Source organism: Cavia porcellus, unplaced genomic scaffold (genome assembly GCF_034190915.1).
Source record: "Cavia porcellus strain 051 isolate PalLab524CR breed Dunkin Hartley unplaced genomic scaffold, mCavPor4.1 scaffold_32, whole genome shotgun sequence".
Lineage (NCBI taxonomy): Eukaryota > Metazoa > Chordata > Mammalia > Rodentia > Caviidae > Cavia > Cavia porcellus.
The window spans coordinates 27,522,597-27,763,018 of record NW_026947515.1 but is presented as its reverse complement, the minus strand read 5'-3'; the positions used below and the strand labels follow the sequence as shown (position 1 = coordinate 27,763,018).

The 240,422-nt window shown below is 50.1% G+C and overlaps 8 protein-coding genes and 3 long non-coding RNA genes across 32 annotated transcripts; 6 read left to right on the top strand and 5 right to left on the bottom strand.

The window, feature by feature from the left end:
* Window positions 1-209: 209 nt before the first annotated feature.
* Window positions 210-10,119, bottom strand: Engase (endo-beta-N-acetylglucosaminidase). 7 transcript variants are annotated; one of them, XM_013147125.3, is made up of 14 exons: window positions 9,958-10,119; window positions 8,024-8,097; window positions 7,662-7,863; window positions 6,584-6,732; window positions 5,936-6,093; window positions 5,411-5,559; window positions 4,927-5,092; window positions 3,402-3,505; window positions 3,076-3,184; window positions 2,667-2,857; window positions 2,037-2,185; window positions 1,450-1,555; window positions 1,022-1,136; window positions 210-876 (listed from the first exon to the last, which is right to left on the bottom strand). In XM_013147125.3, exons 1-14 carry the CDS (start codon window positions 10,074-10,076, stop codon window positions 460-462), a joined length of 2,208 nt encoding a protein of 735 aa, XP_013002579.1. In that variant the 5' UTR covers window positions 10,077-10,119; the 3' UTR covers window positions 210-459. The 7 variants fall into 7 exon arrangements, with proteins under 7 accessions (XP_013002579.1, XP_013002578.1, XP_063098602.1 ...); XM_013147124.3 differs by having other exon boundaries at window positions 1,450-1,558; window positions 9,958-10,117; XM_063242532.1 differs by having other exon boundaries at window positions 1,450-1,558; window positions 9,962-10,114.
* Window positions 10,120-41,775: 31,656 nt separating this feature from the next.
* C1qtnf1 (C1q and TNF related 1) lies at window positions 41,776-59,146 on the bottom strand. Of its 4 annotated transcripts, none has more exons than XM_013147122.3 (5): window positions 58,756-59,146; window positions 51,800-52,005; window positions 47,166-47,334; window positions 44,612-44,751; window positions 41,776-43,931 (listed from the first exon to the last, which is right to left on the bottom strand). In XM_013147122.3, exons 3-5 carry the CDS (start codon window positions 47,318-47,320, stop codon window positions 43,381-43,383), a joined length of 846 nt encoding a protein of 281 aa, XP_013002576.1. In that variant the 5' UTR covers window positions 47,321-47,334; window positions 51,800-52,005; window positions 58,756-59,146; the 3' UTR covers window positions 41,776-43,380. The 4 variants fall into 4 exon arrangements, with proteins under 4 accessions (XP_013002576.1, XP_023418668.1, XP_003464832.1 ...); XM_023562900.2 differs by lacking the exon at window positions 58,756-59,146 and adding an exon at window positions 52,579-52,713; XM_003464784.5 differs by lacking the exon at window positions 51,800-52,005 and having other exon boundaries at window positions 58,756-59,143.
* Window positions 46,504-64,432, top strand: LOC134474455 (uncharacterized). Of its 3 annotated transcripts, none has more exons than XR_010045348.1 (4): window positions 46,504-46,653; window positions 49,889-50,089; window positions 55,833-56,012; window positions 60,076-61,520. It is a non-coding gene; the product is annotated as an uncharacterized LOC134474455 (long non-coding RNA). The 3 variants fall into 3 exon arrangements; XR_010045347.1 differs by lacking the exon at window positions 60,076-61,520 and adding an exon at window positions 64,176-64,432 and having other exon boundaries at window positions 46,505-46,653; XR_010045346.1 differs by lacking the exon at window positions 60,076-61,520 and adding an exon at window positions 57,562-57,810 and having other exon boundaries at window positions 46,506-46,653.
* LOC134474456 (uncharacterized) lies at window positions 61,653-63,289 on the bottom strand. The gene is made up of 4 exons (XR_010045349.1): window positions 63,124-63,289; window positions 62,852-62,914; window positions 62,674-62,767; window positions 61,653-61,841 (listed from the first exon to the last, which is right to left on the bottom strand). It is a non-coding gene; the product is annotated as an uncharacterized LOC134474456 (long non-coding RNA).
* Window positions 64,433-67,257: 2,825 nt separating the features above from the next.
* Window positions 67,258-81,404, top strand: Cant1 (calcium activated nucleotidase 1). The gene is made up of 4 exons (XM_003464781.5): window positions 67,258-67,415; window positions 76,370-77,022; window positions 78,459-78,662; window positions 79,312-81,404. The coding sequence occupies exons 2-4, from the start codon at window positions 76,392-76,394 to the stop codon at window positions 79,680-79,682; spliced, it is 1,206 nt and encodes a 401-aa protein (XP_003464829.1). The 5' UTR covers window positions 67,258-67,415; window positions 76,370-76,391; the 3' UTR covers window positions 79,683-81,404.
* Window positions 81,405-84,817: 3,413 nt separating this feature from the next.
* On the bottom strand, window positions 84,818-97,104 carry LOC134474414 (uncharacterized). Of its 2 annotated transcripts, XM_063242364.1 has the most exons (3): window positions 96,551-97,104; window positions 85,303-85,613; window positions 84,818-85,077 (listed from the first exon to the last, which is right to left on the bottom strand). In XM_063242364.1, exons 1-3 carry the CDS (start codon window positions 96,760-96,762, stop codon window positions 85,028-85,030), a joined length of 573 nt encoding a protein of 190 aa, XP_063098434.1. In that variant the 5' UTR covers window positions 96,763-97,104; the 3' UTR covers window positions 84,818-85,027. The 2 variants fall into 2 exon arrangements, with proteins under 2 accessions (XP_063098434.1, XP_063098433.1); XM_063242363.1 differs by having other exon boundaries at window positions 84,818-85,613.
* Lgals3bp (galectin 3 binding protein) lies at window positions 96,073-105,066 on the top strand. The gene is made up of 6 exons (XM_003464883.5): window positions 96,073-96,275; window positions 97,666-97,739; window positions 98,960-99,151; window positions 99,559-99,690; window positions 100,751-101,003; window positions 103,615-105,066. Exons 1-6 carry the CDS (start codon window positions 96,232-96,234, stop codon window positions 104,741-104,743), a joined length of 1,824 nt encoding a protein of 607 aa, XP_003464931.2. The 5' UTR covers window positions 96,073-96,231; the 3' UTR covers window positions 104,744-105,066.
* Window positions 105,067-133,194: 28,128 nt separating this feature from the next.
* Timp2 (TIMP metallopeptidase inhibitor 2) lies at window positions 133,195-173,370 on the top strand (the record flags this gene model as incomplete). Its single annotated transcript, NM_001173024.1, is given in 5 exon segments — window positions 133,195-133,507; window positions 161,798-161,898; window positions 163,775-163,883; window positions 168,906-169,030; window positions 170,528-173,370. Coding segments are annotated over 5 exon segments (663 nt in total). The 3' UTR covers window positions 170,726-173,370.
* Cep295nl (CEP295 N-terminal like) lies at window positions 133,514-151,615 on the top strand. 4 transcript variants are annotated; one of them, XM_063242276.1, is made up of 3 exons: window positions 133,514-143,096; window positions 144,030-144,118; window positions 149,912-151,615. In XM_063242276.1, exon 3 carries the CDS (start codon window positions 149,930-149,932, stop codon window positions 151,568-151,570), a length of 1,641 nt encoding a protein of 546 aa, XP_063098346.1. In that variant the 5' UTR covers window positions 133,514-143,096; window positions 144,030-144,118; window positions 149,912-149,929; the 3' UTR covers window positions 151,571-151,615. The 4 variants fall into 4 exon arrangements, with proteins under 4 accessions (XP_063098346.1, XP_013002574.1, XP_063098345.1 ...); XM_013147120.2 differs by having other exon boundaries at window positions 149,823-151,615; XM_063242275.1 differs by lacking the exon at window positions 133,514-143,096 and adding an exon at window positions 143,108-143,245 and having other exon boundaries at window positions 149,823-151,615.
* A 2,333-nt stretch (window positions 173,371-175,703) lies between the features above and the next one.
* Window positions 175,704-182,866, bottom strand: LOC106026495 (uncharacterized). Its single transcript, XR_001200136.3, has 2 exons — window positions 182,162-182,866; window positions 175,704-180,752 (listed from the first exon to the last, which is right to left on the bottom strand). It is a non-coding gene; the product is annotated as an uncharacterized LOC106026495 (long non-coding RNA).
* Window positions 182,867-183,024: 158 nt separating this feature from the next.
* Window positions 183,025-220,215, top strand: Usp36 (ubiquitin specific peptidase 36). Of its 7 annotated transcripts, none has more exons than XM_023562896.2 (21): window positions 183,025-183,130; window positions 185,117-185,293; window positions 187,258-187,519; window positions 188,205-188,426; window positions 194,226-194,336; window positions 195,098-195,200; window positions 200,621-200,688; window positions 201,198-201,268; window positions 201,871-201,953; window positions 202,875-202,986; window positions 204,854-204,994; window positions 205,631-205,731; window positions 207,512-207,650; window positions 210,847-211,503; window positions 212,118-212,248; window positions 214,102-214,668; window positions 215,540-215,739; window positions 216,580-216,696; window positions 217,338-217,453; window positions 217,857-218,005; window positions 218,144-220,215. In XM_023562896.2, exons 3-20 carry the CDS (start codon window positions 187,267-187,269, stop codon window positions 217,986-217,988), a joined length of 3,324 nt encoding a protein of 1,107 aa, XP_023418664.2. In that variant the 5' UTR covers window positions 183,025-183,130; window positions 185,117-185,293; window positions 187,258-187,266; the 3' UTR covers window positions 217,989-218,005; window positions 218,144-220,215. The 7 variants fall into 7 exon arrangements, with proteins under 7 accessions (XP_023418664.2, XP_023418666.2, XP_023418662.2 ...); XM_023562898.2 differs by having other exon boundaries at window positions 185,024-185,293; window positions 215,543-215,739; XM_023562894.2 differs by having other exon boundaries at window positions 183,026-183,130; window positions 185,024-185,293.
* The last annotated feature ends 20,207 nt before the right edge of the window (window positions 220,216-240,422 follow it).

Sequence of the window (240,422 nt, the reverse complement as noted above, 5' to 3'; positions counted from 1 at the left end):
CAGAGCTCTCCTCCAGAGCTCCAAGGCACCATCGGCCACTCTGGCAGCCCCCCTCCCTGTTCTGCCTGCCCTTAGGGCCACTGCATCCCAGTGCTCAGAGATGCTCTGAAGGCCCCAGCTCTACCCCAAAGCCTTCCTCCCTGGTTTACACTCAGCTCTAACTGTGTGATCTACAGGAATAGAAGGTCACGGATTTCAGCATCAACATCTTTCAACCTGTTTGAAAATATCCTTTATGGAGTCTTCTGGACCAAACCTCCCACATCTGTTTCCGTTTCCCTCCGAACCACACACCGTGGAGAGGGTTACATGCAGACACGAGGCCTGTGTGCCTCGTGGGACCATCATTCAGCAAACTGCCTTCATCCTGGGGACCCAGCCTTCTTGACACCTGGCACTGCTTAGCAGGATCCCAGAGAGGCCGAGAGACAACCTGAGACTCGGGCGAGGAGTGTTGGCTCAAGGAGGTGCGGAGTATAGCAGGGCTGCCCTGCCCCACTCGGCCTGTGGGACCTGGAAGCCCTCCCTGGGGACAGGCTCCACCAGGAACTCCACGTGGCCCTCTTGGCTGGGCCCAGCAGCCTCTACCATCAAGTCCACCACACGGTACTGGTTGACAAAAGCCAGGCCCAGGAACATGGGCTTCTCTGGCCCTGGCAGTCCCCTGCTTGCAGAGCGGCCTCTCCTCCTTTCTGAGCAGTATATTCTAAAGCAGCGGGCTTGGAGGAGGAGGTAGGACCAGTGCAGGGTACAGCTGAGCCTCAGGTGGCCCGAGGGCGCCTCCACCTCAGAGCTGGGCTGCTGCCAGCGGACCTGGGTAACAGTGACGCCCTGCACTTGGGGCAGCGGGGCCAGCAGGCTATTGGCATCCACCACCTGGCAAGAGAGAAGGCCCGGACAGTTGACACTTGGGGAGGCTAAGGGCACCCCACCCTGCACCACCACTCCAGCTCCACCACCCCACTCCTTCGGGACCCTCTGCTCCCTCCGACAGGAGATGCTGCCCCTCCCAGCTGCACACCTGGATCTCTCCCAGGCGACAAATGAAGCTCTCCGCCTCCTGACTGCCTGGTGGCCGTGACAAGTTCACAAAGAGGTCTCGTAGGAGGCACCCACGCATGTTCACCTCATAGCACCTGGGAGAGGCACACAGCTGGTCACAGGCTGGCTCAGCACAGAGGCACCAAGTCCAGAGGTCCCCAGCCACAGTGAAAGGGAAGACTGCCCCAGTGTACTACAGGTTGTAGGGACCCTGGAAAGTTCCCCACAGGGATTCTGAGTGTCCCCAGGAAGTGGCCTGGGCTTGCTCAAGTGCTGCCCCAACCTAGATGGTCAGCCCACAGCATCTCCATTCCTCTGGCCCTGGGGATTCTTGGCAGGGGACACTTCCTCAGTACCCCCTGTGCATGGCTACTCCCTCCTGGGCTCGGCACAAGTAGAGACACTCACCGCTGGATCCAGCCCCCACTGAGCTGCTGGCCACAGCGGCCTGCCCATCTGGCCAGTTTGGTGGGGGGCACCCGGAGGGGTCGGGGTCTGTGCCTTGAACCTGTTTCTGCTAGAAGGGGAGACATGGGCTTGAGAAAAGAGACCACAAAGAAAAAAATATGGCCCCAGGGGCAGGGGGACTGGGATGTGTCCTTGACAGACAAAACCGGGGTCCAGGTCAAACCCTGGAGCAGATGCTCGGGTGTCACCAGAAAGGGCTTGAAGGAAGATAAATGCGGCCCAGATCTGGGCTTGGCCAGGCTCACTCACCCAGTTCTTCCCAACTTGCTATCTCCCTTCCCCTCTGGCTGTCCCTCAAAATGCCCTGGCCAGCAGGAAGTCCACATCCTGTCTGCCTAGGAGGCTGCTGATGCCCAGCAGGCCCAGAGGACACAGGTTCTGGCTCTCAAGTGAGTCCCATGTCCAGGCCTGGACCACAGGTTGCCACAGCTCCCACCAAGGCAGGATGCGCCTACACCTGCACCTCCCCACCTGCACCTCTTTCTAGACTTCCCTTCCTGGAGATCCGCCCACAGCCAGCTCCTCACCATTCAGCGACGAGATGCTGCCAATGTGACAGCTGCTGGCATCCCCAGTAGTGAGTTCCAAGGCGACCATGACATCTGTGGGCCCTTCAAGCTTATATACCAAGGACAGGAAGACTTTGTGTGGTAATGGGACCTGTAAGGAAAACAACCTGGAGGAGGAAGACCCTGTGAGAGGCCAGGGAGGATCAGGAGAGACACTGGCGCCTGCTCTGAAGCAAGCAGCTCGACCCTACTCTGCCAGGGACAGGAGGTCTGGAGGCAAAAGCTCCACATTGGCCCAACTGCCCAGGGGTCAGATTCTCCTGCAGGCCGGAGGTGTGGTTCGGACACACCTCCTCGCTGTCTGGGGCATCACTCTCAGAAACAGAAACAAGGGTGCTTCCAGGACTGGAAACAGGGGTGTTGCTCAGGGCTGGTTTTAGTTTTGAAATGACAAAGCTCTGGAGACCTCCTGCATGACACCACACACAGCTGGTACTGCTGCCTGCACACTTCAGAACCCTTTCAAAGTGTTTTTTACCATGATTTTTTAAAACCTGGGTTCCGACTTCTGTCCTCTTCTACTCTACTGCCTTTTTGTGGCTGACCACAAGGGAGACCCTGGCAGCCCCTGCCACATCATTCACGCACCTCACGGCTATGTTGCCCACCTCAGGTGGGATCACCCCCTCCAGCAGCAGCGAGCTGCCCCCATGCCAGGAGTCTGCCAGGCAGCAGTGCACCTTCACCCAGCCCCGGTTGTCACCGGGCAGCTTGTGTTCTCCAAACAGGGGCTGTGTTTCCTGGGCACTCGGGTGGTACCAAGGCCCCACAGCCTGCTCCTGAAGGAGAGGACAAAGTCTGACAGTTAGGAGTGAGGCCTCCTTTGTGGTGGCAAACAGAGCAGGTGAGAAATAGGGACAGGAAAGGCCACTGACCCTCCTACTCACACCCTATGGCTCCCTCCCACCCAGCCCAGCTGAGGGCAGGCATCAGACATGAAAAGAGCCCCTCCCCTGCCCTGTCCTGTCCATGCAGCACAGTGGTCACACACACACACCTGTCCATAGCAGACCCTTCGCGTGCCCATGCCCAGGCAGAAGGATGTGACGAAGGGCAGGGAACAGATGCTGTGTGTGGGCAGGTAACGTTCCAGCAGATTCCAGAACCTGCCAGGGACACAGGGAGGTCATGGCTCAGTCAATAGTAAAGTGGCCTTTAACGTGCTCACGCCCACAACTGGAACCGGAGCTTCTCCTGCACTCCCGAGACAGGCATTCCCACTGCAGACGAGTCCCCAGCTGCTCCTTCCTCCCAGCTGGGAGCGGCTGAGGTAGCCCACCACTACCCTCATCCTCGTAGCCACCGGCACGCTGCAGGACTCACTTGTCCTGGTTCTGGAAGAAGCTGCTCTTCTCCAGGCACTCGTACACCCAGCCAGGGGCAAAGAGAGCTGCAGAGAAGCCGTGCTTTCGGATCAGTTCCAGCGACTGGGGACAGAAGTCAGGGAGATGCTGGCATCAGCCACACTGGCCCCCTGCATGGCACATGGCCAGATCACGTGCCAAGCCTCTCAGCCAGATCAGCAAGGCTGACCCGACTGTCTACACCCAGCCAGTCTCGGAGCACACCAGCCAGTGGTGGGTGCTAGAGAGGATGCAGGAGGAAGGCCTGCAGGAGAGGGTGCAGGCCTCTGGGCACCGGCACAGTGTGGCTCTCCTGCTCCGCACCCCCTCTCTCATACACCACTCATCTCAAGATTAGAATCGGAGGGGCTGGGGGCTGGGGATTTAGCTCAGCGGCATAAGCGCCTGCCTTGCAAGCAGGCAGTCGTAAGTTTGACCCCCGCTACCGATAAAAAAGAAAAAGACAAAAAAAAAAAAGAATCAGAGGGGATAAATTCTCCAGCTGTGTGGTGCTACACACCTATAATCCCAGCATCCTGGGGGGCTGGGGTAGGAGGATCTCGAATTCAAACCCAGCCTGGGCAGATTGTGAGCAGAATCTCACAAAGACAGGGGAGTACTGCTGCTGGGAATGTAGCTCAGTGCCAAGGACCCAAAAAGATACCAACAAGTTTATTTTGTTTTCCAATTTTTTTTGTTTTTTGGTACCAGAGATTAAATTCACAACCTCGTGCTTGGGGGCAGGTGCTTATGCAGCTGAACTAAATCCCCAGCTGACACCAAAAAATTTATATAAAAAATGCCAAAATATATAAAATTATATATAAAATAGATGCATATATCTCCTTGGTGTTTTCACTAAGCACACACCTGCTGCCCCAGAAGGGGCGGCACTGACAGGCAGCGGACAGCACCTGCCGTTCCCACGCAGGGGTACTGCCTGGTGGCCTCCAGCCTCACTGCCTCATCCGGGAACAGCACTCATCACTGCAGGTACAGGTCTCCAGCTGTGATACTCTACCTCTGGCCCTGGCCCTGGGCTGCCAGGAGAGGCACCGCAGGCCCACCTGCAGGCCCTACATCTACCTGGAGTGCAGCAGGTAAGTTCAAGCTCCACAGTCCAGACAAGAATTCAGGGCAGGCACAGGAACAGGCCACTTCTGTTTACCAACACCAGATGAAAACATTCATCTGTAGCCATGCTCAGTGGTGCATACCTTAATCTCAAAACTCTGGGAGGCTGAAGCAGGAAGATTGCAAGTTCAAACTCAGCCTAGGCAACATGACTCAGTGAGAACTTCTCTCAAAATAAAAAAATGCAAAAAGAGCTAGGGCTGAAGCTCAGTCAAAGGCCTTTCATGGGGTCACGTTAGTCTCAAACAAATGTCCCTCCGTGCCTCAGTTTCTCCACTCTGGGAAAATCAGCTACTACAGTTCTTTCCCTTGAGGCACAGAGAACAGATCATCACCAAGGAAAGGAGGCAGCCCAGCAAGTTCCAACCTACCTTGTCTGTGTCAAACCGGCCTCCGACCACGTTCCCCCGAGCAAACACATCCACGCCCACATACACATCGACCAGGCGCTCCCCGGCCTGCCCCAGCATCCGCTCCAGGTGCTCCTCCTTCCAGTTATAGTTGGTGAAGAAGCCATCACAGGACTCGAAGAAGACCCTGAGAGGTGACGGAGCTGCTGAGGCCCAGGCGTGGCAGGACTGCGAGCCCACCCACAGCGGAGGTTCTCACTGCTCACAGCCCCTCTCTGCTCAGGACAGCAGTGGCCCTGGGCTACAGCTTGCTCCCAGAACAGGGACCAGCCATAAGGAGTCACCCGCAGCCTCAGCACCCCGCCAGGGAGACCAGGCACTGTTAGGACTGCTGACCATCAGGACCCTGGAAGACACCCGGACCCCACTTTCTACCTGAAGCAGGCTGACACGGGACACCCCGGGGGTCCGGCCAGCACCTCTCCTAGTCGCACCCAGGGCTCACCGATTGTGCTCATTGAGTTCATCCTGCCACTTGAGCTGTCCGCTCTGTGTCACACTATCATACCAGAGCACCAGACCCCCTGGGACTCGCTGATGGAGCTGAGCAGTCAGATACCGCAGGAAAACGGGCATGTTCTGTACAGCGACTGCCTGGGGGAGACGGAGGAAAATCAGACCTCGGGCAGGGTGAGGCGAGGTGAGGCCCACAGGAACCCTGGTCCCCGGTGCCCCTCACCCTAAGCCCTGAGATGTGTAACTTGCCCCTGTGTTGGACAAGAAGTCAGGAAAAGATAAAATGCAGTGCAAGGACAGGGTGACCGTGGACAGGAAGCAGCAAGGCGGAGGAGGAAAGGCGTGGTTATGCTGAAGCAGCAGCGAAGCACAGTGTGGCCCAGCAAGTTCCAGAAACAGCAGGGAAGACTCGCCTGGCTACCAGGTCACCCAGGGGGCACAGCTGGCTCTTCCCAGGAGCGGGCTGAGTGAACGGGCTGGGGGAGGGCAGACACCAGCACAGAGGCAAGCTTACACTCAGAGAGTTCTCGATATTGATCAGCCAGCCATCAAAATGAAAAAACTGGGCAATCTGGACCAGCTGATCGGCCACTGTCTGATAGGAGCGTGAGTCCCCAGCCAGGAAAGCTTCACACAGCTTTGCCCCATCGGTCCACTCCGTGATGAATGTCCCTGCAAGACAGTGGGGCCTGAGGTCAGCCACCTGGCTGGTGCTGCCTCCAACCTAGAGGCCTACAAAGTGTGGCCATTGGATGGGCAGCATCAGTGCCACTAGGAAGTTTGCTACACATCCTGACCCTTGCCTTGGCCCCCACACACCTGGTGACTCGGACACTCTAGCCCAGGCCCAGCAGTGGGGTCGTGGAGGCCCACAAACAGTCTGGACTCAGGCCAGACCTAGAGAGGTACTGTGATGACACAGGAGGGGTCAGTAGACCCAGGGCCTAAGGTCACCAAATCTAGCCACCTTGCATGTGTGAGTGATGCTTAACTGGGACACTGCCTGGTCATCACTGACCTGTCATCATGGTTCCTTTCCTGTTAAGCATTACCATAGTGACCATGGCCTACAACGCTGAAAATTATCTGCTATCGGGTCCTCTCCAGGAAACTGCATGGCCCCAAGGTGGGATCCCACTCACTGAGGAGCAGAGTTCCTTACCAAGCACGCAGACCCCGTGCCTGTGGGCAGCGTTGGTCCAGCCCACTGGAGGAATGGTGACCATGTGGTGGCTAAAATACACGAAGATGTCGATGTACTGCCAGTGGTAGAAAGAGTAAGGGTTCTGCACCGCTGAGCCCTGAATAAACCTGGGTGGGGAAACAGTACAAGGTCAAGGCCCAGGAGACAGAAGAAGGACACAGTGATTGCGCGAGACAGAGCAGCCCCAGAGCCCGAGAAGGGTCCTTTTTGTTCTGTTCAGTGGATTCTAGCCAGGAACCTGCCATGTACAGTTCCCTGCACAGGAGGCACAAATTATGGCTCTCACTCCTGAGTGGTCCGGAGGGAACCACGTTCACCCAAGCAGCAGGCATCTGTGCTGCATCCGCATGCACTGAGCTCTGACAGAAGGCAGAGACAGACAGGCATGTGTGCCAGCCCCAGGACTCTGGCTTCCACTCTGCACAGAAGGCAGCAGTGGTCCCAAGGTAGCCTTAGTTAACAGTCTTCTTTGTCAGGCCAGCTCATCCCCAACCTTGTAGGTCATCTCTGACTCGGCCTTCCTATCAATCACAACCAAGGTTGTTTTATGGACAGTTAAGACTCCAGGATGATCATAAGTTCAGGCCCAGCCTGGGCCACTTAGCAACTTAGTGGCCCAGGCTTACAGACCCTGACTCAAAACACAAGATGAAGTATAGCTGGTAATGCAGGTGAGTGCAAAGGTTCTGAGTTCAATCCCCAGTACTATCTAAAAAAGAAAATGCCACTTTGGAGGGAATGTGCAGAGCTGGGTGGGGAAGGGAGTCTCTAAGGGCGCTGTATACCAGAGTCAGGGCCAACAAAGCAGATGTCAAGCTCCGTGACCCTGGCGCTAAGATGGAGACCACTCTGCACTCCTCATGGGTGCAGCCAGATTAAAGCCTGAGTCCCTCTCTCAGACAGTGGCAGAGCCCAGTCAAGAATCCTCAGTCTCCTGATGCCAACTTGAAGCTTTCTATCACCAGGCACTGTCCTGTCTCCTCTTCGTTCCCCCCAGGATAGCCAGCAAAGAGATCAATGTCTGACGTGTCCTCACCTATCTTCCAGGTAGCCACCCATCATGTCATGGCACAGCAGGGTCCTCGGCCTGTGGCTGCTCAGTGGGGGTTGGCGACACTCTAAGGGCTGCAGGGCCACATTGAAGCTGTCCTCCATGAGGGGCGTCCAGGCCAGAAGCTCCTCCAGTGAAGACAAGTAGAAGCTGATAGGCTTGGTGGTCTCCTTATCATAATATCTAACTGGTCCAAGGAGGGAGACAGTGAGGAATTAGTAGAAATTACAGGATTCATAGAAATGCTTTGATAACAACCGATAGAACTGAGAAGGGGTAGAGGCCTGCTCTACACAGAACCCTGAGAGTGGACGTGCAAACAGTATTTGGAGCCCCCATCCTCTCACCTGGCAAAGGATCTGGATTAAAATTGACCACTTCTCGAAAGACTGTTGCTTCTTCTTCTGCATCTTCTTTGATTCTAAGCAAAGAGTTTTTTTAAAAATTAAACAAGAGCATAAAATACACTTGGAAGCAAATAGGTAGGAGCCACCTAGACATGGCTTGTATTACCTATAGGATACTACAGCAGCATGCATCGAAACAGAGAAACTCAGGAACATGGGTCACTCCAGTGCCCTGTGTTAGTGACCAGCCCTACCTTATGCCCTTCCAGCACTCAGGATAAACTCCTGCCCCAACACAGCCCAAGCACATGCCCCAAAACAAAGAAGCGTACTTCACAGCCCACATGTTTTGCTCTCACCAGGAGAGATGGACTAGTCAAAGCACTCACAACCACAAACGTAAGGTCCTAAAAACATGGGCCAGACTTCCTCTCCAGCCCATGTTCCCCTACACATAACCACAAAACACTAGCCTTGCAGTATTCATGGATAGGTAACAGGGGGAAACAGTACCTTTAGTGCATTAAGCTGGGAAATCCTGAAGAATTCTAAATCACATAGCGTTATCTGGAGGGTGACAGTACTGAGGATTGAATCTGAGGCCTTCTTACCAAGTTCCATTCCCAGCCCTTTTTTGTTTGTTTACTTGTTTTTTGGCTTTGTTTTTTATCTTGAGACAGTGTCTCTATGCAGTTCAGGCTGGCCTTGAGCTCACTTTGTAGCCCAGGCTGGTCTCAAACTCACAATGATCCTCTTGTGTCGGCCTCTCAAGTGCTGGGATTACAGGTGTGAGCCACCATGCCTGGCTCTTCCCAGCTGTTTTGTTTGTTTATTTATGTATTTTTTGAAACACAATCTCTCCAAGCTCTGGTCTCAAACGCTCAGTCCTCCTGTATCAGCCTCCCACAGTGCTAGCATTACAGTCTTGTGCCACCACAGCTGGCTTTAAAAGCAATTATTTTAAAAACAGTGAAAAGACACTGCTGGAGCCACTTGGGGACCACAGGCATCAAAGCTCAAGGTCTCTCTATGTTTTCCAATACCTCAGGCTGCTCTTTACCAACTGGGTACCACCTGCCTGCTCTGCAAATCCACAGAGGGATGCTGGCAGGGCTCCTCCGAAGTGTCTGCCATCCCCCAGCACTTCGGAGACTGGGAACCCGAACTGGTCCAAAGAGGGAGACAGTGGGTAGGTGGGAAGTAGGGCAGAGCGAAGTGGAGATGCCACAGAAAGGCTTCTTTTCATCCTCCCACCCTCCTCTTCCTGAGACTCCTTCCTAATTTCTTTACTCTTTTCTTTGCCCCTCCAAGGTTTTCTCAGACCAATCCTGCCCACACCGGGTCACCTGTGCCGCTAAAGGTTATTCCTCCGGAAGGCGGGAAAGAGCCATGGCAATTCTTCCTACCCCAGAACACCAGTCCCCCATCAGCAGCTCACCATCATGCAGTCTGCAGGGCCAACCAGTCTCATTGCTTTGAATTTGGAAACAAACCTAGCGCTGCCACGTTCCCCCGTAGCCTGCTGTGGCAAATGCTCCCAAAGGGGACAGGCTTGGGTCCAAGGACACGTCTGTCCCTTTCGGTCTTTGTACCCATTCTGCTCCTCCTAGCTGGATGTCCACCCTCTCGTTCTCCACCTGGTGGTGTTCTCTTCCCTACCGACTGCGGTCAGAGGTCACTCTTCGAAAAGGGGTCAAATACTTCGCTGCGAGCTCGCGTATGCCACGGCTACGGCGATCCCGGACCTCGGGGTTCCGCCCCACTTCAGAACAGGGAAGGGCCCCTGGCTGGCTTGCTGCAGTGAGCGGAATTCGGGCGGACAGGCGTGGGGAGCCAGCTACTGTCCCTGCACGGCACACGGAAAGCGAGCACCCGGCGCTCCGCTGGCAACCCCGGTCCAGGACACGCCCACGTCCCTCGCCTCACGTCCTCACCTACGCCGCGGCCGCCGCTGATTCAGTCGCCGCCCCGTCTTCTCTAGTGCCCCAGACTCCTTGGCTGCCAGTCCCCGCCGCCGCGCAGCCGCTCGGGTGAGTACCGCCGCGTCCTCCATCACCGTCCAGAGCACGCTGGCCACTCGGGTTATACGTCACCGGCCCGGACAACCAATCACAGCTCCGGGCCCGACCCACTGAGCGCGCAGCCAATAAGGAGCGCGCAATGAGGCAGCCCCACTCTGATTTGCGACTGGCATGCGGGCGGGTATTATGTAGCTAGAGCAGGGCTGGGGCGGGGCCGGAGAGGGGCGGAGATTGTGGCGGGGCAGGAGATGATTGGGGCGTGGTCGGAGAGGGGCGGGGCTTACGCTGCCAGAGAGGCACTGGGGCCGGGCCTGAGGCCGGGCCTAGGTCCTTGGCTCTGGGGTTGCAGAGCTGTCCGTTTTTTGTTATAGTCTCAAGTCTCCGCTGTTGGTGCAAGCTGAGGCAGCGGTGAAGTGACCTGCCAGACTGAAAGTCAATATGTGGTAGAAATTAGATTTTTAACCCAGTCCTCCTAACCCCATCAGGTTAATTTTCAGAAAATGATCAAATTTTTCTTCTCATACCCATAGAAATACCAACAAACGTTAGATTGTATTCTACTCCTTAACCTGCAAAGGGACAAGACAGGTGTTACAACCAATTCAGAAACGACTTTTTAAAAGGGTCCCACCTATGGAAGAATCTGGAAAGTAATAGGTAAGTGGAGGTAGAGAAGGCTCCCCAGAGCTGGGCCAGGAAGGTCCCCTACAGAAGAGATGGTCCACACCTCGCAGCTCCTTACATCCCACAGACAGCTGTGGACAGGGGAAGCCAAGAATCTGTTTGTGGCGCGGTAGTTGTCCACTGACAGTCTTTCTAGCACCTGCATGCTAAGTGTGCAGGGGGCACCTCCAGGAATGCGGCCACCTCGTTCTGAGCTGTGAGGACATTGGAGAGAAGGGCCTCCCCTGGTGCTGACAGCTTCCAGGCTGGGCCACAATCCTACCCCAAGCCAAGCTAACTTGACCTGTTTATTATCATTGCAGACTCTAGCTTTACGAGGTCCCAAGCCTCCATAAACGTCTAGGGTGGGGAGGATGACTAAAACGGTTGAATACTGGCCTAGATTTGGGGCAGCCCGGCTGGTCAGGCAGAGACGATGGGAGCAAGAGGTGGTGACTCACAGGGAGAGCAAAGTTGACAGGACGCAGACCCCAAACCCCAGGGGCTCTTCGTAGGACTTCAGGCCTGGAACAATTTCAGTGAAAGGGTAACTGGGTCACCCTTCTCAGTCCCAGGTGCTCAATCTCAAGTGCTCAGTCGTAATTTGTTCTGTATTGAACTAGAAGTTTCTGAGCCCTCACCTATAGCTCAGCAGTAAAAAGAAGTGATTTCTTGCCTTCATTCTACCCAGGTGAAACACAGTTCAAGGTATAATCTAAAGGCTACCTGAGTAATGCTCAGTCTTTCGGCGAAAACACACTGGGCTTCCCTTATTTCCCGTCTCCTCAGCTTCTTTCCAGAGAGCTGGCTTCGGGTCTTGGGGAGCAGAAAAAGGAAGGTCATCCTACACAGAGAACAGTGGGATTTTGTGATCTCTGCATGGTCCCTGTGGCTCCTTGTGTCTCTGGGGAGCAGACCAAGCCTGGAGGTCCCTATGTCTGCCTTGAGCTTGCACTGGTTCCTACTGGAGCTCCAGACTCCCCTGAGACCTGGATGAGCCCCTAACAACCCCAGGTTTGTAGGATTTCCAGATAAAATACAGAACACCCAGTCCCATTTGAATTCCAAATAAATGATGAATGGAATGCAGACATGCTTACTCTAAAAAATGTATTCCTTGTTTATCTAAAATTCAGACTGAACTAGGATCCTGTGTATGTAATGGGTAAATCTGTCAGTCCTGTGAATCTACACTACTCCTCCTGCCACAAAACCAAGTCCTGGTGGACTCCTAATTGCTCCTGGGCTCTGCCCACAACCAGGGCAGGACACCAGGTGGTTTTGGACAGCTGAGCTTTGGCATAACTAACCACATGGGTCCATTTGCTCACTGCTGACCAAACCAAAGGAGGATATTTACTCTCGTTGGGCAAAGTCATTCAAAGGACTTTGGCTTGCGCCAAGGAAATGAAAGGATCTCATTGGCCTCAAATTTCCATCTCCCTATGCCCAAGCGTACAAGGCACTTTTGTAGCAAAGGACAGAAGGCATACAATGTGATGACTGTAGAACACCAGGTTTATTTCACCTCACCAGGACCCTGACCCCCACCACCACCCGGGACAGTATCTCCACATTTTTTTTTATTTATTTAAGTCGAGGAGAAGAGGGCAGGGTAGTTATGGTTGTATGCTAGGCAGAAGGCATTTGTAGAAGAGGAAATAAAACCAATGTCTCAAATTCCATTTTGCCTTGCTGATTACATTTGGACCTTCCCTGCCTGACCACTTGGGGCCACCAGCAACCTGGGCCTCTGGTTTCCTATTGCAGTGACCTCCTTACTGCCTGTCAGCCATGGCCTCTACCTCCTGCCTTTGTCCCACTATGACCTCTCCCTCTTCCTTTCCCTCTCCCTTCTTCTACCCCTCCCACTCCAAGTCCCACAGTGCCCTGGGGGCCACAGGCAGGAGGCAGGTGAGCGGACTTTGCCTGCTCCCCAGAACTGCTAATGATTCCCTCTCCTTGTTTTTGGATATAGAAACCCCACATTTTAGGTGATTATGTGGCTGTCATGCCAGCAGTCCACAAAGCTCAGAAAAGCTATGAGAATAAGTTCTGGTTTATGAGATAAGAAGGGAAGTAGCATGTACAATTCTGATTGTGTCTGAGTCGTGCTTTCCATTTTTCCTGCCCAATGGGTATGAGGATGTGATGGTGAGGACTGTGGCAGCCATCTGAAACTGTGGAGTAGAGCTCAGATAGTATAGAAAAGAGGTATAAAGGAGACAAGGGAAATTAAATGGAGTCCCTGTGCCTTTCCCTTGTAAGTCAGCCTCCCTCCTAAAGACGCCCATTCTCAAGGAAGTAGTGACATTATTAGGCTGCAGATCTCACTTCAAACACAGATATATGTGGGGAGTCTAACCTAGCCCCCCAGATGGGTATCCCAACAATAGAATGCACATCTTATATCACCTACATGAGGTGACCACACAAATATACCCAACTCCAGGCCACAGATGTCCTCCTCACAGTAAAATCGAATGTAAAAATCTCATCCTCTCACCCTGACAACATGGGCATCTCAGACTCTCCCACTGCTCTCCGATCAATAACTTTTCTATAGCCTTAGCCTATCAGTAAATTCTTTTTATCACTAGTGGCACCAGCATCACACTCCACACCTTGCATGGCAGAAACTCCAGGCATGAGCCAGCATCCTGGCCCACTAATTTCTTGTATTTATTAAAGTAGCTGAATCCAATCTAATTATACTGGGCATTGGAGAAGACTAATGCAGATGTTCCTTGGGTCACAATGACATTTCACCCAGAAAAGCCTATTGTTAGTTGAACCATTAGAAACTGGGAATGCATTTAATAGCACTGACTTCAGAATATCACCGCTTCTTCTAGCCTGCCTTGAAGGTGCTCTACACACTTATATCAGCCTTCAGTATGGCAAAACCATCCAACGCAACACCTAGCTTATCATTGTATACCTCATGTAATTCAGTGAATACTGTGCTGAATGCAGAAAATAGAATGGGTGAGTAGATGTGCTTTTGCACAGTTGTAAAAAGAAAAAAACTCTTAAGTCAAACAATCATTAGTCAACAAACCAGCCTACCTCGTAAGGAATTTTTTCCCAAAAAATTATATTACCTTTTCTTTCTCTTTGGATTCTCTCTGCAGTAAATCCCACTTTCCTTTCATTCAAGTGTATGTCTCAGAGCAGCCAGGCAAAAGCAAAATCACATTAGCAACTTTCAAACTGATGGATGTGGTAGCTCACACCTGTAATCCCAGAACTCTGGGAGTCTGAGCCAGGAGATCAAAAGTTCAAACCCAGCTTGGGCAATTTAGCAATGTAGTGAGAATCTGTGTCAAAATGAAAAATAGAAAGGGCTGGGGATGTAGCTCAGTGTAAAGGTCTTTAATTCAATCCCTCATGTTATGGCTTGTGTCTAGATGTCCCCCAAAGCCGCATGCAGTCATAGGTGGGGCTTCTCAGAGGTGACTGGATCTAAAGTGTGTGATGCTGGGATCAAGGATGTGTGATTATTAAATTAGTCCACCAATTGACTTGGTATAGTTCTTGGTAGGATTAAGGGTGCCCCACACTGGGTGTGCGGGCTACTCACCTCTAAGGACGGGTACCTGGATGAAATATAAGGGACTGAAAGAAGATTGCGACTTGTTGCTTGCCGTTGGCTGCCTTCTGCCTGCCCCACTTTGCCATGGACTGTTTCTCATCTGCCATGTCATGCTGCCTTGGAGCCAGCCAACTATGAACTAAAACTTCTACAAGCTGTGAGCCAAATAAACTTTTCCTCCTTTAACTTCAAATGTTAGGTATTTTGTCTTAGCGATGGAAAAAAAGGTGGATAATGAAAGGGTTTTGGCCCAGACAGGACACTGTAGCCAGGAAAGCCTCAACCAGAAGCAGGAAGCCCCTATCTCCCCCGCCCCTAGGAATTTACCTGTGACGCCATCTGGGAATTTACCTATGGCGGGAAACCTAGGACCAATGGGCTACCTGTGCATCCCTAATGCCTGCCTTAGGTTCCACCCCAAACCGAGGCTACTTATATACCCCCACGCCACGTGTCCACTGGAGAGATTGCCTGACGCCAGCGGTGGGGGGTACCAGCCATCACTCTCTGTGTTCTCAGAATAAAGGCTGCTTTTTGTTTTATTCTTCTCATCTTTTGGAAATATTTTTCATCTTTTGGAAATAATCCTATCATTTGGTGCCGTGACTCGATCGGCAGGCGATTGACTCCTGGGACACACCCAGTTGAGTCCCCAGGTGATTCACAAACCAGATAACATCCTGGATTAATTCTGCGCTTTTGGGGCTGGGGATTTAGCTCAGCGGCATAAGCGTCTGCCTTGCAAGCAGGCAGTCGTGAGTTCGATCCCTGGTACCGATAAAAACAAAAAAAGACCAAAAAAAAAAAAAATTCTGCGCTTTTTCCTCTCCCGAGACGTCCTTGTCGCCAGCCACCTGCACTCACCGTCGGCCAGATTGATTTCAGGTGAGCACTCTCCAGGGAACTCTTGGCACTGGGCAGCCCCAGTGGACTGTTCTCCCCATTTGTGTGGTTCTGTGGCATTTTCACGTCCTTAGGACAGCCCAGGGCAGGGTTCGTTCTGGGAAGACCTGTGTCCACACTCTAAAGTTCTTTTTGAGATTTTTGGACCGCCCACACTGAAAGGCCCTCACTTCCCTTAAAGCCTTGCACTTTCACAGGCAAAACTGTTACTGACCCCACGTGGGCTCCACTCATAAATCTCTCAGTGACAACTGGAATATATGAGTTTTTGGAACCTTAGCCACCGTGTGGTGCCACAAATGAGTGACGGCTTGTTCTGGACCATGGCTTATTTCTTGCCTGAATCAGTCATGGGAAACATATTTTCTAACTCCCAAAAGACGCCTTTACAATGCCTAATTTCCAATTTACGTACTCTAATAATTAAAAGTACCATAAAAACTAAACAATTAACTTTTTACTTCCAGGAGGTCTGGCCAACCTACCTTATTGGCAAGCGGCCCAAGGAAGGAACATTTGACCCCTGCATTCTCAGGAACTTGTATGATTTCTGTCAGGCCGGTGACAAGTTACTAGAACTCCCTTATATTCAGGCCTTTCTTATTCTGAGAACACGCCCATTTCTCATTAAGTTTTGTGCTCCCGCTGAGATACTTTTAGCTAACTCTACCACACCGCAAACTTTTCCGTCCTGCCCTCCAGTGTTTTCCCTGCCGCTACCTCCCTACCCCCAAAATGGTTCCTTGCCATTGTCTCCCGCTGTGGGATCGTCTTCCCCTCCGCCTTCTGGGACCCATAACTCTCCCAGTAGCTCTAATCCCTCTGTGTCGCAGTTATCTCCCGCTGTGCAATCCTCTTCCCCTCCGTCTCCCGGGACCCATAACTCTCCCAGTGGCTCTAATCCCTCTGTTAGCGCTTCCTCCCAGTCTCCGACTTCTTATTCTCCTGAGAATTCTCTATCCCCTACAGCATTCTCACCACCTGCCCACCATACTAGGTCTCGGTCGCTATGTCCTTCCAGCAGGCCACGTGATTGTTCCAGCTTGCTCCAGGAAGAATTGCCATGTTACAACCCTCCGCCACATGGCCGGGGACCACTATGTTCACACGGGCCTCATTGTCAATGGGAGCCCCCTTGTGGCTACTCTTGTGAACTGCAACAGCCGCCCTGTTGCAGTGCACATGAAGCTTCATTGTGCTGCCGACAGCAATCCTCTGGCTGCAAGGCACACAGTGAGACGCCATCTGCCTGTATTTCCCAGGGTGACCGGCAGCAGCTCTGTAGCCACTCTACAGATGATTGCTCACATGTGCCTACTGGACAGATGGCTGTCCAATGGCCCTCTGCTCCAGAATCTTCTCCTCAGGCTCTGCTACCACTTTGGGAGCAAGCGGGTTCCAAGGGACTTGTTAAAATCCATGTGCCTTTTTCCCTTTCTGATCTATCTCAGATTACCCATAAATTAGGTAGTTTCTCTGTTGACCCACAGAATTATATCAGGCAATTTGCATTTATTACTGATCATTATGATTTACATTTTAGAGATGTTTATGTGATTCTAAATACCACTCTCAGCTCACAAGAGCAAAATCAGCTGTGGCAAGCAGCTCAAAAAAAAGCTGACCACAGACATAAGGTTAAATACCACTGATAATGACCCTGGGCCTATAGTTGTGCCAGAGCAGGACAAGCATACTAACTACAACAAACTTTTAAAATGGGTCCAGGAGGCTAATAAAAACCCAGCTGTGTTCCTAAATTGGCTTTCTAATCCTCACACCCCATGAGCAGTTGCAGCTTCAAACGCTGCCTGGAGCCACCTCCTAGCCCCTCCCCCATGCCCCGTCCCAGCCCCTCCCTCCCCCATGCGCCATCGTCGCCACCGCCTTACACGTTTCCGGGGGCAGTCCCAGCCCACCCCTCCATGCTATGTCCTGATGCTCGCCCCACCCCCACACTGGGCATGCTTTGCCATTGTGGTGCAAAACAGGAGCTCAGCGGCTCCGCTCAGGCCTGCTTTTTTTTACAATTTGGCTCTGCTCAAGAGATGCTATTGTTTTATTACAATTCTCAAACCATTTAATCAAGGTTATTGGCCACCTGATAATTTTACCAGTCTTGTTTATCAATCAAAGCCTTCACCATTCTCCTGTTTAACAACTAAGGTTATAAATTCCTTTTTGCTGGGAACCACTAGCTCTATTCCAAGATAAGGGTTTTCTTCAAAGTTTTATTTTATTTGTCTTGGTTCATACTACTGCAAATAACAACTTTTAAAAGTGAATGTGTTCCAAATTTGACAGTATTAGATCAGTTTTGATAGATTTATTCATAAGATTGGTAAACCTTTACTGCAAAATGTTCCCATTAAGATTTTACTCCAAAAGGGGGAGGGTAGACTAAAGCCTTTTTTTGTTAATTCCAATGTGTCACCCTAAAAATGATATGCCATTCAGATAAAGCCTGCTCTCTGATCTAAAGTGCCAATATTAAATTCCTGCATACTTATTTAATTCTACTGTAGTCCAAATCCCAAACAAAAGGGCAAAACTTGACCTTTAAACCTTGGAGAGATTTTGAATATGGTTTTTCATATTTTTAACACTTTCGATACTTGGCGTTCTGAGGCAGGTTAACCTACACAAGGTGGAGCTGCCTGGCCCCCACGGACCATGCTCAAATGCAGCACAAGACGTTGGGCAACAAAATGCCCCATCCTGGCATTCTTTGAGACCTTACTCCAGGGCTACTGGACTGTCCTAGCCACCAGAGAGTGGGTAAGCCATCCTAACTTCTAGCCCTCATAGGAAATGTTGATACTGCCAGATTCATCGCTAAAAAAATTGCTGCCGAAGACTGAGGGGGTTCAGAGCAACAATAGCCCCCTTTAAGGTGTCCGTCTCAGAGTCCAAGTCAACTAAAGTCTCAGGTAAGACAATTCTCTATATTTGTGGACATAGAGGCCATATATACAGAGTTCTTCCTGAGTTTTCAGGCTGCTATATTAAGTCCTCAATCTCTGTGACGGGGTATTGATGATCAACCTATGCCATTTATAAACAGGGCCTATTTTGTACAGGTCCCAGTCCTAAATATACAGGCTAACTTAGACACACTGAGGCCTCAACAGCTTCCACCTGTTATCGCTAGTAAACCTCTCCTCAGTGATATAAGGCCACCCCCTTCCTTTCTTATTCACCAATTTGTCAGGTAACCCTAGTCAAGACTGACAGGTACATTTTTGTCTTCTCACTTTGTTTATACTTTTTTAGGATACATAACAGCCTTTCCCACAACCAGGTAAACTGCTGATACAACCAGGTTACAGCAACCCATGCCTAAATCAAAGTTGCTAGACTGCCATCCTGGTTTCACATCACTCAGGCTAAGAGGTGCCCTTCCAGCCCTAAATCTGATCATTCTGAGTGGTCATCTCATCTTCTGTCGCCCACCTGTCTCTGTCTCACAAAGGCCTCGCAGCCACAGTTAACAGGCTAAGTCATGTTTTGCTATCCACTTTGGTTCCTAATTTCTTACATTCTATTAATGATAATTTTTACAGCAGAACTCTTGACAGTCTTTCCTAAAGACTCTCACATCATGCGTAAGATAATCTTCATAATGTTCTATATGATAACAGTCATAGTTCTTTCTACCTTCAGCTGTCTGGTTAAACGTGACATCCCTGAGAGCCTGAGCCCTTACCTTCCCTATACTGGTACAGCCACCACCTTCCCTACTCCCCCTATTTTTTCCAGTTCAACTCCTGGACCAGAGACAAGTTTTATACACCTACCCTTTTAACTTTTATGCTTTCAGATGGGGGAGTAATCACCTCTCATAACTTCACTCCTCCTAATCCCACGTTTAATTTTCAGAATTCTGTCTTACCGCAGAAGATGTCTAAATCAAAGGCACCTTTCCCTCTACCTCACCTGGGTCCTTAAATATGACAATGCCATGTCTCCTCATAACATCTTGTCTTTGTTTTTCCAGTCTAACATATGTGCATTCACCAGTGAAGTTGTCCTGGCTAAAACACCTGGCACCAGCTTCTACCTGGGCATCAACCGTCATCCCGTCAATGCCCCTAGACCCCAGTACAGTGCCCTCAGCCAGCAGGAAGTAGTTAAAGAGAGAAATCTTCAACCCTTTTCATAATAATAATCATAAGACAGGATATGAAAGGGTTTGGGCCCAGACAGGACACTGTAGCCAGGAAAGCCTCAACCAGAAGCAGGAAGCCCCTATCTCCCCCGCCCCTAGGAATTTACCTGTGACGCCATCTTCCCGCCCCTGGGAATTTACCTATGGTGCCAAACCTAGGACCAATGGGCTACCTGTGCATCCCTAATGCCTGCCTTAGGTTCCACCCCAAACCGAGGCTACTTAGACACACCCCCATGCCACGTGTCCGCCGGAGAGATCGCTGGACACCAGCAGTGGGGGGTGCTGGTCGTCTCTCTCCATATTCTCAGAATAAAGGCTGCTTTTTGTTTTATACTTCTCATCTTTTAGAAATATTTTTCATCTTTCGGAAATAATCCTATCAACTAAGACCCTGGTACCAAAAGAAAAAAGAAGCAAACTTTGAAAGTGTTACTTTTGCTTAAGGAGTATTCCTAGCATAAAAGACAGTTTAAGTTAACTTACAAGTAGGCAGTCAATAAAGGACTGTCTAAGGTACAATCAGCTAGATATAAAAAATAGCACACAGTTTGTAGTTATATGCAGCTAGTCAAGCCTAAAAATGTGAAATTCAAAACAGGGAAAAGATGGAAAATTAGGATAATGATGGGCAGATAAGAACCCATTTTCCCAGAAAAAGACTGGGTAGAATATGCTAAAGTGGTTGATAATCTTTTCCTACTTCCAGGTTGGACTTGCAAAAATTTAAAACCACAGAGTATGCTAGGCCTGGTGGTACACGCCTGTAATTCCAGCACTCAAGAAACAGAGGCAGGAGGACTGCTACAAATTCAGGGCCAGCCTGAGCTACATAGTGAGTTCACAGGTAGCCTTAACTATACAACAAGACCCTGTCTCAAAAAAACAAAAACAAAAACAGACAAACAAAATCAGAGTAACCAATTTCCTTGGAATTGACAGTTGAGTAGTTGATTTTCTTTAGGCTATGTTACAAAGCCTAAACCAAAATTAATTATTCTAAACCCACAGGATGCTAGGATTATTTCCAAAAGATGAAAAATATTTCCAAAAGATGAGAAGTATAAAATAAAAAGCAGCCTTTATTCTGAGAACACGGAGAGAGATGACCGGCACCCCCACCGCTGGCGTCCAGCGATCTCTCCAGCGTACATGTGGCGTGGGGGCATGTAAATAGCCTCAGTTTGGGGTGGAACCTAAGGCGGGCATTAGGGATGTACTGGTAGCCCTTTGGTCCTAGGTTTGGCGCCATATATAAATTTCCTAAGGGCGGGAAGATGGCATCACAGGTAACTTCCTAGGGGCAGGGGAGATGGGGCTTCCTGCTTCCCGTTGAGGTTTTCCTGGCTACAGTGTCCTGTCTGGGCCAAAACCCTTTCACTTATATTTCCAATAAACATTTGTCCTTTAACCTTCTTTCTGCTCACGATTTGTCTTGGGCTCTGTGAGATGACAGACTCGGTTATTAGGGTGACAGCCACTTCCCTAGGTGCTGGCCAAAGGCTATGGAAGGAAGCACATGGAGGCTGCACCTGGAGCCTGCTCCAGCCCTCACCTCTCCACGAGATGCCCACCCCGTCCATACCCATACCACTGCCCCCCAGAAGAGGAAAGGACACCTCCCAGGGCCCCCACTCTTGCCACTCCCTTTTTCTTTGAAACTGCCCAAACAGTGGTGAGCTAAAATGATGGGGTTACAGGCAGCTGAGCTACTTAGAAATATTATAGGCAGTCAGGGCCAGGCCCTCAAAGAAGCCAGCACAGAGAAGCAGATGTCTGGTGACCTTGGAGGGGACACACACCTCTTGCTGTGGGCCCGATCTCAGGACAGAACGCAAAACAAATGCAGTCACACCCTTAAATATAATCCTTGGGGATTAAATCTGAATCACCTTGAGAAGCCAGGAGTCACCATTCAAATCCCTAGGGAAGAGTCACTACTCTCTAAAGATGCCCCTTTCTACATAACTGGCTTCCCCATTTGCTCCTAATCTAGTCAATTTTACCTGAGCAGTTAATCTTATTGGTTGACTACAGTTCTGTCCCACCTTATGCTCACTTTGCAAATTCCCTTTTTCCCTACCTTTGAACCATCTAATCTCATGGTTTTGCTCTATGAAAGTCCCTGGAAAAGACAGAGTCCTTGGTAACCCACTCGGGACCCCTTCTGTCTCTCTTCAGACAGAAGCTTTCTTTCTTTCAATAAATATTTCTACTCTTAAACTCCATTGTTTCTCAAATTCATTCTTCGATTTTAGAGAGCACAAACTCATTCTGGACATATAGTAGGTTGGGAGTTTCGTTCCCCTATATCAATGGGAAGCCACTATTGGAGGCCCTCACAGATCCAACCAAACCAGAACGGAGTCTCTCTTGACACGGGCCACACCATCAAACCAAAACTTTAAGGAAGCAGACAGGGCAATTTAAAAAAGAAAAAAAAAGCAGGCATTTTTTTCCCCCAGGATAATAAGGAAGTCTCCCCTACCCTTGCCACTAATCAATCAGACCTTGCCCCTTCTGCCTCCTCCTTCCCGCCTCACCCACTGCCCTGGGATTGGCCTCAGGAGTTTGTAATTCACTTTGTAGAAAGGAAGCTGCCCCATTCATGATCCGTGAACAAGAGGGCAGAAGGCCCTGCATGCAAAGCCCAGCATTGCCAAAATAAAAAATCAGCTCGATCCATTATGTGAGGTTCCTGTAAAGCACTGTATAAAAGTTAAGTTCCCTTTCATCTACCCTCTTGGCTTCTTCACTTCCCCTCTGCTCCAGAGATCCCTCAGTATTCCTCAAGGCTACCGGCTTGGTCCACGTCCTTCCAGGTGTCTTAAAAACTCCCCATGCATACATGCATTTTAAAACCTGTATGTCCTAAAACACCATGAACATGCTTATATGATGTTGTTTGGGTTTTGTAAAAAAGGTATAGTAAAAATTATCTCACATCTTTCTTTTTTCTCCCAACAATAACTTTTAAATCAAGCCCTATTTGATTTATATACTTATTCATTGCAACTGCCATTAGATCGGTTATCATTTTTAAAAACTGTAAGCTACTCACTTATCTGCCTATCAGTGGACAGTTTTTTGTTTGCTTGGTTTGTTTTGTTTTATTTGGTTGTTTTGTTTTTGTTTGCTTAGTTGTTTTGCTTTGTTTTTGAGGCAGGATCTCCCTAAGTTTCCCAGGCTGGTCTTGAATTTAGGATTCTCCTGTCTCAGCCTCCCAAGTTAGCTGAGATTATAGGCGAGCAGAACCACATAATCTGTATTTCAGTTATTTTTAAAATGTTAAAAGCAGACACTTTCTGTAAACCTTCTTGGGCGTGATAGGATTAATTCTAAAAGATGAGAAGTATAAAACAAAAAGCAGCCTTTATTCTGAGAACATGGAGAGAGACGCCGGCACCCCCCACCGCTGGGGTCCGGCGATCTCTGCAGGGTGGCGTTGGGAGTATGTAAGTAGCCTCGGTTTGGGGTGGAACCTAAGGAGGGCATCAGGGATGCGCAGGTAGCCCATTGGTCTTAGGTTTGGTGCCATAGGTCAGTTTCCAGGGGCGGGAAGATGGTGTCTCAGGTAACTTCCTAGGGGTGGGGGAGATAGGGGCTTCCTGCTTCCGGTTGAGGCTTTCCTGGCTACAGTGTCCTGTCTGGGCCAAAACCCTTTCAGGGTGCACAGCCACTGTTTTCTTTTTTATAATAAAAACATAGGAGTAGAGTTGATCCTGGTAGAATCTGCAGGTTTTCCTTTTTGACAGTCACTACCACGAAGTCATCCCAAGTGGCTCCAAGGCTGTCATTCTCCCCAGCTGGGGACAAGACTGAGTTTCCCTATAGCCTATGACACCACCAGCGTGAACTGTGAAGGTGTTTGCCTACCACAAGGTCCCCTGCTGGTTTACCTCGGGATTGCACATTGGCTTGTGTCACATGTGTCCTCTCCTCCGGGATGACCCTGGTCAGGCTCCTGCCATCGTACCCTGCCACCTTTCTTCCTACGTGGAGAGCTTGGGGCATGCCCACTTGCTAACGTGCTGCCTCCTGCCCCTGAGGATGGAGCCCATGTGTGTCCCCGGGCAGGGTCATGATAACAGTGTCCTGTATTCTCAGCTGGTCACTGTCTGCTTGGTGTCCTTAGTGCCTTCAGGGAGGTGGCTCTGTCATATTTATCTTCCTTTCTGCTTATTGACCTATTCAGATTTTTTTCTTTCTTTCAGGGCCAAGATGTTTTCCTTAGAGTGTCTATTTCATCAAGGTTTTCAAATGTAGGATATTAAGTTGTTCCTAACCATATTTTTTAATCCCTTGGTTTAAAAGACCACACTCATCTTCCCTTGAGCCCTCTCTAATTCTGAAGTTGTTTATTTGTGTCCTGTTTTTTTTTCCGGATGCTTCTGGCTGACAGACTATTATTAAAAAAGATTAATAAAAAGCTCTTTATTTTGTTGTTTTTTGTTTGCTTTCCGTTTCACTAGTTTCGCTGTTATTTCTTTCCCACTATTTTCTTGGGTTTATTTTGCTGTTCTTTGATTTCAGAAGTAAACAGCGTCACTCTTAAATTTACATGGCTCTTTTTTCCAGACAAACACATCCGAAGGGCAACAGTGCCCTCTGAAAGTTACTCTCTTGTCATCCCACGGGTTTCAAAGCATGGTCCTTTCATTTTCATTCTGTTCTAATACTTTGCAGTTTCTACTTGCAGTTTCTCCCTAGCCCATTAAAAGAAACATCCTTAGCCAGCATGGTGGTGCCCACCTGTAATCCCAGCACTTACTCTGTGAATTTAAGGCTAGCTGGGCTACATAGCAAGACCTTGTCTCAAAACCAAAACAAAGCAAATGAAAAATGCCTTTAATTTCAGTGTAGTGGAGCTCACTAGCCTTTTCTGTTGTGATTCATACTTGTGTGTCTTTTCTAAATGCAAGTTCCTACTTTGCATTCATGAATGTAGGAGAATCCTTGGTTATTTCTGGAGGCTTGTTGCTTTGCCTTTAATCTCCAAACTCACAGCTCCCCTGACATTCTCCCCCTGTGCTGGAGATGGAACCCAGCCCCACGCCTGGCCCTGGATTTGTTTCCGTTTCATTTCTATCCTACTCTTTGTCATAAAGACATTGAACAGTAATTTCACAAGCTTGGAAAGGCTCTCCTGCCTCTACCTCCTACCCCGCAGCGTTCCTTTCTGGAAACCAGAAGGCCAGACATGCACGAGTCTGCTTCCAGCTCCCGTTCCTGTTCCAAATCCCACCAGCTTCATGTGGTAGCTTTAAAATAAACCTTGATATTTAGCACATTGAGTCCTGCTGTGTTGATCTTCTCAAAGACTCACAGCTGGTCTTGGCCCATCATACAAGCATAACATTTAGAATCAGACTCCAGACTTCTGTGAGAATTCTGTTAGAGTTTTATTTATGTCACCAGGTCCCAGCGTGGGGGAAATTGTCTTCTTTGCGCTGGTGGGCTCTGCACTCCTGGGCTCTGCTGTATTCTTCTGGGGCAGGGCATGAAGGTACTGCTTGGCCCTCTGGCTGCCTGGTTAACCCCCTGCAAAGCTGAGCAGGGACTATCCTCCCTGCAGGCGGCACCCATCCCCAGCTGAGCCCTGGGGTCCTGTAAAAGATGCCTTGTGCTCTAGGGCTGACAAGTGCTGTGTGTGTCCCAGGCCCACTCTGTATCCCTCATAGGCGTTTCTCTCAATAAATCTCACTTGCATCCAGTGCCATCTTGGCACCTGCTTCTCAGGGGACAACAAGCAACACACAGTCCACCGATCTAGACTTTACATGTTTTCAGAGTTTTCTGCACAGTGTTAGGCTGAAAATTGGTTTGTTTGTTTGGTTGGTTGGTTGGTTGGTTGGTTTTGGTATCAGGAATTGAACACAGGACCTTGCATTTGCCAGGCAGGTGCTTATGCTGCTGAGAAAAATCCCTGGCCCCTGAAAATTACTTATTAGCAGTCCTGGAGATGGGCAGATCCAGGATAGTTGAAAAGCAAAGCAAACATGATGCTCCCCCCTCCACCTTAGCTATAGGTAAAATCCACAAAATGATGTGGTTTCAAACATTAGCTCAAGAAAATGCCATATCCTCCCAGTATGCTGGGCCCATTGAGCCCAGACTGTGGGCAAGGACTGAGAAAAATCTTAAGGTCTCAAAACAAGCTACACGGAGACTTCTACTTCGGGGATGCACAGGGACCTACTCTTTTCTGAAGTAGGTCAACACGGTCCATTTTATTTGCACTAAAGCAGTGACCCTCCGAAGAAGGAAAGGATGTGCTTTTAAAGACACAGTGAATCACAGAAATGTAACCTGAGAGCCCATTTAGTGCCTTTGTCATTTGGGCACTCAGCCACCCTCGTGCTTGAAGGTGGAGCCTCTCTCTTGCTATAAAACTCTGTCATCTTGCAATAAACTCTGCATGTACACCATAGGATGGCCTGTGTGTCCTGTCTGAAATTCTTTGTCAAAGACACAAAGAATCGAGATGTGCCACCAGGTCCTTGAGGTGTTAAGACCCAATTTCCTGGTAACAGATCTAGTGGTACACATCTGGTGGTCAGTTTGCCCCAGGGCAGTGACACCAGGGAGTTTACATCTGTGATTACACATGGTGCTTCCTCCCAGCCAGAGGAGAAGTGTTTCCCTCCCCTCCTCCTGAGCTGTGAGCAGAGGAGCTTGGCTGGAGTGGCCGTGGTATGACTCCAGAGACCTCCCGCATCTGTCCCTGTCTGCTGGAGGACTGCACCGTGTCCACAGTGTGAAGGAGCCTGGGGTGAGAGACCAGACTCCTCAGCCGTTTCCACTGAGGCCCCGGCTGAGTGGACTGGTGCCGGCTGCTCTGTGGACCAGTGCCACTGCTCTGTCTGCTGTGTGAAGCAAGGTGAGCACAGCAAAGCCAGCCAGTCACACGCCACCAGCCTGCTCCCCAGTCACCGACAGCAACGCACTGACACTCTCCTCAAACCTACTGAGTTTTTGAGCCATGTCTTAAGCAACCACTCTAACTAAAATTTGGTATCCAGTTTGGGTTGTTTTTTGAGTTTTTAAACATTTCTTATTTTATTTTGAAGACAGTATCCTGCCAAGCAGTGCACACTGGACTTGAACTCGTATCCCAGGCTGGCTGGCCTCAAGCTGCCTAGCAATCCTGCGGTCTCAGCCTCCGGGGTGCTGGGGTCACAGGCGTGGGTCAGCACGCCTGCCTCACACTCTGTTTCTAAATGTCATTTTCTGCTTGTAGCTGGTGAAATGATTTTTATATTTTGACTTGTTATTCATTAGCAACTAATTCTAGTAATCCGCCTGTAGATCTTGCGGCGTCCCTATGACACGTATGAACTGCGAATAGCAGCAGTTTCCTTCTGTAATTTATTCCCTTTCTTTCCTTCGGGTGCTGGCTGTCATCTCCAGACCAGTCCCGACTTACAGCGACCTGACAGGGGGCTTTGTCCTGCTCCCTGTCTCTGAGGGAAGGCTTTCAACATCTCACCAGTAAGTATGATGTCTGTTGTAGGTTTTTTGTGGATGCTTTATTTAAAATGGAAACTCCCTTCTTTACCAAGTTTACTCAGAATTTTTAATCCTAAGTGGCTGTTGGATTTCATTAAATATTTTTTGTATCCATCTAGCGGTAATGACATGAGTTTCATTCTTTATTTTAATTTAATAGGCTGATTTTACCCTGTTAATGAAGCCTATATTCTTGAAATAAACCAAATTTATTCCTGACATGAAATTTTTTCTGTTATTCCTGGGTGACTTTTAGGATTTTCTATGCCCTGAGTGAGACTGACCTATAATTTTCCTTTCTTTCTGTTTTCTCATTTAGTTTTGGGATCAAGATTATGATGACTTCATTTAAGTTGGAAAATTGTCCTCTTTTCTCTTTTCTGGAAGAGTTTGCGCAGGATTAGGGGCACTTTTCCGTAACTACTTATAAATTTCACTCATGAGATAATCAGAACTAAGAAGTTTGTTTTGTGGAAAGGTTTTTAATTACAGGCTCCACTTAATACTTGTAAAACTATTCAGAGCTTTCTTCTCCTGTGTTAATTAACATTGGAAGTTATGTTTTTTGAAAAAAAGAGCCAGGCATGGTGGCACACGCCTGTAATTCCAGCAACTTGGGAGGCTGAGGCAGGAGGATCACTGTGAATTAGAGGCTAGCCTAGGGTACATACTGAAAGCTTTTCTCAAAAAGACAAAAGGAGGAAGAGGAGGAGGAGGAGGAGGAGTTGAAGGAGAAGGAGGAGACCAAAAAAAAAAAAAAAAGAAAGAAAGAAAGAAAAGTGTATTTTATCTAATTTTTCAAATTCATTGGCATAAATTCCTATTATTCACTTATTTTTCATGTCAGTAGAATCTGTAATATTTATTTTATACTTACTGTCTATTAACTTTTCTCTTATATCTTTCACTTTCTTTGGGTTCAATTTGCTGAGTTTCCCCCTAATTTCCAGAAATGGATACTTGTTCCGTTGACTTTTCAGCCTTTCCTCTCTGAGGACCTGGAGAAGAGCTTTAGTTACAACTCTAAGCTCTCGTTCGTTTCCTTACATCTGGGATTCGAACCCAGGCCCTTAGTGGGCTCTGCCAGTTGAGCTTTTTCCCCAAGATTTGATATGCAGTTCTCCTATTATAATTAATTCCAAATATTTTCTATTTTTATGTTTTTTTAACCCATAGGATATTTAGAAATATATTTACTAACTTTCAGACACACAAGGATGTCCCAGTTATTGGCTTTAAGCACATTTAAATTGCAGTCAAAGACTGTTCTTTGTTTTCTGGTTTTTTTTTTTTAATTTTATTTTGAAAGTATGCAACAGAACAAGACAGAATAAAGCCAACTAAGATCGTACAATGAAATTAGTACAGAACTTCACAGCAGGTTATCCGGATAACAGTAATAGGTATCACAGTATATTTTGTTATCTTTATAATAGTTGTTCTTTCCATCACGTGAATCAAATTGATATGAAATACAGAACGTTATAGAACTTATCAAAACTGAATATTGTATAGAGCAGTACCATTAATCAGAGAAGAGCAAAACAGTAATAAAAATATTTGCCTTCGAAGAGATGGTAGAACGAAGTCCCCCTTATTTGCTATGGTCAACCTCCCAAGAGATGTTAAGATTTCTGGTTCCCATTTGCTAATGGGCGGTTGCGGGGGGTGGTAGGCGAATGGGATATTTGACTCTAGGCTGTGCATCAGTAGGTTCACTATTGCTTAGCAGGGAGGCAGGCTGGTTGTTTGGTTTCACAGCGTCCTAAGTTCCAACATGGTGGGGATCTCAGGAGTTCCTGCTGGTTCTGCCCCTGGAGGGGCCGCAGTCTGCCACACTGCCACCGATTACCAGGAAGAGGAGGAAACTGTTCTTTGTGTGACTCAATCCACTGAAACCATTTCAGGACTGGGGCATAATCAACTGTTTTAAACTACCCCTGCTCACTGGAAAAGGCTGTGCACCCTGCACTTAGTGCTCTCTGTGTCGTATTAACTTAAATTTTCTAATCACACTGTTACAATCCGCCATGGATTGGTTAGTTTTGTAATCTAATTACTCTCTGTTACTGAGATAAATGTGTACAATGTTTACACTTGTTTCTCTCTCCTGGTTTGCTTACACATTTCCCAGGGTGTTATTGGTTGGATACAAACTTTAAGTTTGCCCTGTGCCTTCCTGGGGAGCTGACCCTTGTGTATGGCGATGATCCATACATTCATATCCCCTGGGGTTGATACTCTACCGCAGCTTCCTTTTACTTAACATGTGTAAGATAAGTCTCACCCTGTCATTTTATTTTCATCTTTCATATTTCTGTTTAAGAGATCTCTAGTTTCTGTATCCAGTGGGATGTCTTTGCCTTTTAATTGGAGCAATTAGTCCATGTACACTTAATGTAATCACAAATATTTTCAGTTTTAAATCTACCACCTTACTCAATGTTTTATATCTTTCCTCCTTATCTGTATTCCTGTTTTTTGTTTGTTTGTTTGTTTGAGTTTTTTTTTTGAAAGACTAATTGCTTTTTATATACCAGCTCCCTCTTCCATTAGCTTGGATGAAATGTACTCTTTTACTATTAGTTAATAGTCACCATAAAGTTACAACATGTGTATCAAAGTCAAATACAGTAACATTTTGGTTCACAAATACTTCTGTTTGCAAATAATTCAGTTCATAAAATCTTGCTTCTGTTGACAAACTACACATTGGGTGACAAACATAACTATTCACCAAAATAATACAAGTAAGTCTGTAAATGGAGATACCACTGCATTCTTTGGCATATTTACTTACTTCTAGGACAATGCATGGATCTTACCACACTTAAACTCCATACAACCAGAATAAAGCAATCTACCTAGTGGTACAAGACAACCACCTTTTCATTATGCACCCAGATTCTGTGAGTTAGGAAGTTGGAACAGACACAGAGGGGACCTCTTACCTCTGTTGCAAGACGTCTGAGCCTCAGCTGGGAAGTGCCAAGGGCCTGGGGAGTGGCATCTTGGCTAAGGCCTGGAATCGTCTGATAAGCCTGCTCACTGGCGCTCTCCAGGTGCAGACCGGAGCCCAGGCGTGTCTCCTGGCACGCTTGCTGGTACCTTTGTTCGTGGCTTCCCCACAGGGTTGCCTGGATGTGCTCAAGATGCAGAGGCTGGTGGGAAGGGAAGCCCGTTGATCTGACCTCAGAAGCAGCATAGTGTTACTGCATTGGGTCAGAGCCACACAAGTTCCAGTGAAGGAAATGCAGATGCCACCTCTGGATAGGACAAATGTCACAGTCACATTGTAAAATGAACATATGGGTTGGGAGATAATTTTGTGGCCTTGTTTAGAAGATACAATCTGCCACAACCCTCCTCCGGACTTACGTACTCTCTCGAGGTTGTTGTGAATGTTTAAACTATATATAATTTTATCCGAGGGATATAATATTTTGAACCAAAATAACCAGCTTCTATTGAATGTTTTTCCATAATAATAGAGGTATAGCTTTTCATGCTCACTTGATTTTTGCACTAAAAATTTACATATATACTTCAGAAAAATGTATTACCTGGAATTTAAAAATCATATGTATTTATTGCATAGCTCCAACAGTTATTCACCTCTCTCCCACCTATGTCTTCTTTTAAAATTTGCATTGTGATAAACACACGTAACACAAAAACTACCAGCCGTTTTGCAGTCCACATTCAGTGGCAACAACGTTAGCCTCTAATTCGGTCTCCACCTCTGGAGCACAGGAATAAATTCCAGCCCTCGGCTGACAGGGACTCCTGGGAGGCAGTGGGTGTTGGCAGCTACCCTTGCCTGGGATACTTCTTTATCTTAGCGGATAGCAGGTGCCCGAGTGTCTGGTCGGTGACCAGGTGTCCCTCTTGCAGAAACTTCCCTGTACCAGAAGATGCCCTCAGGACTGTCACTTAACCTGCACCTACTTTGTTCCAGCCAGGATAGTCACTCTTGTAGGCACCCTGACTGCGGCGGGGGGCCGGGGGGGATGTGTGTGGGCAGGTGCAACACAGAGAAGAGAAATAACAGAAGCAGGGTATCACCTTCAGATCCCAGAGAGAAAAGGGGTACCCACCAGAGCTGCAGGAAGGACAGAGGCAGTAGGGTGTTCAGCCAGGAAGAAGGGAGAGACAGGGAAAAGGAAGGGAAAGAGACAGATAGAGATGGTGAGACAGAGGAGAGAGACAGAGGCCCCTTGGGACTGGGCCTTTATCAAAGTCCCCTCCCAGCATCCCTCTTAAGCCTTCCAGCAGGGCTATGGAATGCTGGTTTAAAGGAAACACATGGTTCTGGCTTGGGTCTAGCTGTCTCTCCAAAGCCTCGTGCATAGGTGCCTCACATAGTGAGGCTTTGCAGAGGTGGCTGGACCTAGAGTGCATGCCACTGGGACCGAGGGCATGTGATCACTAAACCAGTCCACTGATTGGTTTGGCACCGTCCTGGGTGTGGGTAATGGAAGGTCTACCCAGGGGTCCTGCCACCCTGCCGGGGAGCCAGTAAGGTATAGTCGGGCTCCTCTACAAATTGTGAGTTCCACAAACCTTCCCTCGCTTAACTTTTGGTGCTGGATATTTGTCCCAGCCACAAGAAAGGTCACTAAGACACACACCAAAAGGGGAAGTTAGTAACTTGGTGCCCCTTGCTTTGACTGTGGTCAGCACCGTGGGGCACTGGGTTTGGGCCAGTGCACTTAGGGACACCAGTTCATATCACCACGGAAGGGAAGTTTAACCAGGTCCAATTTGACAGTGGATGATGACTTTCAAACAACTTATGTCAGCCTTAAAAGTGGATTCTGAGACAAAAGCCACATAAGAAAACTTGGAATCAGTGGTATTAAATGCATTCATTTAATGATTAAATGCATTTTTAATGCCATGCATACTAGCTGTCATGTCAGACATGTATGGAGGGCTTGTGATGGGGCAGCAAAAGGATTTATGAACAGTCAAGGAATACAGAAAAGGCAGGAGCATACTCGGATCAGAAGACACCTCCAAGAGTGAAAGTCCAAGACAGGAACTGCCCATCAGGGTAGGACACTGTTTGTTTGTTTGTTTGTTTGTTTTAAATAAGGGATTAAAAATTGCGACAGAGGGTGAGTTGGAAAATGTAGCTATCTCAGAAATACATTTCCCAGGGTGACTTGCTCCTCACTGATCTTCCAGGAGAACCTGTATTGTAACTAAAGTTATGTCAGAGTTGCAAATTAACGAGGTCATTTATTTAGGTCCATAGAAGCCCCTTACATTTTAAATAAGAATATCTATTCCCATTCATTCTTAGGGAGAGGACAGGTCATTCCATTGGGGGACATGAACAGATCCTACAATTATTTTTATCTTGCATTATTGTGACAGTGCAGAGTGACAGTAGTGCAGTGTGACAGTGCAGAGTGACTCAGTGACAGTGCAGAGCCTCGTGACTGCACAGCAGCACAGGACTTTGGTGGTTTGAATTTTTCCTGTCATATAACTCCATTCCCACCCCATTAAACTGAAATTCCACAGTCATTTAACATTATTTCTCTACCTCTCTCTCCCCAGATCTTGGCAATCACAACTCTACTGTCCTTGTCAATGATTTTGGTGTTCTAAGTACCTCACAGAGATGGAATCAGACTTTTAGTGGTTTATTTCACCTGGAAGAATGTCCTCAAATTCATCTCTCACCGCCTGTGTCAGAATGGCCTTCCTTTATGCCACCTCTTGCTAACCTGCTCCGCCACCCACAGATCAATTTTACTATTAGGAATGGGGCCACTGTGAACTGGGGCACAGATATGTCTTGGAGAAAGTGCTTCCAGATTCTCTGGGTATCTACCCAGAAGTTGGATTGTTGGAGCGTCTGGTGTTTCTATGTTTAGCGTTCAGTGGAATTCCCCTACTGTTTTCTACTGTGATTATACTATCTTACATCCCTACTGATAGCACACAAGGATTCCAGTTCCTTCATGCCCTCACCAACAACTTTTTGTTTTGTGTTGATTGTTGACCCAGTCTCCTTCGTAATTGCAGGTCTGTTCAGATTTCCTGTTCCTTCCTGAGTTAGTCGCGACAGGTTTGCTATTTCTAGGAACTTGGCTATTTCATCTAGGCTATCCAGTTTGAATAGTAGTGTCATACAATCCTTCTCATTTCTGTCGAATCCGTGCCAAGGCCTCATTTTCACTTCTCTTTTCAGTAACTGGAACCTATCCTCTTTTTTCTTAGCCCATCAAGCTAAATATTTGTCAATTTGGGGGCTCTTTTCAAAGAACCGACTGTATCTCATTGATTTTCACTATTATTTTTCTATTTTGGTTTTTCCCACCCTAATCTTGCTTGTGGTCTTAATTCTGCTAGCTTTGGTTTAGTTCCTCCTATTTTGGGTTTGTCAAGTTGTAAAGTTAATGCTACAGCTTGGGTCCGCAAGGTCCCCCAAAGTCTCATGTGGAGAAGCTTTGGTACCAGGTCACCGTAGTGGTGGGAGGTCATGAAAGCCTAACAGGAGGTCAGTGGCTGAGTTATTGGAAGCCCAGCGCCTTCTCCTCTCCCTGTCTCTTCTGCTTCCTGGCCGTGAGGTGAGGGCTTTGCTGCCTCGCCACTGGCCCCAGAGCAGCAAGGTCAGGAAAAGCCCCTCAAGTTTGAATCACAATATACCTTTGCTCTTAATAAGCCACGTATCTCAGGGATTTGTCACAGGTCACCGGCAATCGTGAGAATTTTTTAAACACAAGCACATATAGCTACAAACTTCCTCATTAACATTGTTTTTGCTGTATCCTGTAAGTTTGGTTTATTGTGCTTTTGTTTTCATTTGTCTTTATTTTCTAATTCCCTCCTTTGATTCCACTGGTTATTTCGTGAATTTGCGCAATTCTGTGAAATTTTTCCATGTTTATTTCTTTGTAGATCTCCACCTTCATCCTTTCGTGGTGAGAGAAGGTGCTTCCTACAATCTGCTGACACTTAACTTATGAGCTAGTACTGGTCCATCTTGCTGAAAATCGCATGCATTTGAGGAGAACCTGCGCGCTGCTGCTTCTGGGTGGTGTCCTGAGCATAAGGATCAAGTCTCCCGCTATTGTAGAATGCTCATTTCTCCCTTCTCAGTTTTTGCTTCAAATATTTTGATGGCATGGAAAATGAATGTTTATAGTTCGTATATCTTCTGCTGTTTCGAAACATTTGCAAACACATAATGCCTGTGTCTCTTGTGAACCTTTTTCTTGTCTGAAGTTTATTTTACTGATAGTATAGCCACCCTGCCCTCTGTTGGTCTCTGTTTGCACAGAATATCTTTTTGAATCCTTTCACTTTGAAACTGTGTTTTGGATCTAGAGTGAGTCTCCTGTAGGCAACGTGTAGCTGAAACGTGTTTTATCCATTCAAGTAACCACAATCCAGTTAGATTTGGCTGGAGATTTTAATCCACTTTCATGCAAAATATGAGACAGGACTTACTTCTCTGTTTGTTATACTACAGATTTTTGTCCCTTACCTTTTGTATTACTGTCTTCTTTGTGTGTTTATTTGAATTTTTGTATGAAATTTTCAATTTTTTTCTCATCTCCTCTGGTGTACATTCCATAGCTATTTTCTCTATGGCAATGGGGCTTACATTTAAAATACTAAAGTTATAAAATATTAACATTATAAAATTGATTCAAATTTCTACCAACCTCAATATCATACAAAAACTCTGGTCCTTTACAGCTCTGTCCACACCCACTTTCAAGTGTGGATGCCACAAAATTATATGCTCATTCACTGTGTTCCAAAAAACTGACACTAATATTTATTTTAAATGCACTGCTCTCTTAGATTATGTGAGAAAGCTGTCTAGTTATGAAATTATATAACTTTTAGACTAATAATTTTAAGAATGCATTCGTCTCTTAAATTACATAAAAAATAAAACCTTATTAAAATAAGCTATATTTGTAATTTCTCATGTATTTACCTTTACTGAGATATTATTTTTTTTTGTGATGAATTCAGTCATTGCCTAGTGTACCTTTGGTTCACTTTAGAGAATTCCCTTGAATATTTTATGCAGGACACATCTAGTGGTAGCAAACTCCCTCAGTTTTATTTATCTGGGAATATCTTAAATTCTTTCTCACTTTTGAAGGACAGTTTTGTTAGATACAATTTTCGTGGTTAACAGGTTTTTTTCTTTTAGTATACATTACGGGCCACACTGTCCCACTGCCTTCTGGCCGCAAATGTTCCTGATGAGAAATCTGCTGATAATCCAATCGAGGGTTCTTTGTATGTGACAGGTTGCTTGTCTCTTGCTTCTTTCAAAATAAATTCTTTACCTTTGGCTTTTTAAAGTTTGCTTATGATGTGTCTCAGTGTGAGTCACTTTGAGTTTATCTTAGAGTGTATTAAGGTTCTTGGGTGCTAGATTCATGTCTTTAGTCAAATTTGAGGAGTTTTCAGTCATTATTCTTCAAATAGTCTCTCTCTCTCTCTCTCTCTCTCTCTCTCTCTCTCTCTCTCTGTCTCTCTCTGTCTCTCTCTTTGTCTCTCTCTCTGTCTCTCTCTCTCCCTCTCCCTCCTCCCCTTCTCTCTCCTCCTCCTCCTTCTAGGAGTCTACAATGTATACACTGGTTTTCTTGATGAACCAACCAGTCTAAAGAACTCCATTCACATTTCTTCTATCTTTATTCTGTTACTCAGACTTGATAATTTGCATTGTCCCCTCTCCAATTTCACTGATTTTTCTCTTTTCCTGCTTAAATCTACTTTTAAATCCCTGTAGGAATTTTTAAATTTCAGCAGTGTTTTCTTTCAGCTCCAGAACTTTTGTTTTTAGGTGTTGTTTATTTGTTTTAGGTGTTGTGTTTCTTTATTGAGATTTCAGTTTTGTTGTTCTGTCATTATCCTTTCTCCAAGTTTTTTTTTTCTTTGTCTTTTTAAGACGGGGTCTCACTAGGCAGTTCAGGCTGGCCTTGAACTCACTTTGTAGCCCAGGGTGGTCTCGAACTCGCAACGATTACAGTGCTGGGATTACATGCATGGGCCACCACGCCCGGCTCCAGTTTTTTGTTTTCTAAGCATCTTTATAAGAGCTGTTTCAGTCTTTGCTAATAGAACAGTCATCAAGTCTTGTTCAAATGATTTCTATTCAATTCATGTTTCCCCTTTGAATGTACCACATTTTGCTGTTTCTTTGTATGCCTCGTGGTTTTTATAAACAAAAATTGAACATTTGAGTCCAGTAATGCAGTAACTCTGGAAATGTCTCTTCCCCTAGGATTGCTGGAGTTTGTTATTTTTTAAATTGCTGCCGATTTTCTCTGTGCCAGAGATCACACTGAGGTAGAAACTTTAGGACTTCTCCTGGGTTTTCTGGACCTGTGTCACTCCTTGGGCATGTGTGGTCGGTCTCTTTCTAATTTCCCCTGTGTACACAGCTGCTTTTGAATGCCCTGTTTAATGTCTGAGTCCCAAGAGAGAAAAAAGAAAAATGCAGGGAGACTGCAAGGCATTGGCCTTTTAAACCCTCTGAAACTCACTGCAGCCATAAGAAGAGGAGTTTGCACCATGGTGAGAGGGGGGACAACAGTGGCCACTGTCTTTGCACCTTTGCGATTTGAGAACAGATCACGAATGCTTAGAGGACAAGGTCCTCTTTGGTCACACTGACTCCCATAAACGAATGCCATCTTATCTGCTCCAGAAGTGTATGGAAAACTGCCTGTCATGGAGATGCATTTGGAGGTAGATAGCTGCTTCGGGGCTGAGCTGAAATGGACACAAATTAATGGTCACTTATGGCCCAGTCTTCCTCCAAGCGCTTCAAGCCTTCTGTAGACTCTGGAGTACCACAGCAGCTCCACCAGCCAGACTCCACAGCACAGCTGCCCATGAGGAGGCAGGTCCTGAGCACTCACGACTCTGCCACTTGCCCAGAATCTTTGACTGTAGATGTTTTAAACCTCCAAAGACTTTATTTTTAATATATTATCATCAAAATATTTGCATGTAATGTAATCCATCCATTCAAAGAGCACCATTCAACCTCTGGAAACCCCTGATCTACTTTCTGTCTCTATGGCTTTCCCTATTCTGGATACTTCCCGTGAATGAAATCACACAATGTGTAGACTTTCGTGACTGACTTTGTTTGCCAGCACAGTGTCTTGAGGTTTATCCAGGCCATAGCAAGCATCTGTGATGCTTTCTTTCTGTTGACAATCGGTCTCCCACTGTCTGGCTGCATCCCGTTGTATTTATTTATCCATTCACTGAGGGCATTAGTGGTGTTTCCACCCTTTTACTATTATGAATAATGCTACCGGGAACATTTTTGCACAAGGTTTTTTTTGTGGGACCATGTTTTTACTTCTCCTGGGGAATGTGCTTAAGAGTAAGATTTCTGAGTCTCGATATCTCTATATTTAACATTTGAGAATTTTCCTAGATGTTTTCCAAGACTATTGCTTTTTTACTGGCAATGTTCATTTAGAATTACCACCATATTTACCACTTTCCTTGTTTCTTATTCATTCCTGCATCTCTGTATTCCCTCTGAAATCATCTTACAATTATTGTTTCTTCGAAAATACCTTTGTTTTTATTGAAAATCAAACTTTAGATTGATAGTTGCCTTTTTTAGCTCTTTGAATATACCATGGCTTTTTCCCCTTCTGTGGACAGATCACCTGATCATGCTTATTATAGGTCCTTTGAGAAAAGAATTTTCCTTCACCCTGTTTGTAAGAAAGAGGGAGCAATGTTTGTCTTTGATTTTGAATGGTTATACTACAACGGTCCGTGCTCAATGCTCTGCTTGGTATTTAGTGGGCTTCTTAAATCTGGACCCTTGTGACTTTGATCCATGGGGGGGTGACCATGTGCATGACCACTGACGCCCAGACTGCTTTTCAACTGTCGTTAGACGTGTTACTACTTTTTAGACAGGCAGCCCACCGTTGTCTAGCTTCACATATAAACACTTTCCTTCTGCCTGGGATGTGAGGATTCACTTGTGTCTCTGCCACCCAAGACATGTTTCCATGCAAAAGCCTCCAACCAATTGTACTTTGTGCAATCTTGGATCTCCCTGTGTCTTTCTTTGGCCTTTCAAGGCACTTTCTACATTTGATGGTGAGTTCTCACACACCAGGACTGGGATTTCCTGACACGTCACTTCTGTGCAGATTGTGTCCTCTGCCCTGTCTTTACCCCTTTCTGTTTCCCATAGTTTTTTCTGGATATAAAGAGTGTTATCAAAAATTATGGTGAACGCTGATGCCCAAGTGCCATCCAGCAAAAACTAGGTTCACAAGAACATTGCAGTGCGTCCTCGTCTGCCTTATTCACTGGATCTGTGCCGTGTGACTCCTGGTTCCTCCCCAGTGTAAAAATGACCACGAGATAAAATGTTTAGCATCAATTCGAGATGTTAAGGCAGCCATGACAGTGCAACTAAAGACACTTAGAAAGGAGAACTCCAGAGCTGCTCTGGAGTGTGGCGAGAAGGATGGGGGAAGTTCGTTCAGAGGGAGGGGACTAATGCCAGTGTGTCTTTTACTATAACACAGTTGTAAATTTAAACATTTTTCAATCACACTTTGTGTTCTTCTGGTTTATCTCCTGGTAATTTATTGATTTTTCTTTTCAGCTCTATGCCTAGCCCAAAGCCTGCTGCTGTGGGGTGCACTTGAGGTCACCAGGCCCTTCCAGTCCTTACACAGCTGTGGAAGATTTCAGGGAGTACAGAATGTCCCTCCCTTCCTCACTCCTTCTGGAGTGCTTCCCTGGCTCCCAAGTCAGCCCCTTGGGCCAGAGTGATCTCACTCACCAGTTGACTCAGAAATGCTTGTTGAATAACGTTCTTGGGAGACACTACCTTCCCACCTCAAAGGCCTCTGGCCCCTGGCCCTAAAGTTACAACTCAGGAGCTTCAGAAGGTTGAGAGTACCTGACCTTTTGGGGTTTTGTTTGTTCTTATAACTGCCTTTTGGAGCTTTAATTCATAGACCGTATGACGCATTCTCTTACAGGTGACAGTTCAGTATTTTTGTGTAGTTCCAGAACACTGGATTCAATACTTGAATCACTTTTTGAATATTTTCACCATTCCAAAAAGAAACTACTAATCCATTATCACCCACTCCCCATTTCTCCCATTCTCCCCACTCCTAGACCCTGACAGGGCCTCACTAGGTTCTGCACACTGATCTTAAACTTGCTTGTGTGGCCCAGGCTGGCCTCAAACTCACAGCAATCCTCCTGCCTCAACCTCCCAAGGGCTGGGATGACAGGCATGTGCCATCACCCCTGACTCCGCTTTTCATTTATGGAGAATGCAGCCATAAACCCATCTACAAGTCTGCGAGTGTCCTTGTGCTCTCACTCGGGGCCACACTCATGTTTACACTTTTGAGAACTTCCACGCAGTTTTCCCAGGAAGCTGCCTATGTAACTTTCGGACAGCACTGTCCAAGAGCTCCACTGGTCTGCACACCCTCACCAGCGCTGGTCGTCTGTCTTTCTGGTGACCCCATCCCACTGGCTGCTAACTCACAGTTCACTATGGTTTTGACTTGGATTTACCTAGTGGCCATTAAGGTTAAGCATCTGTTCATGTGTGTACTGGCTACTGGTATATTTTCCTTGAAAAATATTTCTTCTGATCCTTGGCGCATTTTTAATTGGATTAATTATCTTTTTATCATTGAATTGCAAGAATTCTTTTCTCAGTTGCCTTTTCACTTTCTTAAGGATGTCTTTTAAAACACCTGAGTTTAAAGTTTTGGTGATATGCAATTTATCTTTTTTCCCCCTTTTCCTATGTTTTTTATGTCTACCTGAGGAACCACTGTCTAATCCAAGGTCATGAAGATTCATGCCTAGGCTTTCTTCTAAGAAGTTTATGATTCTTAAATTTTGTAGATGATATGAAAGTAGGGGGCCCGTTTCACTCATCTGTAGTCAACTTCTTGTTTTATTTATTGTTTTCTGTGACATCCTGGGCTTTTATTTTCACAATCTTTGTAAGAAGAACTCATTTAATTCTACCTACCACGCCTCAGAAGATCAGCTCCCGCCATGCACTAGGATCAGCCATGACCTCCTCATTCCACCACTGGCTACAGGGACTCTGGAAACTCCTCATATAAGCAGTTCTTTCTCTGGCAGAGTTTCTAAACCCTTTGCTGAAACACTAATATTTGTGTTGCAACCGCATTGGCAAGTCTTTTCCAGGGACAGTCAATTTCTCACTAGCTAGAAACAGAAAACAGGGATGGAAGCCTGCTGAAGCGAACTGCCTTGCATCAGATGAAGCAAGTCACTTAGTACCCAGTGTACAATTCTGGGATGCCCGGCATCTGTATTCTGTTGCAGCTAAAATCCTGAAGAGTCCTCGAGAGGGACATTCCCGATTTGTCACCCCCTAGCACGTGGGCCGCCCCAAAGCTGAACCAAAATCAGTGTGGAGAGAAAGAGGGGGAGGAGTGTAAGCACCAACATGAAAGAATGGGGCAGGGGAGCCCTCAGAGTGAGGGGCATTAGATAGACTCTGGAGCCAGTGGTGCCTCCTTTTCTGTGGTGGCTGGGCCAGCAGCAAGGAGACTGTGTACACGGACCATGTGACTTTCAGGAGAAAAGTAGTCAGTGACACCTGACAGTCCTGACTCAGCCCTCCAGGCACCTCTGGGAAATGCTCTGTGACCCCACTCCCACCCGCAGGGGACACCCATCTCTGCCCAGTGACCTCAGCTCTGTGGAGGTGGGCTGCTCTTTCTCCCACAGACAGCAGGATTGCAGTGTCTGGCCACAGCTCAAGGATGAGCATGACCACGTGGACCTACCCAGGGCCAGGCAAAGGCAGAAAGCCAGCTGTTTGCCAGCCCGCTGGCTCCCACTTTCCTGCTGGCCTCTGGCAGTTGGAGGAGAGCCTGGCTGCTAACCCAGTTGGCCAGCAATTAAAAAAAAAAAGAGAGAGAAACATCTGTCTTTCACCATTCTGATGTAAAGAGGGTGTTAGTGAGTGTATTCAAGCCTCTGGCTGTTGCAGGGGGGGTGCGTTCTATCCGCTAAAAAGATATACGGAAGAATTATACTTAGGCAGCTGTGATTGTGACCTTACTTGGAATACAGTGTTCAGAGGTGTAATTAAGTCCAAGATCTCAAAAGGAGAACGTCTTGGACCTAGAGTGAGTCTTAAATCCAATAGTGAGTGTCCTCCTAGGAAAAGGGAGGGTGATTTGAGCAGACTTGTGAAGAAGCAGGCAGGGATTAGACTGATGCTGTCCAAGCCAGAGAATGCCTGGGGGTGACAGGAAGCCGGAAGAGGCAGGAGGGCCCTCTCCTAGAGCCTCGGGAGGAGGCAAGGCCCTGCCTGTCCCTGGATTTTGAACTTCTGGCTTCAAGGGTGCTGTTATTTTCAGCACCCTTTTTTGTTTTTTGTTTGCCTGTTTGTTTGTTTTGGTGCCGGAGATCAAACTCAAGACCTCGAGTTTGCCAAGCAGACACTTACGCTGCTGAGCTAAACTCCGGGCCCCTATTGTGGCGCTCCTTTGTTATAGCAGCTGCAGGGCACACAGACAGCTGTCCAGGGTGTACTCCCAGCCAGGGCCCTGCTGCCAAGGACTGGTCCCAGGACTGACCCAGTAAGAGCCTGGAAAAGACGTGTGGTGGGGACTTTCCAGCACTGTCCTGGAGCCCAGAAAAAGCCTCTCCTGACTGCAGGGCTGGGTGAAGACCCTGGTGTTTGGTGAAGCTCTTCCCAGGATGTTGCACTCCAACTCAGGAGAGCCAACCTCTGCCTCCCACCACGACACATGAGTCCCGAGACCCAAGGTGGGTCTCTGGGTGGGGAGGAGAAGGAGGAAGACTCAGCTCAATAAGCAGACAGAAGAGGCCGGGATGCTCAAATCATGATTCCAAGTTTAATGTTTCCTGGAGAGAGCGGTGTGGGGCACAAGCAATGATTGCGCAGAAACACGGCTTGTACAGTCTGACCAGCAGAGGGTCTTCAAGGGGCGGCTCTTTGGACCCTGCAACCCAGCAGCCAAGCCCCAGAGGGAGGAAGCATGGGCCAAAACCAAGGATCTCGGGACAACAGAGAGGAAGGGCCATACTGGAGAGGCAAGGACCAAGGGCCAGAGCTGGTGGGCAGAGCAACTTGGGACCCTGAACCCCAATGTGCAGTAAGATTCCGGAAATCTGGCCATTGCTGGAGATCAGGGAACAGGACGCTGCTCCAGGCAGACCTGGAATCACCTCGGAGCACCTGCCTCTTCTGCCGATCTACCCTTCAGAGACAGAGTGGAAGCCCAGTGCCAGATATCTGTTTCTTCTTTTGTCCTGGTCCCAGGACTGCCCCAGTAAGAGCCTGGGAAAGATGTGTGGTGGGGACTTTCCAGCACTGTCCTGGAGCCCAGAAAAAGCCTCTCCTGACTGCAGGGCTGGGTGAAGACCCTGGTGTTTGGTGAAGAAGCTGAAGTGGAGATGCTGAGCCCGGAGGAGACACAACTGAGGTGCTGTGAGGTGTGTCGGTAGAAACAGAGTCAGAGGCCACGGTGCTTTTGTGGCCAGTCCACAAAAGGGAGGAGGAACAGGAAGCTGAAGCCTGAGCTCCTGGCATGGAGATCCTACCCAGGGCTCCAAGCTCGTCTGGGGGAGCAGGACGGTGTTTGGATGCACCAGGAGCTTGGCTCCCCATAGAGCCATCTGCAGGCCTAGGGGTCCCTGAGGTCCCCAGCCACTGTCAGTCCATAAGCTGAAGCATGCAGGCTGCTTCTGCCAATCTGCAGCCCAGGGCAGAGGGTGTGTCTGTCCCTCTGGGGAGCAGACACTCTAAGCTCCAGCACTCTCATTGTCCTGGCTCCAAGTCCTCTCTTCAGGTCACAGTGACATCAGTGAGATAGGGACATCAGTCCAGCTGTCTCCCAAGAAGGTTCATACGTGGTCTAATATAATTAAGCCACATGTGGTCTCCTGGACCCCTGGTAACCCAGCTCCCCCTTTGGCACCCATGTTTAAATCTGTTCTTCCGTGGTGTCTCCGGTGACCTCCCATGAAAACATGCTCCCTAAGAGAGCCAAGGACTGGAGAAGCAAGGATAACAACATTTTCCCTCCAGGGTTGACTTCACCCCTTTGGAACCTTAGCATTTGCTTCATTACTTCCAGGAGCGGGAGCGGAGACCCAGGCTGTGCACAGTGCAAGGCCAGGTCACTTACAGCTGCGTTCACACAGGGGAGCCCGAGGTCCCCCTGTCCTGTGCTCATCTGCCGGCAATTCTCTGCTGACCATGGTGGCCAGAGCGGGGCCCACAGGCCATCTTGACTTCCGACCCACCAACGGTGTCTCATTGATGCCAAAGCTGGGGACGCAGAGGGCAAAGAAGCCTGACTAGAGAACAAGGTGATGAGGTCAGCCTGGCACTGGACCCCTGGGTCTGCGGGATGCAGGTGTGGGCAGGGGGCGAGAAGAAACCGGCAGTCTTGGGCATGCAGCGGTGGCACCACTAGGGCTCGGCGGCGTGCTTGACCAGGTAACCGCTGAAGGTGATGTACGTGTCGAACTCGTCGCTGAAGATGGCATTCTCGCGCTCACCCTTGAACAGGCGCACCCACACCTCGTCCTGCTCCTGCAGCTCCAGCATCAGGCTCTGGCTCTGCATGATGCTGCGGTCACTCACCTGGGCGTACAGGATCACCACCTCCTCCGCGTTCCTCATGATGTGCAGGTAGGTCTCCTTCTGGTTCCACGTGTGCACATTGAGGCTGAAGAAGTAGATGCCAGGCACATAGCAGTAGAATCTGCCCGTGAACATGTTAAAGTGGCCGTAGAGGTTCACGAACTCTGTGTCAAAGACCACGGTCTGATAGTAGTCATTGCTATGAAGGGGCTTCTTCCGGCCCACGGAGAAGGCTGCGTAATAGTTCTTGCACCGGTCCCCAGGGGCCCCCATGGACCCCTTCTGCCCTTTGGGTCCAATGTGACCCCGGGCACCTACAGAGCCTGTCTTGCCGTATTTCCCTTGAAGCCCGCGGTCTCCTCGGTCACCCTTCTCACCTAAAAGGGGCAGGAGGACAAGGGGGTCAGGGAGGACCATGGTGATCAGGCCGTGCCTGGACTTCCTGTTTCTGGCCCCAGGTACCATCCTGACTGGACATCACAGCCCTGACCCCACTTCACTTCTGCCACCACCGCTGAGACTCCCATCCCAGGTGCCAAGGTCATCTGATTCCCAAAATAGTCAGGGTATTTTCATCCAGAAACAGTAGTTTCGTTTTGTTTGTTTTGGTTTGGTTTGGTTTCCCTTCTGGAAAGTCCTGGCAAAAATGAAGGAGCATATGGGTTTGTCCACAAGCAAGAGGCTCCACGGCCAGCCCCAAGCTCAGTAAGCAAATGGACTTCAGATACTGAGGTTCAGCTAAAGATGAGGTAGTCAGCATTCCCACGGGACTGTGCAAGGCTGGGGACTGCAAGCATCAGAAAACACCCCGAGGCACCAAACCTCAAGACCCGCAGTCCACCCACCCTGCAAGCAGGGGGCCCCACAGCCCCATAGGCTCCTCTTGGAAACCCCACCAGAGCCTCAAATCTGAATCTCCTCCTCTCCCCCTAGGCGACAGCCCTGCTCAGCTCCTGTCCCAGGGAGCAGCCCCACCCTGACACTCTGCCACTCCCTTCCTCCCAGCAGCCTGCAGCTCCAGGATGTGCCCTGTGTTCCCTCTCTGCAGGCATCTGACCTTTCAAGATTGTGATGTTGATCTGGGGCACGGGGATCCCCTGGTACACAGGGGTCCCAGGGTCACAGCAACGAAAGCACTGGGAAGCCGGGAGCTCCTCACCCAGGCTGGTGCTGTACTTCTCGTGTTTGTCTTCGTCCCTGAGGGGATAAAGCACCCAGTAAAAGCCCTGAACCCGCAGGGCAGGAACACCCCTTTCCTCTGCCAACTGTGCCTCGATCACTGGATGCCCCCCTTCCCTCACCTGCGTGCTCAAGGCGCTCATTAGCATTGGCACAAGACACATCCTGGGACCCAAACCAAACTCCAGAGTGAGTCCCCTGCCGCCCTTGGAGAACAGAAGCCACAGTAGTGGGAGTGACATCAACACAAACACCACAATTTGAGGGCTGTAATCGCCCTCAGACAGTGGCCTTGCAATGATGTAACACAATGCCCTATCAGATACCTGTAATTCTGGGAAATTACCTCCTAAGCTGGCTCGTTTGTAAATGAGAGTATTCAACTTGCTCTTTAGGATGCCTTTGGGCGGCAGCAGCTGGAGACGCCGTTGCTGCCTGACATCTACTGGGGGCTGGACAGAGGGTGGAAGGCGACAGCTTCATGATGCCACCTCGCGGCAGCTCGGGGCATAACACGGTGATCTCGCTTACTCTCGCACCGGCGCTCCAGCTATGACATCTCAGCTGGCCAGTGCCGAGCGAGGCTCCCACTTTTAACCCCCAGACAATCCGAGCAGTGGGTTTGCACACCCTCAGCTCAGCCACCGGAGAGCTCGAACATGCACACTCGGGCCACCACCTCTCCTAAGCCACAAACTTCTTGTCGCACCTCCTGCCAGAGATTCATCAGGGGCCACGGACATCTTGCACCCCAAACTGAAATCCTGTGCATGTCCCTTCACCCAGGAACTTCTCCTTCCAATCACGGATTCCAGCACCCGCCCAGCACAGGGCCCTCGGCCTTATCACAGTGCCCACAGGTGGCACAGCCACATTCAACACCGACCCGAGTCCCCTGGCTGGCTGCAGCCCCCTCATCACCTCTGACCTCGCCATCTGGGCTGCTCTCCTGGAATTCGCTTCTAAGGTAGCAGCACATCCTTTCTAACACTCCGCTTCACCCTTCCTCTAGAAAACCATCAAATGCAAACCTTCCTGTGACTCCCTGTTGCCTACAGGAGGAAACCCGGTGAGACTCTTCCCTGCTAGACTCAGCTGCTATAGGCTTATCTCTCTGCTTCCTATCTAAAGTCACAGCTGCCACCACCTCAAACCACCAGCCCATCCCATGCCAGTCGCTGAACCTCTGCACACCTCAGCCTGGCAGCTGGGCTGGCTGCTTCTGCACTTGGGAGCCTCCCTTAAGACACAGTTCACTATTAGGCTTGATCTCTCTGGCTCTCACCCTCCCTCTTCTGTCCCTGCGCTCCACAACATTGTGGGACACCCCACCTACCCAGCCTGCCTCAGTGCATGACCTCTCCACAGCATTGGGGTTTCCAGAGCCCAGGGGCCGTCATTCTCACGGTTCTCCAGTGCCTAGAGGACAGCATGACTGACAGCAGGTACTATGTTGAATGGAAAAAGGAGAAGGACAAAGGAATGCTGTTCCTGTCCCCAAACCCTGGCAATTAAAACCTGGCGCATAAAGTCAGCCCAATGCTCAGAACAGCAAAGAGACCTGAAGTCAGCATGGCCTCTGGGACCTCCCAATTTGATGGTGACTTTGGTGAGTGTTATAGTTTGTGTCTAGTTGTCCACCCCCACCCCACCCCAGCCTCATGTGGTCATAGGGCTTTTTCAAGAGATGGTGAATCCAGAGTGTGTGATGCTGGGGTCAAGGGTGTGTGATTACTAAGTCAGTCCAACGACTGGCTTGGCCCTGCCCTCATCTGGTAGTCTAGATAAGGTCAGAGGCAGAAAGACGCTGTCAAGGACTCTTGCTGCCTTTGCTAGCTCGTGGGTGCCATGAACTGTTCTCTGCACTACCCGCTGCCATGTGCTGCTCTGTCTTAGAACCATCCAACCAGGAACAGTGAGGTAAATAAACCTTCCTCCTTTGACTTGGGGTGTCTGGGTGCCTTGTCTCAGCAAAAAGAAAGGAACTAAGGCAGTGAGCGACCCTGAATATTCACATGTCCCCAGTAAACCTGGAGTCCGTACACTGCTGAAGCAGGCGCCAGTCCAAAGTGCTTCATAATCTTTCAGGAAAGGTGACACTTGTCTGTGTGGTCCTCGCTGATGCTGGGTTATGGTGACCTGCTCTTGGTCCAGCATCTCTCCCTGCTGATCATTCCTGCCTCCTGCCTCCCAGAGGAACCTAGCACCCTAGTGCACATTCTAAGTGAGTGTGCACAAGCATGGGGTGGCCAGGGCTGGCTTTGCTCCTGATTCAAGGAAGAGGCTGCAGCACCCTTCAGACTCCCGCTCCTCTAGGACTGGAAGGAGGCTGGATTTCTGGCCTGTGATTCAGGCAAGGCATACAGAAACCAAAAGGAGAGCGGTCCCCCAGCTCCAGCCCTGACCTGGCCTGCACTGTCGCAGCCCCTCACCTCTCAGCATGGTCCATCAGGGGAGGCGGCTTCTGGGTCCCCTCCTGCTCCTGCTGTTCCCGCTGTCCTCGTGGGACATGGCTCAGCACTAGGCCCCAAGCAAAGGCCAACAGCAAGCAGCATCCCAGCACAAGTCTCTGTCCTCGGGAGCCCATCTTCTCACTGTGCCCTGACAGAAGGAAGACAGTGGGGAAGCATCTGGTTAGCAAGGAGCCCCAAAAGACACAGCTGAGGAACCCAAGGTGTCATCTGGTCCCCAACACTAGAAAATATGCAAACATGCATGCTCTTCAACACACGCATACACTTGTACACACACACTCACCTGGCCATGCACACTCCACCACCAGAGGCATAGCCATTGGGCTGGCATCGAGGTTCCACCAAACACAGTGCTGTCAGTGCCCACCCAGGCCCTCCCTAAGTAGAGTCCATCAGCCCTGAGTATGAGCCCCAAGTAGGATTGCTGACCACCCCCCTCAGGCCAATGAGCAAAACTAAATGAGTTTGACCCATCACCATCTATGACAAAGCCACACTGGTCCTCTCTTCCCTAGTGCTGGGGCTGGGCTGGGGTGTGGGGAGTAGCAGAGTGGCTGCAATGTGCTTCCTGCCACCAGGGGGCGTGCTAATTTAGGAAAGGCCATGTTCCCCTCTCCCATGGTTCTTTGGGCACAAGGCTGGGGCAGAAGCCTCCTTCTCCACGATCCAGAGTCCCTCTAGAAAGAGGTGACTTATCTGGGAGGAGGTCTCAGGCCCTCCTGCAGGCAGCACTTGGACTTGAAATCATCCAAGCAGCCCCTTGCTTTCTCTGTGAACGGGCAGACGGGTGGTCCTCAGGCCCTGAGTGATGATGATTGGTGAATCATCATGTCTGGCTGTTCCAGGCAGGTGACAGAGAACTGTGGTCAATTCTAAGCCTCTCTTAGTCACCAAAACATAAAGTGTGACACCTGGAAGTATTCAAGAGGACACCTACTTCAACCCTGTCCTTACTCAGTGGGTAAACTGAGGCCCAGGGGCTAAGAAACCCTGTCCTTCATTCCTCTGGTGCATTGAAGAGAAATTAAAATCCCAAGACGGACTTTGCTTTGTCCGTAACCTGGGACCCAGACAAATGCTGCCCCTTACTCACATGAGGAAGCTGAAGAGCCCCCCTTTACTTTTCCACGGCTCGGAATTCTTGGCTCTCCACATAAATGAGCTGACGCCCCTGGCTGCAGGGAGATTTTGGCATCTCTCCCTGCGGGGACCCCACGCCCGCCAGGGAGGAGCCTCAGCATGCAGGCCGAGAGAAGAAGGCTGGCATGGTTGCACACAGAGCTACCTCAACCTCCCACCTCCAGGTGGCTCCCACCTCCAGGAGCCAGCCAGCTATTCTCCCCAAGCGTCAGGGACCAGGGACTTCCCAGTGAGCACCACCCCCGGAGTCTCTGACGCTGCCTTTACCACTTGCTGAAGAAACTGTGTGCGTGTATATATGGGATCAGACAAGCACCCTGAAGCACCCCGGGCTTTGCAGGTGCTCAACAAATACTTGTCAAGCTGAATTCTCTAAATCTGTGTATTTCTCTGTTTCTGTATTTCCTGCTTTTCTTTAGCAGCTTACTTAATTACTCTCTTTTTTCCTTTTAATGTTCACCTTGCATCAGTGAATGTTTTCCTTTCTTTAAACTTTTTAAAAATCTAACATAGGGGCTGGGGGTTTAGCTCAGCGGCATAAGCACCTGCCTTGCAAGCAGGCGGTCGTGAGTTCGATCCCCCGTACCGACAAAAATGAAAAAGACAAAAAATAATAATAATAATAAAAACCTAACATAATATATGTACATTTAAGAAAGTTGGGGCGTGACAACAAAAGGAAGTACAAAGCTCCGTTGGACTGCCCTACCCCAGGCGTCGTGGCCATGGCACCACCAACATTTGGGGCAAAACATCTGGGAACTATCCTGATCCTGGCAGGATGCAGGCAGTGCTCCAGGATCTACTCACTAGATGCCATTAGACCTCCCTGAGTGTGACAATCAAAAATTCAGACTCTGTCCCATGTCCATCCCTGAGGGAGCAAAATTGTCTCTAGCTAAGAAGCAGCACTGTGTTCCCAGTGGAGCCATCCTTTGGCCTGGCGGTGTGTCTCTCAGGTCTGGAAATGGAACCTTCTACACCTTACTTATAAGCAATGAGGCCCAGGATGCAGGCAGGCTAACAATGTGTGGTGGGGGTAGACAGCCTTGCCGCCAGGCAGAAGCTTAGGCTGACGGACAGAGGGCCATCCTCCTGCTTGGAGCCAAAGCAAACACAGATTGCAGTCCTTCCTTCTTCAACAAGATATTGAGAACCATTTTACCAAATCCCACAGCAACGTCAGTGTGATGACATTTTAGTGACCTTGGGGCAATGCCGTTGCCTAAAAGCTAGTCCAACCTGGCATCAAACCACCGTTAGCGATTTCCAGCGAAACAGTCTCCCTACAAAGGATGCAGCTTCGCCCAGTGAAACCATCTGGAGGAACGTGTTTGCAGCGAAGCCAAGCCAGGGAGGAGGCCAGACAGCCCGGCCAGTGGCAGCCGCCCTCCTACTCCAGACCCACACGTCCTATCCCCAGGCCATGCTGCAATCAGAACAGCCAGAGACCATCCCAGCGTGACTCAGGGTTGCCTTTCCCTCACCCTCTGAACATAAGCCCCATTTCTCGCTAACTGTCCTCTAATTTTTCCCACCAGGCCCCCCAGGACCTGCAATGCAGCACATCTGCACCCCCATCCCATCTGCCTTCATCCTGACCTCCCCTCAACAAGAAAGAAGCCCTGTTTACAGGAGGAGGAGGAACACAGCATTTCCTGGGACGTGGCGAGGGCGGAAAGTCTGAGGGCACTTCTGAGCAGCTAGCTTTTATCTGTTCAGATGCCTCCTACAGACATGTGGTGAGTCCTTTTGAGACAATATTCACCCACAAGTCCCAAGGTCCTTACACGTGTTTAAAACCAGCCCACGTGCCCATGGCCACCCTGGCATGCTGACATAGACTCCTAGAGCACAGGGACCTCCTGCTCGGGTTTTGCCTCAGTGCCACACCCAGCCCAAGGCCATTTGACAAAGGCTTCTGTAAAGACTTTCTTTCTTTAATCCTCATGGGATAAGTGGTTGTTCTGAGAGGCCAGAAGCCTATAATCTCCCTGAATTGAAAGGAGACTGAAGGCAAGTCTGAGCTGCCCTCTGCGCTGGCACACAAGTTAACCCTGGACCCATCCTGATCTGCGCGGCTTGAGCAAGAGTTGGAAAGGAAGTGATTCAGCCCTGAGTTAACTACACTCCCTGACCTCAGGAACACTGCAACCCAGAGAGGGAACCAAATGCACCCCGGTACAGCTCAGGGCAGCATGGCCAGAGATAGGTCTTGGGGTGCAGAGTGGACTTGGGGTGTAGCTCAGGGAGACAGCACTTGCCTACCGTGAGGACCTGGGTTCCATTCCCACCTCACACAAAAATTTTCTTTAAAAATTCTAACTTGAAGTCCCGAATTGCATGAGGCATTTTTACCAGCCCTCGACAGCAGCACATGGCTACCATATTGGAAGCATAAATCGGAACACTTTATTTACTGCTGCAACCTCTCTTGGACAACTCTGTTCTGGATTAAAATGAAGTCAGAGGGGGGAAGGAGCAGGAGCTATGAAGCCACAGCAGGCCAGAAATCTGGGAGTCATTCAGATGCCTTCCTCTCCTACATCCGGCACATCTAATCTGCCTCCAGCCTTCCGAGACAGCTCCTAACTGTCGCCTCTCCTTCCTACCCTGGCCTGCACCGGATGCGTCCCAGGGGCTCTGGCCATCTCCCAGACCTCAGCCACCAAAGCAAATATCTTTACTGGCTTCCTCTAAGGCCTGGACACCACCCCCAAAGTTTTACATACACCTCACGAGGAAGCTTGCCAAAGAGCAGGACTTTACAAAACCCACTTTATGGCTTGCAGAGCACAAATGTCATTTAGCTTGGGTTGGACCCATCCTAGTTTCCATACAGCACCGCTGACTCGGGCCCGTGTCCACCCCTTTGCACACCTGCCTGCCCACCTCTGCCTCTGAAACCCCTCTGCCTCACTGTGGGAGCCTGAGTCTGCTCACTCACTGCCATGATGCCTGGTGGGGTTCTCTGAGCTACCCAGACCTCTCCAGTGACTGAATAGGTTGTAGATCCTGGGGTGCCAGGAAGGAAAAAGTGTTCCTCTGACCCTGGTGACCATCAGGATGTCCTGACATGGGACGCATGCGCTCAGCCCTTTGCTTCTCCTGGAAGCCTTTGTTCCCATGAATTCTTTGCTTCCCAGACTCCACTCTCATCAGGCAAGAGGGAGGCAGAGGGACTTCTGGCTGACATGTGGCCCTCGAGCTCTTCCACAAGACCCCCTCTCTGACTGGGCTGTCCTCGCTGGCCTAGGACTCTCTCCCTCAGTCCTCACAGTGGGGAGGGTGAAACCCCTTGTGGAAGGAGCGCTGGCCAGCTGGAGATGACTGAGCCTCTTGGGCAGGTGTGAGAGTCCTTGCTCAGAATTATGCTTTGCTCCCTCACTGAGGCCCCTCCCTGCATTGGAAAAGAAGAGTTTAATTTTTTTTTTTAAGTTTTATGTGGTTACCTCCAAACCCAAGTGAGTCCGGGGATGCAGAAGGCAGGTTCTTCCAGGGTGACTTGCTAGAACATGAGCAGAGCTTTCTTCTCCCTGCATTGGAATCGGGTCTGCTTCAAGGAGAAATGGTGAGGAGAGGAGAGACCGAGAATTCTGCTGTTTTAAATCATCTCCCTCCTCTCAGTGGCCACCACACCTTGGCCAAGCAGATGCACCTGGAGCAGAGAGCAGGACTCAGTCTAAGCTTGTGCCCAGGCCCTGCAAATGGAATGCCACAAGGGCTGCCAGGCGACAGGCTTTGGGGGCACCTGGCCAGCCTGGCCTCTGAGCTATGATGGCAGCCCAGGGGGAACAAAGATTTCCTTGAGTGGAGCGGCTGTCCTCAGATCACCTCCCAGCTGGAAAGCCTCAGGCGGCAGGCTGGCCCTGCATTTGGGAACCGTGTGAGAGAAAAGAGGCCCTGGCAGCCCGTGCCAGGATCCCACTCTGCAGGTGGCCTGGCACACTGCCCACTTCCCAGGCACCAGCAATGGTGCCACCCCTGGGAGAAAAGAACCTGGGAATTCTGAGACCGGGGGCCCCGGGCACCCAGCCCCTTTCTAAGCAGCAAAAGCGCCCTTGTCTGTTTGCTTCACTGGGGCACGGCCATCCCTAGACATTTTATAGGCGCCCCTTGAGGAAGCCAGCAGAAGATAGAGGCTGGCCCAAAGCTACTGGCTCCCAGTCAGAAAGACAATCAGCTTAGCATCCACCAGCCCTGCGCCCAGGCTCCTGCCCATCTGCTCTACCAGTATCAAGCTCTCTTCTGGGCTCTCGTGTCGAGAGTTTTGAAACAGCTGCCTGCAGACACCCTCCCAGCCCAGGCTGGAGTTCACCCTTCTGGATCTCTAAAGACAGCGGCTTCCAGGGGTTCGTCCTCAGCTCCCAGCTCCTCTTGCTCGGAACCCTCTTTCTGCCTGTCTTAACCCACACCACGCCTTCCACAGACAGCGCCCTACTCTCATCCCCACCCAAGTGGCACCGAGCCCAGGCCTGAGCTCTCCAACACTCCAGCCACATGGAGCTGTTTCAATTAGTTAAGACTAAGCAGAATAAAGCATTCAGTTCTCAGCCACAGGAGCCACCATCTCGGCGCTTAAGTGGCCAGTGGCTGACATCAGGCTGATGAGACATTTCCACCACGGCTGAATGTTCCGTCTGGGCTCGTCTCCAGCTGTCTGCAGGACAACTCTTCCCTGCCCTGCTGTAACAACCCTGCACCGTGACTTAACTCATCTTCTCTCTTGCCCTCCATCCTCTCTCCTCCCAGGGCAGGCATCTTGGTTAAAAAGAAAAAAAACAGCAACAGGGTCACTCAAAGGGGCTAGGGCCCTACACTGGACGTCTAGGAGCCCCTGAGACCCCTCCCCTTCGGTCCCTGCCATGTCTAGCCCATTATAAACCTCCTGAAGATCCCCTTTCTGCCCCTTGACCTCCAGTACCACACCTTTCCCAGCTCTTCCCTGCTTCTCATCTGTCTTTGCCACAACTTCCCAAAGGCAGCTTTAAAAAATGCAGATCCCTGCCACCTCTCACTGCCCAGGCCCCGCCAGCATCTGGTGTTTCACTTGCAGGGCATCTGGAACTCAACCCTCATCTTTCGGTCAACCCCAAGTAGCACAACCATCATCCAAAGGGGACGCACTCGAAACCTTAGTGTTCAAATCTGTCTGCAATGCAAGGATGCAGGGAAGCCCACTATCACCAGGAGGCTGGATCCTGGGCAGCCTTTCCCTAAGCTCCTCTACCCCACACTCAGCAAGTTCCCAGCTTTCTCAAGATGGTTTGATCCCACGGCTCTGCTGGCCAAGGTTACAAACCACTTAACTGCACAGGCAGACAGTCGGATTAGATCAATTACAGTATAATGGGAAAAAGGAAAACCCAAGGTGGCTGATTAGAGGCAAACGCAGCAGGAGGAAGGAGTGCAGATGGAAACATCCCCTTGGTAGAAACACATTTAAAGAAAGAAAGAAGCAGGGTGTGGTGGCGCACACCTGTAACTCCAGCACTCTAGGAAACTGAGGCAGAGGAACTGCAAGTTCAAGGCCAGCCTGGGCAATTTAGAGACTTAGCAAGACCCTGTCTCAAAATAAAAAATGAAAGGCTGGGGTATGTCTCAGAGTGAAGGACCTGGGTTTAATGGAAAAAGACAAAAAGAAGAGGGAGCAGGAGGAAGAAGAGGAGGAGAAGAAGGAAGAGGAGAAGGAGGAGGAGAAGGAGAAGAAGAAGGAGAAAGAAGAAGGGGAAGAAGAAGAAAGGAAGGGGTGGGGACAGACTCAGCCAGCAGCCGCAAGCACCAATCAGCAGCCTCTATACAGGAGTAACTATTTATTGGCATGCAAAGACACTCATACCAATAAGTGAAAACTCGGGCAGAAAGCTCATACACACCGCTAACACACGTGCCACACCCGGGCAACCTCCAAGTCCCAAGGCCTCGCACCTGGCTGCTCACAATGCTTCTCCAGAGGTGGTGAAAACGCGGCTGTTTGACATTTTATTTTGGCTTCTTTTCTTTTAAATCTCCTATAACAATCCCATTTTTTTGCATAAAGTCCACATTATTTTCCACTTAGAAAAATGACAAGTTCCACCCTGGGGACTCAGGGAGCATTTTATTTGACTCTACACAGAAAATTTGGAATTTGACTCTACACAGGAAAGCAGATGACAAGGGCGCAAAGGATGCTGATGATACTGAGACACATTTACAGTTCCGAGGGACCATGTGGGACAGAGACGGAACCGGGGTAAAGCCTCACTTTCTTCCACTCATCTGTTCACCAGTGTTCACTGAATGCCTTCTCATAGCGGCCACTGGGCTGGGTCCTCAGGACACAGGGTAAGAAAATGCAGCCCTGTGCTTCTGCAGTGACCGCTCCTGCATGTGTGCGAAGCTTGGGTTTGGGGCTCCCACCATGTCAGCTTGCTCATCACAGCTGGGACAGCAGCAGCTGCCCTCAGCTTGGATGGAAACACCCACCAGTCAAACTTTTGCACCCCCTCACTCATCAGAATATCACTGAGCACCCCAGGATGCTTGGGGAACACTCACCATCTTCTCTGTAACGCCCGCTACTGGAATTCAGTTCCTTTGAATTCAAGCAGACTCCCCAAGAGCAGCCAACCCCCAGCCCCCCCCCCCAAACACAAGGAGCGTGGTCATGTGCCCCTGGGATGTGTATTTTTAGGGTCTTGCTTTCGCAAGGTCAAGAGAGCACAGCACACTGGGGTGCTCTGAAGAAGGAGAAGGTGCCTCTGTAAGCCCGTTCCTGCCCCGAAAGGCCCCCAACCCCACTGGTGGGCTGCAAAGGGATCCGAGCCATGTCCGCTGGCAGGAAGGAAATGGCTGAGGAATCAGTGCTGGCAGGACAGGAGCTTGTGTGCTGTGTCTGATGGTTCCTTAGGGGTTTTCTGGGGTCAGTCATGGTGGGGCCTCCAGAGAAGCCCGCACAGGACGGAGCAGAAGGAGGAAGCATGGGGCAGGCCTCAGCCATGGTCTCGCCCAGCTCCCCAGCAGCTACCCTGGCTCAGCAGCCACTGTGCTGAGTTGCCCCAAAGCAGAACATTCCACCAATCAAGTCTCACAGAGAAGCTCATGGGAGCTGGGAGGGCAGGGCTGAATGCCAAACCCACCCAGATCTTCCCATGTCACTCCAGAACCCACCTCCCCTGCCTCCCAGCTCTGAGGCCCCAGAAACTTGCATGACAAAGTTATAGACCCAGCCTGACTTCTGCCCTGCACCTGCCTGGATCCACCCAGGCCTGGACTGGCAGCTTCTCCAGGCAAGGTCCTCTTCCTTCTGGTCCCCAGGTAAGAGAGCAGCTGGAAACCAGATGTCTTGCTGGGTGGCAGGACTTTCTAGTGTGTCCGGAAGCACGTCTGACCCAGCCCCGGGCACTGAGGACCTGGCTTCCCCGGGCCGCACCACATGGTTGCTTCTTTCCTGCCCTCTCGTGGGCTCCTGCTGCCTTTCTCATCTCTAGCTTGTTTTTACAGGAGCAGGAAGATGGTCAGACACTGGGGTCCAACCAGCCCATAGGCAAGACACAAATGGGGAGCTGACATCCTGTGAAGACTTTTCCAATAGCCATCCTGTGCAGGGTGGGGTGCCCCAGGAGGGGCCCGTGGGCCCACACAGGCCTCAGAGGCAAGACAAGGGACTGCCACCATGGACAGGTAAGGACCTCTTTAGTGTCCCTGCTCACACCCAGTTCTGGAAATCAGGTATGGGCAGGATGGAGCAGCCTGTGGGAGTGCAGCTGCAAACCAAAGGCACTCCGCAACTGTGTCACACAAGTGCACCTTGACTAGGACCCTGAGGCCTTGGTCTTGCTTTCAGCCCTGTTCTCCCCGAGGGACGCAGGGATTCAGCACCTCACTGTGGGGCTTGCAGAGGACGAAAGAACCTGGATCCTGCACAATTTCATGTTGTGGTAAAACTCAGGACAGGCTGTGCCAGGTCAGGAACCAAGCTGGACTCAGCAGGGCCCCAAGAAGCGGAGAAAGTGAGGCTGGCCTGCTGGGATGCCCTGAGAGAATGTGGAGGGAGACAGGAGTGGGGCTGGATGAGCCTCCTGCACTGTGCTCTGCGAGTTGGGTGGAACACTGCTCACTCAGCAGGAGGGTCCTTCAGGTAGCAGCTTCTGTCCCTTGATATTAGGACAAAGCAGATAGCGGCAGATAAAACAGGAAACACTAACTGCTCACCCAGGAGAAGCTAAGCCGACCCAATGAAGAGCTTTGGGGTGCTGTTCCCCCCCCCCGGGGGGGGGGAGTCTCCAGGCCTCTCAAGGCAGCCAAAGCTGCCTCCCCAGTGAAGGCGGTTTCTCCCTCTCCTGGGAGGGTGGGTTGCCAGGAAGAGTCGGCCTTGGGCAATCAGGAGCCAAGGATTCCAAATGAGCGTCCCTCCTTCCTGCCCTTCCAGCCTAGCTATCACCCCCACCCTGCCCAGAGCCCTGGAGCTGCGGCCACCCCCAGCCCCAGGAAGTGGGACTCACAAAAGGGCCCGACCTCAAAGGGCAAGGAGCAAATGGGAAGCTGGTGTCCACTAAGGACACCCTGAGGCACTACAGTTTCTACGAAATGCTTTCATCTTTGTTTTGATGGCTGATGTTCAATGCCAGAATATTTGGTTTATGAGTCATGCTAATTACAGCTGGGGGAGAGGCACCAAGGAGAACAACACAGAGGAGCATGTTCTAAAAACATTAATGCCTTGCTGGTTGCCCGAATAGGGAGGTGATGCCCCAGGAATGAGGAGGGAGCTGCCCGTGCCTTCCTGGTGACAGCAGGCACTTCCTCGGGAGCTTCCCTGGCTGGCTGGGTTGTGGCGTCCTGGGGCCACCCAAGGCTTCCTGGGTTCTGTTTCTGTCTCCCTGAACTTCTGTTCCCTGGAAACACGTCCTTGGCATCGCAGGAACTCAAGATGGCAAGAGGAGAGGAGTGTCCCTGGGAAGCAGCCCCGAGTTTCTTCCTGCCTGTAGCTTTCTCTGATGGCAGCTGAGTAGGGGACACTGAAAAGGCTCAGGTTCCAGCCTCAGCTTGGAGTGCTATGCTCAGTGTCCCCCGCTGGGTGGAGTGTTCCAAGCGCAGTCTCAAGGGATGGAGACATGGGCTAAGGCCTGGGCTCCTTCCACGTATTTGTTCTGTGACCTTTGAAGCCATGCGTTCCCTTAAGAGTTGTTGACAATCAACAAATCCATGACTTGCCGTTCTTCTTCTTCAGACTGCTGATGCTGGTCAACTTGGCTCTCAAGGCCTGAAAAGGGGTGTGAGCACCCCCTTGTACTCCACCCTCTGTGTCCACCTCCTGCTTCCCCCCACCCAGCAGTGACGCTTTTGGAGAAGGCCCTTCCCTCCATGCAGCACGCAATGTAGTCAACTGTATGTATTTGTGACTTTGCACATGGGCTGCACCGCCTGCCAGGAGTGTGTACTTTCTGCACTATAAAAAGCAGAGCTGAGCAATCTCTAAGGACGTCACACACCCCTTGGGGATCCTGGAAGTTGTTTCTCAAGCCATTTCTCATTTCCAAAGTTTGGAAAAGCATGCCCTGTGGCCTCCATTCCTAGAAACTGAGCGAGGTGGAAGAGGAAGAAAGGAATCACAGCAAGGAAGCTCCCTCCAACTCTTCCCAGCCAAGACAGGTCAGGACAGTGCAGGCACCTAACGCCCTTGGAAGACCCACAGAGGAGCAGAGCTCTAGGGGCTGGGAGCAGCCAGGCAGACCCCAGGATCCAACAGGTGGGAGCATCCCTACCGGTGGAGGTGCCTGGAGAGCTGGGAGGCAGCTCAGTGACTGCAGCTGCAGACAGGGGTCCCTCTCATTCTAGCTTCTCCTCCCAGAAGGGTCCCCAGGGAAGGGACATTTAATTTTCCCTACCCAAGCTGGGTGCCTGCCAAGAACACCAAGGCTGTCAGATGAGGGGCCCAGTCCACACATCCTGTACAGTGCAGAAGCCCAAGCCGACCCCAGGGAGCCCAAGGCAAAGCTGCTTGCTACTCCCCAAGTGGCCCAAGGGATCCTGGGGAGGGTCTCTACCTGACACAGAGGTGGCCCTGGGCACCGTCCTTTAGCCTCTCAGTCTCAAAGAAGCACCGGAGCAGAGAAGCAAGATAAAACATCCCACAAAACAGTGAGGAGAAGCTAGTCATCCTGACAGCATCTATCTGCCAAAGGTCCACCTCCTCCCCAGGCAGAGGCAGACGCCTCCCGTGACTCTGGGCAGCTCCACACAGGACCAAACCGTGACGCACACCCAAGCCTCACCCCAAAACTTGTGCCCTCCCTGTCCCTCTGCCACAACCGCCAAACACCCCTTCTCACCCCGCTCTGCCGAGTCTGCTCTGCTAATGAGGCCGTGCAGAGAGGAGCCGGCAGCGCGGGTCCCTCCCAGGTCCTGCCAGCTGGTCACCTACCTCCTTCAGGGCCGAGCCAGCTGCACCAGTCTCGTCTTCTCCCTGCTCCCCCAGAGCCCGTTACTCCATCTCCAGGCGGCCGGGCCTCCTCCCCACCAGGTCGGAGGGGTGGGGAGCCTCTACAGACTTGTCAAGGAAACAAGGCAGGGAAAACGCTCCCGGGAAGAGGGCTCGGAAGGGGCGGGGGCGGGGTGCGAGGACCGCAGCCCTGTCCCAGCACCTTGGTCACCCCGGCTGGCTCCAAGGTCTCTTTGGCCGGAGCGGAAACGTGGTTTCTCAAAAGTAAAGGAAGAGAGGAAGAAAGCGGGACAAACACGTAAAGAGCAAACCCCGGCCAGATGTGAGCTGCTGAGGAGCCTAGAACGCTCCCAGCGCATTTTATCCAAACAGCAGCCTCCCAGGATTAACTGTGTGTGTGCCCGGCTGGCTGGTGGCTGGCCAGGCCTCCGTGTTCCCGGCTGGCCCGGGGAGCCAGTCCGGGCTGGGGGTGAGGGCGGCCTCTTCTGTATGTCAACCGGCCCTATCACAACGTGGAGGTGGCTGGGAGCCCAGGATGAGGGTCTCCACACAGAGCAGGCGTCCAGGAAGGTGAGGCTCCAAGTTACTTGCTGTCAGGGGGATGAGCTGCTTCAAGGAACTCAGGCATGGCCTGAAGACAGCCCCAGGTCCAAACTGTGACAGATACCCGAGTCATCGTGTCCCATGGGGGCTCCACCTGGGGCCAGGGACTGGGCCAGGTTTAGGGGAACCCGTGAACTCTACAACAGAATGCTAGACAGTGTACATGTTTTGCTGTTTGGGGAAAATGCCAGTCCCTCAGAGTCAGCATTTCCACACTGCAAAGGTGAGGGCAGCCCTGCCCAGGGGGTTAGGGCCCCACCCACCCCCACCCCAGTGGGGGCGGGACTGCTCTGTCCGCATCAGACTGCTCCCTTCCTTGAGATGGAAACCGTTTTACCAACTTACACAAATGTCCCTTGTGAACAAAGCCCTGAGCTGCTTCCTAGGCCAAGCGCTGCCCCAGGCTTCTCCAGAACCGTCTATCCCTCTCTTCTGTGTCCCCAAACTTGGAATCAGAGTGATTTGCTCTGGGTCTTATCACACCACTGGAGAGAAAGGATCTGGACAGAGGAACTAAGCTGCTCTGACCACAGCAAAGTTCCAACCTGGGGTCCCCTGGCTCCCCAACTCCCTCCACCGCCCTTCTCTTCCTGGATTGGATGTCATATTTGTATTTTTTGTTTTGTTTTGTTTTATTGTCCTACTGAAGATCTTTCTCTCTCTCTCTCTCTTTCTCTCTCTCTCTCTCTCTCCACAAAGATGCTGATTTGGGATGTTCAGGACAAAACAAAAAGCCTGGGGCTGGGGGTTTAGCTCAGCGACATAAGCACCTGCCTTGAAAGCAGACAGTCGTGAGTTCGATCCCTGGTACCGATAAAAAGGAAAAAGACCAAAAACAAAAACAAAAAGCCTGTGCTTGTCATTCCTTATCTTGGTGTCCCCTCCTCGGCCACACCAGCATCTGGAGAGGCTAAGAGACTCAAAGAGGGAGGAGGATGAATGTGTAGGCATGATGCCCAGCAGCCACGATGTCTCACCCCCAGGCTGGGCACAGAATACCATCTGGGAAGAAGTGAGGATGGGCAGATTTAGAGAAGGAGGAGGGCTCTGGGAAGAAGATGCAGCCTGTGCAGGCTTCGTGGCCCCCTCCAGGGACCCCAATTTGAAGCGCCAACCTCTTAGGAGGAGAAGAAATGTTGTTGATCCCCCTGGTGTTCAGGGGACACTTAACGATGCTTGGTGAGATTGTACAACCTCTTCTCCATTGCAGACGGGACCTCTAGGAACCCTAGCAGACTTGGAGAAGGCTCAGGTTCTTCAGCATAACGCCTGAGGATTGGCAAAACTTGTACCCTTGGCTGCTTATCGACACAGGGAAACCCAGTGAAGAGCTTCTTCATTCCTGTAACATGAGGAAATTTCCTGCCCAGCACATGAACTGACTTCCCCAGCTACTCTGTGCCCTCACAGCCTGTGTGGCAGGGCTACCAGGGGGGCAGCCAGCAAGGCAGAAGAGCCAAGCAGGCGACAGCTATGAGACTGCTGCCAGATGCTGGAGGATCTGAGATTCTTGTGGGAAGGAACGCCCTGAAAGCAATGGGAAAGTTCCTTCTGGTCATTGAGGAGCCAGACCAACTCTAAAATTCACACAGCTGGGCAAAAAGCTCAAAGGAAGAAAAGATGTGCAAGGAGAAAGATTCCTCTCCCTTTCCCCATCCAAGATGGCTTTGATACTGAAGAGCTGGAAGACTACTGTCTTTGCTATAATCCCAAGACACACCCTGAGCGATGTCTCCTTCTAACAGGAGGCTGATGCTGGCTTGATGCTGTCTTCCCCTGACCCATCCTGGAGGTGCTGTCAGGGCAGCATCTCCATCCAGAGATAGGTTCAGAGTGTCTTATCTGAAACCACCCAGGACACATGTATAAGATGCAAATGTCACAGTGAGCATCTTACTGGAGTGGACTGCAGGCTCCCCCAGGCCCAGACCCTTGGCTATTTTGTGGCAGGAGAAATGAAGGCTATTCGTGATCTCACAACAGTTCAAGTCACCTTGTTCTATCAAATTTATTCACGCCAAGTTAAGTGGAAAACCAAGTTTTCAGAACTTTCTATATTTTGGGAATTTGGGATAAAGGATTGTGAACCTGTATATATTTTCACAATTAATAAATGTTTGTGGGGCAGATACCAAATACTAAAATGTTCACGATAACTATCATCACTGTGAGTGTAATTTTTTTCCTTCCCTCCTCTTAGTTAAACCCCCACATCTCCCAAGAGATTAGCAAGGAGATGACTCATTTTCCATAATGAAGAAATGGGAGGGGGCATTGTGATATTAAATGAGACCAAGAGAGCCCGGGACTTCCCAAGACATTTGTTCAAGGCAGAAGACTCAGAGATATGGGAAATTCTAAGAAACAGAATTGAGGTCGACTCTCAGGTGGCACCAACACAGTCCTGTCCAGGCCAACAGGCAAATGGGTGAATATCCCAAGGCCAGCTCCCAAAGAGTGCAAGTCTGTATTCAATAAAAGGAAATAAAACATGTCACCAAACCAAAGAGCTTGCCAGGTTCCTAATGCCCTTTGTCATCAGCTTCATTTCTGCTTTCACATTGTGAGTAGGAAAGATGGAAAATTTGGCAAGCAGAGGATGCTCCTGCAGGCTTGCCTTCTTCCATCCTGATGTAAGCGCCCCAAACTACCACAACTGGAACACTCTTGGTTCACCCAACACCTTTCCTGGGAGTGAAGGGCAGGCAGGAATCTCAGCAAACAACATGGTGACAGACCAAAACCACAACCAGCAGCAGGGCCTGGGACAGATGTCATGAGCCCTGGGATGATGGCTTAGGAGTCAAAGCCAGCCAGAATCACAAAAGCTCCCACCTCCAAAGTCTTAAATAGGCTGGAAGCCAAGCCCACCCTAAACCTTCCTAGGAGCTCACACTAACCAAAGGTGTCTGTGTTACCCGCTACCCCCATTTCCTGGATATTCCCTGGTGGCTCCATTTCCCCATCCGGGGCAGTTTCTGGGATGAGGCCCTGCAAACTCACAGATAAACATTCCCTGGAACCCCTGGTGCAAGAGGCAGTACACTGCGTGACCTCTCCTATTTGGCAATTCTTCCTCCTACCCAGGCACATCACCACTGCTTGCTGTCTGTTTCTTTATGACTGGAAAAAGCTATGTGACCTCAGTTTCAGTCTGGCGGACACTGAGTTCCCGATAAGCACAGCATGTCATTAGTGGTAGGCAACGTGATTGTTTCCCATGATGGCCGTCACGTCCCGCCTTCCCGGCTATTTTGGGCTGGGCAGCCCAGTTATCCTACAAAGGCTGAGACTTACACTGCAAATTTTTGAATTCCATTCGGCAGGGCTGCGACAGGCAGGCTGGGATTGGTGGCATTCCATTGCCAAGGGGTGGGAGTGGGGAGAGCCTCTGCAAAGATAGGGAGACGTTGTCGATAGAAAAGTGGAGAGTTGGCAGGCAGATCCAGCCACCTGGCTGCTGGCCCACACTCACGGCTCCTGGCTGGTATAGTCCGTATCCTGGGAGGCTCGTGCAGGTGGCGCTCAGGGCTGGGAGCTGCAAGAACAGATCAGGGTAATCTACTAATCCCCTCCCGCCGCTTCCGTACTGGACTAAACCGAGCTTCTACGTTCCTGCCCTTCTTGAGACAAGGTCTTGCTAAGTTGCCCAAGTTAGCTTTGACTTTGTGATCCTCTGCCTCAGTCTCTCAACCAGCCGGGATTGCAAGGGTGTGCACTATCTCACCTGGTGAATCACTTTCTCACCTGAAGGAAGCCACAGCACAGGGCTGTTCCCTCTCCCAGGAGGACTTCTGGAGGTCCGTGGGAGAAAGCACGTGTGCAATCTTCCATACGCCGTTTACGTACCTTCTAGCTTTAATCCAGCCTTGCCTTCCTGATACCTCAGTCTCTTTATCCCTACATTGGTAAAGAATGCTTTCCTTACACAAACAGGCTGAACGATGGAGCAATGGTCCACTTAATAAATAAAGTGAGAGCGCCCCCTGGTGGGTTGTGCATCCTATGCATTTAATATATGAAACCAATCATGCAGAAACACATTCATGAATGATTGAATGGTTCCAGTGCGGAATGTATCATTTTTACATAGTCACAAAACAGAAAGCGAGGCGTTCGGAAAGAAGTGTTGTGGTTCATAACGTAATTCTCTAAAATATGGCAATTTGGCAGGCTGAATGCTTTGAAAGAGACCAGAAGCAGCCCAAGAAGCAAAGACCATCTCTGTGACTTTCTCCTGCTCTCCTGTCTCCTGTCCTCTTTCCCGTGGGGCGTCGTAGAAACTAGCGCCCTGCCCCAACACCAGCCACGAAACCTAGAAGTATTACTCTAACCTTCGCCCAGCTCTGTGCAGGGCTGGTCATAAGGGAAGACTCTGAACTGCCTTAGCTGGTGTTTGTTTGTTTGTTTGTTTTTGTACTGGGGAATGAACTCAGGACCTTGCACCTGCCAGGTGGGCACTTATGCCACTGAGCTACAGCCCTTGAACTATCTTATCTGAGGGCAGGTCACATAGCCTTCATTCTAGAAGGGGCCCCCTCCATGCTTGAGAAGAAGGAATGTTGCACAAGAGACCAAGAAGAATCTGAGCTGAGAACTCTCTGGGCTCCCTCCCTCTTTCATTCCCATTAGGTCATATCCCTCCTTTCAATCACATTTCTATACACCGTTTATTCTTCATCAACTCCAAGCCTAAAAATAGTTTTCCTTGGGTCTTTGGGTATTCATAAAGTTTATGTCCCATAAAGCTTTCGGTGAAATTTTCATGCATTTCTCTCGCCACCCGTCTCTTGTTGCAGGAGTGTGGGCTGTGATCCTGATGCTGGATGACAAAAAGAAAGCTTCCTTCCCACCCCTACAGAGCCCCTGCTGGAGCCTCAAAAGGTGCAGACAGGACTAAGTAATCCCAGCACTCTGCGAGACTGAGGCAGGAGGACTGCAAATTCAAGCCTAGCCTGGGAAACAGTCACTTAGTGAGACCCTGTCTCAAGATAAAAAATAAAAAAGATGGGATGTTATTCAGTTCAAAGGCCCCGAGTTTAATCCCTAGTACTGCAAAGAAAAGAACTGAATAAAAGCCTGGTTGCGTTTGACCATGGAGGCATGGTTGACCTCGAGGGGGAAAATTTATAGCACAGGCTCTCTAGAGGGTTGTGGTAGTTAACCATAGTGTCAGCTTGAATAAGGAATGTCCAAAGGATTGGTTTAGCTTAGGACGATGGGCTCACTGGAAGGGAAGACCCACCCTGGGTGTGGGTGGCACCAACCAACAGGCTTGTAGCCTGAATGCAATGAAAAGGGACAGGAAAAGGCAGTCTGGCTTCTGCTTCTTTGGAGGGACTCCAGTCCTCTTCACCACCCTATGATGTCTGCTGCCAGACTTCCAGTGTGGACTCATCAGCTTTTCAGTGTGGGCTCTCTGGCTTCCTGATACAGAGTCCTATGGGGCTCTGCGATGTGCTTTGTCGGGCCTTCAAATTCTGGCTATGTCCTTCAGGTCTCCAGCACACACAGATGGCCTTTTCATGTCTCCACACCTGACAGTCCAAGCAGCCATTGACCACTAACCGACACAGAGATAGTGTGATGATTCTCGCTTCCAACATGCCGCCCTTTCACCTAGTCTTTGTTTGAAGAAGTTTTATGTGCACTTATGATTATGTCCAGATAACATAAGGATGTCTTTTGACCCTTTGCAGTAACACAAAAATCATAGCTATCCAAAAGGACGTCATAAGGGCTTGGTAAAATACAGTGCAGTCACGCAGTGGAACACCCTGCAGCCAATGAGAGGATGGATTGGCTTTCTTTGTAATAAGTCAGAGTCTTTCACTTCTTGGGAAGTGAAAAATAAAGTCTCATTTAAAAACATATAAGTAAATGGAAAGGCAAACAAGACTCCACATCATAAAAACCTCAGTTCTCTCCCAATTAATCTACAGATTCACTGCAATTCTACTCAACACCCCAAAGGGTTGAGGGTAGGTGGGTGGCTGGGGGCATGTGTCCTACAACCAATGAAGGCTTTTAAAAGACAGTAATGAAGTAGCACTGGAGCAGACACAAAAAATTACATCAATACAACATAATGGCCCCCAAACAGACCCATGTGCATATGGAAATTTGACCTAATGGCAAAACGGCATTGCATACAAAGTCAGTGGAGAAAGAATGTATTATTTCCTAATAATAGTAATAGGGCATCCATGAAAGAAGAATAAATGGTCAAAATGTAAGAAAAGATATATCACTCCTCAGTAATAGGCCATGAGAAGACACCCAATGCACCCTCCATTAGCAAAAATTTAAATGCCTGTTAATTATCTGTGGAGCAAATAGATCTGTCATTCATTGATACAGCTGTCTTTCATTTTTATAAAGTCAGATTACACCAAAAAAAAAATACCCAACATACTGTTTAGGGATATGTATCTATGTGCTAAAACTATACACAGTAAAGCAAGAAGATAATCAGCACAGCCCCCTGGGCTGTAGCTGCCTCTAAGGACAGGAGACAGTTGGGGACGGAAAGAATGCTTTAAAGATACCAGGCATAATGTACTATGTCTTAAGGTGGAAAGCACATATAGACCTCACAATAAATAAATGACTTAAATTTGCAACATAATAACACATGGAGTGTGGACAGGACTCGATTTAGGAACAGGAGTGTGGATGGTACTCAATTTAGGAAAACAAGAAACATTAGTGATTACAAGAATGGTTTGTCAAAAAATAAGGTTTATATGCCTCTTTTGCAGTAGAGTGGGTTCAGCACCTTTCCATTTTTTCTCAAGAGAACTGGACTCCTTTTGTAGTGGGAACTCTACTCAGTGTTTTGCATCTTATACAATAACATACTGTGAACACGCTTTGGGGAATAGATATTTTAAATACTATTTTTAACATCTACCTAGAATATCACAACTATATCATAAAATATAGTGCTTTTAGATTTTTAAGTTGTTTATTTTCTCGATGTTACAAATTTTGGTCGTATCCGTTCCAGAATGTCACTATCTTCTTGCATCCCCCCTTGTTCTTTTTCTCTTGTCAAATAATGGCAACCCTTCTACGGATGTGTCTTTGTTGTAGATCCCACTCATGAGGGAAAACATGACTGTTATTTCACTTAACACAATGATCTTCAGTTCTATCCATTTTCCATTTTTAGGGGTAACTCATCGTCCTGAGTTTATGGTTTGTTAGCAGGTCATAATACACCTCTCAGAAGAATCACAAGAAACTAGTAGCAGTGACTGCCTCCAGGCAGGGAAAGCAGGGGATCAGTAATGGGAGGGGTACTTTCCACCTCACACGGTTTATGTGATGTGAATTTATTCCCCGGTGCACCTGGTATTTGGGGGACGGCGTCTGAGATGTGAGCATGCAGAGGCCGAGGCATCCTCCTGCTTCGGTCTCTAGTGGGACGCCCTATTGGTGCCTGGACGCTCTGGGGGACCAGGTCACGTTCCAGCGATGCTTCTTCAGAGGCCCAAAGGCTCTGGCTGGGCAGGAGATGGAGGACAGGGAGGCCTCGGACCCCCTTTTTCAGTATGCCGGTCCTCGTACCCAGCCCAGGACCTGGCTGTTCGCGGCGCTCTTGGTCCAGGCTATGGAAAGTGATCAGCATCGGGGGGTGGCCGGCTGGGAGGGCCCAGCAAAGGGCCTGGAACCGGAGGTCTTCGCACCTCCACCTGTATTGGGCTGGTTAATGTCTTTGCACCTCAGGGGAAGCAAAATTCCGGGATCCAGTGCACAAGCCCCGAAAGCTAATGCCATCCTGTTCACCCGCGGAACTACAACTCCCAGTAGTCCGGTGCGCAGGCGCAGAAAGAAGCCATGGTGTGTGTTTGTGGGGGAGGTAGAGCAGGGGCTGCTGGGAAAGTGCGGGCGGGACAGGACGCGACGGAGTAGAGCGCAGGCGTAGAGCAGAGGCCGCCGGGAGCGCGCGGAGGGGGCGGAAGTAGCCGCCCGCCTCGTCCGGCTCAGTGCAGCGAGGCGGCCGCCGGCGGGCACCCGAACCCGGCCCGCAGCGGGTGAGTGACGGCGCGCCCACGGCCTGGCGCAGTCAGTCGCGGCCCGCCCCCTTGGCCCCGTGGGCTTTGTCCTTGTCTGGGTCCCTGACTCGCGGCATACAGGGGCGGGACACCCTTTCCTGGGCGCCGCTGCCCTCGCCCGCTGACTTTAGATGCTGCCCTGGTCGTGCGTCCCGTGTCCTGAGTGATGAGGCAGGCTCCGCTCCCGGTCTGGCACTTCGTCACACCTGTAACCGACTGACGTTCCCGCTTCCCCCCCTCCCCCCCGCCGCCGTCCGCCTTCCTGCTCCGTCCAGGCTCTTTTACTCTCAAGGACTGAACCGTCTACCAGGCAGCACAAGCACTCTCCATCTTTTTGCTCGTAAAATTTGCACCCTCTTCACCGTTTCTTTCTGCCGCTTGTTCACCTAGTCTGGATTTTCCTGTCCCTGGGGACTGGCACCCCCACGCCCATTCTCGTTACTTGGTTTGCCTTTCCGTCTGAGCAGTCCTTTCTTATCTGCTGTTTCTAGACCTGGCTTAGGGGTCCAGTGGCCATCCTGCATCCACCTCCAGCGAATCCTCTCTCCAAAGTGCCTTTCCCCACTAACGATCGCAGAAAACCAGTCTCAGTGCACCATTACCTATATTTCTCCTCCCTGTCGTGGGATTGTATGATGGCATCTTGGCCTGCTACTTTTTCAACAGAACCTCGGCTTGACAACCTGAGTCTGATGGTTTCCACAAGACCTGGTTAGCCAAAATTTTTAAAAAGTGCCGGTCTCAGAGGATCCGGTCCCTCCAGCTTCACTGCCCAGGACCGCACCACAGGCTCACCTTCCAGCTTTTCCCAGGCCTCTTGGCACTCAGTTCAGCTGGAGCCTGCGGGCATAATGGGCACCTCCCTTTCTGACTTCCAGAGCCTTCTGTCTGTGCAACGGCCCTGTGGAAGGATTTCTAGAGGAGCCAGCCTGCTCCCCTCTGGATGTGCACACCCTAGAGCATATTCAGGGAGAGGACACAGGTGAAGTGTAGATTTGTCCAGGCACCGCCACAAGGCCACCGCCAAATTCTCATTCTCTTCCTGGTTTTCTTGTCCAAATAGACTTGATCACAAAAGATGGTATTATGGCCCAGGGTGATAGAGGAAATCATAATCTTGCAAATAGATTGGTGTGGCTATAATGCCCCTCAGGTAAGGTGTACATCTTGTCATTCGATACCTCCTATTAGCTAAATGTCTCCTTTCTTCTCTCTGCACCTGTACCTGCGTTCCCACAGCCTTTGCTAATTCAGTGAGTGTATTGGTGTGAGCTGCTAGTTCTTGGTATCATTCTTATCCAGTTGTCCATCTGCACACCTGATCTGTGGTGCCTACTGAGCATAGGTGTCCTGAGGTGAAGTCCGGGGTATGATGGGGAGCAGTAGGCATTGCCCTGGTGGTTTCTGCTGCTCTTCCTTAGGGTTAGGGTTCTGCTGCTCTTCCTTCGTGGCTTTGGAGGTGAGCGTTTTATCTGCAGGATACAGAGAGCCCTTCCTGTGAGTCTAAGAATTTCCTGAAGAGGAACGTGATGGTCCAGGGCAGCTTTACAGGCAGGTGCACAAGTGCTTTGGCCTTGGCCCTTTCAGAAGAGGAGCCGGGATCTGGGACTGTTGTCCTGACATGGATCAGTGGAATGATAAGGAAGTTATTTTTCTGTCCTGTTTGAGGAGTGGTACCAGGAAGCAGGGAACAAAACCCAAGCAACAGTTGGTTCTTTTCCCTTAGACACACCCTGGACTATTGAGGTTTTTATATTAAACAACAACATAGGTGAGATTTAAAACTTTCACGTGGATTTTTTTTTTTTTTTTTTTTTTTTTTTTTTGTACCAGAGATAGAACTCACAACCTCATGCTTGCCAGGGCAGGCACTTACACTGCTAAGCAAAACCCCGGGCCCCCTACATTGAATTTTTTTTTTTTTTTTTTTGTCTTTTTGAGGCAAGGTCTCTGCAGTTCGGGCAGGCCTTGAGCTCACTTTGTAGACCAGGCTGGTCTCAAACTCACAACGATCCTCTTGTCTCAGCCTCCCAAGTGCTGGGATTACAGGTGTGAGCCACCACACCTGGCTGATTTTATTTTTAAAGAACTTTTGTGTCATTCTCCTTTTCAGATTGGTTAGGAAAAACATAACTGATAATGGAGAAATCTGCGAAGGTGTTTTTCTTTCCATCTGCATTTCTTTTGAACCCTCCGAGTTTCTCTGCAGTAAACCAGGATTAGGTGGACTGACAGCTCCTGCTTGACCCCTGTGCAGGCAGCACAGTGTGGTGAAGGGCGCGAGTGTGGGCCTGGGGGTGTGCTTCTTGCTGCTGCATGTCTCAGGTGCTCCACACTGAGGATGAATAGGTGGCTTCCTACATAACGGTCCAGGTGCACTGTCCGGAAGTGAGCCCTGGTGTGGCTAGATTGGGGTTGTTTTACTGCCGTGTTTTCAGGCAATCTGGAAAAATGTGGCATGATACTGTTTGGGTGTCATTTTCAGCTAGGAAGGTGACTCTTTTGCTAAAGTTTCTTGAATAACATTAGTGATACAGACTAAGCAGACACAACCATGCTGTGATACAGCAGATTTGAACTGCAGAGCCCCGTCCTGTAGAAGAGGCACTGTGTGAGCAGGAGTGACCCTGGGGCCACACCCTAACCCTAAGGAACCTGTGAATTCCTACATTATAAGGCAGAAGGAAATTGAAACTGCTAATCTCCAACCTGAAAAGGGGGAGATCAGCTTGCAGTTTCTGCTTGGGTCCAGATTGGCCTCAGGGTTCTTAAAAGTACAAGCCAGGGAGGCAGAAGAGTGAGGGAAACAGTGGCAGAAAGGACCAGGAGGTGCCAGGTTGCTGGCATTGGAGCAGAAGGAAGGGTCTACAAGGCCAGGACAGTGGACAGCTCAGAAGTTGGAAAGGGCCAGCACATGGGTTATGGCTGGGAGCCTGGGAAGGGAACCAGCCCTTGCTTATAGCTTAGTGAGGCCCGCTTAGACTCCTGTCCTCCTGGCCTGTGGACCACCAGTTTGCGGTGGATACACTCCCTGTCTGTAGTAATTAGTTACAGCAGCAGTGGAAACTAACACAGCCCTCGTGAGTGGTTGAGGCTGTAAATTAAGTCATCCCCAACTGTCTGTGGTTGTGTGCAGGATGTGGCGGGGAAGGGAGAGTGCAGAAGTCAGGTGGCTGGGCTGCGGAAAGGAGGTATGGCCTCCGTGATCCCTAAAGCATGATTTTTTCCTTTTTTCCTCTTGAATTTTCAAATACCCTAGCAAGCTTAGTAAGCAAAAGCAAGGGGTTGGGTGACATCTCTAAGGGGCCCAGCCTGTAGCAGGCATCCCCAAATGTTCCTTCCTCTGAGTCCTGACATCCTGCGTTACCTCAGTTGCCTCTGGCTGAAGAGTCTGCAGGTTAGAAAGCTTTGCTCCCGACTGAGCAAGCAGCAGTGAGCTGGGCAGCAGGCAGAATGGGTGCTCTGCGGCCGGCCGGCCTCCTCTCTGGGGTGAGACAGTCCTCTGTGGGAGAGGCTTTGCCAAGAGTTGAGCGTGGAGCCTTCCTTGCCCAAGCCCTGCCTGGATCCTGAAAGGGAGGAGTCTGCCCTGGCAGCTGCCCTAAACCTGTTTGATCTGCCACGTGTAGCATAGCTCTCCAGGGGAAGCTGGAGAGGTCCACTGGAGAGGGAAGCTGTGTGGGTGCCACTGGGCCCTCAGCTTAGCCATGGAGAGCCTGTGGTCTCAACCCGGGGGTGTGCCTCACTCCCAGCTTGGGGCAGCAGCCTGGAGCAGCGCCTGGGTGCGCATGGAGAACACACTGCTGCTCCCCCTCCTGTGGTGTGAATGCTGGGTGGGGAGGGAGAAATTAGGTCTGGGAGACTTTCAAGTAGCTGTCACTCTGGTGGCTTTGTGGCGATGTTATACCCAGAGCAGGGTTGGCACAGGAGGAAGGAAGGTGGCAGTGCGTGGTTCTCAGGCTTCCCTGCCCAGAGGACTGTTCACAGGCCTCCTGCCAGCGCCCTTGGCTGGCTCAGGAGCCTGTGACTTCTGCACTGCAGCCTCTTGGTCCTCTGTGTCTGATCAGTACAGTCAGAACGTGACGCTGCAGGGGAGACTGACAGACTTCTTGTCCCAGTACAGCAAACATGTAAGTGGCTTCATTCCCCGAGGGGAAGAGACAAACTCAAATGCCGCTTTCCTTGGGGACTGACCTTGTGTGTATCTTGTCTCTTCTCTCCACCGCTCACTTTTGTGGCTCGAGGCTGGCAAAAAAGTAAAACAAGAAACATAAATGCCATTTTAAGTGGCAGTGTGCGCTCTTCTTCTACAGTCTTTCAGGCCACCAACCCGGATGGGGCTGAGGATCAGGTGAAAAGCCAGCGCACGTGAGGGGCAACTCGGGGGTCCTGAAGGAGGGATGGAGACCAGGAGAAGATACGCTGGCGCTGAGTCTTCTGGAAGTAGGCAAAGTCCTGCTGCAATGACAGAGGTCACCTCCATTCACCAGAGCTGGTGGGAGGCCCCCGTCCCTGCCTGTTACGGTTGAGCCCTGAAATACCCCGCAAGGGTCTCGTTTCAGAAGTGCGGCTTTTGGTGATTGGCCCCTGGGACCCTGGGTGTATTCGTCATTGAGTTAGAAGCTGCATGCTCTTAGCGGCCAGCCTGGCGGGGAAGAGCAGATCACTAGGGGCCTGACCCAGAAGGGTGTGTTCTTGTCTCTGGTCCTCCCTTCTTCCCTCCTCCTGGCTGTCTTTCACCCAGGCCCTCCCACCGCACCCTTTCTGCCTTGGAGCTAGTCAGCCATGGACTGAATCTTCCAAAAGCCATGAGCTAAATAAAGTAAGCTTCTTCTAAGTTGTGGATGTCAGATATTTTGTTCCAGTGGTAGCACAGAGACTAATCTAGTGTCCTGGTCTTCAGTAGAGCCCCCTCCCTTCGGGAGCTCAGTTCCGAGGCTAACTTGGAACCGACCCAGGGGCAGGCAGCCCAAAGGAGATTGTGGGGACAGGTGTCTTTTTCTAGGGTGCTGTAGTAATGACTCCAATAGTAGATGCAGCTTTTCATACTTTTGTTCTCTTGCAATAACAGGAACTCAGTGTCCCAGAGACTTTGAATCCAATGTCAGTGCCACTGGGCCAAAACCCAGGTGTCCTGGGGCCTCACTCCCCTTGGAGGCTCTGGGGAGGAATCCATTGCTGTCTTCCAGCTTCTGGGGTCCCTGATGCCCCTTGTAAGTCCAGCTTCTTCTTTCTCAATCGTGCAGCCCTCTCTTCTGTCCACATGAGTCTCCCTCTGCCTCCCTTTCATGAAAAGACACTGACATATTTCAGGCCAACCCAGGCAGCCTCCCTCCCTCAAAGTCTAGGCCACATTTGTGAAATCTGCACTGCCCTCGGCAGTCACCTCCCCAGGTTCCTGGATGTTTGGAGCCAATGTCAGTCTCCCCAAGGAGGGAAGATTTGTTGAGGGTTGGGGATGGAGTCCCCACCATAGATACAGGACAGAAAGGGAAGAGGCAGTAAAAGCATGGAATTCTAGATGGTTCTGGTTCCCTGTGGTCACGGGCGATCGGCAGGTAGAGGCAGCCCTGTGTGTAGAGATGTGGACAGACAGAATCTGGAATTGTAGCTAATCCTGTATTGTGCAATTTGAGAGCTCCAGGGAGATGAGGCCTTCTGTGCAGGCTGCAGCAGGGGTCAGGTGCTTATTGGTAAGAATGGTAGCAGTCAGGCACTGAGGGAAGTCCTGTCCCCTGACCCGACCAGCAGCATGGCCCCAGGAAGGAAACAGACCAAGAGCAGAAAAGTCCTTCACCTAAGGTCACATAACTAGTAAATGGCAGAGGGAAGGTCTGGATCATTTGGAGGCCTTCAGAGTCATCGAAGTGAGACAGGACTGAGGCAGAGGTGTCGGGTGGGCACAGATAGGTGAGCTGGTGTCTGCTTGGGGCACATATGGGGCTCCCAAGTGCTAGAATGTACTTAGTGGGATCACATGTTGGGGCCCACGTGTGGGAGGAGTGGGCTAGACAGCAGGTGCCCCGGCCTGCCTCTCAGGAGAAAGGTCAGGGTGCAAAGGTGAGGGGTTTCCTTCACAGAGGTCAAGACCTAGGAGAGCCCAAGGTCACTGGAGGACTACAGAGTGAGGTGGGTGGCACAGGGCTATCGGGGGGCCAACCCGTAAGACCTGCAGAGAGACATGGATAACACTTGAGCAGTGCAGCCTTGGGCACAGGCCAGCCAGAGGGAAGGGAGCATGTGTCAGGTCACAGGCAGGGGTGCAGAGGGTGTCGGGGGCTGGAGGAGGGTTTTCATTCCTTCATAGGTTTGCTTCTCCGCCCTTCATTCAGCTGTAGCTGTGTTGTGCACACTCACAGCGTCCCTGAGTGTGCAGTCTGGAGAGTGAGTGGCAGGCAAAGTGGAGACAGGGGACATCACGCTGAGGAGGAGCTGAAGGAGCCAGTGCACTGCCAGGGAACAGAGCACAGGCAAGCAGCTCCGGTCCATGCCCAGGCTGCTGGGAGCGTGAAGATGGATGTGCTGGTGACTCGAAGGACAGAGGAGCTGGCCAGGGAGGCTGGCATATCACAGTTCATAACACAGTCTGTTGGCAGGCACTGTCCACATTCCTGGACCCGCAGCTCAGATGTGGCAGCCGAGAGGCTCAGTCATCAGGGCCTTGACCTGGGCCTGCAGATTTGCAGGATGGCTCAGGTAGGGGTCACAGGATGTTGAGGGGCTGTTGAAGAAGTGACTTAATGGCCCACCTGGAATTAGGGGTTTTGTTTTTTGTTTTTTGTTTTCCATTAAAAAAATAGATGGTGAGTTGGTCCTGGTTGTCTGTGGACTTGCCTGTGGGCAAGTCCCTGTTGCATAGAGCTCCAGGCAGAGGAGGCCGAGTACCAGAGGCCCTAAAGGGTGCAGAGCTACAGGGAGAGTTTCCAAAAGTGAACGTGAACCAGCGATGTGACGAGCAGGGTCAGGGTACCCCAGGCTAGGGCACACCAGTGGCTCACCAGGCTCCTCAGCAGGTGGGGAGAGGGGAGGGCTGTCAGGGTTAGGGGCAGTTCCTGGGACACAGGAAGCTGTGGCACTGGCGCCTGCATGACAGAAGGAGGCTGCCGGTGTGGTTAGGGTCAAGGATGGCCATGGAATGGGCAGGAGCTGGCGGTAGGACAGCTTCATGTAATGGGCCCTGCCACCAGGGTGGACGTTGGGGAAGGCCAAGGCCACGGCCACTCCTCTGTGTGCTCAGTGCTACCTTGTGGGAGTTCGACACTCATACAGGAAAGTGTATCTCCTGGTGCTTCTGTGAGCATTTTTACTTAGGCAGCCCCTTTCCCCGACTTCTGAGTGCAGGCTGGAGCTGAGTAGGCTTGAGGGAGAGGGATCAGTACTTAATGTTTTGAAATACTGTGTTTAAGGTACATGTTGGAAGTGCAGGCAGCTCTTTGCATAGGAGGGGACAGAGGAATTCAGGGCTCAGTGGCCGTGTCTGAACTAAGGACAAAACACTGAATGTCTTGGCCCTTGCTGGGGTTGGAGAAGGGACAAGGAGGCAGAGTTGTGCTTACCTCAATGAGCCACCTGCACCAGTGGGAAGGCCTCGGTGAGCAGCCCTTTGACCACTGCCACGGGCCAGGCCTTGCCCAAGGCGTGTACCCCAGAGGCCTGACCCTGCAGAGTGTGCTCAGCCCCTTAAGAGCAGGAACCTTCTCCCAGCCATCTCTGAGCAGCCAGCCACACACACGTTTTTCTCCTTGAATGTGACCCTGTGAGCTAAAGCCTCGGCCTGTCCAAAGAGGGAAGGGAAGGCGCTGGCTTCCACAAGGACCATTGCCCTGTTGGGTCCTGCAGCTTGGAGCAGGATGCCTCTGGGTCTGCTGGACCTCAAGCCCTTGTGGGCAGAGTGCATGAGGGCCCAGGACAGCATGGAGGTGCTGGTCCCAGCCCCTCCCAGGTGCTGCCTGCAAGCCCTGCAAGCCCTGTACCAGTATTCTTTGTTTTTCCCTCGAGGAGGAGGGAAGCTGCAAGGTACCCCCTTGGTCCCAGAGGACCCAGAGGACCAAGTGTTTTCCTGGTGACAGTAGCAGGTCTCAAGAGTGGAGAGTGGCTGGCTGTGCCCCACCACAGAACTGGGACCTGCTTTCCAGTGTTCCGGTGCAGCAGTGCGACAGACCCTGGGCTGTGCCTGGCACTGTGTGGACTGTGGAGCAGGCGGGGTGCATGGGTGTGTAGACCCACAGTTCCTGTCCAGCACTGGCACTATGCCCAGGAACTGTGCCTTGGGGTGTGGCCAAACCTTGCAGCGATTCCCATAGGCTTTTCCAGCCTGTGCCCAGGACAGGCCAGGCTCCAGGCAGCACATGAGGCCAGGACCCTGATTCCTGCATAGTTCACATTTGTAGAAGGGCGCCAGAGAGTAGGTTCTGCCAACAACTGAAAAGTTTCTGTGTGGCTCAGATGTACTTAATGTTTAAATGTTACAGAAGCCGAACCCAGGGAATAGAGAAGCAGTCACCTCATGAGCCCTCGTTTACTCTGTGCTAGGCGTGGCCTGGGAGCCAGGGGTAGAAATGAGCAAACTAGCTGTGTGATATGCCAGTGGTAACTTCGGCTTGCTCAGATCTGCAGCCCTGCTCCTCTACCCCGGCTGCCCCGCTTGCCTCCCCTTGCCTGCCGTGAGATGCCAGCCCACACAAAACCTCTTTATCACACTCAGCTTTCTGTCTGTCCAGCTGGTACCAGAAGACGACTAATTTTGCTTTGGAAGACTTCACGTCTTGCTCAATAAAAGTAAAGATATTGCTGCAGTCAGGACTTACCACGCTGTGAAAGTGATGGAATCCTATTTCTCCTGGGCAGACCCGAGTTCCGAAGTCAACCTGTGCAGTGCAGGTAGCCAGGAAACAGTGGCCCCCATGCTGACCCCTGTGCTCTCTCCTTGCATGCAGGTCCCACCCGACACTCAATCTGATGCCTGTCCAGCCCTCCAACCACCTGGAATGGAATGAGCCTATGCACTCCCTCCGGATCAGTGTGGGGGGCCTCCCTGTGCTGGCGTCCATGACCAAGGCTGCTGATCCCCGCTTCCGTCCCCGCTGGAAGGTGATCCTCACGTCCTTCGTGGGCATTGCCCTCCTCTGGCTGCTCTACTCCCACCGTGCAGCCCCCAGCAGGTCCCCCACCCCCAATGCACACAACTGGAGGCTTGGCCAGGCACCCGCCACACGGTACAATGACACTTACCCCCTGTCGGCTCCCCAAAGGACACCGGGTGGGATCCGCTATCGAATCGCCATCATTGCTGACTTGGACACGGAGTCCAGGGCCCAGGAGGAAAACACCTGGTTCAGTTACCTGAAGAAGGGCTATTTGACTCTGTCAGACAATGGGGACAAGGTGACTGTGGAGTGGGACAAAGACCACAGTGTGCTGGAGTCCCACCTGGCGGAGAAGGGCAGGGGGATGGAGCTGTCCGAGCTGGTTGTGTTCAACGGGAAGCTGTACTCTGTGGACGACCGCACGGGGGTGGTCTACCAGATCGAGGGCACCAAGGCTGTGCCCTGGGTGATTCTGTCTGACGGCGATGGAACCGTGGGCAAAGGTAATGGACCGCTCTCTGCAGGGCTTTGACCAGATGCTGGAGCTCCAGGCCAGCTAACCATGGTCTGGTTCATAGCAGAAAAGCAGTCCAGTCCTTCTTCCCTAACCCATGGACCCAACACCCAGCCCTGAACAAAATCTTACTGTCGTCAAACAAAGTCATCTCTAGACTAGAACCCTGGCACCTGGGGAGTTCCTTCCAGAAGAAGTTTTAGGGCTGTGGCCCCTGCACTCGCTCCCTCTGTGTCCCTTGTTAGAGTCTCCTGTGGCATCTCAGGATGGCACAGGGACTCCACCCACCAGGCACTGCAGCTTGAGAGTGCTGGTCTGCTTTTCTGGGTCTCAGCTGAGACGTGGACCTGAGTGTGCCGGCGGTACAGGTCAGCTGCTGCCTAGCCTGCCCTCCTGGCCCTGGGGACAGGGTCTGCCTGGGAGTAGAACCTGTCGGCTCCAGCATTTCCCCGTAGGAGTTACTGCTGCCCCAGGGTGGGGACAGCCGCGCAGCCCTGACACTGGGGAGGGACCTGTGAGGTATAAAGGGTATCAGCAGAAGACTGACGCGAGATGCTATTTGTCAGATTCGTGTGGCTGCTCCCTCTAGGACACCAGCCACCAGTGTGGGCTTTCTGTGCAGGAGGACCATGGTGACCCTGCCTGCCCCATCATACCAATAAGAAAACCTCTTCCATGTCTGCCCAAGACAGGCTGCTGGCAGGGGCCAGCTCCACACAGATGCCAGGGAGAATGTCGATCACCCATTGTCCACCTCATGTCTGTCACAGTCTTAGACCACCCTGCTGTGGTCCTGCTCTTCTCCACTGGCGGGGCCTCCAGGGCTGGCTGGGCTGGCTGGGCTGGCCGGGGTCAGGTTCTTAAGATAGGCAGCAGAGCTCCCGGAAACGAAAGCGTCTTAACCGAGGAAGTGGCCTGGGAGACTGCCTGGGTTGCAGCTCTCTCCAGAGGCGCCTGTGGTGAGCACCCTGCCTCTGCATCCTGTGGTGGGAGGACTGCAGCTTCAGTCTCCTGGGAGCCAAGAAGCTTGCAGGGTGTTTGGGAAAGTGAGGGCAAGTCCAACCCTAGCATGTCTGGATGGGGGGCAACACGGACAGTCAGAGGCTCACTCTGGCCGGAGCTGTGCCAGTAAAGTGAGGCCCAAGAGGGGGCCGCTAAAGAAGCTCTGGGAGCGCTGAGGGGAGGGCAGAGCCTCTGCAGGGGGTCCTAGATGAGTGGGCCTGGGGGACAGAATGGCCCTGGAGGCCAGGCAGAGAGGAGGAGAGCAGGAGGGAGGTGGAAGCCTCCCTGTGGGCCCTTCGCAGGCCCCTGCCCCAGCCTCTTGTCCTCGCCTCCAGGGAAGTTTGAGGCAGGGACTTCAGTGTCCAAGGTGCTGGACCTAGTGATGGTGGCGCCTCTCAGGCACCTCCGCTCTCATTGCCCCAGGCTTCAAAGCTGAGTGGCTGGCTGTGAAGGACGAGCGGCTGTACGTGGGCAGCCTGGGCAAGGAGTGGACCACGGGCACCGGCAAGGTGGTGAACGAGAACCCGGAGTGGGTGAAAGTGGTGGACCACAAGGGCAGCGTGGACCATGAGAACTGGGTGTCCAGCTACAATGCTCTGCGGGCAGCTGTGGGGATCCGACCGCCGGGTAAGAGGCCCCTGATGCACCGCCCAGAGTGGCATGACTGTCCAGCGGGTATCGGGTGGCTCTGGAGCTGTGCGCACTCCACGTGCTCCCCAAGCACAGTGACATCAGGCCCTGCTCAGTCGTGATTTTGCTTCCTCAGCCCCCTTCAGCCCTTCCTCAGTCACCCTCACAGAGCAGGCTCACCACCCCCAGGAGTCCTTGTAGGTTATGTCTGGGAAGCCTGGCAAGAGCGGTATCCTGGAGGGGGGACAGGACAGGGCCTCCTTTAGCCTTGAGGCTACCTCCCCCGACCCTCGTCTTTCCACGAACCAGACCTCTGTTCATTGTCCCCCCTCCTGCAACACTCTTTCCTGTGCCTCCTGATGACTACCAAGGAGACAGAGTAAGGACAGGACGCCTGTAAAGGCTATGGCCCTCTGGGGTCATCCTGTGGGGGACGTGTGCTAAAGATGATGCCGTATTCTACTCCACATGCTTGCCCGTCACCTTTCGGAGCTGAGGGTGTCCAGGAGGTAGTGTCGTCCCCAGGGTCATCTTGGGTGGGACTGGCTGCTGCTCTGTGTGCCTGGCCACGAGGAGGCCTGGCCCTGGAGACGAAGGGCCAGGCTGTCTCTGGCGTGTAGTGACCGGGGCTCTGTCCTGCGCCCAGGCTACCTCATCCACGAATCGGCCTGCTGGAGCGATACCCTGCAGCGCTGGTTCTTCCTGCCGCGCCGGGCCAGCCTCGAGCAGTACAACGAGAAGGAGGACGAGCACAGGGGCACCAACCTGCTGCTGAGCGCCGCCCAGGACTTCGGGGACGTCTCCGTCCGCCGCGTGGGCGAGGTGGTCCCCACGCATGGCTTCTCATCCTTCAAGTTCATCCCCAACACCGACGACCAGATCATCGTGGCCCTCAAATCTGAAGAGGACAGCGGTGTGGTGGCCACCTACGTTATGGCCTTCACACTAGACGGGCGCATCTTGCTGCCCGAGACCAAGATTGCAAGCGTGAAGTACGAAGGGATAGAATTCATTTGAGCTGCGGCCTCCAGCGTCGTGCAGAGCGGAGATGGACGCTCTTTGCCGCGTCGGGACTGAGGTTTTATAAAACTGAGGTTTTATAAAAACCGGATGACTGCACTTTCGTTTTGTCTTGTTCTTTTTGTAACCGTGAAGTGTGTGCCTGACCTAGGGGGATTTCCTGGATGGGGATTCAGTCCTAGGACTTGTGAAGCTGCTGGAAGTGCCGTGGGAGGGGTGGTGTCCTGCAGCCCAGACTGCCCTTTGGGGTCCCTCTGCCACCTGGTGGTGGACATTGGTCACTGCAGGCACCTTGATAGGGGCCGAGCCTTGAGTTTTGCCCTGCTCCTCTTCCTTTTGACCGCCCTGTCCTGACTTCCCGTGAGTTCTCTGTTGAGTACGTGTGTTTCAGTAGCACCTGCAATGTTAGGTTCTGTGCCTGCTCCAAGGTCAGCAGTGAGCATGAGGCAGCCCGTCCACTAGGGAGGGTCACCCCTCTTCCCGCTCCTCTGGGAGCCTTGGGCATGCACCCTGCCCACCTGGGAAGTTAATGTTTACACTGCAGGATGGGGGCACCGTGCAGGTGACCTGTGGGGACACACCTGCCCACACTGTCCAGAGAGCAGGCACAGCCACATGACAGGGTGGAACTTCCCCTGCCAAGGACTCCACCTCTTCCCTCTGACAGTGCTATGAAGCACTTCAGAGTTTTAATTATTAACTTATTTTTATTGAGGGATTTTGGTCTCATAAAATCGCCAGATCTTATCACACAGAGCAGAGGCACAGCAAATTTGCCCTCAGCTTGGAGGAATTCGTAACTGAGCAGCCGCATTGGCAAAGCTAGTTCACAGCAGAGGTTTCTGAGCCCTCGGCATGATGCCTTTTGCTGGCAGCTTCCAGAAAGTGCCATGTCTATTAAGATTCACGAATGACTTGAAATGTTACTCCCAGGAGGCCCTGTGTTCTGGTAGCCTGCACTTGACCCCTGACCTAGGCCTGCTCTGTTCTGCTCTGGGGATCATCCCTATCATTTCCTGGGGTCTCTCCCCATAACCACCTCCTCTTCCCCACGGAAACTTTACATGACCTTGGCTCATTTTAGGTCCCGGCCGTGTCTTCTTGATGCTCTGGGGCAGAGGCTAGTGGGACTAAAGTAGAGAAGGGACATTACAGCTCTCCTCCCATAACAACTACCTCACCCCGTATCACCCCTCCGGACAGCAGAGGCACCACGATGGGGGGCCCAGGGCTGTGACTGGCCCTGTGTTGACCTTCAAAGACCTCTCCCACTTAGACACTTCAGGATGCTGGCCCAGAAGAGCTGTCAGTCATCTCTGTCCTGCTAATCCTCATGGGACAGCAGCAGAGGAGAAGCCAGGTTACTGTGACATCTCGCTAGAGCTAGACTCCCGCTGGGCACAGCTCAGAAGACCCACATCTCCCCTGCCTGTGCCTGACTGGGCCGTCTGACCCCTTCAGTAAATGTCAGTGATGTTGGGTTGTGGGACTTAAAGAGTAGCGATGAACCGAGCAGTGGGGAGTCTTGGGACAGTCCCCAAATGGAAGCATTCCTAGTGTGTCATTGTTGGCCAGAGCGGACAGCTCTTCCACACACAATAGCTAAAGATTTTAAGGCCAGCCTTTCGTTCCCTCTGCACTTGCTGCTGTCAACATGGTGATTGTGTTCCTGCCCTCCAAATCCATTTGTTTTGTAAACAATAAATCGTGAAAAGGAAATGAGTCTCCTTTGTCTGTAGGTCTGTGTTGGCTATGCAAGGCACTGCCGCCAGTGACAGGTTCTGTCCTGTTACAGGTTACAAAGGCACGGAGCCAGCTCACCAGGGAGAACCTGTGCACCCTGTGGGCTATGTGGGAAGCCTCCCTGGCGACTGGCATCCAGCCCAGCAGTGGCTGAGGGAGCAGGCACAGTGGCTTCAGGCTCCAGCCCTCCCCTGTCCCTATCTCCCTGTGGCCAAGACAACTCCTCTGACCTCCCTGTCTTCCATTTCCTCTGCAAAAGGAGGGTGACCCAGGGCCAAAGCAAATAGTGGGTGTGTTAGCCCATGTGAGCGCCACAGGAAATGACCGGAGGCCCAGCAGCAACCTAGGTACTGGCTCCATGGCTGCCCAACTTAGAGGGGGCATCCAGGAGATTTGGGAGTGAGAAGCACTCAGGCAAGAGGTCTGGGCCCACCTGCCATGAGTGTGTACAGCAAATATGCATTCCAAGGATATAGGGAAGTCTTCACGCTGGCCTGAGACACCCCTGAAGGGAGGAGAAACCAGGAGCACAGGCACAACAGCCGGCCACACATTTGGCCTTAGCTCTTGAGCTCTGCTCTTGTCACAGCAGCATCCTCTGGGATTGGCCCCCCTGGAGACCCACACAGGACTGGAAGTGAGGTAGGACAGAAGAGAGAACGATAGGTGAAAAGGAAAATTGCAATTTTAAAATTGCACTTCAAGCTGGACACGATGGCACTCACCCGTAATCATAGCACTCTGGAGAGCCAAAGCAGGAGAATCAGAGGTTCAGGCCCAACCCGAGCAATTTAGTGAGAGCCTCTCTCAAAGAGGGAAGAGGCAGGGTAATGTAGTGTAGTGTGAAGGCCTTGGACTCCTCAGTAAAGCAAAATAAAACAGTACTTAAAACAGAAACTGCAAGGGAGAATCAAGATGGCAGCGTGGTGGGCAGCAGCAAATTCAGCCTGGCTGAGGTCGGGTATCTAGACCCTGGAAGGAAACAACTTGGGGAAGAAACACAGAAAAGCGAATTGCCAGGAACCTGGAAGGGACTGATAAGAAAATTAAAAGCTGCAGAGAAGTTTGAGACAGATGACCAAGAGGAGAAGGAAACAGACAGCCTAGGCCTGTGCTGGTGAACATTGTAGAGACAGCCCAAACTGCAATCCAGAACCCACATGTACCACAAAGTGCCAGCACTGCAATTAAACCTGAATATTACTGAGGTTTTAGTTTAGAAAAACAACTCATACACTAACATCTTTGTTTTAAAAGAAAAAATAGTAAGCATGTCATAGCTTTACCCCCACTGACAGAGTCTCCCAAGCTCTGCTTGAGGCACGTGGATTGAGGAGCCTGGCTCTTTAGAAGCAAGCTGAAGGCTCCAGAGGGAAATGGTGGTGGGCTGGGCTGGTGACCACTTCAGGGAAGCCCATGATTGCTGTTACAGATAGGGACAGCATGCAGTTTTGTTGTAAGGGACTCCTTCCACACAACAGGCAACAGCTGAGAGGGATCCCAGCATAGGCACCTGCCATATTGCCAGAGTGCATAACTGGGCTCTGGGAAGGGATTGAATGTTTGAATCTGGAACTCAAAACAACTCAGGGAAGGATTCACTTCAGAGTTCCTGGTATTACAGGGACTGCGTGAGTGACAACCACATGAGATGGCCACGGACTGGGAGCAGGCTGGAAAGACACCTCCTAAGTCACTGGTGGTTAACATTTTAGAGACCAAGTGCCCAAACTGTAACCCTAAAGCCACTCATTTATAGAACACTGCCAGCACTGCTCTATGTATGCTCAGCTGGAGCAGCTTGGCTGGCGTTCTTCTGCCATAGGTTTGCTACGCAGAAGAGTTTGAGCTTGGGCTAGGAAGGACATGAGCCCCACCCCACAGTGGGAGAGCAGCCCAGTTTGAATTGTCACAGGTCTGCAAGTGCAAGCATTGGGTTCTTGAGCCCTCACCCGCAGGCCTCCTCTCAGTACTGACCTGGGATCTGCTTGCAAGCGAGGACAATTGAGCGTTGTGACACCCCGAGGTAGGCTGGAATGGCGGGACAGCTCACAGACCTGCAAGCTGCAAGGCTGGGTGAAGAGCACCATAGATTGCCGGGTTCTAGAACTGCAGATCCAGAAAGGAAACCATTCATTCAAAACTAGAATCTTCCCCCTGGTTTTGGACCTTTTTTCCCCCCTTTCTCTCTCTTTTTTGCCCCCTTTCTTTGTATTTTTTCAGTGGCTTATTAGGGTCTGCAGAATTTGTCTTCCTTCCTTGTTACTTCTCTTTTTTTCCTTTTAACTTTTTCTTGCTTTTATTTTCCATATCATTTATCTTCTTTCCTTCCTTTTTCCTTTTCTATCTCTTATTTGGTTTTACTTGATTTTTTTATCATTGTCTAATTCTATAAATAAGCTTCTGCTCACTAGGATCCATTGTCTCACTTCTCTCTCTTCCTTCTCATCTCCCATTGTTTAATTTTTTTGAATTTTTCCTTTGTATACTCTTGTTACCAACCCTCTACCGTGATACCTCGGTTCATGAATGCTTTTGTGAACAATTTGGCTTACAAACAGAAACATCTGGCAGAATTTTGTTTTTGTTTTCAAACTCTGCATTGGGTGATGAACATGAATGTCTTTTCCAGAATCACGGAACAAATTAAATTAATGAATTGAGGTCCTGTTGCGTATTTTGAATAATATAACAAGTCTTACTAATCTTCAGCTAGTCAGTTACCTCTATTACTGTTGATGAATTCTTATCTAGTACATATTTGCTATATGTCAACATCTTGGTTGTCTTAGCATGTACAATTGCAAACTTCTGTGGTTAAAAGTGGTATATTAGTGATTATTCTGGTGATATTATTATTGCTGATTTGCTTGATATTGCCAGGGTCGCATAACCATTGCTAACCTTGGTGACAGCGACAGTCCTATACCAGGGTCTGTTCCGGAGAACTAGGAGTTGGGCTAACTGCTCTGCATCCTCCCCTCCCAAATTCACAGAAGTGGTTGGAGCTCAGAACAGAAGCAAAGGACCATAGTTCCCCTCCCCAGAGTGCATCACTGAACAGCAGACTAAATAGAGACATCCCCCTACTGCCCACAAGCTCTTCTTGCTGTAAGTGCCTGAAAACCTAACCACAAAAAAAACCCCACAAATGAATATACAGAAAACAATGGAAACAAGAGAAGACAAGGCTACAAAATGCTCCTCAAAACTCCCAGTTCCTCCAGAGTCCCTAAGGGCCTCAAAGGGGCAGAAAGCACAGCGCACCACTGAGTTATTCAAAAGGAGAAGAGAAGAGACTAAAAGCCGGACCTGTGAGGGACTTGGTGAGATTATAGAAAATACAACTAGGCAGACAATGGAAGGACAGTAAAACCTAGGTTTGTGATCATAATTTGTTCCAGAAACATGCATGTCATCCAAAACACTTGTACATCAAAGTGAATTTCCCATAAGAAATACTAGAAACTCGCTTCTTGTCTGGAGAACATGGCGGACAGACAACAGCGACTACTGAACGCTCTCTGAGGGCTCGGCTCAGAGGCCAGGAATGATGCGGACTAGGGAGATACGAACCAGTGGAGATATGCTCTGCTGACTCAGGAACGAACTGGGCTGAGAGAATCCAACTTGGAATACAGTCCTGGCGCTGAAATAGGAACAGAAAAATCTCGGTGTGGAGGCTCGACTCCGCGCCATTGGAAACCGCGGCTTGGATTTCCCGCCGCCCGGCCGGCTGCCTCCACAGCGGCTCGGCAAGGAGAGACGCGACCCCCGAGCTCTGGGAACGGGCGTCTGGGAACGGTCTCGGAAACGCGACGGGCAGGAAGGAAGGCTGACTGGTGGTGAGGTGAGCGAGGAACTGACTCCCTACCGCAGTCTGACTCCAGCGGAGGATTTTCTGGGCGCGGGCAGTCCTGTAAGAGCAGGGCGCGGTGGCAACTGCAGCCGCGCATTTCCCTCTCGGACGGGATTGGTGAAAGGTGCCTGGCCGGAGGGACGCTGCTCGCGGACTCCCTAGGCTGGCCTAGCCCAGATCCCAGAGCCTGACGGTGGCCCGGAGGAGCGACCGACTTCCGCGTAGGCTGCCTCCTCCGCAACTCCCTGGGGCGCAGCGGTGAGCTGGAACAACTAGCCAGCGCAATTCGATCAAGCTGTAGCTGACAGGCAGGGAAGCCGGGCCTCCTGTGTAAGATTACATTTTATAAGGAACAGAAAATATGGGGAAGGGAAGCAACAAAAAAGGCTCCTCGACCCCCAATCCTGAGAATCAGGCAATAGTGGACACTGTACCAATATACATTAAGCGCCATTTAGAGAGCCTCATAGACCAATTCAGGAATGAAGTTATCAATGACCTGAAGCTAGAAGTATGCAGAATAGTTAGAGAAATGCTAAGCACCACCCAGGAAAAAGCAGATGGTGGAGTGGAAGAACAGAAAAAGAGGGGAGAATTGCTTGATGGAGAAAACAGAGAAAGCATTGAGTATGTGAAGCAGGTGCAAAGGGACTATCAAGAAATCAAGAAGTATACCCAAGACTGGCATAACAGCTTGAAAGAAACTAAGGACAGACTATCTGAATTGGAGGGCAGACTTGAAACATGGGAGAATGAAATGAAAAACTTCTTAAAAATAACAAAGAAACACACAGCAATAATACAAAGACAAGAAGATGATAAGAGGAGCCATAACTTAAGGATTAAGAACATAAAAGAAGAAGTAGGGACACAAACAAGTGAACTACAAAAGCTACTCACAGAAATAATCCAGGAGAATTTTCCTAATTTAGCAAAAGGTAAAGATACTCAAATGTATGAGGCATACAGGACCCCAGCTACCTACAACCCTAACAGAGAAACACCCAGGCATATAATAATAAAAATTCCAGAAATTCAATACAAGAACAGAATATTAAAAGCTGTAAGAGACAAGAAACAGATCACTTACAAGGGAAGACCCATCAAAATTACAGCAGATTTCTCTTCACAAACCATCAAATCACGAAGAGCATGGGGAGAAATAATTCAAGCTTTGAAAGATAATAATCTACAGCCAAGATTGAGATATCCTGCACAACTGTCCCTGGAAATTGATGGAAAAACGAGGTGCTTCCAAGATAAAGAGGAACTGGGGGAATTTGCAACCACCAATCCAACCCTACAGAAAGTATTGCAGGATATTCTAAAAAAAGAAAAATACAAAGAACCCAGAAATAGGGGCGGGGAGGCCACAACGAATAGAGCAGAGACCAAAACGAAGAAGACAAACTGACAGCTACTGACAGAAAAAGAGCTCAACAGAAATGAGACAGAGAAGATTGGATGATAGGAACAGCTTTTTTTTGGAGAAAATGACATCTTAATAGGTAATGCTGATTTAGTACCATCTTGTTTTGAAGTCTCATCTAGCTTTTGTTCTTCTGTCTCCAATGGTCTAAACAGGTTGTATCTTATTGGATTTTACTATGTACGATAGTATAAGAAAAAACCTTTTAAAGCCAAGAAGATTATACAGAGACCATTGTTCATTTTCTGTTAGTCGATTCTAAATACTCTATAATGCTGTTATTCTCTTAAATGGATTTACATTGTTTTGATATACTTAATGCTACAGTATATGAAGTTGTACTCAAGGACTTCGGGGAGGGAGTCAATATGGTAACTATTTTTGGGTCAGGATTAGCTGGTGGTGAAACACTATTCTGCTTAAATGGTTATGTTTTGATCTGCCCTGTTTCGCTGTTATGCCCTCTTTTTTTCTCAATCTCCACTCCATTATTTACTTTTTTATTTTTACCCATTTAATTACAGGGAAAAATATAGCAGGATATAATATAGTAACCCACTTTGACTTTCTATTATCTCGATTTGAAGCCCTGTATTACTCTCACCATCTTGCTTTTGACTGAGGTTCCTATATTCTGTTTTGCTGGATAGTATCAGGTTCGAAAGTTTAGGCATCAGCTGAGAAGATAATGAGATTCATTATAACGCCCATTCTCGTTGACTTTTATCTACTTTTGAAGACCTACAATGTCTCCAATGTTTTGGTTTTGTCGGTTTTATTCTTTACGGTTTTGTTCAATTGTATTACAACTAATGATATAGGCAATTCTATTAGAAATAGCGGGAGGCATTAGGGTAACCATTGTTGATCACCTTGTATTATGTTTTTATATTATCTATTATGTCCACCCTTTTGACTTGACCGATTCTGTTCTGTTATGTCACATTTGGTTTTACTCTCTTCCAAAAAAGCAACAAGAACCGTGGGAGCAATGAAACCCAAAATGTGTAATAGTCACTGTACAAAAGAGAGGAAAAGAAAGTGCTCTAAACTATATAACTGCATGTATATTTAAAAGTATAAGATAGAAAATGATATCACAGAGTTTTATTGGATCATTGAACAGAACTGTTTGCAGTATCATTGGTGGAATGTCCACTCTACAAGCTTTAATTTTGTGACTTGAACAATTATTTCTAAGATGGCAATATGTAATTCATTAACTAGTAATTTCCTACTGCGCATTTTTTTATTCTGTAAATCTGTATAACTTGTACCCCTTCACTGTTTTTTTTTCTTTCTTTTTTTTTCTCCTTAAATAAAAATTAAAAAAAAAAAAAGAAATACTAGAAACTCAAGATGGTTTGTTCTAAAACCCAAAAATATTCATATAACAATGTTTACAAACTATAATATAATAAAAATAAAGAAGACACAAAATATTAAGAGAAATAATCTACACTTACCTTTGAAAACCTTCCTGGCTTGTGTGAGGGATACGAGAGAGGAAGGCTATTATTAGGACGATTTTCACCATCAGTAACAGAATCACAGCTATCTCGTGGCTCAATGGAATCTTTTTGTCTTCATGCAGCTTCAATAAGGACCCTATCCAATGACACTTGTTCCTGAGGATTTCATAGATATATGAACTACCTTGTCCCTAACCAGATTCATCACTCGCACTGCTAGAGCCTTGCTCAGTGGTTCTTTTCTAATTTTTGCAGTTTCCCATGTTTTACACATCTCCCTAATCTCACTGCCTTTTTCTCTGCCTCCTCTGCAGACAAGATCTCCTCTAGAACCTCTTGTTGTTAGGAGAGGGTCACTCACAATCCCACAGCAAGGAAAGAGAAGAACCAGTAGCTCAGTTTTGAGCATCTGATGTTCAGCATCACTTACTACTAATATTTCAAGATGTCGTTCATTTATCAAGTTAAATTTCATTAGAAATATTTGCTCACCTTGTGGAACACTCGCAGAACAAGTTACTCGCAATCCAAAGTTTACCGTATTAAACAAAATGATCAGAGACCTTGAAGAAGGCACTAGTAAAAGGCTAGCTGAGCTAAACAAAATGATATAAAATATGAACAACCAGTTCGGCAAAGAATTAGATCCTATGAAAAGGTTTCAAACAGAAATCCAAGAGATTAAAAATTATATTAAAAGTACAGGCAGCAGAAGCCACCAGTGTGAGAACAGAATATCAGAATTAGAAGACAGGGATACTTTCAAAGACCAGTTGCTCAGACATAGCTTCAAAACTGCAAGAAAACATGAAAATAGATCTAATAACTGCTAGGTTACACAAAGAAGACCAATTGGAATAAGTGACAAAACCCCAAGACAGTACAAATGGCATAAAAGCCCCTTTTATGCAAATAGTAGCAGAAAACATCTGAAATACAGGGAAAGAAATAAACACACAGATAAGTGATGCACACAGAACCTCAAATAGCTACATCAAAATAGAACCACCCCACATCACATAATAGTCCAAATGCCCGAAATCCAACACCGGGACAGAATCTTAACAGTGGTTAGAGAAAAAGATGGATCACTGATAAAGATAAACCACTAAAACCAGAGCAGAGTTTTCAACACAATCTTAAAAGATCAGGAAAGCTGACTTCCAGGAAGTTGGCAGAGCAGTAAGCAGAGAAAACAGCCTCTCTGAGAGTCACCAGACTGTCAGAGATGTCTGTCACCCAGACATCGGATGACAGCAGCGTGAGGGAGAGAAGGAAGGAGGTGGGTCCCCGGCAGGCGCAGGAAGGATCTGCAGTGTGAATTCACAGAATGAAAGTCAAAGGATGGAAAACAATACTCTGTGTGATAGGAACCCAGAAAAAAGCAGGGGTAGCCATTCTGTTGGCAGACAAAGTGAATTTCAAGCCAAGACTGATTATGAGATAAAGAAGGTCCCTACATCCTCATAAAGGGGACAATCCAAGAGGAAGAGATAACAATCATAAATATATATGCAACAAATACCAGTGCACCAACTACATAAAATAATTACTAACGGCCTTAAAAAATCAAATAAGCCCTAATATAATGGTATTGGGAGACCTCAATACTCCACAAAAGATACTGTCACAAAAAGACAGAACAACTAGACAAAAAACTCAATAATGAAATATCAAATCTGACCTAAATCAAGCTTTTGAGCAAATGGACCTAGTACTTGTCTGTAGAGTGTTCCACCCACAATATCAGAACACACATTCTTCTCAGCTGCACATGGGACATTCTCCAAAACAGACCATACATTGACTCATAGAACATGCTTAAGTAAATGCAAAGGAACTGAAATTATCCTATGTATACTATCAGACCACAGTACAATGAAATTGGAAATCCATGCCAAAGGAAACCACAAGAACTTCATTCACACATGGAAATTGAATAGCGCCCTACTGAACAACCAATGGGGCACAGATGAAATTAAAGAAGAAATTAGACAGCTTTTGCAGTTGAATGACAATGACAATACAACCTACTGGAACTTATGGGACACAATGAAAGCAGCCTTAAGAGTGAAATTTAGGGTCCAGAGGTTTAACTCAGCAGTGTAAGCGCCTTCTTGGCAAACACGAGGTCGTGAGTTCAATCCCCTGTACCAAAAGAAAAAAAGAAAAAAAAAAAGGGAAATTTATAGCAGTAAATACCCATATCAGAAAAACAGAGCAAGCACATTTAAACACATTTAAGCACATTTAATGTTAAGCCTCAAACTTGTAGAAAAAAAAGTGCAGGCTAAACTAAAAGCTTATAAGAGGGAGGAAATTATAAAGATCAGAGCAGAAATTAACACACTAGGAGCTCGGGATTTAGCTCAGTGGCATAAGCGCCTGCCTTGCAAGTGTGTGGTCGTGAGTTCGATCTCCAGTACTGATAAAAAAGAAAAAAAAAAAAGAGATTAACACACTGGAGACTAAAAAAAATAATACAAAGAATCAATGAGTTGAAGAGTTGGTTCTTTGAAAGATTAAGTAGGGGCTGGAGATTTAGCTCAGCGGCATAAGCGCCTGCCTTGCAAGCAGGCAGTCGTGAGTTCGATCCCCGGTACCGATAAAAACAAAAAAGACAAAAAAAAAAAGAAAGATTAAGTAAAATTGACAAACCCTTAGCCAACCTTATCAAAAAAAAAAAAAAAAAAAGGAAAGAAAAGAAAAGACCCAAATCCACACAATTAGGAGTAAAAAGGATGAAATCACAAAAGATTGCCGAAATCCAGAAAACCATCTGTACCTACTTTGAAAATTTGCATTCTAATAAGATGGAAAATACAGAAGAAATAGACAGATTCCTAGATATGTATGAATTACCAAAGCTGAATCAAAAAATATAAAAATCCTAAATGGCCCAATATCAATAAATGAAATTGAAGATGAAATTAAAAACCTATCAACAAAGAAAAACCCATTTCCTGATGGATTCACTGCTGAATTCTACAAGAAATTTAGTGAAGAGCTAACACAACTACTTCTCAAACTCTTAATGAAATAGGAAGGGTAACAATACTTCCAAATTTATTTCTGGAAGCAAGCATTACTCTGATTCCAAAACCAGAGAAGGACCTAATAAGAAAGAGAATTACAGAGCAATCTCCCTAATGAACATAAATGCGAAAGTCCTCAGTAAGATAAGATACTGGCAAACAGAATACAGCAAATTATCAAGAAGATTGTACACCATGGTCAAGTGGGATTTGTTCCAGGGATGCAGGGATGGTTCAACATACATAAATTCTTAAATATAATACACAATATTAACAGAGCCAAGGACAAAAATTGTATGATTGTCTCAGTGGATGCAGGAAAAAGTTTTGACCAAGTCCAGCAGCCATTCACGATAAAAACCCTGTAGAAAATTGGAATAGATGGTCTTTATCTCAATCTGATAAAAGCCATCTCCAACAGCCAACATCATACTAAAGGAGCAAAAACTGAAAGCTTTTACTCTAAAATCAGGAACAAGAGTCTGGGGATTTAGCACAGCGGCACAAGCAGCTGCCTGGCAAGTATGAGATTGTGAGTTCAATCCCCAGTACCAAAAAAAAAATAAAATAAAATAAAATAAAATCAGGAACAAGACAAGGCTGTCCACTGTCTCTACTCTTATTCAACATAGGACTAGAAACTTTAGCTGAAGCAATTAGACAAGAGGAAAAAATTAAAGGAATAAACACAGGAAAAAGTTAAACTATCATTATTTGCAGATGACATGATAATCAATTTAGAAGAGCCCAAAAACTGCACCAAAAGACTTCTAGATTTAATAAGCAAATTCAGAAATGTAGCTGGTTAAAAAATCAGTGCTCAAAAATCAGTAGCATTCCTGTACATGAATAACAAACTCACTGAGGGAGAAATCAGGGAAACGATACCTTTCACAGTAGCGTCCGAGAAAGTGAAATACCCAGGAATCAATCTAACAAAGGAGGTAAAAGGCCTCTACATTGAAAGCTACAGTACTCTGAAAAACGAGTGAAGAGGATATTAGAAAATGGGGAGATATCCCGTGCTCTTGGGTAGGAAAAACCAATATAGTGACAATGGCCGTACTGCCAACACTGTTATACAGATTCAATGCAATCCCAGTCAAAATTCCAACAGCATATCTCACAGGATTAGAGAAAAAAATCCTAAAATTCATCTAAAACCAGAAGAGACTAGAATACCAAAGACAATCCTGGACAACAAAGACAGGACAGGGGGCATCACAATCCCTGACTTGAAATTATACTATAAAGCTACTATGATAAAACCTGTGCTACTGGCGAAAAAAACAGACTCAAAGATCACTGTAATAGATTAGAAGATGCAGAAATAACTCCAGACATACTCAGCTACCTTATCTTTGACAATGGTGCCAAACACACATTCACTGGAAGAAAGACAGCCTCTTTAATAAATGGTGCTGGAAAAACTGGCTCCACACATGCTGAAGATTAAAACTGGACCCATATCTTTCACCATGTACAAGGTAAAATCAGAATGAATCAGAGATCTTAAGATTAAAACAAATATTAAATTGGTTGGAAGACAGAGTAGGTAAAACTCAAAGATACTGCTGGGGATTTAGCTCAGCGGCATAAGCACCTGCCTTGCAAGCAGGCGGTCATGAGTTTGATCCCTAGTACCGATAAAAAAAAAAAAAAAAAAAAAAAAACTCAAAGATACCATTGTAGGCAAAGACTTTATAAACAAAACCCCAATTGCATAGAAGCTATCACAAAGAATCAACAACTGGGATCTCACCCTACTAAAAAGTTTTTGCAGAGCAAAATAAACCACCACCAGAGTGAAGAGACAGCCCACAACGTGGGAGAAAATGTTTGCCAGCTCTTCCTCAGACAAAGGATTACTATGGAGAACATAGAAAGAACATACTCATTAGTCAAATAAATAAGACACGTGTAAACACTGTATTGTTTCATTAGTGTGACAGGCTGAAAGAAAAAATATATGTATAGATATATAAATAAATAGTTAAGGTAGTTATACCACTGATTTCTCTGAGTTTGCTGAAGAGAAAGATTTGTGCTGGTCTTGTTCAGACAACTGAATGCAGATGTCTTGTGCTCTGGGTGAATGATTTGGGGGTGACAGTATGCAATGTATGTACCGTTGTTGCCTCCTGATTGATGTGTTTTCAAATTTTGTGATAGTTTTTTCTTCATCTTTTTCTTTCTTTTTATCATTGAATAAAATGGATTTGAATAAAAAAGATCAGGAAAACAAAGTGTTTCAAGCCCTGAAAGATAACTTCCAAACAGACCCTTGTCCTGCAAAACTTTGTCTCAAAAGTGATACAGAAATAAGGTATTTCCATGACAAAGAGCACCTCAAGAAATTCAGGACCACCAAACAGCACTCCAAAAATTCTCATGCATGTCCTTTAAAGGAACAATGAAATCAACAATGCCAAAAAAGTCTAATAGAATGAATATACCAGGTAGGATGAGCAGTTAAGCAGAAAGAAAGAAAAAGAAAACAAGAAATTAGCAACAGAAAGCAGTGGGGTCACAGGGATAGGTCAGTGCCTTTCAGTAATAACTGTCAGTGTAAATGGTCTCAATGCCTGAGTCCAAAGACACAGAGTGGCAAAATGGAGCAAGAAACAAAACCTAGTGATATGTAGTATAATTTTAAAAAAGATTCACCCATTAAAAATCAAAGGATGGAAAACAATATTCCATGCAACAGGAACCCAGAAAAAAGCAGGAGTAACTATCCTAATTTCAGACAACGTGAATTCCAAGCCAAAATTGATCAGAAGAGTCAAAGAAGGTCACTACATATTGGTTACAGGAGTAATTACACAGGAAGGTAACAATTATATATACACCAGCACACCCATCTTCACTAAACAACTGCTACTGAACATAAAACATCAGATAGGAGCAATTATGAGGGACTTCATTGCCTCTGTCACCAATAAACAGATTGACTAGACAAAAAATACATAGAGTTGAATAAATGAAGCTTTTGAATAAACGAACTTGAAGGATATCTACAGAGTATGCCATTCAGCAACAACAGGGACTTCCTCCAAAACAGACCAATTGCCAGTTCATAAAGCCAGCTTAAATAAATGCAAAGGAACTGCAGTTATACCGTGCAGTGAAACTAGACATCAATGGCAAAAGAAACAGCAGGAATTATGCAAACATGTAGAAAGTAACAATACTCTTTTTTTTTTTTTTTCAAACTTTTTATCGGTACCGGGGATCAAACTCACGACCGCCTGCTTGCAAGGCAGATGCTTATGCTGCTGGGCTAAATCCCCAGCCCCCTAAACAATAATCTTTTCCCTTAGATAATTCAATACCAGGCAATGAAATTGAAGAAGTCATAGCCTACCAACTTTTGTAAAAGGTCCAGATCCTTCACTGCCAAATTCTGTGAGAACTCGAGAGAAGATCTAATGCCCATTCTCCTCAAACTCTCTGATGAAATCAGATGAGGAGGTGCACTCTGAAGGTCCCTGCAAGCTAGCAGCCATAGGCCAGGCAGGCCTTGCTCACTCCTGCGTGTGTTCCTGCCCTCCCTGGCACTCACTTCTCTGAAGATAACTGCGGAGCGTCATGCCGTGGGGGTTTCTGTGTCTGCCAGTGCTGAGACCCCGATCTGATGAGACTCCAACACTCCCTGGGCACCATCACTCTGTTCCCACTGTTGCTCCCTGGATAGCCACACCATTTCTCCAGACAATGAGATGACCAGGGGAGGGCACAGGGTACCCCATTCTTGGGGAAACAGTCATGGGGTGTCTGAGCTTTCACAGACACAGTGCTGGCCTCAGGTTGAAGCCATCTGAGGGTTTTTAAAGTGCTGATGTCTATCCTGGCCTGAGTTGTGGCCCTCTGGGCAGTGGTGTTTGTTTCTAATGACCCTAATTCCCAGGCAGGTTGAGAAGCCCTGGTTGGAGGTACCAGGTGACAGACACAACAGAGGACATCAATTCCATACTGCCCAGGCCAGCAGCACCCAAGGGCTCATCCTTTGCACAGGACAGTTCTCCCTCAATTCTAATGTGCCCACTGGGCTCACTTTCCCTTCCTGAAATCACCCTGTGGCCATGACTCTGACAGCCAGGCATCAGGTGACAGGGAAACCTCAGTCTCTGACACTACACAGCCAGGAGTTATATTTTTTTTTTATCGGTACCAGGGATCGAACTCACGACCGCCTGCTTGCAAGGCAGGTGCTATGCCACTGAGCTAAATCTCCAGCCCCACAGCCAGAGTTAAAGACAGTGCTCTCCAGAAAATCCCTAGCTTTCTTGGGGGGTGTGAGCTGAGTAGAGCCATCAACATTCACTAGTGAGACCTTGCCCTGCCTCCGCCCGGGCCACAGGGGGACATTGGGACTGTGACAGTTGATGATTGTGGGCGGCATAGTTGGTGTGCCAAGAGCAGGCTGGAGGTAGACATTCTGTGAGGGTCCAGGCCCCCAGCCTCACTTGCCAGCTATCCACCTGGAAGAGTCTTCTGGAACTCAGACCCCCTTTCCCCCAACCAGGGTCAGTGCCATGCACCCTCGTGGGGCATGGCCCAGTACACAATCAGTAGGATGAGAGCTTCAGGCAGGGTGGTCACCCAGCCCAGGCGCCAGGCCAGGAAGGGCCTGGGGTTCTTATTCATGTCCTCAGCTACACTCCCACGATGCAGGAACTGGCCTAGGACTTCTGCACATCTGCCGCTGGCGCTGCCTCCCCTCTGCACCCCCACACCAGCCTGGGGGCATTTGTCTAGTCTGGAGTTATCTCCACTCTGGCTGCCGCCTCTGCATACCCAGTAGACAGGAACAGTAGGGGGCCCTGGTAGTCTGATCATCAGCCAACCCCAGAAAAGGCCTTGGTCATGTGATTTCTAAGAAGTGAAACCAGTCTGATTTTGAGGCCTTTCCTGGAATCAATCTGAACACATCCACACAAGGAAGGCAGTCTGGGCTGAAGGACCCTTCTGCAGAGGACTCATCCACACTGAGTTCCCACAGCAGATGCAGGGAGGCTCCAGGATGCTTTCAGCAGCTGCCTTGGGCAGGTAGGCGCCTGCTTCTCGCTCCCAGTCGGGCACACTTCTCTGCACAGCATGATGGAGGCCCCCACCCCCACCCCGCTTCTCTCTTTGCACCCAGACTAGGAGCTGGGTGATTCCCCGCTCTTGAGCCTCGGAACCATCTTTGCTGTTCCCAGACCTGCAGGGCCTCTGCATACAGGTGGGCAAGTTTTTCACTGCACAGATTCCAGCCAAGGCACCAAGCTGGTTAAAATCCAGCCCTCTCTCAGTCTACTTATCCAGGCCTGTTCTGCGCTCACCTGAAAGAAGCATCCCTTCTCCCAACTTGCACGAAGGGCCAGTCCAGAAGTTTTGTCCCAGCTTTCCACACAGGGGCAGAAATGGACAGCCGCTGCCACCAAGAGGGCAGCAAGGTCCCCATAGCAAGTGCTGGGGCAGCTGCTGGTGACTGCACCTCCACTAAGTATGCCAGAGAACAGGGGTTTCCCAGGGCATAGGCCTCCCAGGACATGCAGTAAACACAGTGTGACCTGGACCTGGCTAATGTCTCTGGGCTTCAGCTCGCTCAGCCAAGCCATTATTTCTCAAGGGTCATAGCGAGCCCGGAGGCGCGTGACATGTCCTGCAGGGTCTCCATGAATGAGAGACCGAATACAGACTCCACTCAGAGGTGTGGCACAGTCACGATTGAGCACTTCCAACTGACCCTGAGGATGCTGCTGCCACCACCTCTGGACAGCAAGGGGCCACAGCCAGCCCCAGGGCCACCAGTTCACTGCCTGGTGGCCCCCGGGAGTGGAGTGGGCCTCACTGTTATCTTCTAGAGCCAGAGACACAACCCATCCCCACTAGCTCTCCCTGGCTCCCCGGCTCCTCCCCTGACTCCACCTCTTCTCCCTGGCTCACCAGCTCCTCCCCTGTCTATCACTAGCCAGGACCTGAGAAGGGTTAGGGAGGTACCCTGTCCTGCAGATGAAGATAAAAAAGTATACAGAGGGGAGAAGTCTAGACCAAAGGCCAAGACCTGAGTGGTGGTCCTGTGGCCTTGGTGTTCTGGGTCACAGCCATGGCCACCACCCACCCAGCTGCACAGAGGCCTGAACGTCAGCCGGGGATCCTTTTCTCCTTCCCCCACTCCCAAGACTCTCCCTGTGGCCAGTTGCTTGCCCTTTCCACAGCCTCCTCCAGGTGGGCCCCGTGCCCTGCCCCGGCCCCTCCACTGCACACCCCGTACCCCAGCACACCCTCTGGGCTCAGGCTCATTCTCTGTCCATACCCGCCTCATCACCCTCCCAGACGGCCTTGCCCTGGACCTGGCTGCCTGGGGACCCTGCCGGAGAGGTAGAGCAGCTCGGTCCCGGAGCCGTCCACTCCTGCATCTCACTCCGTCCTTTCTTCCTTCTCCCCATCACAGGCTTGGGCTTCCAGGCAAGGCCTCGGCTGTCCCGTGGCTCCTCTGGCTGTGGCTGCTAGTCCCAAAGACTCACTGTGAGTAGAGCCTCTGGGAAATGCCCAAAGTACCAATCTGCGAGGCTGCTGTGCTCCGCTGTGCAGGGTAACCCAATACTTGTAGAGGTCACAGAAGTGTCCTGCCTGTCACCTGAGTCCCAGGGACTGGCTGGGTCTTCTCTCTGTGTGGCGTTCCAGTCACCCCAAGTGAAGATGGTTTATAGATCTGGGAGAATCAGGGCTCTTGTGCCCAGGTGAGATGCAGGCACTGGAGAAAACACCAAGGAATTCCTTTTCCTACTGGTGGGCCCAGGGGCCCAGCAGGACACCAGTCAAACCAACTAGCCGCTAGGACTGCCATGAGGTCACTGGTCACACTTCAAGGGTCCTGGCTATCTTTCCTTCATGGGCCCCGGAAGCCTTGTTCTGTTTTGGTGTGCATCTGCTTTTAGTACTAACAATCCCCGAATCCAGACTCCCAGCTCCTGCCCTGTCAGCCCCAGCAGAGTCAGGGATCGGGCGTTTCTGAGCTGAGCTCAGAACAAGAGTGAGCAGAGATCCCAGTTACGCTCTTTGCTTAAAACTTTCTCACTTTACAGTGCGCAAAAACTACAAGTTTAATAGAAACCCCACTTGGCGTGTGATTTCAGCCTTCCCTGGCTAGTGGTCTGAGGTCTGACAGGCACACACGGTGCTGCAAGGGCGGCAATGTGCTGCTCAGGTCAGCTGTGGTGTGGGGGGACACACCCAGGGGCCTCCCTGGGTCCCGGAGCAGTCAGGCTGTCCCTGAGCGTGTGTGGATCCCACACTCCTCCCACATTTGATATTTCCTATTTATGATGGCTTTCTCAGGCCATACCCCATCTTAAGGTGAGGGGAATCTACACCCTGACTGTGTATCCAGGGGTCCCTGGGCCTACTGCCCCCAAGATCAGCAACCTGGAACCACAAATCCTCGCAGGGGTCACTGTGGAGCTCCCTTAACTCTGTTCTTTCTGAGGGTCCCTCTGCCTTTGCTCTGGGGTGCAGAGGCTGCTTTCTTGTGGAGCAAAGGCCTGGGGAGCTCACAGACAAGGAATCATGACTTGGTCCCTGTGGGGGTCCCTGCAAATCTCCCCTTCTCAGTGGGCAGCCCCTGGTGAACAGAAGGGGATTTCAGAGTGGTGAAAGTTGAGTCCCGGCAGGTCTCCCAACACTGGGGACATCACTGCAGCCAGGAGAGCACAGTTCCCCTGCCACTGACCTTGGCTTTCCTGCAGGTGCCCAAGATGGGGACATGAGGCTGGCCGGCGGTGACACGGCCAACGAGGGCCGTGTGGAGATCTTCTACGGAGGCCAGTGGGGGACGGTGTGTGACAACCTCTGGAACCTGGCCGATGCCAGCGTCGTGTGCCGGGCTCTGGGCTTTGTGAATGCCACGGAGGCACTGGGCAGAGCCACCTTTGGGCCAGGTGGGGCTGCCATCCTGTCCCCAAAGCTGAGGTCCCAAGACTGACCAGGGTCGGGCTTCACAGATGTGCAAGTTGTGGGCCCACTGGCTTTCTGTGCAGTGGCTTCCATTGGGATGGCCATCTGAGCGTGGCCCAGGGACACAAGGGCTCAGTGGTGGGACAGCCACCTGGGTTATGGTACACTATCGTACACTAACTTGATGTCATGACTTGTAGGAATCACTAACTTGATTCCTAACTTGTAGGAATGAGGCTAGGCTTCCGGTGCAATGGTGCAGAGGCCAAGTGCTGCCCAGGGGCCAGGGAAGAGGAAGACGTCTAGGAACTGCAGGGCACCAGTGTCCCCTTGGCGGGGCAGTGGCCTCTTCCCCCACAGAGGCCCAGCATCAGTTCTTCTGTGCCCACAGGGACCGGCCCCATCATGCTGGATGAGGTGCAGTGCACAGGGACAGAGCCCTCACTAGCCAGCTGCAGGTCCCTGGGCTGGCGGAAGAGCAACTGCAGGCACGACCAGGATGCGGGTGTGGTCTGTACCAATGGTGAGCTCCAGGCTGCCCCTCCCTTGTGCCCGTCCCCCAGCACCCTAGGTGCAATCAGCTCCAGTGGTCTCCTCCTTCCCAGGAGGAATCACAGAGCCCTGTCCACCTCACTACTGCAGGGTTTCAGGAGCACCTCCCCAACCCACAGGCACCCCACCTGCACAGGCCACCGTTGTGCACCCCGCTCAACTCCCAGCTCCATCCTGTGCTCCCAGCAGCCCAAGTCCCAGCCCCACGGGTGGCTCTGGAGTTATTTCTTCCTCCCTCCCTTCTTTCTGGACCAGCTCCCTGACCTTGGGGTTCTCCAGCCCACCTCCTCCACCCCTGCTGGAGCCTCTGACAGCTGGGGATGCGGGTGGAATCTTGCAACTCTGGAGCATGGGTACTGGCTGGGCAGGAGGAGTCAGGCTCCCAAGGAGGGATGAAGGGCTTTGGGGAGGAGGACTGGAGAGGTGAGCTGGGAGTGTCTGGAGGGTTAGTGTGAGGAGGGACAGGGGCAGGCTAACCTGGTTTAAATGTCAAGATCACTTCACCACAACCTGGGCAAACACCAGACCTGCAGAGTTTGGTTCCCAGGAGGTCTGCAGGGTGAGGAAAAAGGGGAAACCCTGGGATCTCTCATAATAATTCCTCTAGGCCTCTCCTCCCAGGAGGCTGTTGCGGCTCCCCGGGCTCTAACGTGAAGGAGCATATACCCCTAACTCCTCAGGCATCCTCAGACCATCTGCAGGCGAGAGTTGGATTTAGAGGGGTGCCCTTTGCAGTGATTGATCAATTGAGCTTAGGGGTCACCATATTCTCCCCTGTGGGAGGAGAGTAGAGGGCCAGTGTGGGCCTAGAGAGGGCCAGGGGCCACCATTCGTTCTTGTTCAGTGGGCCGGAGAGCAACTGTACCTCCTGCCAGGCCTCGGAGGGAGTCAGGTCCAGCCCCTCCCTCGCCTTCCTGAGTCTTATTCCCAAGGAAGGGGCTGGTCCCGGGGCACGGTAGTGGGGCTCAAGGTCCTAGAGCGAGCCATGGCAGCACCGGGCCTCATGCACACTTTCCCACTGCCCCTTGCAGAAACCAGGGGCGAGTACACACTGGACCTCTCTGGGGAGCTCTCCGCTGCCCTCGGCCTGATCTTCGACAACCAGCAGGGCTGCGACCTCTCCATCCAGGTGGTGGGGCAGGGGCAGGAGGAACTGGCCCTCTGCGCCCACACAGTGATCCTGCGTGCCAACCCCGAGGCGGAGGCCCTGTGGGAGAAGCCAGGCAGCAGCATCATCATGCGTGTGGACAGCGAGTGTGTGTTTGTGGCCAGGGACTTTCTAAGGTGAGTGGCCTGGGGCCCTGAGCTGCCCCGTGTGTCCTCCTCCCTTCTCCCATGCAGCAGCACAGTTTTGAACACATAAACACATGCTATGCACGTGTACACACAAACACAGAAACGTGTTCTCTCACATACCTGTGTGTTCCACACTCATACACATATGCACACATGCTTATTCCCACACACACACATATCTTTACTCTCACAGATGCTTTCACATCTCACACCTGCACACTGAAGCATTCTCACATCTGAACATTCACTCACACGTGTGCCATGCCCTCACTTCAGTTTACACACTTCTCACACACATGCATGTGCTGACACACGTGGGCACTCCCACCCAAACTCACCTGCACACAAATGTTTTAATTCCTTATGAGACACAATATAAGAAATCTCAAGAGAGCCAAAAAGGGTGGCACTTGCCTGTAATCCCTGCACTCTGGGAGGCTGAGGCAGGAGGGATTTGAGGCCAGCAGTTCAAGAGCAACACTGTCTCAGAGTAAAAATTACAAGGGGGCAGGAAGTGCAGCTCAGGGCAAAGGCCCTGGATTCACCTCCCAGCAACAAACAAACAAAACTCTTCTGACACTCATGTCTGAGCAGCCGTGGATGGAGAGGCAGCAGGAGGCAGAGCTGCTTTGTATGGTGTCTGGGGAACAGGAAGGGAGTGCATGTGTGGGTGTGTGGGTGTTCATGTGCGTGTGCATGCGTGCGTGCGTGCGTGTGTGTGTGTGTGTGTGTGTGTGTGTGTGTGCACCAAGGGCAGAAGGGACCTTTGTTTCTGGCCCTCCTCCCACCAAGGCCACAGGTCTGGCTGCTGCCTATCAACGGAGATAATAACAGCGCTGGGACTCAGCCACACCCAGCCCTCAGGAAGGCACATACACTGAGGATTCACGCACATGCACGTGCACATGCACACACACACACACACACACGCACCTCAGTGTCTTAGGGATGCCATGTGCAAGTCTAAGTACCCAGAAATAATCGTCACAGTCATCCTCACCCCCGACCTTACTGCCCTTGCCCACATGGGAAGGTGGAGGCGTGTGACCGTTCTCATGGGGAACTGGTCTCTGGGCCTCTGCATGTGGCTTGTGTCACTCTGGGGGCTCTGCCAAGTCCCCTAAAAGGAATGTAGGACCCCAAGTTTCCCCTGCTGGCTACGAGTGTGGGGTTCCACAGTCTCCCCACCAAAGAGGCTTCCTGGAGACTTGTATTTTGAAAGCAGCTCTTTTAAAAAAGCTTGAATTTATTAAAAAGGATTCTCTCTCATCTTATGACCCAAAGCTTTATATAACTGAAAGTGACATTTAAGAAGGAACGGTATTGGCAATTAAAAACAGATTTGAATGGTTTCTCTCCAGGCTGGTATAAAAAGCCCCTCACTGAGGCAGCCTGCAGCCCTCCGGGTGGGTCGGACCCCAGCATGCTGGAGATGGAGGCGGGGCCTGCACTGCCTGCTGGCCCCCCAGTTCACAGCCCGGGGCCGGCTGCTACCTAGCTCTGACTTGGTCTCTCCCACCTGCCTCTGTCTCTCCCCCAAGGTGGGTGGAGATGCTGCAGGGAGGCCCCAAAGCCCTAGGAGACCACCCTGGACCCTTCCCTCCCTGTGCCCACACACTGGCTGCCAAGCCAGGGGACCTGGCAGTAAGCTGCTCCTCTGCCAGCTGCTCTTGGCCTGCAGGACCTTCTTCCTCCCTCTCGGTGTGTTTAGTGCCCTGAGGAATCCAGGCAAGGCCGGAAGACTCACTCTGATTCCCGTCCCCTGCCCGGGGGACACAGACATCCCCTGCTCGAGGCTGAGCCCATGGGTGGGGTGCCAGGAGGCACAGTCTGGTGCTGTCCCTCCTCCCATGTTGTGATGTGGCTGCCTGCAGCCCAGGACAGCTCTGGCTGAGCATTAAGAACTGGTGACAAACATTTTTTTGTTATCCCTTCCTCTTGCCACCACCATCTTCACACGGTCAGCAGCAGGGAGCTGGCGCCCCAAACCCGTGGCACAGCGCCCTTCTCAAGGAGCAGCCCAGCTTTTGGGTGGTCAGGTGGGCACACCCAAGGAGGAGACAGTCACTCTTCTCTGTCTCTAAGCCCCCTGGGACACCAATGGCAGGGCTGCTGAGATCTGTCTCAAGGACACCTACGTGCAAGGGCCAGGGATAGGCTGGGGAGCCTCTGGGCCTGGCTGGCCATGTGGGCTGCGGTTGCAGGGGCAGTAGGCATGAGTGTCAGGCTGTCCACATCCCAAGGCTCAGAACAGGTGCTGGGCAGAGAAGTGTCCAGCAGCGGACTGAGCGGGTCTAGCCAGGGTGTGACTTCAGGGCAGGAAGGCCAGTGCCCAAGGCCTAGCTGACAGAGCAGGAGAGACTGTCACTGGCGAAGGAGGTGGCAGTGGGTGTTATCCTTGGCCAACCCCTGTTCCATGGCCCAACACCCTCAAGTTGCTTTTGTACAATGGAGATTCAGGGTCCAGAATGTGAATTCACCTCAGAGACAAGCTGGGAGAGACCCCAGTCCCGGGCATCACTGAGCCTTAGCGGTAGCAGCTGGGCACAACTGTGGTCTGTCTTTTGAGGCAGGCACTAATTCCCCTGTCTCTCCTTAGGTACTTCTACTCCCGGAGGATTGAGGTCTCCTTGATGTCTATCAAGTGCTTGCACAAGCTGGCTTCCGCCTACAGGGCCGTGCAGCTGCAGGATTACTGCGGAAGCCTCTTCTCCACTCTCCTGCCCCAGGACCCCTCTTTCCGCACAACCCTGGACCTCTATGCCTATGCACAGCTCTCGGGTGATGCCCTGCTGGAGGAGCGGTGCGTGCAGTTCCTGGCCTGGAACTTTGGGGCCCTGACACAGTCCCAGGCCTGGCTGAGCATCCCCACTGCCCTGCTCCAGGCGCTCCTCTTTAGGAGCGACATGACTGTGCCCAGTGAGCTGAGCCTGCTGCAGGCCCTGGATGCCTGGAGCAGGGAGCAGGGCATCTCCCAGAGGGAGGCCCAGGTCTTGCTGGAGCAGGTCCGCTTCCCCATGATGCTGCCCGAGGAGCTCTTCCAATTGCAGTTCAACCTGTCCCTGTACCAGGACCATGAGGCCCTGTTCCAGAAAAAGATTCTGCAGGCCCTGGAGTTCCACACAGTGCCCCTGTGGCTCCTGGTCCGGTACCAGGGCCTGAACATCACCCAGGACGCCTACATGCCCCGAATTTATACCTCAGACACCTGGAGCACCTTGGTGACAGCCAGTTCTTGGGACCAGCAGCTGAGTTCTAGAAAACAAAGGAAGAAGTATATGACCCAAACTTACCCCTACTATTATGTGAAAAACCTCTCAAATGGGTACATGAACAGCCCCTACCGTTCCTTCCAGACCCCAGAGCACCCCAGCTTCCTCTTCAAGACGAGGCTGGTCTCTTGGACGGTTGCCTACCTTCCTACCGTACAGAGCTGCTGGAACTATGGGTTCTCCTGCTCCTCTGACGAGCTCCCGGCCCTGGGCTTCACCAGGTCTGGTTCCTTTGAGCCCACCATCGGCTACGAAAACAGAGCCCTGATGCTCTGCAAAGGGGGCATCGTGGTGGATGTCTTGGACTTCCCAGGCTCGAAGACCTCAATCCCCAGTGCCCTGGGCACCAACAGCACCAGGGGCACTTCCACTTTCCCCTGCACTGCAGGCTTCTTCAGCACCTTCCGCATGGCCATCCGGCCCTTCTACCTGAGCAACATGACCAGCCTGGACTAAATGGGGCCACCCAGAGGCTGGGCCGTTGTGCTAGGGATGCTCCCCTCTGGGGCCTCCATGCCACTGGCCACCAGATGTCTCCCTGCTTCCACTGGTCTCTGTGACCTTAAAAAAAATCATTAGAAGGCCTTGACTAGCACTCACCTCAAATTCTAAAATTTTTAGTGCTCCCCTGGGTGCTGAGGTCTCAGTACTCCCACTGCCTGGCTGGCTTCCAGTTGGGGAGGCGAGAAGATCACTGTGGGAGTCCCAGGTCCCCTTGCAGCTGCTCCGTCCACTGCTGTCACTGCTCTGAGGCCATTAAAACCATGCTGTGCTTCCCAGTCTGCTCATTCATGCAGGGAGTATTGTTGGCTTTGCACCATGCTGGACATCAGGGGTGTCCCTGTCCTCATGATGCTGTGGGCTGGGGAAGAGACAAGTGGTAGCAGGTGAACATCCCAGCCTGGGGTCTCTACAGAAGCGGTGGCACAGGATGGAAACCACAGGGTGTGGGGTACAGCCACAGAACACAGGCCTGCTTCAGACTGATGAGACCTCTGGAAAACATGACAATTCCTTTTCACACTTGTGAACCCAGAACTACAGGTAGCCTGAGGCAGAAAGATCCCAGGTTCAAGGCCCACCTGGGCAATTTGGTGAGACCCCATCTCAAAATAAGAAATAAGAAAGGGCTGGGGATGTAGCTGAGTGCTACAGACCTGGGTTCGGTCCCCAGTGTCATTCACGCATGCACATGCACACATATGACAGTAGACAAGGACTCAGAGGCTGAGGAGAAATGAGTTTGTGAAGATGGCAGCGTACAGTCCCAGGAAGGGAGCTCCCGTGTGGAGTCTCTGCTGGAAGTCCTGGCAGCTGCACAGAGGGGAGGAGGAAGACTTGCATCTCAGTGTCTGTGAGAATGGGCCATGGGCACCACCCTAACACCCATCACCAGAATCCACCTGTGGGCAGACCCCACCTTGGGCAGACCCCACCTTGCCATAACACATTGCCATGACCCCCCCCCATGCTTCCCTTCAACTTCAAATATGCTCATTGTGGGCTGGGGATTTAGCTCAGCATTATAAGCACAAGGTAGTGAGTTCAATCCCCAGTGCCAAACAAAATGAAACAAACCCATCCATCATTCCTGCCACACTCCAAAAGCAGGTCTGCGAGTCCTCTTTTGTGAGTGTCTTCAGTTGCATGGCCCTGCTTGCCTCAGTGTCCTGAATGGATCCACGGCATTTCCCTCCATGGTTATTTTGCCACTGGGGAAGAGCCAGAGGCCGCACAGTGCCGGGTCCCGTGAGTGGCAGATGAGGACACAGCGTGGTGTTTCCCTGACCTGCCTTTTGCTCAGTGGCAGTCAGTGGGCAGTGGGCAGTGTTCTCCTCATTCTTTATCACATAAAGAGAACCTGACAGCTGCTCCAGAAGGTGGCAAGGACGATGGGGTAGGTGTGCTCTAAGTGACAGGAGGATTCTACGGGGGATGGACAGCAAATGTGTCTTTTATTGAAGGAATTACCTTTTATCTAAACGCTCACCGTATTTTCTGACCATCCCTTTCAGATGCCCTGGGGCATGTGACTTTTCTAGGTACCTGTACTCGTGCTCTTCCCAAAGTTGGCTGCCCCCTTGCTGCCTCCCTCCGTGGAGCCCCAAGGTCTCTGACCATAGAGCAGCACTGCCGTGGGGCAGTGGCTGTCCTCTCCCTCTGGCCACAGGGAAGGTGATCCACGTCGCTCTGCCTGCCGTCACAGGAAGGACCCAGCCTGTGTGGGCCTGCAGCGGGACCCGAAGCTGGTCCCTGATGTCTGTGAAGCAGACACAGGTCACTGGGCCTCCAGAGACCACAGGGCCACAGAATAGGACAGATCTCATCCATGGAGAGCCTCTATGGACCTACAGGCAGGTGTTGGGCCAAATCTGGGTGCGACTCAGGAGAAAAGAAGTTCCCTGCTCAGGGTGTCCTTGTTCCCAACCCTGACACCTGGGCCTCCTCTGGGACCACATAACCCCTCAGTGCCTGTCACGGCTCAAACTCTCCACCTGGTCAGGGGACTCTTAAATTCCCATGCAAGGTGTCCTGCTCCCAAGAAGGAGCCGCCTCTGCCACCAGCCCCTGGGTTTCCAGAGGAGCTGGAGCTACATCCCAAGTGTCACACATGTCACCTTGAAAGCCCACCAAGGCCTAATGGGGGTGTGTCCTTTCCTAAAGGACAGTTGTTCCTTTGGGATGCACTCCGGGGAACCGTGCTTTGCCCAATCCGGTGACCACAGCGCAGGCGCAAAGGAGCTGAGGAGTCTGCAGCAGGGTGCATGCACAGTCCTGGAGGTGCCAGGCAGAGGACGAGATGCAGGGAGAGAGACAGGGAGCGATGGAGAAGGGGGGGGCGGCAGCAAACAGCACTGTCCTTGACAAGGCGAGTCCCACTGTGTGCCTCTGCGCTACCACAGCGCCGCCTGCTGGATTGCGCACTCGTGTCGTTTAGGATAATCTAGCCGGCAGGGCAGCATCTGCCCAGCAGGCGCGAGGCCCTGGGTGCTATCCGCAGCCCTGAGGGAAAGAAGACAGCCACAAAGCCCTTTTCGGGAGTTCAGTTGGCGGGCAGTGGCTTAGGCCCTCTGGGAAGGCTGGACAGGACCTCAGCACTGCGCACGCATGTTGCTGTGGGGGCACTAGGTGCCCCGGAAGTCCTGGTGGCTCAAGTCACCTCTGATTGCCAGATTCGAGATGGTCAGCGATGGGAATCGCCAGAGGCTTTTCCAAGCTGCCCTTCGGCCTTGGTCCTGAGCTCTGCGCCATGAGACCAGCGCTCCCCACTGCTGCTGAAGTCCCCGGGCGGGGGCACAACCAGGGCCTCCTCTCTGTGTGTCCCCCAGGCCCTGGCAGAGGCGGCTCTCAAGTCCATCCCCAGCAGCACTAGGAAATCACCGCCACTGCACACACCTCGGAGCCCTGGGGTCCGTGGCTAGAAGTCTGGCTTCTGTCAGGCAGTTGAGGAGATAATTAACACCACACCCAGCGGTGCAAGCCAGAATTGCTGGTGGATGCACCTGTACCCGATATTTTTAGTTGTAGCTTCATATAATGAAAACCCAAAATAGCAGAGGCTTATATGACATTTTTCTTTATTTTCTCTCAAATAAAAGAGAGAAGGCAGCCTCTGGAAGGTGACATCCTCTCTTTTCATATCACCACTTTAGCACATAAGTGACAGCCTCAGGGTTACCTCGTGCTTCATAATGGCTGCTGGGACCCCAGCCATCACTTCCTTTTCGGTAGCAGGCAGAGGGGATTAGCAAAGGATGAAAAACACTTCCCCAACTATCTATCCCCTGAAACTGAGCCCCTCTTTAAGTTTTGTACCTAAGGCACCTCACAGGCCTCCTATTCCTGCCCTGTGCTGGATCAAACTGTATATAGTTTCTGGCTTCCTCAGCCCTGCAGCTGCATATGATAAGAGATCTAGTAACATGGTCACAGGGTCACTGTGTCACATGGTCACTAACATGAAACACGGTCCCTGTGTTTCACTGTGTGACTTGGGCTGAGAATGGAGGGATAGGAGCTTGTCACCATCCTCCTTTAGCTTTTCCAGGCCCCTGGAAGCCACTGCCTGGATCTCTGGGGCTTGAGCACCTTCATGTGTACACAACTGCGTGCCCCAGTTGTTCCCAGGGACCATGGGGACAGCTGAGCCAGCCACCTGCCACCCTGTGCAGAGACAGATTCCATGGGTACGGTAGAATTCTTTTTTTTTTTTTTTAAAGATTCTTTTTTTTTTTGGTCTTTTTCGTTTTTATCGGTACCAGGGATCGAACTCACGACCACACACTTGCAAGGAAGGCGCTTATGCCACTGAGCTAAATCCCCAGGCCCCAAATTCTTAAAACAGTTTTGTTGGTGTGCAGCATGTGTGCACATACACACATACAAACACACACACACGCACAGCAAAATACACAGGTGCTAAGTGTGATGCTCAATTAGAACCCACATAATCGCCCCACTGTGGGGCCAGTGGACACCTCCTTCACCCAGGAGGCCTCTCAGTCAGCAGTCCTTCCAGTGGCACCTACAACCTCCAATGGGTATGTGCCTATCGTTGCAGCCAAAGGCGAATTCTAGGATACAATGGATCATAACTGTCACCCTGATTTACACTTCGGTTTTCAGTTGCTTGGCATTGTAAAATATTCTCTCCTTTTTTTCACTCTCTATTGAGTTCTGGGGATCAAACCCAGGGCCTTCATCCTAAGCTACATCTCCAGTCCTTTTTAGGGTTAGCTATAGTTGGTTTTGTTTGTGTAATGGTTGATACATTGTGTCAACCTGAGTTTAGAAGTTTAAGCAACTCAGCAGGAGGCCAGGGTCCTCACTTTGTAAGCTCGGAGACTGCGTGAGTCCTGCACCGGCCCTAGGAGGACATAGCCTGCTTACAGCATGAGGGAAGGAAAGAGGCTTGCTCTCTCCTCTCTTGCTCTCGCCGTTCTTGCTGTCTTCTGCCACCTTGAACTGTTGCCCCTGGGCCATGCCACCCTGTCTAGGAGCCAATTATGGACTGAAACCTCCACAAACTGTGAGCTAAATATGGACTGAAACCTCCACAAACTGTGAGCTAAATAAAACTTTCCTTCCTTCATTTGGGGACAAGGAGAGTAGAGTAACTGATTGTTTGAGACAGTCTGTTGGCCCACTCGGGGGCTCAAGGGAGATTTTCACAGGTGAGGTCTTCAGATTAAAGAACACATATGTGCAAGACACCAGCAACCACAGCAGGCAGCTTGGAGCAGAGCAGAGAGCCAGAGCCAGAGCCGCCTGCATCTTTACTGCATAATTCTTATGGAGGTTGCTATGTCATGTTTACATTCTACCTAGTACCATAACCAGTGCATGCTTGTTTATGTGTGCTAAATCATGGTTACATTGCTACACAGGAGTCAAGGCCTCGGATGTCCTTACACATCCCTAAGCTTTGAAACAGTCAGAGTCTCTTCTAAAGTGCCCAATATGGGCTCAAATTTGGGATCCTCCTGCCTCAGCTTCCTGAATAGCTAGGTTAACAGGCAAACATGCTGCCATGCCTGGCTGTTTGGTATTTTGAATAAAACTTCTCCCAACTTTGTAAATATTTATACACCATGATAGAAGCTTCCACGTGGGTGAACATTTTCCAGACTTGTGGGACCCTGAGATCTGCCGGGCTGACTCAGACTGCCCAGGAGACTTCTTTCTTGTGCTAAAATATATGTAATTTTTTCCATCTTTGTTGGGTTCAAGTGTAGGTAGCACCCAAAGTACTATTCATTAAGCACACTCACATAATTCCACAGCCACCACTGCTGTGCATCTCTGGAACTTTCCCCTTTCCAGGCTGAAACTCCATTCCCACTCAGTGCCCACTCCCTGCCCACCTCGCCTGCAGTGTCTTCAACTCAGCCGTGCAGGAGCAGCGGCCGGGAATCCTTCCTTTTTAAAGCTGAATTCCATCTCTTGAGAATATCAGACTTCACTTATCCGTTTAGCTGCTGGGGAGCACCAGTAGGTGATGGATCTGTAAATATTTCCTCTCCTTCCCTGTGTGCCTTTTATACTCTGTGGACAATATCCTTGGAGGCCCAGACTGTTTAATTTGATAAATCCAATTTGCCTATTTCTTGTCTTGCTGGCTATGTCTTGGCATTCTGTCCAAGATGTGTCTGACAAACCCAAGTCAGAAGCTTTCCCCCCATTTTCTTTCTAAGATATGTGTGTGTATATATACTCTAATATATATACATATATTAGAGTTTATATTTTGATCCATTCTGAGTTCATTTTTTTTGAGACAGGATATCACTATGTAGGTCAGGCTAGCGTTGAACTCACTGTGTGCCCAGACTGGCCTTGAACTGTCTCAGCCTCCCACATGCTGGAGTTATCGATGTGCACCACCACGCTCAGCTATTGAGTTGACTTTTCTACATGATGTCAGTAGGGTGAACACTGTGCGTGTGTCTTTTGGGGGATACATGAACTCACTTATCCAGGACATCAGCCTGGGCGTGCCACTGAGGGGGCCATGTTTAGTTCTCCTGGAGGCTGCCAGCCATTCCCAGGGCACACTCTCCTACCAACACGTCACACCACCAGTATGTTTTAACTTGAGCTAAAAAGAAGGTGACTATAGATAACTGTAATCAGCTTACCGCAGGCAAGAGACTCACAGAGGACAGAGGGAGCTCATAGGGGTGACGGGAAGGCCAAGGGGACATTAGGAGTTGGACAGGCTCCCCTAAGGTTGGGGTTGTATGTACTGTCAGTTTTTTCTCCACTCCAGGCCAGGGAGCTTGGAAATGACCGGGGCTCCTCAGCCCTTTCTATTTAAGACCAGCGTCCCCAGTTCTTCCTGGTACACGCTGACTCTGTTTTATGTGAAGAAATTTCTCTGAGTCCTAGGATCACAAAACCAAACCCACTTAAGATCTTCAAACTACATTATCATTCTGTCCTTTGACACCAGGAAGCTGAAGATGCAGCGTGGTCAAGTTAGAACAGAACGCACCAGCACCTTACTATAGACATGGGTGCTACCCCTGGACTCCGGCTGCCACCATCCCAGCCGCAACCGAGCCACCTCACCCCACTGAACCTGTGCCCCAGAGGCAAGGCCCCAAGAGTCGCATCCACCAGCAGCGAATCCAGCTTCCCATGGAAAGAAGGGGACACACAGGAGTTAAGGAAGTGTCAAATACATCAGTGTCCACAGAGGGGACATCACTCAGCTGCTCAGGAGGGTTTTGTGGCCCCCATGGGTGCTGCTACTCAAGGGCCCCAGAGGCCTGGGGAAGTAGCTCAGTGGCCCAGCTTGCCTCACATGCATAAAGCTGCTTCCATTCCCTGTCTCTGCTGCTCCCTCCACAAAAGATGATCAAGTCATAGTATCAGGTGCAAAGCAAGCAGCCTGTGGGAAGGTGCTGTGTTCCCTTCCCACACCCCTTCCATCCACAGTGACCCCTGTGCCCTGAGGAGATGCCCCTGCTCCATTGGGCAAAGCTCCCGTGACCCAGGGAGGACCTACAGGTCCTTTCCTTGTCACTAGTCACTGGTATGGGGAGAGGGGCTTGAAAGAGGGACCTGAGCTGCTCCTGGGGAAGGGGTCTGGCTGACCCTGCCTCCTGAAAAACAAGCAGATCCCACACATATGAGGTGTCTCTGATGAGCCACCACCTTGCACAAGCAGGCTCCCAGCTCTGAGGGCTGGGATTCGGAATCTTCCTTGAGCCCCATCTGTGTGGCCCAGAAAGGTGGCAGCTTGGGCCTCGGTGAGAACTGGACAGGAAAGGTCTGATGTGGCAGCGGCTGATCCTGGGAAGGAATGTCGCTGGGGAGCCAGGGCTCTGTGCCAAGCATGTGGAGTCGCAGCAGGGCTGGGCAAAGTGTGGCAGGCTTCTCACAAACTGCTCTGGCTGTTATACACTCGCCAGTGTGCACCCACACGTGCGTGCCCCCGAGACCTATAGGGCATCTTGCACTGAGCTCGGGTGTCAGCAGCAGGGCTGGGGTTGTTGTCTGCAAGGGACACAGGCAAGCTGTGACATTACAACATAACAAAGATACAAGCTTGGTATGGTGGTGCACATCTGTGATCCCAGCCCTACAGGGGGCTGAGGCAGGAGGGTTGTGAACTGGAGTCAAGCCTAGGTAACGGAGCCACTTAGCACAGCCCTATCTCAAAAAGGAAAGAAAACAACACATTTTTGGTCTTTGTCCCTGGCTCCCAGGACAGAGCTCCTGCAGTCCTTGGCTTCGTGGCAGGGATAGGAACATGTTTGTTTTTTGCTGGAAACCCCTCTCAACCTTACCTGAGCTCATGCCAGCACAGGGCATCTTAGTGCCTCTTTAGGAGCTCCAGGATGGGGCTGTGGCCAGAGACCCCAACCCTGTCCACTCACCCCCAGCCTGGGGAGAGACCCAGAGCGGATCCCTGCCCATATATTGAAGCCTCCATGAAACCTCCTCCAAGGGGCTCTGAGGACCACAGCCTGGTGGATGCACCTGCATGTCAGAGGAGCGATGATGCACCCCCCAACACCAAAGGTGCAGAAGCCCTGCCATCCAGAGCCCTCTGGACTCTTTAGTGCTTTATTTGTGTCCCTTGTGTTGTCTTTTTGTAATAAGCCAGCAGAGCATTTCCCTGAGTCCTTTGGGCTTTCCTAGGAAAATACTGAATAAGAGGTGTTTACAAGGACCCTGCTTTGTAGCCAACTTGGACAAGTGGTCCTACTGCTTGAGATGGGCATCTTGGTGCTGGCGACCAGGGCAGGGCATTTTATGAAACTGGGCCTTTCCCCTACAGAGTCTACACAGCTCCAGGTTGCCTGCATCAGAACAGCTGTGCAGAAACTGGAGAATTCTTTGCTGCAGGGAAGGTCAGGCATGATAAGTAAGAATCAACAGCTTTCGTTAGAGTCAGATGGGGAGGAGATAGGCAGTCAGCAGCAGCAGAGATGTAGCCACAGAATCAATTCCTATAGTCAGAAAGATGAGCACCAGCCCCAGGGCTGGGGTAGGCGGCCTCAGGCTGTGCCCTGTGGGGAGCAATGGCGGCCAGAATTGGGCAAAGTCGGGCTCGTTAAAGTGTGGGACTGGGGGATCCAAACCAGATTAACCCGAGGCCAATGTCTCCGGCACAGCCTCACCGCACCCAGGAGAGGGGAAGGAACCGGGGCCCTGGTCCACTACCTGCTGTTCCTCGCCACAACTCGCTCATGCAGGGAGCAGGGAGCCAGGAGCAAGCCTAGACCCCACCTCAGCCGCATTCTGCACCTTTCTGCCCCGGGAGCCCCAGAGCTGGAGTGCAGCTCTCACCCTTCCTGCCCACCAGCTACACGGCCTGACTCGAGGGCAGGGACAGAACTGGGGATCTCGGTTTATTTCCTGGGGTTGCCAAATAAATGACTGCAAACTGGGTGACTTCATACAACAAAAATTTCTTTTCACAGCTCTGAAGACCAGAAGTCTCTGATGGAGGTGTTGGCCAGAGCCTGTGCCTTCTGTAGGCTGTGAAGAGAATGCATCCAGGCTTCCCTCTAGGGCCCCTGGGTTCTGGCCACCGTGGTGAGTAGTCACTGCCCTTCAGTCTCGGCCTGCACAGTCTTCTTTGTGTCTTTCTGAGTCTCTCCCATCAGCTCCAAGGCTTGCCCTAAAAAGGCAGGAATATCCTCTCAAAGCCCTTCCTTGGTCACATCTGCAAAGACCCTCCATCCAAATAAGGTCACACTCACAGATACTGGGGGTGGCACTTCGATATACCTTTGGGGGTGGCACTTTGATATACCTTTGGGGGACACAAAAGTCAGCTCTCACATGCATTCTGCAATCAAACCCCTTTGGCAACTGGATAGATGCTGGTGGCACATGGCAGATCCTGGTTTCTGGGGAACTTTCCCACATTCCTACCATAGGCCTTGATGCCAGAGCTGGTGGGGCACCAGCTCTGGCATCTTTTTCCCTCTGATTTTGCTGGCCCCTTGCCCAGTGGGGTATGTGGGAACTGGGCCACCTCCTGAGAGGTAACTCACGCTGAGACCAGGCTCACCAAAGAACCTGCAAGTCTCCAGGTGTGCAGAGGAGCTGGGTCTTAGCAGCTCAGGGAACTCATGCTGCTGCTGTGGAAGGCATCTGGAAGTGACCGTGGACTGGATCCTTAGAGACCGATGGTGAATGTAGTCAATTTGAGGATCTTCTCAATGGTATTAGTGAGAGAGGATTTCAATGACTCATTGAACACTGTATCTTGGAAAGAACCAAGAGGCTGAGGCAGGAAATGGCTGGACTCTGGCTTCATAAGAGGAGGCACATTCTAACAGAACAGGATGAAGGCATGGAGCCTCCTTTAGTCAGGGCCTGGGCAGTCTGAGGTCTGGCCCTCAGGGGCATTTATGATATGGTGACAGCCAAGGGGCAAATGATCCTTTTGCTGCCTCGAGGGTTCCTGAGCATCTTCACCATGAGGTTTGACCACATTTGAATTAGCAGCCCTCTGGGGCCACCTCCGGGGACTCTAGGCTCCTGGCCAGGTTCAGGGGTTCACAGTTGACTCTCTAAGTACATCTCTGCCTTGAAATTTGAGCATAAAAGTATCCCAGTTTTATCTCCCACGTCAGTGCCCCTGCCTCCCCAGGACAGGGCACAGAAGAGACTCAGTGATGCTGCCTCAGCCTGGATCCAGGCAGCTCCTGAGCGCCATCTGGAGCAGACGCATGAGGCCCGTGTCAGCAGAGACGCTAAGTCTGTTCAGCCAGGTGCCCACTTTGATGGCTGTGGGCTCTTGAGGCTCCACCCTCCACTTGTGGTGTCTGGTTCTCTTGGCCTGACGTCAAGGCACTGCCTGGCGAACTAAGCCAGAATCCCCCTCGCCCCTGACGCTCTCTCTCCCTGCTTTTCCACTCAGAGACCCTACTATAGGCAGCTAAGTGAGGGAGAAATTAATACATAGTCAGAGAGAGACTGGGCCCTCAAAAAGTCAGCACAAAGAAACCAGAGACATCAGCCCTGTGGTTGGAGGGACATCTAAAGAGAACCAGGGATAGAGATGCAGTGGCCAGGCTTGCAAGACAAACAGGAGCTTCAGATTGTGCTGCCTTTATCCAGTGGGCCCAGATAGGACAGAGGCAGAGGTTCGTCGGCAGAACATCCGAATTCATACCTTGCTCCCTTCCCCAAACGCCTCTGTTCTTTCCAAGTAGCCTCGCTCTGTGACCGTTTCCTGATCAATATTAGCTAAGCGACTGCACGGTGGTACTCAAGGTCCTGTAGGTTGACATAGCCTGAGGTCGTAAACCCTATTGTCGCTATGAACTCCTGACCCACATTGTGATCTCGCTGAATAAATCACCCCTGAAAGAGGGCTTCAGTGTCACTCATCCGGGTCCTTCCTGGAAACCCAGGAGCTCTTCTCCTTAATTCCAATCAATCTCTTCTAACTTCCCCTTTCGGTTCTCAGCTTTCGTTCCTGGATGTTGTAAGACCATGGCTTAGTACATCTGACATCTAACAGGTCGAGGATTATGTTTTCCCTGTGTCAACCCCACCTGCTCCTCGGCGGCACCCGCATTTGCCTGTGCTGTGTTGGGAGCTGAGCTGGTGACCCTGTGCGGTCTCAAGGGTCCCCTAAAATCTGCCTTATACACTGTAGTCATGAAATAATTCATTCTGGAACATGAACGTCTCCCTTCCTGAGCACACTAGGAGAGTCGGTCACCCCAGTGAAAGGCTGAGAACAGCTAGGAGTATCTCCCAAGGCTGTCCCCCCTCTTACCACCCAGCCCCCCAAATCCTGGCTCTGGCCAGTAGAAGCCTTTTTCTTCTTGAAATGCACATCTGTGGCTTCCTTTTCTGAAGCACTCTCCCCCTCTCACCAGGTGCCACCATCCTACCTGTACTCCAGGGCTCTCGGCCCCCAGCGTCTGAGGAGGCCTGGCACATGGGACTCAGGGTGAAAGGCACCTCAGTCTCTGCACTTTGCCTGGTATCCCCCATTCTGCTGGCCACACTGGGACCAGGAGCTTGACTTTCACCACGTCTGGAAGTGCCCTACCCGGGGACCCCAGCGTGCTCCACACCCCTCTGTAACCTGCCCAGAGGACACCACCATTCCCAGTCTGTGTCTCTACACTTTAGACCCAACTGTCTTTCCCGCTGGCACAGAGGGGGACTGACGTCTGCCCCAAGTCATCGCAATCGGAGGAACTATCACATTCAAATAGGAGGTCAGTGCAGACCTGTGTCCACCCTAGGGGAAACGCCCAAACCTGGACTGTGAGTGGCATTTTTTTAAATGCTTATTTATTTTTTAAAATTTATTTTGGAGGGACGCTGAGGATTGAACCCGGGACCACTAACTGAGCTACATCGCCAACATTTTTAAAATAATTTTTAATTTTGAGATGGGGTTTCACCGAATTACTAAGTTGCCCTAGGCTGGGCTCGAATTTGTGATCCTCTGCCCTCAACCTCCCAGAGCCCTGGGATTGTAGGTGTGTGCCCATCGTGTGAGAGATGAGTCATGATGTGGCGGCCCAGGTCACTTTAGATCACCTTTCAACACAACAGGGCCCTGCAGGGAGCTTGGCTTCTAGGAATCCAGCTACTCTTGCGATGGCCCCAGATGTGCTGAGTCCAAAGCCAGGAGCGAGTCTAGGAAGGTATGGTTGGGGCTGAGCCCTGAGCTTTGGAGCCTCCCAGGCACACCAGTGGCACCTGCTGGAGCTTTGCACTGGAGTCACTGGGAGCAGCCACAGCTCCAGGTGCTTTGGCCCCACTCCAGGCCTGGGCTCCTGCTCTGCCTGCCTCTGGCCCCATGGCCTTTCTACTGATGCAGGGGACACCAGTGAGCCTGTAGGGGCCTCAAGTCAAGTGGTTCTACCAAGAGGGGGAGCACCCAAGGTGGAAGAGAGGAGCTGCTGGGTCCTCCTGGGAGGGGCTCTTTCTGTTCCCCGCAAATCTTCACTGGAAAGCACGGAGGCTGTGGCGCAGCTTCCGGTTCCCACCTGGGGACCTTGGCCAGGCAGCTGCTCCCCGTTTCATTAGCCTCAACCATCTCCAAGGAGCCTTCTTCAAACAGCGCTGTGCTTCCACTGCAGCAGGCCGGGAGCGGGATGGGTAGTGCAGAGGAGCATCACCATGGCAACACAGAGACTTGGGGGTGGCTGGTGATGGTAACCAGGGCTGCGCTTGACCTTCTCTATCTCCTGGGGCTGCCGCGTTCTCATCTCCTGCCTCCGCTCGCAGTGAGACTCATTCTCACTCCTGTGCCCAGCCTCACAGTGAGGCCCATCCTCAAAGAGGCCTCAGCACCCTCTCCTGCCCTGTGGAGCCACCGCCCAATGATATTATACACCCCTCTGGCTGTTAGAACCATCCTGTGCCCCTTTTAAAACCCTAGAGCCAATGCCAAGTCCCTGCCCCCCGTGTACTTGAGCTCCATAGTTTCGGCCACACTCACACCTCACCCTGCAATCTCAGCCAGCCAGACAAGGTGACCCCTGGGCTCCAGAGGGACCCGTCACCAAAGAGGGTGCGATGCAGGTTCAGAGCCGGTGGTCCCTGCCTCAGCCTTGTGATCTATGCAAGAGGTGCCCCTCTCTAAGCTTAGCTTCGGTCTCTGTAAGATGATATGCGGACGGATCACTTCTCCCCAGGGTGGTCATTGGCGGTGAGTAAAGGGTCCTCCCCTTGGGAAACCTCTCCAGCCCCGACAGTGGGAGTGCTCACACATTGTCTGTGGTCACTGACAGGTGTGCACTGAGGACCTGCTCCGCACTAATCCTTTGGGAGCCCTTTTTAATTTTTAGAGATTGGGCTTAAACTTGTGATCTTCCTGTCTCAGCCTCTCAGAATGCTAGGATTAGAGACATGCACCACCACACCTGACCTCCTCCCACTTCTTGGGCCACCCTAGGCTTCTGGGGTTTTTCTGTTACCTACTTCAGAGTAGAGGATGTCTATTTTGGGGCTCCAGGCTTGACTGGCATTCAAAAGCTTTGCCCTGGCTGGGACTCATGGCAGAGAGAAGGGAACCTGGCTGTGCTGGCCCAGGGCCATCCCTAGAGCTCCAGCCCGAGGGAAGGGAAGAGGCAGGTGGGCCCCTTCCCAGGTAAGCAGCAGCTCCTTGTGCCTTGGTTCCACGGGTGGCACTCATTGTGCATCTTTTGTGCACCAAAACCAGCTCTAGAGCCACCAGCAAGGCCTCCCCTGGGGCTCCACTCTGGCATCGCCGCCAAGGTCTTCACCACATAGCTCTCTCCAGCCAGGCCAAGGAGCGGCCAGTTAGTGTCCCAAAGGACCCTCTGCTCAGGTGCAGCTGGTGCCCTCCTGTGGTACTCAAGATACATTCGGGCAGGTGCTTCGGACTTTGATCCAGCTCCAACAGGCTAGCACTTACAGAGGGGGAGGTCTGGAGGCTGAGGGGCCTTCGTGACTTTGAAGTGCATCGTACCCAAAGGGCCTGTGGCAGACCCACTTCTTTTTTATGGAGCTCTTTCCTCACAGTATCCTCGCACATGGTACCTGAGTGGCTGCAGGAGCCCCAGGCTCTATGGCCCAGTGAGAGTGTGAGAATGAAGCTCTTTTTCAAAGCTGCTATTTGCTTACCTCCATCTATGCAGAGCCTGATCGAACAGTGAAGACCCCTGGTTTTGCTCATAATCTGCAATCTAGGCTGGGCTCAGCAAGAGGGCTCCTTGTGTTCCACATGGCACCAGCTGGGGCAGCTTGGCTGGGCTCGGAGGACCCATGTAAAGACTGCACTCCTACAATGTCATGCTTCTGGGAACTCAGTTCAGGCCATGGGCGGGGGGCCTCAGCTCTTTCTGGGCTTTTCCCTCAGAATGGTGGGTGAATTCCAGGCAAGTTCCAGGAGGGCATGGCGGGTGAATGACCTGGCCTTGGGCATCAAACACTCGTCCACATACATGATACTGTTGGGTAAAGCCCCATAAAACCCAGCCTGACTCGAGGCCAGACTTCAGGACCCCATGAGGGATAGTCACGCATTGGAAGAGCGTGTGGTGGGTGTCACTGCCCAGTGGCCAGTCTGGGACCTGCCTTCGAGGTGCCGTCCCCGCCAGCAGATGTCTCCATGCCTGCCACATCTGGGGGGCCCTAGGTGCAGCACTCACCTGGTCACCAGGATGGGGGACAGGCACTAGGTCAGTGCCGAGCCAAAGCCAGTTCATCTCGACACCCTGTGTGTGTGTGTGTGTAGGGGGGGGACTCCAAGGAGAACCTAAGGAGAGTCAGATACTCTGATGTGTACCTATACTCCCAGCACTCAGCAGGCTGAGGCAGGAGGTCTGCCTGAGCCCAAGAGTTCTGGGCCAGCCTGAACAGTCCCCACCTCAAAAGATAAATCCAGACACTAGAGAGGTACAGTTCAAGATCAGTCAGTGTTTCCTGTGGCCAGTGTTCACAGAACTTCCGCAGGGCCAAGGGTGCAGCTAAGAGCTTTCCTTAACCAGCCCAGTTCCTGAGCCAAATGGATGGTTTCTGGGGGTTTGTAACTTGCCCCAGTTCACAGGCCAGAAGACAATAGAGACAAGGTTGTGGATCTCTGATCAGCTCCACAGCAAAGTTCAAAACAGCTGGTCTGAGGTGAAAGAAAACAATCTGAATGGCGGGGGGGATGTAGCCTGCTTGCACTGGCAGCCATTTTGTGACCATGAAGTCATCTGATTTGAGGAAAAAAACAAAGGACTGATCAAAAAGTATTGTCTCTGCCCTTCCCAGGGGAAGCTTCAGTGGGTCACTCAGCTGCTCATCCGTTCTGGTTAACTATGAACGTAGTGCACAGTCACGTAACTGAGATTATCTCATCTGACACAGGAGGAGTCTACTGTTTCGGTTTCACTATAGAAATTATCTCTGCGTTTGTCTCGTTCAGATAACTGGTTGCCAGGAACAGCATTGCAGGCCTTCGGGTTCCCTCCTTCCTCCTGGGGCTGGGCACAGCAAGCAACCTTGCTGCGTTTAGCTATGGTTGCAAAGAAAGTCAGTCAGTGAGAACAGAGGTAGCCATTCATCCACACTGGCAGCTGTGCCCATTAGCAGCCAGCCTCTCCTCTCTGCGTCCACGGACAGTGGTTCTTCTTCACTGGTTTTCAAAGTTGGGTCACCGGCTTTTCCTCAGAGCGTACTGCAGATGTGGTCTCCTTGAGACCCCCATAGCCCAGGGAAAGCAACCCTGGCTGGCTGGCCCTGTGTCCTCAGGGCCCTCGGCGGAAGGGGGACCACCCCGAGGGCAGGCCTGGAGCTCCTGCATTATCAGCTCAGACCTTGGGACTTCGGACTCACCTCCCATCTTTTGCAAGGCTGTGTCTTCTCTGGCACAGGCACAGAAGCTTTGCAGAGCAGGGCAGGGAAGCCTCAAAAGGACCAGAAGACTGTCCGTGATGTGCCAGGGACAGCATGCCCTGTCCACGTCCTTCCGTGCCCTCTCACTCCCTTTCCCACAGAGGGGGGACACCCTGTCACAACAGGCGCTCCAGGTCTGTCCCTGCCACCAGGCCTCCCTCTGATCTGTTGGGGGAACCTTTTCCAGCGGCCACCATCCTCACCCCAGGCATCAGCAACAAGTCCCTCAGAAGGGAGCATTTTAGAGCACACAGCATTGCCCAGCTGACGGAATGGGCACTCGCTCTGACGTTGTCTTTGCCTGGTCTGTGTTCCATCACCAAGGGAGGGAATGACACTCCATGGGCAAAAGACACGTTGGTCACAGTGTCACTCAGTGGGAGCCCAAGGTGGAGGTGTTCCAGGGCACATTCACTCAGGGACTCCCCAGGTGTCTCTGTGATATCGTGCCTTGGTGTCCCACTGGCCTCATGGTGCCAGAGCAGCAGCGGGGCTTCCCTGTGGCACAGGATCTCCTCACCAAAACCTATGTGTTTCACAGAGCTCACTCTGCCGACGCTGGCTTCATGAACACCTTTCTCTGTCTGTCTGTCTGTCTGGGCCGTCACGGTGCTCCTTTCCCACTGGGGAGCGGGGCTGTCGGCTCCAATCTGCAGACTGCTCAAAGCAGGAGTTGGTGCAGACACAGACAGCTCGTCAGTTTTTCCCAAGGACGGTCGCTCTGAAGACAAATACAGATGGGTGATGGTGAGGAATGGAAAGTTTCCCCAAGCAGAGCGGTGACTGTGGTGTCTGCATAAACACAATGGCTGTGCGCAGACCGACTGAACAGGCCTTTGCCAAACCGGGGTGTGTGTTCGGGATGGCCTGACCCAGGCAGAGCAGGGACTTCCCAGTGCCAGGAGGCAAGCAGACACTGCTCAGAAGCAGTAGTGACTGGGAGGCTCACGAGGGAGGTGGTACCCCAGTTGTTTGTCCTCGGTGACCATCACAGTGCACGGTCACTTTGCAGAGACGTGGCACCCCTTTCCTTGGTCCTGGTGCATTCCTTTGCACATGAGCTGAACTTGAGAACAAGAAGTGCCTCTTGTCTCTTGTCAACCAGGGAGCCCATGATACTCACTGTGGGGCGACTCAAAGGGAGCCCCCAGCTGGGTGTGCAGGCACACACCTGTAATCCTAGCACTCCGGGAGGCTGAGACAGGAGGATTGCAAGTTCAAGCCCAGCCTGAGCAACACAGCAAGACCCTGTCTCAAAATAAAAGACAAAGAAAGGGGGCTGGGGATTTAGCTCAGTGGCACAAGCGCCTGCCTGGTAAGTGCAAGATCCTGAGTTCGACCCAGGCCCAAAAGAAAAAAGAAAGATCTAGGAACATAGCTCAGTGAGAAACTCCTAGGTTTAATCCCTGGTATCATGGGTTGGGAAGAGGCTGGTTCTCTTCCTCTAACAGTTAGAGCCAACATGAGAGTGATCCAAGGCCTCTGGGGCCACCTGTCGGGAGGGAGGGGCCACAAGGCCTCACACCTGTCTAGGTGCCAGTGAGAGGAAATCCACTGAGCACCAAGGTCTGAGCTCAGAGCCACGAGACCTCTGTGACTTGTGGGTCAGCATCTGGCCTCAGGCCTGGCTCTGGCTGGCAGCGCTGTTGGCTGCCTGTGGAACCCAGCCATCTGCTTACATGGGTGACGATGACTGTGCGGCACACCCTTCTTCTCCCTAAAGTCCTTCCTGTTATCCCCTGCTTTGAGAAGTGGCTACACCTTGCTTGGGATTGTCCCCCCGCACACCAACTCAATGGACACCTTCATGTAGCAAAGTCCCCCCAGTCCTCAAGGCTGCCCCTTCCTGGGAGTCCCCTACTCAGGTCCCTCAAGATTGCAGAGAACAGAGCTGTCACTGTTCCCAAGGATGCAGGAGGGAGACCTCCTGCCCCGGGACTTCCTGCCTGTGGACAGACAGCTGTTGGCAGTGCTTTCTCCTGGCCATGGAGGACCTAGTGTTGGGTGGACGGAGGGTCTAAGCAGCATCAGCGGGGTGGCCCAGGTCCAGCCGCGAACCTTCCCAGCTTGTTTTCCTCAAAGATCCTCTTTCACCAGTGAGCTGTGGGGAGGAGCCAGCCTGTCCCCCCGCCCCCATCCCCCCCCACCCCCCACAGAAGCAGGGGTGTGGACTGCTGTGCTGTGACAGGAGCTGGGCTACTTGTGACCTTTTCTGCACTAGTGTGGCACCCACTGTGACAAAGGTACCGCTCCAAAGTGGGATGCTGAGGAGAGGGACACACAGCATGGCAGGGATCTCTGGGAACTCCGTCCACCTGCTCGTTTCCTGCAAACCTCAAACTGCCCTAAAAATTCATCTCTCATCAAAAACAAACACTAATTAAACTATGACTCGAGTCTCCAGGGCAGACCTTTTATGAAGGCCCACAAAGCAGAACTTTTCTCTGCCTCCTCTCCAGCTGTCTTTGAATAGCTTATGACAACTACCAGCACCCATGCCACCGGCCACCGGAGTTCCCAGCTGCTGGTTGCCACCTGTCTCTCTCTGCCCACACCATCTCCTTTCTTTGCTCTTTGGCCATCTGAGCTTCGCTTCTTCCAGCCCAAGTGAGCTGATGATCTCCCTGAGGGTCTCCCTCCCCACAGCGAATCCTGCTCAGAACCAGAACCAGTGCCAGCAGAGTCCATGGCGCTGAATGCTGAACCACTGTAATGCTTCCCATGTCCCAACAAGGTGACAGCGACCAGCGAGTGGGTGGTAAGGCTCCTGGGAGCCACATTATCCTTACTTCACTCCTTACCAGGTAGATCCCAAGGGATGAGCATGGTTCTCGTGGGTTCTCGCACACCAAGAAGACGAGGGCCGCATGCCGACGTGCAGGGCATCGAGGAAAGGATGGGATCCAAACAAGTGGCTAGGGAGCACTCTCACCATCCTGGTGTGTCTCACTCTAGAGGTCATTTTCCTGGGAGCCACTAGATTAAGCTTTTCCTTGAGCCCATCTGGTGTCATAGCAAAGACTGTAAGAACTGCGTTCATCAACCCGTGATGCATACAATCACGGCTGATTCCTTGCCACCCCCAAGGAATGTGACAGGTTGATTTCTCCTGCATGAATGAGGAGGGCCAAGGAACAGTTGGGCTAAAGTCATGGCAGATATGAGCTTGAACCAGGTCCGTCTTGCATCAAGTCATCCTGGTGTGTTCAGCCCTTGACTACAGGACCTGCACTCTGACTGCCTGAGCCCGAGGGCCTTCTGGGCTCTTGGGAGCCAAGCCTCCTCCCCACCTTCCCACTGGACATAACTCATCCTGGGGGATGCTGACTTTCCATTCTCAGCTCAGGAGGAACCTGCAGAAAACATTTTCTTTAAATTCAAGAGTGGCAGTGGGGCACCCTCCCGGGGACAAGATGACCAGGCTAAGGCTCTGAACAGGTTCCTTTCTTCCTCTGTCACAGCCTGGGGGTGGGGCTGCCCAGGACCTTCTAGGGGAGCAGAGCCTCTCTCAGGCTGATGGTCATGTGGTCATCAAGCCAGGATGTATAGTAGATACTTGAGGCCCAAGACTGGCCATCTTCTCCTGGTACTGAACTATTCCAGAGGTGCTCAGGTATACGGGCAGGTCTTGATGTCCCCACTGTCCCTACCCTTTCCTGTGTGGCACAGACCCACCCTTCAGACCCCAGACCCTGGCCACCCAGCTGGTACTGTAGCCCACAGCCATGGAACCAGGCGTGCTGCCACCTGGCCCTAGCCAGCCCCATCTGTTCCCAAGACCTTGACTTGGAGAACACACTAAAGGGCTTCAAGGGAGGAGCTGGGGGATGGGGCAGTCACACAGGGCCGTGGGGTACAGGAAAGTCAGTGGGGAAGACAGAAGGTGGGAGCCAGGCAAGGCTGCAGATGGAGACGTACCCCATCGGGGCTGTGAGAGAGACGGGAAGGAAGCAGCCGCCTGGGGCAGTCTGGGCCCTGCTGCCCAGTTGTGATTTTTGCCCTAAAGTTCTGTGACTTTCCCTGTGTCCTGTGAATAAAACCCATTGTGATTAACTATCTCCTCTAGTGTGTATTCCTTACAGTCCAAAGACCTGGATTGGTCACACCCAGTGTACCTGTCCCCGGTGGGAGGATGGTCCTCACCTACCTCCAGGTCAGGGATACTCCTTTTTCCTGATCTTCTCCCTTCTGACTGGTGGGAAGCCCCGTGATGTTGATTCCAAGGGCCTTGAGTCGTCAAGGAAGGGGTTTCCCAGGAGCTGGGCACTTCCTCCAATGTGGTGTCCATTGGAATGGGCCTGGGCAGAGACCTTCAGGGCTCCACCAGAAATCACAGGACCCCCCAAGAAGTAATGGGAACAGGGTGCACACTACACAGCCTGTTGGTGGGAAGGGGCCAGGCCTCTGCCAAGCCTGACAGGTTGGGCTTGGGTGCTTGTCCAGCAGTCCCGAGCCCTATTGCCACCATCACTGAGGATTAACCGTGTGCTGGACACTGTCCCAAGGACTGGCAGGACCCCAGTTTCCAAACGAGGAGGCAGAGAGCCAGAGGTCACTGAAGCAGGCCGTCACACGGTGTCCCTCGGGCTCTCAGCCCAGATCCGCTGCAGTACACCATCCTCCACGCTCTGACACAGGAAGATTTAAACCCAGTAAGGGACGGGAAGGGCCCGAGGTAGGCATTCCACAAATGCCAGGTGATGAGGGTACTCCAGGTGTCCCCTTGCCCACCCCACACCCTTCACGCTTCTGAGAAACTGTAAACTTCTAGCTATAGAATAGAGTTAGCACAGCTCTCTACCCTGAAGAGGAGGCACACCTTCGTTGGAAAGGAAACAGTGCACCCAACACTGCCTGGGAGCTAAGATGTCTGGGACTGGCTAGAAGGAACCCTTCAAGGGACAGGCTGATGAGACAAAATATAGGGAATATAGGGAGCGACCTTTTCTGGAAGCAGGGCACTGTTCTGTTCTCTCCCCTTCTGAAGAGGGTTTCAAAATGTTCACAGTAAACACAGCGCTAAGCAGTAGCAGGTTGGGGGGGGAGGGCGCGGGGGAGGGGAGTGGCCTCCCCCCCTTTCCTGTTGACTCCCAGCTCCCCGAGAACCCTCCAGCTGAGTAATAAATGTGCCTCCGCGCGGAACATGTGTTTCCAATCTTCCTGCTCAGCATGAGTCACCAGCGGCAGCTGCTGCCTCCCCAGGCTCACCTCAGCCCTGCTGACCGCCAGCCCTGCCCCCACCCATCGGCTGGCCACCCCCACCCCTGGAGTCTCCGCGTCCTGCTACCCCAGCCAATGCCCTGATGCACGAGGGCACGCCCACCCTGGTATCTGCCTCCACGTCTCCTCCCAGCAGCCTCTTTGCTCCTCAGTGGCACGGGTCCCCTAGCCCTGGCACCTCCTCCCTCATGGTGCATGGTGCCCACCCCGATCTTTGTTTTCCACTAAAGTTAATGCCCTGGGTGGAGAGGGGCTCCTTTTATTCCATCCTTAGCCCCAGCCTAGCCAGTTCCCAAAAATATTTGTTGGCTGAATGCATGAATGAATAGATGAAGAACAAATGACTGTCCTTAAGAAGGGTACAGTTACGAACCAGGCATGGTGGCACAAATTCAAGCCCAATTTGAGCGACTTAGCAAGATGCCGTCTCAATGTAAAGAACAAAGAGGGCTGGGTGTAGCTCAGGACAGAGTACTTGTGCAGCATGGTTGAGGTCTGGACCAGGACCCCAAAAGAGGTGTGCGGTCTACAGGGAGACAGAGCTGAGGACAGTGCCTCCCAGATGAACTGGGAGGGCTCTGTCTGCAGAAGTGCAGCCTCTGGGCTCCTCATCAGAGCACCTGGTCACCTCCCACCACGGACCTGAATACCCTGTCACCTTTGGCTGGCCTGGACCTAGAAAGGGGGGATTTGAGGTCAGGAGCAATGGGCAACTGCAGTGGAGTGAGGGCAGGAACACCTGTGGGTGACAGATCAGCGGCCACATCTGCAGCATCTGGGCCTCCACTTGTGTGCACATCACAGCCTGACACAGCAGGGCACTGCTGAGTGCCCAGTACAGACTCCCACTTCGCAGGGAGCCCATCCCAGTTTGGGTGCTGGGAGATGTCACCCAGCTTGTCCACTACTTTCCTGTGGGCATCCTCTCAACAGGGCTCTGTGATCAGGGGAGGCTGAGTGTCAGCTTGGAAGGCAGGGGACAATGTGTGGTGATAGGCTGGGCCACTGAGATGGAGCCAGATGGTGGGGTTGTGAAGGAAGAGGAGACAATGCTCACGAGTCTCACTTCTACTCACTTCTGTGCCCGCTGCTTGGCCTCTGGAGCTGGGCAGCTCCCCCACGGCTCTGAAGGTGGACAGGCCCCAGAAACAGGAAGAAATGAATGAGGACTCACTTCTCAAGAACCCTAGCTTCTCCTTCCCTTCCTCCTGGCTTCATTGCCTCCAATGTCCTTGTTGCGACCAGAGCCACCCCAACCTGCCCTTCAGCCCGGCGGGACCTTAGGGTGCTCTGCTGTTCCCCTAGCTTTGCACCCTAGAGAAAGTCAGGGCTGCCCTGGGCCTTGAAGTTGCAGCCAGAGGAAGGGAGGCTAGGACTACATCTGGAGGTGACAGGAGCCTGGCCCTGGATGATGGTGCTGCTGGCTGCTGGACGGCTTCGTGCTGACGTCACTGAGAGGCTGAACCCTTTCTCCGTTCCAGAGAAGAAGCAAGAACCAAGAGGGAGAAGAGGGAGGGAAGCCAGGCAGGAACACAGAAAGAAAAACAGGGGTGGGGTGAGGGGCGGGGGGATTCTTGGGCACAGACCTAATCACAGCCTTGCAATGAGATTTACTGCTGCCCTCAGCACTGGCCAGCAGCCCGCACCAGAACCCAGCCTCCCTTCTGTTTGGATTAAGCGATGACATCATGGCCACGGCCCTCACTTCCCCACACCATAGGAAGCGAAGGATGGTGGCGGGAAACCTGAGCCTCCAGCCAGGCTCACAGGCAGGCGGGCAGGCAGGCAGGCAGGCAGGGGAACCTGAAACCATCCCTATCTGGCCCAGCAAGCCCCACACAGCAGGGCAGCCAGCTCCCTCTGTCTGCTTCTCTCTGCCAGCCAGCTGGGCTGCTTCCTGCACAAAGCCTGGACAGAGGGGCACTGCCTTCTCGACGCTGCTCCCTGGCCCTGGTCCGCAGCCCGCCCAGGAAAGGAAGCACATGACCGCGTGCCCAGGGCCAAAGGAAATAGCCTGAGTGTGAGGAAATGCTAGCAGCAGGCTGGGAGCATCCCCTCCCAGCAACTGCACATTCCTCAGCCTCCCGGTGAGGGTCCCCAGAGCCCAAGGCAGGCAGGAGGGGTGGGGGAGGCAGACAAGGTGGGCAGAGCCTAGATGGGAGACTCCTAACCCCGTGGCCCAATGTTAGGATCTGTGCTTAGATCCCCAAGCCCCCAAATGGGTGCACGGCGAAGGCCCAAAGGAATGAGACAAGCAGCATGGTCTTTAGGGCTGCAGAGGAGTGAAATCCTCAGCAGAGCTCCTAACTCTACTAGCCGGCCAGCCGACTGACCCTCGGCAGTCTGTATTTAATCAGAACAAGCAAGGAGCTGAGTGGACGATGGAGGAAACCTGAGCAGGACCTTGGGAGGGGCTCAAGGACCCCTCAGAGCAACAGACGATGGTAATAAGGAAAACTATCCAGAAAGTCTCCAGGGGCCTCAGCTGTGGCCTACTTTGCCCTCTGAGGTGTCTCATTCTTGGTCAGTCATGCCCAGGCGACGTCACAGCCCTGCACGGTCTCCCACAGTCACAGTCCAGGAGCTCCCTGAGAACCCCTTCACTCCTAGGAGGAGGAGCAGGGCTCTGCTTGGGCCACCTCACAGGAGGGAGAACTTCTGCTTCAGAGAGGAGGCAGTAGCCCCAAGGAGGGGGCTGGCCCTCCATAGAGCCCTAGTAGAAAAGGTCCCCACAGGCAAAGCTGAAGCTTGGTGGCATGAGGGCTACATCCCTGGAGGAGGTATCTGTGCGCTCCACCCTGGGATACCTCCCACCCCAGAACCCCTGGAGGGTGGCATCAGGGCTGCTGCTAAGAACTACGAAGGTCACACTCATTGCAGGGGTGAACAACAGCTGAAGCTCAAACCCCTGAGGTGGGCAGCCTGGTATTAGAGGCAGCTAAGTTACACAGAAATTAATACACAGCCAGAGAGGGACTGGGCCCTCAAGGAAACCAGCACACACACAGAAATAGAGATATCAGAACTGCGGCTGGAGGCACATGTGAAGAGAACCAGGCCTCAGAAAGGAAAAGCAACAGTAAGGCCTGGAGATAAACAAGAACTCAGGATTGTACTGTCTCCAGAGGGCCGGCATAGGCATCAGACACATAGGTGGCTGATCAGAACACTTGGGCCAGGTCCCCACCCACCCCCGGCCTTTCCAAGAACTCTCTGCATCTACCCTTGCTACGTGACTGGATTCCCTACCAGATCAATATTAACTAAGCAGCACTGACAGCCCTGTAGGTTGATTGTAACCCGACCCACCTTGCACCCACGCTGAAAATTTGCTGTACAAATTACCCCTAACGAAAAGCCTTAGTGGCAACCCCTTTTGAGACCCCTCCTATCTCTCAGGAGCTTTCTTTAAATAAACCTTTCCTACTCCTAACCTGCTTTGTCCCCTGGAATTCATCGTTCGATATCTGGGGAACACAAGCTCAGCATACGTGTCATCAAACAGGTCAGAAGTTATCTTTCTCCTATGTCATTGGCTCATAGCTGCCCTTATCCTAGAGGCTGCCTGCCTGAGGCAGGGTCAGCACCCTTCCCTCAGCGCCCAGGGCCCAGGTATTCCCTGCTAATTTGGTGACATATTCCTATGCATCTCTCCAGGTGCCCACCGAGAGTCACACAAAACCTAAGACAAGCCGTCTTATTGTGGACATTCTAGAACAATCCATCGTATTCCCGGCCTTCCCTGCATCCCCCAGCATCCCTCCCAGGGCTCAAGTCCCTGACAGTGCTTCCTCCTGGACACCTGTGCACTACACAACAGAGCCTTGGTGTTCGTGTTTCTGTTGCTGCTCTGCTCAGAACCGAAGAGTTTTTACCCATTTCTTTAAATTTTAGTGCTGCCCCATCAGAGAGATTTATAAGCACTGGGCACATATTTGGTTGTTGTAACTTAGAGAAGTTGCCACTGGCATGTGGAAGGTCCAGGTCAGGAAGGCAGCTTGGAATTTTAAATTCTACAACGCCCAGGCTGCCCCACCCCAGTGACCTGGCCCAGGGTCAGTGCACCAAGATTGAGAAGCCCAGCCCTGACTGAAAGGCTTACGTCATGAAATTCCTGTCAGACATCCTCCTGCAGGTCCCCCACAGGCCATGGAGATGCTCACATAGCCACGGTCAGTCCCAGTCACTGATGATACATCGGCTTGTCATCCCAAGGGTGTCCTGAATAAACATCCCTGCAGAGGACAGTGGGGACAGATGCCACCCACCTACTGTGGCCAATAATCAGATGCCCATTTGGACAGAGAGGCTTACCATGGTGCTGATGGGAGTCTCCCCAAAGATAATCAGACCTAAGGACACATCCCCGCCTCCCTCTACTGTCCCCTGACCTGCCCAAAACACCCCTTCGACTCCAGAGCTCTGGGCCGCTGGCTCGGGGTCCACTTCCTGGGTGTGTGGAGCCAGCTTTGATGCCTGTGACTGATGAGAGCATCTGGCTTCGGGGAACCAGCCAGAAAGAGCGTGGGGGCTTCTGCTCCTCTCAAGCTGTCTCGCCGGGAAGAAGACTGCAGCTCGGAGGAGATGGATCTGGCCCAGACCCAGAAGGCATTTCCCTGAGAAATGCAGCTTCTCCTCCTGCCTTGAGGGCTCTACCAAGGCACGACGGGAGAGGCATGGACAGCACCCTGTCAGTGCCAAGGAGGAGGCCTTGGCTGTTCCTCTTGGCCCTCTACGCTGTTTATCTGGTCCACCCAGGGACGTGTCTGCTGGGTGTGCTCAGCCGTGGAAGGGAGGGAGGGCGGGATGGATAGCTCTGCTGGGTTCCATGCTAGGAAAGCCTGGGGAGGAGTGAGGAGCAAGGTCAGTGACATGAGGGCCTTCCTGGTGCTGGCCTGGCCAGCACTGCCCCTCCTGCCTGCCCTGCGAGTCCACGAGAGCCACTGCTCTGGGGAAGAGACAAGCTACATCCCAAAGGCTGTGGCGGGGCCAGGCTGTGGACCTGGCTTCCTCACTTCCCCACCCAATATGAAGAGGAGAGACAGAGGAGGGTGGTTAAGGAGCAAAGGTGATGGGGGGCAGCTGGCCCAGGACCTTCCTACTGCATCCTTCTGTGCCAGGTGTGGGGTGTCCTGACCTGGGCCGACCTTCCCCCAGTCATGCCACATGGAGCCCTCCTGGCCCAGAGCAGAGGCAGCAAGCTGGTCCTCCCCTATTCCCTGTCTCCAATGGATTCCTAGTCTGGGACTGCAGTTTCCAGAGCTGGGCCAGGAGGGTCCTAAACTGCAGCAGGGGTGGTGGCAGTGTGAGAGCAGGCCAGGGGTCTCAGGTCACCACTCACAGCTATCCATGAGAAGGCTTTTCAAATCTCCTGTGTTTGGTTAGGGAGCCTGGGAAGGTCAGCAGAGGGGCACAAGGCATTGTCTCTGGCCCTCCTTCCTGCTGCTGTCTGCTGACCTCACAAACACACACGCAGGAGAAGACACACATGCTCTGCTGCTACACACCCATTTCCTCCGTGCTTTCTGATCCACCTGCTGCTTCATCCTCCTTTTCTCTCCTTGGTTGTATCTCTGATCTCCACCATGGCCAGCACAGCCTGTCTGGTCTTGGGGCCTTCAAGTCTTTTGTGTCCCATCATAGGAATTTCACCTGACCTCCAGACGCCAGTGTTCGTTCTCAGGATGGCATCCAGGCTGCATTCAAATACATATTTGTTAATGGAGGGAAGAGGAAAGGGGGGGACAAAGAGGGAGAAGGTAGGAGAAGAAGAGACCAAGACCTGGAAACCTCTACTGACAACTTCAGGAGAGCCTAGGAAAGGGGTACTTATTCTCTGGTAGCAGAATCAGGGTCAAGAAAAGATTTGTATTGGGGCTGGAAGTCCAGCTTGTCCGTGTGCTGGTGCGGATGACCCAGAGAAGGCAAATCCATAATGCAGTGTGCTGGAGAAACCAGCCTCTCCGGGAGAAGCCATTCCTCCTCGGCAGCCCAGACCAGTCCTCCCCCATGTACCCCCATTTGCCCTGTGCCTTTCTGTGACACCATCAGTCCTACCTCCAGGCTTTGCCATATTAATACACATATTTGTTCACTGGTGTGCATGTTTTGCCTAAAAGCCCAAGAGCATACACCCAAGAGTTGAGCCCAGGTGCTATGAAATTCAGCAGCATTGTTTTCCCCTTGTCATAAAAAAGAAAGAAAGAGAAATGAAAGGCCACAGGCAGGCAACGTGTAACTCCCTGAATCAACTGCACTTTCCAAAAGTTAGCATTGAACATCATCCCGCCAAGGACACAATTCAATTTGAGGTTAACAAAAGCCAAAAAGTGTCTCTGGATTTGTCAAGGTGTTAAAAATAGCTATCCTGCCTGTGTAACTTTTCTCCAACTTGTCTGCTTCAAAAGCATGCACAGGCAGAAAGAAACCGTTCCTCAATTATTTCAGTATTTCCCAGCTCAGGTCAGCACAGTCCATTGGTGGGCAATTATTTTTAATTGAATTCTTTTCCGGGGCTCTCATCTCTCTAGTGGAACTGCCAATATCCAGAGGGACATAGGTTCACCACCCAGACATAGGGACCACGCACCAATCACCACGTTCTTGCCCTGACCACACCTGTAAGTTCCTTGGTCTGTCCTGGGACAGAGAACCGTTTAAGGAAAAGTTCCTTGGTACCCACATCTGTGCACGCTCTGCACAAACCCCCTTGCACAATCCTACTGGCTCCTGACCTGGAACTCCTATTTGGCTAGTCCAAAATATGGCTAGTCTATAAAAACTCCTGTCTTGTTTGTACCAACCACACCCTGCACTCCCTCCACCAGTTGGTGGACCACTCTTAAAATTCTAAGGCCTCTACTGCGAAAAGGTTTCGGGGGGCCTCCAACCCCCAAGGGAGGGCAGTGGGGAATGGCTCCTGCGCCAAAGGGCACAGCCCATTGTGCGGTTTGTGTCTGGAATCCACCCTAGTGGAAACAGATCAGACAGTGTGGACTCAGGATGAAAGAAAAGGGCGGTGGGCAGCCTGGTGCCCTTGGGGACTGGCCTCTAGTCGCAGGCACTGTGTGTAGGGGCATTTGGGGGCCCCGCACGGTAGGAGCCAGGTGCGCAGAGCGCCGGCCTTGAACCGCGCACTAGTAACTCTGGAAGCCCGCGCCAGGCCGGGCTGGGCACAACAAAAGCCCTGGTTCTGGGGAGGGCCGGTGGGGCGGGCGCGGGAGGAGGGGTGCTGGGAGCGCCCGGCCTGCACTGGCTGCCAGCCACCGGGAGGAGGAGCAGAGGATCCTCGGAGCGCAATAAAACGCCGGCTCGGCCGGGCGCGCAGCAAACATCCATAGAAGGCCTGCGGGGAGCCGCTCGCTCGCCGCCCCCACCCCGCTTTCTTCGCCCCGCCGCTGCCGCCCAGAAGCTGCCCCCAGCGCGGTGCCCTAGCCGCCTCCGAAAGCCCCGGGGGAGAAAGTTTGCGCCGGCTCGCGGGGCAGGTGAGGAGGGGCGTGCCGGCCCCCGCCGACCCCCGGCCCGCCATGGGCGCCACGGCCCGCAGCCTGCGGCTGGCGCTCGGCCTGCTGCTCCTGGGGACCCTGCCGCGCGGAGCCGACGCCTGCAGCTGCTCCCCGGTGCACCCGCAACAGGCGTTTTGCAATGCGGACGTAGGTAAGCGGCACGACCCCGGGCCCGCCCGCGCGGCCCAGCGCCCCGAGCGCTGTCTGGGACCCCCGCAGGCTCCGCGGCGCCCCGCCCGCCGCCCAGGGCCAGGCACCCGCTCCGCCGGGTTCCCCCGGAATCCCGCAAGTAGACGCCCGAAGCGTACTTTCTTTCCCCCCTCCTGCTCTCCCTTTCTTTCCCTCTCTTCGGTGAGATGCTTCGCGACCTCAAAATCCCACCGAAATTCCGCAGCAGCTCCAGCCCTTGCACAGGGAGCCAGGGAACGGCTTGGGTTTTGGCAGGAGGCCGCCCTGGGATGCCAGCGCTGGGGGGAGGGCAGAGGGGGACCCGGTTAGGGCGGGGTGGCTGGAGACTGGGGACCCTCGGAGAAACTCTCACAGGTGAGGTGGGAGCAGGGATTCTCCGGCTTCTGGAGGAGGGTGCTTCTTCTGCGGGTCCCAGTTGGGAGCTGATGTATTAAGCATGTTAGAAGGGCTAGAAGTCCCCGTACTCAGGGCTAAGAGGAACCATGAGAGGCCTATAGAGGCAGGCGGCCTCTTCACTGAGTGTCCTGCCCACGAGGCCCCATAAACTGGGCCTTTCAGGACCAGCACCCTGAGTGTTTTGCTGCCTGTGACTTTTCCCAGGATGTCCTCCCAAAACCGGAGCTTTGGCGACTGAAGGGGGTGAGTGGGGTCGTTGGCTACTTAGCTCTGACTCTTAGGATTCTTGATCCCCAATATCTACCAAGGAGGAGCTCAGTTATCAAGGTTGTGGTCCCAGAGTGGGAGGATGGCAGAAATGTGGGTTCCACCTAGGGCTGATACTGCAGATCTCTCCAGTCTTGGTAGTGGCAGGCACGTTCAGGTGGACTGCAGGTGGGCCTCCACGGCCCCTCTGCCTTCCCAGTAACGTTTGCCTGTAAGTTGTCGCAGCTGAGTATCCTTTGCCCAGTGCGGTAAGTTGTCGCAGCTGAGTATCCTTTGCCCAGTGCGGCAAGACTGGGTGGGTGTACCTCATCTGCCAGAACTGAATCTGGGGCTCCAGTGTCCTCCTGCTGATATCAGTGACCCCACTCCCAAGGCTCCTGGCCCCATCACCATTAGCCATGAGGACCACTTGCCCAGCTTGGGGAGCCTTCAGTTGGTCTCACCCGGAATCACGTGGCTCAGGCCACCTGGGCTTTGGGTGTGGTGCGGGATTACAGGGTAGATACCACAATACCTGATTTGGGGAAAATGAGGTCTTTTCTCCAATTTAGCTTTGATGTTCAGCAAAATCTGGGGAGTAAAGAAGAGGCTCCTCCCCTTGAGGGAGCTGTGAGCAGCCTTCTTGAAGGGGTATACTCTGAGAGTACTGGCCTCTAGGAACTCCAGCACCAAGAGAGGCTGTACTTCTGATCAGCAAGTCATGGAGCCCCAGAAGGAAACTGGGGTTCTTAGGAGTCCAGCAGGAAGGAGCTGGGCCTGACACCCCCTTTCCCCTTCCAGCTGTGTTGGGAGAATTACCAGCAGCTACTTTGGTCCTTGCCCAGCTGTAGCTAAGACAGCTGCTGAGCGGGGAGCTGCTTCTGCTGTGGTTTGGAGTGGGGCTCGCTGTGGGTCGAGGGGCTCTCGCAGATGCCACCAGCCTTCCTGTCGCCTTGCACATTACTGACCTCTGCCTAGATTTCCTGACACTGGTGTTCAAGTCATTGCATCAAAATCGGCACAAAGCCAAAACTTTTAACCCTGTCCCAGCGCGGGTGCCCACTCTCAGGCCAGCACTGCCTGTGAAGTCTACTTATCCTCTCTCCTGTGGCTGCTGTGACCATAACCAGATGGCTCAAAGTGAGGGGAGTTTATTGTCTTGCAGTTCGGGAGGCCAGCAGAGTGAAATCCAGATGTCAGCAGGGCTGGCTCCTTCTGGAGGCACTGAGGGAGAATCTGTTCCAGGCTGCTGTCTCTCCTTGGTGTTCCTTGGGGTACAGATGCGACCCTTCCTATTCTGCACCCATCTACACATGGGTCTCTACATTGTGTATGTGTCTGGTCCAAACCTCTTTCTTTTAAGGACACTGGCCATTGGGCCACCCCCTCCATCCAGTATGATCTCATCTCGACTTGATTTCATCAGTAAAGACCCTGTTTCCAAATAAGGTTAGGTTATATTTACAGGGTCTGGCTGGACATGAATTGGGGGGAGGGGCACTATTGAGTCCAGCACACCGAGGCTCCCCTGCCTTGTTCCCTGTCGCCCCTCTTATGCTTCGATGTCCCAGTGTAAGGAGCTGTGATAAAGCCCCCCACTATGTCCTGTGACTGCAGTGGCCGCTTTTTCACCAATGCTCTCTTCTGCTTGTAGAGGTGCAGGTGAGTGTCTCATTTGGTGCAGGTCCCCCTTCTCCTGAGAACAGAATTGCTTGCAGGGAGGGAGGAGCATCTACAAAGATTACTCTGGCCTGGGTCCCCAAGAAGTTACACAGTGGGCTCAGATCTTGGCTTTTGTAGTTTTGAGATCCCCTGAGAGACTCCGTAGCCAGGACTGAAGCAGGAGCAGGGGTGTGGAAGAGGCCGGCTTTTGCTGTGGTGTGCTGGCTCCACGTACCTTGTGGCTGGGTACAGCATTGCTGACTGGCTTAGTGTCTGCAGGAAGCTCTTGGTCTAAGAAACATATTTCTTTGCCCATGAAAGGCTTTCTGGGAGGTGTCCCTTAGCAGTGGTGGGCTTGGAACTATGATCAACAAAGAGAATTCACTGTGAGATTGTGATCTGTAGGATGGAGAGTGAGAAGCCTGCCCTGGCGTGCTCTTGGAAGATCCTGGATCCTTGTCCTTTCCAGGAAGGTCAAGGCAAGCAAGAGGTGTTACACATCTTGGTAACAGCACTGCTCAGACGGGCTGCTGGCCCAACTCCCTCTTACCTAATGGAATCCTTTGCCACCTACCGCAAGCCTGTGCAGTGACAGTCATCTGGCTGGAAACCAGCTCCAGGCTCGCCATTCAGGCAGTACCATGGGTGGAGCCTGAGTTACTAAGCCAGCTGAGCTACTTAGCAGATCCAGGCTGCTTTGACTGGTTTTTGGAATCGCGGATAAATCCAGGAGCTCCTGGACCCAGAGAATAAAGTCTCTTCTGTGGCCTGCTTGGCAGTGCCCAGGGCCACATTGCTCCTGTACTGTGCTAACCCAATGGCTGTTCCCATCTCTAGAAACCATTCCCTGCCAACCTACTGGTGGGGTCCACCCCAGATGGAAATGTGCCCACAGTCAAGTCCTAGCAAGCCATCTGCTAGGTCCCATGGACCAAGCCCTACAATGTCCCTCAGTCCCTTGGGGCCTGGTGGGCCCTGTGTGCCAGTGATAAGGACCAGTCAGCACACTTAGTCACAGCTTTGTCTGCTCCGGCATGTGTGAAAAGCATGCCAGCATCACCCTGGAGAAAGGAGCCAGGACTTCTGAAGGGGGGGCCGCCCTTTCCTGATGCCGTTGGCAACTCCTGCAGGTGACTTCTTGTTCGGGGTCACGGAGTTTGTGCATCCTGATGTTCATATCTGCTTTAAGGAGCAGTTATGGAGTAGTTGGCTCTGCCCCAGGGAACAAAAGGCAGAGGTGGGCAGGGCTATCCCTGACCTGGGGAAGGGAAAACCAAATGTTAGTGTGGGGTGCTTAGAGATGGTTTAAAAGCGTGCATCAGGGAGCGGACATGTGCGGACCCTTGCTGTCCTCCATCCAGCGTGGAGTGTAAAGGAAGTTACACTCAGTGTGCTTCAGGCAAGTGGTCAACACCAGGTAAACTCTTCAATAAGTGAAATTCAAAAGTGAGCCTATAGCATGAAATGTGCTTGCCGGGAGATAGGGGACACCTTGGTTTAGGAGGTGGTGTGTGCAGCCAGCCTGGTCTTTGCAGGGACCACTGATGCCGGGCCTGGGGGAGGAACTGGTCTTGGGTTTGAAAACAATCAAGAAATGTGCTTTCAGGGTCCCTTCCAGAAGACTGGATGGATGGGGAAAACAGCAGGAGAAAGAAAAAAAAACATAGGAGAAAACAGAGGGAAGAAGGAGTCTCTGTCACCCACTCAATGAGTGTATTCATACACGAGTACAAACTCACAAACCATGGGGCAAGTGGTCCTGTGGCCAGGATGGTCCTCAAGAGGGAAGAGCAGAGCTGAGGAATCTAAGCTAGAGACAGGCTCAGGAATCTCCAGAGTGCATCCTATGGTCCTCAGCAGAAGGCCTGACTGCCTAGGTACAGGCAAGGGAGGACTGGGGACCAGAGCCCGGGCCCGCTGGCAATGAACCCTGAGCTAGCTGGCCACACAGAGTCTGCCTTCCATCCCCAGGGCTCCAAGTAAGCCACTGAGGGCACACAGGCATTGGAATGACAGTGAGCACCTCCAGGGGTTTTGGAAGAAGGTGGGCACCTACATTCAGAGCCCCTGGACCTGGGTGTGGGCACTGGAATTTTAAAACCTCACCAGGTACTTGTGTCTGCTGGTGTTTGCACAGAGCTGTGTGGTCTGCACCCAGGGCTGCCCAAGACGTGTTTGATACCGAAAGAAGACACGCAGAGAGTTGCACTTAAATAGAACTTTGAATGAGTATCTAGGTATCGAGAGTACTTGGCCAAATTCTTGTCTTTCTGCTATGGAGGCCATGGCAATGGTGGCAATGACAACAGAGGGGAAAACTGCAGAGTGCTAGCCTTGTACATGAGGTTTGCCTACCAGTCCATTAGAGGTGACCAAATTAAGTTCTGTCCTTACAAAAAAATGCAGCCAGTCACGTACAATAATGCTGCAGGTTCCTGTGCGTGACCTGTGAACATGTCCAGGGTGTATGGATCTCATTATAAACTTTGCCAAACTTGTAGCGTGCATTTTTAGAAAGGCACAGTGCCCAAATGTCCACTGTGTCACAAGTAGCTACCCAACACCTAGAGCAAGAGGCCGTTACCCTAAAATCTCAGGAAATAGCTGGTCCCAGCCCTGCCGTGTCCACTTACGGGGAGCCACTGATCTGGTCAGTTTTATGTGGACAGTTTCCTGGTATTTCTTCACATAGTTTTACTGTCTCAAAATTCCAGACTTAAAAAAAAAAAAAGCATACACTTATTTAAATGCACACGTAGAAAAACAGTCCAGAAGGATATCCATCAAAATTCTAGGCTGTCTGCCAGGCATTGGTGGTGCATGCCTGTAATTCCAGCACTGTGGGAGGCTGAGGCAGGAGGATAGAAAGTTTGAGCCCAGCCTGAACAAGTTAGCGAGACCCTATCTCAAACTTTTAAAAAATTATAAGAAAGGGCTAGGAAGTAATAATGCCCACCACTGGAAAAAATTGAAAAATCTGGACTGTGTGTAAAATCAAGGGTCATTTAAAAAAATTTTTTTTTTACTTAACCCTATTTCCTCACTTTCCTTTGATTACATGAATGAGCTGTGTAAGTATTTTAGGTGAAAGGCATTTGGAAGGCTGTGGCTATGGCTCAGTGCAAGGTCTCCAGTTTAGTTCTCAGCACACACTCCCAGCAAAAGGGATTTGGGGGTAGGCATGGTGGTGCACACCTAAAATTCCAGCCGCTCCAGAGGCTGAGACAGGAGGATGACAAGTTCAAGGCCAGAAAAACAGTAAAATTGATGAGAAATAAAGTTAAATGTAGCTCAGTGATAGAGTGCTCGCCTCACGTGTACAAGGCCCTGGGTTCAAGTGTTGTACCAAAAAGAGTGCATTTGAGAGGCAAATAGAGATTGGAGGAGGGGTTTTAAGAGAGAGGGTGAGGGGTTGACCTAGGAAGGGCACACACACACACTCACTCTAGGGTAGGGGCTGAACTGACTTTCCCTTGGGTGCTGAAGGCACAGATAAATCACCCTTGGATGACCATTGTCACTCTAGAGAGGATTTTTATTTCTCTATCCTAGACTGTCTTTTGTCAGCTTTATTGAGATGTAATTCACACAATGTGGTTTTTACTCTGTCACAGACTAAAATCCATGTGGCCATCACCAGGGTCCGACTTGCAGCACCCACGAAGGACGTGGGTTTGTCACATGTGCTTCCTTGGGTGAACTCCGCCATGTGTTCTCCCAGGGGTGCTGCAGGGGCTGGGCTGGGCACTTTGTGCTGTGTGCCTAACCAGCTACGTGTGCCTAGGTTCCAAAAAGGCCATCAATGGCCTGAAACTTCGCTAGCCTCTTTCAGAGATTGGCAGACCACACCCGCAGCAGGGCGGTCACCTGTTGTAGTAAATAAAGTCTGGTTGGAAGGCAGCCACCCCCGCTGGAAGCACATCTTGCCTGGCTGCTTTTGCAACACAGCAATGGGAGGAAAGTGTCAGAGTGGTTGCGTCACCCTCACAGCCAAAATCGTTAACTAGCTAACCTTTCACAAAAACACTTCCTGAGCTCTGTGACCTGTGTCACAGAAGCTGGCTGGGTGTGACTGGGGTAGTTGTCACCTGGCTACCTGCCCTCTACTCTGTAGAAGGAAGCAGGTTAATAAGAAGAAATGAGATGGAGGTTTCACTGTCCAAGCTGACCCTGAAGGTGCCAGGGACTCACCCATCTGTCCTGGGCTCCTGAGCCTGAGTGAATGTGGATTTCCAGGCAAAGACCTGGCTTTCTGTCTCAAAATGATCCGCATGGAAAGCGCTCCCAAGGCCTCAGGGACATAGCTTCCAGGATAACATCTGGCTTGAGTTGAGGCTTTATTTGCTGTCTGTGATCTGTAGTCTGAGGAGCCTGGATGGCCTTTCCTGGCACCTACTCAGCAAAGTAAGGGTGGGGGCCTGCTTTGCTAGGCCTCTCTGGTGACAGACTCTGGCCAGGACCCTCTCCAACAGCTGGTTTTTAACTAAGGAAACGGGGCATTTTAGGGGAAAGAGACAAAGGGATAATTATTGGGAGAAATGACCTAGGTGAGACTGGTTCTGAGCCCCCACTCTGTGCCTCTGAGCCTCAGTTTCCTTTTCTACAAAAGGAGGGTTGCATTTCTCAAGAGCTGTGCCACAGAGCAGATTTTTGATAAATGAGCCCGAGTGTGAAAGTACTCCAGGTTCCCCACTGTTTTGGTGACCTTCAGATGCTGAACCTGTTGCCTCCGTCCAGAAGCTCTTTAGGGAGAAGCACACGGGCCGGGGAGGAAATGCACCGCCCTCTGCCCACTACAGATGTTCTGTTTCCCCTGAGCCCAGCCTGAATGCTGTTTGCCCCCAGGCTGGGTCCGCAGCCCCCTTTCCCTCCAAAGATTTAGAGCTCAGAAAGGTTGATGGGGTTCAGCTCAGGAACTCCAAGGAGGTCCCTAAATAGCCACCATGCCGTATGCAGCACCCTGCCCAGATGGCCTTGTGGCCCTGCTCAGGTCTCATGACCTTGCCAAGGTCCCTTAACATGGTGGGGGATGGGAGAAGAAAGCCAGGACCACCCCTGGAGCCTTGAAGAAACAATGAGACCTTCCTCTATCTCCAGAGGCCCCACAGAGACCCTTAGGGAGGAGAGCAGGGCCCCCCAGTGCCAGGCAGTCCTTGTCATTCATCCCATCCTGCAGGTGTAGTGAGGCCATGGGCAGTGGGGTGCAGGTTGGTGGGATCAACGATGAGGTGCCTAGTGCCCCATCAGGAAGAAGGGTGAAAGGTGGGGTCCTTCGGGGGTTATTGTGCGCAGAAGGACAGTGTTGGCACTGGCTGGAGGGCTTTTGGAGCACCCGGGCTCCTTGCTTTTGGAGGGCAAAGGCTTAGTGGGCTTGCTCACACACAGCCCCGTCCTGGCTTCCTATTTTCTAGGCGTGAGTGTGTTTTTCTCTGTAGCCTGCTTAGCAGTGAGTCTTCAGCGCTTAGAGGTTGCTGGAAGCAGAAGACCAGCCTAGCCCTTGCCGGGTGGAAGCCAAGTGCCTAGCACGGAGCTAGGATGAGCATCAGGTCTTGACTCTCAGCTCTGAGTCTTGTCCCCGCAGCCCTGTGGGCTCTAACAAGGACAAAGGGATAAGTGGGAGGTTGCCTTGTGTTCTATGTGACAGTTCTTGAAGGCAGAAATAAAGACAGCCAGGCATGCAGATAAATGTGTGGTTATCAAAGGCCCTTCACATCTCCGTCCTTACTTTGTCAAGGACTATGAAAGAGAGATGCCGGAGCCCTCTCCCGTTCGGATGGGGGAGGCCCGTGAAGCCCAAGGTCACCAGTGCAGTGGCAGTGCCAGGAATCCAAGGAGACTGATGCTGGCTCGAGGCTGTGGAACAGGGTCGGGCTTCAGAGCTTCAAACCTGTGCTCTGTTCCCTTGGCCAGAGGCTGCTTGTCCCTGGAGAGGCTGGAGGGGCCCATGCATTCTCTTCTAAGGCGAGCAGTTATAAGGCTCAGCTGGGTGTTTCGGCAGTAGCGGTAAAGGGCATAGAAACCAGTTTTCCTTTTGATTGGGGACCCCTGTATCTAAGAATGTTTCGGAGGTAAACACTTAAGGACACCTATAAGCATTGGGTAACAGTTATTTATTCCCAGCTCCCTTAGCTTAGGGAAATGTTAGGTATCAGCAGCAGGCAGTAACAAAGTAGATCACAGTGTGTGTGCTCTGTGGGTAACAAATGGTGTTGATTTTTAGTTGAAATGTAAAATTCAGATATCTAAGAGGAAGCAGACTTCCTTTTGGCAAGAGTATTATTTTCTGAGAGGGAGAAATAGATCCAGGTCTGTCTCTAGGGCTGTATTCACCAGGGTTCTTAGGAGAACAGAACCGGTAGGATATAGCAGGAGACGTACAAGATGGGATTTAGTATGGAAATTGGCTCACTCGCTTGTGGAGATTGACAAGTCCCACAGTCTGCTGTCTGCAGGCTGAGGCTGGGGGGAGCTGCTGGTGTGACTCCGTCTGCATCCAGTGTTCCTAGAACCGGAAGCTGTGATGTCTGGGAACAGTAGATGGACACTCCAGCTTCAGCAGGGAGAAGGTTCCTTTCTTCTGCCTTTGTCTGGGGTCTCAAAGAGTTAGGTGAAAGCTGTCCATACTGGGGGAGGGATGTACGTCAGGTGGTCTAGATTTGAATACGCATCTGTTCCAGAGACACACGCCTAGGCACACCCAGGAATTGTGTTGATTAGCTCTCTGGGCACCCTGTACCCCAGTCAGGCTGACAAGAAATTACTCACTTCAAGGGCTAAGAAGAGTGATCAAAACTAGATTAGATGGACAGGGTGGGATCCAGTGTCAGGAGCTCTGACCTTGATATGTACCTCTTAATGTCCCTTCCCCAGCCTGGCAGCATTGCAGTGCTTCTCAGGGGAGCAGAGGAGGTCATGCTGCCACCAGGCTGGAGGAAGGGAAGGCATCCTCTACCTGGCGGCTGTGAGGATTTCCATATTGTGCAGCACACCCCTCCCCCCGACAGGACTTAGAATGGGCATCTTCAGAACGCCCTTGCTCAGCCTCCGGCAGTTAGAACCAGATCTCTGTGGCTGGTCCTCTGACCTGTGTGCTCACCGTCTGGCTGGCTTGGCACTGGCCCTGACCTCACCCCTGCCATGATGTCATAGCACAACAGCTCTGCTGTTCCCATGGCAACAGGCTGCCATAGTTAACCAGCTAGGGAGCTGCTGGGGGAGGTAAAGAGCTTCGATCCCAGCCAGCCTAGGTCAGTCGGCCCCTGGGACCCGCTTAACACCACCTCAGGATGGGTTTTCCTTTGTGTGGTGTGAGGGTGGGCTCTTCCTGTGCCCAGCTGTCAGGCCAGACTCCCAAGAGGGCCTTGGAGATGGGCTGATGAGTGTCTGCAGGACACAGGTCCAGGAGAATGTGACAGTCCTTGTCAAGGACAATTTGTCCTGAGAGAATGACAGTGGGTGTGGGATGCTAGCAGGATGGAGTTCGGGGGATGCAGCAAGAGTGGCTGCTAATTTGGGGACCTCAGCCCTGGCTGGGGTCTTGGAAGGCAGGTCGAGAGTTTGTTGGTACCAGACAGTGAGCCAAGGGCAGCCCACTCAGCTTTCTAGGGCAAGATTGTGAGTTTGGGTTCAGCCTCAGAGTCTATCTGTGAAGCTGCCCAAGGAGGCAACCGAGGCACAATGAATCTGAGTTTATTCCCCTAGAGGCTGGGTGCTGGGTGCCTCTGCCTCCAGAGCTGTCCATCCTGGAAAGTTGTAAAGGGAGGGTGCAGGGTACAGATTCACAAGCCACACTCTTAAGGTCCCTTCCCCAGCCTGGCAGCATTGCTGTGCTTCTCAGGGCAGGAGAGGAGGTCATAACACAAGCCAGGACTTGGGTGAAAAAAAAACCCTGCTATAGGCCTGGCTGAGTCTCATGTTCTGCCACGAAGTCCCCCCAAGGGGTTGCATGTTGCCAGCCCGTAACCCAGCTCAGCTGTTTTAATAACAACCACTGTAGAACTTGGCTGAAAGTCAAAGAGTGGCAAAAGCTGGACTTGGGGTATCATGTGGGTGTCCCACAGTTTTAGAGGATAGAAAGAGACATGGAGTGGAAAATTTTTCTGGTGTTTATTTGATCTGTACTTGGTTTGGATGCTCTCGGTGATGGGTATCTCACTGCCTACCCAATGATTCCAAAGCAGCCCTGCAGGAAGTGCCTCCCTCACCTGGCCAACCTCTGCCTCCTTGTAATGTGCTGTTGGTCTGTCCCTGCCACCTGGACACACGCACAGTGAGTACCCCCCTCCCCCAATGCCTGGCCTTCACGGTGATGTGTTCGGTTGTGACCACCCCCATTTTACAGATGAGAAACTGAGTGAAGCAGCTTGTTCTGGCTACATGGCTGGTTAGTGCTCCTGATCTCTGCACTGTGCTGTTCCAGAATTCCTACCCTGAAGCCACCTCTCTGTCCCCTCTCAACAGTCCTAGCTCCTCTGTGGCTGGTTTGTCATTCTGAGCGCAGTGTCCCTCTGCTCTTCCTGGCCACTCTGTCCTTTCAGGGTCTCTGGGAAGATACCTCTCCCACTGCCAGTCTCCTTTGTCTTTGGCCAAGCTGTACTCAGTTCCCATCAGGTCTAGGCCCAGTCATTTCAGCAGCCTTTGTGATTTTGAAACAATTATTCTGTGATGTCATATGGGCCATTGCCAAAGCACAGACACTTCTCATCTTATTAGAGTCCTGGAGAACCACGTCCTGACTTTCCGCTGTAGCTGTTGACTGAGTCTCACTATGATCCTGGCCCTTTGGGGCCTCAGCAGTGTGGCCCTCTGGAGGGCCCAGTGCTCCTGGATGTCATAGGGTGTGCAGGTTAACCCCTTTCCTGCTGGGCCTGGAGCATCCTGCTGAGGCTGACACCTTGCTTGTCCTCGGCAGCCTTTCTCTGAACTCAGGTAAAGATCTCATTGGCTGTGCGGTGACCACGAGTCTCCACCAGCGTGGCGCATAGCCAGGTGAAACCCTCCTGTCTTTTGCTTCCTGGGTTCTCCCGCACAGCACTCGTGCATTGAATCTGGTGAGCTTCAGATGGGGTCGTGTTGTGTTTTACCTTGGAGACCGGGCGAGGTGTATGAGTGGTGACGTCTTCCAAGCTGGGGTCTTGTGGCTGGTTTTTGGTGTCCCCCACATGGGTCATCAGTGCTCTGTGAGGTCTGCATCTTTGCATTTAGAAGCTCAGGTTCCAAGACTCAGTGCCACACAAGTGTGCACTCTGCTACTGCCTTTCACATTTGCTCACATGGGTACCATCCATGGCAGGCTGGGGTCCAGGCAGAGGAGAAGCAGTGAGTGAGAAAGGACTGTGGGAAGCCATAAAAAGTGGACTTGCAAAACCATATTGTCTCCCAGGGTCACTTAGTTTAGGAGAACTCTGTTGTACGCATCTTAAAAGCCCTTGAAGGATTCCCTGTGTTAAAGACAACTATAAGAGTTTTGTTTTGTTTTTGAGGTCAAATAATATGTGGTCTACATATCCTCAAAGGATGGAGAACTAGCTAACTTTACACGGGACTAAACTTTAGGGCTGGGGCTACAGCTCAGCCACACAGTGCCTGCCTGGCAAGCATGAGGTCATGAATTCAATTTTGAGTGCCAAAAAAATTGAAAAGAGGCTAAACTTTAACTGTATGGAAGTGGCCCCTTCCTAGTCTACAATAACTAGTGGACGTTTCTTTGTTGTTGGTGTGGGGGGAGGTGCTGGGGATTGAACCTAGGCCCTATACTTTGGGCCACCTCTCCAGTCTTATTTTGAGACAGAGTCTCACTAAGTTTCCCAGGGTGGGCTCAGACTTGTGATCCTCCTGCCTCAGCATCCCAAAGTGCTGGGATTATAGGCATGTGACACTGTCTGGCGAATGGGAGCCCTTCTAGAATGGTTTTTATATGTTTCAAAGAAGTGCTATGAGGTGGCTGGCTTTCAGAGGAAGTCCAGAAAGGGAGAGGGTGCTGGCACTGTGAGGCAAGGTGCCCTCGAGCCAGGGAGTGTGGGACAGGAAGGGGAGTGAAGCGGTAGCTGCCCAAATGCCCCGGAGCCTGCAGCCAGAGACCTGACTCTGAGACACCTGGGGGAGCTGGAGAGTCAGCAGGTACTGTACTGAGGCTCATTCTCAGCGGGGCGTGGGAGCCCACACTGGGCGCAGGTGTGGGTCGCAGGTGCAATGGATGCACTTGCAGGTGAGCGTAAGAGCAAAGTGCTGTAGGTAGAGGCTGTAGCCCTGGTGTGGGGAGAGGGTACAGCTTGAGGGTGGGGTGACAGAGAGCCTGATGGGGAAACCCTGGAGGGCTCCGGTGAGGCATGATGGGAGGAGAATGGAGTGAGACACGCCTCAGTGGAGCCACATTGATGTCCTGGGAGCATCTCCGACACGCAGACTTCTGGGCCCCCATAGACTTGCTGAGTCTGAACCTGACTTACTGAGATTCAGGCACTGTGCTGGACTGCCTTGGAATGTTCTGGAGGGATAAATCACATGAGCTGAAGAAGGTGGGTGGCCACCTGACGAGTGATGTGACACAAGGGCCCTGTGGTGGCGAAGCAGAGGAAGCACACAGGCCCATTCCTGGCTTTAGAGCCACTGCGGGCCACTGTCTCTCAGAGATCCAGGTGGCAGGAGGTCAGGCAAGGGTGAGTGCCGCTGAGCCTGAGTCTGCTCACACCCTGGAAGTGGCACCCACTGTGACCTTGCTCACTCCTGGGCTGGCAGCCTGGGGCCAATGGTCCATCTGCTGGGTTTGAGACCCTGCTGCAGTGCTCCTGAGTTCTTTGGCCATGGGCAGGTCACTTCACCTCTCTGAGCCTCAGCCTCACCCTGCCAGAAGGGCTAGAGCTCCCCGCTTGTGGTGAGATCTCACAACAGTGCAAGATGTGTGTGTAGTGTGGGGTGGGGAGACCCCACAGGTGTGCTGTCAGCCAGGGCTGCACAGTTACGAGTGCCCCATCCTCACAGCCAGGTCTTTGTCCCAATCTTTTCCACATTCGTCCCCTAGCTCCCCGTCTACTCTTGTTCAGACCACATTGAGGTCACTCACATAATGTGGATACGAGGAGAGGTAAGGTGGGTGTAGGGCCTCTAAGAACTCACTCAGTCCAGAATGTTCTGCCCAGCACAGAGTGCAGGTGTGTCTGAGTGGGGACCCCATCTGGACGCACTACACTCTTCCTTGCCCAGTGTCCTAAGGAGACTCAGACACATGTCCCTGGCAGGGGCTATCTCCACGGAGTGTGTGTCCCAGTCACATCAGGCTCCACAGGCTTTAGTAGCTTCCTCATCAGCACCACCATGAGTCTGAGAGGGACCTTGACATCTGGTCTCAGGGACACACCGAGCAGAGTGCTAGGGACCACCACTGCCTGAACCCAGGTGGCGGCTGAGGGCATACTAGAGAGTGGAACTGAGGAGCATTGCGTAGTCTTACGCTAAGTCTTTCTTTCTTTCTTTCTTTGATGGTGGTGGTGATACTGGAAATTGAACTTAGGGCCTTTGCCTTGAGCCCCAGCCCTTTTTTATTTTTTTTATTTTATTTTATTTTTTTTTTTTTGAGACAAGGTCTTGCTAAATCACCACATTGCCCAGGCTGGACTGAAACCTGCAGTCCTGCTGCCCTGGCCTCTCAGAGTGCTGGTGTGACAGGCGTGCACCACCATGCCCAGCTTGTTTACTTTTTAAAGAAACAAACTGCCAGACTGTTTTCCAAAGCCGGCTGCACCATCTCCCATTCCCGCCAACACTGTGAGATGGTTCCAATTTTTCCACCTCCTCGCTACTCTCTGCCTTTTAACTTCCAGCCGTCCCAGTGGGTGGACTGGCGGGTGTGAAGTGGTGTCTCACTGGAGCCTCAGTCTGCAATGTTCCCATGAGCGTGGGGTTGGCCTCCTCTCTCCACTCACTGCGCATCTGTCTCCTTCGGTGAAATGTCCATTTAAACTTCTTGCCCATTTCAAGTTTAGATTCTTCGTCTTCTTATTAAGTTGCAGGAGCTGTTCAAATATTCTGGATTGGAGTCCCTTGTTGGATGTAAGGTCTGAAAATATCTCCTCAGTCTGGGCCTTTGTCTTCACTTTACCACCGATACCTTTCAAAGCAGGAAGGTTTGAATTTTGCTGGTGTCCATTTCACTCATTTCTTCTTGAATTGCTTGAGCTTTCAGTGTTAGATTCCAGAACTCTTTGCGTAAGTCAAGGTGGTGAATAAACACCCATGCTTCCTTCTAAGCATGCAGTTTCAGGTCTTATACGAAGGCCTAAGATCTATAGTGAGTTAGTGTTCATATATGATGTAAGGAAAGAGTCCAAAAATCCTTATTTTTTATTTTATTTTATTTTTTTGCATGTAGACAGTCAGCTGTCACAGGACCAATTGTTGAAAAGACAAAGAACAAAAGACTATTCTTTCCCAGCTGAATTGCTGTGTCACCTTGGTCAGAAATCTCAGTCACAGGGCTGAATGTCCCAGCTTTCTTTCACCCTGTCATCTTGCTGCATGCAGTGGTGGGCAGACTGGCAGAATATACCCTTAGCTGCTGTTCTAAGTGTACGATTCTCAATGCATGCTACGCCTGACCAAGAGGTGCCAGACCTCCCGCAAGAAGACGGAGGTCCAAGCTGGTGGCCGGCAAAAGGCACTGTGGTCTATCCAAGCAGAGAGGGCCTGTCTTCCTCTTACAAGCTATATAATCTGGTTCTGGTGGCTTCATCTTTCTCTGCCTGGTGGGTTTCTCCATCTGCGAATCCGGGTGATACTAACACCTTACCTCCCGTGGTTACTGTAAAAGCTGAGTTGAGAGGTGAGCGGTGCTCAGAGGAGAAGCCACACAGTTCTCTGTCAGCAGCGGGACAAGTGCATTGCTGTTTTCTGGCTGCTGGGACACCTTTTGGCTCAAATTGTTTAGCTTGGGTCCTCAGGACTAAAGAGGAGAGCAGTGTCCAAATGATTAAGATGGGGTTCGTACGTGCACAGATGCGCCGTGATCAAGATAATCACTGTGGAAGGCAAACACATGCTAATAAAAATAAAAACTTTAAAGAAGGGTGGGCCAACTCAGGGCTCCACAGGGACCCCAGCCTCTAGGAAGCGGCTGCTGTAGTTCACAGACCTGGCTGGTTCTGACGTCAGCCCTGGGTGACAACAGGCATGATTCGTACCCCTCACCCTTCCCGATGCCAGAGACAGCAGGAGTCCACCAACAGTCACACCAGTAAAGGGAACCATGGAATGAGCTGTCACACCCATCTGTCTTCCCCGTTTGCTGTGTGTTAGGTTCAAGTGTCAGGCACCCACACCCACACCCTTGCACACACACCCCTGCTCACACAGTTGATGCACACCCTGCTTGGCAGGCTCCTCCCTCCTCTGCCCCTTCCTCTTTCTGTTTGTAAGCTGCTCTCTGGCTCCAGGGGACTTCCTTTTCTGCCTGTACGTTGCCCTCCCCTGGTGTGTTTGCAGCTGCTCCACTGTATCCTAACCTGCTCACAGGGCAAGAGTGGGGGTGGGTGTCTCAGTCTCTATCCTAACCTGCCTCCTGGGGTGGGGTTCTCAGCCTCAGTACTGCTGACATTTTGGCCCAGATCATTCTTTGTTGCAGAACTGACTGGGGCATTGTAGGGTCTTTGGCAGCAGGCCTGGCCTCTGCCCAGCCACAGCTAGTAGCAGATCCTTGTTCCTAGTCACTAGGATAAACCCCCACCACACACACACACACACACACACACACACACACACACACACACACTGCTGCATGTGCCCCAAGAAGCGAGCCCACGCCTCATTGAACACAGCTGCCCCCCAGGCTCTCATTAAAGATGCCATGTGGAGACAGGGAATGGGCCCTGGGGACAGTGTGTGTCCCTGCCCTGAGAATTGCACGTGCACTTGTCCTCAGAGCCTTGCTTGCACTCTGTGGGACACTCTGGGAGGCAGTGTATGTCCTCCTGTCCTTTTAGGTTTGCCGTGGAATGGTGGTGACACCTGTGGCTCCCCAGGCCCTGCGCCCCACAAATCCTGCACTCTGGACTGAGCTCCTTTCTCTCAGAAGCTGTCTCCAGAAGAAATGCAGCGAGAAACAGGGCAAGCTGCACCGCCCAGCCTCGCACCTGGTGACAGAGCCTTGGCTGTGGGGCAGAAGTCCTTGCTGCTGCAGGCTGGGCTCAGAGGAGACATCGTTCCACAGAGAAGATCTCACAAGCCGCAGCGGGGCCGCCAGCTGCAGCGCCTGCCCGAAGAGCTGCGGGCAGAGCAGCGGGAGGCCCGACCCCAGCAAATCAGAGGCCTGCAGTGGCTGTATCTAACCCATCTGCTGGGTGGGGCTACAAGATGGTTAGTGGAAAATGAACCCTACTCTGAGGAGCGTGTCCTGCGAGGAGCAGCAAGATCCCCCGGGGGCAGGCGGAAGCACAGAGAACCCCTTAGAGAAGAGAGGAGTCGTAGGGACGGGCCACCCAGACGACGAGCCTGGAACAACAGTACATCCCTGAAGAAAGTGACAGGCTTACAGAGACGAGCAGCTCCCCAAGTGCAGTGTCCAGGTCCCACTGAGAAGACTAAAGGGAAGTGGGCTCCTTCAAGCCAGACCAGTGGTGGCCGCCAGCTTGTGGAGAGTCGAATGGGCAGGAGAACTGACCTTGAAAAGCTGAATCCAGTCTTGGCCTCTGCAGGGGAAGCCAAGTTGCTGGAGGAAAAAGAAGCCCGAGCCCATGAGGGTATGTGGCAGCTGGGAAAGAGGGGCCACTTTGCTCAAGGCCTGAGAAACAACACAGAGCGCAAACTGGAGGACCTAGGACAGCTGTGGCTGGTCAGCTCCACCCACAAACAGGGTGCCACGCCCTTGGCATCTCCACACCAGTGTGGTGACAAGGGCCACTGGCAGAAAGAGCTCGAGTCTGCCGTGGAGGAGTTGTTTAACATGAGCAGAAAGCTGAAGGAACACCTGACTCGGCACCTTGAATCGAGGCCCTTGGCAGATCAGAGCCCCACTGGAGAGCAGGTCTCAGAGAGGCAGGGACCAGGTAGTGACATCCCTGGGGAGGAGAGGACAGGGCAAGCAGAAACTGTACCCACCACGGAAGTGGAGACCTCCCGGACAGCATCCCAGTGCAGTTTGCTGCAGTTACCAAGCCAGGCTGAGGGTGCCAGAGACCATCCTTTGGCCACGCCCATGTCCAAGAATGAAGGTCAGACATTGCTTCCCGAGGACAGAGTATCTGTTAGCGGAGAGGACTCGGTCCTGCAAAGCCCCAAACCCAGCCATGAGCCACTTAGACCAGCCACTGTGGCAGAGGGCTCACCTCTACCTTACCTGCAGGAACAGCTGGACCTGGTGGGCTGGAGGGGTTCAAGGCTGGAGCAGCAAGCAAGGGTGGAGGGGAGAAGGCAGAAGGGGCTGCTGGAGCAGACGGAGCACCCAGACATGAGCTTGGAAATCCACTACAAGGCTGAGCTAGAGGAGGAGCGGCGGGAGCGGAGGAGGACCCGCCTGGCCCTTCTGAGGTCCTACCCCACATGGGTCCCCACCAGGAATCCAGACCCTGTCCCCAGAACACACTCCCCTCTGAGCAGCAGCGACATCGATGAGGTGAAACACGATCAGATGGTCCGTGACTTCCAACGGCGGATCTCAGAGCAAACCAAGCTACACGAGCAGTTTCTAGAAAAAGCCAGGAAGCATTTGCAGGAGCTGCAGAAAACATGGTAAAGGCAAGAGCCCTGCCCACAATAAACACAACTCTGACAAAACCTGTGCAAGCGTCCTGTCCTCCCAAGCCCTCAGGCCTGTGTGTGTCACACAAAAACAGGGTCCCATGTGGGGTTCAGGGAGCAGGTCTAGCCAGAGTACCATGGGCACCTCTCCCAGAGCAGGGTCTCCTTTCATGTGCCATAGGCCCACTTGGAAGCTCCAGGTAAAGTCAGCTTTTCAGATGTTTCCAAATAAACAATATCAGGGATAGCTGAGGTCAGATGGGCAGTCTCAAAGATTCCTCATTTATTGCTTAGCACTGGCTGAGTCATTGGCAGAGAAATTGCACTGAAATCTTTCTTAGCCTTGCAAGTGACAAAGCCAACAATTTAATAGCACGCATCTTAACACGTTCTTATAACCTTAAGGGGGTGGGGAGAGAGGAAGGGTGACTCTGGCCACCTCTAGACAGACAGCACAGGGCACCTAGGTGTCAATTCAGTCAGTTGATGCCTCTGACCCAGCAGCCAGGGAAGCTGTAGAGACCTCATACTGGGTGGGTTTTTGGTTTTTGATTTTGTTTTTTTGTGTGGTTGGGGGAAGTATCTGCCAGGTACAGACTTAGTGACGGGGCCAGGGGTCACACATTTTTTTTCTGCAAAGAATGTATGTGTTAGCTTTGTCAGCTGGCCTCTGACCGATGCTCAGCTCTTACTCTCTCAGCAGGAAACTGCCATGGAGGACACAGAAACTAGGGGTGTGGCCGAGTGTGTAGAAGCCTCGATATACAGAAACAGGTTCTGGAGAAGAAGGCTGTTGGGCATAGCTTTTGGACCCCTGTGCTAGGGTAGTTGTTGAGCCTGGACCCCTTGGTTCCCCAATCCCTGCTCTCCTCTCCCTTCATGTGTTCCAAGGACCTCAGCTTTCTTGACTCAGATCAGCCTTACTCTGTACATTTTGTAGATGATAGGGTAAGCAGCCATGAGCCCACCACCTGAACCGGAGGTCCAGAATGTCTCCTGAAAACTATGTATTCAGTCGCCTGAGTGTCTGTGCTTTTCCTTTTTTAACCCCTGTCTCCTCAGACACAAAGCTGGGAGCATGGGTTACCTCTGTCCGTTACCACACAGCCACATGCCACACACCAATGTTGGGTTTACCTGCTTTGAATTTTGTAAGGAAGATAATGTATTTCGTGTGGCCTTTTGGAAGGTTTTCTTTTCCGGCCTCCGCACAGTTCCTGGCACCTGTCCCCTTGTGCAAAGGCCCGCTTTCTCATTTTCTCTGGCTGTGATAGCAGAGGTGTCTCTCCCACCTTCCTTTTTAAGACCATGGCTGCTTTTGTTTAATGCCTTGGTTTCTGAAAAGAGAACCAAGTCCCCAGTGCATTTGGATCAAGAGTCTGGGTGCTGAGAAATGCATTTGTGATTTAATCCCAACTTTGGGCACCGATTTTTGTTTCAAGTGCTTCTGGGGATTTTGAAGACCACAGGCAGGATGTGGGTGCGGGAACAACCCCATCTGTGACCCCTTTTCTCCCATCTCTGCCCTCCTTGCCTGCAAGAGGTGACCTCCTCTTGTAAAATGTGTCATTTATAAATCCTGAGTGCTAGACACCATGTCAAGGAAAACCACAAGGCTCATGGTCCACAGAAGTGACAGGTAATAAGGCTCATACTGACACCTGGGGAGCCACAGAGCTACAGTGAGATGCTGATGTGGACCCTGAGCACAGCACCGAGCAGCCCGAAGGAGCCCCTCTGACAATAGCTCATGAGAAGGCAGGGGGTGCAGTGGCTGTGAGGGAGCAGGCCGCGTGGAACCGAGGTCCTCATGACAGCCTGAAACCACAGCCTCAGAAGAGGATGAGCCTTGTGGGTGAAGGTTATTTTTGTTCCATTTGCAAAGGTAGTGTTTGTGGCTCATGTCTTCTGAGTGAGGCACTGCCCCTTCTTGGTCCCGCTGGAGCTAAAGGTAGGTGTGGAGATAGATGGGCAGCAAGACCTGGTGAGGGCTGACTCATCTTTGCCCCGACAGTCACACCCACACTGTCCCCTGGCAGCAGGTTGCGACACCTTGGCCTTCTCTGCCTGTCTCTGAGAAGGCCAAGAAGGATGGAGTGGGCACTAAATCAGCCCTCAGGACTCCACCCACAAAAGCAAGATGGCTGCCCAGAGATTCCCCATGGAGATGTCATGGGCAACTTCCGTCCCACCCCCAGGGCCCCGAGTGTCTCAGCAGGCCCTCCCTGTCATCTTGAAACAGCTGGAGAGTGGTGCACAGGGCTCTGGGACAGGCAGGGGCCTCCCTGGCCTTGCGTTTCACACACTCAGCAGCCTTCACGAGGAGGCCGTGCAGTGGGATGGTGAGAACCTAGGCTCTGTCGCCTGACAGCGGCTTGGCGGAGACTTGGACGACATGTCAGTATGTCGGTGTTTCCTCCTGAGCTGTGACTCTGCACCTTACCCTTGGGCCCAGGTTCCAGCTGTCTCTCCCATACCACCATTGTCATTGGCCTGACTGCGCAGGAGTAACAGGACCCACGGGGGCTAGGCTGCCGGGCTTGGGAGTCTAGCTTGGGTCAAGCTGCCTTCCCTCTCCAGCCTCCGTAGGGCTAGGAAATGGGAGGCAGTGCCACCCGAGGGGTCCAGATCCTCTTGGAGCTCTGTGCAGAGCGCTGCCCAGGGATGAGGAAGCTGCAGACATGGGGGATGTGTCTTCCTCCTCCTAAAGTACTTTCGGGGGCCCACCCTGTGGGTATCCCTGGAGCACTTTGTGTTCCGGAGTGTGCTGGTGGTTCTTTGCATCTGCCCTCACATTTAGGGGACAGAGTCCCCATTCCCAGCTCAGTGTTTATTAGAACCCTGGTCATTGGTCATTTCCTTGGGTGCCGCTCCATGGCTCATTAGCCCCAAATCATAGCAACTGAGATCCACTGCTTTTGAATGTGACTCAGGTGTGGCCTGCTGTCCTTCCCCATGTGGCCCTGCTTGTGACCAGTAGGCCCATGCTAGCAGATAAACACCAGGATGAGGAAGTAGCATCTACAAAACTGACTGGGGCCCTCTCTGGCCTGCAGGAGTTCCTCCAATGAGCAGGAAAATGGCAATGACATGAGGACAAGGCCTCTGAAAGGAGGTGGACAGTGTTTGTCTGCAGCTCACACTGGAGAATGGAAGGTGATTTGGTCTCCAGGGCAGCCCTTGGAACAGTCCAGCTAGAGACAGTGGGCTGCACGGATGGGGTGCAGGAACATGACCACAGTGTCCCCAGCCTGGTTCTGCCCTCCTTAGAGCCTGGGAGCATCGTGCACCCTGGAGTTGCAGCCTTCACGTCCTCAGTCCTGGTGCCCTAGACTTGCAGCAAGTCGAGCTCAGCCCACGGGCTGCATGCCTTAGGGTCCCACAATGGGCCATGGCTGGCCAGCTGTCACCATTGACCAGGCCTGAAGCAAGGACCCAAGGGTCCAGCCCTGTGGTTCACTTCTGGAAATGAGTCAGTAATGAGGAATGGGGACTGCCTAGGGTCACACAGCCCTCAACAGCAGTTGAGGCAGGGATCCTCATGAACCAACTGTGCTTCTGTGCTGTCCTCCACCCCCACCCCACAGTCCGTGGGCAGCAGGGGTTGCAGAGGGCCAGTGGGGGTTCCATGAGTGCCCTCTGTGCTTACTCTGCCTCCTACCCACGCCCACTGGACTCCAAGCTGGGCTTTGCAGGGCTGAGCTTGGCTCCTGCGAGGGCTCTTGGCGGAGAAACTGCAGAGCACAGTTCCCTCCACAAAGCCACACTGTTCTCAGCAAACCCTCCCAGGAGCGGGAGGCATTTTTTTCAAATGATTCAGCAGCACGTGAATGGGAAGGGCTGAGCCCAAGGCTCTGGCAGGAGAGTCACTGGCCCACAGGGAGAGAGAGGGAGGGTGGCAAGCCATGGGTTGGGGTCTTACCAGGGACAGAGGGTAGGGGCAGGGTCCTGGGGGCTGGAAGGCAGCAGGAAGGCTGGACAGGGAGGCTGAGGCTTTTTTTCTGCACAGCTGAATCACTCCCAGGGGGAGCCAAAGCAAATGGGCAGGAAATGGAGATGGGAGAGCTGGGTCTCCATGGAGACAGGCATCCAGTGGACAGCCACTCACGTGTGCAATAGAATCTTGAGCAGCCAGGCAGGCCTGGCACACTGAGCAGCTGGGGCCAGCTCGTGGGTGGCACAGCCCAGAGTTGTGTGCTCTGCTGTCCTCTGATCTGTGCCTGCCACCCCCTTCTCACTTGCTGGTCTACCCTCTCCCCCTGTACCCCAGTCTCATCTGCTGAAGCAGTTCTCCAGGTTTAAGCAACATGACCAAGTCTTGTCCTCCGTTGGACAGGCCCAATCCTGTCGCAAAGTTGGGGTGTTGTTTGGCTCTTTCCATGAGCCCAGTCTAGTCCTTTGTGCACTGCTCCCCAAGCTCCTGGGGCTGGAAGGGGTTTCGGGTCTCTCTCAACTGCTACAGGGAGGGAAGCAGCCCAGGCCCCGCCCACCAGCACAGGGCTGTTTTTAATTACTAAGTGGACGGCCCCTTTTTGGTCTCTTTTTCCCTAAAAGGAGCAGACTTGGAGATCTTCTGCTCTGCTGACCCAAAGGGGCTGGGCATGGAGGGGCCAAGACAGGGCAAAGCTCAGTGCTCAAGGGGAGCCTCCTAACTGTCCACCCAGGGCAACTGAAGAGGACAGCGAGGCCAGAAATGGCAGCTTGAGCTGGACACCAAGCCCGTGTGCTGGTTCATTGCACTTCTTAACACCTGCCACTTCATCCCCACCCATGTCCTGTGTCCTCCTCAGCTCTCAGAGAAGGCCACGGTCTCAGGACTTAAGAGAGTCAGGGCAGGTCTGCAACCCTTGGAAGCCCAGCCTCTTTTCCCAGTCACCATCTGCCCATCCCAGCAGTGCTCATAGCCACCTCTGCCCCTTAAGCCAGGAAGGTCTGCCCATCCTGCTAACATAAGTGAACAGGGTCCCAGCAGACAGGGCCCTCACTATGCCCCACCTCACAGCCCAGCGAGGGGATTCAATTACACACCCCTCTCAGATTGCACAGTCACCTAAGAGCTGTGCCCCAAATATATAACTAACCCTCTTTTTGCAACTGTGCCTGGGTAAAGCCATGTGCTATGTGGCTGGACTTCTGTCTCTAGTAGAGAAGTGGGGAAACTGTGCCCTAGACCTGGACATCTAGAGTTCATGGGACACTCAGGCCCACCCTCCAAAAGAGGTAAAACTTTGGCCAGATTAACCTAGACTCAAAGGTCAAGCCAGGCAGCTTTGGCTGGATCAAGCAGCGACATGGTGCTGAGATGACAGCCTAATTCCAGATGGCTGCCACAGGTGGTGCTGGGACTTTGCTACCTGTGTGTGATTTGAGGGTGTGAATGGCAAGGCACGTGATACCCCTTGTCTGCAGAGTATAGACAAAGTATCTGGAACCTTACAGTCCCCCTGACAAATGTACTACCTGTAGATACCCAGCACCTCCTTGAAGCCCACAGCATCCTCACCAGGGAGAGAGCATCTTCAGTTCTTCAAAATGGTCTGCATGGAATTCTACCCAGGGACAAGGAAATGGGCCACTGACCTTGGGAGGACATTTGCAGTTTGGCCCACAAGGTGGGCCTTGGGACAGGCCAATAGGGCCTTTGGCAAATACGCTGAGACACTAGAGGCCTCCATTCCACCCCAGAGTGGGGGGACCATGAACAGATGGGGTGCTTTCCCCAGGAACCCATGGGTACCCTTCCCAGAGTGCAGCTGGAGCCTACAGAAGAGGACAGACAGACGGGTTGGGGGCAATGCCTGCTGGTGACCGGGAGCAAATCCTCCACCTCATTCACTGCACACACAAGATACAGATGCTCCAGTGCTGGATTTTGACTTTGTATTGAGAACATTGCCGAGTCCCGGGGAATCCCCGTACCTTACTCTGCAGACATTCAGTTTTGAAGGGCTAGGGTCAGGGCCGCAGGATCAGCATGGGGGCCACTGAGGTGAGGACATGGGTATGTGGATCTCAGGTCTTACATCCCCGGACTCCCCTGTGTTCCTGGGCTGCCAGAGTGGCCCAAGGGGAGACTGTCGCATGGGAATTTGTTTACATGCAGGGCATAGTGGGGCAGCATAGTGAGATGCAAAGAGAACCAGACACCTAATATCTCAACCAAGACTCAATTTTCCCCAGGAACTTCCATGGGGCTTCCACAGGTACAGTAGAGTCCCAAAGATGTCAGTGTATGTCTGGACATAGCGGGGCCACATGTAGGTGGTGGCCGAGGATATCCTGAAGAAGGAGAATGGGAGGAGCTGGGGTCTCAGCAGGCTCTGGCTGGAATCTGTCTCACGTGCTGTGTCCCCTGGTGGCACCCAGGATTTCCAGCCACCCACTTATGTCTGTCCGCTTCCAGTGCAAAAGCAGGAAGGTCTCGGCCTCTGTTAGTCCTCCCAGGCCGTTACTGTCAGAGCCTGAACATGGCTGACTTTCTGCCCACCCTGTCCCTTTCCATCCCCATGCTGGCTGGGTACAATGGGGATTGATTTTGCAGGCTTCTCCAAGGGGGGAGTGGCATCATGCGGTGTCCTCAGCCCACAGGCGGGGGCGGGGGCTCTGCGGTTGCATGTACTTTGAATTTAGTCGATGGCTGTGCATTCCAGTAGCCAGCGTCTGGCAGGGAATTCATCAGCCAGTGTATCACCCTCGATCTTAAACCCAGATGTTGTGTTAACAGCAGAGGGGAAAGAAGAAAGAAGCAAACTCTGAGCCATTTGGAGGAAGGCCGTGGTTTGGGGGCACAGAGCAATTAGAACACGAGTCTGCACAGAGATTTCCCCTCCCATGCTGCCTCTTGTTCCGGGAGTGGGGGCAGGGAGCAGGGCAGCCCTCTGGAGGGGCGTGGACAGGACATGGGCTGACTCCAGCCTGGCGCCTGACAGGGAGACACATATAGGTGCCTGCTGTCCTGCGGAGGCTGGCTGTGAGGCTCCGATGCTCCAGCCCAGCCTCTCTCCTCCTTCCATGGCGGGGAAGGGGGGGGGGGTGAGGAGTGGGGGAGATGGGGGGGTGTCTGTTTGCAGAGAGAGTCTCTCAGAGCTGATTCCTCTTTGCCTCCCCCTCACCTTGTGGTCCTGAGAGCTGAATCAGTGAGTTACATCCCTAGTCCTTTTTAAATGTTTTTAAAATTTTGAGGCAGAATCTTGCTAAGTTGCCCAGGCTGGGCTTGAACTTGCATTCATTCCTCTGCATCAGCCTCCTTGAGTGCTAGGATTACAGTGTGTGCGCCACCATGCCTGGTTTCTTTCTGTGTTGTTTTGTTTGCCTCTCTTGATCCTCCTTTCCTTCATAATCTTTTATTTCATAAAGGGGATTGAGGTGTCTCCCAGAATTCAGAGACTCCAGAGGATGAATTCAGATCTCCATGGACAGCTAAAAGCAGCCCAGTTAGAGGAGGGAGATTCTTGAGTGACTGTACCCGCTGTCCCTCCTCTACTTCCCTGTAGGTATCTGGCAGGCTCTGGTAATTAACTTGCTAGTGTGAACCTCACAAGTCTGCCCTGAATGCATCCCTCAACCAGTCTCTTCTCTGACAATTTTAAAAAGGAAAGAGGGATTTGCAGGCACCCCAAAGCAGACAGGCTGGCTAGCAAGCTGCATCTAACCTAGCCCCGGGAGTCCACTTGGCATGTGACCAGGACCATGTCCCTCTGCCCCTGGCCAGCAGGATACAGCCTTGCAGATCTCTCACCTGCAGGAATAGGAGAATCTGCCCTCTGTCTTTGTAGTCTGAGATCACACAGCTGGGAAATGGCTAAACATCTCTTTCATATAAGGACTCAGACTCACATGGGAGCTTTTTCTAAGAAAACAGTGCTTGACCCTGAGTGCATGGGTGGTGATGTGACCTTTTGGTTGCTTCAGTGTGAGTTCTGATTGCCAGTTATTGTGCATCTTTATGGGCTAAGCCTTGTGCAGTGTATGGACCACTGGAAAGCAGTTCCAGAAGGTTTCCAAAATAGGTGGGTGGCTCCATTTGGCCTTGACTGCTTGCTCCTGCATGGATTACTGTGTGACATAAAGAGCAAACTCCTGACAAAGGTCATCTGGCCTGCTTACCGATTTGCATAAACATGTTTTTTGTGCAGCATTGCAATAAGAAATTTAATTAGGTGCTTAGTAAGAGGGACCAATGGTAAACCTCTTGGGGCTGTCAGGCTCAGCCCTGTTTGGCTGCTCAGACATTAGTTGAGCCCTGCTGTTGTATCCCTGGAAGGTAGCTTCTCCCTGTTAGGACCTCCTGGAGCCCTGGGCAGACACTTCTACAGGTGTTTGCAGCGGAATGGATGAGAAATGAAGATTATTCTGAGTGCTACCAGAGTATGGGCTTTCCCAAAGAAAGACCGGAAGAGGCTATTTTGCTGTGTCTTGCAGGACAAAATAGAGGTTCTCTAGGCAGCAGGGGAGAGGTGGCTTTTGGGCAGAAGAAGTTTGCCTATTTGCAAGAACACTTGGGCATGTTCAGGGAAGGGCAGTGATCGGTATTGGGAGAACAGAAAGAACTGGGCTAGGGATTGTCGAGCAGCAAGGGCAGCCGAGGTTTTTGGCTGGCACCGAGTTGCAAAGAGTCTCATATTTTAGGGAAAAGCAATCAGTAGCCAAGGAAGATGTCTGAGGCGGAAGCAACATGACTGTAAACAGGCAACTGGTGGGTGTGGGTGAGAGGATGGTGTGGGGACTCGGGCACCAAGGCAGAGCCTTGGTTCTCAGGTGGCCTGCCAGGTGGCTTTTCCCATATGTGGCTTTTCAGGGTAAGGCCTGGACTGGCTTGGAAGACAGGAACCTGCAGCTTGAGCCAACATGACAGCTCTAACAGAAGCAGCAATGGGGCCTGGGCCCAGGCCTGGGCGGAGCCATGCATTATTGTGTGGGACTCGGGAGAGGCTGGGATCCAGACCATGTATCTGGGATCAGAAGGATGGGTGCAAAGGGGCTCCAGTGTGCCAGACCTCCCTGCTTCTATGGGAGTAGAGTTTCTGAGAGACCTGAGCTGGTACTGTCTCTTCCCGAATCACTCTATCTTGCTCGTGTGCACAGTGGTTTGCCCAGGGTGACTAGCACACTGCATTTGGAAGGCAAAGCTTTTAAAGCCATTAAAGCAGGCCATGCCACCAGTGCATGACCTTAAAGGGAGGGAGGTGGACCTGTCCCTGTGATAATGAACAGCTGATCCTCGTTGTCAGGTTACCAAGGAGGGAACAGAGGCTGGGCTTAATTACTTAGAGAAAGCTTTCAGGGCATGACCCATCCGCAGCCTCCGGCCCCAGAACCTGGAACCTCCTGGACCCGCTTCTCACATTCCTCATTTTTCCTTTTTCCTTTTTATCGGTACCGGTACCGGGGATCGAACTCAACGACTGCCTGCTTGTGCGGCAGGTGCTTATGCTGCTGAGCTAAATCTCCAGCCCCCTACACCCCTCATTTTTGCTTGTGATCCAGAGCGCTCTTGTGCTCTGTCTACCCTTCTTCCTTGGTACCTGTCCCTTAGTTTTGCCAGCCTTGATCGTAGCATTCTTTGTAACCCATGTGTGCCCCATGAACTATGACACTGTCACTCAGCTCTGGCCTGCCTCGCCTAAAGGTGTGTTGCTCTAAAGAATCCTCCGTAGGACATTTTCCAGGAAAACTTTTAGACAGGTCATGGAGGGGGCATCTGGATAGACCCTACACCTAATGCGCTGACACCCCTTTAAGGTAGGTTACTCCCTGCACTCAGCTCAAAATAAGCCTGTTCTCCAGTATCCTAAGGATAAGGGTAGCGGGAATGTCCCCACCCCTGCCTGAAAAGCAGGGCTGAAGGCCAGGCCGTTGGTTTATCTGCTGTTCTGTACACCAACACACCCACTTTTGTGGGAATGAAAGCAAGTCTTTGAAGTATGCAGTCAGCAAACAGCTTCTGGGTTAAATCAGTGGCTTTGCCTGCTGCTGGGAAGCAGCCTGGGCTCATTGGAGGCACTGTGAGCCCCAGGAATCAAGAAGGATTCTCACTGGAGAAGCAGCGATAGAGAAAGGGCCTTTATACCTTCTCTCCCAGCTCACAGATTCAGGATCATCTCGCCCCTGGTTTCACAGCAGGGGTGAAAGGTGGGCTCTTCTTCCCTAGAGGCCCCCTCGCTAGCAGAGCCCGGATGATCTCCCAGGAACTCCCCTCTCTCTGCGTCTTTGTGTTTTGCAGTGATCAGGGCCAAGGCGGTCAGTGAGAAGGAGGTAGACTCTGGGAACGACATCTATGGCAACCCCATCAAGAGGATCCAGTACGAGATCAAGCAGATAAAGGTAACGCTGCCCGGAGGCGTTGTGAGCTGGACAGACTTCGGCCAAAGCCTGAGTCTCCTTAACTCAATCCTGCAAGCTACACAGCAAAAAAGGAAGATTGTCAGGCTATGACCAGGTCCCATCCTCTTTAACCCACAAGTGCCTGGATAGCTGAGAGGAAATAGTGTATCCCTGGTGACTTCAGTCCTCTCAGAAATGTGTCTATTTTGATGGATGGCAGATCGGTGATGCAGCTTCTGGCTGGGTCCCCAAGGGCCATCATGTCTGCAGCAGCTCTGAGGTCACAGGCCTCTGAGAGGGAATAAAAACTCAGTGACCCGCTATGTGTGTGGCCAGGCTGGCCGCGTCTGCTTTTGATTCCATGAGGAAGAAGCATTTGGAGAAGGAAGACTCCTGTGGCCAGGGGTAGTTAAGGACAGCTTCCTGATCGCTGTACTGGGGCTGAGTCTTTAGCAGATAACTTGGCAGGTGCCGCAGGGTCCCAGGTCAGAGGGCTGCAGGCCAGGACATTGTCCGTGCATGTGGGCAGAAACCTAGGGGTGGGGGAGAGGGAAAAGGCTGGATGCTGAGAGTAACTGTCTTGGCCTTTGAGAGAGAAGAACGTCCCCAGCCACAGGTACAGGAGCAGCTATGGGGCACAGTAGAATGGCCATCTGTATTGAATTTTGTTGCAAAATTCTTAAGGGGAAAACAAAAAATTTGTGGTATTGGGATTCCTACCCAGGGCCTTTACACTAAGCTACATTCCAGCCCTTTTTTGTTTTTTAAAATGGGAGGCAAAGTCTCTGAGTTGCTAAACTGCCCAGGCTAGATTTGAACTTGCATTCCTCCTGCCTCATGTTCCTAGAAGCCTGGGATTACAGGCTTCGGCTATCAGACTCAACCTAGAAAATACATTTGATCAGAAGGCCAATGGAATGCTTCATCTTTACATGTAGCGCTTCAAGATGACGACCTGTCTGTCAGTACTTGAGGCTTTTTATTTCTGAAATAGGGGGAAAAAAATTTGCTCTTATAACCTCATTGTGGATGTTAAACACTAAACAGCGCCTGTAGCCCTTGGGCCAGCAGTGTCACTGAACACAACATGTTAAATTGCCACATCGTGGTGACCTTTCCTGCTGTGGGCTGGAGTGGAGCTCCTGGAAGCTGGTTAGTCATGACGTCAGGGATGATCCCAGTCCATCTGGGTTTGTTTACTAAAACTGTCCAAGACTGGGAGTGTGGCTTGGAGGTAAAGCAAGAGGCCTTGGGCTTGATCTCAGCATACACACAAAAAAAGCCCCTACCAGGGAGCTGGGAAATGCCCCTCTTCCCCTGGGCTGCCGGTGTGTTCCAGGGCTGTAAATAAATCAAACACTGAGAAGTCAAACCCTCTGGACCTTGGAGTTTTAATGCTGATTCTGAGATGCTTCTCTGTTCTTGTCCACCCTGGGCAGCCAGCAGCCCATCCGACTTCCTGGAAATAGGGCTGGTGTAGCTCAGTGGGGATACGGCCCTGGCTTCAACCCTCAGCTTCGGAAACAAACCAAAGAATGACCCAATACTGGACTTTTAGAAAGACCAGGGTCTGCCACAGTGGGCCTCCTTCCTGAGAATTCATCGAATGCTCCCCAGAGATTCCAGAAGGACCTCAAAGGGGTGTCTGAAAAAGTTCCCTCCAGGCAAGTGTTGTGCCCACTTGACGAGAGCCACTATTGCAAGCAGACAGAGGCCTCGGAGAACACTGGCCTCTAAGGAGGCCATGGTACATTGCTGCCTCCTTTCTGGACCTTTCTACTGTTCCTGGTGCGGTCTGGGCCACCCAGGTTCCTGGTGGAGTGGAATTCACTGGCCCTGCAGCCCTTCTTTATGGACACTGTCTTTGTCTTTCCAGATGTTCAAAGGACCTGAGAAAGACATAGAGTTTATCTACACAGCCCCTTCCTCGGCAGTGTGCGGGGTCTCGCTGGATGTCGGTGGGAAGAAGGAATATCTCATTGCAGGTGCGTTGGAGGGGAACCCTGGCTGTCGGAAACCCCCGAGTACAGGGAACTTCTGCCAGAACAGCTCCATGGCTTCCCATTCTCCATCCTCCTCCCTAAGGTGCAAGTGCCTCACACTGCCCTCTAGAGTTAGCCTGGCCAAGCTGCAGAGATCCCATGCTCACAGCTACCAAAGGAGGGGCCAGTCCTTGGTCAGCCAGCTTTGAGGGTACGGTTCCAGATGTGGCGCAGGGTTCATCTCCCGATGGACCCTGCTGCATCTTTGTCCAGGCTGAGGCTGTCGACTGTGGAACCTCTCTGCTGGGCCTTTCACCTTTGTCTTCCTTCCCTGGGCTCTGACCCAAGGTGACTGTGTTCCAACTGCTTTTCATGCAGACCCTATTAAATCGCCTATGAAAAAGGTGCAATTGTGACCTCATTTCATAGGAGAGAAAAACTGAGGTTTGGTAGCACATCCCAGATGCAGGGACTAGCCTGGGGTCGGCTTATACCTGCTCCAGAGGGTCAATAGTGTGACATTTTCAGTTGTACAAGCTGTTTGATGTCATGGGTTGGCAGCTTGAAATTGGTTAGGGTGGGAGCATTTCCACTGTATAAATTGACAAATGCTACACACTGGAGTTGGTGCAAGACATTTGTCAACACTGCTCTGCAGTGTCACTATTGGAACAGGGCCACCAGGAACCCTGTCCCATCTCTGCCTACAGAGCTCAGCTCCTGACCTGCAGATCCTACTGCTTCCTTCCTCCATGCAGACCTCTCACTACCCCACATCTCTGCCAGGGTGCTCCTCCTGCGTTCCCCACAGGAGCTCCTAGGCTGCCTCTGGACCAGCTCAGCCAGCCCTGATGGGCCCAGCATGCAGCCAGGGCTGAGAGCCAGTGTCTAACCAGAACTTTCTCTGGTCCAAGTCAAAGGCAGAGGCTTCTAAGGGAGTTGCATGCTCCTTGACATCACACACTCCACAGGGTGTGCCTGGGCAGCTGAGACAGATAACCTGCCCTGCAGAGGGCCCTTCCGGGCACTCTTTCACCTCCAAGGGCCTCTGTAGTCAGGCAGCCCCGCCTCTTGCCACAGGTTCTGAGCCCCAGGACACTGCCGTCTGGTCCATGAGACAGGAGGTTCAGCCTGCTGGACCCGGTGCTGGAGAGCAGACCTCAGGCTGGGTGATACACAGGGTGGCTCTGGTGTACACGTGGCTGTTGCTCCCCTGCTGCTGCGTGCACCCCCAGAGTGAGGATGCTGCGGGCTGTTAGGAGAGATTGGTCCAGAGTGGGGCAAGACAGAGCCGTACGTAGGTGGTAGTGGCCCCGTGACTCTCACTGATGGTCACTCTGATTTATGTATTTGGGGGATGTGGTAGAAAAACTGATCTCATTCAGTCTCTTTTCTGCAAGAGAGGGCTCTCAGTGTAGTGCCCCAACCTGTGGGTCAGTTGCTGCAGAAAGCATCATCTCACTGCTGTGTGCAGACACCATGGTTTCCCGCGCTTCGGAAGTCAGAGGCTTCCTCACTGGTACTCTGTTTGTGCCTTGCACTGTCCCTACACAGACCCTTGACATTGTCCCCAATGTCAGGAGAAGACAGTGCAATAGTGCAGTGCACGCTGTATCGTCCTGCTGACGCCTGAAGCCACCTGAAATATGGCTCCACAAACAATAAAGATTGAAAGCAGCGGAAGGACAGTCACTTGGTAACCAGGTGCCTGTCGCCTTCTACTCTTTCCTGTCTACTCCTGGAACCAAGCAGGTCCCATGAAGTACATTCCAGTCTCTTCACTGGCCATGAGTTCTTCCCCCTAACGTGCCGCATTCTATGTACGTACAGCATAACACACACTGTTTCTGTGGGTAGAACACTCACTGTGTTGTGTGACTGTCACTGTCCAGTTCCAGTTTTCTCATCACCCCAAACTGAAACCAGCCCCTTAAACACCCCACGCCTCCCTTCCCTGGCTGCTGGCGCTGCTCTTCTGTTTTCTATCTCTGTGAAACTGTCCGTTCCAGGGACTTCCTGCGAGCCAGTCACGCGTCCTTTTGTGTCTGCTTTGCTTTACAGAGCACACTGTCCCCAAGGTCATCCATGTTGTACCGTATGTTGGACTTCTACTTCCTTTTCATGTGCATGCATTTTAAAAAAGATTTGATTCCCCCCCGGCTTTGAATTTTATGCTTGATTTCGTATTAACAATTTCATTAACTGCTTAGCATCTCAAAGGAGCACTCTGAGTTCCCCATGATGCTGGAGAATTAAAGGTGCCAAGTGCTGACCCTTGTACAGAGGGAACAAATGGGATGGGAGGCAGTCCAGGGAGATGCTCGGATGCGGGTTCCCGAAGCACACCCATGCACTGGGACCTGTTTTCCTGCCAAGTGAGAGGCCTGGTGGTCTCTCCGTGCCTCCTGCTGAGGATTCTGTGATTCACCTAATCCAGATTCATTTAGGGCAGCTGGTAGTTTTGCTTCTTAACTGCGCAGAATAAGAGTCTGGTGAGTTGGGTTAGGGTTGCCCCTGGGGTGGGGGAGCAGGAGAGGTGGTCTGGGAAAAGCTGAGTCAGCAAGGCAGCAGTTCAGGAGAGGAAGCTTGGTTTCCAGAAGGATCCTCAGGGGACTCGGACAAGCGTGTGCTTAAGACAGCCCCTGGTCTGTCCCCCTGGTGACCATTCTTTGAGGCACTTGGCAATGACACGCCCACAGGGCAGCCGCTCTCTCTTGAGGGTGCGCTACTGCAACCTCCTTAGAGCAGAATTCAGGCCCACGTGTCTCTGGGCTGACTCACCCATCACCCCACAAGCTTCTCTGATCCCACTTTTTCCCAGGCTCAGTCAGGTGACTCCACAGTAACTCCGGCCTTTCCTTCCCAAGGCACAGAACCTACTTCCTGTTCTCTGGAGTCGGAATGAGCCAGGGGCTGGCCAGGGATCACGGGACACAGTCAGCCACTTTGCCAGCCAGCACTGACCACACAGCTCAAGGCAGCCCGTCTTTCCGGGCGGGTGACTCAGCTTCACATGTTGAGCTGGGAACCAGGAGGACTGTGTTCGGGAACTCTTATAGAATTGGCCCTGTAATTTCCTTTGCAGTCCTCTTCTCCAAAAAGGAAAAGTAAACATACAACCCTTACTTAAACACATTTTAATTCATTCCTGTTTTTCTGTATCCAAGACTCGTGCTTTGCTTTTTTTTTTTTTTTTTTTTTTTTTTTTTTGTGGAAACAAATCTCTATGTCATGTAAGCCTAAGCAAGTCTTAATTATACTGAGAGGGGTCTCTTAACATTCAGGGGTGCTACACCATTCATAGTGACATCGCAGTTCCTGTTAGCTCAGTAACTAGGACCCTTGAAAGTTAGTATTTCAGCTCCACTGTCTGCCTCTGCCAATCTCCCGTGGAAGCTTAAATGGGTGGTTAACAAAGACAGACTAGGAAGAAAATTACTAGAACAATGTACATCGTCCGTAAATTTGATTATGCAATTACTATATGCAAGGAACTGTGGCTAAGAAAAGGGACCAGCCAGGCCCCCAGCCTTCATGTTTATCTGGTTAAGGAGCCAGATGCTTACAAAAGGCAGGTGACAGTAGACTGGAATATTAACAGGCATGTGATGCAGTGGAAACCAACACAGAATGTTGGACAATAGAGCCAGAATAGAAGCTCTGCTTAGGTATCACCATAAAGCAGCATGCCTGGCACATGGATGGCAGCAGGGCCCCACAAAAGCCCATCTAGGCTTCCCACAGCAGCCAGTCCCAACAAGCTGTATCAATCCTTCAGCAAGCTACATTTCTCTACTGGATTGGTAGTGGCACTTTGTCAAGCAGCAGCATCAGGGTATGGCCAGGGCCTCAGTGCCTCCCAGGGATGCACCAGACTCTGGCACTCCTCCCCGGGTGTCTGTGCCCCTTCACAAGGTGCCAGGGTAGCAGGAAGAACCAGTTTTACACTCTTAGACCCCATCACTGACTGCAATGTGCTTGTTCATTCTTTTTCTCTTGCCTGGCCAACGCTGAGGCTGTCAGCAGTATGCTGTCTTCACCCAAGGAGGAAGGGAGCAGACTCAGGACTCCGAAGCGCAAGGAACAGCGCCTCCTTGTGCCCGGCGGAGGGAATTTGGAACGTTACTGATTAAAACACTTCCATGTGGAAGTGTTAAGTGCAGGATTGCAGGTCAACATCAAATGGGAGGAGTCCTGTAACTCAATATTATTTGGTGAAAAATAGGAAACAGCATGATCCACATGCCACATGATCTTTTGTGTGTGAATGTGCCTGTGAAAATACAGATAGTAGCAGGGCGTGGTGGCTCATACCTGAATCCCAGCACTCAGGAGGCTGAGCCAGAGGAATCATTGCAAGTTCAAGGCCAGCCTGGGCTACGCAGTGAGTTCCAGGCCAGTATAAACTGCATAGTGAGACCCTGTATCAGTAAGTCATAAAGCCAGGCGTAGTGGCACATGCCTATAATCGCAGCACTCAGGAAGCTGAGACAGGAGGATTGCTGTGAGTTTGAGACCAGCCTGGGCTATAAAGTGAGCTCAAGGCCAGCCTGAACTGCGTATGGAGACCCTGTCTCAGAAAGACAAAACAAACAAAAAAACCAAAACATAGAGATAGCAAAAACCAAAAGCAAGAGAATAGATTACAAAGATAAGGAAACTCTTTAATTTTTTTTTTTCAGTACTGGGAACTGAACCCCGGGCCTTCACACTAAACTGCATTGTTGGCTTTTTTTCTGAGACAGGATCTTGCTAAACTGCCTAGGCTGGGCTTGAACTTTGTTTCAGTCCTCTTGCCTCAGCTTCCCAGAGTGCTTGGATTACAGGTGTGTACCCCACGCCCAGCTGATTTTTTGCATTTTCTAATTTTTCTATAGTAAGCATACATTTATTTCAAAATATACTACAACCTAGGTATGGTTAGAACTAAATTTCAGCACCTGAGTCCTGTCTAAATGTCAGAGGTGGGCAGAGGATGGGAACTCGGCACTCAGCCTGAATGTGGAGAATCTTGTGTCTTCACAGGAAAGGCCGAGGGGGATGGCAAGATGCACATCACCCTCTGTGACTTCATTGTGCCCTGGGACACCCTGAGTACCACCCAGAAGAAGAGCCTGAACCACAGGTACCAGATGGGCTGTGAATGCAAGGTGAGCACACCTACTGCTGTGGCTTCGAGGGGGCAGTTGGGCTGTGGGTCCCTCCCTTCATGGGGGGCCTCTTGTCTACTGGACCCTGATTGTGAAGTAGACTCCTCAGCAGGGAGGCTGCCTGGCTGAGGACAGAGCCTTCGGTCCCCTGGTCCTCAGAGAGCCCTGCAAGGGGTATTTGGAAAGTAAAGGAACTTGGGGCCAGTACACTGATCAGCTGTGGGGCTTCTAGGAAGAGCAGCTTTCTTGGGAAGGAGTTCTGTAGGAAAGTGTGCACCAGTGAGTATTTTACTATAAAGGAACAAGGGTAAACCTTTGTGTGCTTGTGAGAGAGCACCCCAGGCATAACGCTTTTTCCAGCATCACTGACAGTTGCACACGTGGGACTCTGACTGTGGGGCTCTCTGTATGTTGAGAACACTGCACACATCCACCTCTCCTCAGAACCTGCCCAGATGTGGTGTGTAAACAGCTGTAGTGCTACAGACACTTGGATGCAGCTGAGGAGGGCTAGGTCTCCCGCAGGGCTCCCAGGCTGGGAGTGTGTCATCTCCAACACTTTGCCATTGGTCCTGAGGCAGGAAGCACTGCTGGGCACCCAGCATCCCTCCACGTTGCCAGGAGTGACCAGAAATTTCCAGCCAAGCTCTGTCCCATGCCAGCCAGAGCTGCATAAGGCTCCTCCCATTCTAGCCAGTGCTCCCCATCCTGTGCTCATGCAAAATGTGAATTCCAAGCTCATGATGCCCATGCGTGCCACCCACAACTCCTCCATTGCCTAGTGTGACATCAGAAGCAAGCTCTTCTTTGATTAATGTCTGCAAAAGGATCGCCTCCTATAGCCACAAGTCCTCTGCTAAAATACTAGCTGTCTGTCACCTCAGACCTTGTGCTTGAGGATAAGGTCCAGACCTTCTTAGTCAGCTGAAGTCTGTTTCCAGAAAATGTCAGATCGTTGTCATTCTTTGTGTATGTATATGTATTTGTGTATGGGGGTAACAGGGATTGAATGTGGACTCTCCACACTGAACCCCAGATCTTTTTACTTTTCATTTTGACACAGTATCTCACTAAGTTGCTGAATTCCCCAGGCTTGGCTTAAACTTGGGATGCTCCTCCTGCCCTCGTCTCCCAGACTGCTTGGATTCCAGGCATGCTTAACCAAGCCTGACTCTGTAGTCACTCTTGTTCTTGTACCTCTAGAAAGGTCGGCTAAAATAAAATCATCTTATGGTTAGAGAAGGTAGATCAGGGGCTGCACAGGTGGGCCACTGCACGGGCAGGTAGGTGCACAGCTGGGTTAGGTACACAGGTGGGCAGGTGTACAGACTTCCCTGGCCCTCACCCACCTGGGCACCTGCCTACCACTATATGGAAGTTTTGAGGCAACACTGCCTTCCTGAATGCTGACACATCTGGGTCCCGGAAATGTACCCTGAGCAGCCTGGCCCCTGCCCATTCCTTGGTCCTAGGCTAAATCTGCCTATTTGTCCCCAGATCACGCGCTGCCCCATGATCCCATGCTACATCTCCTCCCCGGATGAGTGCCTCTGGATGGACTGGGTCACAGAAAAAAGTATCAATGGGCACCAGGCCAAGTTTTTCGCCTGTATCAAGAGAAGCGACGGCTCCTGTGCATGGTACCGTGGGGCGGCACCCCCCAAGCAGGAGTTTCTTGACATCGAGGACCCATAAGAGGCTGACAGCACTGCTGTGGCCAACTGAGAAGCCTCTAAGAGTTTAGACTGGTCCAGCTCTGACATCCCTTCCTGGAAACAGCATGAATAAAACCGTCATCCAAATGGGTCACATCAGTGTGATTCTGCCCCTCCCCATTGTCCTTGTAAACATGGTTGTGGGCTGGAGGGAGCAGTGGGCCCAGATGCCCTGTACCCTTCCCTCCACCAGCCGGGCACCAAGTGTCTCAGTCTTTGATCCTGGTGTGGGCAGGGGTGGGACATTCAGACTCCTGCCCAGGCCTCCTTGACACCATCCCAGAGGCTGGGCGGGCAGCATTTAGGGTCTCCGTCGTCTGGTTGGGGCAGAGCCTAGAAATGAGCATTTTGCAGAAACGTTTGAGGGTCATTGTAAGACTGCGTAGCAGGCCTACCAGGTCCTCTTCATCCTGAGAGGGGCGTGTCCCTCACTTTCTGCAGCAGCACCTCTCTGGCTTAGGTTGGCAGTCCCTGCCCTTTGCAAGTGCCACTCATCTCCCCTGAGCCCACTGTGGACTCCTTCAGGTCCAGAAGCAGCCCTGGACCCAGGGGCTCATTCTTAGAGAAGTCCCACTCAGTCTTACGAATCTACAAAATGCCAGTAGGAGCCTCCTCCGGGACCCACACAGATGTGCAGCGAAGACACCGCTGCTGAGCCAGATTTCAGCTTCAGCCAAGTCTCTGCGCTCCCCACTCCCATAGCCCCCAGCTCCTTCTGGGTGTCTGTGTGGTTTCCTGCAGGACAGGTGTCTGGGAAGGGAGGTTGCTCAGTTGCCCTCGTAGTTCACCCCCAAACTTCAGTTGCTCCTGCCTCCTCCCCACCCGACATCGGGGAGCTGGATTGAGCCACAGAGCTTTGCTTTCCCCAAGCGTCGTGCGGCTTGGCTGGCTGTGTTCCCTGTTTGCACAAACTGAGGATGTAGATGCTGGTTTTGCTGTGCCCTACAGGCTTAATGAAGTCTCCCTCCAAGGCTGACGGTCACTATTTTGTTGTGGATTTCTGCAAGTGACATTAGCTAAGTGTATGAAGCCTCACCCAGGGAGGTGAGCAGCTTGCGTGACACTTTTGAGTTCTTTCTGGCCTCTAGGATGCTGTAGCCTGTTTTAAGAGGCATCTCAGTTTTCTAAAGATTAATTCTTAGATAATGTGTGAACGCAAGCTGCAGGTTTGCCAAGATGCGCTTCTGTTTCTTACGTCACAAAGATTACCCATTTAAAGACACAGGGAACTAGGGAACCTACCTATTCCAGGAAAATAGTTTTCTGATGCCAATACCATGGGAGTTCACACATGCAGAACTTCCCCAGTACCAACACAGAGAATCTCGTTTCTCCTCTTACCAATGTTGTAAAGATAGGCTTCTCTGAACACAAACACACACATGCACACAGACACACACACTATGTAAACACATGTATGTGTGCAAACAATGCAAGAAATCTGACAGCCAGGAGTGGCCCTTCTGCAAAATGCTTCCCAAGTCGCCATCTTCTAAGCCTGTTTTATCCTGCAAAAAACTGAAGACTCCTGACCCCCGAGTGGCACGCAGCCCCTATGCCCTCTGGGACCTGGTCAGCACAGAATGTGATGACTTCCCTTTCCAGGACAAACTGGGAGACTATCCAGGAATCAACTCCTGCCCTGAGGGCACTTTCATGCTGTACAGTGATAGAAAGTTGGTGAGATGTCATAATGGACCAGTCCATGTGATTTCAGTATATACACCACCACCAGACCCCCGCCCCATCAATATAGCACCCTGCCCTGTATGCTTCCTGTATGGTGATATCATATGTAACATTTGCTCCTGTTTCTGCTGACTCCTGAAATGTTTTGGTTTATCTTTGACATCCGCTGTGATCATTCCTGTGCTGTGTTTTTTATTACCCTTGATAGCTGTTAGACTTGCACTTTCGAGACACGGTTACTGCATCAAGGAAGCATCTGACCCAGAGTGGAAGGCGTGGCGTGGTAGCTGGCCTGTGACAGTGGATCCCTTCTAATCTTTTCTTTGGTTCCTTGACTATCTTTGCTTTTCCTGCCTCCCATTTTTTGTTCTCGGGTTCAAATTATTACAAAGGAAAGAACCTCTGAGTGGTTTGGTTCTAAAAGGTGGCCTTTATATTCAGTCTGCACACACTGGCTTTCTAACCAGGCTGAGCAGCAGGAGACAACAAAGACCTATCAAGAGGAAGTGCCAGTGGCAGCTGAGAGGACGGGCCACTCAAACACCTTCACAGTAAAGAACTGCCACACGCATAGTGTGAGAAGTATCTCCATCTGGCCTTGTTTAATTTATGTGTTCTATCCTAAGCACCACTCTTTTTCTCCCTCTATTCTTCTCATCATGCAAGCAACTCAAAATATTTAAAAATGAAGTTTACATTGTAGTTGTTTTAAAAATCTTTGCTTGATAAGTATTAAGGAATATTGGACTCTCCGCCATAATTTAAAGCTTTGTTGATTCTGTCTGTTTTTGTTTGGATTTTGTTGTTGTTGCTGTGGGGGTAGCAATGTGTTCATGCTGGAATATGAAGTCTGAGACCCCCGCCCGAGCTGGGAACACATGAGAGTTGTTGAAAATCAACAAGCAGACTGCGCATGTCTCTGATGCTTTGTATCATTTTTGAGTGATTGCTCCGTCAATGGACAATAAACAGTATTATCAAACGGAAGCCTTGCTCTGTCTCTGTGGCCGTCTCCAGTGTTCACAGCTGCTGCTTTTTAGCTCCAGAATGAGGACCAAGCACCAGCAAGAGCCTGTCCCGTCCAAGGGAAGGGGCTCCCTCTGTGCCCAAGGGCAAAAGACCTGGGGGCTTTGAGAGGATGATGTGGGAGGTGGCAGTGGTGGGCCAGACAAGAGGGAACATAGTTTTCTTTCTTTTTTCAGTACTGGGGATTAAACCCAGGCCCTTCACACTGGGCCAGTCTCTTGTCCTTTTTTAGTTTTGCAAATCTTGTAAGTTGCCCAGGCTGAATTTGAACTTGCAGTCCTCCTGCCTCAGCCTCCTAGTGTGCTGAGATCACAGGTGTGTACTACTGTACCCAGCTGGGAACATGGTTTTAAGTGGGCACAGAGCCAGGAGGACACAAGTTGTCCCCTTCCTTCACTGGCACAAACTTAGGCAAAGCCAGTGAGCCTCTCCCTGCCCGCCTCCTCCGGTGTCCACACCCACCTGCTGGAGCTGGCAAAAAAAGTCCTGATTTCATTTTAAATATCTTAGTACCTATGTCTGAAAACTAACATTTTAAAAACATTCCAGAAATGCCTGTAGCATGCTTTAAAAGTGTACTTAGATTTTATTAACGTCATCAGGTACCTAGTCAGTATTCTGACATCTCTGTCCCATAAATGCTTTTTTTTTTTAATAAATGCTTTTATGGTGTGTTGCTTAGAATCAGATCCACATGTGACCCAGCAGTTGCAAATGACCCATGCTATGGTGTGGATAAGGCCTGTGTCCTGCAGGGTCTTCAGTGTGCTCCTGTTAACAGGTCGGGGGACCTGCAAGAGGCAGGGCCTGTGGGGTCAGCACTGGCCTTTGTGCTTTCTGGCTTCCTGACTGGCCACGTGACCTCTCCTCAAGCACACACCCACTAGGATGTCCTCCTCCATGACAGGATGCAGCCCAAGGGGGCCCTCACCAGAGGCCAGATCAGTGGAGCTGCCCGACTTGGGCTTTCAGCCTCCCAAACTATGAGCATGAATCTCTTCTCTTTATAAATTACCTACTCTGGATATTTTGTCATAGTAACAGAAAACTGGCAAATATAGTTAATGTATCTCAAATCTCTTCAACCTACACATTTCTCCCTGCCCCTCATTTCATTCCATCTCCTGTGGGAAAGATGGGCACATCACATCTTAAATTCTAACCAAATGTCTCATACTATTTCAACATATGAAAAATGTAATTTTCATGAGAAATTGAATAGTTGCCTACTCTCCAGCCTACATGCAGAATTGGGGACAGCTGGAAGAATTTTCATTTTGTATAGCTACCACCTGAAAAGCAGGAACAACTTTTTTGAAGTAAAGCATGGAACCCAAGTTTGTACCAATGTCTGGGCTGTAAGACATTAAATTCTGCCCACTTAACATCATCCATTGCAGAAATATTTGGATTGGGTTTTTTTCCACATGGTGAAATACTAGGGGGAAGCAGCCGTAACATATTATGATAATAGCACAAAGACTTTTGGGGCACTTGGGGGACTCTCCCTAGCATTTGCGGTTCATCTCAGCCCACAAGCCACATTTCCATCCTGCAAACCGCACCTTAGATGCTTGCTGCCCATGTTACTCATTTATGTATTTAGGTCAAATGTGACATTGAAAAAAGAAAAACAATTTCTTAGTATGGAAATCTTCAAAAATATACACAAATACAGAGAATGGTAAAACCAATCCCATGTGTCCATGATCCAGTTTCAACAATTATGCAAGTCTTGTTGGCAATTTTAAATCAGTGTGCAAACACACAGTTTGGGAAGCTCAAAGTCCACCAGGCAGCTCCACTGATCTGGCCTCTGGTGAGGGCCCCCTTGGGCTGCATCCTGTCATGGCGGAGGGCATCCTAGTGGGTGTGTGCTTGAGGAGAGGTCACATGGCCAGTCAGGAAGCTAAAAAGCACAAAGGCCAGTGCTGGCCCCACAGGCCCTGACTCTTGCAGGTCCCCCGACCTGTTAACAGCACCACACTGAGGACCCTGGGGTGCAAATGTCTGCCTTCCCCCTGCTTTCAGCTGAGTATATCTATGGTAGTTTTGCGTTTAGTGTTTTGAGGAACCACCTTTCCACAGCGGCAGCCCTCTTTACATTCCCACCAGCAATGTGTGAGGAGCAGAATGTTTTCAACTTACCCTTTCTACACTTCTCCTAACAGAGGATTCCCAGAAGCCCCCTTTGCTAGGCCAGATGACAATTTACAGCATTCAGGAAACTTCCAGGGTGTAAATTCAAAGTAACAAGGTCAGTTTATTTTACAGTAAGAAAATAAATCACATTAGAAATCATGACATGTGAACCATCAACACATGTGGGAAGGGATCTGGGGAACCCCACAGGGCAGGGCAACCTGTGGTGACCCAGTTGCCCTGCCCACTGGGTGCATGGTCCCGGCTTCGGCCTCCCACACAGCCAGCCTGGCCTCTCCCCCTGGGCTCTGCAGTCAGCACCCCTTCTGGTGGCCACCTCTTCTGGACTCAGGTCCACCTGGAGTCCTCTGCCCATGCTGCTCCCTCCCCTCAGAAATTCATTCCTTGTTCTTCCCACAGTCAGCTCCCCGTCTTCATGGCGCATCGGTCTTCACCTTAATTATGCAGACTTGACTCTGATCATTCCCTGCATGCCATCAACCTGCATCCTTGCTAGCCAAGACCTCCTACTGCTTGGTGCCACGGGGTCATGTGAAGGGTTGTCACCTTAGGAGGACAAAGAGGGCACTGTGTGCCAGAGCCTTGGATCTTCCCCAGAGGGAAGAGAAGAGGCTCCTGGGCTCTGGCTGGAGCTGCCTGGCAAGCACTTCCCACAGCACCTTCAGGTCCTGCTGGGAGAAAGAGCAGGAGAGTGCAGAAGTGTAGAGAAGAGGCAGATCAGGCCAAAGGGTCCTAAGGTGAAGGCCCTGGCAGGAGGGTGGCAGCATGGCCAGAGGCCACAGTGACAAGGCTGGGTAGGGGTGCAAGAGCAGGCAAGAGAGCTCTGAAAGTATCAGTGTGGGATGGAGGCGTATCACCTGGGTGTGTGAAAGAAAATGAGTGCATGAAAGGTGTGAATACCATGCAGATATGTGCAAGTGTGTGCCTGGGAGTGTGTGCCTAGGGGAAGCCAAGCCCCATGTAGAAAGAAGTCCTGCCAAACCCACTAAGGGAAGGGTCCTGCAACCTGAGCACAAGCTGCTGGGGTGGCAAGGTCTGAGGGGCTGCTACGTGTCCCCAGGCTTAGGAGTCTAGGGGCTTCCCCTGCAAACAACTGACAGCCTGGGGGACCCTGCAGACTGGATCAGCCCAAGGGTTCATTTACCCAATCCAAGCAGGCAAGGAGCCCCCAATGACTGAGGTTGGTATCTCCAACCACTGGTGGAAGGTGCACTGTATTAAAATTAGATTTACTACATAAATACAGATTACTAACACTAACTACATAAATACAGATTACTAACACATAAACTATGTCCTGCCTTTCTCGAAGCATGTCAGCAGTCTCTATGGCAAGACCTCCTGTGAGGTTTTCATGTGGCGCCCCCTCCTGGCCACTGCCTGCCAGTGGCCTGTGCTCTTTGGGCCTAGCTACCTACCATTTAGGGGTTTTGTGTTTTTGTTTTGTTCGAAATTAGACAGGATGGAAAAGTTATGAGAAAGCTGTTGGGCAGCAGAGAAAGTTCTTTATTATTTTCCCAGACTCAGTGCCTTCACAAGGAGTTACACTCTCACCCCTTTATTTTTTAATTGTGAGGCAAGATCTTGCAAAGTCCCAAATTTGCCCAAGCTGGGCTGGAACTTGAGACGCTCCTGCCTGAGCATCCCAGAGGGCTGGGATTACAGGTGTGTGCCAGCTACTGTTAGCAGCAGTAACGGAACGGTGGTGTAAGGGCCTCCCTCCACTTTCCCTAAGCACACGGGTCACCCCAGCCCCCATCTTTTACCTTAGCCAGGCTGCTGGAACAATGCAGATGGGCAGATCTCATTCAAGCCCTGCACTGCTGAACAGATGGGACCATCAGCCACATCCAAAGCATGCAGTTTGGTCTGAGCAGCAGATGAGGGACCCAGGAGCCTGCTGCTCTATGCAGGGCAGGCTTTCCTCACACTTTGCGAGTGAACAAGTGACTGTTGGCATGGTGTCCAGCTTTCCTGTTAGGTGTGGCTGTTCAGGGGCCTCAAGAAAACCTCCCCTTGCAAGGTCCTGGTGACAGCCTTCAGAAGCCCTCATTTCACTCCACCCCCACCTTTATCCCTTCAACCGATTGACCCATGAGTCTGGACCGGATCCGTTTCCTGTGGTTGCTAAAGGGATGGCCACAGGCCCAATAGCTTAAAAATGAGATGCTAGGTATGCTGGCACATGCCAGGGATCCCAGCACTTGGAAGGTTGAGGCAAAAGGATCACAAGTTGGAGGTTAGCTAGGGTTACGTGGTGAAACTTGACCTCAAAAAAATAGAAAACAAAGTTCTGGAGGCCAGAAGTGTTATCTCAAAGTGTAACAGCTTGTGCTCCCTCTGAAGATTCTAGGGTAGGGTGTTCGTTTCCTGCTTTTGGTGACCGTGGCCATTCCTCAGCTTGCAGCAGGGTCCAGTGCTGCCTGTCTTCACATGGTTTCCCTTCTTGGTGTCCTCTCTCTCTTTTTCTGACACCAGCTGTCAGCTTTAGGTTACACCTGACTCCACTATTAGGTCATCTTACCTTGATAGCCCCTGCCTCTATCCAGCTCACTCTGACATTCCGAGACAAGGCAGGAAGAAATCTAATCGGCCAGTGCATGCACTGCCGGGATGGTCAGGATGCGGACAAAATCCAGGACCTTGAATACTCCTGAAAAGTCACTATACTGTAGTCCTAGAGACAAACACAGACGGCCAAGTGCTTGCAAAAGCAGACTAACACATCAGGACAAATTAATGCTGTCACAAAGTGTAACCAGGGAAACACAGACCAAAGGAACCTGACGAACCCAAACTCACCTGCAAGGACAATTTGCAAAACCCAGCAAGCGCTGTTTGCAAGTGAGTATGAGGGACCTGGTGAATGAAAAGGGGTGAGCCACGATGGGAACAACGGCAGGATCACCTCTGAAAAAACCCAGGCAGGGTTAATGCACCTTGGGACAGCTCCTGAGCAGCTGGGCAGGGGCAGGGGACGGTAGCGGACAGGTGCCAGCAGCGCTTGCAGGGGGTCTCTTCAGAAACTGAAAACATACTATGAGTGATGGAGGAGGAGGTAGGCAAATGCAACCCTAACCCTGCATGCAAGGCAAGGCCTGTGTGCTGGTTTTTGGCCAAACCACTGAACCTATCTGTGGAAATGTGCATACTGATGGGAGGGGATCCAACAGCCCCACCACAGGACCTTTCCTCAAAGGGTTCAGCCAGATCAGGGACTGGAAGTTACTGGGCAGGTTCCAGCAAACTGTCTGGATTGGGCGTGCCCAACATGAGCAGCTCAGAGGAAGCCAAGCTCCTGACTGGAGGTACAAAGGGAAGTTATTAATTTACCATCAGAAACGTGGCCTGGGCCTCTCCAGGAATTAGTACACATCTACCATCATCCACGGGTCTAAGGTGCCTCAAGCCCCAAGGCAGGGAGCAGTCACTGGGAGACGGTATTACTACTCTGATGGTATAAATTCTTCTTTAAGTAACTTTCAATGTGGTTAATTTTGGATAGTTTTTTTTTCCCTTCATCATCAATGTTTCCCCCAATTTTCTCTTTTAGGATTGAAGATTTTTCGATTGTCTTATCTCAAACATTTTATTTTTCATTTGCTTCTCTTCCATAAACACTTATCCATGGTGTACCTGCTATGGGCTGGACCCAGGGACATTCAGATGAATGGAACATTGTCTTGGCTCTTTGGTATGATGAGGAGAAAGGCGGAGTCCACAGAACAATTCAATGTAACAGCAAGGATGGAGGAAATCCAGGAAGACTTCTCAGAGGAGGAGGTGACTAAAGAAGGACTGCAGGACATGTAGAAAGGGGAATTCTAGGCCAAAGGTCAGGCTTGAGTCTGAAGTGGAAATAGCCTGACTGGAGATGGGTACTGAGGCTTTGGATTGGGCCCTGCTAAAGGTTCCAGAACAGAAGTGGCTGGTACTAAGACAAATTGGCCAGTAAGGCCCAGGCCCCAAAGACCATTAGAGTCCATGCCATGAAGCTCAGTGTCCCGGTCAGCATCAGAAGCCAGGGAAGTTTCAATTAAGATGAGCAACGTGTCCAGGTTTGGCTCCTTAATATGCCATCTATTTGTCAGTTTGAGCCATACACCTGGCTATCCCAGTAACAGGAAAGACAGCAAGAGAGGGTCTTTGCTTGGGCAACTGCACGGGAGGATTTCAGAGGTCTGTAGACTGATTTACACGGGTGGGCAGAGGCCCCCAGGATGCAGGCCATACAGGTGATCACCAGAACCACTGTGTATGACTTTTAAAATAGGAAAGGAGTGCAGGGAGTGGTTACAACCTGATGGGACAAACTCCCTGAGATGCCAGCTAGAAGTGTGCAACTGAGACCAAAGCACCTCCAGATTGGTGGGACAGAGGCTGGAGGCCATGTTACAGGAGTCAAGGGAGGGGACCTAGAAGAGCTGGAATCTCCGCTGACCACGAGGCAGAGACCCAGTGAGAGGGAGGCCCCTTCACCTGCCCCCCGGCCCTGACAGTATCACTGTGGCTGGGCTGCCTGGAAACCAGTTCGCAACAAGCTCGGTAGAGCCAACTGTGGCAGCCCTGCTGGGACACAGAAGCAGCTGTGAGGGGGAAAGATTTGGTCTGCGTACTGGCAAACCAGTAGAAGTGGGCAACAGGACAGAGAGAGGCACACTTTGGGAGGACAGGGCAACACCACCCATCCGTTGACATGGTAAGTTAGAGGTGCTCATGAGACATTCAGGGGCAGTTTCCAGCGAGCAGGCAGTCCCTGGACTTTTGACTTCACAGACAGGGCCTGCAGAGGGAAGACGGTCTGACCTGAAGATCATAGTAACAGAAGGTATAGCAACCAAGGGGGTCAAGGGTAGCTGTTAGTTTGACCTCAAAGAAGCATTCATGTTATTTTCCAAAATATTTATATCGTTTTATACTCCCAGAAGCAGCATGGAGGTTCCCAGCTGCTCCTCACTCTCTGCAATATTTAGTTATTTTTTGCCATTTTAGTGGGTGTAAAAGGTGCCTCAGTGTGATCTTCATTTGTATTTCTCTGGTGACCTTTGAAGTTGGGCACCTTAGCAGACTTCCATGGCTCACCTAAACACAAGACCTTGAGAAAATTCTGAGGGCCTCCACAAGGGAATCTGAAAGAGAAGGATATGCATGTGGGCAGACAAAGGCTCTTGACAACTTCCAGGTTTCAGATTACACTGTCAAGTTATGCAGGCCATTTAGGCAACTCTTGGTCATCTCATTAAGAGTGAACCTGAAGCGGGCAGACCAGGTACAAACCCTCACTTCACCACATGCTTGGTGGGATCTTGCATACTCAGTTTTCTCACCCGTAAAATGGGTAAAGCGTTACCTTTTTCTGAGGTTGCTATGATTAGCAGCCACCTTAACATCTGGCACTAAACATGAGCTCAATAGTGGCAAATGTTGCTGACTTTGTTATTAAAAGAACCAAAGATATGCTATGGATCACCTTTTTTTCCCACAGGAGGAAATCTAGGTCTGGGTAAATTAAGCATCCAAAGCAACCTGCTGATTACAGCAAAATCATCATTACATAAGACATGGAGCAGTAAAGAGTTGCCTTTGAATCGTAGCCTCGTGGCCCGGAACACTTTGATCACGACAGAAAAAGTGGTCTGGAGACCAAGAATGAACCCCAAGTGGGGTGTGGTTCTGTACATAATCCCAGCACTCAGGAGGCTGAGGCAGGAGGATCACTGCAAGTTCAAGGCCAGCCTGAACTGCATAGTGAAACCCTGTCTCAAAAAGACAAAAAATAACAAGAAAAACCTCAAACTAAATCTTTTTTTTTTTTCACAAATTATGCTGCTATATAAACTAAATCTGTTAATGGAGTGTTCTCGCAGATAAGACAGTCTTAATCTCAGGTTAAGTGGTTTGGTCTCTTTTTGAAAAAGAAAGAAAGAAACAAATAAACTAGCCAGGCATGGTGGTGCACCTCTGTAATCCTAGCACTTGGGAGGCTGAGGCAAGAGGATCACTGTGTGTTCAAGGCCAGCCTGGGATACAGGCAAGGCTTCTGTCTCAAAACAGAACAAAAACAGTCACCCAATAGCAGACACAAGGTGAATCCTATTTCTGTTTTATCTGTTCTCTGTCCATCTTCACCCCTGAACTACAGGAAGGACATGAAAGCACCTTTTGGTTGTCTACTAAAGGAATACAACTGCCACCATCCTGATCAGATACCTCTCTGAACCATCCCCACCCCGCTGGCTCAAAACATTAGCAGCCCCGCTGCTGACAGTAGTCACAACTCCCTGTTTTCCCCGAGCCTCATCCCTGGGCAATCACTATTACTGTGCTCTCTCTCTCAAGCTTCGTTCCTGGCAGTAGTCACAAGCCTCTTTCACTTAACTCCTCCTCCCCATTACCCTGTAAAAGACCCCACCAGAGTGGCCGGCCTGGTTTCTAGCGCCAGTGAAGTCCCTCTCAGGTTTGTTCTGAAATAAATCTGTCCTGTTGTACTTTTTTCTTCTTTTCCTCACACCTGTGATCTCGCCTTACTCCCACTCACCTTCCTGCTTTCTGTCAAGACAGCAGATGCGACAGTGTTCTGTCTTTTGGAGAAAATAGTTTATTCTCGCCCGTGATTCCCAAGGAGTTCCTGAAGTCAGGCCAGGAAACCCTGTCCACTTCCTTGGGGAATGGGGCCGTAGAGAAGAAGCCCATGAAGCTGCTTTGAGGCAAGGGAATTTTGGCGGTATGTCTGCAAATATCTAACCTCTCAACGAAGACCTTCACGTAGAGTCGTGTAGGATAAAACCAAAAGGGAGAGGCCAGTGGGGCTGGAGAGATGCACAGAGGCCTCCGAGGATTTGGAAGGTCGACAGCCAAAAGTGCCTGATCCTTTCCTCCCCAGACCCGCCTCCCCGGGTACCCCTAAACTTGCACGGAACAGGCTGCCTCTCCGAGCTGAGATGTTTCGTTTGCCAATGACACAAATTCCAGAGCTGAGGACCGGGCGCCGTGTGCCTCTGAGCGGCCAGGGAGGCGGCGAGAGCTCCCGTGAGTCCCCAAGCTGTGGCTGGGCCTGTGCGCACCCTCACGGAGGGAAGGGGGAAGCGCTCGCCTGCCTCGGCATGCTCCGAACTTATGCTTAGTGCTGCCACCACAAGCAAGACACCCGGCCGCCCCGGAAGTGCGGCTCCCTTGGCTTTGCAGCCAAGGGGGCGGAGCATGCTTGACTCTGCGCGCCTGCGTCATCGCGTGGGCTGCCGGGGCCTCGGGACACGGAGGTGACGTAAGCGCGCGTAAAGCGGACATGGGCGGATCCATAGAGCTAGCCTAAACTAGCTCCGCCTCTTAAAGCTGTCCGGACCTCTCCGCGGTGGCGCAGTGCAGTGGTAGGGCGCGGCTCCTTTAAGCGTCGCCGGGACACGTGTGTGTGAGGCGTCGGAGGCCCGGATGGTGCGCTTGAGGGCCTGGGCTGGGGATACGACTATGCTACGCCGTCCTGCTGCTGGCCGCTGAGGGGCCGCCGAGGGTAACCCGTGGCCGGGCGGGTTAACACGGGGGCTTTTGCCGGGCCTGAAGTACTTGGGGGAGAAGTGAGCGCGCGTCCATCGGGGTCCGGAGGGAATCCCATAGAAAGCAAAGGGATACGTCGTTCTTGAGGAGCTCGGAGTGCGGAGCCCCGGGAGGGTGCGAGGCCGCGCCGTCCTCACAGGAGTCGGGGCTGCCCCAGAGCAGGGAGCTGCGCTGCCCGCTGAGGTAGCGTTGACCGCCCCGGGATGTGGCCTTTGAGGAGACTCGGAGATGTGCTGTTAAGGCAGTAGTCTGAGGTGCTTCCGAGAAGGATCTTGGGCCGCGGGGTCCAGGTGACCCGTGGGTGCCCCCGACTCCTTCGCCCGCGTCGCCCGCGCACCCCGATGGGGATGGAGGGCAGAGCTCTCCCCAGGCAGGGACGCAAGGCAGGGGAGAGGCGGCGACCTGCGTCCGCGTTGGGCAACTCTTTGCCTACGAAAGCATCTTCACGCGGGGTCTGGGTTTCACTTTGGAATGGCCTCAGTCAAAGTCAGGAAGAGAGCCTTCGCTACCTAGTTTGCTAGCTAGCGGAGGAGACGCGGCTCGTTTCACTGAGATCTGGGGAAGGGACCCTACCACGTGGTCACGGTCGCAGAAGGCCACACAGAGCGCCGGCAGGGCGTATGCGTTTTAAGATGCAGGTTGCTCTTGTTGGGTTGTGTGACTTACCGTCTGCGGCCCCAGGTGCCAGAATAGTATCCTCAGACAGAGGAGAGGAGGAAGGATCTCAGCGCCCACACAGTTCGGTTTCTGCAGTGAATGTAAAGGAGAAGTGCGTGTTGTCCTAACCCGCCCCACTCGGGATGCCCTGCTCTGCGGAGCCCTGGAGGCCCCCCTCAAAGAAGCTCCGAGAGAGCTTCGGTCCTTCTGGCTTGGGCTCCCTCTTTCCAACACGTGCTGACTGAGTCTTGAGTGCAGTTTAACTTGGAAAAGTGAATTGGGGGCTTTAAATGATTTCTGGTTTAGGAAAGCTGTGTTTGAATACTTTCGATGGTGTAAACATACCTTGATAAGTATAAGCCAGTCTGGGTCATAAAGCATCCTTTCTGAGTGAAGTGTGCATTAGTATGTGTGCAAATCAGAGGGTCTGCTGGTGATTACAGGAGCACTTTTCTTGGTTCATATATCTCAAAGAAATAATCATTTTTAGGCCATCCCTTAAGATTCCAGGTGGAGATGGTAGACGTTGCTCTTTCTGTCACAGCTGGAAAAATTATGCATGTTCCAGATCTCTGACTCTGCAGAAGAGCTGGTTGTTACTTATCTCAGGTGAAACTAAATCTCCCAAGTGTTGTTTTTCCTCTTGGGATATGGCACCTGGACTCGAACTGGTGGACTGTTGGTCGTTCTTACCTGTCTAGTGTGAGATGTGAGTCCTGACCAAGAAAGCCAGTGACATTAGAGGAAGGTTTTTAGACAACTGGAGGTGTGTCCTTTATCCTGAGGTCATTCCGGTGTATTTTGGGGGAGGGCATTAATGGTTTTATTTATGGATGATGTGAGAGGCTTGAGGCCGGCTGCAAGGTCACTTAGGCCAAGGAGGTAGAAGCTAAGCAGTGGGCCATTGTGCACACTTTGCTGTCCTCTTTACATTTGTGTTTGTGTGTTCACAGTAGAAGCCTATCACTTACTGTTTGGAAGTGAGATTAGACTGCATTTGTCTGGTGGGTATATGGAGCATTTTGTTCTATGGCCTTCTTACTGGCATTTGGGTCAAGAGGTAGAGCAGAGAACAGTTTTCATGCCATGTACATTGCACTGATGTGTGTCTTGTTATCAGAGTTCTTTGCACTTGCACTGAACTCACTGCTGGAGATACTCCTTTAGCCTTACTGGCACTTTTTTCTTACAGAAGGTCACAGTTCCTGCACCACACCCATGAGATGAGTCTTCAGCAACACCTGCAAGAGTTTTCCAGGTGATGGTCTCGATGCTCCTCCCACAGGTGAACTACCCATTCTGGACACTGCACTTAGGGGCACCCGCTGATTGAACAGGCCGAAGTCCAGGAGCAGGTGAATTCCAGGACCCAGAGGAGATTTGCTGGAGCAGAGATCAGTTCCTTAAGAACCTGGTCCCTTGCTTCAGAGGGAAGCAGCAAGCCACTTTTTGCATACCTCAGGTAAGGTTGAGAGGTTTCTGTGGTCTTGTTTCCTCTGAGTTGCCAGTATGTGACCTGTAGTGATTGTTCTTTGCTGGGCTGTGTTAGCTAATCTCATTGGAAAAAAGCTTTGATTTCCTCACATCAGTCAACTTGTACTTTATTTAAAAATGAATTTCTTACATTTTTATCTCTAGGGAAATTTTTGTAGAAAAAGATATTTAATCCATGTATGGAATTAGATAACCCATAATGATAATTTGAATGACTTAATAGGCTGGCAGGATAGGTTCTAGAATAGAGTTTTGGGATGCATCTGACCTGCTGATTGGGCACCAGTTAGCAGAGTCATCATTTGTCTGATGTGAGTGAGTAACTTCAGGCACATTTTCTAATCGTGACTCACATGGCCTAAGCCTAAGCCTAAGCTTTGGCTGAAGTGTTCGAGGTAGAGAGTAAGAAGGGAAAATGGTGGCTACAGGTGTTGTGGTCAGAGGTGATGGGGTAATCTCCCCTTTGTTACACTTTCTATGTATCTGTGTTGAAAGTGTTAGTTCTCTGGGGGGGGACTAATGTGCAGCCAGGTGACTAATCCCCTCCTGCCACCTTTCAGCTAGCTGGATCTTTTTGTTTGTTTGATTGTTTGTCTTTTTAAGACAAGGTCTTGCCATGCGCTATGCAGTTCAGGCTGGCCTTGAGCTCACTTTGTAGCCCAGGTTGGCCTTGACCTTGTGCCAATCCTTCTGCCTTAGTCTCCTAAGTGCTAGCATTACAGGCTTGTGCAAGCATGCCCAGCTCACCCTTTACTTGTAGAAAAAGATTTTGTTATACACTGTTCAATAAACATATGATGGAAGCCATGGACATAATTTAAATTTTTATAGCACACACATTAGGAAAATAAAAATAAATTGTGAAATTGATTTTTTTTCCTTGAAAATGAAACCAAGGCCTCACATGTTAGGTAGGTACTCTGTCACTGAGCTACACCCTCCCCAGCCCTCTCATAGTGTTTTTATTTAACCCAATATACTTACATATATTTTTATCCCTAGGAAAATTTTGTAGAAAAAGTTACTTAATAATCTGTGTATGGAATTAGATGACCCATAATGATAAATTTGAATGATTTAATAAGCTGGTAAAAGAGTTTCTAGAGTAGAGTTTTGGGCTACATCTGACTAGTTAATTCTATAATGCAGTAATTTCAACATGTAACCAATTGAAAAATTATTAAAATATTTCACATTCTTACACTAAGTCTTTAACATCTGGTGATACATTTTACCAAAAGGTTTTTGAAATAGAGTCTTTCTATACAGTTAAGTCTGGCCTTAAACTCACTATGAAGCCTAGGCTTGTCTCGAACTCATGGTGATTATCCTGTCTTGACTTCATAAGTGCTAGGATTACAGGCATGTGCCACCATGCCTGGTTTGTATTTTACTTTTATGGCACATTTCAGTTAGGACTAGCCTAATTTCTTGTGCTCTGTAGCCATTTGTGTGGCCTGTGGCCTTCATGTTGAATAGCACATGTCTACAAACGTGCATGCCCATCTAAACTGCCTGCTGATTTCTGTACTACATGGCTGTGTAGGTGTGTAAGTCACCAGAGTGTATAGGAAAAGTAGCAGTTCCATGTATTTGAGCAGACATTGCGACCTCTGCTATCCTGATGAAGGAAATGGCACCGAGGGCAACATGCAGTTACTCAAATCATCAGAGACGAGGCACTCATTGCAGGAGTGGTGTGGAGTCCCCATCCTGTCGCTGCACTCTCTCTGCATGGACTGTTGTTTTTCAGAGAGGAATCCTGAACTCTTGTAGGCCTGCAGGCTCCTTATCTCACACTTCCTCTCTGAGGACTTGGCTGACTCAGGGAAGCTTTTGTGTTAGCTGGCATCCCTGGCCACCAGACAAAAGGGATGTTTTCCTTTCTAGACTTGGTTATCTATAGATTTGTGTTGCTTCTTGTCCCCACAGGCATGCACAATGCCGATAGTTGATAAGTTGAAGGAGGCCCTAAAACCTGGCCGCAAGGACTCAGCCGAGGATTCAGAGCTGGGGAAGCTCCTGGCTGCCTCGGCCAAGAAGGTCCTCTTACAGAAGATTGAGTTCGAGCCAGCCAGCAAGAGCTTCTCTTACCAGCTGGAGTCCTTGAAGAGCAAATATGTGTTGCTGAACCCCAAGACTGAGGGAGCCAGTCGCCCTAAGAGTGGAAATGAGCCACAGGCCAAGAGACAAGGTACAGGTGTATAGGCTACTGGTATAGAGGCCATGTATGTGTTAACTGAATGGATGAGCCAAAGAACTGCAGCAGGATGTGGTCAGGGAATTGTAGCTTTTACACTGGGCCAAAGGGTTTTAGTCATAGATGGCTTGATACAGGGCTGGGAAGAAAGAAATCTGTACTATGAGGTTCCTTAAAACACACTCCCTACTGTTGCTTAGGGTTTGGAAATAGAGGGCCTCTGTGTGGTGCCACATGCCTATCATGCCAATACTTGGGAGGTTGAGGCAAGAGGATTTGTGAGAGTTTGAGGCCAGCCTGAGCTACATAGTGAGTTCAAGGCCAGCCTGGACTACATGGTGAGACCTTGTCTCAAGAAACCAAAATTAAAAAAAAAAATAGAGAAATGGGATGAACTGCATAGGAGTGCAGTACACTGCAGTGACAGGGCCCAATTCTTTCTTCCCTTCCCCCAGAAGACCCTTGAGTTCTAGTCCTGTGCAGTCTGGAATGTCCTGGCATGAATGGATTTATACTTGGGCTTCTTAGGGCCTTTTAGTCAGTAACAACCCATTTACCCTCCAATGGATGCTGTGTTTTTGCTAATTGTGCACTCAGCAAATGTGGCCGAATGTCTCCATGACCTTCCTGTGCATGGCCTGACTTGCCCCTTTCCTCCCGATCTCCTGCTCTCCTTTAGGCAGTGAGCGCTTCTCTGGAAGCAGCAGTGATGGCGTCCCAGCACCGCAGAAAGTGCTCTTTCCCACAGAGCAGCTGTCTTTGAGGTGGGAGCGTGTTTTCCGAGTTGGCGCAGGGCTGCACAACCTGGGCAACACCTGTTTCTTGAATGCCACAGTACAGTGCCTGACCTACACGCCACCACTGGCCAACTACCTGCTCTCCCGGGAACACGCAAGGAGCTGTGAGTAGGGGCAGGAGCTAGAGGAGGGGAGGTAATGGGAATCAGTGGAACTGGAAACCTCTTTGCTGGAGCACAGCTGGTCCTATGTGAATTGTGATAGTTTAGGAGTGGGGTTGATTGCATGTACCCGGACTCAAAATGTGCCTATCGTGGCACTGGTCCTCATCTTTTAACTTTTGTGAAAGTACTTACCCATGGGGGCTGGGGATTTAGCTCAGCGGCATAAGCACCTGCCTTGCAAGCAAGCAGTCGTGAGTTCGATCCCCGGTACTGGTAAAAACGAAAAAGACCAAAAAAAGAAAGTACTTACCCACACAAAAGCTGGGGTTTTCAGAAAATATCTCCACAATATGTACACCCATTTTTTTTTTTGAAATTTAAAAAAAAAAACCTTAAATTTGTCATACATGTTTGCAGTACATAGTGTTTACATTCCTTGGAGTTGGTACATGTGCATAATGTATCCTAATTCCTTTTTTCCCTTTCTTCCTTTTCCTTCTGAATCCCTCTATCTCTTGATCTCTTCCTGTTTGAGAAAGATCTACTCCTTCCTATTATCTATCTTTTATTTTGCTCCTTATTTATAATTTGTATTTCTCATAAAAGAAACCATGTGGAAGTTAAGCTTATATATCTCATTTATTTCACTTAACATGCTCTGAAGGTACATTTTCCTACAGATGATTCAAGTTTATCTTTATGGCAAAACAGTAGTCCATTGTGTGTAAATACCACTTTCTTTATTCTTTCATCTGTCCATGGATGTATGTGCTGCTTCTAAGATTTAGCTATTATGAATTGTGCTGCTATCAACATGGGCATGCATGTATCTTTTTAATATGTTGTTGTCTTAGTTACTTTTCTCATTGCTGAGAAAAAATACCCAAAATTAAGGGAAGAAAGGTTTATTTAGCTCACAGTTTATAGAGGTTTTAGTCTATAAGTGGCTGGCTTCAAGGCAGAGTAGGTTGGCAGAGGAAAACAGCTCATGGCGGTCAGAATGTAGCAGAACAACAAGAGACTATATTGAACATCATCTCTCTACCCTTTTTATATTGTATCTAGGCTGCTGGTTAGGTTAGTGTCAAACTTAATCAGTGGACTGATTCAGTAATCACACACCCTTAATACCAGCATCACACATGTTAGAGCCAGCCACCTCCGAGAAAGTCCCAGCAATGACCACATAAGGCTTTGGAGGGATATCTAGACCCAGACCATAACAGATGTCTTTAATTTTGGGGACGATACGTAGAAGGGAAGGGCCTCAGTCAAATGGAATTTCTAGTTTCAGTTTTTTGAGAAATTTCCCTACTGATTTCTATAGTAGTTATATTGGTTTAGATTCCCACCAAAAGTGTAAAAAAGAGGGGCTGGGGATTTAGCTCAGCGGCATAAGCGCCTGCCTTGCAAACAGGCAGTCGTGAGTTCAATCCCTGGTACCGATAAAAAGGAAAAAGACAAAAAAAAATAATAATTAAAAAAAAAGTGTAAAAAAGAGTTCTATTTCCCTGCAAACTCACCAGCATTTGTTTTTATTTGATTTCTTGATGATGGCCATTCTTTCTGGGATAAGATAGAATCTAGTTGTTTTATGTAACTATTATATTGACATGTCATATGTGTATTGTGAAACATACCTTCAGGTAGAAATTAAAATGGGTGAAATAAATTATCTCAAAAGCTGAGGAGAGGGGGCTGGGGATTTAGTTCAGCAGCATAAGTGCCTGCCTTATAAGCACATGGTTGTGAGTTTAATCCCTGGTTAAAAAAAAAATACCAAGTGTGTTGAGTCTTCTAACTAGTAAAGAAAGTAGGACAGGGCTTTAAAAAATCTCCGCATAGAAGATACCGCCACACCAGGATGATTTTATAGGTGAGTTCTATGAAACTTTTAAGAGCATACCATTGGGCAGTCAGTTGGTGGGGGGGGCTTTTAAGAACATAGCTGGCCAGTTCTTTACACATTCTTCTAGTAATAGGAAAAGAGAATATTATCTAGCTGGTTCTGTGAGATTCTTGGATAGCAAAGTTGAAGCTATTAAAAAGAAAAAGTATAATCTTATCATGCACTGGTTATAAACATTCTAGACAAAGGCTGGAGGTGTAGCCTGGTGGTATAATGCTTGCCTAGCTTACACGAGAGACACGGGTTCCAATTCCAGCACTAAGGAAAAACACTGGCAAATGCCAGCAATAGTTTTATAAATGCTAGGCGCAGCTCTTCACTCTAGGAGCGCAGGTGTGTGAGTAGCACTCCACATGGCGGCCCTGGAGCTGCCTGTGTCTGCATCCCATTTCAGGGCCTCTTCGTGCTTCCTGGCCCTGGTCTGCACAGAAACTGAAAACTTCCGCACAGACTTGTGAGGCACAAGTGGGTTCTGTACAGTGACTGGAATAGCGCTCAGCACAAAGGGAGTGTTACAAAAGTGAGTGCTGATTTGCTGTCTTTGTGATTAACTACAGTATCAAGGGACTTTAAAGGAGAAAGGTTACTTAAAAGTAGATACCTTCCTCTTTAAAGGAACTCATAATGTGTATTTTAAAGAAATGGAACTCTTTAAGGGCGGGAATTTAGCTCAGCAGTGTAAGCTCCTGCCTGGCAAGCGCGAGGTTGTGAGTTCGATCCCCAGTACCAAAAAAAAGAAAAGAAATGAAACTCTCAGCAGAGTAAAAGAGCATTTCCTTAATCTGACAGAAGATTTCTGCTAAAAATCAAAAAAAGAAAAAAATCAGGCCATTGTTCTAAAAATGTATTGGAAGCATACTCTAAACCATGGTGAAGTGTGATATCCTTATATTTTCTTTTATGATTGTATTAGTCCTAGCCAGAGCCATGGCTTTTGGAATAGAATGGAATAACATTATTGTAATTTGAAACTGTATTTCTGCTTAAGAAACCAAAAGAATGTAGAAATTGAGGCTGGATGTGCTGGTGCACATCTGTAAGCCCAGCACTCACGCAACTGAGGCAAGAGAATCACCAAAAGTTTGGGGCCGGCTTGAGCTGTATAGTGAGTTCAAGGCCAGCCTGGGGTACATAGTGAGTACCTGTCATGGAGGAAAAAAAAAAAACAGATTCAGCAAGAAAAATTTGGCAGCATGGCAAGGTATAACATCAGAATATAAAACTTAGTTGAATTTTTCTATCTTGAACAGTGAGCAAGCACTCTGCCACTGAACTACAGCCCTCCCCACCAACTCCTACCTCTCTAAGACACTTACAAAAAAATGACTATGAGAAGGGATACATTCTACCAACTACAGAGACATAAATTATAATGTAACAGATTAAAATGTTACAGTATTAGATCCAAGAGAGATGTTTAATCAGTGGAACAGAGGCAGGAGCCCAGAGAAAGACCCACATGTATGTGGAGTACAGTGGTACTTACCAGTTTTTCACATGTACTTGATCCTTCATTTTATTATAGGGAACTAAAATTAATTAAAATTTGGTTTTATTCCTTATTTCACATCATTTATGAAAGAACGGATGAAAAACACTATCAAAAGTGCAACTGCATGTATAACAAATGTGGGTAGATACCTTCCCAATCTTGGGATGGGAACTTGCTTAAATAAGACTCAAAAGTGGAGTCTGCTCATTTAACTGCATTAAGAAAAACCTTTGTTCAGGAAAAAAAAAGATTAAAGAAAATTTAAATACCGCCTACAAGCTGGGAGACAAAACCTGAGGCATGTAATCAGCAAAGGATTGATAGTAAAAGCATATGAAGGATGCTAAATTAACAGAAGGCAAGTTTGTTAGAAAGAAATAGATAAAATTAGGAATGGCTTTTACAGAAGAGGAAAGGTTTAAGGTCAAAGAAGCACACGAAGCAATGCTTAGCCTGGTAGTCTTCAGGGAAAACCACAGTGGGATACTATTTTACACTTGGTTAATCATAAAAACGCAGACATGTGACATTACAGATGTCAGACAGGATAAAGCACTGAGATTCTTTTTATAGGCCTGGTTGGAGCTGGTGTAACTACTTTTGGGAACAGTTTGGCATTAACTTTCACATCCCTGTCACCCCAGTTCTACAGATAAGATCTGGCATGTATGTTAAAATGCCTGCTGCAGAGGGCCAGGATGAGCAAAACAGCATGAGTTTGATTCATCTCCAATACCAAAAAATAAAATAAAATGCCTGCAGCAAGAAACATTTCTAACAGTCAGCACCCCCAGAGTCCATCCACAGGGTGGGCCCAGAGGACAGGTGCAGCCAGGTAGAGCCTAGGACTCCGGCCTCTGAATAACTAAGTAACTTCAGGTCCGTGAAGAGAGCAGAAGCAGCTGATGAGTTTTGGGTATTAGGCATAGAGCTGCAGACTCTCCTGTTTGTTCAGTGAGATGCACTAGCTGTGTGACTGGAAGGATTAGAATTGTGTCCTTGCAGATTTTCAGAAAGCAGATTGCTAGTGAGCACGGCATCTAGCTGCATGGTACAAGAGCAAGCTTAGAAACACACAGCCATAGTGCCCTTCGGCATTTGTGGTTGCGCAGCCTGAATTAATACAGTAAATACATGACTGGGAATAATAATTGCCTGACTCAGGTTAGTGATCACCTTGGATGAAGGAACATGGAGAATGGGATTGAGGGAGGTGAACTGTTACACCAGTATCTTACTGATAGACACCCCTAAAATGCAGTAGAGCTGAGCAGGTGTTACTCTTTGTACATCTCTGATCTAATGCCCATGAGGACCAGCTATTTTGTATACAGAAGCTACTAGGGCCAATGGCCTTTGCTTGTACTGCACCCCTATGTATGTATATTTTTGGTGGTGGTGGGTTTGGTTTTTTGTTCTTGATACAGGGTCTTTCTCATTCTGTAATGCAAGCTGGACTTTAACTCACTGTGTAGCCCAAAGGCTGGCCTTCAACTTGTAGCATTCCTCCTGCCTCAGCCTCCTGAGCACTGGGACCACAGGCATGCACCTCCACGCCTAGCTTGTTTTTTGTTTTTTCAGACAGGGTCTCACTTTCGAGTCTTGTTTAAGCAAGGCCTTGAACTCACTGCGTAGCCCACTCTGGCCTTAAACTCCTTCCTAGTGATCCTGCCTCCACCTCCTGATGCTGGAATTATGCACTTGTACCACCACACCTGGCACCTGTTATATATTACCTATGACTGATTTTGCCTTACAGAGTTTCCAGTCTTTGCTAAATAGTAATAAGAGCTTTGCTAGATGGAATAGAGCAGAAGTTCTCGCTGAGGGACCATCAGAAAGCCCTAAAATACTGTGGCTTATAAAGATAATATTTTTCTAAACTTGATGTTCAAAGTCAGACTTACTCATTGTGTAAGTAAAGAATACTAGTGAGCCAGCTAGCAGTTCACATCTGTAATCCCAGCATTCTGGAAGGCTGAAACAGGGAGGTGGCAAGTTAGGGCCCAACCTGCACAACTTAAAGATTTATCAAGGGCCTGTCTCAAAATAAAAGTATTCCAGAGATAGCTCAGTGCAAAAGCTTTGTGTGTGTGTGTGTGTGTGTGTGTGCGTATTAAATACGAAAATGATGTCACACAGGTCACTGGCATTAAACAAGAACATAGTGGTGCGAGAGTGTTAGAATTATAGCTGTGAAGCCTTGTGGCCCTGGAATGGCATCCATCAGAGAAAAATATTTTCCTGACAGTCCACAAATCTCTGTCTGGTCTGGAATCTCTGTGACCCCCTAGCCTGTCACAGACTGCTTTACCCTTGTATATCTCTTGCCAGAGTGGTGTTGGTGGAAATGCTGTCTAAAGTTCTTATCTTAATGTTGCTACTGCTTCATAAACAGGTCACCAGGGGAGCTTTTGCATGCTGTGCGTCATGCAGAACCACATCGTCCAGGCCTTTGCCAACAGTGGTAATGCTATCAAGCCCATCTCCTTCATCCGAGACCTAAAAAGTAAGAATGACCTGGGTGCCTGCCAAATGCTAGCTCTGGAGTTGGTGCTGCTGAATTGGTGGGAGGAGAACCTCATGAAAGTCTTAGGAATCCTCCTTAGCTAACGGCCCCACATTGAGCCTTGCAGACCATAGGCATGGTAATTAAGGTGCGTGTCGGCTAGGGAGTTGCTCTGAAGGAAGGCTTAGGGGTCTGGTGGGGCATGCCCCTGCCTAAAGGACAAGTGAGTTTTGACCAGGCCTGCAGGCATGTGGCATATTTAAGGCTGGCAGGTGAGTGTGACGGACAGCACGGAGAAGAGGAGGATGGGAATTTGCCGACTCCTTTCTGAGCATTCACATGCTATGGAGATCTGGTTTCCCAGTCACTTGGTAGAAGAGATAGATTCATGGTGGTTTGGACCCTACACTGTAGTACTGACATGATTAGGATCCATCAAGTCCTGTGTTGGCTCTTGGAAAGCTAACTCATCAATGGAATTTTACATTCCTTTGGGAGTGGGAGCATCCTGCCATGTTGCACAGGCTGGCCTTGAACTCTTGGGCTCCATTAATCTTCCACAGTAGCTGAAACTGTACCCGGCCAAGCCCAAGCCGTAGGTTTCCCTGAGCAGTTAACAGCCACCTTGAATAGACCTCAGGCTGTAGAACATGGTGCAGAGTGCTTGGTTCCCTCACACTGTGCTATAAAAGTCCCCCTGTGACTCTGAGCAGTCACTCAGCAGGCAGCACTCTTCTGTACCTGCTTTCTTCCTTCCTCAGAGATTGCCCGCCACTTCCGCTTTGGGAACCAAGAGGATGCTCACGAGTTTCTCCGGTACACCATCGATGCCATGCAGAAGGCCTGCCTGAATGGCTATGCCAAGTATGTGCCTAGTCTCTCCTGCCCTTCCCAGAGGGCTACAACAGACTCCTTCCTTACAGTGGAGGCAGCAGCCCTCATCACCTACCCAATTTCCTCTGCAGATGAGGCAGCATTTGCATGTATGCCTGGGCCATTCCTGAAGCCCAAGTAGGGCACACCCTGGGAGAAAGTTGTGTCCTGCTGCATCCTTGTGGCTGGCCAAGGGCAGCGGAACTGAATCAGGTGGCAGGGCCAAAGAGTGGTAGCTCTGTCCCAAGCAGCCGAGTGAGGGGAGGTGACTCAGCAGGTCTTTAAGCAGTGTGCTTGGTTATGGGCTCTGATCTTTTTAAAATCACCCTGCTGTTTTGATAGAGGACAGGGTAGTAGGAATTACATCTCTGTACAAGAACTTAACAGCATATAGAGAACTTGAGGTTATAGTCCCACCTCTCTCCTTACAGATTTGGAAGGGTAGGACCTATCCATGTAACCATTGATTATGGCATAGATTCTCACATAGGCAGTTGCCATCCTTGTCAAGTGCTCTGTGTTGTCCCTGGGGCCATGGTTTAGCCAAGACCAGGCAGGGAGGTTTGCTGTCCTGATTCTCATCAGAGCTTGGAAGTGAACTAAAACCTTTATTTAGAAATACCTGAAATAGCTCAGGAAATGTCTGGATTGTTCTTAAAACAGTTCAGTTGGGGCTAGGGATTTAGCTCAGAGGCATAAGCACCTGCCTTGTAAGCAGGCGGTCGTGAGTTCGATCCCCAGTACGGATAAAAAAGAAAAAAGACAAACAAACAAACAAACAAACAAACAGTTCAGTTGTAGCAGTGAAGGACTGAAATGGGAACACCACCTGTTTCAGTGAGTGGGGTTCTTAGGTAAATAAACCACATGTAAAGAAAACCAAGTTACATGGAAAAGACTTGTTACCAGATTCTTGGATGCTGGTTGCCTGTTCCAAAGGTGTAGTCACGTTTTCCCTTCCCAGGATGTGAGCTCCTACTCATGTGCAGGTATGCGTGTACACACACACATGCACACACAAACTGACACTCAGACCTGGGTCTGTCCTTACATGTGCCATCTTCTGGTGAGACGCTTTCTCCAGTAGTTGTGTGTTGACCTCTTGTATGCCTAACACTGAATTCAGCCCTGGGGAACTGGAAATTAAAGATGTCCATAGGTCTAAGGAGCTTATGGTGCAGCATTTCCTCATCCTGTGAGAAGCACGGTCTTGGAAAGACTGGAGAGTACATCTGGGGCATGGAAGGTTGGGGTGTCTAGCCTCTTCCATCAGGGAAGATCAGGAGGGAAGAGTTAGGCCTCTCTGGGCCTGGGGCAAGTGTGGTGTCGGCCCTGCAGTGGAGTATGGGGATGTGCTGTGTTGGCTGACCCTGGCACAGGGCATGGTCCAGTCAAGAGATTAGGACAGGAACCGACATGTGGGTCCAGGCTGGTTAGGTAGTATCTGCTGCTGGTAGAAGACGTTGGGGAGGGCTAGGTGGGTAGGGGTGGGTTGCATTTGCAGCTCCGGGTATGTAGCACTCGGACAGAGGTAGACAGGGAACAGCAGAGAGATGGGTGCCCACTGAATACCCATCCATGAGAGTGTCCACTGGTCTCTAGCGAAATGTCACAAGGTGAGCTTCCTGATGCTGAGCATCACTTAGTTGGCAGGTGAACGGCCCCTTTTGGTTTTTGCCGGTGGTAGTCATTTCGTTATTGCTTGCATTGTGCTCAAAGCGTGTTTACCACATTTCTGTGGAACTTCCTGGTGTTTTCCTGCGACTTGGTACATAGTATTTGTGATATGTGCCTTTGAGACTGTCTGTCCTTATGCCATTTGCTGTCCGGGTCTTTAAGATCTCCGTTATTACTGGCCTTCCCTTTCAGCTCCCTTTTCTTGGATGCCCTGTCTCCACTGTGTGTTCATTCCCTGGTTGTTTTCCAGCTTTGTAGTGCCCTGTACTGATTTTGCATTGTGTTTGCCTTCTGGCTGTGTCTGTGGTCTCCTCCTCCTATGCTGTGGTGCTCTAAGCCTGTGCAGCTGCTGTGATTTCTCCGTGCTTGCGCTTGTGGATGGATGTTCTCACTGCCCTGTCCTAGCTGAGAATTGTTGCCCTGGCGTTAGGAAGTGTCCTTGTCCCAATCTGTACTTTTTGGTGTCCTTTGCCCGCGTTGGAACCGCATACTTCTCTGGGAGGTTTCCTGCTGCTCACACTCCTCTGCTTATCCCATTCCTCTCTGAGCACTGTTCTAGGTTTGGTCTGCAGAGGCCAAGTCTAACCTCTTTAATAGACAGTATATCATTATAAGTGAGAAGGTTGTTCTCAACTCATTCTATCTCACAATTCCTACAGATGACATATTTGCTGTGCGTTTTCTGTTTGCTTACCTATTCTTAAAATTCTTTTATTGTGTGGAAAGATCAGCATATTTGTTCATTGACTCCCTTGGTACATCTCCCCTTTTTAAGAGCCCTGGTCGTGTGTTCTCAGCCTTTGGGTGCTGGCTGGTCAGTTTCAGCTTGCTTCTTTCTTGTCACTCTAGCATGCATCATTTGTTGCTGGAATAGATTGCTATACCAATCCCTTTCTTTGGCCTTAGGTTGCTTCAGGTGCCCAGTGCTTACTGGTGTTCTCTGGGCTTCCCTGTGTGCTCATGTCAGGCTGCCTGCCTGCAGACATGCTCAAGAACAGCAGTGCACGGAGTTGCCCAGATTTGAGGTATCACTGTGTTGATGTACTTACTTGCTTTGTTTGTTTGTTTGTTTGTTTGTTTGGAGGCCTTGAGAATTAAGGAGAGGGAGGTTTTTTTGTTTTGTGAACAGTATCTTGTTATGCAGTCCAGGCTGACCTTGAACTTGCTGTGTAGACCAGCCTGTTCTCAAACTTATCCTCTTCCTCCCTTGATCTCCCCAATGCCAGGATTATAAAAGTATGCGATACTGCCTTTTTAAACAAATCTTTAAAGCCTGATAGTTTTCCTGCCTAGGTCTTATAGCTGATTATCTTATTTTCCCATATGCAACATTGTTACCTGACCAAGGAAAATTAGAAGTTGAATCTGTGGCATACCTTAACCCTTAAAATATGTACAGAAAAACATCACTAACCTAAAATCAGCCTCCAGCAGTGGTCAGATGATATCTGAACACTATTGCTTCTGGATTGGTGCCATTTTAAGTGTGTGGTTTTAAAATGTGCCGCAGTCCACCCACAAGGCCAGCTTATAGATGAGCGTGTCATGTGTGACCCAAGAGCTCTGTTACCGGGGACAGTGATAGTCCTATGATGACAATCAGCACCACCTGGGAGGTCACTCTCCTACAGCAACCCACTGGTGGTAGTATTTTGTTGGTTTGCATGTTTGCTAACTTCTGGAAGTCTTCCTTTGTTCTAATTTTATACTCATTGTTACATTGTACTCCGTTATTACTGGCCTTCCCTTTCAGCTCCCTTTTCTTGGGTGCCCTGTCTTCACTGTGTGTTCATTCCCTGGTTGTTTTCCAGCTTTGTAGTGCCCTGTACTGATTTTGTAAATCTTTTCTCCCTTGGACAGGGCATACTGTCTTCATTTCTGACGTGTGTGAAAACCTCTGTTTCTTTCCTAAGTTCAATTTTCTCTCTTTATTTTTATTTAAAATTTTTGAGCCAGGGGTGGGTGGTGCATGCTTGTAATCGTAACATTCAAGAAGCTAAGGCAGGAGGGTTGCTGCAAATGCAAGGCCAGCATGGGCTACATAGTGAGACTCTGTCTCGAAAAATTTTTGTTTTCTTTTTTATTCACAGTGATTTTTCTTTTTTTTTTTTTTTAATCAGTACCAGGGATCAAACTCACAACCACCTGCTTACAAGGCAGGCGCTTATGCCGCTGAGCTAAATCCCCTGCCTCCACAGTGATTTTTCATATTACCCACTACTGTCAGAGGATATTTAATTCAATATGGAAGTTGTCTTGTTTTCTTCTGTCTAATTCCTGGGGATAGATTTCATCTGATGAATGTTTTGCATCTTGTTTATTGCTGTTTTCTACCCCAGCCTCTCTGCCTTGGCTAAAGCCACCTTCCTCTCTGTCTGTAAGTCTCAGGATTTTGAAGCCACATCCCCTCCAGTGTCAGCACAGGGAGGACATTTTCTTGAATTGTAGGCCTTTTCTGGGTTGTAGGAGAGTCTGCAGCCTCTGTTTGGGTTTTTTCTGAGATCCTAACTGTCCCCTTTCTGTCCTTTCCCACCTGGCTTCTAGCCTCTAGAGTGCTTTTGCTGAAGCCAGCTAACTGGGGTCAACCCTCGTGACCCCTCACTCATTGTTCTTGAGCTATCCTGGCTGGCCTGGGTCATGTGATACAGGATCTTGGATCTGGCCTCATGTTCGTGGTCGTGCTTCCTCTGCCCGTGACGCTGAGGATGGGCTGTGTGGCACTCTGTGCTCTGCTTCTCACTTCTCTGGGGCCTGGGACTTGGCTGCTGCTGTAATGTGCGCCTGCTGTAGGTTTTTATGCCCTTTGAATTTCCTCCTGCTAGTTTTATTTGAAGTTAAAATAGCCCTTCTTTTGATGAATGGTGCTAACAGTAGGTCGTGGCAGTTGGCTTTTTTTTTTTTTTAATTTCCTAACTTTGCAAAGTAAAAATGTCCTCCAGACGTTTTGGAGCTGCCAATCTGGGAAGCACTGCAGTGAGGAAAGGCCTGGGCCAGCAGACTCTGCAGAAGGTGGAGAAGCCACATGTGCATGGATGGATCCATATGGCCTATGGGCTAAGTGGACAGATGCCTGTGAGAAGCCAGGGAGAGTCATGCTCGCTAGAGAAAAGACTCCAGAGCTGGGTCCTGGTGCTCTGGTGACAGAGTTCAGAGTGGTGAGGCAGAACAGATGTGGAAGCTAGCAAATGGTACCTGCAGCAGAAATGCGTACTCGCCATGTGGGACTACTGTGGGCTTCTAGCTCTTTGGGGCAGACTAGTTGTCAGAAGAACCATGGGCTCTTAGCTCTGCAGGGCAGGTCGGTTACTGAGGCTCAGAACTGTCCCGGGTCCCAGTTAGTAACCCATGCTGAGGCCTCATGACCCTACCGTCCTTTGCTGAGAAGAGTGTGAAGATACAGCCTTTGACCCTACCCACTCTCGCCCCAATGCCCAAGGTGGGCTCAGCCTCCAGCTCCACCCCATATTTGTGTCTCCTTTTGTTGAGAGTGAAAGGGAAGGATAGGACTACATGAGGATGCAGGTAATTTTCTTTGTTTTCTGTGAAGTGGCCAGGTTACCTGCTGTGAGGGGCAGCTCTGCAGAGCCTCTTTCTCCATCTCCACTGGGCCCTGAGGTGCAGGTTCTGAGTGTGCAGGGCAGGTGGGCTTTCTCAGTGTCACACTGGCTGGGGAGAGTGGCTCAAACACACCATGTTGCCTGGTGTCATCTCTCAGAGGGTTACCTCCTTTTCAGGTTGGACCGTCAGACACAGGCGACCACCTTGGTGCATCAGATTTTTGGAGGCTATCTCAGATCACGAGGTGAGTGAATATGTTTTCTCCGTCCTGCGGTAGCTTGTTAGACATTAACCCAGAAAACCCTGAGCCTGTGTGGGCTGGCTGGGCTCTTTCCTTGCTGGGCAGACCCAGTACTCATGGAGGTCCTGAGTCTTGGCTTCCTGCCTGGCCACTTGGCCCACTAATTTATAACAATGTTGCTCTGACAGAGGTAGAGAAAAGTGCCAGTGCTCATGTTAAGGTGCTTTTCCCATCTTGCTGGCCCAGGTCCTCCAGGTGCAGCCATTGTTCTCCCGCTGCTAGTCACACGGGGGCAATTAGTGGTTAGTGCCAGACGAGGCTCATGATGCGGAGGCCTGGCATCTTGTGAGCAGCGCAGGTGCGGGGCTCTCTTACCTCCTGACTCCAGGGCCTAGCCAGATGGTTCTCGATGACAGAAGCAGGCTGAGAGTTCTGCCCCGGCAGTTCTAGGTGTGGGGCTCCTGGCAGTCCCCTCGTGGATGTGGCCACTCACTGCTTTTTGTCTGTTACAGTGAAGTGCTCCGTGTGCAAGAGTGTCTCAGACACCTACGACCCCTACCTGGATGTGGCACTAGAGATTCGGGTACATATGGGATTCTGGGTCCTATCTTCATTGGGACACTGAGGCAGAGGGCCAGGCAGGATAGGAAAGCCTGGCCCTCTGCCAGGCTTTATCAGAATAGATGAGGAAAAGAATACTTAGAATCCCATGTAAATTAAAAACTGATATTCCTTTCAAAAGACAGAAAGACAGAAAAAGAGAAAGAAACTGAGTTTTGTGTCCTGAGCCATGAATAGTGGCAGCCCTGTCACCCAGGTTTGAGGAGAGAGACCCTGTGGTGCTAGGGAGCCATTCCTTGGGAGCAGCTGGAGTGCCATGGGCTGGCCCTGTTCTTTATTCTAGCTCGCTGTTGCTGGGCCATGTGAGCAGACCCAGCTGCAGTAGTGACTCACATGGCCGATCTCACATGGCTGTCACCTGTCACTGCTTTAGAAAGGGACACAGCCTGACTCCTTCCTCCTTCGTATTGGGTATTGCAGTCCCAGGAGGTGGCAGCTAGCAAGCCAATTTTTATGCAGGTCAAGTTGTATGATTTGCTGCCTCAGCCTGAAAAAGACCTTAAATTTGGTATATTTTGAGTCAGCCTTTTTCTCCTGCTGTTTATTCCATTTTATCCTTCTCAGCAAGCTACAAATATTGTGCGTGCTCTGGAACTTTTTGTGAAACCAGATGTCCTGAGTGGAGAGAATGCCTATATGTGTGCCAAGTAAGTTTTCACCTTGCTCTCAACCAAAGACCGAACATCCAGAAAGCTATATAGTAAGCCTCCTGGCCCGGTACCCTTCATGCGCTTCCTTAGACCTCACTCACATGGCTTAAATGGCCTGCATGCAAGTCTTTATTATAACATGGCCCTCCTGCAGCACAAAGGAGTAGGAGGCATGAGCTCACACAGCACTTGTCACTACTCTAGAGGGTCTGCAGTTACCCTCAGTGACAAAACTGAGGCTCAGGGGAAGGGACTTCCTAATCTCATCAGCAGAATGTGGCACACCACACTACTCCGCCTCTCAGATGAGATGTGGTAGTGGCTTCTGTCCATAACTTTGAAGTTTCCCTGGCATCTTACTGATTCAGCAGATACCACACTTGTCCTTTGAGCATCTGCACAATCTTACTGGGTAGATGTCTTGGTATGTAGGTCACTGTGAAGCTGCAGTCACTCCTGAAGAACAGTTTCTTAATTCTGCTTTTTCAAATTTCTTGTTCTGTGCCAAAATACTGTTTTTTATTCCTCAACTCTGGAAGCTGTTCACTTCTGTCTCTTTGCTCCCGCTTCCTTTTCGTCTTCTGGCTTTGTTTGCTTTCATCTACTGTCTGTGTATCATTTTTCCACATCCGCTTCGCTTCATTCTTTCCTGTAATACCCAAAGCCACTTTTTGTACATCTTATTCAGTCTCCAGGTTAGTGAAGTCATTTTGCTTTAGGGTCTTTACTTTTTTTTCTCTTCTTTGCTGCCCTGCGATAGTTGTTCTTGACTTAGGACCTATTGATTTTGATGTCCTCTTGATAGGTCTCAGTCAGGAAGTCTCCATTGTCACTGAAAAGCTGTTCCTTTTGTTAACATAGCATGAGCATAAGTGTTTTAAAATGCCCTCTTAATACTTTTTGCGTTCACCTTCACAGATGCAGGAAGAAGGTTCCAGCCAGCAAGCGCTTCACCATCCATAGGACGTCCAATGTCTTAACCCTTTCTCTCAAGCGCTTTGCCAACCTTAGTGGGGGGAAGATCACCAAGGTGAGGCTCACCTGCATCCCAGGCTACTCCGTCGGTCTTGGTGTGCGTAAGTCAGCTGGATGTTTCATATAAAGCACAGATTCCTGGCTTTTCCCTGTAGAGCAGGACTTAGGAATCTGTGTTGTTTCAGAATCTCTTGATGATTCCACACAAATGCGGTTTGAAAGCTGTTGTCTTACTGGAGTTTTTTCCCTCAGCCTCTGCCTGCTCTTGGCCTTTTCCCAATATGGAGTACCTATGTGGGCTATCAAACCAATATGGGTTTCCTAAAAAAAAAAGTATGGTAAACACTGGACTCCATGGTGCTGATCTGCAGTATGCTATTGATCTCTGAAATAGGAGCACTTGCATGCAGTGGCTTTTTGTGGAATGAAGACTAAAAATCTGTTTGCACCATGACATTCCAGCAAAATATACATGGTTCATAAAAGTCTAGGGTCCATTCTGTAATTAGAGCCTGATTAGGTGCACTGGGCAGGAACTTGCCTGAGCCTTAGTTTGAGCACTGATAGTGATTGCAGGCCTCGTTAGACCTCGTTAGCATGTTGCTTTTAGACCTCTAAGAAGACATTTTTAGACATGTGGAGAGGAGTCATGCTTTCTCCTTCCTTGCTAACCCTGCAGTGGTTACAGTGTGCGTGCTGTGTTGGTGACTCCGGGAAGGAGGGAGGGCTGTGTGGTTCTGCCCTGAGGAGCTCGTGTCCTGTGACACCTCCCAGAACTTGTTCTCCAGTGGAATGCAGTTTGAGACGCATTCATCTTTGTGACTTCTGGGCTCTGTTTAACTAGGGTGCTTGATTGAAGCTCTTGAGCCCCTGGTGTATAGTGGCGTTTGGTGAATCTCACAGACATCATATTGATCAAAAAGAAGCCAGCCAAAAATGTATATGCTGTATGAGGGAGTTGAAGAGCTGGTGAAAGTGACAGATGGTGACAGAAGACAGAGCAGTGGTGTTTAGATGGCACAAAGAGTCCTTCAGAGGCCTGGACTTGGGCATTTCATACATGCTGTTGGTGTGTACTGTCAAGCGCTCTTGAACACTAAATGTGACGCCCTAAGATCTGTGTGTCTCACTCCATTCATTGTACTTGAGGTGTGAGCTCGCTGTACAGACGGCTCATCCCGGCTACCCAGGCTGAGACGGGAGGAGCCCACATCTGAGGCCAGCCTGGAGGACGGGCTATCTCAACCTAGAAAACGGGTGGGGTATATCTTAGTGATAGAGAGCTTGCCTGTTACTCACAAGGCTCTGGGTTCAGTCTTCAGTACTATCAAAACTTTATTTGTATGAGTGGAAATGCAGACATATTGCCTATCATTGAAAGATAATTTAAGAATATTTTTTCCTAAGGGAAAAAATTCATTTCTGGAGTAAATGTTGGCATCCCCCTGATGCAGTACATTAAAATTTTAACTTAGCAGGACAGTCCATTGAATTGATTGAGCACTTTTGTTTTTAAAGACCTAAACCCAGTGTGGTCTGTGTCCTGTCTCCTAACAGTGTTCCCGTAGAGCTAGGGAATAAAGTGAATTATTTTTCTCACTTTGCAATTGGGAAACAACTAGTTAAGTTTCAATTTGTGGCAAAGAGAAGTGTAAAGCTCAGTGGTTTAGTGGGACAGTAACATCATTTCCCGCAGGTCAGGTGAATGTGATGCTCGTGTTGGCTGCCTGGCTCTCAGTCACTGGCTGGTGGCCAGTGTATGTGAAGGGTGTTGTGCTCAGTGTTCCCATGCACCCATCTGTCCCAGCTTGTTAAGAGCCCAGCCAAGTCCGACATTTCATGTGGTGGTGGGTGGAAAGGGCCGGTTGATCCTTACTCTCACGGGTGAGTGTCATTTGCCTTTTACTTGAACTTTCAAACAGGATGTAGGCTATCCGGAATTCCTGAACATCCGTCCATATATGTCCCAGAGTAATGGCGACCCTGTCATGTATGGACTATACGCCGTGCTAGTGCACTCAGGCTACAGCTGCCATGCTGGGCACTACTACTGCTACGTGAAGGTGAGCACTGGCAGGTTTTGATCCACCCAGATAGTGACCTTGTGCTGCTTCCTGGGCAGGTTGGCAGTGCCCGTGCACGCCCAAAGTTAGTTTCTGCACATTTTATTCTGTGAAGTGACAGTATTTTAGAGCTGTGTTCAAGGTCTTGTTGCTTCAGGGAAATTCTGCCTTTAAGATTTGACCCTGGGGCTGGGGATTTAGCTCAGCAGCATAAGTGCCTGCCTTGCGAGCAGGCAGTCGTGAGTTTGATCCTTGGTACCGATAAAAAGGAAAAAGACAAAAAAAAAAAAAAAAAAAAAGATTTGACCCTACTGAGCCTAGTGTTCTTAAGACTTGTGGAATTCCTGTAGCTCCTTTGTCCTTAGGTATGGAAAGCTTTCCCTGGACATCAGACATTGGCAGAAACTCTGGTGCTTGTGTCTGCCTCTTTAGAAGGGTTACTGGGAAGGAAGTAGAACCCCACTCATTCTTCAGGGTCACATTGGGAGTGATACAATACAGGTGGTACACACTTTGAGGAGGGGTCAGCAGGTTAGTTAGCACTTGGATAAATGTAGCAACTAGCACCACTTTGTAAATAGTGAGATTGTGGGATGTCTACTGATTGTTCTGTTTCCTGTTCCTTGTGCTGCCCAGGCAAGCAACGGACAGTGGTACCAGATGAACGACTCCCTGGTTCACGCCAGCAATGTCAAGGTGGTTCTGAACCAGCAGGCCTACGTGCTTTTCTACCTGCGGTGAGGAGCCTGCACCCTCCCCAGATGCACTTGCACCACTGTGCTCTGTTGCCAAACCACTGCTCTCCCCAGCCATTTCCTGCCTTGGATGAACCGGTAGTTCCATAGGAGAGAAAAGACTTGGGCAGTTACAGTCGAACACAACAGAGCACATCACTGGGGGTAAACCTTTGTAGCCAGTCTGCCTGGTCGTTAGTAAAACCTGAAGCTTTCGAGAAAGGCAAACTGGGATTCCATCTGACCTCATGTCAATGCTACTTTGAATGTGTACACATTTTGTTTCGAATGTTAGCTATTTGCTTGCTTGCTTTTTTGTGGGTGTGGGTACTGGGAATCAAATCCAGGAGCACTGTAGCAATGAGCTACATCACCAGCCCCATTTTATTTTGTTTTAAGACAGGGTCTAGCTAAGCTGTCCAGGCTTGGCTCCAGCTCGTAATCCTTCTGCCTCAGCCTCTCTGAGTACCGTGGTTACAGGCGTGTGACACGAAGCCAGACTCGCCTGTATTCTTACATTATTGCTCCAAATTAGATGTGTTCCATGGCACACATGCCATGGCAGTCAGTTAGCACGTCTTCGCCTGGAGCAGTGACCCACAGATAGGGAAGGCTGCTATTGGGGGTCCAGAGCAGCTGCTTTGTTTTTTGAGTCACAGTCTCAGTCTGTGACTCAGGCTGACCTTGAACTCACTTTGTAGCCCAGACTGGCCTCGAACTTGGCTGTAGTCCTCCTGCATTGGGTTCCCAGGGTTACAGATGTGCGCCACCACACAGCAAAGGAGCTGTCTTGGCTGTGCCTTTTGTAGAGTAGTCACTAGCCTCCTTGTTGAAAGACATGGTTCCAGGTTCTTGCTGCTACATGTTCCCTCGTGCGTTCAGAAGATGCACCCAGAGGAGGTTTCGCTCTCTAATCGATGACTTAAAAACCTAACCCCAGAGGACCGCTTGGTTCTGCTGTGTCTGAAGGGTGGGGCAAGAATTCAGAGGAGTTAGGACACTTGGGACTCCTTGAGGTGGTTTTCTTCTTCTTTTTCCTCTCCTTTTTTTTGAAACAGAAGTAAGAAATAGCAATAAAACAGTTTCAAAGCAGGCTAGTAGGAGAGTTAACAGTAACCAACATGTCGGGCATTGTTATAGTCACAGTAGTTGTTCAGAGTACAAGACACAGGTGTGAGACACTGTTCAGTAGATCACTATCGTGAAACTTTCCCCTCGGTGAACCAAGAGGAACCAGCTGTATAACTGAACTGTCTCGTGTTTATATATTTTTTTCTTTTTCTCTTCTTTCCTTTGCTCTTTCTCCCATCAGTTTTCTTTTGAAGTTTCTTCACTAGTCACAATATCTGTTATACATTATGAGTCTTGTTTACTTTTTCAGATTCTCACATTAGTGAGACAATACTATGTTTACACATTAGGGTCTGATTTATTTCATTTATGAGTATGGTCTTGAGTTGCATCCATTTACCGATAAAAGACTTGAGTTTATCTTTTATGGCTGAGTAGTATTCCATTATTGAAAAAAACACATCTTTTTTTATTCATTCCTCAGTTGATGGGCATTTGGGTTGTTTCCAAGATTTAGCTATTACAAACTGTGCTGCTATAAACATAGGTGTACATATATTACCATAGTATGATGAATTTTGTTCTTCACATCTATCTAAAACACAGAAACACCAATCTGAGCTGAGGTTACCCAGATTCTGCTTCAATTGCATTCTGCATTGCCTTTGGGCTTGCATACGGATTCCTCTGACTTGATTCCTTGCTCTGACAGAATTCCAGGCTCTAAGAAGAGTCCAGAGGGCCTCATCTCCAGGGCCAGCTCTACCCTTCCAAGCCGCCAGAGTGTGGTTCCAGATCACACCAAGAAGAGTGCTGGCAACGGGGTCACTTCCTTGCCCACAACTGCAAAGGTACTGTTGAGGAAGGTGGGGTGGTGGAGGTGCTCTTAGAACTTCTGCCTTGGCGCTTTCAAGAGTCCCTAAGTCTGCTCATGCGTGTAGGACCCTGGGCAACTTGGCAGTAGTGGGCAGGTGGTGGTACTGTGTCAGTTGATGATATTTCCTAAGTTGATCACCAGCTGTGATTGGGTACAGAGAAAAGAGGTCAGTGATGAGAGAGCCTGACTCAGCAAATTCAAATTGAGGACCTGGGAAGTACCTACCCTTGACTCTGAGAGCGTGAGTGCTTGTGCCTGTGCTGGGATCCCGGTATGATCTTGGATCTGTGTGAGTGTGGCTTCGGTCTGTGGAAATCAGTGCAGGCATATTGGGGTCATTTGCTCACATGGTTCAGAAACAGGAATATGCATGCATATGTCTACACACACGTGTGGATGGGCGAGGAGCGCTGAGACTTATGTGGCGAAATGCTAGCAGTCCAAAATGCAGTTAGAGAACGCCTTAGGTCATCACCGTGTATTTGAGATTTTCTGTTGAAACAGTTAGGGATTCCTTTTCCTGTCAGGGTACCAAGTCATTCCTTGTAACGCCATGGCTGAGCATGCAGAGTTGCCCTCTGGTTGACCATTTCTGAGCCATCACGTCCTTCCCTGGAGAGGTGAACCCACATGCAGTCAGCAGGGCCTGCTTTGGTCATTTATATAATTGTGTCTTTTCCTTCCAGTGGTGGAGAAAAGGAATGAAACTAGAAGCTTTTGGATAGGCATAGGAATTAGAATACACACTGTCAGGCTGGGGATGTAGGTCCAGGGGCACAGCGCGTGCCTGGCAAGTGCGAGGCCCTGCATTTGATTCCCAGTACCCTTAAAAAAATATATCACACAATGTCATTGCAAAGTTGGTGGCCACTGGAGCCAGGGTCTGGAAGCCAGCAAGCCTCCCTGGTGCGTGAAGTAGAGTAGCATACCTGCAGGAGGTGCCTGCAGGGCCACTTCACTTACTGCTGGTGTTTCTATTTCAAAAATCATTTTCCAAGTACACTAAAATTAAATAACCATTTTACTGTAAGATTGTGTGCATTTCAGTAAATGTATAACTGTTCCAGACATGGAAAGGTTTTACAGTGCTTGAAAAATGTATTCCCATGAGAACATTAGTAAGGAGTTAAATATTAATAAGGAATTTAAAAACAAGCACAAAAATTCAAAAGGAAATAGAAATGAGTTTTAATTAAACTCTGGAAGTAGGAAGACTGTAAATTTAAAATTGAGAGAGAAGCCAAGAGTAGTGGCACACACCTTTAATCCTAGCTACTTGGGAGGTTAAAGCAGAAGGATCAAAAGTTGGAACCCGGCCTAGGCAATTTAGCAATACCCTGTCTCAAAGCGGGAAGGACTAGCTGGGGATATAGCTTACTAGTAGGTTACTTACCTACCATGCATGAGTTCCTGGGTTCAGTCCCAGTACAAAGAAAGGAGAGGGAGAAAGGAAAAAAATGGAGAGAGAAAATGAAATATAAATTGGTTAAACTAAAATTTAAAGCTTTGTGTATAAGATATTAAATGATGAAATTTTTAAAATATTTGCAGCAAAGGGCTGGGAGTTTAGTTAGTAGGATGCATGCACCAAATTCTCAATGCTCTGGGTTCCATCCCCAGAATTATAAGAAACAAATTGGAACAAGAAGTTGACATTTATAACATCACCTCATTGAGTGGGACAGGGTGAGCAGAGGTGCGCACGCCTGTGGACCCAGCATGGGGAGGCTGAGGTAGGAGAGCTGCAAGTTCAAGGTTTGCCTAGACAATTTAGTGAGACCCTATATTGGGAATAAAAAGGCCTGGGGATTAGCTTGTTGCAGAGCCCCTAGATTGAGTCTCCCAGTACTAACAGACAAAACAGAATTCAATTGCAATGACTGACCATCACTCCAAAGCAAACTCCAAGGATACAAATAGTAATATAATGAGAGCCAAAAATAGTGCCAAATTACTGTATATTTTGAAAAAGAAATAAACATTGCTAGTAAGAGTAAGTAGAAATTCATAAGACTAGCTACCAAGTCCATTTGTGGAAAATTAGTATAGGCTACAACATATAGAAAAACCTTAATCAGACTGGGAATGTGGCTTGGTAGTAGAATTCTTGCCTTGCATGCATGAGACCTTGGGTTCAATCCCCTGCACCACATACACACCAAAAAAAACCTTCAATCTTCAAAAAAAATTGTTTTGTTTTGTTGCGGTAGCGGAATTTGAAACCAGGGCCTCACGATCCGTAGCCCTGACCGTAATGTGTTTCAGCACTGACTGCGTTCAGGCTGGGGCAGGTTGTGAGGACTGTGGTGGTACAGGAGAGAGATGCAGGCAGGGCTCTTGGGGCTTCATAATAAACAGAGAAGGGCCTAGACTAGGCATATAAACACAGAGTAGGTTATTTTCCCGGGGTTTAGTGCTGTGAGGAGGAGGTACGGAGTACTGGGCTGTTAACTGTACCATACATACAAAGTACCATTCAAGGGGATGGTGACTGCCAGCAGACATTGAAGAGGTTTTTGGGAGAATGATCTGTGAAGATGCTTCGACAGCAGCGTTAAGACTGAGCAGGGTTGCAGCCCTTCAGGAATGACCAGGAGAAGGCAGTAGCATTGTAATAAGTGGCTGTGTGTAGGTGGTGTTTTCAGTTGGTATATTTATTGTTAGGTTGGTACAGTTTTTCCTTTTCTGTCACTCCCTGGCATTTTGTTTTCTTTTGTTTTCCCGTGTTTTTGTGATATTGGAAGCTGAACCAATGGTCTTCACACTGAACTATATCCCTAGCCCTTTTTATTTTTTATTTATGGACAGTCTCACTAAGTGGCTAAGTTGCCTAGGCCAGGCTCGAAATTGTGATGCCCTTGCCTCAACCTCCTAGAGTGCTGGGATTACAGGCATGCATTACCATGCCCAGCCCGCCTTTACTTAAATCCTGATGCCAACATACTCCTCCACAGTAAAGATGCTCTTAGAATGGCATGTCTGTGTGGGCGTGAGTTGGGAAACAGTGAGTCTGCTCAGATTGGTAACAGATTTTACCACGTGCCTGCAGTTTGTCCCAGGTTTGCACATAGAGGCCACCCCTCCTCTGGGAGTCTCTTTGGCCGAGGGTCAGCTGCCTGGCCAGCACACCTTTGGTCTCTGATGGTGCTTTCTGCCTTGATTTTCTCTAGCTGCAAGGCCCTGTTCCCATGAGGAAGCCACAGGCTCCTGAGGAGATTGGTGTGCCTGTTTCCAGGAGCAGCTCCCTGCCAGGCCCAAAGTTACAGAATGGATATGTGCCTACGAAATCCCCCTTGGGGTCCCCTACCCCCAGACTGGCCCATACACCCACACACATGCCAGCCCTCCTGGATGAGAATGGAAAGAAAGCCAAGAAGCAGGTCCCCTCGCAGCACTGCTCGCTTCCCCTCCGGACTTCTCCGAGTACCAGTGAACCTGGGAGCCGACGACGGGGCTCCTGGGACAGCGGGGACACTGTCGTCTCTACCTCACCAAAGCTCCTGGCTGGGGCCCCTGCCAATGGGCACGGGTTGAAGGGGGAAGACAAGAGTGCAGACCTGGAGAAGGGGACTTCCAGCAGCTCCAGCCCAGAGCACTCTTCTGGCAGCAGCCCTGAGGTCCTGCAGGCTCCTGAGGGCAGAGTGACCTGTGTCAGTGATTCTCAGGGAACAAACAGCCCCACTGCTGGTCTCTCCAAAGCGCTGCCTAATGGGTTGAATTCTAAGATGGTGAAGCTCAAGTCTCCTGTCCTGGGCAGCACTGCCATCGAACACATGAGCCTCATGTCCCCGCCACCAGCCAAGAAACTGGCCCTGTCTGCCAAGAAGGTGGGTGTGGGGGTCTCATCTCTGGAAGTATCTCAGGGCCCAAGTAGGGGTGCCGTAGTTGAGGAGGGGAAAGTGGTGGGAGACTCCAGCTGCCTTGTTTCGGAGGAGCAGGTGCCTTTGAGGCTTCCCTAGGGAGTCACAGGTTGTAAAAGGGCTGTCTTGGGTGGAGGGGGTGGGTCTGGCGGAGGCCTGCTTTCCTTCCTGCTGTAGATCTAGTGTTGTCATGGCTGAGCCACAGGCCCCTGGAGAGCTGAGCCCCTAGGGTGGGAGGAGGGTCGTGGGGAGCCCAGACCCTCTCACAGAAGAAAAGTCTGGGCTGGGGTATCTGTGTGTAGCTCTGAACTCACAGGGGCAGTGACATGATGCTGTGTTGTTGTGCTGAGGTTTTTGTTTGAGTTTCTTTCCTTTTTCCTTTCTGTTTCTAACCAGCAACACTTCTGATTCTTCCACCATCCCCACCCTCTGCCTCCCTCTTTTTCCCCTTCTTATCCCTCATCCTTTCTGGGCTCTTTCATTTATTTATTTATTTTATTTTTATTTTACTTTTATTTTCCCTCTTCACCACGGAAACCTTTTTTAGACCACCAAGTTTTTATTTATGTCAATAACTGCAGGCCAGCACCCTGCGGAGGGCGACCGGCAATGACCTCCGTTCACCTTCCCCCTCACCACTCTCCGATCTCACCTACCCCATGACAGTCACTCACCCCGTCGTTGCCTCCACTTGGCCTGTCAGTAAATCCAGGTGAGCCGAGGCACCAGCCCTGCAGGTGCCATCTATCTCTCGAAGAACCCCGGGCCACTAAAGGATCCAGATCCTCTTCTCTGACACCATCTGTAAAGCAGCCTTGCTTGGCCAGTGTCAGTTTAGTCTCTGAGTTTCCAGTTTTCATCCTCTGTCGGTCACTGGCATGTGACCTGGTGTGCTGTGGATGACCTTGTCCTGAAATACCAAGTGGGCTCAGAGGCCTGTGAGTCCTTCTGGCTGTGGTCATCATGCCAATGGTGTTCCTGGTCTCCCAATGGTGTTCCTGTCTCTTTGTCCCTGGAGGGCACCCCTTCCCAGGTCTCCTGCCATGGCTGCATGGGCTCTGAGCTAAAGGAGACTGGTTTCAGACCCCCAGCTGCTCCTTCTGGAAGCCAGTCCTCCTGCCCTAGTGAGATGGTGACAAGGTGCCACATCCCTCAGGCACCGGTTGCAGAGTCCAGAGTTCCTGACTGATCACTGTGCGTGGGATTGTCTGCAGCTGGGGAGGGAGGAAGCAGAGAACAGGGGCAAAGTGAACAGAGGTTCAGCCTTGCTTCTGTACCCCCAAAGGGCCGTCTACCTGTCCCCCACCCACATCCCTCTGCCTCTGCCTCCCTTTCACATTTACACACAGGCCCCACCCGTGGCATAGTATTTTTCCTCGTGGTAGGTCCTTAAATGCTGAGGTATTTATGTTTCTTTGTTATATAACCTTTAAAAAAAAAAAAAAGAAAGAAAGAAACTGCAGGAGCCATGTGTGGTAGCGCACTTGTATAATCCCAGCACTCAGGGGCCTGAGGCAGCCAGATCGTTGCAAGTTCCAGACCAGCCTGGGCTAGAAAGTGAGCCCGAGCCCAGCCTGAACCACATAGTGACAACCTGTCTCAAAAAGACCAGAAAGTGCTTTTTTTCAAAAAGCACTTCGGAGTACAGGTGGGCTGGTGGCAGTGCTGGTATAAGGGATGACAGTGACAATCCTGTTGAAAGCAGTAAGCCTCAGAGGCTGGCAGACTGCCACTTGGTGACAGCTGAGACCACCACAGCTCAGAGAGAGTTTGACTTCTCTGGGGCACATGACTGGAGGGGGCAGGCTGCCGCTGAGGTAGCACTTAGTCCTGTTTGCACATATCTTACAGTGTGAGCTGGCCTGGGACTGTGCTCCCAGCTTTCCCAGCACCCGGGCTCAGAAGGAAATAACCATAGAAGGTATGAGAGCTGCCCTTGTCTCTCTCGGCAGGCTCACTTCCTTCCGGGGACCTGGGGCTCTGGAGGTTTGAGGACACATTCAGGCAGGATTATTGTTTCTGACCATTCTTGCTTAGTGAAGCTTGCCTTTTTTCCGAAGTACATTGGAGAGGTCCAGGGGTTTAGCTCAGTGACCTGGGCGCCTGCCTGGCAAACGCAAGGTCATGAGTTTGATCCCCAATACCAAAAAAGATAAAACACATTTGTTTGAAAACTCAGAACATTAGCATTGTAAAAATACTTTGAACTGTTTGATCATAAGAAACTAACACATACACTGAGGATTGAACCCAATTTTATTGAACTACGTCCCCAGCTTTTTTTGTTTTAAGACTAGCACTCACTAGATTTCCCAGGCTGATTAACCAGCCTCAGAGACTGGGGTTGTAGGTTGTGCCACCACACCTGACTAATTTTGATCTTAAGTAGACTTTGAATGCTGTTGTTAGCCTGTCTTCAAACAGTTTCTGTGTGTGTGAGAATTACGGGAGAAAGCCCCTTTTGAAATTCTTAGGTGAAAAGGGAGGTAGGGAGGGTGGGCAGAAGCAAGAGCTCCATGCAGATCTCTCAGAATGACCTTCCTGTGTTCCCTGCTGTCCCTACAGGGCTCTGTCACCTGCTCCCCAATCATCCAGCTGTCCCAAGCCTCCTGTCAGCACCCCCTCTGCATCACTGTCCAGTAGTATCCCCCAAGCCCCATGGACATCAGAGCCACAGAGCTGCTCTTCCACCCGGACTGCCATGGCTCAGGTCAATGGGAACTTGATGTCCCCTTCATACCAGCCGCTGGAGGCTAGCGAGGCCTCTTGGAGCCCCTCCAGGAAGAGGCACAGGAGCCCAGTGGGAAAGCCTCAGATGCTTGGCCCAGAAGCCTGTGTCTCACAGCTTCTGGGCGGGGCAGCTGCAGTGCCTCGAAAGAAGAGGAAGAAGAAGAAGAGGAAGGGCCCAGAGGGCATGGCCATGGCCATTCCTCAGGAGCAGAGGCAAGGGTCACCTTGGAGCCCCAAGAGCAAAAAGAAGGGACTGTCGGGGCTGCCAGCTCACCCACGGGAGGAAGGAGACACCCAGCCCCAGGAGGACAGCCAGCCTGTGAGCAGCAGGAAGAGGAAGAGGAGGGCAGCAGAGGGACTCTGTGAAGAAGCTGGCCTTCTCCAGGGCCCACCGTGGCACAGGTGAGAGGGGGGCAAGACACCCCTCTGTCCTCTGTCAGGACTGTAAAACCTAAGCAACCCAGTGCCAGAGAGACGTGTTCTGGACAGGTAGGGTGACCATGTAATAGGCAGGCAGGATGACGACCTGGACTGCTGACAGTTGCACATGGCGAGCCTGTCTGCTGTGGTAAGCATCAGTAGATGCCGGTTTCTTTCTTCTTTTTTTTTTTTTTTTTTTTTTTTTTTTTTTTTTTTTGGTACCGGGGATCAAACTCACAACCTCATGCTTGCCAAGCTGCTGAGTTAAATCCCCACCCCCAGATACCAGTTTCTTTTTTTTTTTTTTTTTTTTTTTTTTTTTGTCTTTTTCGTTTTTATCGGTACCAGGGATCGAACTCACGACTGCCTGCTTGCAAGGCAGGCGCTTATGCCGCTGAGCTAAATCCCCAGCCCCCAGATACCAGTTTCTTAAAGTGACAGCAGGGGGATGGCCTCATCCAGTCCATGACCACCATATACATGTATATGTTGGCCCAAAGACAGGGTCAGCAACCTGGGCCGTGGCAAGCTGTGAGGTATGGAGGGTTGCAGCAGCCTAGATTCACAGTCAGTAGGACTTGCCCCAGGTGGATTAAGTGTGACCATGTGATACAGTCCTCAGTGTCCCTCATGCTCGTTGTGTGGCCATGGGCAGCAGGTCTCGTCTTGACACTTTCCCAGGACCAGTGTGCTGTGAATGATGTCACAGAGAACGGTTTCCTGAGTTGTCCTCAGGGTCACACTGGGGGCAGATTTCCTACAGGGCGGAAGAAAGTGGGCCAGGTGCCTGTCACTGAGCCCCGCTCTTGCTGTCAGTGCGCTAGAAGGGCTATCTGTTACCCCTGACACCCAGCAGCTGCACCTCCAAGGGCCACGGACAACATGAGGACAAGGCAGAGTCTCCGAGGAAAAAGAAAAGGAAGAAAAGAAGGCCTGAGGCACAGCAGGAGGAAGAAGAAAACCAACATCCCGAAGACCCAAGGAGCACAAAGCCCAGCGTCACCACGGGCTCGGAGTTGAGTGTGAACAGCCAGCTTCCTGGGGACCGCCCAGGTGAGGCCTTGGAAAATTTACATTACAGGGTTGACATTGTGCTGCTCCTCGGTGCGGGTCACTCTTGAGCACTGGCTGCGTGTCAGTATCTGAGATGGTCAGCTTGGGAAGCTGTGCACCTATGTTGGGCCCATGGTGTGGTAACACATCACAGCCAGACCATGTAGCAGAGCAGAGCACTCACCTCATAGTTGGGGTCCCACTGTCCCCTTTGAGGGCACACCCCAGTGACCTAAAGAGCCCCCACTTTCAACATCCATCACCTCCCAGGAGGGCCTTCCTGAGGACCAGGCCTCCAATCCAAGGGCCTGGGGCCCTTTAAAAATGTAGTGTTTCTGGCTGGGAGAGCAGATTCCAGTTGGAGCTAGTTCTTTCCACCTTAGACTAAGGGTTAACTCTGTATTGTAGCTGTTTTCTGAGTTGGCTTTTTTTTTTTTTTTTTTTTTTTTTTTTTTTTTTGTCTTTTTCCTTTTTATCGGTACTAGGGATCAAACTCACGGCTGCCTGCTTGCAAGGCAGGCACTTATGCCACTGAGCTAAATCCCCAGCCCCTTCTGGGTTGGCTTTTAAGAGTTTACTTGGGTAACAGCTGTTGAGTAAAGTCATCGTTAGGACGTGAAGTGCCTCAGTGTTGGTGAGTGAGCATTTGTCATCAGGAAGTTTGCAGTTGTGCTGTCACTGAGGGCTGTGCAGCAGTTCATTTTGATCATCTAGGGGCTGGGGATTTAGCTCAGCAGCATAAGCGCCTGCCTTGTAAGCAGGCAGTCGTGAGTTCGATCCCTGGTACCGATAAAAAGGAAAAAGACAAAAAAAAAAAGAGCATCTATAAGTGAGTCTTAGCTACTCTGCTTACAGGGCTAGGACAGGCTCCTCTTGGACCGTGGAACAGGGAGCGAGAGCCTGATGTGGTCCAGGAGCTGCTCAAATACTCGTCGGATAAGGCGTATGGGAGACAAGGTATGGCTCTTGCCTTCCTTGGCTGGCTTGCCTGGCGGTGGGTGGAAACAGGCCGTGGGAGGCATTATGTGGCTTTAACCACGTAAGAAGAATCCCTCCAAGCCCAGCCCACGCCTCTAGCCATGGCACAGAGGTGGGCTCTGTCTGTGGCGTGATTCTCGGCAGGAGTATCAGAGCCCCAGTAGACAGGCTGGTGCAGATGACCCTCTGACATCTGTGGTGGCCACTCTGAGTTGGAGCTGTGTGAGTCAGACTGCAGGAACAAACGTGAGGTCTCCTCAGGTGAAGGCATGGGTTTATAAAGAAGTGAGCAGTGTAATTGGTGATGTAATTTAAGCAAAAGAGTCATGAGTTTCACACAAATACTGCACACTCTCCCCTCCTTCTTCCTCTTCTGCTTGTCACTACCACCAAAAGATGGCATTTGGGCACTCTGAGTATTGAGAGTAGAAGAGTTGTTAGGCGTGGTGGCACACACCTGTAATCCCAGCCCTTGGGAGGCTGAGGCAAGAGGAGCACCATGAGTTCAAGACCAGCCTGAATTACATAGTGAGATCTTGTCTCACAAAACCAAAAGAAAAGTCAGTGGGTCTAGCTGGTACGTGTCTGCAGACTGCGGATGTCATACTTGTGTTGTCCAGTTCTGACTTGGGATGGGGAACTGTCTGCGGTCAGCCGCGATGCCATGGAGGACAGCAGACTGGCCCGGACGCAGACAGTGGTTGACGAGTGGGACGAAGAGTTTGATCGTGGCAAGGTAGGTGTGTGTGTGACTGGCTGACAGGGAGATTGCTGTGGTTCACACAAACTCTCAGCAGCGTGAAGAGCAGGCATGGGGTATAGTGGTGAAGGGTGAGGCTGGGGCCGGGTGCCCAGCTTCCATCACTGGCGCATGTTCCATGCGTAGGCAGGGCCCCGACCATATGATGCTTCTGTGCCCCCGTCCGTCAGCACATCCAGGGCGGCAGGCCTCCCACACGCTTGTGTGTGGCACGTGAGCATGTACCCGTGCCTAGCACATTGGCAGTGCGTGTGTCATAGGGGCCACCTGAGTTCAATGGAGCCCTCTTCAGGGATCAAACTTAAGACCTTGTGCTTGCGAGGCAGGCGCTTGTGCCCCTGAGCTAAATCTCTGGCCCTCCCTGTGGCTCTTGATGTAGGAAAAGAAAATGAAAAAATTTAAGAAGGAGAAGAAGAGAAACTTCAATGCCTTCCAGAAGCTTCAGAGTAGACGAAACTTTTGGTCTGTGACTCATCCAGCTAAGGCCACCAGCCTCAGCTACCGCCGGTGAACTTGGTGTCACAATAGGTCAGTTTTGGGGGGTTTATATCTGGTATGATTGCATGTGTCTGTGGGTTGTGGATGTACCGGTTCTTTGTAAGAGGTGACCCTGTGGGCCCACTGGAGAGTGGCAGAGGAAACATCAGGGTTCTTGTTTCTCACCAGGAGGACCAGCGTGCCTGTTCCACAGCCTCCTCGAGCTGTCACTTCCTGGGAACCCTTGTCTGGATCTGAGGAGTGGCCTTATGCAGACTCAACTGCCTTGCCACCTCTGGGGCTCTGCCATGAGCCTGCCATGTTGGGGGCTCCCATGTCACTGTAGACAGCCTGGCGTGGAGGCTTTGGGGACATTCACAAGGAGCTCCACAGGAACCTCACCAGGCGATGTCCAGCGGAGCAGACAACAACCCGGAACGTTTGGAAGGGGCCAGCATCCTTGTGGTCATGGGCAGTAGTCTGAGCAGGCAAAGCCATCTGCTCCTGTCTGGGACTGAAAGTGGGGACAGGACAGTGCATCTCCAGTGCGTCATGTGCCCAGGATGGCAGGCATGCAGTTGGAGGCTCTTCCTGGCAAGCCACCCCTTCCTCCCGAGCCCAGCACTGCCCTGTCCCATGCCCTGCCCTCCTGGTTCCCTCCGTGGGACCTGTGTCTGTATGCCTTACTAGCCATCTTGAAATGGGAAGAGCTGGTGCCCACCTGCACTGCCGCCTCTGCCATTCTGGGAAAGGCAGGTAGCACTTCCAGCAGTCAGAGACTGGAGCCTTCTGGGTAGGGGAACTCTTGAATTATGTGCCGGTGCATCTGCTTCTCAGGCTGCTGTCTGTCCAGGGTGGCTTTGCCATAGCTTCCTTCCCAGCTGCAATAACCCATGGGTCTCTAATGGAGGGATGTAGGGATGAATTCTCCGTTATTTTATTACTTAATATAAAGCGTTTATTTTTTACCAGACCTGTGGCTTCCCAGCGGCAATATATTCTCCTAATAGTATGCAAATACTGGCTTTGTTTGCTCAATTTTGTAAGTGCTTTTGAATCTAGATGATTGTATGACTCAAGATCCCTTTTTATCTTGCTCAAGTTAGGCCTGCAGACTTGTGATTTAACACAGACACCTCAGTAAAAATGGCATTTCCAAGGAAAAGACAGCATCCCATCAGTAGGAGGTAGAGAAGTACATCAGATGGTCCTCCCTCGGGAGGTGTGTCCCCGCATCTCCCGGAGCTGTCCGGGGCATGCTGGGCCTGCGCTCAGGCCCCTGTCTGCTGCCTTCATCAGTGCCACCCTTCTGTTCACTCTGCTCTCTGCTCGGGGCCTTGCTCAATCCTTGGGGACAGAGAGGAGTTGTGTCTTCGCATGGTGAGGGACGTTGGAAGTTTCCATGCCAGTGGTTCTTTTAGGTTTTTCACTTCTGTGCTTCACTTCAGGGAAATGCAGGAGGGAGCAGCGACACCGTGGCCTGATCACTTCTCATTCCAGCCGAGAGCGGATGGCGGCTTGAGTGCTGCTCAGGACAGGCCTGGCATGAGTGTGCCGTGGCTTCCTAGTCTGCCGTCTTGGAAGAAAGGCTGGCATTATTGCAGGCAGGGCTCGCTTTCCACTAGAGGGGTTGACTGGTTCTAACGTTAACTGCTTCCCGGGCAAATTGTTCCGTGACGCTCTGTTGTTGAAAATGTAAGGTGCCTGCCAGCACAGCCTTGATCTCCTTTGTCTCTCTCCCCTCTCCTGCAGCTGGTCTTGTCTTCTCCTAGACTGAACATTGTAGGGACTTACCCTGGGGAGAGTATCTCTGCATTCTCTCTGGCAGTGGTGAATCCCGGTCTGACTTCCTACAGTGTCTGTCACTGTTGGGTAGAGGCAAGTCCTTTCCTTCTGTAAAAACTGTCGTGTCCGCCAGACAGGTATGAGGAAAAATGCATCCAGAAAACCATCCATATTGTAGGTGACATGTACATATATAAATACATAGAAATACCTAAGCTTTTACAATAGCAGTCACTTGCTTGGGTTAGAACTGGGAGTGGAGGTACAGGACCCACGTGCAGTGGACCACCTCCCTGGTACTCCATGTCACCTTGCAAACCTTCCATCATTAGGGGTTGTTCTCTCCCCAAGTCCTGGTGTATGGCTGCACCTGTATGTGTATATGGGGCCCCCACCTTTTCCACTTCCTCTCCAGGGACTTTGGGAGCCCCAGATGTTCCAAGATCTTGGTGCAATAAAATTCTATGTCCTTGTGAGTCCTTTCTGTGTCTTTGACTTTTTAAAAGATGCATTCAAACCAATATCATGTTGGTTTCCTGAGGTCAAGTGAAAGGATATCTTTGTTGTGTGTTCACAAAGCCATCAATAGCAGAGAGGGGACCTCCAGACCTCTGTAGTAAAAAAATACAGAGCAGGTCCTACTCAAGAACGAACAAGCCAGGCATGGTAGCGCATGCCTATAATTCTAGCACTCTGGGAGGTTGAGGCAGTAGGATTGCAAGTTCGGCCCAGCCTGGGAAATTTATTTATTTTTATTTTTATTTATTTATTTTTTTTTTGTCATTTTCCTTTTTATCGGTACCAGGGATCGAACTCACGACTGCCGGCTTGCAAGGCAGGCGCTTATGCCGCTGAGCTAAACCCCCAGCCCCGAGCCTGGGAAATTTAGCAAGACTGTTTCAAAAAATAGCCAGACATGGTGGCTCTGGAGCCTCTAGCCGTGGTGACAGGAATGGTCTGTGGAAGGCAACACTGATCAGAGGCAAACCCAGCATTGAGTTCAGCCTACCATAGGATATCCAGCAAGAGGTGTCTGAGGGCCAGCCCTGTGCCTTCCCCAGATTAAGGGAGGAAATATTTTTTTTTGTTGTTTGGCTTTTTTTGAGACAGGACACTGGTGGCTGGCCCTGGTGCATATAAAGGAACACCCATGGTTTAAAGGAAAAGCTTGATTTAGTGCACAGTTTTAGTGCATGAATGGTTGGCTCTGAGGTAGAGATACAATGGAAGGCCATTGTGTAGCACAGCTGTTTAGTTCATGGTGGCCTGGAAACAGTGCCAGGGAGGACGAGGCAGTCCCTATTCCCTACAAGAGAACAGTTTCATGGAGTACAGTTTTTCCAAGCACTGGGGGACAAGGATAATTTTGGGAAGACTTGTGAGCATTCTGTTTATTGCATACTTTATTTCTATTATTATTGCATAGTCTGTGCAAAAACAGCTCTGAGCTTGTTTTCCTGCAACTAAGAGGTCCCATTTATGGAGTGTTGACATTTGGGGGTTGGCAGTATTGCTTAGGTCTATTCTACTCTGTAATCTCATTTTGGTTGCTGTCACTGCAGAAAACCTTCACAAAATAGGATGTTGGAAATGGAGTCAGGGTTTTCAGCACTCTTGTAATCTCAGGATATTCCACCTTGACTTCAATCTAAAACATGGAGATGTGAAGTTGTTTCAAACATCCTTTAAGCCACTGTCGTTTATAACCTTAAGCAGTTGGTTCTCCCAGCATAAACAAAGGCCATTCATCTGGCTTGTTCACAAATTGTTCCTGGATCCATTCCTTCCCAACTTGGGAGTCTTAACAGGGTTGAGAAGTAATGCTCAGCCTTTTTTGCAAGTTGAGTTAGGTGGTAATGCACCAGCTTGAAGAAAGAAGGCCTTGGGGCTGGGGATTTAGCTCAGTGGCATAAGCGTCTGCCTGGCAAGCGCTAGGTTGTGAGTTCGATCCCCAGTACCCAAAAAAAAAAGGCCTTGACTCGGTCCCTTTCAAAATCTCTTATGTTTGAAACATGTCAAAAACTCAAGTGTTGCCAGGTGTGGTTGAGAACACCTATAATGCTAGCCTCAGGAGACAGGCAGGAAGATCGCTGTGAGTTTGAGGCCAGCTTGGACTAAATAATGAGACCCTGTCTCAAAAAAAACAAAATTCCCAAATGTTATCATCACCCCCATAATTCGAGTTTCAATAAGGTCACTTTATCTGGTCACTTAAACACAGCCATGGTCCTCCCCAAAGTGACAAACTGAGTTTAGTGACTCACTAATCCTCTCCTAACAACTGTACCTCAGTCTCCTCTGTTGTTTTATCAGCCCATCTAGTCCTGGTGCTACCTGAAAGAAACACGCCACCTTTGGAACTGCACTGTCTCCTAAAAGTTCACAGTAAATCGTTGGCAGCTGGCAGGACCAACTCTCTCAAGACTCAAAAATTTATCTTTTAACATCGGATGCTTAGTCTCCATGATGTGAATCAGGTTTGAAGGTTTCATGGCTTCGTTGGTCCCCACATTATACAAGGTGGGCTTAGGGAAGATGGATCATCTGTTGTAATGAGCCCATAATTTAAGCGGGACTCTTGATTCTCTTTTTTTTCCTTTTTGCAGCTTTTTGTTGGCAGTCTTAGTGTCTTCTGCTAAGCATCACTGGATCTCCCCCGCCCTTCCCCATTTCAAAGAATTGACATTTGTGTTCTGCATATTTTGGCAAGTAATAGTTTATGGGATTATAAAAAATGTCTGGACAAGTGAGAAGTGCAAGAGAGGCAAGGAGGACAGTGGTAAAGAACATAACAGGGAGGCCACATGCAGACTAAAATAAGTGTTGGGTTCTGAATTAGAGCCTGTCACTTGCCACTCACTGATAAGGTTTTGATGTGAGCCTGCAAGCAGCTGATTTGCTATGGTCCCTGCTGATAGTAATCTGCAGTCTCAGCTGCTCCCCAGCACTGGCATCATTGCCTCAGCTCCACTTTAGATTATCAGGCATGGGAGTCTCATAAGGAGCCCACAACCAAGCCCTGCCCGTATACAGGCTTCATTCTCTTAGAATCTAGTGTCACCAACACCACCTCCGCTGATCTGACAAGAGCAGGGCTGGGGGCGTTGAGAATGATGAGCTGTAAACACAGACAAGCCTTCACTCAGTTGCCTGCCATTCATTTCCTGCTGTGTGGCTCAGTTCTTACCAGGCTAGATATTTCTTCATGCAATAAAGTAGGCATCAGGACTAACAGTCATAGTGGGGTGAGTGGTGATTAGGGGTCAGCCGGCCTGCTTTGGGCTAAAATCCGGGCAGTAAGTCAGATGTGCTGATGCCTATCTGTAATCTGGGAGGCTGAGGCAGAAGGATTGCAAGTTTAAGCATAGACCTGGCAATTTAGTAAGACCCTGTTTCAAAACTTAAACAAAACAAAACTGTGACCTCACTCAGTCTTTTCCATTCTGCCTCTGCGGATGCTCGCCTGCATCCCCGGGAGGAGCCGCTGAGTGCTGAGGTGTGGGGACTCGGGCAGCAGCGCTGCACACTTCTCTGCACAGAGCTGTCCTCGGCTGTGTCTCAGACCCAGTGAGCAGCAGGGTTATGAGGGGTTCTTGGGGCACCAGTTTCAGGCTGGTGACGCTTGGATTGTGCCTTCCTGAGGATGTGTGTTTTTTGGGTTTTTTTTTTTTTTTTTTTTTTTTTTTTATCGGTACCAGGGATCAAACACGACTGCACACCTGCAAGGAAGGCGCTTATGCCACTGAGCTAAATCCCCCGCCCCCAGGATGTGTGTTTCTAACAGTCCTAAAGTGGCAGTGCGCTGGCAGGGCTCACTCTGAGACCTGCTGTTTTGATCTGGTGACTCTAGTGGTGGGGTGGCAGTGTGGGAGGGAATCATATATATATATATAAAATTCCACAGCCACTGTCATGTCTACACTCTGATAGGTCATCTGCCCTGGTCTGTACTGAGGGAAGGGTCTTCTGGGTGGGGGTCTAGGCTTCATCTATTTTTCCCCTCAAGCCTTGCCCTCTCCATTGTCCTGGCCGCCCTGTGCCCCACTCCTCCATTGACTTATAAACATAGACACGGGTTCCCCTTATCTCCTGTTTCTGAGCCTAGCCTTGCTGGCCCTCTGCTGTCAGTTTGTTTTCTGCTTCCACACTCCGAAGCTCTCAGTCTAGCTTCCCCCTCATCGTTGTGTTCAGTGACCCAATTCCCAAATTGGATGGGCACCGGCACCAGCTCTCCCGGGACCTTCCAAGTTTCTGTGCCCAGGGCTCCTCTCCTGCCTCCTCAGTGTGGTCTGCTCCCTGGGTGGCACTGAGTATGCAGATCCAGTCCAGACCTCCCCCTAGATGCCCTGCGCAGACTCAGGGCCCAGGCTGAGTTCAGAGCCTGGTCTGCCTCTCCGACCAGTGTTCCTGGCCCAGAGCCATCCTGTCACCACAGCTAGAGGCTCCAGACTCAACCACTTTACCGCTCTCCCCTCTTCCCCACAAGTCCACCTGGAATGTCTGCTCAGCTGCTGCTGTCCTGAAAGGCCTTCTTCTGTCCACTATGCTGACTCTCAGCCTGGGTCTGCCCAGTGGTATTCTGGCCAGTTCTCCAGCATCTGTCCTTTTGTTCCTCTGCCCCAGAACTGTGTTTTAGCACAGAAAGCCCTGCGTTGTTTCTGCCCTGTCAGATAACACAATCTTCTGCCACCCTGACCCCTGCCTGCCTTCAGCCATGCACACCCCAGAGCAGCTGCCCAGCATCAGGTCCTGCAGTCCTAGACAATGTCCTAGATGTCCGGAGGCCACCTCTGTCAGGGGTGGCTGCCACCTGAGGTGTCCCTGTGGCTGGTTGCTCTTCCGTGCGTATCCCCTGCTTTCCAAGGACTGAGGCTGAGTCCGGTTAGATGAAGGTTTAGTCAAGAAGGCTGAGCTGGAGTTCTGGGCCGGGGTTCCAACCATGCCTTCCCCAAGTCAGTGGCAGGCACATGAATGAACTATGTCACTTTGCTGTGCTTCACTTCATGAAATGCAAATGCTGTGGCTGTCTGCCCTCACCCTCGTGCTGTGTCATGCATGCTCGTTCTTCTGGTTTACGCTTTATTAGGAAGTAAAGGGCAGTGCAAGACTTCGGGACTCATTGTCCTTTAGGTATTGGATGAGTACGCAAACTATTGCTGTCTCGTATATGGATTCCAAGTTTTAAGTAGCTTCTTATGGTGATTGGGCCACACTTTGAGTCTAAGCCTAATTTTAGGTCAGCTTATTAGTTTGGAGCATCAATGTGCACCTTAAACATCACACACTAAGCATCCCACACTAAGCATGCTGACTGTTACTAACACGAGGCACTGTTCTCTGACTTATCTAAGTCCCCTTGAAATTAGGCCCTTAAAGCTGAATTACTCCCTAGCCCTTTTTTTTTTTTTTTCATTTTATTTTACAGAGAAAAAAAAGAAAAGTTTAAAACACAATAATTAGGGGGTAACAATGGTACATGCATTGTGTATTGTTATCTCCAATTCAGTTCCTCAGAACACATCTGCATTTAACCATCCAAACAATACTAGCATGAAACTTTCTCCTCAGTGAGCTCAGAGAAATCAGTAGTACAACCATCTTAACTATCTTTTATGCCTAGCTTCTAGCAGCTTCTCATATTAGTGAGACAATATGATGTTTATACATGCGTGTCTGGTTTATTTCACTAATGAGCATAGTTTCAAGTTGTATCCATTTACCTATAAAAGTCTCAAGTTTATCCTTCTTAGTGGCTGAGTAGTAATCTGTTGTATAAGAATACCACATCTTTTTATCCATTCCTCGGTTGATGGGCATTTAGATTGTTTCCAAGATCTAGCTATTACAAATTGTCCTGCTGTAAACGTGAGTGCACATATATTGCTGTGGCATGAGGTTTTGTTTTGTTTTGTTTTTCTTTTTCTTTTTTATCAGTACTGGGGATTGAACTCATGACTGCCTGCTTGCAAGGCAGGCGCTTATGCCGCTGAGGTTATCCCAGCCCAGCATGAGGTTTTTAATTCTCCTGGAAAATACCCAGAAGGGGAATAACTAGGTCAAATGGGACCTCTAGTCCTGGATTTTTTTAGGAATCTCTAGACAGTCTGGTGATTTCCACCAGTCTATACCTTCACTACCAGTGAAGAATGGTTCTTTTTTCCCTATAGCCCTGCCAGCATTTGTTATTGGTTGATCTTTAAATACTAGCCATTCTTCCGGGGTGAGGTGGAATCTCAGTGTTGTTTTAGTTTGCCTCTCTCAAATGACCAGTGATGTAGGACATTTTTTCATGTATTTATTTACTGTTTGTATTTTTTTCCCTGAAAAGTATCCATTTAGATCAGATGCCCATTTTTGGATTGGGTCTTTAAATTGGGGGCTGATTTTTTGTTTTTTGAGTTCTTTCTATGTTCTCAATAGTAACCCTTGTCTGAGGAACAGCTGGCAAACATTTTCTCCCAGGTTGTGGGTTTTCTTTTCACTGTTGGTGGTTTCTCTTGTTGTGCAAAAGCTGTTTAATAAGATGAGATCCCAGTTATTCATTCTTTGTGATGGTTCCTGTGCAATCTTTGTTCATAAAGTCTTTGCCTACACCAGTGTCTTCAAGTTTTACTTTACTTTATCTTCCAGTAGATTTAATGTTTTTTTGTTTTGTTTGGTACCAGAGATCAAACTCATGACCTCGTGTTTCCAGGCAGGCTCTTACACTGCTGAGCTAAACCCCTGGCCCAATTTAATGTTTTTTAATACTTAGATCTTTGATCCATTCTGAATTTAGTTTAGTGCCCAGTGAGAGATATGTGTCCACTTTTGATCTTCACCATGTAAAAAGCCAGTTTTTCCAGCACCACTTATTAAAGAGGCTCTTTCTTCCAGTGAAGGTGTTTGGCACCTTTGTCAAAGAGAAGGTGGCTCACTGTGTCTGGAGTTGTTTCCACATCTTCTAATCTGTTCCACTGATCCTTGGGTCTGTTTTCTTGCCAGTACCATGCTGTTTTTACCATAGTAGCTTTGTAGTATAATTTCAAGTCAGGGATTGTGATGGCCCCTGCCTTGCCTTTGTTGTCCAGGATTGCCTTTACTACCATGTTAGGTCTCTCCTGGTTCCAAATGAATTCTAGGGTTCTAATTCTGTGAGATATGCTGTTGGAATTGCAATCAAAATTGCCTTCAGTCTGTATAACAGTTTTGGAAGGGTGGCCATTTTCACTAGTTTGCTTCTTCCTACCCAAGAGCAAGGGATATCTTTTCATTTTCTGGTACTCTCTTCAATCTCCCTTTTCAAAGTACAGTACTTTTCAATGTAGAGGTCTTTTACTTCCTTTGTTAAATTGATTCCTAGGCCGGCCTGCCTTTCTTTCTTTCTTTCTTTCTTTCTTTCTTTCTTTCTTTCTTTCTTTCTTTCTTGTGCTATTATGAAAGGTATTGTTTCCCTAATTCCTCTCCCAGTGAGTTTTTTATTCATGTACAGGAACGCTATTGATTTTTGAGTGTTGATTTTGTATGCAGCTTTGCCACTGAATTTGCTTATTAAATCTCGAAGTCTTTTGACAGAGTTTTTGGGGACTTCTATGTAGACTATTATGTCATCTGCGAATAATGATAATTTAACTTCTTCCTTTCACATCTTTATTCCTTTTATTTCTTTCTCTTGTCTCATTGCTCTGGTTTCCAGGATTAAAGAGTGAGAGTGGAGATAGTGGACATCTTTGTCTTATTCCTGACTTTAGAGTGAAAGAGGCTAGAGCAAATTAGGGGTCTGGGGCTCCACACAGTCTTCTGACTCCAGTTCAGGCTGTGCCCACTCTACCAGTTCCCGAGGGCTTTCAAGTCATTGCTTCCCTTCAGCGACTTCTGCCTTATGTAATGATCTTTGGGGTTTTTTTGTTTGTTTGGGGTTTTTTTGTTTTTTTGTTTTTTTGTTTTTTGTTTTGTTTTGGTACCAGGGATCGAACTCATGACCTCCCACTTTGCCAGGCAGGCACTTATGCCACTGAGCTAAATCCCTAGCCCCATATGTAATAATCTTAGAATTATAAAATAAAAATTTTCTGAGTGTAACAGCACAAGCCTGTAATCCCAGCACTGGGGAAGCTAAGGCAGGTGGATGGCTGCAAGTTTGAGATCAGCCTGGGCTACAAAATCAGTATAAAGCCAACCTGAACTACATAATGAAACACTGTCTCAAAAAAAAAGAAATAAACATTTTAAGCAAAGGCAACTTGATTTATGTTTTTCCCAGTACTATTTAAAACAGGAATAATCTCACTGTTCACAAGTTAGGAATAATCTCTCTGTTCACAATAGGGTTCAGGTTAAACATTTTATGACAGTCTGGAACAAGGTCATGCTTAGACACTTCGAAAGAGGCAGTTTTATTAATGGAAAATGACTTCCAAACTGCACAAAATGAAAAAACAAACCAAGAGCAGAAGCGCGGTGTATAATATATGACCATGTGTTCTAAAATCACATGTACACCTGCTGCATGTTTATCCTTGCACATTTGTTCATTTGACAAAGATTTTTGCAAAGTGCCAGGGATGACAGTGGGTGTGAGGACAGCAGTTGGGAGCCCTGTCCCCCTGGGCTTGCGTTTCAGTGCACCAGCAGGACTGGTCACCAGCAAAGCACCCCAGAGATTGTCAGCCAAGCTGCCTCTGGGAAGAGACTGCTTCCATATTCGTGGGCTGGATGGAGTCTCAAATGCTGCGGTGAAGCCTGACCCCGAGGACCTGCGCACGTGACCTTACTTGGGATTTATATCTTTGCGGATGTACTGAGGTTAAAAGGTGGCCATTAGGGTCCTTAATCCAACACAACTGGTGCCTTTTCGGGAGGAAAATTTGGTCATAGAGAAGTACAGGAGACGCCATGCAGCCGCAAACCCAAGAATCCCTGGAGCCACCTAAAAGAAAAGTGTGCTCCTTAGAGCCTCCTGGGGGAGCCCACACCATGACTTCAGACTTCTGGCCTCCAAACTCCGAGGTTATATTGTTTCAAGCCATCCACTGTGTGGTACTTTGTTATGTTATGGCAGCCCGAGGAAACCAACATACAGTTTTGTTTTGTTTTGTTTTTTTATCGGTACTGGGGCTCGAACTCACGACCGCCTGCTTGCAAGGCAGGTGCTTATGCCGCTGAGCTAAATCCCCAGCCCCCCAACATACAGTTTTAAAATTACATGTCTCATGCCTGGGTTGCCCTATTTTATTGGGTTTTTTTGTTTGTTTGTTTGTGGTACTAGAATTGAACACGGAGCCTTCCCATTGAGCTACATCCCCAGCCCTTTTTTATTTTGAAACAGGATCTTGCTAAGCCACTAATTTGCCCAGGATGGGCTTGAACTTCCAATCCTCCTAACTCGGTCTCCCAGAGTGCTGGGATTACAGGCTAGCACCATTACACCTGGGTCTGTATGATTGATTGATTGGTTGGTTGATAAGACAGGATCTGAGCTGGAATTCACTGTGTAGCACAGGCTGGTCTCAAACTTGCTGAGCTCTTGTCTCAGCCTCTCAAGTGCTGGGATTACAGTCATGCACCATCATGCCATCAAAAAGTTTAGAGTGTGTTTATCACATCTATGCCAAGGTATTTCACTGTTACCTTTCTGGGTCCTTTTCCTAAATCAAATGGTTCTCTTTCCTTGCTTTTCTCTTCTCCCACCAGGACAATGAGTGGGGGTGACACATGGAGGGGCTCCTGAGAAGCGGGGAGCACAGTGTGAGTGCTGACACCACTGATGAGTGCCAAAGAACATGTGATGGCACCCTCCCTTGCCATATAAGGAGAACTAAGAAAGGGTCACAGCACACGTGCCGCTGAGGTCCGAGGGACGCCAGAGGCCAAGATGCAACTGAAGCTCCCTGGAGACATCAGCAACTGCTGAGCCTCGCTCACCTCACCAAGGCCACGCTGCTGTGCATTGTCAGAGGGACAGCAAGGGCTGAGAAATACACAGGACACCTGCTTCAGGCAGGAAAGGAAAGGAAAGAGAAAAAGTCAAGACGAAGGCTGCCACTTTTGCAGGCTCAGATGGGGCATTCTCCTGCTTTGAAAACCCCCAGATTTTATTTTGCTAAAGTTTGCGTTTCTTCTATGTGTGAATGGCACTTTAGATCTGTTTGGAATGGAACTTGATTGTATCCAGCTGTCACCAACTGAGCCTGTGCCACCCAGAAGGCAGCTGGCTGTGTGCCACAGCTCGGGCATCCGCTTCAAATAGAGGAATTCACATGCTCATTCCCGCTCAGCTTCACCGCGGTGTTTTCACCTAGACAAAGGCAAAGGGGAGGCAGGGTTCAGAGAAGGCAGCAGGAAGCCAAAGCCATGAAGAGTGTGGCTTTGGTCTAGGGGTGGGGGAGAAGGGGAGGGGAGGAGAGGGAGCCCAAGGCCCCATCCCCAAGGGAGCCACTCACGGTTCTGAGCCTAAGTAAAAGCAGCCTATGAGCTGGGCAGGAGGCAGTCGCCCTTCAGAAGCAGCCGCTCCCCCAGCATGGCTGTGACTGCATCCAGACTGAGCTGAATGCACAGTCGCAGCCACGCTTCCTCCTCCACTAGCTTTTCTGGTTCACTCATCCAACACATATTTACCAGCTGGCTGGCCATACTAGGCCCCACCAGAGACAACGGCCATGGTCTTCCCAACAGGGACCATCTAAGGTTGTCAACCAGTTAAGACAGAAGACAGCAGAATCAGATACTTCAAGGGGAAAGTGGTAGCTAGATAGTGGCACACACCAATAATCTCAGGCACTCAGGAGGCTGAGGCTGGCGAATCTTGAGTTTGAGCCCCAGTTCAAAGGAGAAAGCTATGCTGCGGTTAAAGCAGGGTGACGCACATCTGTAACCCCAGCACTCTGGAAGGCTGAGACTGGACCATCACAAGTCTGATCACAGCTGAGGCAACTGCAACTTAGTGACCAGTGAAACTCCCTCTTGGCAAACAAAAAGGGAAAAATAAAGGTCCTGATGGTGAAGTGTTGAGCAGCAGAGACAGTGCCACTGGGAGAGTGCTATCCGGATACTGGAATACAGATAGCACCAAGAGGGAGACAAGCAGGGGGAGGATCTGAGGCGCAAACTGAAGCCCATGAGAGAGTGGAGCGAGAAACTTCAATAAAGAAAGAGGTAGCCAGGGGCCTTCTCCCTGAAACGGAACTCGCTGAGCAAGAGGAGCAGTTTGAACCCACAGATGCATGGTGACGGTGACGGCTGGCGACCCCGGAGGGCTCTGCAGAGAGATGCATGCGAGCAGTGGAGGGAAGCAGCGGGCGGCAGGGCCGCGCTGGCTGGCGGTGAGCGCCGGGTCTCGCTCTTGCCGTGGGAGGGAACAGTTGGCCTGGAGCCACCCTGGAGATGGGCAGCTGAGATCAGAACTCAGCACCGCGCCTGGCTCCCTCTAGTGGCCGCCAGCAGGGCTCAGAATGGGCGGAGGGGGACTGAGTGGTCTCTAGCAGGAGGTGCAGGCTCCCTGAGATTACCCACCACCCCGCCACAGAGCAGCTGCTGGCCTGCTGTGCGAGAGCAGCTTGGATGGGACTCTGCCTCTGCAGCTGTCTGCCAGTGAAAGCTCAGGCAAACCTGGACAAACCACGAAGTCGACTTTTCCCCCCTGTTTTCTCCCGCCTCTCTCTCATGTTTTTGTTGTTAGTTTATTTTTGTTTTTGTTTTTTTGATACTAGGACTCAAACTCATGACCACGCTCTTACCAGGCAAGCACTTGAGCCGCTGGGCTAAATCCCCAGCCCTCTCGTTTGCTTTTGATTTTTAGTTTTAGGGGTTTTTTCTTTCTTTCTTTCTCCATTATTTGAGCTTGTTTTTTTTGAGCTTGTTTTTATATAAGTGTAAACATGGTTTCTAGCCTCTCTGAGGCTCTATTCTTTTCATTTCTTCCTTCACTCTTTCTCTCCAGTATTCTATACCAGTTTCTGAAAGTTAGAGTGATCCTTTTGGTCCTCCAACCTTGCTTCTAATCTCTTCCTTTTCCTCCAATTTTCTGTTTTCTCTTTAAACTACATTGAGTTTTAACCCCTGAGGGCAAAATTGACATATCAATTGACATACCATTGTATACTGTGTGTAATTTTGTGGCTTGCATTAGATTTTGTTATATAACCAAAAAAAAATCTAATTTATATGGTTAAAAGTGGCAAATTAAGGCTTAGCTCAGTTTGTCATTTTTTTTTTTTTTGTCTTTTTCCTTTTTTTATTGGTACCAGGGATCAAACTCACGACTGCCTGCTTGCAAGGCAGGTGCTTATGCCGCTGAGCTAAATCCCCAGCCCCTGGTTTGTCATTTTCTAGGCTGCATTTGATGCTATTGGGACCACTAGAGCTCAAATTGACATGCTTGTTCTAAACAGCTGTTGGTTCTCGTACTTCATGACTGAAGTTGACTAAGGGTCACAAAAAAATACTACGGCACAGTGCCAAAGAACCAGGGACCAGGCCAGACAAGCAACAGCTTCTCGTCTCCAACAAACTGAAGACTTAAAAACCAAAAACAGGCTACACCCAGATCATACCTCTGCAAAGTAGTCATCACCTAAGGGGCCTAACTACTAGCAATAAAGCAACCCACAATAGGCGACTGACAAGCATCACCCGAGGAATTGAAGTTAAACAAAGAAAGAAAGAAAAGAAGATGAGAAGACACTTAAACAAAATGCAACCCCAGACATGCAGTTCACCAAGGGTAAATTCATGGGGTTATGAGGTGGGACAACCTAAAGCCCCAACCAGTTCTCTCTGAGTGGAAACAACAAAGCAATTGACTGAGGCTCTGGAAAAAGTGAAATCAGAAATAATCTCTCAGATAACTACAGAGATGGTGTCCAAAATAAGGACCATGCTTAGTGACACTAGAGCGGACACAGACAAAAATAATAATAATAAAATAAATGAGCTTAGGGGCTGGGGATTTAGCTCAGTGGCATAAGTGCCTGCCTTGCAAGTGTGTGATTGTGAGTTCGATCCCTGGTATCAATAAAAAAGAAAAAGAAAAAAATAAATAAATAAATGAGCTTAAGAAAATTATGGAAGCTCAGCATACAAAAGAAATGGAGGGGCTGGGGATTTATTTCAGCGGCCCCGCCTGCCTTGCAAGCACAGGGTTGCGAGTTTGATCCCTGGTACAGATAAAAAAAAAAAAAAAAAAGGAAACCATAAAGCAGATTCAAGCAGATATCCAGGAGAATAAAAATTCCACTGAAAGTATTCAAAGCAGATTAGGCCAGTGGGAACATAAAATCTCAGATACTAAAGACAGGCTTGCAGTTAGCAACCAGGAAAAGACAGATTACTCAAAAATTGCAAGGGACCACAAGAAATCAATCCAGCAGCTGCTAGATAAGACAAAGAAGAATAACTTAAGATTGATTGGAATGAATGAAAAAGGAGGAGATACCACAAATGGTATCAAGAAATTTTCACAGACATCATGGCAGAAAACTTCTCTGATAGAGAAAAAGAATTTGACATACAAATTAGTGTGACATATAGAACTCCAATTATCCATGATCAAAAAAAAATCTATAGCCAGGCATATCATAGTCAAGATTCCAGAAGTTCAGCACAAGAATAGAATCCTAAAAGCTGTTAGGGAAAAGAAACAAATCACCTGTAAAGGAAAGCCGATCAGAATCACAGCTGGCTTCTCAGCACAGACTCTCAAGTCAAGGAAAGCTTGGAGTGAAGTACTCCAAATTCTAAAGGAAAACAACTTTCAGACCAGACTGATATACCCTGTAAAACTATCTTTCAAAACTGATTGAGAAATAAGATACTTCCATGACAAACAACAGCTGAGGAAATTTACAACCACCAAAGGAGCACTCCAAAATGTACTGAAAGACATTCTAGAAAGAGAAAATAAGCACTATAGCTCCACAACCCCAACAGAAGGAATCCACCAGGCAAGATAAACAATTAGAGGGAAGGGGGGAAAGAGGAGAGCCAACAACAGGAAAATAACAGACAAGGAGAAGTCAATACATACTATTTATAACCATCAATGTTAATGGTCTCAGTTCACCAATCCAAAGACACAGAGTCTTTTGGCACAATGAATCAAGAAGCAAGATTCAATAATATGATGCATACATGAAACACATTTAATTCAAAAAGAAATTCATAGACTAAAAGTTAAAGGATGGAAAACAATATTCCATATGACAGGAACTCAGAAAAAAGCAGGGATAGCTATTCTACTGGCAGGCAAGGTGAATTGCAAACCAAGACTTATTAAGAGAGATAAAGAAGGTCACTGGGGGCTGGAGATTTAGCTCAGCGGCATAAGCGCCTGCTTTGCAAGCAGGCAGTCGTGAGTTCGATCTCTGGTACAGATAAAAAGGAAAAAGACAAAAAAAATTAAAAAAAAAGAGAAAGTCACTACATCCTCATAAAGGAAACAATCCAAGAGGAAAAGATAACAATCATAAATATACATGGGACAAATACCAGTGCACCCAGATAATAAAACAACTACTAATGGACATGAAAAATCAAATAAGCCAAATACAACTGAAGTAATGGACAGATTCCTAGATGCATATGAATTACCAAAACTGAATCAAGAAAATATGAGCATCCTAAATATTCACTGTCACAAAAAGACAGATCAACTAGACAAAAAATTAATAATGAAATATTAGAACTAAATCAAACTTTTGAACAAATGAACTTAGTAGATATCTATAGACTGTTCTACCTCACAACATCAAAATACACATTTTTCTCAGCTGCACATGGGACATTCTCCAAAATAGACCCCATACTAGCTCATAGAACATGCATAAGTAATTGCAACAGAATTGAAACCATCCCAAGCATACCATCACACCATAGTGCCCTGAAACTGGAACAAGACAAGGATGTCCACAATCACCACTCGTATTCAATATGGTTCTGGAAACTTTAACCAGAAAAATTAGACAAGAGAAAGAAATAAAAGGAATAAAGATAGGAAAGAAAGAAGTTAAATGCTCATTATTTGCATATAACCTAATAGTCTACTTGGACGTCCCCAAAATCTCCATCAAAATACTTCTAGATTTAATAAGCAAATTCAGTAGCATAGCTGGATATAAAGTCAACACTCAAAAATCAATAGCGTTCCTGTACATGAATAAAAAACTCACTGGGAGAGAAATTAGAGAAATACTTTTTACAATAGTATCCAAAATAAATGAAATACCTAGGAGTCAATCTAACAAAGGAAACAAAAGACCTCTACACTGAAAAGTATTGTGCTATGAACGAGGAGACTCAAAAAGATCCCAGAAAATGAAAAGATATCCCTTGCTTTTGGGTAGGAAGAAGCAATCTAGTGAAAATGGCCACACTTCCAAAACTGTTATACAGACTGAAGGTAATTTTGATCACAATTCCAACAGCATATCTCACAGAATTAGAGAAAACAATCCTGGAATTCATTTGGAACCAGGAGAGACCTAACATGGTAGTAAAGGCAATCCTGGACAACAAAGGCAAGGCAGGGGCCATCACAATCCCTGACTTGAAATTATACTACAAAGCTACTATGGTAAAAACAGCATGGTACTGGCAAGAAAACAGACCCAAGGATCAGTGGAACAGATTAGAAGATGTGGGAACAACTCCAGACACAGTGAGCCACCTTCTCCTTGACAAAGGTGCCAAACACCCTCACTGGAAGACAGAGCCTCTTTAATAAGTGGTGCTGGAAAAACTGGCTTTTTACATGGTGAAGATCAAAAGTGGACTTATATCTTTCACTGGGCACTAAAATAAATTCAGACTGGATCAAAGATCTAAATATTAAAAAACAAATCTAGGGCCTGGGGATTTAGCTCAGTGGCATAAGCGACTACCTTGCAAGCCTGTGGTCATGAATTTGATCCCTGGTACCGGTAAAAATACAAAAAACCCCAAAAAACAAATCTACTGAAAGATACAATAAGTAAAACTCAAAGACATTGGTGTAGGCAAAGACTTTATGAACAAAACCCGGATTGCACAGGAACCATCACAAAGAATCAACAACTGGGACCTCATTTTATTGTTTGTTTGTTTTTTGTCTTTTTCCTTTTTACCGGTATCAGGGATCGAATTCATGACTGCCTGCTTACAAGGCAGCCCCGGGACCTCATTTTATTAAAGATCTTTTGCATAGACAGAGAAACCAACAGAGTGAAGAGACAACCCACAACCTGGGAGAAAATGTTTGTCAGCTGTTCCTCACACAAGGATTACTATCAAGAACATATAAAGAACTCAAAAAACAAAAAATCAGCCCCCAATTTAAAGACCCAATCCAAATATGGGCATCTGAGATGAGTGGATACTTCTCAGGTGAAAAAATACAAACAGCAAATAAATACATGAAAAAATGTTCAGCAAAACAGGTCATTTGAGAGATGCAAATTAAAACAACACTGAGATTCCACCTCACCCTGGAAGAATGGCTTGTATTAAGAAATCAACCAGTAACAAATGCTGGCAGGGCTGGAGGGAAAAAGGAGCTCTTCTCTACTGTGGGTGTGTAGACTGGTGGAAATTAATGTGGAGATTCCTCAAAAAACTAAGACTACAGGTTCCATTTGTGATAGCTTGGACCCCGGAATAAAATCCAAGGAAGCAAGAGATTGAAATTTGGGAAGCAAAGGCTTTATTTCCAGGCCTGGCGGCACAGTCTCTCCAGGGTCGACCCAAAGACTGCGCGCCTCACAGTCAGGGCTTTTGTCTTGTAAACACCACAAACAGCTGCTGGTCGCACAATGCAAGGAGTGGGGCTGGGGCGCACTATAGGACAGGAACGCGGCGATTACATTGGGCAGAGCAAAGTTCAGATAAGGGTTGGGCTAACAAGCAAGTCTCCCTGCATTCAAGCAAACATCTTCTTTCCCTTAGCAGAGAATAGAGAAGTCTAGAAGTAATTAACAACCCCTGTTAGCTTATTTTAGCACCACATCTGTTATTTGCAGAGGGCAACAATGGTTAACATATCAACTCGGTAAGATTTTACAATTTTTACAGAGGAGAGCATTTCTTAAAGAACAGCAAATTTTATTACAGATAGCCGGATGAGGGGTAGGGGAGGGGGTTACCAGAAACTGAAACCTAAGGCTTTTACAGCCTTTCAGGAAATTAAAACTTAACCTAGATAGATCGGAAGGGGAAAGGGGAGGGGGAGGCAATACGACGCTTACAGAACAGACAATGGGGCGCAATAGTTAGCGCTTAGGCTATTACACCATTGACCTTACTATGCCTCTTCTGGACAGTTCCCTGAAAGAACTAGAAGCATCATACCACAGCGATGCATGCTCTTGCATGTTTATAGCCAAATTTTGTAAACAGTCCAAATGCTCATCAACCAAGGAATGAATAAAGATGTGTTTTTTTTTTAAATACAGTTGAGCACTACTCTGTTGTAAAGAAGGATAAGTGTGATACATTCCTTGGTAAATGGATGTACCTACCTGGAGAAACACTGGTACATCACCGTATGTCCTAACCTGTACTGTATTGATGAACATCGAGATTATCCCCAGTACCTTCTCCCGGAATCTATTTTTTGAGTTCCACTGGTGGGGCTGGGATGCTGAGGACTGAACACTACTAAAGCACTGTTGTCTCAACTGCTTTTCTTGGTCTCCAAGCAAGAGGTCAAGTGGCATGGGTTACCTGGACAGTTAAGGGAAGAAAGCAGCTCAAAAATGCTGTAAGTCGGGGCTGGGGATTTAGCTCAGCGGCATAAGCGCCTGCCTTGCAAGCAGGCAGTCGTGAGTTCGATCCCTGGTACCGATAAAAACCCAGTGACCTTGGGGTTCAAAGTGAAGGAAGGAAAGTGATTGGTTTCTGCAGGACAAGGGACACAGTGGCCTGCCTGGTACCCTCCCTGTGATGGGTAATTGCAAATACATAAAAGTACAAAAGTCTCACTTGGGAGGGAACTTCAGGACCATGCAGTGACACCAGGGTGGTCTGGGGTTGTCCTGGTGGTTATATCATGTGGATGGTATCTGGATCAAAGATGGGTTCATTCTAAGCGGCCCCATGCAGGCCAATAGGATCAAAATGCAGCAGAGACATGAAGCACTTGCACTGTACCCAAAAGACACCCTGCATTCAGAAAGTCACTCCTACTCTATTGTGGCCTGCAAAACTGGACAATCTGGTGAAATCTGTGAAGGTTAAACTCATGATTCTAACAGAATCAGCCTTTAGAAGACATGTTATTACCTGTGCAAGGGAAGCATGGAATGCATTGGAATTATTTAAAAGAAGTGCTAGACCTAGGATGTGCCTAAGAAAGTAGAGACTGCCCTAGACTTTCAGAAGCTAGCAAGCTCTGACCTAAGGCTGGGTCCATTGGTTCATGGGACTGTGAGATTTTGTACGTGAATAGTTTTTCTTTTTTTCTTTTTTTCTTTTGAAAGTATACAACAGAACAAGTCAGAATAAAGCCAACTAAGATTGTACAGTGAAACTGGTACAGAACTTCACAGCAGGTTACCGGGATAACAGTAATAGGTATCACAGTATATTTTGTTATCTTTATAATAGTTGTTCTTTCAGTCACGTATATCCAAATGAGATGAAATATAGAACACTATAGAACTTATCAAAACAGAATTTTTTTTTTGTCTTTTTCCTTTTTATTGGTACCGGGGATTGAACTCACGATTGCCTGCTTGCAAGGCAGGTGCTTATGCCGCTGAGCTAAACCTCCAGCCCCCAAAACAGAATATTGAATAGAGCAGTACCATTAATTAGAAAAGAGCAAAACAGTAATAAAAATATTTGCCTTCAAAGAAATGGTAGAAGGAAGTCCCCCTTATTTGCTATGGTCAACCTGCCAGGAGATGCTCAGATTTCTGGTTCCCATTTGCTAATGGGCGGGGTGTGGGGAGGAGAAGGAGGATAGGGGAAGTAGGATATTTGACTCTAGGCCATGTAGCAGTAGGTTCACTATTGCTAAGCAGGGAGGCAGGATGGTCATTTGTTTTCACAGCGTCCTCAGTTCCAACATGGCGTAGATCTCAGGAGGCACTGCTGGTTCTCCCCCTGAAAGGGCTGCAGTGGGCCACACTGCTCTGCTTACCAGGGAAGGGAGGTGAATAGTTTTTCTGAGCCCCAAGAAGGAAGGGCCAGGGCTGTACCTTTATGGAAAGTAGAGGTCAGGCTCTCTTAGGCTAATTGGTTGAAGTCAGTCTCACCTAACAAATAGTGGCATAGATTCACATGGGAGATAGCTTCAGACTTGTCGCTTCAGAGATCAGCTGTGGGTTGAGGCCCACAGTTGTGGGTTGAGGCTCACTGTGTTGGTGAGAGACACCTGCAGGTGGGGACGCCTGCCCAAGTACCATGCTAACTAAAAACACGGTAACCTCATTTAGGGCTTTGTGTGTAAATCACTGTTCTCTGTTGTCTCAAACCAGAGCCAGAGTCAGTAGCAAAGAAGTCCTATCTAGAAGCATGTTTTATGCTTAGCTTGTATTAAAATAGGCTGGTGGGAAGTCGTGCTCTTCCAGATAATTTCCCAGTGAGTTCCTGATTCCATTTAGGAAGCCTGCAGGAATTCTGCACCAAACTCTCTTTAAGGAGGCCCTGGGTTTGGTGTGCTGTCACATGGTATAACCTCCAGGACAACCCCAGACCACCCTGGTGTCACTGCATGGTCCTGAAGTTCCCTCCCAAGTGAGACTTTTGTACTTTTATGGCAAGTAGCAGACCAAAACTTTATGCAAATGGAAGCGACATTTTCATTATTTCTTAAAAAATAAAAAAGGAAATGAGATCACATTTTTAAAAACAGAAAGCACAGAGAAACAATGAAAAAATAAGCCTCTACTTCCTCTCCTGCCAGTTTATTCGTGTAAATTTTTCTATGTGTCCTTCCAGAAAAAAACTGTGTACACACCTAGTGGGTTGTTTATACCCCATTATTATCTACCCAGGAAGTTTTCTACTGGAAAAGTGTCAAGTGCTGGGAACTGAGATCTGATAAAAGAGCTGGAGAGAGGAGGGCCACAAGGAAAGTTCTGTAGCTTGGATTTCTGCTTTTGTCTTAAGTAAGGATGGTAGCATAATTCACCAGAGGCAAAGGGAGGTGGTTGATTCTGGGGCTGCCATTCTGCAGGATGGAGATTCTCTTGTCACAGGAGAGAAAAGGTTCCCAAATTTCCTGGTGTCCCATTGGATCCCTTTCTGCAATGTCTTGCTTTTTTCAGTGGTGGTGGGGATACAGGGTTTCACTAGGCAGTTCGGGCTGACTTTGAGCTCACTCAGTAGCCCAGGCTTTTAAGGATTTAAAGAGCAGAGTAGGATGCTAGCAGGACCATATTGGAAGATGTCCTTGCTATGGGACTCCTACAGCGAAGTAGCTCAGCCACTGTGCTGGACTGAGCTTTTTTTTTTTTTTTTTTTTAATATGAGTGCCGAACCCTGCAGGCGCTTCTGCGGCTGAGCTAAACCCCCAGCCCCAAGACTGAGCTTCTTCACTCCTTTGGGCCTCAGTTCTTTGTATCATTTTATTCCACCCCACCCCCCTCCCTTACCGGAGGGCCTCTCACGTGATAGACAACTGAGCCATACCCCAGCCCTAGGCTGGGTTTCCTTGTCTAAAGGTTCCGGAAGCAGGATGTGCTCTAAGGGCCTTTCCAGGGTACAGTTGCCTAATTCTGTAGACACTTTA

Bases quoted from the DNA above. Each gene is read 5' to 3' on its own strand.
- Engase (XM_013147124.3), bottom strand. From the start codon at position 10,076: ATGGAGGACGCGGCGGTACTCACCCGAGCGGCTGCGCGGCGGCGGGGA. The intron at 2,858-3,075 runs GTGTGTGTGTGT...CCTCTCCTTCAG, and splicing joins GAAGGGTCTGCTATGGACAG to GAGCAGGCTGTGGGGCCTTG. The intron at 877-1,021 runs GTGTGCAGCTGG...CTCTCTTGCCAG, and splicing joins GTCGCCTGGGAGAGATCCAG to GTGGTGGATGCCAATAGCCT.
- C1qtnf1 (XM_013147122.3), bottom strand. From the start codon at position 47,320: ATGGGCTCCCGAGGACAGAGACTTGTGCTGGGATGCTGCTTGCTGTTG. The intron at 44,752-47,165 runs GTGAGGGGCTGC...TTATCCCCTCAG, and splicing joins CTGATGGACCATGCTGAGAG to GGACGAAGACAAACACGAGA. The intron at 43,932-44,611 runs GTCAGATGCCTG...TGCCCCTTTTAG, and splicing joins CAACATCACAATCTTGAAAG to GTGAGAAGGGTGACCGAGGA.
- Cant1 (XM_003464781.5), top strand. From the start codon at position 76,392: ATGCCTGTCCAGCCCTCCAACCACCTGGAATGGAATGAGCCTATGCAC. The intron at 77,023-78,458 runs GTAATGGACCGC...TCATTGCCCCAG, and splicing joins CGATGGAACCGTGGGCAAAG to GCTTCAAAGCTGAGTGGCTG. The intron at 78,663-79,311 runs GTAAGAGGCCCC...TCCTGCGCCCAG, and splicing joins TGTGGGGATCCGACCGCCGG to GCTACCTCATCCACGAATCG.
- Lgals3bp (XM_003464883.5), top strand. From the start codon at position 96,232: ATGCAGGGAGGCTCCAGGATGCTTTCAGCAGCTGCCTTGGGCAG. The intron at 96,276-97,665 runs GTAGGCGCCTGC...TCCCCATCACAG, and splicing joins TCAGCAGCTGCCTTGGGCAG to GCTTGGGCTTCCAGGCAAGG. The intron at 99,691-100,750 runs GTGAGCTCCAGG...TGCCCCTTGCAG, and splicing joins GGGTGTGGTCTGTACCAATG to AAACCAGGGGCGAGTACACA.
- LOC134474414 (XM_063242363.1), bottom strand. From the start codon at position 96,762: ATGTCCTGGGAGGCCTATGCCCTGGGAAACCCCTGTTCTCTGGCATAC. The intron at 85,614-96,550 runs GTGAGCGCAGAA...AATCTTACACAG, and splicing joins AGAAGGGATGCTTCTTTCAG to GAGGCCCGGCTTCCCTGCCT.
- Cep295nl (XM_063242276.1), top strand. From the start codon at position 149,930: ATGCAGCGAGAAACAGGGCAAGCTGCACCGCCCAGCCTCGCACCTGGT.
- Usp36 (XM_023562896.2), top strand. From the start codon at position 187,267: ATGCCGATAGTTGATAAGTTGAAGGAGGCCCTAAAACCTGGCCGCAAG. The intron at 202,987-204,853 runs GTGAGGCTCACC...ACTTTCAAACAG, and splicing joins GTGGGGGGAAGATCACCAAG to GATGTAGGCTATCCGGAATT. The intron at 204,995-205,630 runs GTGAGCACTGGC...TGTGCTGCCCAG, and splicing joins ACTACTACTGCTACGTGAAG to GCAAGCAACGGACAGTGGTA.